The sequence below is a fragment of the Capricornis sumatraensis genome, chromosome 4 (assembly GCF_032405125.1).
Source record: "Capricornis sumatraensis isolate serow.1 chromosome 4, serow.2, whole genome shotgun sequence".
NCBI classification, from domain to species: domain Eukaryota; kingdom Metazoa; phylum Chordata; class Mammalia; order Artiodactyla; family Bovidae; genus Capricornis; species Capricornis sumatraensis.
In genome coordinates this window covers 38735345-39023702 of record NC_091072.1, presented here as the reverse complement: position 1 = coordinate 39023702, position 288358 = coordinate 38735345, and the positions used below count along the sequence as shown (strand labels likewise).

Here is a 288358-nt window from a genome sequence, read left to right as displayed (position 1 = left end):
CAGGTCAGTTGCTCCCTTTCTAAGGTCTATCCCTATGCTCCTGAGACTCCAAATTGTCTATTAGGAAAAGTGGGTGGCTAGAAGCAAGCAAAAAATTACACATTTACAGGATGCTTTCAACATGAGTTCTGAAGCAACAGTATTAAACTGGGTTGCCATGGAGCCCCGAGGTTAAAGTCAGGTGTTTGGGGCACTGAAAAAAATGTATCTTGACCTCTATCTCATGCAATGTGTTAGGGCTCTTCAGAGAAACAGAACCAACAGGATGTGCTTATTATAAGAAATTGGCTCATGTGATTAGTATAAAGTAAAAGTGTTACTCACTCAGTCATGTCTGGTTCTTTGCGTCCCCATGAACTGTAGCCCACCAGACTCCTCTGTCCATGGAATTCTGCATGCAAGAATACTGGAATGGGTAGCCATTTCCTTCTCCAGGGGATCTTCCCAACCCAGGGATTGAGTCTAGGTCTCTGTCTGAGACACCAGAGAATATTAGGGAGGCTAGCAAATCCAAAATCTGCAGCACTGGTGTGGCTGGAGACCCAGGAAAGCCAATGGTGCGGGTGTACCCTGAGGGCATCTGCTGGAGGTTTCACTCTTATTCAGGGAAGTTATTCTTTTGTCCTATTTGGGCCTTCAACTGATTGAATGAGGCCCACCCACATGTTGAAGGGCAATCTGCTTAATCAAAGTTCACTGATTTGAATGTTAATCTCATCCAATAACAAACTAACCATCACACATCCTAATATTGCAAATCTAAAAGTAAAAGATAAGACAATAAAGATGTTTAAAAAGTGCTATGCAAAAAGGAAACAAGTGGAAAAACAGTCTTATATTGCTTATGCTAAAATTAAGAATTTCTGTTCCTCAAGGACACCACTGAAGGGGTGAAAAGCCAAGACCCTGGATAAGAGAATATATTTGCAATTAATATTCAATAATGTATTTGCATCCAGAAGATACTTTTTAAATGTTTACGAATTGGTAAAGAAAAGGCAGACAACCCAATGGGGAGAGGGAAAATGGACAGATTGCTTGGACAGGCATAATACGAAAGCCTGACTTGTTTGCCTAATTGACAAACAAATAGTGCAACATGATCCCACCACTTGCCACCAGCATGGTTAGAATGAAAAAGGCTGATAGGTCCAAGTCTGGGAAGCATTAGAGCAAAGGAAATTCTTACACAATAGTGGGAATATAAATTGATCTGACTTATTTCAGGAAACTATTTGGTATGTACAAGTAAAGTCAGCATTTGCATGCCCTGTGACTTAGTCACTCAACATCTCTATATAAATCCAACAGATAGGCAGGCACATCTGTATGAGAATGTTGATAGCAGCACTTTTCATATTAAACAAAAACACTGAAAATAACCCAAATGCCTAATAGCAGAACTGAGAAATAAATTGTGGTATATTTCAACGAGAATAAAATGATCTACAACCACAAGCTACACATGGGTGAATCTCCCAAACATAAATCTGAGAGAAAAGAAGCTAATACAAAAAAGAGCAACTACTGTATGATTCCACTTAGAAAAAGTTCAAAAGCAGGGAAACCATTATAGACGGTATTAGAAGTCAAAAGCAAGACTGCCCTTGGGGAGGACAGCTGTGACAATAAGGGAGTCAAGGGAGCTTCCAGCATTCTGAAACATTCTTTTTTAGAGCTAGTTGCAGTCCGTGAGTCTATTCATTTTATGAAAACACACTGAACTGTGCATTTCTTCAAATATATGTTATACTTAAATTTTTTGGCAAAATTATCAATACAAACATTATAGAAGAATACAAGATGATAAATAATATGTCCTTTGCGGAAAAAAGACAACAGAAAATCTGCATTTAAGATAGATTGCTACTATTGCTTCCTTTAAAACCACTAGGTCTGTCCTTCTGTCTGGGGGCAGTTACAGCTGGAGGGTAAGATTGAATTAATCTGCCTACAAGTCAACAAAGTTGGGGAAGCATCGTGTTGACTCTGCTGATAGATGCTGACAGGGCAGTGAAAGCACTTCTTAGTAACTCTCTTTTACTTATTTCAATAAGGCAACAAAACAATAATTAATAATATAGGAGGACATTTTCCTGGGGATGAGAAAGTCCTTGATGGATTTCATTTTTAAATGACACTCACAAATCACCTACACATGGTATCCCAATTGGTGCCAAGACTGGAACCGTCAGTGCTTCTGCCTAATTCAGTGGATCCATTTCATCTCATATTGAAAAGGATGCCAGATTAGATACAAAAATCCTCAGGGGAAGGTTAAGGAGATACAGCCCTCAAACAAAAGAGTACTGAGGTCTTTAGCCCTTCAAAAATATCAGATGCTAATGGAGATACAAAAGACTACTCAAATTCAGAAACCTACCATATATTTTTATTTTAACATAATTTACTTAATTTCATTCTTGTAATAAAAATATACAAGCAAAATTTACCATCCTAACCATGTTTAAGTGCACTGTTCAGTGGTATGAATTACGTTCATATCATGGGGCAGCCATCACTGCCAACCATTAGGAGCTTTTTCATCTTCACAAACAGAAATTCTGTCCTCAGAACATAAGCTCTCCCCAGGTCTCTCCCTCCCCACAGCCCCTGGCTACCATCATTCTACTCTCTGTCTCTCTAAGTGTGACTTTTTTGGGGACCTCGTTATCAGAGGAATCATACAGAATTTGTCCTGTGACTGGCTTAGCTGTCTTAGCACAACATGTTCAAGGTTCATCCATGTGGGAGCAGCGTCAGAATTTCCTGCTTTTTATGGCTGATTAGTACTCCATTGTATGGAAAGACCACATTCTGTTTATCCATTCATTTGTGGATGGACATTTGGGTGGTTTCCACCTTCTGGCAATTGTGAGACATTTTTATTTTGAGGGTATTTGTGATCAAATATAATGGCCACAAATTCTTGGACATTTCTCCCACAGAAAGGTGAGGTTGCGTCCCTTCTCCTGGCGTCTAAGTGGATTCTAGGACTGCTTGACCGATAGAACAGAAACAATGGCCAGTATCCATGCTCAGGCTTAAAAAACTGACGACTTCCTTTCCTGCTCCCTTGGGGATGACCATGCTGCAGAGACCACAGGCAGGTGTCCAGTCCACAGCGGCAGCTGAAGTGTGCCCTCCTGTCATCCCAGATAGGCAGCAGACACATCAGGAAAGCTACTCTGGATCCTCCTGACCAGCCCTTCTGCCCCATGTAAAAGGAACCCCCATCAGATCAGAACCACCTGTAGAACAAGAATCCCTGAGCTAGACGAGGCCCAAATTCCTGGCCCATAAAGTCCTTAGGTATCTAAAAAATTGCTCTTTTAAATCAGTAGGTTTAGCGGTAGTTTGTTATACAATAATAGATAACCAGAACAATCTTGATTCCAAAACATCAGAAAACCTGCAACCTTGCAGTAGAATCTCTCACCAAGCAAAGATATCAGCTCTTTCCACACCTGAAGGAACCAACACAGGACAAGGTCACCCTGGGCCAGACAGGGCAACATCCTGACAAGTTAGAAGGGTGACAAGAAACATTCTGGAATCCTTACCCTGTGTTCCCAAATTCACTTACTCATTACATAAAGTGTCAGTGAGACAGGCAGGCTTCCCAGGTGGTGTTGCCGGGTAAAGAACCTGCCTGCCAACGCAGGAGATGCAAGAGACGCAGGTTTGATCCCTGGTCCAGAAAGATCCCCTGGATCCAGTATTCTTGCCTGGGAAACCCCATGAATGGAGAAGCCTGGCAGGCCTCAGTCCATGGGGTCACAAAGTGTCGGACACACCGGAAGCGACTTAGCACGCATGCGCGAGACCCATGCTGAGGCGCTACGCTCAGCACGGGGTGGGGAGGGGGAGACACAGCTGCCCTCACTTTTCTTAATGTCCACTTCTGAACAAAACCACATGCCTTGGCTAGCTTTTCAGCATTTTGCTGTCCTCCAATCCCCGTCACCAGCCCCATGTTCCGAAATTTCGGGCACGGTGTTCCCCTGTAGCCAGGCCCCTCCGAGGGCCCTCCTGGTGTATTGGGGTGAAGTTCTGATATCACACATCTAATATCGTGTAATATCAAGTATCTCTCCCAAGCAAGAGCCACCTCGCAACTATCAGGGAAAAATAATAATAATAAAGAAAAGAGTCAGGTGCTACCTGAAAATAGAATTTTCTAGTATTTCATAATGACTGTCGTTGGGTTTACTTTGATTGTACAGACAGCTGGAAGTTAGCTACCCAGGGTGCGTTTTAGAATTCATGAGAGAGACGAAAACTCCCTGTTACTTCTGAGTCTCAGAGAACATCACAAATCCAAAGGGAAGACCAAGCAGAATACAAATCGGTCTTGGGGGAAAAAAAGAAATCTGACTTTGTGTACCAGAAGACACATCAGTCACCTGCTTCCATAGGGTTTTGACGACTTTCGCAAGTTCAGTGCGCGCAGTTCACCAGGTTGAGGTTTGTCCTAGTCCCGCAGGAAGGCCAAGGCTCGCCAGGTGAGCCGGCTTTCCTGAGCACGCAGGTGGTTGCTCCGGAGCCTACAGCGTGCACCTGCAGGCTTTCCCCTGGGGACTCGGCCTGTCCTGCCCCAAGGCCATCCGCAGAAGCTGATGTTCCCCCCAGGGTGCGAGCCTACCTGCGTCTGGCTGCCCTCCGCCCGCTCTGCACCTGGGAGGAGCCGGTGCACCCACGTGCCTAAAGAACCTCACCGCTGCCTCTTGTTCCGCTGAGCCGCTCAGTCCTGAGACCCGCGCTGCCCTCCTGTTTATCTAATCCACTTGCAGCGAGCTGGGGTCAGGGCTCAGCCTGCACCTGTGAGCAGTGACTGCAGGTATTTGGAATTCCTACCTACCGTGGGCCTGGAGAACCCTCATCCCAAGTACCGCACATTCGAAAGGTGGGGCTAGCACTCCCCGAGGCCTGGCAGACCTCACAGTCCTCGCAGCAAATGCTTCCTCACTCTGCACATTATCAGGGAGCAAAGCCTTCAGGCTTTCGGTGTTGACTCTGCAATTCCTTCAATCAGACCGTCTTAGACGTGGACACAGACCCAGTGATACAGAGCCACCATGGCCTTGGAATGCAGGTTTGGTCTGCTGGCTTTGAAACCATGTTGTTTAGTTGCTTAGCCGTGTCCGACTCTTTTGCAGTATGTAGACTGTAGGCCGACAGGCTCCTCTGTCCATGGTTTTTCCCAAGCAAGACTGCTGGAGTGGGTTGCCATTTCCTTCTCCAGGGAATCTTCCTGACCCAGGGATTTAACCTGAGTCTGCTGCACTGCAGGAAGATTCTTTACTGCTGAGCCACCAGGGAAGCCCTTTGGAACCATGTCTAGAACCAGATTGGTTCTTCCAGCTCCATTATACCTAATTCCACTGGCCCTTCACCATAAGCCATGGCTGAGATCCCAACATAATCTTTCCAAGCTAGTAGATCCACCTTCCCTTCACCATGATCCCCACCCCTCAGATTCCAGCAGAATCTTTCCAAGCTGGTAGTGAAAGAAAAGTGAAAGTTGCTCAGTTGTGTCCGACTCTTTGTGACCCCATGGACTATACAGCCAAATTCTCCAGGCCAGAATACTGGAGAGGGTAGCCTTTCCCTTCTCCAGGGGATCTTCCCAATCCAGGGATTGAACCCAGGTCTCCTGCACTACAGGTGAATTCTTTACCACCTGAACCACAAGGGAAGCCCAAGAATTCTGGAGTGGGTAGCCTATCCCTTCTGCAGCAGATCTTCCCAACCCCGGAATTGAACTGGGGTTTCCTGCATTTCAAGTGGATTCTTTACCAACTGAGCTAATCAGGGAAGCCCTCCAAGCTGGTAGATCTGCCCTCAAATAGGCTTGTGATTTATCTGCATATTAAACCAGAGAAAATGATCCCTGACAGTTCTTGGCTTGGTTATCACACAGTGATGATAATAAAGGGTTTTTGGTTGTTTTTTTTTAACTATCTCGTAAGAGTTTATAGCCAGGTCCCCCAGCTTGAAGAGCTAAGGATAAGAAATGTCTGGTGACAGACAGATGAGTTAAGAGGCAGGTTTGGAGTCAGGCACGCCTGAGTGTAAGTCTTGGCCTCACTGGATCACCAGCTACCCAACCTGGGCAGGGCCGACTCCCTACGCCTCACCCCTTCCCAGGCGAAAAGGAGGAGTGACACGTTTCTCTCAAATAGTTGTCATCAGGATGACATAGAAGAGGTGGCATGAAGACATACACAGAGAGGGAGCCACAAGATCTAGTCTTTTTATCACCATCATCGTCAGGTTTTTCTTAGAGTAGTCCTATTTTATTAACCTCACCAATCTGCAGTTCACAGGAAAGGACCAAAAGGTGACTGGGAGTTTCATTAAAGGATGTTAGGTATTATTTGAATAAACTATATTTTTCCTGTTCCAGGGAAATGTCCCATTAGGGCGACAGCAAAATGAAAGCTGTTGATATAACAAGAGCCAAGGTTCTTTACCCCAGTCCTCCAGGCCTCCCTGCAGTGCGGGACGCCAAGAAGAAAGCAAAGATGATTCGGAGTCTTAGAAACTTAGGTAGTTTTGCCAACTTATGGTTACTAAAAAGGGACATGTAGGAAAAATAGTTAAATTAGGAGCTTGGAATTAACTTTCACACACTGCTATATATAAAGTAAATAATCAACAAGGAGCTACTGTATAGCACAGTGAACTCTACTCAATACTCTGTAATAACCTATATAGGAAAAGAATCTTAAATAGAATGGATATATATATATATATATATATATATATATATATCTGATTCACTTTGCTTTACACCTGAAACTAACACAACATTGTAAGTCAACTTTACTCCAATATAATTAATTTAGAAATAAAATAACTTTTAAAAATAAAAATTTTTTAAAGAAACTTAGGGGACTACCCTGGTGTCCCATGGGTAGGATTCCACACTGCCAATGCAGGGGACCTGGGTTCCATCCCTGGTCAGGGAACTAGATCCCTGACGGCACGACTAAAGAGTTTGCATTAAATAAATAAAAATATTTTGTAAATACTAATTTTAAAAAGAAACAGGTGATTTTGCTGTCACTGGACTTTGTTAGGTGGACAGGGTGAGAAGTATATCAGTTCCTGAAAGACATCACAGAATCCTCTGTAAAGTAAATAAAATACTCTGCAGAGGGGATGAGGGGTTCCACAAAGAAAACCTGTTGTAAATGTTTGCTCTCCGAGCCCCTCCCTGCCTGTCCTGGAACAAGGCTCTGCCCACTGTCCCCTGCGCCCCACCTGGGTGAGCAGGTAATGCTGAGACCACGGGGCAGGCGCAGGACTGAGCCCGCTAAAATGTAAGATGGCTACAGAAACTGCAGACTGGCGGGCGGGAGTGGAGATCCTCTAGTTTGGCAGAGCCAAAATCAAGCCTCCAGTGTAAGTCCCTTCCTTCCACCACCTTCCTCTCCTGCCCACAAATGTTTGGTCATTTAACAACATTCCACCTTCAGACATGATTCCCAGATGTCATCAGTGAATAGAGAAGAAGTTTAGGGGAAAGAAGCAGCTGAATTTCAAGTATTTTCCTGTTGGCCTGCATAACCCTAACCTCTGTTTGAATGGCATGTTTTACAGTTATTCCTAAACCTCTGAGGTCTTAACCTGAGGGGCAACTCCCCTGAGACACCAGTTCTGTGAGATTCTGGAAGAAGGTGGATCTTCTTGCCTTATCTGCGAAATGTCAATTTTCTTTCTTTTTTTTTTTGCATAAAGTCCCCACTCCCATCCCACATTTTGAATATCGCCTTTATGGAAATGTAGAAACATCTAAAAATCTTCTGGTAACTCTGGTTGAAATGGAAGGTGCTAGTTCTCAGACCCCCTCATATGTAAGTGGGGAGCCGGGAGAGACAGGAGGGAGAGGAGGTGGCGGAAGGAAGGGGCTCAAACGCGAGGCTTGACTTCGGCTCTGCAAAGCGAGGGGATCTCCACTCCCACCCGCCAGTCGGCAGTTTCTGTACCCGTCTTATGTCTTAGAGGGGCTCAGTCCTGCGCCTGCCCCGTGGTCTCAGCACCACCTGCTCGCCCAGGCGGGGTGGAGGGGACAGTGGGCAGAGCCTTGTTCCAGGATAGGCAGGGAGGGGCCCCTGGAGACTCCAGCCAGGATCAAGTGTCACCAGCTCAAGTGTCACCCGGAGGGCATGCCCTCCAGTTGACCTCCTCCCCCAGAGGGACACTGGTGGTTGTGCCCTCTGATTCAATTTTAGGCTAAAGAGAGTTCTAGCCTGTAGCCCTCCTTTTCTCACCCCATTTGAGGGAATATTGGTAAAATTCAGGCTCTGTGCGCTGGTGCCAGATTAAGTCTGGGAGACAGAGTTTGGGGTGAAGTAAGCAAAACTAAACAGCTCTATTGCTCTGTCAAGCAAAGGGGGCCATGGCGGGCTAATGCCCTCGAGACTGTGAGTCCATCCAGGTGAGCAGTGAGGCGTCTCCTAGTGCTCAAGAGCCAGGGCATGGTCAGCTCGTGGACATTTTTCTGATTGGCTGGTGGTGAAGTAATTAGGAGTCAGCATCATCAACCTGGTTCCAGCTAGTCCGGGGTCTACTTGCTTGCAGGCAGTAGGCAGTTAACCTCTCCCACCTGGTGGTGGTTTCCTATGTGCAAAACAGCTCAGAGGACACGGCTCAGAATACCATGTACAATCCTTGAGGAAGCATAAAGATCTTTGACTTTGTTTAGCGGCTCAAGTATTATTGTTTTATCTCGCTTGACTGTTTTCCTTTCTTTCAGCATTTTCTCACTTCTCTGATTAAATTTACTCTTTGACTAAAAGTTTTTCCATAGACAAAAAGCAGGTGGAGAACACGTGTGCGGGTCTATCCTGGGATGGCCTGTAGTGTTGTACACGGTTAGAGAAGGGACCGTCGCGGTCCTGCCAAAACTCCTAGTGAGAGAGGCAAGACGAACGCTGGGATGAACAAGAGGTTCAGAGCATGGAAAAGCAGAAAGAGGAAAAAAAAGCGAGGCCAGGATAAAGCCCTTTACATCCACAGAAAATCCCTGCACCTTTTCCTTTTCAAGAGGATTCATTGGGCATGTTTGGTGTTCAAAAGTGCATAAGGCTCTGGAATAAAAACCATGAATGACACACCATGCTCTTGCCTCCCTGGGGGAAGGTGGTCCCCGGTTCTCAGCCATCACAACCCTGTCATCATTCAGTTACACAAAACCATTCCCTATGAAAGAATTGGCTTTTATGAGCCTACCTGAAAAGATCACAAAGAGAAATAGCCTTCTTTAAGAGCCTGACTCAACTGGGAAAACAGGAGGCTTAATTGGAGCTGCAATATCACTATTTCACATTTTTACTACTAAGTGTGTATAAAGATTTTAGATTTCTAGTGACAGATACTCTTTAACAAAAATATCTTCTGATGAATACTTTGGAATGGTTCCTGTCTGTTTTTCCAGATAAATATTTACCTTGACTTATGCTCATATTAACACAAGATTTTTCTCCATCACCGCCCTGAACACCATGCCTTGCCTTCAACAGGAATTGTGGTTTTATCAACTCAAGTTGACGGGGGTAAATGTGCTCTTTTATTTAGCTTCTCAGGTGCTAATCAAAGACTAATTACCTTGAACCCTATCGACCTTCTCCCACCTTTTTCGCAATAGAGATTAACAAGTGACATTACACAGGGCACAGTTTCATGCACTGAAAGGGATGGATTCATGCATTATTCACTCCACGTAAATGCATGCACTTTTATTTGGAGCTTTCAAAGATCTCAGAAAGAAACACCAAGGAGACACACAATCTGACAAAGGCAGGAATTGGGGCAGGAAAACTATATTAGATGGAAATGGAGAAAAATAGACCAATCTGTGCAGAAATGAAGCTGCTGGAAAGGAAGTAAGAACCTGAGGAAAGGCAAGACCAGTAAGTGCCTCCAAGTGTGTGTTAGGCTCATGATGGGGGCCAGGACCTTGGCCCCATAAGCCCTGGGCAGCCCTCCCTACCAGGTCCCAGTGGGGCATCCACAAAGAACCAGCCAGGTAGTCCTCTCATACCATCCTAACACTGGCCCCGTGCTGCCACCCTATGAGCTGAGTCAGTCCATTTCAGGCATCAAAAACTTGCAAACTTTTGTGACCTAAACAGCATAGCCTCAAGACCCATACAAATAACAACAACAAAAAGAAATAAAAAGCCTATGACAAAAAATATTGAGAAAATTATAAGGAAAATGTCAGATCTGAAGTCATGGTGGGGAGTGTAACAAAACCCTCTTAACAACTGATATGGACTTTCCTGGTGTCTCAGTTGGTAAAGAATCCACCTGCAATTCAAGAGACCCAGGTTCAATCCCTGGGTCAGGAACATCCTCTAGAGAAGAAAATGGCAACCCACTCAAGTATTCTTGCCTGGGAAATCCCATGTACAGAGGAGCTTGGCAGGCTACAGTTCATGGGGGTCCCAAAAGTTGGACATAATTTAGCAACTGAGCCACCTGAGCCATCAACAAATGATAGAAATGATAGAATAAGCAGAAAAAATAATTAAAGGATAGAAAATCTATAAACAGTACAATAAACAAGCTTCAACTCATGAGCATATATTGAACCCTGCATCCACCAATTAGAAAATGCATTTTTCTTTTCAAGGACACACTAGACACCGAGAGGCACAGAAATTCTCAACCAAAATCATTGCATCGGTACCATACTGACCCTGTGCTTTGACCATGAGGCAATAAAATTAGAACTAAATATTCCAGAAGTACAACAAAAAGAGAGCCATGTGTTTGGAACTTAAAAGCTTCTGAGCATCAATGCAAACAAAGCTTTGTGAGTCAGCATTTTTCTCCTATCCTCCTGGAAATCATAACAAAGCAATAAGGAGAACAAACCCATTTTGCACACTCCACTTTTTTTTTTTTTTTCAGTGAAACCAGGAGACAGATCTAACCCACACACTGCAAATTATGTATAAAGACTGCCAACGTCACCGATAGGGGCAGAAGCAGCTCAAGAGGAACTGGAGAGAAGAGGGTGCTGAAGCATAGGAGGTTGTTAAAACCACCAGCATAGATGCACCTTCTGAGTGTAAGAGCTTCCATCCATCTCTGCATCCTGGAGGGGGGCTGAGACGGGCAGGCCTGGCAGGAGGCCCCTGGAGCTTGGGTCCACTGAAGCCTCAGGAGGCACTCGGGGGAGGCAGCGGCATCTGTCTGCTCTGCAGCCAGAATCCACCCCTGAATATGAGAGCTACCACAGACAGCGCTGCACCCCTGAGGCTTCCTGAGGACATTCATAAAGGCTGAAAGTCTGCCGAACAAGTTAGGGAAATAACAGGAAAAGCCAAAAACTCTGTGGTGTTTATTTAAACAGAGAACTAAGACCTAAACAAACGTAAGGACTAGGGGTAAAGACTGTTTAATATGTATGCTATAGGGCCTGAAACAACATAGGAAGGGTTCAGTTAGGAGAAAATGTGGCTGAAAAGGGGCAAGAAAGATGGGAAATTGGAACAAGCTCATTGAAGGCTTAATCCTCAGGAGCTAGGCAGGGCTAGAATATAGCTTAAAGCCAATAAGGTAATTAAAGCATAAAGATATGTAACTGTACCAAGACAAAAACTAGGGATAAGCATACTAATAAATATAAAACAAGTGACCAAGGAGTGAGATAGGAGAGAAAAAGCAAACAAGCTAATTGTATCCTTGTTCTTTGAGGGGAACCAATACGCGTTATTTAAGGAAATGGAGTTTCGGAGGTAATTATACCGTGGTATAAAAGTAATCTTTGAATAAAGATACTGATGTTAGTAATGATCAGAATAATTAAAGAAACCAAGCAAACAGGCCACGTAGTTAATAGTTGATAATATATTTTTAATAGACTATCTTTCAGAGCAATTTTGAGTTTGCAGCAAATTGGAGCAGAAAGTACAGAGGGTTCCAGTATACACTCAGCCTCCCCACCTCTCAGTATCTGAGTGAGTGATATCTCAGCTACAGTCAGAGACCCACCCACCATCCCTCAGAGTCTACAGTTTACACTACGGTTCACTGGGTGTGCATTCCATGGGTATGGACAAGTGCATAATGACAAGCGTATAGTCAGGCCACTCAGGATGGCTGTCCTCTCGCCCTCTGTCTATCTCCTGCCCCGCCAGGGCCTGCTTCACCCACACCTATGTCCAGGCCTGACATTCCTGCCTGCTTACCCCAGGCCCCGGCTGGTGATCGTTCTCCTTAGAGAGGCTGGGAGGGGCATGCCCTTCTGCTGGTTTCCCTGGTAACAAGCGAGCACCACTGAAGTCAATTCCCCTACGACTGGTCATCTCCCCATCCACCGCTACCCCGCCCCCAGCAGACGGCCACCGTGTCCTCCCCAGCATCCTCCCGCATGTGGTGGTGGGCATCATTCCACCGCTTCAGACCTGTGAGCCCCCCACCCACTAAAACACTGAGGTCTCTGTTGCCAACTCCGGGCTCTTTCTCGGGTCTCCACGCTGGGCAGGTAAAGGCCTCGTAGGCCTGCAGGGGTCAGTCCAACAACATGCATCCATCAGTGTAGCGTCATCCAAAGTCCACCCACTGCCTAAAGTCCTCTGTGCCCTACTTATTCATCCCATCTTCCCCCAAGCCCTGACAACCCTTGATGGTTTACCGTCTCCATAGTCTTGGGGTCTCCAGAATGTCACCCAGTAGGAATCATAGAGGGGGCTGCACTGGGGGTATTTCTTTCCCCAAGATCCCTTAGACTCTGACATAACCCCAGCAGGTCTGGTTGAATCATTTCTCCTGTGGGCAGACATTGCTAAGGAGAACAAGAGTGCTCTGGCGTATTTCAAGCCATTCCTTTTCCTTCCTCCTGCTGGAAGCATGAGGAATTTTCCCCAACAACTGGGACCCAGAGTTTATCTGTCAGTGTTCACACAGCCTCCTGCTCTTCAGCAGTTACAGTTCAGGTTCTCCTGCCCCAGCCCTGGGTCCCACAGATGCTTCAGCTCCCTGCTTCCTGCCATGGCAAACTGTGACTCTCTGTATCTGCCTGTCGTACAGCATATTCAAAAGCAGAGCCATTACTTTGCTGACAAAGGTCCGTCTAGTCAAAGCTAGACTAGAGTAGTCATGTATGGATGTGAGAGTTGGACCAGAAAGAAAGCTGAGCACCGAAGAACTGATGCTTTTCAACTGTGGTGCTGAAGAAGACTCTTGAGAGTCCCTTGGACTGCAAGGAGATCCAACCAGTCAGTCCTAAAGGAAGTCAACCCTGAATGTTCATTGGAAGAACTGATGCTGAAGCTGAAGCTCCAGTGCTTTGGCCACCTGATGCAAAGAGCTGACTCATTGGAAAAGACCCTGATGCTGGGAAAGACTAAAAGCAGGAGAAGGGGATGACAGAGGATAAGATGGTTGGATGGCATCACTGACTCAATGGACATGAGTTGGAGCAAGCTCCGGGAGTTGGTGATGGACAGGGAAACCTGGCATGCTGCAGTCCATGAGATTGAAGAGTTGGACACAACTGAGCAACTGAACAACAATCCTCCAAATCTGGGTACAGTGGTTCACTCTGTGACCTCACTTCTCTCACATATCCAAGAAGAGTTGTTGGTATTTCATTTTGTTCAGCATTTCACTATTTGTTAGGATGGGGTGGAGGCTTATCATCTCATCAGCTGGCCTGGGGACAGGAAGTCCTCCCCTCACTGTGAAATCCTTTAAATTTACCTTTTTTAGCCCATGGCAAATCACATGCCCCAAAACAATGACAATGTGTATAGAAAATTCATGGCATAAGGAATAAGGTATGTCTTATTTCTATACCTTAGGTTCTCTACCCCAAAAATAGAAAATGTTTCCTTTTTAAGGATCATGATCCATCAACTCAGTAAGTGCCCATCTGTTAGGCCATGTTATGTGTTATCAATAAGTAATACATCAGGGACTTCCCGGGTAGTCCAGTGATTGAGACTACATGTTTCCAATGCAGGGGATGTGAGTTTGATCCCTGGTTAGGGAATTCCCTGATAGCTCAGTTGGTAAAGAATCCACCTGCAATGCAGGAGACCCCAGTTCAATTCCTGGGTCAGGAAGATCCCCTGGAGAAGGGATAGGCTACCCCCTCCAGTATTCTTGGGCTTCCCTTGTGGCTCAGCTGGTAAAGAATCCGCCTGCAATGTGGGAGACCTGGGTTCGATCCCTGGAGTGGGAAGATCCCTTGGAGAAGGGAAAGGCTACACACTCCAGTATTCTGGTCTGGAGAATTCCATGGATGATACAGTCACAGAGATGGACATGACTGAGCAACTTTCACCTTCACTTTTAGGGAATCCAGGTCCCACATGCCATGTGGCAATAAAAGTGGGCGTGTACGCAGTCTTGTCTGACTCTCTGTGACTCCATGGACTGTATAGCCCCCAGGCTCCTCTGTCCATGGAATTTTCCAGGCAAGAATACTGGCGTGGGTAGCCATTCCCTTCTCCAGGGGATCTTTCTGACCCAGGGATCGAACCCCAGTCTCTTGCATCTCCTGCACTGGCAGGCAGATTCTCTACCACTGTGCCCCCTGAGAAGCCCATGTCAATAAATAAATAATCAATACGTTAAAGTACCTTTCCTACAAATGGTGCCATTGCTATGGGCTGTCCACATGGGGATGTGTGAAATTCAGTCACTGTACAAAGCTGTAGATTTGCTCCTAGAGCAGGCAATTTCACAAAGATGGAAGGTAGGGTTTAGGGTAGGGAAGAATGGGGAGCTGGTGTCTAATGGATATAGAATTTCAATTGGGGAAGCTAAGCCCTGGAGATGGATGGTGGTGACAGCTGCCCAACAACGCGAAGGTACTTAACGCCATTGTACTGTACACGAAAAACGGTCAAAGGGTAAGCTTTATGATATGTGTATTTTACCAAAATTTGAAAAACCTGTCAGTACTTCAGTGATGAGTGACTGTGTTTTGGCTCAAGACGGATAGAGGGAAAGACTATTTTGGAGCAAGATTGGGGAACACATGTCTCATTCATTCAATAGCTGTTGTTCAAATGCCTTTTTGGCACCCTATACTCTGATGGGTGCTGACTGTCCATTTGGAGGACAAGCCAGTACAACAGCTACTGTAATGAAGCGTGATAAGTGCTATGGGCGTGGGGGGTGGATAAGGAGAAAGAGCACGCTGAAGATGATTAAGAGAATCTGCCCACCACCCACTGACAACTGTTCCTGCCTTGTGTGAGCAGCATCCTGAACCAGACCTGCAGAAGAAAGCATACAAGGGGTGGGGGTGAGGGGTGAGGGGTGTACCAACCAAGAGACACAGCAACACTTTCAAGCTTCCATGTGTAGATGAGACACTTGCTTGAAATCTGAGTCTTTCATAAGATATATGAGCTTGGTGTTTCCTGCAAAAGAAATATGCAAAATCTTTTCTCCCTTAAGCTACAGGTAAAGAATCTCATTAGCAGTTAGTTAGTTGGCTTTTTTTGCACGATGCATGTTAGTGACCCCGAAAGGGCACTTCCCTCATAGCAGTGGCTGCTCTTTTGAAGATGATGAGGACTTTTCTTTGTCGGTGCCCCTCTGAGGGTGAGGTGGGGATACAGCGTGGAGCCTGTTTTCCTTGAGGTTAGCCTTTTTTTTCACAGAGGACAAAACAAAGTTGAAAATGAGTATAGAGTTCTTGTTCTCATCTTTGATTTAATATTAGCATCACTAATATCATATATGGTCCAGGAGAAGTACTTTCCTAGATTTTCATTCTAATCCGTTCTACCATCTCTTGGTACATCATAAAAAATCACTGTAATCTACTCATCTCGGCTTGAGCACCATAGCAGAGTTCTTGCTATGATGGTCCCATATTTGTCAATTGGAGCTTCCCTGGTGACTCAGTGTAAACAATCTGCCTGCAAATGCAGGAGCCATGATTCTATCCCTGGCTCAGGAAGATCCCCTGGAGAAGGAAATGGCAACCCTCTCCAGTATTCTTGCCAGGAATATCCCGTGGACAGAGGAGCCTGGCGGGCTACAATCCATGGAATAGCAAAGAGTCGGACACGACTGAGCAACTAAACAACATATTTGTGACTTTGGGGATTCAGAAAGACCTCCTGAAGTACCTTCTCAAGGGCTGGGAATTAACTCTATTCTGGGAAACAATCTTTTTTAGCAAGTAAGGTCTGTCTTGTTACTTAAACCATTTCACCTGGACATGTCACATCTTCCCTTTTTGGTACAAATTCCCAGAGAAGATAAGTGTTAGAGAGTCAAGTATTAAAGTCCACTTTATATTTCTATTTTCCCTGAGTGCCAGCCCTAATAAACCACAGCATCAGATGTGCCTTCACTAGTCTGAGGTGCCAAGTAGAGGCCTCGAGAAAAAGGTCCACAGTCATGGGAGGAAATAAGTAAACTGCATAGCGCTTCATACAAATCTCTGGAGGTTTGACCTAAAATAAGGATGCTTCCAAACAGCAAAGAAAACCCAACTGTTGACAATCGAGGGATATTATAGATTATCTGTGAAGAAGATTTTAAATTATATTGAGAGAGCTTTTTCTCCTAAATTGAATAGCATATATGCTTGATGTTAAAAAAAATAATAAATCCCTCCCTCTCAAAATTACATATAATGTCAGCCTTAAAGCAGGAATATCACAGTGGATGTTCTTTCAATATTTTAAATGTTTGTCAATGTGTCATTATATATATACACACACACATTGATTATGTATATATATTTTATATGTATTATAAAATGTATAACATGTTTAGAGATATATAATGATGTTTCTGTAATTGCTTTCTTTACTTAATAATACATCTGTAATATTTTTTCATGTCAAGAAATAGTACCCTTTAAAATAATTTAAATGAATGCGTACTATTCTCTTCCACATATTTAGAAAAATAGTACCAATAATTTACTTAACCAATCCTCTATTGCTAAAAAAATTTAATTATTCATAAGGGTTCCACTTTTATACACAAGGCTATGATAAATATACTCACACACATATCTTCATACAACTTTACAATTATTTTCTTAGGATAAATTCATAGAAGTAGAATTCCTGATATCTTCCTTTTTCAATGTTTTATTTAGAGAAGTGACCAGCCTACAGAAAAGTTGTAAGAGAAGCAGAAGAACCTTGCATGCCCACAGCCCTACACACACACAGCCTCCCCATCAGCAACATCGTTCCCAGATGGCACGTTTTTTTTACCAAAGATGAACCTTCAATGGCACACCAGAATCAAAGCCCATGGGTTTCCTTACATTTCGCTCTTGGTGTTATACATTCTATGAGTTTGAACAAATACCTCATAACATGTGTCCATCATTATAGTATCATACAGAATGGTTTCAGTGCTTTAAAAGTCCTCTGTGCTCCACCAATTCATCCCTTTTCCTCCCAGACACCGCCTCTGGCAACCACTGATCTATTTACTGTCTCCATATTTGTCTACTCCGGAACGTCACAGAGTTGGAATCATACAGTATGGAGCCTATTCAGATGGACTTCTTTCACTTTGTGCGCTTGAGGTTCCTCCACATCTTTTCATGACTTGATGACTCATTTCTTTTTATTGCTGAATAATACTCATCATTAGAATGGCCCACAGTGCATCCATTCACTAACTACAGGAAATCTTGGTTGCTTCCAACTTTGAGCACTTACAAATAAAGCTGCGGTCAACAACTGTGTGCAGGTTTTCTCATTAAGCTTTTGGCTCCTTTGAGTAAATGCTGGGTCCTATGATAAGAATACATTTCGTTTTGTTAGATATATTTCTGAGCCTAGAGATTCCATGCAGAAGTTACCAAGACACTAATGCTAGTTGCTTAGTCGTGTCCGACTCTTTGCAAAGCCGTGGACTGTAGCCCCTCCAGGCTCCTCTGTCCATGAGATTCTCCAGGCATGAATACTGGAGTCTGTTGCCACGCCCTCCTCCAGGGGAAAGCCTGACACAGGAATGGAACCACAGTCTCCTGCATCACAGGCAGATTCTTTACTGTCTGAGCCTCCAGGGAAGTCCACCAAGTCCCTAAGGGGTCCATAAATCTAACAAGATTGGGAACCTCTGGTCTTGGCTGTGGCTTAAGAGCCAGCTCCTTGCAGAAGCAGGTTCTCCTGGGGATGCTCACATACTCCCTCACGGTTCATAACCATGGAGAAGGGGACAGGAGCCCTGTGCCTGGGACTCTTCTTTTCCTGATAACCTGGAATATGGGGGGAAATAACAACCAAGAAAATACATAAGAATAGAAGAGGAGCAAATCAGAAAGTGAGGCATGAAGAGGACCCAGTCACTCTGCGGTCGTGTTTCCTTTTTTCTGTCTCCATAGACCCCCTGACGTGTTCCCCAGTCTCTTCTCAGCTCAGGCTTGTTTGTTGATTTGCTTAGGCTGTTACAGTGGAATTCGGTTTTCATTGAATTCTCAGCATGAAAACAATCCTCGCTGGAAGCAAAGTGGTATGCAAAACTGTCTCTTCCTTTGATACAAAGAATCTGAGGAGCTTCCATGAGCAAGCCTAATCCCCTTGCTGTAGGTGGGCTACTGGAAGTGGACTGTGGACGGGACACACACACTCCCCATGAAGCTGGTCCTGGTGTCTGAACACCTATACGGTGGCAGAGCAGAAAGGAGCAGGTGCAGAGCGGGGCAGAGCCGTGGCAGAACTCACCCCTCTTGTATTTACTCAGGATTCCCAGGGTGGCTCAGATGGTAAAGCCTCTGCCGGCAATGCAGGAGACCTAGGTTTGGTCCCTAAGTCAGGAAGATCCCCTAGAAAAGGGAGTGGTTACCGACTCCAGTAGTCTTACCTGGAGAAACCCATGGACAGAGGAGACAGGTGGGCTACAGTCCAAGGGGTCGCACAGAGTCGGACACAGCTGTGTGACTAACAACACTTCCACTTCACACTTTTTTCCATGGAGACTTGGGTTCCACATGCCATCTTGGGTGTCAAAGTGTCCTGGGCACCCCTGTATCCTGCTCATGTTCACTGCATATCCTACCTCTGCAGTGTCAATTACCACGCAGCCCTGGCATTGTGCCAGGCAGTTCTGTCTGCCTGGGACATCCACGCCTCTGCACCTTTGCTGAGACTCTAGTCTTCTTCCAAGATCAAGTCCAGGGGCTGCTTGACCCTCTTAAGCCAAATAAATGCTCACTTCTTTCCTGCCACAGCTGATGCTCACGCTGGGTACCTTGAGCTGGTGCACGCCGCAGGGAGCTGCAATCATCGGCTTACGCTTCTCTCACCTCTCGTAGGATCTGACCTCCTGATGACAACCCTCTGCCTCTTCTCTTTGTCTCATGATTGCCTAGAACAGTAACTGGCACAGAAGAGACTCTCAATGAACATCTGTGGTTTGAATAAATGAATAACTAAATGCCATCAGCAGCTATCCGGAGCCCCCGGGCTGAGAATCTTAAGAGCCGGTCAGCCCTCCCATTCTAGGCCTTCGTGGAGCTGTTGACAGCAGAGTAGAGCCTACAGTCCTCTTTGCACGTGCAAGCTCAGCCGTACACCGCTCTTTGCAGCCCCGCGGACTGTAGCCCGCCAGGCTCCTCTGTCCATGGGATTTTCCAGGCAAGAGCACTGGGGTGGGTTGCCATTTCCTCCTCCAGGGGATCTTCCTGAGCCAGGGATCCAACCTGCGTCTCCTGCAATGGCAGGTGAATTCTTTACCACTGAGCCGCTGGGTTTGGTACGCATGAGCTCATTCAGTTTTTACAGCATCTCTGGACAAAGCAAGTTCTGTCATGACCATGTTGGCATAATTTCTTAAGTGAAGTTTAGAAATATGTTATGAGACCCCAAGAACACACAGTTATAAGTAGAGACATGCCCACAGTCCCTCCTTCAATGGTAACATTTGCTTTAAGAAACCACCCTCCTATCTGTGTGAATGGCATAAAGCAGGGTTTCCATCAGGATTCTTGGTAATAAGCAACAGCAACTGACTCAGAATAACTTAAACAAAGGGCATTAATGATAAGCATGTTGGAGCTTTACAAAATGCATGAGAGCCTGAAGGAACGGGCACCCCACCAAGGGAAGCTGGGAGTCACGGCCAGCATCTCACAGCAAAAATGCCTGAAAGACACCCGAAGTGGTGAGACCAGAGCAGCTTTCTTTCATCCTGGAACCACCATTTCTAAGAGTCAAAATTCCTGGAGATGGCCAGCCTGTGGCTTCTCTCTAGCTGTTAATGATGGGAGTAGAAAGAACCCTGACACTCCTTCAGCTCTGACAACAAACAAAGAAACCAGTAAAACAGCACTCAAGGTTCATATTATTATTGGGGGTATGTTACACAGAAAGAAAGGACAATATTTCTCCTGAATGGAACTATAACAGTTGTAATTACCAACAAAATCATCTGTATTTAAAAGTCAGATTATGGGATTAACATATAATACATGCATTGCTCTATATAAAATAGACAACAAGAATCTACTATATGGCACAGGGAGCTATACTCAATATTTTGTCAAAACCTATAAGAAAAAAATAATCTGAAAAATAATATATATTTTATATATGTGTGTGTGCATTCAAAATTCAATGGTTTTTAGTGTATTCACGAAAACATCACCACTGTCTAATTCTGGGACATTTTCATCACTCTATAGAGAAACTCCATACCCACAAGCATTCTCTTCCCATCCCCTGCCTCATTCCTTAACAATCACTAAATCTACTTTCTATATCAGTGAATTTACCTGTTCTGGACATTTCACGTAAGTAGAGTCACACACTATGTGATCTTCTGTTTCTGGCTTCTCTCCTTCAGCAAGCGTAACGTTGCCAAGATTTATCCCTCTCGTAGCATGTATCTCTGTATTTCATTCCCTTTTATTATTAAATAATATTCCATTGTGCCGTTTACAAAAATAAAAAGTCAAGTAACGATGCTCTCAACTCACAGGTAAAATGTCAAGATGCGGAAGATTTGGGTCTGCTGTGTCACGGAAGCTTAATAAAACATGTTTCTTTCTTTGTAATATGTCTACTTTCCATTACACATGTGGTCAGTGAGCTTATTTCTCTAGAACTCTTTCCTCATGTGATAGCTTTCTAAACAAGTGCATTTCATGTATTCATTTTTGGCTGTGCGGGGTCCTCGCTGCAGCGTGCGGGCTTTGTCTAGTTGCAGTGAGCCGAGGCTGCTCTCCCATCGCAGAGACAGACTCCGGGCTTGCGGGCTCAGTAGGTGTGGCTCCCAGGCTCCAGAGCCCAGGCTTGGCAGCTGTAGAGCGGCAGCTGAGTTGCTCTGCAGCATATGGGCTCTTCCCTGACCCAGGATCAAACTCCTGTCTCCTGCATTGGCAGGTAGATTTTTTACCACTGAGCCACCAGCAAGTGAGACCAGCAAGCCCAACATCTTTTTTTTTTTTTTTTTTTAACCTTGCCACTGCTACGTGGCATGCAGGACCTTATTTCCCCAATCAGGGATCAAACCTGTGACCTCTTCATGGTCTTAACCGCTAGACCCCAAGGGAAGTCCAGATAAAATCTTTTTTTATAAGTAAAACTTTCTGGGTATTATTTGCTTGACTTAGACAAGTTTGCTTTCTGAATATCCAGACACCTTGGAGATTAAATTTCTTGCTCCCTAGCCGCCCACCCACCCCTGCCAGAAATCATCGGGCAGCCCTAGCTTAGCAATACCCAGAACTGACTGAAGTCACAGACTTCATTAGGTCTCCATGTCTCGTAGCTGTAACCTGGTTGTGACCTTCAATAATTTCTAATTGGAGATTTTTTTGTTTATTTATTTATTTTGCTGGAAGCATTATTGTGGAGCTTGTTTAGTCAAGACTGGCTGCAGCAAATGAATCCACTTGGGTATTGCTCAAGTTTCTGTTGGTCAGTGAAATTTCAGGGGGAAACAGTCAATAATTAACCATTTGTTTTTCTTTCCAACATACTGAAGAGAAGAAAGAAGTGCAATCAGTTATTTACTATTCCAGTTAGTATGCAGCAGTTGAAAGTTTAACGCACAGTCCCTTCATCGTTTGGGGCTTTAATGAGACACCTGCAGCTGACTTCAGCATCAGGTCAGTTGGACTGATGGCCCTGGGACTTACCCAAACCCCTTCCCCTCCGTTGTTTAGTTCCTGGAGCTGAAAATGACTTTGGAGGAGGCCAATCCTCTGAAGTCTGACCCATCCCTACCCTAACCCCTGCCATCCTATAAGAAATGGGAAGTAGGGATGAATCGGGGTTGAGGGTGGGCATTGACTTGAAAAATTTGCTGCAGATACTTCAAAATCCATAAAGCTATTTAAAGCATCTATTGTAAATGGGAATTCGATTGCACGTGTGCATGCTAAGTCACTGCAGTTGTGTTGGACTCTGCAACCCTTTGGACTGTAGCCACCAGGCTCCTCTGTCCATGGGATTCTGCAGGCAAGAATACTGGAGTGGGTTGCCATTTCCTTCTACAGGGTATCTTCCCAACCCAGGAATCAAACTTGCATCTCTTATGTATCCTGCATTGGTAGGTGGGTTCTTTACCACTAGCACCAAGAAAGTGCCATATTTATGGGTTAGGAGTTGGGTAAACTCCAGTAGTTGGTGATGGACAGGGAAGCCTGGTGTGCTGCGGTTCATGGGGTCCCAAAGAGTCAGACACGACTGAGCAACTGAACTGAACTGAACTGTGGGTTAGGACCGGCTACTGGCAACTTAGGCTGCAGCCTAAATCAAGCTGTCCAGAGGATGGAGCACAGAGCCAAGCAGTGGTGGGGGTTGCCGTTGTAACATTTATGCCGGTGGGTGTTGCCTTGGAGAACAGATAGCAGGGAAACTTCTAGTGATGGGCAGAGGCAGGAGCTGATGGGGGGCATTTCAGGAGCCCCTCCAAGAAGGGCTGCTAAAGGCGTGCATGGACTGGGAAAGATGTATGGACACATCAGTGTTACATAAGGTTAGCTGGGAGACAATAGCCCTTGATAAAACTCCCAGCAAAACTCTATAGAATTTTGAATAGTGTATAATGGTGTTTACTCCAGGAGGAAGAAGAATGCAATGGTTGATGGAAAGACCAAATAGGATTAGCTACAATGTGACTACCTTTGCATGGCACTGTCTTACAGAATTCAGTGAAGTCGCTCAGTCGTGTCCAACTCTTTGCGACCCCATGGACACCAGGCTCCTCCGTCCATGGGATTTTCTAGGCAAGAGTACTGGAGTGGGTTGCCGTTTCCTTCTCCAGGAACTTCCCGACCCAGGGATCGAACCCAGGTCTCCCACATTGTAGACAGACGCTTTCTGTCTGAGCCACCACTTGATCTTAGCCAAAAGGCCAAGAAGCTATTGAATTCAGGGCTTACAAAATAGAGGTCTCGGTTCCCTATGATTTTGGAATTTTACCATTTATAGTTTAGACTGTAGTGATTATTCAGGTATAATGAACAGAACAGGGGGAAGCCAAAATCAATCTTTCTAACAGGATTCACTATGCTGCTTCCAAGCTTTTGCTCTTCATCGAATAGATGTTTGGGGTTATTTTTTCCCAGATGAATTAATTCACCTGGATATTTAAAATATTTCCTTCCCTGCTCAGCATTCTGACGTCTGAAATTCTATTTTTCATTCTTTGTCTGGCCCATCTAAAATGAGCCCTCTCACACAAATTCATACATACCTCTTCCAAAATCTGGAAGCTTCTCTTCTTTAGGAAAGCCACAGAGCAAAGAAATTAAAAATAAAAACTATCAACACCAATAAAATAAGTAACTTTGGAATCAGTAACCCTGGTTCCGGTTCCCACTACTGTGTGACATGATTTCGCACCAAACACATGATTCCCTGAGCCACAATGTTTTCATTTATAAAAGGAAGATAATTTTTTAAAGTCTAAATAATAGAGTTTTATGAACAGTAAAGGTGATAGTGCATATATTCACTTCACAGAAAACTTGGCATGTATTAAGCTTACTAAGTAGCAATCATCATTTTCTTAAATATTAGGTGCCACTCATGATTTTTCTGGATAATATAATAATAATTACCTTTATTGAGCATGTACTCTTGGGCTAGACACTGATCTGGAAATATTAATGTTTCATCTCTTTATTTCCAAACCTTCCCAAGGTTGATCTTATTTTTACCAGTTTTTCAAATGAAACAGTATTATGCAGTTTTAAAAGCAGTTTTCAAAAAAATAAATAAATAAATAAAAGCAGTTTTCAGAGCCAGACAGACCTGGGTTCCCTGACAGACTCTAAAATCTACAAGTTATAAGACCTTGGGGTAAGTTGCCTAATCTCTCTGGCTCTTCGGCTCCTCATTTGAAACATGCTTTAACTAATCACAAGTTTATTTGGATCTTGTGGAAAATGAATGTGATATTATTAATATATGTAAATAACAAAGCAGAGCTCCTAGTGTACAATTAAACAGCAAAAAATCCTAGCCATATTTTCAACTTTTCATGAGGAAATTGAGTCTCCTAGAGAATAAGTAATTTGCCCAAAGCAGCAGAGTTTGTAAAGCCAAGGTCCAAGGGCAGAGTCAAGTCCAAAGTCAGTGTTCTCACCAGCCTGTCACCAACTGAGGTCAGTAAACTTGACCTTCTCAACACTGAAAATCGTTTCCATTCGCCTTTACTGTTGGATACAAGTTGGTTAACAGATGGTGGTCACTCAGCTCCCATATTCACTTACCTTATCAGCTGCCTGTTTTTCCCCCAAGAGCAGTTACTTACACCTTACCACGTCATCTATCTTAACTCCAGGCTTCTGCAATAAGAAGCAGATGAGAGGCAGGAATCCCCTAGCCATGGAGATAAGTAGATGAAGGCAAGAATCAGCTGACCTTCACCAGAAGCTCGGTATCTTAATAAAAGGAATATGAACACACCATGAGAAGTAAGCGCTCTCTGCTTATTATCAGACAAATGGGGCTTTCTACCTATTATTATTTTTACACCATGGGATTCTCCAGGCAGGAATGAGGGAGTGGGTTGCCATTTCCTTCTCCAGGGGATCTTCCCTACCCAGGGATCAAACCAGCCTCTCCTGCATCACAGGCAGATTCTTTACCATAAGAGCCACCAGGGAAACCAAAAATAAAGGCAGGTGAATATTGAACATGTTCGTATTATCATTAGTTGTTTATTTCAAATATGCATATTTATAAGACAGGTTACATGAGAGACAGCAAGCTACCCTCAAATGTGAACTTGAGGGTAAAACTACTTTCTCTAATAAAAGCAGAGGGAAGGACTTGTAATGAATAAGCCCAGTCATCTGTGGAGGGAATTACCCATCCTAAAGGCTCATTCATAGCCACTGAAGATCAACTAGAAGATATTGCTTATTACTGAAGAAAGCTTGCATTGTACCCCATTTGAAGAACAGTGCAGTCTCAGGATGATGAGTTAAGGTCATCTAGGTACTAGACACTGGGCTAGAATTTTCCTGTGGGCTAGAATTTAATGAAATTTTCATTAAATTTCCACAATTTGGGAAGAGCTCTTCTGTCCAGGTGAAGTAGTAGAAGTGCAAAGAAGCTAAGTGAGAGCAGAGAGCTGAAATTTAAATCAAGGTCTGACTCCACATTCCATAACCTCTCAATAGACAAGTAAGACTGTGAATGTCTCCAAAACCGTCCAGAGAAAATAACAATCTCCATGGTGGATTCCCGCTCCCTTAGAAGGTAATTAGCAAAACTGGAGTTTTCAAGATACTGTTGCCTGGAAGTCACTCACCAATGGGGCCATCAATCACTCAGGTTCCCCAAGCATCAGTCAAACATCTGCTTTCACGTGAGTCGTCCCTGCGCTTTTCCAGAGGGGATGTTGCCAAGCCCCGAAGAGCTTTTGCTTTCATGGTTAATTAGTAAACAGCCATTCTGATTGGGAGCTCAGATGGTAAAGAATCTGCCTGCAGTGTGGGAGACCCAGGTTTGATCCCTGGGTTGAGAAGATCCCCTGGAGAAGGGAATGGCTGCTCACTCCAGTATGCTTGCCTGGATAATTCCATGGACAGAGGAGCCTGACGGGCTACAGTCCACGAGGTTGCAAAGAGTTGCAAATGACTCACAGAATCATTCTCCAGACTCTGTGAGTCCTGATGAAATAAAATTTATATTTTAAGGCAAGACAAGAAAAAAAAACATAAAATTCTCTCTGTGTGTTTATCTGGGCCTCTTCCCTCTCTAATGCACAGCGTGTGTCTGCATCACACAGGAGCCAAGCTCTTCAAAGATGGGAAGACCTGCTCATCCACGAAGATAAAAGGTTTTTTCCTTTTTTCTGTTGCTAGCAAGGAAACTTCTCAAAAGAATACTCTTCTGAAATAGATAATTAACAAAGACCTACTGTACAGCTCAGGGAATTCTGCTCTGTTTGTAACAGCCTGGATGGGAGGGCAGCTTGGGGGAGAATGGATACATGTTTATGTATGGCTGACCACCTGAAACTATCACAACATTGTTAATTGGCTATATCCAAATACAAAACAAAAAGGTGTTTTGTTTTTTTTTTATTTCTTTCTAAGTGTCAGAGAAAGGGTACCCAGCTCTGTTTCTGAAAGGCGGAGGCAGAAGTCTGGGCTCTGCACGCAGTCTCTGTTGACACCCCAGGGTGGGAGCGGCCGTTGGTGCTGCCGGTGGGAGCGGGGGTTCCGGCTCCCTATGGGAGGGTTTTGACGCCACCCTGGCGCCGTGATGTCCTCAGGTCCCAGACCCTAGCCAGTCTGCCTTCTCTCCACCTGCCAGAGTCTTCTCCTGCACGTTTTATAGACAATAGCCAGTGTTTTCAGACCACTCAGCAGGAAGATGAGACCAAAGTGTGATCGTTCGCCTCCTGTCCACTGTGTGTCAGTCCGGAAGCCAGCCTGCCCCTGAGGACTCTGCTTGGCCAGGGTTGAAAACTGTGGCAAGGTAGCATCTCCCCTGCAAGGAGAGCCACCCAGGGGTATCATTCCCCTACTCCTATCTGGGCTCTCAGTCTCACAGCCAAACCACGAACCATAAGGACCCAGATCCTGGCACGGGGGAAGGACTGGGAATTGGATGAGAAAACAGTCATTCATCTCAGCATTTAATTCTGTTCTCTCTAACTACCAGAATAATAAGCCATATGCTGTACTATATTCCTGGCTAATAACCAGCAAGGAGGAAATGAGCACATTTATGAATTATCCCGTTGATGTTCCTCAATGTGCAAATCCAAGTGTTATTTTAAGTAATTTCCCTGCCAAAGTAATTATTTCCCACCACTGCTGTCTCATTTGGAAAATAACCTTAGAGATTATCTTCTTTCTATTACATGTACATCTTTACATTGTAAATCTCCTTTCAACCTACAAAGTTTAATTTTGTGTTGGCCACTGGCTTACAAGAATCAATGAGGCACTAGCTAGATAAAAAATACTTGCTTGCCTGTATGCAGTAAAAACAGGAACACAATGACTACCAAAGTCTCTTTGGAGAGTCAACATCTTTGTAAACACATCAAATAACCATTGTGACATGAAATTAAAGCACATTCGGGTATGTTGCTAAAAAGACAATCCTGATGATAGAAGTCAATGCTAAATCTTTGCAAACACCATAAGATGAAACAGAACACCCTCATGAACAAAAAAGTGTAAAACTCAGAAGCTACCCAGAAATTTGAACTCATTTTTTATACTTCAGCATCTTCAGATTTTGTATATTTGTCTTCAGATTTTGTGCATCTGTCTTCTGCATGACCGTGGCCCAGTGTGGTCTGTTTTCCACGGGCTCTTGAGTTATGCCGTCTTTGTTACCATATTTTGTGAACGTGTGAAACCTAGGGAAACTGCTTATTGCTGGAGATGCCCAAGCTGTTCCCCAGCCTTCCCGCTGAACTTGAAGACATCAGTTGGAAAAAAACGTAAACTCAAGCCATCGGGGGCAGGCAGACGCCAGCTAAAGAGAAGCAGGCAGGCTGTGTCTGAGGTCTTTTCTATTCTTGTGAAATGGTAACAAGAGGGTTGTATCTAATTTTGAGCCTTACAGATGTGAGAACAGGATCCAAAAATAAAAAGCTTTCCACTCCTACCCTCTCCCTAAATGTAACAAATAAACCAGCTTCTGATTGACTTGCAAATTCAAGCCTCTTCTGATTCTTCACCCTCTTTCCTAATGCTGCCTCAGGACCTGCCCACCTGACCCCCGGGAAGCCTGAGAAGCCAGCACGCCAGCCCCCTGGTCCCTGTGCCCATGGCGCGCCATCCACAGCCACCGTCATTTAACCACATTTGCTTGAAATCCGTTTTTTCTCAAATATAAACAAAACACATTCCCTGTGTCAGGTGGCATTTACGTGGAGAAGGTAAAAATGAATAAAACTCCACCCTGGAATCACATGCCTTTGCTCACACTCATTGATCCTGGCCTGTCCTCCACCGCCTGAATGAGATGAATCACAGACATCTGCTATATCCACTGTCTGTGCTTCCCTATATACAGTATTGTACACCCGAAATGTGTCCAGAGGGCAAATCTCATGGTCAGAGTTATGACATACACACACACCATCACAAAAGGACTCAAGGAAACTTCTGAAGGTGATAATACGTTTCTTTCTCTGATTGTAATAATGGCAGGCAAGGAGATCAAACCAGTCCATCCTAAAGGGAATCAACCCTGAATATTCACTGGAAGGACTGGTGCTGAAGCTGAAGCTCCAATACTCTGGCCCCCTGATACAAAGAGCTGACTCTTTGGAAAAGACCCTGGTGCTGGTAATGATTAAAGCCAGGAGGAAAAAGGGACGACAGAGGATGAGATGGTTGGATGGCATCACTGACTCAATGGACATGGGTTTGGGTGAACTCCGGGAGTTGGTGATGGACAGGGAGGCCCGGCGTGCTGCAGTCCATGGGGCCGCAAAGATTCAGACACAACTTAGTGACTGAACAACACAATGATGATAGCACAAGTGCATCTGTATGTCCACACTCAACAAATTATGCACAGTACTGATGTGCTGGGCTTTTGTGTGCCCATCACACCTCATCAAAGCTGAGGGAAAACAAAGTAAAGAGAATGAACAGAGACGTCTTGCTGCGATTCTGGGCTGGGGAAGAAATGAAGGTCATTGGCACTGAAACCTCTGAAGTTCAAGTGGTTGTTTTGTATCCCCTCAAACAGTTTTTTTAAGAAAAAGGAAGGGTCCAAACGCCTGAGCCCAGAACCCAGAGTGAAGTGGGAGGCTGTGTGAGGGATGAGATGGAAAGAAAAAAGCTTTAGCAACAATGAAAACTGTATAAACATTGTTCTACAGGCAGTCTTCATTTTCCATAGTTTATTCTTCTCTCCAAAACAGGTCCTACTCAGGCTGCTTTGTGCTCAGAGGAGAAAGACCTTGATAAGCATAACCAGAAAAAGGAAAAGCTAAAACACATCGTTTTACAGGGGAAAAAAAGTAAAATAAAAGAGGTGGGATGGAGAGGAGGGAAAATGATATTTGTATTCAAACCAAATGATAACAAAATTACAATATGAGGGGAACAGTCTGTGCACAGAAATATTTAAAAGCAATACCAAGTGGTTGTTTTGTATCCCCTCAAACTGTTTTTTTAAGAAGAGAGTGCTTTCTTAGGGATTCATTCTGGTTAAAATTTTGAAAACAGAATTTATAATACAGAGAAAATTAGTTTTACCTTTTAATTCATGATAAAGAATACAGACTGAATAATAATAATACTTTCTCATTAATATACAAAATTAAAAAATAAATACATTGTCTTCATTTGAACTCTAGATGGGCCACTTACTGATTGACAGCAGAGGAGGAAGAAAAGGGGGGAAAGGTTCTGCGTGCCTGCACGCTTTCATTTTATTAGAGGGGATCAAATCCACACCCCCCGCAGTGGAAGTGCAGAGTTTCAGCCTCAGGCCTGCTGGGGAAGTCCCTGCCTGCCCTCACTCTTCATCTGCCGCTGTCTTTATTTTAGGAAACACTCACCAAGGACCTTTGGATCCACCCTGTATCACCTGTGACCTGGAGGCAGCACTGCAGCTCACCATTTCACCCCCAGTGGTCTACCCACTTTTCCATCCTTATAGTAGAAGTGAGTCACCTACAATACTGTAGTCAAAATACTGAAGAAATGGGAATCTTGGTTAGAAAAAGGGAATAACTCCATATATGATATGGTTGTTGTTGTTTAGTCGCTGAGTCATGTCCAACCCTTGTGTGATCCATGAAATGCAGGCCCCCAGGCTCCTCTGTCCATGGGATACTCCAGGCAAGAACACTCAAGCGGGTTGCCATTCCCTTCTCAGGGGATCTTCCCAACCCAGGGATCGAACTCATATCTCCTGCTTTGGCACACAGCTTCTTTACCACTGAGCCACCTGGAAAACCCATGCGTAAGATAGGTTGACCAAACGATATTCATGAAACTAGCATTTGCTGAGTTTCTCCTATGTTTAGTCACTCAGTTGCGTCCGGCTGTTTGCAACCGCATGAACTGCAGCACGCCAGGCTTCCCTGTCCTCCACTGTCCCCCAGGCTGTCTCCTATGGGCCAAACTGTTTCCATGTGGATCTGGAATTTCCAACAAAGAAAAAAATCCTTCTACATTGCTCATATCACTCCCACTCAGAAAAGGTAGGTGACTTGGCTGAGACTCACACAATCCCACTAACAGTAAGTGAAAGAGAAAAATTCACCCCAGAGAAGCCGCTTGCCCATCTCACTGTCCCCGCCATGAACAAAGGCACCTTGGGGCTGCCTTTTCCCCACGAATCATTAAGCGAGGAGAAACTCCTGAGAAGTAAATTATTCCAGGAATATCATCAAGGCCACTGAGGAGAGATCAGGGCGTTGCACACCTCCTAATGTATGTGTTTATGGAAATGGCGATAAACAAGACTGACTTACATTGTATACTCAATATGAGTTTCGCTTGACTTTGCATAACGAATTTTAACCTTCGACTTCGGGTACAAGAAATTTAGATACAAAAGTGAAAGCAATGGAGTAAAGTGTGCCTTAGGGAAAGGGGAAAAACCAAAAACCTGGCCCTTGCCAGACTCCCAGAAGATCTGAAGAAAAAAGAACAAGAGTTCTTTGGCTCCTAGGGAGGTGATAATGAGAAAGCAAGTGAGAGGTTACTGCAAAGACGGGAACAACTGTAGGTGGAGCCAGATCATTTCCAACGTTTCCTCCCACTCCACAACCTATGATTCTACTACATCAGAAGGGAAAAGAGACAGTAAGGGTCCCTCTGCAGCGAGACTTCAGTGAGCCCCCGACTCTCACAGCTCCTTCCTGAAATCGAGAAGCCAAGCGGAATCTCTGAATCTTTCACTCAGAATAATGAGCTGTGTTGGCTCTCTGCCCAAGAAATCTAATCTCCCAGAATCCAAGGCCACTTCCTGATGCCTCGTGAAAGGGAAAGTCAATTAACATGACTATCTCTCCAAAAGGAGAGAGAATATTAGCCCAATTAGATTCAGAATCAGCCATATTTATTGAGCATTTTTAAGAGCCAGATTTTTACAGATATTCTGGTAATAATTCTAAGTGATAAGTACTTTTGTTTTCCTTTTTAAGTCATCACTATTGAGGTATAATGAAAATCGAATAAAATGCATCGGTTTTAAGTGTCCACTTTGATATGCTTTGATAAACATAGCCACCAACACAGGAAGCCACAGAATATGTCCATCAACCCATAAAGTTGCCCCCATGCCCGTCCCGGGTGACCACGGGTAAGATTTCTGTCACTGTAATTTAGTTTTACCGTTTCTAGACTTTCATATATGAAGCTATGTATAGGCATCCCTGGTAGCTCAGCTGGGAAAGAACCCACCTGCAATGTGGGAGACCCCAATCTGATTCCTGAATTGAGAAGATTCACTGGAGAAGGGACAGGCTACCCACTCCAGTATTCTTAAGAAACTGGTATCTGAAGTATTTAATATCTGTGCCATTTTGCACTCCTACCAGATTTGAATGAGTTCTAACTACTCTACAGTCTCACCAACTTTTCATGTGGCTAGTCTTTCACTTCAAGGCCATGGGAACAGATGAAATCTCTAAGATGAGAGTGTTGTAGACAACCGATCTTCTCATGTGAAGATGTGGGGAAGAAAAATAAGATTTTTATGAGAGACAGCTATGGGTGTGCTATGGAGTAGAGTTCAAAAATTACAGAATAAATTGTGGCTGCCAATAGCCATTCCTGGTGATGTTCACGGGCTATACTGTCTAACTATCCATGAACTGCCAGCACTCATTAGTGAATGCATGGGATAAATGAATTATATATTATCTCCTAAGGAGATAGGTCCACTCCAGTACTCTTGCCTGGAAAATCCCATGGGCGGAGGAGCCTGGTAGGCTGTTGTCCATGGGGTCACACAGAGTTGGACACGACTGCAGTGACTTAGCAGCAGCAGCAGCAAGGATATAGGTACTGTCATTATCCCTTGTATGTGTAAGACAACTGAGCACTGGAGAAGTTAAAAAACTTGCCTGCCACAGTCAGTGTCACTTCTGACTCTAAAGTTAGTGAAGTTTAACCACGACACTGTGGGAACGCAAAGAGTTGGACACAACTGAGGGGCTGAACAACAACACTGTATTCCTGTCAGTATAAGTAGCTTACACTTGCTGTCTGCATTCCATCTAATCCAAAATGTCATTGATTACAGAATGCACCATTGTTTCATATTCCATAGACAGAGAAAAAAATTCTGCCTATTAAACTGTGACACAATTACCTCTTGGAATTTTTATATATAGTTCTTAAAGAACTCATTTAGACTTAACTAGAGCAAGGTTGATTTTATGTGTTTATTTTATAATACAAGGGAAAATAAAAGCAAAATAAATCATTAGGGTTTTTCTAAAACTTTATCATGTTTGAGTCTAGCTCTTCTAAAAACACTCTTTGTCTCGGAGAGGCACATTTTTTTTCACCCTAAATCATCCTCTGTATCATTTGAAGAGCTGGTGATGCAGCACTTCTTAAAAGAACCCACAAGTCAACTAAAAGCTATTATTTCTGAGCTTTTAAGCCTGCTTTGCAATTATGGAGTGCTGGTCTACTTTTGAACCTGACTCAGGAATGCTGATAAATACACCTGCTTCCCTATCTTTTCAATGTTCTCCCACGGCTGTTTTGTCTTTAGAAGTTACTAATGGAGCCCAGCCCTTGGTTTCCAGATTTTTTCAGCCAAGACTTGCCAGGGCTTTCGGCCACTCACTGATAGACACACCAGCACTGCCCTCTGGCGCTCAGAAGTGGTAAAGCAACAGCAATATACATATATATAAAATCTCCCAATTTCCGGAGAAGGCAAAGGCAATAATGGCACCCCACTCCAGTACTCTTGCCTGGAGAATCCCATGGGCGGAGGAGCCTGGTAGGCTGCAGTCCATGGGGTCGCTAAGAGTCGGACACGACTGAGCGACTTCACGTTCACTTTTCACTTTCATGCATTGGAGAAGGAAATGGCAACCCATTCCAGTATTCTTGCCTGGAGAATCCCAGGGACAGAGAAGCCTGTTGGGCTGCCGTCTGTGGGGTCGCACAGAGTCAGACACGACTGACGCGACTTAGCAGCAGCAGTAGCAGCTTCCCAGTTTCAGAGATGTAAAATATAAACCGTGTCTGCATCGCAGAAATGATGAAATCCAGTATTTACAGCGGGAGTTCTCGTTGCTCAGGCTCTAAGTCGTGTCCGACTCTGCGACGCCATGGACTTCAGCACGCCAGGTTTCCCTGTCACTCATCGTCTCCGGGAGCTTGCTCAAACTCGCGTGCATTGAGTCGGGAAAAATTAGGAAGACGAGCCCCGGTGCAAAGGACCAATAGGGTTAAAAGCAGACAGTGTTGACGGCTTTTTGCTCTTCTAGATTTCCAATATTCCAAAGCAGCCACCTTGCTTTTCTAAAAGCTATGTTGAGAGATTGTAAATCATTTTATTGTAATTTTGATTGTCTGAATTTTCTAGTCTTTCTAATCTAGATTATTTCTGTAATATTTTTAAAGCAATATTATGTGACTCGATGTTTTCTTGTTTTATTTGGACTAATTTCACTAGTTCTTGTGTATGTCCTAATTTATATATAACATATATTTAGTTCCATATATATCTTCACACATGTATATATGAATATATACTTCCAAATATGCATATATATAGCATAAAAGCATCTGTGTACAGAACGCTGGAGGTTGAAATACGTGCCTGTGACACACTTTTCCACAATGATCACCTCAGTTGTAACGCACAGTGTTGTCAAGCGAAAGAAAGTCACATGTATGTTTCACCCGGGAAAGAAGCCAGTTATTTGCCCGTTTCTTGAAATGTTTTGCGAGCGGCCCTGTCCTTAAAATTTTCAAAGTCCTGCATCGCTATCTAGTGGTATAAATGAAAGTTGCAGGCAATGCACACCGTGGCTCCCGGGCAAGTCCTTGGTACTGTGTCCCTTTCATTGAGAAAACAAGTATTCAGTCAAATTCGTGATCTTGTTAGTGATCTAAGTCTGATAAACGATCACCAAAATGTCAAAGCCCCAAACTCTTCTCAAGTAGTGGCTGCGCATATCCGATACTTTCTGTAAACATCCAAAATAACTTCAAACCTTTTCACAAATTATTGTATTATGTTGGCAAAAATCAGACAAATTTTGTCTAAAACAACAAACACATAATAATGAAAAGATTCTCTCTTTTATAGAATTACATGGCAGTGATGTTTAGCCTATACTTCACTGGTTCATATTAAGTCATTTTACAAATTACTGTCATGAAAGGGTAATGGCTATATTGAGGGGAGGGAGGAATCCACGATCATTTTCTGTCTGGCTAACCTCTACATCATCTTCTCCAATGCAGCTGCCAATGTAATCTTTTCATCCCCCTCAATATTTCTATCAGAGAAGGCAATGGCACCCCACTCCAGTACTCTTGCCTGGAAAATCCCATGGACGGAGGAGTCTGGTGGGCTGCAGTCCATGGGGTCGCTAAGAGTCGGACACAACTGAGCGACTTCACTTTCACTTTTCACTTTCATGCACTGGAAAAGGAAATGGCAACCCACTCCAGTGTTCTTGCCTGGAGAATCCCAGGGACGCAGGAGCCTGGTGGGCTGCCATCTATGGGGTCACACAGAGTCGGACACGACTGAAGTGACTTAGAAGCAGTAGCAGCAGCAGCAATATTGCTATTGCCTTCTTTTAAAATGCAAGAGTAATACATGAATGTATGCTCCCTGTCAAAAGTGATTTTAAGCACATGGGGAAAAAATTAGCATCTCCCTCGACTCCACTACAAAAACAGTGCTTTCCCCAGAAAGGACACTCAGTGAATTCAGATCCTTTTCTGTGTGTTTCCATGTGAAGGTGCAGAAGGATCCATCACCAGGGGGGTTTGGACCATCTGCTTCCACGTGCTAATGCTGTCGTAACTATAAACCCATCATTACCAAGGACTGTGGTAGCTCTCCTGCTGGGCTCTTACTGGAATTAGCACTATAATTTTTTGATTTAGATTCCAAAGTATTTAAAGAACCTCCTACCTACTGGACTTCAGCTAAAGCTTGGACTTTGTTGACCTTTCCCCAGTTCCATGCTGAGCTCTCCTCTGCTCAAGCCCCTTCATGAATATGCATGCTCCCTTAGCTTAAAACTTCCCCAGTTTTGCTGTTTGGGGCGACACTGCTTTGGGAAAGATCCACAGTGTTCTCCTTACATGCTGCAAGTAATAATAAATCCTTCCTTCTGAAAAAATGAAACTTCTGCTTCTAATATACTGTGGATGTCTTGAAAGGAACAGGTATTGAACAGATAAACTACTGTGTTCACCTGTCCAAGCTTCATAACAAAATAGCACAGACAGGGCAGCTTACTAACAAGAATTTGTGGTCTCACAGCTCTGGAGACTAGAAGTCAAGATCAAGGCAGCAGCTGGTTCGGTTCCTGATGAGGCCATCTTCCTGCTGTGTCCTCTCGTGGCCTTTGTGCAGGTGCAGAGAGAGAGGTCCCTTGGTGTTTTTTTTTATAAGGACACCAGTCCTATTGGACTAGAGCCCCGCCTATATAAACTTGTTTACCTTTAATTATCCCCTTAAAGGCCAAGAAACAGTCACTTTGGGAATTAGGACTTTAATGTATGACTTTCAAGGGAATACAACTCAGTCCATAACACTTGTCCATTTCTATCTAATTTTAGTCCATGACGTTGGAGAACATATTTCTGCTTCTGTATCATAAAACTCTGTGTGTGTGTGTGTGTGTGTGTGTGCACGCGCGCATGCCTGTGCACATATGCACGAGCTTAGTCATGTCAGACTCTCTGCCACTCCATGGACTGTGGCTCTCCAGGCTCCTCTGTCCATGGAATTATCCAGGCAAGAATACTGGAGTGGGTTGCCATCTCCTTCTCCAGGGGAATCTTCTCAACCCAGGAATTGAACCCACATCTCCTGTGTCTCCTGCATTGGCAGGCAGATTCTTTGCTACTGAGCCACTTGGGAAGCCTGTACCCTGTATTGTAAGATAAAGATGTGAAATAGTCAACTGCTGCTGCTGCTGCTGCTAAGTCACTTCAGTTGTGCCCGACTCTGTGTGACCCCATAGATGGCAGCCCACCAGGCTCCCTCGTCCCTGGGATTCTCCAGGCAAGAACACTGGAGTGGGTTGCCATTTCCTTCTCCAGTGGATGAAAGTGAAAAGTGAAAGTGAAGTCGCTCAGTCGTGTCTGACTCTTAGCAACCCCATGGACTGCAGCCCATCAGGCTCCTCCATCCATGGGATTTTCCAGGCAAGAGGACTGGAGTGGGGTGCCACTGCCTTCTCCAAGTCCACTGCTATCAGCCTTCAGTGCATCTTAAAACAAACAAACAAAAAAAAAAAAAAACTGACTTGGGCAGACAGTGTGCTGGAAGCCAGCTGGATATGAAAGACTGGACTCACTCCTTTACTGAGCACAGCCCTTTAAGCCCCACGTCACCAACTGTGCCGAGTCCAGTTGGTCCTGCAATCCATGTGTCTGTCCACACTTGCGCTGTATAGCTCTGCAGACTGAGAGAATGAGTTCATGATAACAAACAGTCCAGGGGTCCCCGTGTCACAATCTGACTTCACATTGCGGGCACCTTGACTTTCCCTTCCGGAGGGTATCCAGCACAATTGATAGAAGAATCAATAATTCTAATAAGATGACTTTGGTCAGCATTCAGTTCAGTCACTCAGTCGTGTCCAAATCTTTGTGACCCCATGAATCGCATGCCAGGCCTCCCTGTCCATCACCAACTCCCGGAATTCACTCAGACTCACGTTCATTGAGTCACTGATGCCATCCAGCCATCTCATCCTCTGTCGTCCCCTTCTCCTCCTGCCCCCAATCCCTCCCAGCATCAAAGTCTTTCCCAATGAGTCAACTCTTCACATGAGGTGGCCAAAGTACTGGAGTTTCAGCTTTAGCATCATTCCTTCCAAAGAACACCCAGGGCTGATCTCCTTCAGAATGGACTGGTTGGATCTCCTTGCAGTCCAAGGGACTCTCAAGAGTCTTCTCCAACACCACAGTTCAAAAGCATCAATTCTTCGGCGCTCAGCCTTCTTCACAGTCCAACTCTCACATCCATACATGACTACTGGAAAAACCATAGCCTTGACTAGACGGACCTTAGTCGGCAAAGTAATGTCTCTGCTTTTGAATATGCTATCTAGGTTGGTCATAACTTTTCTTCCAAGGAGCAAGTGTCTTTTAATTTCATGGCTGCAATCACCATCTGCAGTGATTTTGGAGCCAAAAAAAAATAAACTCTGACACTGTTTCCACTGTTTCTCCATCTATTTCCCATGAAGTGATGGAACCAGATGCCATGATCTTCGTTTTCTGAATGTTGAGCTTTAGGCCAACTTTTTCACTCTCCTCTTTCACTTTCATCAAGAGGCTTTTTAGCTCCTCTTCACTTTCTGCCATAAGGATGGTGTCATCTGCATATCTGAGGTTATTGATATTTTTCCCGGCAATTTTGATTCCAGCTTGTGCTTCTTCCAGCCCAGCGTTTCTCATGATGCACTCTGCATAGAAGTTAAATAAGCAGGGTGACAATACACAGCCTTGATGGACTCCTTTTCCTATTTGGAACCAGTCTGTTGTTCCATGTCCAGTTCTAACTGTTGCTTCCTGACCTGCATACAGATTTCTCAAGAGGCAGGTCAGGTGGTCTGGTATTCCCATCTCTTTCAGAATTTTCCACAGTTTATTGTGAACCACACAGTCAAAGGCTTTGGCATAGTCAATAAAGCAGAAATAGATGTTTTTCTGGAATTCTCTTGCTTTTTCCATGATCCAGCGGATGTTGGCAATTTGATCTCTGGTTCCTCTGCCTTTTCTAAAACCAGCTTGAACATCAGGAAGTTCACGGTTCACATAGTGCTGAAGCCTGGCTTGGAGAATTTTGAGCAATACTTTACTAGCATGTGAGATGAGTGAAATTGTGCGGTAGTTTGAGCATTCTTTGGTGTTGCCTTTCTTTGGGATCAGCATTCAGAACATGCCTTTTTCTGCCTGCAATCTCATCCCCTTCCGTAGGGGGGGCAGCAGAATGCAGACAGCAGGATCCCAGGCCTCGAGCCTCGAGTCTGATCCTCCCAGAAACTGATTCCCTTGCTTGTTCAGTCTGTTCCGATGCATGGCTTATTAATTGTATAATTTCATGAACAGTTTTTGAAATATACTTTCTATTAAAATCACTGAAATTTTTGCTACCCTAATTCTCCAATCAGAATTTTTTAAAGGATTGCTATGGAAGTATAAACCATGTAGGTAATTTCTCTCCTAGAAAATATAAAGGAAAATACCAACATATGGAATCTAAACTGAAAGAATAAAAGTGTACTGTTATAAAATGTAAGTGATCCTATTCAATGTTTCTGCCCCAAAAGAGAAAATAAAAACTGTCATTGTTCCCACAGGCATTTCCAACAGTGCTTCAGGGAAAAAGGTCTACCTAAGACGTTTTGTAAAGCCACTTTTATGTAACTTTTTAACCCAGATTTTATATGAAAAGTCACCTAAAATTTTAAATGGGAACATAGATAACACTTTCCTCTGAAATTTAAAAGTAGTCTTTTCATTTCCTCTCAATTTTTTGGCTTCAAATCTTTCCATTTTCCGCCCACTTTTTATTTGGCTGTTTTCGGTTCTTCAGGGCTGTTGAAGTTAAATATTGCTCTCTAAAGTGTCGTATTTATTTTACTCTTTCTTGGCTGACTTAGTATATCTCTTTACTGTGGAGTGGTTAAGGAGTAAAGATGCGAAGTGGTACTAACTGGAGAAAGAAAGGAAGAATGTCAGAATACAATCTTGGAATGTGTATTTGTATGAAATAATATCCAGTTTTCTTTGTTTTTCCCAGGTGTTGATTTATTCATTGGCAATTAAAGCATGTAGAGAACATACCCTTTTAAAAAAATATTTTTAAAAGGTGAGGTGACTAATCGCATATGATCCAGCAATTCCACTGCTGGATTTACATCCAAAAGAGTTGAAAGCAGAATTTAGAAGAGATATTTGCTCCCAGCAGCCACAAACAAGAGCTTGCAATCCAGGTGTCCATCAAGGAATGAATGAACATGCAAAATGTGGCATCTGCATACAATGGAATACTATTCGGCCTTTAAAAAGAAAGGAAATTCTGACACAACCTATATGAACTCAAAAAACATTATGCTAAGTGAAATAAACCAAAAAGGCACACATTATAGGATACTGCTTCTCCTACAGGCATTATAGGATACTGCTATAGGACCCTACAGCAGTCACAAAAAGACACACATTATAGGGCACTGCCGACCTGACGGTCTTAGAAATCCAGGATGGCGGAGTAGAAGGACATGCGCTCATCTTCTCCTGCGAGAACTCCAAAATTACAACTCGCTGCTGAACAACCATCGACGGGAGAATGTTGGATCCCACCAAAAAAAAAGATACCCCAGGTCCAAGGGCAAAGGATAAGCCCCAGCAAGATGGTAAGAGGGGCAAAATTGCATTTAGAATCAAACCCCACACCTGCCAGAGATGCTCTGAGGGCTCAAACAAACCTTGTGAGCACCAAGACCCAGAGACCCCACAGAGACTGGAGCCAGAGCTGTGTCTGAGTGTCTCCCGCAGAGGTACGGGTCAGCAGCGGGCTGCTGCCGGGGCAGGGGCTCTGGGTGCAGTGGACCTGGGTGTGGCATAAGCCCTCCTTGGAGGAGGTCACCATTAACCCCACCAGAGCTAACAGAACTTACCCAGGACTGGGAAACAGACTCTTGGCAGGCACAAGCAGAACCTTGCGTGCGCCAGGACCCAGGAGAAAGGAGCAGCAACCCCACAAGAGACCGACCCAGACTTGCCCAGAAGGGTCCAGGAGTCTCTAGCAGAGGTGTGGGTCGGTGGTGGTCTTATGCAGGCCTGGGGGCACTGAGCAGTGCGTGCATGGGGCCTTTCGAAGGAGGCCGCCACTGTCTTCAATACCTCCACCATAGTTTGGCCTCAGGTCACACAACAGGGAGCGAACACAGCCCTGCCGATCAACAGAACGTTGGATTAAAGATTTACTGAGCATGGCTCTGCCCATCAGAACAAGACCCAGTTTCCCCCTCAGTTAGTCTCTACCATCAGGAAGCTTCCATGAGCCTCTTATCCTTCTCAATCAGAGGGCAGACAGAATGAAAACCACAATCACAGAAAACTAACCAATTTGATCACATGGACCACAGCCTTGTCTAGCTCAATGAAACTATGAGCCATGCCATGTAGAGCCACCCGAGACGGACGAGTCATTGTGGAGAGTTCTGACAGAATGTGGTCCACTGGAGAAGGGAATGGCAAACCACATCAGCATTCTTGCCTTGAGAACTCCGTAAACAGTATGAAAAGGCAAAATGATAGGACACTGAAAAAGGAACTCCCCAGGTCGGTAGGTGCCCAAAATGCTACTGGAGATCAGTGAAGAAATGATTCCAGAAAGAATGAAGAAGTGGAGCCAAAACAAAAACAATGCTCAGCTATGGATGTGACTGGTGAAAGAAGCAAGGTCTGATGCTGTAAAGAGCAATATTGCATAGGAACCTGGAATGTCAGGTCCATGAACCAAGGCAAATTGAAAGTGGTCAAACAGGAGATGGCAAGAGTGAACCTCAACAATTTTGAAATCAGTGAACTAAAATGGACTGGAATGGGTGAATTTAACTCAGATGACCATTATATCTACTACTGTGGGCAGGAATCCCTCAGAAGAAATGGAGTAGCAATCATAGTCAACAAAAGAGTCTGAAATGCAGTACTTGGATGCAATCTCAAAAATGACAGAATATCTGTTCATTTCCAAGGCAAACCATTCAGTATCACAGTAATCAAGTCTATGCCCCAACCAGTAATGCTGAAGAAGCTGAAGTTGAACGGTTCTATGAAGACCTACAAGACCTTCTAGAACTAACACCCAAAGAAGATGTCCTTTTCATTATAGGGGACTGGAATGCAAAAATAGGAAGTCAAGAGATACCTGGAGTAACAGGCAAATTTGGCCTTGGAGTACAAAATGAGGCAGGGAAAAGGCTAACACTTTGCCAAGACAATGCAGTGGTCATAGCAAACACCCTCTTCCAACAACACAAGAGAAGAATCTACACATGGACATCCCCAGATGGTCAACACCGAAATCAGATTGATTATATTCTTTGCAGCCAAAGATGGAGAAGCTCTATAGAGTCAGCAAAAACAAGACCAGGAACTGACTGTGGCTCAGATCATGAACTCCTTATTGCCAAATCCAGACTTAAATTGAAGAAAGTAGGGAAAATCGCTAGACCATTCAGGTATGACCTAAATCAAATCCCTTACGATTATATAGTGGTAGTGACAAATAGATTCAAGGGATTAGGTCTGATAGACAGAGAGCCTGAAGAACTATGGACCAAGGTTCGTGACATCGTACAGGAGGTAGTGATCAAGACCATCCCCAAGAAAAAGAAATGGAAAAAGGCAAAATGGTTGTCCGAGGAGGCCTTACAAACAGCTGAGAAAAGAAAAGACACAAAAGGCAAAGGAGAAAAGGAAAGATATACACATTTGAATGGAGAGTTCCAAAGAGTAGCAGGAGAGATAAAAAAGCTTTATCATTGATCATCCTCAATCAGAACAAGACCGTTTCCCCCTCAGTTAGTCTCTACCATCAGGAAGCTTCCATGAGCCTCTTATCCTTCTCAATCAGAGGAAAGACTAGAGATCTCTTCAAGAAAATTAGAGATACCAAGGGAACATTTCATGCAAAGATGGGCACAATAAAGGACAGAAATGATATGGACCCAACAGAAACTGAAGATATTAAGAGGTGGCAATAATACACAGAAGAACTGTATAAAAAAGATCATCATGACCCAGATAACCACGATGCTGTGATCGCTCACCTAGAACCAGACATCCTGGAATGCAAAGTCAAGTTGACCTTACGAAACATCACTACAAACAAAGTTACTGGAAGGGATGGAATTCCAGTTGAGCTATTTCGAAGATGGTGCTGTTAAAGTGCTCCATTCAATATGCCAGCAAATTTGGAAAACTCAGCAGTGGCCACAGGACTGGAAAAGGTCAGCTTTCATTCCAAACTCAAAGAAAGGCAATATCAAAGAATGCTCAAACTACCCCACAACTACACTCATCTCACATGCTAGCAAAGTCATGCTCAAAATTGTCCAAGTCAGGCTTCAACAGTATGTAAACCATGAACTTGCAGATGTTCAAACTGGATTTAGGAAAGGCAGAGGAACCAGAGATCAAATTGCCAACATCCGCTGGATCATTGAAAAAACAAGAGCATTACAGAGAAACATCTACTTCTGCTTTATTGACTATGCCAACGCCTTTGACTGTGTGGATCACAGCAAACTGTGGAAAATTCTGAAAGAGATGGGAATACCAGACCACCTGACCTGCCTCTTGAGAAATCTGTGTGCAGGTCAAGAAGCAACAGTTTGAACTGGACATGGAACTGCAGACTGGTTCCAAATCAGGAAGGCAGTACGTCAAGGCTGTATATTGTCATACTGCTTATTTAACTTATATGCAGAGTACATCATGAGAAATGCTGGCCTGGATGAAGCACAAGCTGGAATCAAGATATTCACCATCTTTATGGCAGAAAGTGAAGAAGAACTAAAAAGCTTCTTGATGAAAGTGAAAGAGGAGAGTGAAAAAGTTGGCTTAAAATTCAACATTGAAAAGACCAAGATCATGACATCTGATCCCATCACTTCATGGCAAATAGAGAAACAATAAAAACAGTGACAGACTTTATTTTGGGGGGCTCCAAAATCACTGCAGATGGTGATTGCAACCATGAAATTAAAAGATGCTTGCTCCTTGGAAGAAAAGTTATGACCGACCTACACAGCATATTAAAAAGCAGAAACATTTCTTTACCAACAAAGATCCGTCTAGTCAAAGCTATGGTTTTTCCAGTGGTCATGTAGGGATATGAGAGTTGAACTATAAAGAAAACAGAGTACTGAAGAATTGATGCTTTTGAAATGTGGCTTTGGAGAAGACTCTTGAGATTCCTTTGGAGTGCATGGAGATCAAACCAGTTAATCCTAAAGGAAATCTGTCTTGAATATCCATTGGAAGGACTGATGCTGAAGCTGAAACTCCAATACTTTGGCCACCTGATGTTAAAAACTAACTCATTGGAAAAGACCCTTATGCTGGAAGATTGAAGGCAGGAGTAGAAGGGGACAACAGAGGATGAGATGGTTGAATGGCATCACTGATTCAATGGATATGAGTTTGAGCAAGCTGCAGGAGTTGGAGATGGACAGGGAAGCCTGGCATGCTACAATCCACAGGGTGGCAAAGGGTCAGACACAACTGAGCGACTGAGCTGAACTATCTGAGGTTCCTAGAGGAGTCAAATTTATAGAGACAAAACGCAGAGTAGTTGCCAGGAGATGGGAAAGATGAAGTTAGTGTTAGTTGGAAGTAATGGAGTTAGTGTTGCAAAAGAAAAAAAATGCAAATACATTTATCATTATCCCTTGCACAACAAAGTGATCTGAAGCACAGCTTATACTTAACACCACTGAACTGTTTATCTGAGATAGTGCTATTCAGAATAACTGATTTGATCTTTATCCTCTTTTCTAGTGCAAAGCTCCTAAAACCTTGGAATTATCCTAGGTGAGAGTGACAAAGTTGTCTTTTGTTTTCTTAATGAAGTGACTTTTGGCCATAACGGATGGGAGCTGGTTGCTACTGAGCTAAACAGGTGATTCTGCTCAGTTCATTCGCTCAGTTATGTCTGACTCTTTGTGACCCCGGGGACTGCAGCACGCCAGGCTTCCCTGACCTTCGCCAACTCCTGAAGCTTGGTCAAACTCATGTCCAGAGTCAGTGATGCCATCCAACCATCTCATCCTCTGTCGTCCCCTTCTACTCCTGCCTTCAATCTTTCCCAGCATGAGGTTTTTTTCCAATGAGTCAGTTCTTCGCAACAGGTGGCCAAAGTATTGGAGTTTCAGCTTCAGCATCATTCCTTCCAATAAATATTCAGGACTGATTTCCTTTAGGATTGAATGGTTTGATCTCCATGCAGTCCAAGGGACTCTCCAGAGTCTTCTCCAACACCACAGTCCAAAAGCATCAATTCTTTGGTGCTCAACTTTATAGTTCAATCCTCACATCCATGTATGACTACTGGAAAAACCATAGCTTTGACTAGACAAACTTTTGCTGGCAAAGTAATGTCTGCTTTTTAACATGCTGTCTAGGTTCATCACAGCTTTTCTTCCAAGGAACAAGCATCTTTTAGTTTCATGGCTGCAGTGACCATCTGCAGTGATCTTGGAGCCCCCGAAATAAAGTCTGTCACTGTTTGCATTGTTTCCCCATCTATTTCCCAGGAAGTGATGGGACAGGATGCCATGGTCTTGGTCTTTTGAATGTTCAGTTTTAAGCCAACTTTTTCACTCTCCTCTTTCACTTTCATCAAGAGCCTCTTTAGTTCTTCACTTTCTGCCATAAAGATGTTGTCATCTGCATATCTGAGCTTATTCATATTTCTCCTGAATATCTTTATTCCAGCTTGTGTTTCATCCAGGCCAGTGTTTCTCATGATGTACTCTGCATAGAAGTTAAATAAGCAGGGTGACAATACACAGCCTTGACGTATTCCTTTTCCAATTTGGTGCCAGTCTGTTTTTCCATGTCCAGTTCTATCTATTGCTTCCTGACCTGCATACAGATTTCTCAGGAGGCAGGTCAGGTGGTCTGGTATTCCCATCTCTTTCGGAATTTCTCACAGTTTATTGTGATCCACACAGTCAAAGGCTTTGGCATAGTCAAGAAAGCAGAAATAGATGTTTTTCTGGAACTCTCCTGCTTTTTTGATGATCCAACAAATGTTGGCAATTTGATCTCTAGTTCCTCCACCTTTTCTAAATCCAGCTTGAATATCTGGATGTTCATGGCTCACATAGCCTGACTTGGAGAATTTTGAGCATTGCTTTACTAGCATGTGAGATGAGTGCAGTTGTGGGGTGGTTTGAACATTCTTTGACATTGCCTTTCTTTGGGGTTGGAATGAAAACTGACCTTTTCCAGTCTGTGGCCACTGCTGAGTTTTCTAAATTTATTGACATATTGAACGCAGCACTTTTATAGCATCATGTCTTAGGATTTGAAATAGCTCAACTGGAATTCATTCACCTCCACTAGCTTTGTTCGTAATAATGCTTCCTAAGTCCCACTTGACTTCACATTCCAGGTTGTCTGGCTCTAGGTGAGTGATCACACCATCGTGCTTATCTGGGTCATGAAGATCTTTTTTTTTTATAGTTCTTCTGTGAATCAGTTATATTTATATATATAGTGTGTGCATGTGTGAATCAGTTATATATATATATATATATATAGTGTGTGTGTGTGTGTGTGTGTGGATCCATTATATATATAACTGATTCACTTTGCAAGATACCTGAAGCTAACAAACACAACATTGTAAGTCAACTATACTCCAGAAAAGAAGAAAAATGCCTAGCTATCCTGGGACCACCAGGCCTTGTGGAAGCCCCGAGTCTCTTGGAGTGGCTGAGTGGGAAGGAGACGCAGACGCAGCCCCAGGCCTTCAGCCAGCGCAGCTCAGACACCTGGAGGAGCCTGGAGAGGGTTCTAGGGAGCCCAAGCCCCACTGCCTCCCCGCCGAGTGTGAGTGCCCCGGGAGTGCAAGTGAGAAGCAGTCAGGTGACACGCCCCAGACAGTCCTGTGGTCTGAAGTCATAGAGGTCAGGGGTGCTCCGTTACCAGCAGCGGAGGACAGGAGCTGGGGGCAAGGGAGCAGGGCCCGCAGAGGAGCTGAGTAGGGCGAGCAGGTGACCTTCAGCTTCAGCCTGACTCCACAGGGGGCTCTGGGGTGAAAAATCGTCCCATGATTCTGTGTCCTGCCCTGAAAGAGGGAGCAGGGCTTTTGAACTCAGCCTCCCAACTCAAGGAACAGGCATTGGCGGGTGTGGGAGGGCGTGCGTCTCCCAGCCAGGGCTCCAGTGGAGTGAGGGCACACGGGGATTCGGGAGGGGGCATGATCGGGTCACACCAGCAGCATCTCCGTGGCCCCTCTGACGGCAGCCCCTTCCCGAACAACATCAACTCCTGCCTATCCTGGAAGCAGCATCTAACGTGTCTTCCCAGTTCTACCCTTGTGGTCCTCGCCGTCTGCATCCAGAACCATCTCTTCCCTAGGCTAATCTGGACTTTGGGATGGAAGCCTTTCACTGTTCTCCCCGTAGGCCAGCCTGGGGATCTGACGACCCTGCCTCTTCCTGGAGAACTTGGTCTCCAGCTGTTGTGGCACAAGGAAGTGGGAGTGAGACTGGGGAGTGAGACTGGGAGTCACTTGAGAAAGGGAGAGAGAGGAGGAGGGAATGAAGGGGAGGAGCGACAGAGGGGAGGAGAAAGGAAGGAAAGAGCGAGGAAGCGAGAGGGAGGGAAGAGTGGGTGAGGGAACAAAGGCGTTTTTATTCTAGAGTGAAATTAAAATCTGTCTTAGGAGGCAACAGTAATTGATGGTAGGTTGAGTAGTGGGGGTTAAAAAAACAATTACTTCTGCATATAAACAGTCATAATATATAAAAAATATTTAGCAGCCAGTATGGCCAGTGGTTACCCACTCCAGTATTCTTGCCTGGAGAATTCCAAGGACAGAGGGGCCTGGCGGGCTACAGTCCATGGGGTCGCCAAGAGTCGGACACGACTGAGCAACTGTTACTTTCACATACTGGAGGACTCTTTAAAAAAGAAATGGCCAAGGCAGCTACCAGTAATAAGGGACACTGGGAGGTTTGGAGGGATCCCACGGCCCCCTGACTGGGCCTAGTGATAACCGTCTAGCTGCTGGATCAGGGCAAGCCAGACGGAAAGGGGGAGAGATACTGTTGGGAGGGAGCAGGCAGAAAGCCTAAGGTGGTTCAAGACCCCAGCTGGCTTCCAAATGGTGCCAAATATCCAGTATTTCAGGAACTCATGTCGCTGTACTGATGCATCTTGGCTTGAATAGAGCCCCGGAATAGAGACCTTTTTTTAAAAAACAAATTTGAGGTCATACCATATATATTCTGGTGCTCTACTTTTTTCAACTTAACAATATATTGTAAGCATTTTCCCGTGGGGCTTAATTTTTGGGTTTTGCTTTTGAAAAGGATTTCAGGCAATTTAGTTTTGAGTCAGAATCAGGGTGTTGAGGGGCAAATGCTCCAGGCCACAGAAAAATATTTGAAATAACCTGCTTGCTAATGGTGTGTCTACCCCTTTCCTAAGTCTGCGGTCATTGGATACGCTATAGGTGTGTTATCTCGCTTCAGTCACATCCAGCTCTTTGCCACCCTATGGACTGTAGCCCACCAGGCTCATCTGGCCATGGGATCCTCCGGGCAAGAACACTGGCATGGCAAACATATGTGAATAAATAAAGGAACAGGTTAAAACAAGTGCAGTTAAAACAACAAGTGATGGGGAGAGATGCTGACTTACATTTTAAAATGTCAACTACGGGGGACTTCCCTGGAGGTCAGGGGTTAAGACTACTTCCAGTGTGGGGGCCACAGATTTGATCCCTGGTCAGTGAACTAAGATCCTGCATGCCACTAGGAATGCCACCCCCACCCCCCAAAAATTACAATTACTAAGGTAACTGAAAATAACTACTTAAAAAAAAAAGCCAACACTAGCAAAGAAGCATTTCCCTAGAGATGTGTCTTGCTACATTTCATCTACTCACAGAAGGGCAGTATTGTGCAGGTTTTCTGATTTAATTTTACAGAGATCCTGGGAGAAATAAAGATAATGGGCCATGTATTTCTTGGAACTTAAGCAAAGTGGCTGGTCTAGGTAAAAACTCTTGTAAAGAATCCTTATCTTATTTGGACTCATATTTATGAGTTAATTAGGATAAGAACATTACTTCTTCAGTCTGCTATAAAGTCCCATTTTTATTGCTGTAAAACATGACAAAGATAGAAAGCTAAAATAATCCATTATTGTTCTTGCAAATCATTTTGGCTTTCATTGCCTTTACCAGTGCTTTTCTTCCCTTTTCAGTTATTCATTTATCTCAATTCATGTGTACATGGTTTTTGCAATTTTTTCAATGTTTTTGAGGACAAGCAAGTTAGTTACTCGTATCATCAAATAATATTCTCATTTGAAAACACATGAAACCTTTATTTTAAAAGTGTAAGTTTGAGAAAAGCATAACTTGCCATTATTAGTATAAAAAATGCCGAATTCCCTTCTAATACTAATAATTAAGAGATTTATATTTTCACTAAGAAATTACAAAGTTTTAAAGTTTTCTATCAGACAGTGTATGCTAGTCAAATCTCTCTCCAGTCTTTTTTTTTTTTTTAGGTTTTGTAGAAACATCATAAAGAAAAATGTAACTCAGTGATCTATGCCTCACCTTTGAAATTCATGCATTTCTAGCAAACCAGACCTACTTCTGCCCTAAATGTTGATGCAGTACTGTTGAGAATGGAAGAGTCTATAGGGAACTTCAGACTCCGGGCACCTGCATTTCCTTCTGAAGCCCTGAGCCTTTTATCTGACTGGTTTGCCAGGCCTTCTCAGCGGCGTGCTCATCCTGATGGTAGGAAGGTTGTCAGGGAGGAACCTCTGAAAACTCACCTCCTGCTGAGCTGAAGTGCATGGCTCAGGAAAGTCAATATTTTCAGTCTACCTTTGTCCTCAGTGCATATAAAAGGGCTTTGAGTGTTTATCCCTTTTATTACGGGTGAGTACAGGCAGAGGAAAAAAAACTGGCTTTCATTTTCTATACTTTTGCAGAGAGCAAAAATGAAGAAGCGCAGGGAACTTATTTCAGACTTCACTAGATCCTTTCTCTAGGTTGTTTCATTAGAAACTCGAAATAGACAGGCAACCATGAAAAATAAAACTAGCGAGTATTAGTGTCAAGGCCATGTTTCTTTGAACCCAGTAGTTTAACTTTGTTCTTAAGGATGAGATGTCTGTAGTTTAGATGATAGAGTCGCCTTCTGCTGTGAAGAGGTGGTCAACCAAGTGAGAAGCTAAATGAAACTTTGGATAGGGGCGGGGGGTGGGGAGGGGCTTCCATACATTGTCTTTAAACCTCAGGTGACTATTATTTTTGTTTTAAACAATCCATTTGATGTTATTTTTATTTGTGCAATCAATATGCATTTAGATTTCACCATAGTTTAACACTTTTTCTTATCTGTTAGTCCTTCTTGAGCTGAGTTCACACTCCCAGGTAGACTGTGTCCCCATTTCCTCAGGGTAGAATTTATTTGGTATGATGATGATATAGGTATTGATCAAAGGTTTGAGTACAGGAAGTGGGGTTTGGTGGTTGCACATACTCAACATAATTCTTTAGAAGCACAGTGAGCTCACTGGGCCCTATGAACGGCAGATTTAACACTTAGGGTTGAATGAATGAATGGCGAGCAGTCCATAGTCTTGTGCACTACCCTTCTGCTGACTATAGTAAAAAGAACTAAAGCTATTATTTTTGGTTTCAACAAGTTTTAACTGTTAGCAGTAAACTTTGTTACTTTGCACCAGTCAGGTAACCTCTCTTGAACCTGATTACTTATTGTATAAATTGTATAATATTGCTTAAGAGAAACTGTTGTAAGCATGAAGTGATACAAGGTATAAAAGAGAAAGCATTTTTAATTGTAAAGGAGTTGGGGAGGGTGCAAAGGAGGCTTCAGTGGTTCGTCTCCAGGTTACAATAATAAATACCTATAAAAGAATAGAACTTTAGTGAGAATCCAGGAGGAAAATACATGTAAGTGCTATATAATAACACTCACCTTATGAGTAGGATTAAATTTGACAACACACCGAAACTTTGATAATACACCACTTACATGATAAGTGTTTGCGGTGCTGTGTGCTGTGCTCAGCCATGTCCAACTCTCTGAGACACTATGAATTGTAGTCCGCCAGGCTCCTCTGTCCATGGGATTTTCCAGGCAAGAATACTGGAGTAGGTTGCCATTTCCTCCTCCAGGGGATCTTCCTGACCCAGGGATCCATCCCTGGGTCTCCTGCATTGCAGGAGGATTCTTCACCCACTGAGCCATCCCTGGGTCTCCTGCATTGCAGGAGGATTCTTCACCCACTGAGCCACGTAGGAAACCCAAGTGTTCATTAAATGTTAGCTATTATCTCTACTATTATTAATGCTTTTCTACAAGAAAATGAAACTTGGAGAGTGTGAGTAACTCATTAACATCTCAGAGCTAGTTAGTGGCTGATTGGTGGTGATGTCCAATTGCTCAGTCCTGTCCGATTCTTTGCCTGCCATGGACTGCAGGCCTTCCTGCCCTGTAGTGGCTGATATCAGCCCCCAAACTCCAAGTCCAGTCTGATTTCCAAATGAAGCCTGTACTTTAACCATTTGATTATAAGGGAACTCCCTTAAGATTATGTTTCTTTAAGCCTGGTAATAGACTGTATCCTACATGGTAGGACACAAAAATGGTATTGAAATCATTAAAAATGAAACTTTTCGCACGTTTGGTGGTTCCTTCTTTAATACAGACAACATGGGTCCTTTAACTTATTCAGTGTTTCGGGTAGATTAAACAGAACGCTTATCAACTCGGGGCAACAGTAGTCCCTTCTTACAGTTCACTGCAAGGAGGCTGGGGGTTGGGACAAGGTCCCGCAGGACGCATGCGCGCAGCCCTCGGGGCGGGGCCTGCGCGGCGGGGGCGGGCCCTGCGCGGCGGGGGCGGGGCTCCCGGGCTGGCGGGAGGCTTGAAACCCAGAAGATAAGGAGCCAGGCTATTCCTGAGGGCAGGCTGCCCCGCTCCCTCTGGGGTTCATCCGCTCTGGGATTTGCGGGCTGTAGGGCTCGAGGGAGACAGCCTGGCTAGGGGGACCTCCCGCGGGAACCGGAGACCCCGGGTCTCCGCGCAGCTGACGCGCCGTGTAGGTACAACCGGAAAGAACCGGCGTCCATCGCCCGCGCGGAGGGGGTCTTGGTCTCGCCCGCCGCCCCCTATTGGTTGCTCAGGGGACGCGGACAGGCGGATTTCCGCAGAGCCCGCCCTGCGCATGCGCGCTGCCGCCACTGCGTCACGCTTGCGCGTTCCCGCTGCCCGTGATGGCGACCCCCGGGAGCCTCGGGGGCCCAGTCCTGAAAGGTGAGCAGGCGGGGACCGAGCCGGCGCGACTGCGGCCGGGCCTCAGGACGGGCGCCCGAGTCGCGGCGCCTCCGGGGTCGCCAGCCCGGCTGCCGGGAGGAGGCGGGGGTCTGTCCTCTAGCCCAGCACCGGAACCGCCCGTGGCGGTTGGGGTCCGTCTCGGACCCCAGGGCCCGCGCCGCCCCACCTGGGCCGGGTCAGGCGCGCGGCGCAGACACGCGAAGGGCTGGGAGGCCCGGGGGGTTTGGTTTTCAGCTTTTCCTGGGTTCTGGCGTCTCTGTATGGCCGGGTGGATTTGCGGGGATGGGGCTCTAGTGAAATTAGAAGAACCAGTAACTCCTCTCTCTGTTCTCTGTTAGTGTGACCAGAACCTCTCAGTGAGGAATGATTCCCTCCAGGCACGCCTGAAAGGCACCAGGCTTTGAGCAGGGAGGGTTTCGTAAGCTGTGTGCCCTTCCCCGCAAAGGCTGCCTGTTGGCCGTGTTTTTGTAGGACCTGCAAACTAAAAGTGCCCTTTACTTTTTTAAACGCTTGAGGGGGTGGGAGGAACCGGAGGAGGAGGACAAATGAAGTCTATATCAAATTCAGGCTTCATTTTCCGTAAAGTTTTGTTGGAATGCACTTATGTTTTTGTCTTTGACTGCTTTTGTGCTGCAGCCTTCTAACTGAGTGGTTGTTTGGCCCTCAGAGCCTAAGATAATTGCTCTCTGGTCCTTTACAGAAAACAAGACTCTGGCATTAGAAAGTTAGGCTTGGTTTAAGAATTTGGGAAGAGTTGAGAATGTAAACTGTGACATATGTATGAGTAAAGTTGTTTTTCCCTTGAAATTTTAAAGAATCTAATGGCACTTTTAGCAGAAGAAATCTTAAATTTACTTTTTAATGTGAATAGAACAGGAGAAAAATCTGTTGAAATCTTTGGGTTGAGGGTATATCAGATATATTTCATGCTAGCATCTGGTTTGTTTTCAGATGTTGTGGCCTATGTTGAAGTGTGGTCAACCAATGGGACAGAAAATTACTCAAAGACCTTTAGGAATCAACTTGTGGATATGGGGGCGAAGGTAAGAAATTCATTTTATCATTGCTACACCTGACAGTCGTCTGAAACATATACTTGCGTTTTCTTATTTTGGGAGTTTTTACTTAGAGCACGATGGACAAAGAGGACAGTGGGTAAGTGGCAGCAGAAAAAAAGGAGAGAACCGTGGTATGAGAAATTGAGAACAGCTGGGCTTGGGGGTGATGCAAGAGGAGAGCTCCAGGGTGGAAATACAGGTCCTGCCAGTGGCTGTTCGGATGCCTGATACTCTTCATCAAAGTGTGGAATACAGGAAAAGGAACAGTTTTTTTAAGGGAAAAGTTGTGAATTTGGGGATATTGGAAATACCTGATAGACATTTGGATGTACAAATCTGGAACTTGAGATTGTCAGGTCGAGAGATCCTGTTTTAGGCATCAGGGATGTAAGAGTCAGGTGGTGACTACCCAGGTGATTAGAATGAAAAGTGCTAGGTGGAGCCTGTTTAGTGTTTGCAGGGCTGGTATGGGAGTCATGGACCTCGGGACGGAGACTGGGAAGGACGCCAGGAGAATCCAGAAAACATGCCTGGATGTGGGAGGAGGGACAGACTTCAAAGATGGAAATTCTAAAATGGTGCCTAAGTTTATGAAAAGTTAGGATTGGGAAATATTCTTTGCGCTTGAAAGCTGTAAGGTCCTTGTTGAGTGTCCCCATGTCCAGTGAGCTGGGTTAAGGGAGTCATGAAGACCTGAGGAACGGGGTGGTGATGGCAGCAGCTCGAAGCCGGGGTTCAGATGTGAGCCGACTTCGTGGCTGGGGGCGACTTGGGGGAGGGGGGCTTGTCGGCTGGTGAAAGGAGAGATTAACACAGGTAAGATACCACTGAAGCCAGGGCAAGGATTAGGGACGGTCAGGGCATAACATAAACTGGAGGGCAGTGTTCTCCCTTATTCAGGCAGAGTGTCTGCTCCTGCGTTTCCTTTGACTCACCCTGGTCCCTGACCTAGTGAGCAGGGGAAAGACCCAAGAGCAGACTAGGGTGACAGTCAGAAGGCAGGGCCCGGGGTTTGCTTTTGAACCTGAGAAGACACTTTTTTTCTGCTAAATTGGAAGGTAAACCCATTAGGATTTCGGGAGGGTTTCCACTTGATACCAGCCACATACTTGGGCTCCGCGTGTTATTGTGACAGGAAGAAGCTGTGAAACATAGGAGTAGGCAGAATGGCTTTTGAGAGTAGTATTAAGGTCTTGGATCTCTTGAATTTTTTTCTCCCCACCTTTTATTTAGCAATTTTTCAAATAGAAAAGTTGAAAGAATGGTATGGTGAATATAGACCCAACAAAACATACTTGCTTGGACTCCATGTCTCTAAACAGTATATGTATTTTTTTCCTGAACTATTCAAAAGTAAATTGCAGATACCATAATTTGTCCCTACATATATTTAGCCTGTATCTTTTAGAACAAAGATGCCTTCTGTGTGACAGAAGACCGTTTCACATTTGAGAAAGTTATCAGTGATATCCTAGCAGCTTTCTGCAGTGTTCGAATAAGTTTGTAATTCTGTCAGCATATAAAAGCCCCACTGCTGTGTATGCTTGGTCTTGTCTGTCTTTACCTTCAGCCATCACAGTGTGTTTCTGATGGTGTATCAGCCTGGTGTGAATTTCCATTTTCCTGTACATCTTCCCATACTTATTTTGAAGACCCTGTTCAGGTCTCCACCTCATGTTTGCATTGGGTTTTTCTTTTTCTTCTTGATTTGTAAGCATTCTTTATACTCTTCAGTTGACCCCTTTGTCAGCCCTGTGAATCGCAATATTTTCTGTCTGTGGCTTGCTTTTTCACCTTAATAGCATCTTTTGGTGATAATGGTAGTTTATTCCTTATGGTGAGCTTCTGTGTGTGTATCTTGTTTTAAAAAATCTATTTCTACATGCCGGTCGTGGGAATTTTTCTCTTATTTTCCAGAAGCTTTTATCATTTTGCCTTTCACATTTAGATTTACAGTACATTTGAAATTAGTTTTTGTATGTGGTATGAAATCAGTTCTGTTCAGTCGCTCAGTCATGTCCGACTCTGCGACACCATGGATCGCAGCACGCCAGGCCTACCTGTCCATCACCGACTCCCTGAGTTCACTCAAACTTATGTCCATCGAGTCAGTGATGCCATCCAGCCATCTCATCCTCGGTCGTCCCCTTCTCCTCCTGCCCCCCCACCCCTAATCCCTCCCAGCATCAGAGTCTTGTCCAGTGAGTCAACTCTTTGCATGAGGTGGCCAAAGTATTGGCGTTTCAGCTTTAGCCTCAGTCCTTCCAATGAACACCCAGGACTGATCTCCTTTAGAATGGACTGGTTGGATCTCCTTGCAGTCCAGGGGACTCTCAGGAGTCTTCTCCAACACCATAGTTCAAAAGCATCAATTCTTCGGCACTCAGCTTTCTTCACAGTCCAACTCTCACATCCATACATGACCACTGGAAAAACCGTAGCCTTGATTTTTTCCCAGTGGGTGATCTCAACACCATTTATTGAAAAGACTGTCCTTTAGCACAGGGACACCTTTGTCATTAGGTAACCAGGTTTCAGTGCCCATACAGTCTGTTCTCATGACAAACCCCCCTGTCTTAATTACTCTTTATAATAAATCTTACCCTTTGTTCTTCAAGTCAAGGGGTTCTGGCTTTCTTAGTCTTTTGCTTTTCCAGATACATAATTGGAACTGGTTTGTCAGTTTGCAGCCTGAAGCTTTTTTGGGATCTTAATTGATATTGGATAGAGAACAGCAGATCAGTATGGAAAGAACTGACATGTTTATACACGGGAATCTTCTAAAGTATCAACATGATGTATGCCTTTGCTGATTTGGGTTTATTTAATTTTCTCAGTGATGTTTTATGATTTTTCTCTGGTTATTTTGTCTGTTATGAATGGTATCTTTTGAATTCTTTTTCCTATTGCTGTTATATAGAACTAGTTATTTTTCATATCTGCTTTGTCTCCAGAAAACTTACCAAACTCTTCTGAATTCTGTGACATTTTGGGGATTTTTAACAATGTGCACAGTTGACTCTTTCGTGCTCAGAGCCGATTTATTTTTCTCTAATCCTAACACTTTTTCTTTTCTTGACATATTGCGCTGGCTGGGGCCAGTTGGATAGAATGGAGATACTCCTCAACAGAAGGGTTTTAGCATTTCCCATCATGCAGTCTTATACCAGCTTTCAGATCCTAATTTACTGTGCATTTTCCTCATTAATAAACATTTTAAGTTCATCAAATGCATTTTTGGCATGTAATTGACGTGGCTATGATTTTTCTCTTTTACTTTGTTAATGAAGTGAATAATGATTGACTTTTTGTTCTAAACCAGCTTTGCAGTCCTGGAATAAACAGGGGTGAGAATGTATTGTATATGTTGGTTGATACTATTTGTATATACTATTGTATATATTGGTTGATACTATTTGCTAATTATTTTGTTGCTTTTTTGGCAAGTGTCTACAAGAGTGACACTGGCTTGTACTTAAGAAACTTATGCAGATAGTAGTAAATTTACCTTTGTTTTCTGCCTTTTGTCTGCAGGTTTCAAAAACTTTTAACAAACAAGTAACTCATGTCGTGTTCAAAGACGGGTACCAGAGCACCTGGGAAAAAGCACAGAAGAGAGGCGTGAAGCTCGTCTCAGTGCTCTGGGTTGACAAGTGAGTCCTTTCTCCTGGTTTTTTTTTCCCCCTTAAGTTATCTAGTGTTGGTAGAGTGTGGAGATATTTTGCATGAATCACAGAACTAGATAGTTTTGTTTCCATCTTTTCTCTGCCTCTTACTGGGGGCATCTGATGTCCTCAGTTTCCTAGGACGAAAGACGGGTGTGGTGTAACTCCCAGCCTGCCCAGAGACCCTGAGACAGAGTCTGTGTGGTGTGCTGAGGGAACAGAGAAGCAGATTGTTAGTCTACTAAGGTGGCCAGTCTCTAACAAAACACCACCGACTGGCCGTAAGCAGCAGAAATGTATCTCTCAGACTTCTGGAGGCTAGAAGTCCACAATAGAGGTGTCCACAGCATTGGGTTCTTCTGAGGCCTCTCCCCTTGGCTTGCCGGTGGCCATCTTGTGCCAGGGTCCAGCCCCGGTGGATCCGGGGAATTCGAAGGGGAGACGGAGTCAGTGTCCTAAGTAAGAACTTTTTAATTAGAAAAGAAAGATTAGGAAAGAATAGTAGGAAATTTAGTGGAGAAAGAGGCTGAATAACTTGGTTTACGTGGAAAGCTAAGAAAACCTTGAGACAAGAGGTTTGTACCATCTACATAGGCCACCGGCACCTGCTTGAATAGAGGAGGGTGCCCTGCCTTGGGCTCCCTCTCGCGTGGGTCTTAGAAGCCAGGGCAAGTAAGTAGACATGGCGAGCCTCCACGCCCCAGATGGGAATTCAGCCAGAAAATAGAATAAAGAAGACACAGGGAGACCAAGCTGCTTCGGTGAGCGAGGCCCTATAACTTTATTTTCAAAAGGACTTTTATACCTTTCCCACAAATGATGCTGTGTACATTATCTTCTGGCCTTGGAGGCCTGTGAACATTTTAAGACCCTCTTTTGATAAAGGCCGCTCAACCAGAAAACTTATTTTCCCTTGAAGTGTGTTTTCTTTATATTTCTAATCTATGTCAGCCTCAGAAAGTATCAAAGTTACATTTTCAGGAAGCACAAGTGCAGCAAGTTACAACAAAGAAAGAACCAATTAGCTCCAAGGTCTGATGTGGTCAGTTTCAAGGCTACCTTTGTTTTTTCTTACATTCTAACTATGTTAACAAATGTACTCCCAGGTGCACAGTGGATAACAGATATGAGAACTTAGCAACAAGCATTGGCCCAGTAATGAAATCCTACACCAGCACTACTCTAATAACTTAACTCTTTGAAAGGCTTTATGTTTTAGGCTTCCCGTGCCTGTCACAGTTGGGGGGCTGTAACAATCACAGGTGTAGTTGTAAAAGTCTGGGTAAGGCAAGTTAGAGAGCCATCAGAGGGGTTTGAGCTGAAACACTCCTTTTATATGCAGAAGACTGTTAATTGGAGCTCTAAGTTAACTTTTTCCAGAGAAAGGTGGTCTGGGATAGCCCCCTGTTATGTCAGAAGAGTGGAAAGCACAGTACAATAAAGCAGGCAGACTCTGGTTTTGGTGGTAGATGCTCAGGAAAATCCAGGGGGACCCCTGAGGCTGATCTCAGCCTTTGCTTTTTGCCAGGCCCCCCTTCCTCATGACCTTTGCCGTGGGTGGGATTCCCCATGCTGGCTCCCGGCAATCTTGTTTTTGTCTTCACTTGGTCTGGCTGTTTCTGTGTCCTCATCTCTTTTATAAGGACCCTAATCTTACTGGGTTACCCACCCCCAGGGACCTCATTCAACCTTCACTATCTCCTTCAAGGCCCCGTTTCCAACTGTAGTCGCGTCGTTTGGTCTGGGGCATCAGGACTTCATGTGAATTTAGGGGACACAATTGAGCCCGTGCAAGAATGCAGGAATAGTCTTAGGGGAGGCTTAGGAGGAGGTTGAGGTCAGAGGGAGTGGGGTATCAATGATATAAATCAAGTTTCCTGAAATCCAGATGTAAACGAGTCATACTGCTGATTTTCTAGAAAACTAGAGTCAATTTACACGAAAACAGTAAGGCAGAATATGAGGCATAGACTTCGGCTGTTGATGTGTGAAGCTGCTCTAAAAGAATTAAGCCTTTTAATTAAAAAAAACTTTTAACAGTGAGGCATGATGATTGATTGCATTTCTTTGTCTTCCATTGTCTGGGCAGACTCAGATTCCAGCCTCACTCTCCCCTCTTTTGCTTAAAACAAGGTATTCTTCATTTTGGATGTGTCCTGTTTGCCCGCTGTTTGCCCGTGATTAGACTCCCGCTACCTGCTGTTTGCGTCTGCCTCCTAATGGGATGCGAGTTTCGCTCGCCTTGACGTTGCTGGTTTTTTTCCCCATTGTGTGATGACTGTTGTTTCCTTTGAGGCTAATAAGCTGCCCGTGGGGAGACAGATTCAGATCATGTAGACCTGCTCCCTTGGGCGCAGGTGTATCGTTCATGGTGGTTCTTGCCTGAACCAACCTTAACCCCGAGTCTTAAAGGATGACTGTTTGCCAAGTCCAGCGCTTCTGGCTGTGCCCAGCTGTTTGCTGTGAGAAAGAGCCTTCTTTTCTCCCACACTGATTGATTAGTGTCAGCACCTGGGTTCTTGTATTTTTCAACGGCTTAGAGTTCACAATGTCTGTCTGGTGCTTAGATCATTCAGATTTGGGTAGTGGGAGTCCCTTCAGCCAGTTCCTGTGTCTCTGTGACCTTGTGCCTGCTCACCCCCAAGCCCCGGTGTCAGCCGTTTCCGCACAGACCCTGAGCCCTTTGAGTGGGACAGCATCCTGGACTGAGATGTGGGGCTGGTGGGCTCCCAGCCGTGGCGCGTAACCGCTTCTCGGCCTTCCAGGCAGAGGCAGGAGACACATTTGCTCCTTTCTTCCCTTTTCCGTCCCTATTTGAGATTATTTGATGTGTTAGTTTTTAAACTAAAATTCTCTCTGTTCTTTTTATTTATTTTTAGTGATTGCTTTAGGGGTTACACAATAGATCCTTAACTTCTGAGTCTGCTTAGACTTAGTATTGTACCATGCCACATAAAATACAGATAGAGACTTGGCAACTGTGTGTCCGTAGTTTCTGCCCCCCTCCCCTGTGTTAGGGTGGTCATATGGATTTCAACCATGTCCATTAGAGGCCTGCAAGACAGTGTTGTCACTGTGCTCTAAACACTTGTCTGTATTTTAAATAAATTAAGTGGAAAAGATAGTGTCTTATGTTTATCCGTATAATTATTCTTTCTCTTACTCTTCATTTCTGAGGATCTGAGTTTCTTCTGCTATTTCCTTTCAGTGTGAATAGTTATGTTTGGCGTTTCTTTCTTTTTTTTGTTAATTAAAATCCACATACTATAAACTCACCCTGTTGGTGTACATTTTAGTAGTTTTTAATGTATTCTATTCAGATGTTTGTAGCAGTTATCACTACCTAATCCAGGACCATTTTATCCCCTCAGAATAAGCTCCATAACCATTGGCAGTCATTCCCCTTGGGCTGCTTACTCCCAGCCGCTGGCAGCCATCAGTCTACTTTTTGTCTTTGGATTTACCTAGCCTGGACATTTCTCGTAAATGGAACCCGACATTATGCAGCTTCTTGTGTTGGGTTTCTTTCCCTTGGCATCATGTTTTGGAGTTTCATTCGTGTTGTAGCCCGTGTCAGTTTTTTATTTCTTAGAGTCACTGAATATCATCATGTTTTGTTTATCTTCATCAGTTGGTAGACAGACATTTGGTTTATTTGCACTTTTTGGCCAGTGAGTAATGCTGCTATGAACATTATGTGCAGGTTTTCATGTGAATATATGTATTTCCGATCCTCTTGGGTCTATATGCACCTATTAATGAATTTCTGAGTTACACGGAACCCATTTATTTAGCACTTTGTGGAAGTGCCAGTTTTTCGGATTGGGTGTACCATTTTACATTCCTACCAGTAATGTTTGAGGCTTGTTATCCCTCTTTATGTTGATAGCCATTATGTTGTGGATGTGAAGTGGTATCTCACTGTAGTTTTGACTTGTATTTCCTTAGTGACCAATGATGTTGAAAAGCTTTTCGTGGTTTAATTGGCTGCTTATATATCTTCGGAGAAATGTCTACTCAAACACTGTCCATTTTTTAAAACTCAGTTATTTTTCTTGTTTGAGATAGAGTTCTTTATTCTGGATACATATTATTTGCACACATAATAAGACTCTTATCAGGCATATTATTTGCAAACATTTTCTCCCTTTCTGTGGGTTGTCTTTTCACTTTCTCATTGGTATCCTTTGAAGCACAAGTTAAAAATTTTTAAGCCCAGTGTTTCTATTTTTTCCTTTGTTGTTTCAGTTTTAAATGTCATATTTAAAAAATGATTGCCTGATTGCAGGGCGTGAAAATTTACACCTGTGCTTTCTTCTCAGAGTTTTATAGTTTTGTCTTTAACACTTAGGTCTGTGGTTTGCTTGAGTTAAGTTTTTGCACATGGTGTGAGCTATGGCGTCGCCTTCACTTTTACGTGTGACTGTCCAGTTGTCCCAGTACCACTGTTGAATAGACTATTGTTTCCCCATTAAATTATCTTGGTGTCCTTGTTGAAAATTAATTGGCCGTAGATACTTGGATGTATTTCTGGATTCTCAGTTCTGTTTCATTGATCTGTGTGTTTATCTTAATGCCAGCACCACACTGTCTTGATTACTGTTGTAATTGTTCAGTTACTAAGTCGTGGCCGACTCTTTGTAACCCCATGGACTGCAGCATGCCAGGCTTCCCTGTCCTTTATTGTATTCTGGAGTTTGCTCAAACTTATGTCCATTGAGTCAGTGATGTCATCCAACTGTGTCATCCTCTGTCACCCCCTTCTCCTGCCTTCAGTCTTTGCCAGCATCAGGGTCTTTTCCAGTGAGTCAGATCTTCCCATCAGGTGGCCAAAATATTGTAGCTTCAATATCAGTCTTTTCAATGAATATCCAGGATTGATTTCCTTTAGGATTAACTGGTTTGATGTCCTTGCTATCCAAGGGACTCTCCAACACAGTTCAAAAACTTGAATTCTTCAGTGCTCAACCTTCTTTATGATCCAACTCTCACATCCCTCTGTGGCTACTGGATAAACCATAGCTTTGACTATATGGACTTTTGTCAGCAAAGTGATGTCTCTGCTTTTTAATACACTGTCTAGGTTTGTCATATAGCTTTTCCTCCAAAGAGCACGTACCTTTTAATTTCATGATTACTTAATTGCTGTAGCTTTACAGTAAGTTTTGAAGTTGGAAGTGTGTCTTCTCCAGTCTTGATTTTCTTCCAGTTCCTTTGCATTTCTGTATGAATTTCAGGATTTGCTTGTCAGTTTTGGGGAGGGAGGGAAGGGAGAAACTGATATTTAATAGAGGTTGTGTTACGTCATTAATTATATAGGTGTTGCATCTTGCGATCCATGGCCATGTTTTTATTTTCTTGTCTGTAATTTCTTTCCATTATGTCTTGTAGTTTCCAGTGTGTAAATCTTGCTCCTTCTAGGTTAAATTTATTCCCAATTTATTTTCTTTTTGATGCTATTGTAAATGGAATTGTTTTCTTAATTTCATTTTTAGATTGTTCAATTATTAAAATACAGAAATATAACTGATTTTTGTACGTTGATTTTATATCCTGCAAGTTTTTGAACTTGCTATTAGCTAAGTGTCTTTGTGATTTTCTTAGGATTTTTTGTATACAGTGTTGTGTAATCTGTCTACAGAGATAGTTTTACTTCTTCCCTTCCAATCTGGGTGCCTTTTATTTCCTTTTCTATTCTAATTGCCCTGACTATAATCTCCAGCACAGTATTGAATAGAAGCAGTGAGAGTGGACATCTTGTCTGGCTCCCAGTCTTAGGAGAAAAGCTTTCTGTATTTCTCTATTAAGTGTGATGTTAGCTTTGGATGGATGTTTTTTTTTTTAATGGGTGGACTTTGTCAGGTTGAGGAAATTTCCTTCTATTCTTAGTTTTTGTTTGTTTCGATTTGTTTACTATTAAAAGATGTTGGGTTTTGTCAAAATGCTTTTTCTGCAATTATTGAGATATCCATGTGACATATATATACATACATATATTTGTCATTCATTTCATTAATGTGGTGTATTAGATTGATTTCATGTGGTGAGCTAACTTTGTGTTCCTGGGATAAAGTCTGCTTGGTTATGTTGTATACTTTTTATTTTTCTAACTGTATCAGTTTGCTAGTACTTTATTTTCATTTTTGCAACAGCTGTATTCCTAAGGTATATTGGTCACTACTTAGAATGACTTTTTCTGGTGTTGGAGTCAGGCAGTATTGGCGTTGTAGAATTAGTTGGGCTGTGTTCTTCTGTCTTCTGAAGTTTATAGGGATTGGTGTTAGTTCTTTAAGCATTTGGGAGAACTCACCAGTGCAGCCATCTGGGCCTGGCCTTTTTGTGGGAGGGTTTTTGATTAGTAACTCAGTCTCTTGTTACAGGTTTACTTAAGTTTTCTATTCTTGAGTCAGTTGAGATAGTTTGTGTCTTTCTGGAGTTTGTTCATTTCGTCTAGGTTGTCTGATTTGTTGGCCTGCACTTGTTTGTAGTATTGTGTAATAGTCCTTTGTATTTTGATAAGGTCAGTAGCGGCTCATTCCTAGTATGAATTAATATCGCTTTTCTTTTTGTCTTGATCAATTTAAGCTAAAGGCTTTTCAATTTCTTTGATCTTGTCAAAGAACCAACTTTTGGTTTCTTTGTTGTTTCTCCATTGTGTTTCTTTTCCTTTTTAAATTTACACTATAATTATTTGTTTCCTTCTGCTTGTTTTGGGTTCAGTTTGCTCTTTTATTTCTCTAGTTAGAGCATTAGAAAATTCATTAGAAATCTTGACTCTTTTTTGATGTGTTTACAGTTATAAATTTCTTCTAAGCATAGCTCTAGCTTCATCTCATGAAATTTGGTTTTTTTGTTTTAAGTTATTTCAAGTGTTAACCATTTTCTCTCATGATTTCTTCTTTGACCCATTGGTTATTTAGGAGCTTCTTATTTAATTTCTACATATTTTTGAGCCTTCTATACTTGGTTCTGTTTTTGGTATCTCATTTCATTCTGTTGTGAGAGGAGAACATATTTTAAGATTTTTTTTAAGTGGTTGAGACTTGTTTTTATGCCCTAATGTTTGATCTGGCCAGGTGAATGTTGTGTGTGCACTTGAGCAGAATGTGTATTCATTCCGTTATTGTGGATACAATGTTCTATATATAGATGTTTGTTAGATCTACCTGATTTATACTGTTTTTTCAGTGTTTTTCTGGAAAAGGTTCAGTTTTCATTCCAATCCCAAAGAAAGGCAATGCCAAAGAATGTTCAGACTACCGTACAATTGCACTCATTTCACACGCTAGCAAAGTAATGCTCAAAATTCTCCAAGCCAGGCTTCAAGAGTATGTGAACCATGAACTTTCAAATGTTCAAGCTGGATTTAGAAAAGGCAGAGGAACCAGAGATCAAATCGCCAACATCTGTTGGATTATTAAGAAAGCAAGAGAGTTCTAGAAAAACATCTACTTCTGCTTTATTGACTATGCAAAAACCTTTGACTGTGTGGATCACAATGAACTGGAAAATTCTTAAAGAGATGGGAATACCAGACCACCTGACCTGCCTCCTGAGAAGCCTTATGCAGGTCAAGAAGCAGCAATTAGAATCGGATATGGAACAACAGACTGGTTCAAAATTGGAAAAGGAATACATCAAGGCTAGATATTATCAGTGTGCTTATTTAACTTACATAGTACATCATGTGAAATGCTGGGCTGGATAAAAAGTCTGGAATCAAGGTTGCTGGGAGAAATATCAATAACCTCAGATATGCAGAAGACACCACCCTAAAGGCAGAGAGGGAAGAGGAACTCTTGATGAGAATGAAAAAGCTGGCTTTTTCTCAACATGAAGAAGACTAAGATCATGGCATCCGGTCCCATCACTTCATGACAATAGATGGGGAAACAATGGGAACAGTGACAAACTTTATTTTCTTTGGCTCCAAAATCACTGCAGATGGTGACTGCAGCCATGAAATTAAAAGACTCTTGCTCCTTCGAAGAAAAGCTATGACAAACCAAGACAGCATATTAAAAAGCAGAGACATTACTTTGCTGACAAAGATCTGTCTAGTCAAAAGCTATGGTTTTTCCAGTAGTCATGTATGCATGTGAGACTTGGACCATAAGGAAGGCTGAGCACTGAAGAATTGATGCTTTTGAACTGTGGTGTTGGAGAAGACTTTTGAGAGTCCCTAGGACCGCAAGGAGATCAAGCCAGTTAATTCTAAAGCAAATCAGTCCTGAATATTCACTGAAAGGACTGATACTGAAGCTCCAATACTTTGGCCACCTGATGTGAAGAACTGACTCATTTGAAAAGACCCTGATGCTGGGAAAGATTGAAGGCAGGAGAAGGGGATGACAGAAGATGGGATGGTTGGATGACATCACCGACTTGATGGACATGAGTTTGAGTAAGCTCTGGGAGTTGGTGACAGGCAGGGAAGCCTGGCATGCTACAGTCCGTAGAGTCGCAAAGAGTCAGACGTGACTGAGAGACTGAACTGAACTGAAATGGTTTTCTTTCTTTCTTGATCTGTTTAATTGTTCTATACATTGTTGATTGGGGTGTTGCATTCGCCAAGTGTTTCTGTTAAATTATTTCTTTCTCCCTTTAATCTTGGCAGTCTGGCATTTCTTTTTATCAGGTAACAACAGATTTCTGTGGTTTTCTGTATCTGAAGATGTCCCTATTTATTTGTGAATAATGTTCTTAATGGTTATACAATTCTAGGCTGACAGTATTTTTGTTTTTTGCTTCTGTTTTCCACTGCTTAAAAGGTGTTTCCCCTGAGTCTCTGTCCTCATAAGAAGCCTGTAGTCATGGAAATAATTTCTCCACTGTGAGTACTGTATCTTTTTGTGTGGCTTCTTTCAAGGTTTTCTCATCTTTGGTTTTCAGAAGTTTAAGGGTCTGGATGTGGTGCCTTTAAATTTATTCTCTGAAGATTTTGCTGAGTTTTTTTTTTTAATGATACAAGGTTATATATTTCATCTAAAAGCATGATAAATTTGGGCTGTTGTTTCTTCAGATTATCTCTTGTGCCTCTTTTTCTGGTACTACTTTAATTAGCTGGATATCAGGAATTGGTTAAGCTTTCTTGTAAAGAGCCAGATAGTAAATATTTTAGGCTTTGTGGTCTATATTCAAGTGCTCCCTGCCCTGGTGTGGGAAGATCCCTGGAGAAGAGCAAACAAATGAGTGTAAACAATGAAACTTTATAACAAAACCTGGTCGTGGGCCAGGTGGCCTGTAGGCTGTCATTTGCCAGTCCCTCCCGTGTAATACAGCTTTTGAAATTTTCCCACAAGTTTCATTGACTCTTTTCCTCTTATCAGTTCCATCCTGTCATTAAGTCTATTTACTAAATGCGTTTCAGATATTTTTCATTTCTAACATTTCCACTTGGTTTTTTCTTATGTTTGCATGTTTTGTTTCTTAGCTGAGATTTCCTCTCTCTCCTTTTCTCATCTTTCATTACACATGTATTTTCCATTCTGTGGCAGAAGATGCTTATAGAAATTCCTTGTCTGATCATTTCAGCATCTTGAGGTTGGTGGCTGTTGGTTTGTTTTCTTTGTTCCTTAAGAATGTGTCACATTTTCTTGACTCTTCTGTAACAGGACTTTGAGTTGTATTTTGGACATTGTAAATGTTATGTAGACTCTGGGTTCTTTACTGTTACTCCAAAGGGTATTGATTTTTTTTTAGGGAGCAGGTGATTTATTTAGCTTTAAACTTTGGACTGTCATTTTAAGACCTGTGCTGGGTATTTGCTTGGATTCAGTCAATTCTTCAAGCCTTAGCTGCAGGCTAACTTGTTTGCCTCATGGACATGTAGGTCAGGGATCAGCCAGAGACTTGGACTTGTGTCTTCAGAACCTGAGGTTCCCCCTCACTGGTTCTTTGCTTCCTGTATCCTAGCATCATTTGCTGGTGGCCTTATCTGCCCCGGCTCTTTATTCTGGTTCCTTTGGGCAGAAGGATAGCAGGTGCCCATTACTGACCATTCATATGCATTTTTAGTTACAAATGTTTTTCCACATTTTTATGTAATATATCATTTTTTAAAACGTACATATGGTCTTTTATAGTAGATTACCCAGTGACTTGGCCTTCCCAGGTAGCACAGTGATAAAGAATCTGCCTGCCAGAGCAGGAGACATGAGATGTGGGTTTGATTCCTGGGTCAGGAAGATACCCTTGGAGAAGGAAATGGCAACCCACTCCAGTATTCTTGCAGGGAAATTGCATGGACAAAGCAGCCTTGTGGGCTTACAGTCCCCGGGGCCACAAAGAGTCGGACGTGACTGAGCACAACACACAACCAGCAACTTGCACAGCCTGTCTCCTATTAGTGAGTGTGAAGGGTTCCACTTTCCTTTTCTTTACAGTCAGAAACAGTACAGCACTGAAGCTCTGTGTACATACTTGCTTGCAGAGGTGTAATCTGCTTGTGGTTGTTGTTCAGTCAATAAACTGTGCCCGACTCTTCGCAACCCCGTGGACTGCAGCCTGCCAGGCTTCTCTGTCATCCACTATCTCCCGGAGTTGGCTCAGACTCATGTCTGTTGAGTTTGTGATGCCATCCAACCATCTTATCCTCTGTTGCCTTCTCATCCTCCTGCCCTCAGTCTTTCCCAGCATCAGGGTCTGTTCCAGTGAGTTGGTTCTTCCCATCAGGTGGCCAGAGTACTGGAGCTTCAGCATCAGTCTTCCCAATGAATATTGAGGGTTGATTTCCTTTAGGATTGACTTGTTTGATCTTCCTTCTGTCCAAGGGACTCTCAGAAGTCTTCTCTAGCACCACAGTTCTAGAGCATCAATTCTTTGGTGCTCAGCTGTTTTTGTGGTCCAACTCTCCTGTCTGTATATGACTACTGGAAAAACTATAGCTTTGACTAAACAACCTTTGTCAGCAAATTGACGTCTCTGCTTCTTAATATGCTCTCTAGGTTTGTCATAGCTTTCCTTCCAAGGAAAAAGTGTCTCTTAATTTCATGACTTCAGTCACCATCCACAGTGATTTTGGAGCTCAAGAAAATAAAATCTGTCACTGTTTCCATTTTCTTTCCTTCTGTCTGCCATGAAGTGATAGAACCCAATGCCATGATCTTGGTTTTCTGAATGTTGCGTTTTAAGCCAGTTTTTCCACTCTCCTTTTTCACCCTCATCAAGAGGTTCTTTAGTTCCTCTTTACTTTCTGTCATTAGAGTGGTGTCTATCATCTGCATATCTGAGGTTATTGATATTTCTCCTGGCAATCTTGATTCCAGCTTGTGCTTCATCCAGCCCAGCGTTTCTCATGATGTACTCTGCATATAAGCTAAATAAACAGGGTGACAGTATACAGCCTTGACGTATTCCTTTCCCAATTTGAAACCAGTCCATTGTTCCATGTCTAGTTCTAACTGTTGCTTCTTGACCTGCATACAGGTTTCTCAGGAGACGTGTAAGATGGCCTGGTATTCCCATTTCTTTAAGGATTTTCCACAGTTTGTTGTGATCCACACAATCAAAGGCTTTAGCCTGGTCACGGAAGCAGAAGTAGATATTTTTCTGGAATTCTTTTGCTTTCTCTGTGATCCAGCAAATGTTGGCGATTTGATCTCTGGTTACTCTGCTTTTTCTACATCCAGCTTGTATATCTGGAAGTGTTTGGTTCACCTACTGCTGAAGCCTAGCTTGAAGGATTTTGAGCATTACTTTGCTAGCATGTGAAATGAGTGCAATTGTGTGGTAGTTTGAACATTCTTTGGCATTGCTTTTCTTTGGAATTGGAATGAAAACTGACCTTTTCCAGTCTTTTGGCCACTGCTGAGTTTTCCAAATTTGGTGGCATATTGAGTGCAGTACTTTCACAGCATCATCCTTTAGGATTTGAAATAGCTCAGCTGGAATTCCATCACCTCTCTTAGCTGTGTTCATAGTAATGCTTCCTAAGGCCCACTGGACTTCACACTCCAGAATGTCTGGCTCTAGGTGAGTGACCACACCATCCTGGTTATCTGGGTCATTAAGACCTTTTTGGTATAGTTTTTCTGTGTATTCTTACCGCCTCTTCTTAATCTCTTCTGCTTCTATTAGGTCCTTGCTGTTGCTGTCCTGTAGTACCTATGCTTGCATGAGATGTTCCCTTGGCATCTCTGATTTTTTTGAAGACATCTCTAGCATTTCCTATTCTGTTGTTGTCCTCTGTCTTTGCATTGTTCACTTAAGAAGGCTTTCTCACCCCTCGTGCTGTTCTCTGAAACTCTGCATTTATTGGGTATATATGGTTTATCTTCCCCTTTCTCCTTCCCTTTCCCTTCTCTTCTTTTTCTCAGCTATCTGTAAGGCCTCCTCAGACAACCGTTTGCCTTCTTGCATTTCTTTTTCTTGGGGATGGTTTGGGATGGTTGGGTACACCTGGTGTACAGTGTTACAAACCTTCATCCATAGTTCTTCAGGTTCTTTGTCTCCCACATCTAATCCCTTGAATCTTTTCATCATCTCCACTGTATAATCATAATGAATGAGATTTAGGTCATACCTGAGTGGCAAAGAGTCAGACACAGCTTAGCAACTAACACAGTACCTGAGTGGTCTAGTGGTTTTCCCTACTTTCTTCAACTTAAGCCTGAATTTTGCAATAAGGAACTCATGATCTGAGCCACAGTCAGCTCCAGGTCTTGTTTTTGCTGACTGTATAGAGCTTCTCCATCTTCAACTGCAAAGAATATAGTCAGTCAGATTTTGGTATTGACCAGCTGGTGATGACCATCTGTAGAGTTGTCTCTTGTGTTGTTGGAATTTCCATAGGTTTAAATTCCGGAAATGGACTTTTGGATTTAGAGGGCTTATTACATATTTAAACTTTTGATAGATGCTATCAAGTTGCATTCCCTGAAATCTTTCCTACTTTGTAGGTGAAGTGATACAGTTGATTTCATTTGCATTTCCTTGATTTTTAGTAAGGCTGATCTTCTTTGACAAAACTTGGAGGTAACAGCCAAACGACCTTCATTTTATGTGTCGTGTGTTTGTTTCATTAACTGCCTCTCCAGGCCATTGCTCGTGTTTTCCACTGAGAACATGATCTTTCATGAAATATATAAGGTCACTAGATGTCACTAGAACCCCGTTTTGTTGGGTTATTTTGGGTGTGTTCTTTCTAAGAGCAGACAGCTGTGTAACTGCAGTTGATAGAATTCTGACATTTCCTATGGACACAAACATTTCCATGTTTAAGGAAGAAGAAATACAGATGAAAGAAGGAAGGTCATGCTTAACGGTCACCTCAGTTCAGTTGGAGAAGGTTGACTCTCCAGGTGGTGCTGGTGGTAAAGAGCCCACCTGGCAGTGCAGGAGACGTAAGAGAGGGGAGTTCTACCCTGGGTCAGAAAGATCCCCTGGAGAAGGGAATGGCTGCCCACTCCAGTATTCTTGCCTGGAGAATCCCATGGACAGAGGAGCCTGGTGGGCTACAGTCCATAGTGCCACAGAGACAGAACTGAAGTGACTTAACTTGCACAGAAGCATGATCAGAAAGTTAGATTTTTTTTAACAGTCACAAACAAATAGGTGGGGGCACGGTTCCCAGGCGGTGCTGTTGCACATTGGAGAGCCTGCCCCCCGCCCCTCCGTTTGTTTCCTACAATGTGCACCCGTCCTTGCACAGCCACACCGTGGCCATCCATGCTGATCTCACCAGCCACACACCTGAAAGCCATTGACTTCGCCCCAGAAGCCCCCGTGGTGTCTGGAAGGGCTCAAGAGGAGAAAGACGAGGAGACGCAACAGCAGCCTCCCGGGGCTGAGTCAGGCTCGTTGGGTGTCTCCGCTGAGGTGGTCCGGGTCTGTGTCGTGGAGGGTCAGCTTGAGGGTGCTGACAGGCCCTCTCTGGCGGCGGCACCACCCAGGCCACTCCCCTGGGGCAAGTTCACCCGCTCGGCTTTTGAGGGAGGCACTTTCCAACTGTGCAGATAGCTGTCCCTCCTCACGCTCTGTCTGTGTGTGTACTGTATCCAGAGGATCATATCTCATTCCTTTCAATGTTCCTTTTAAGGTTTGAATTGTCCCCCAGTGGCCAGCGGTAGCCCGTTTATGGTGGCTTGTCATGGCTTATCATTTTTCTATCATTCTCTGGAAACTTCTGTTTTCTTCTGGCATAGTTTAGTTCAGGCTCAGCTTGTACTTTCTCTTTCCCAGCCCTGGATTCAGCCTTTTCTCCAAGGAGCCCTGGTTCCTTTTAGTGGAAAATAGTATTTGGACCTAAAATCTGAGGGGAGTTGGGCATGCTCATTGCCACGGGCTTCTGCTCCTACACCTTCTCGGGGCAGAGTTAGTGATACGGATGAGTATCCATGCCATGTGTTTATTTCCGTAGCATCCGTGTATAGTCCGTCAGTGAGTTCCCGTGGGGACCTGCCCTTCCAGCCCATGCCTTTCCTGCCAGCTCATGACACCTCCTGCGTGGGCATTGAGATTGCTCAGCAGTTTTGTCGTTTCACGTGTAGGGGGCAAGGGCACTCCATCAGACACTTGCTTTGCTGTCCTGGGCCCCCCTTAGTCCTCGCTGTTGCATTTGGGGGACTGAAAAGGCAGGGTGGTCCCCTCCCATCTCTGCAGTGTGTCTCAGCTTCGGCCTTGGCCAGAGCACCTCATTTAAAGATTCACTCTTGACATAAATATGTGTGATGGGCTCAGGCAGGTGTCCTAGGATTCACTAAATTAAGGAGGAGAGTCATCGGATTTGTGGGGTCCCTCCTTCTGTTGTGCCAGAAGCTTTTACTCTTCAGCATATGCCCTGACGCAGTTCAGGTGGAGTTGGTCAGCCTTTTAAGGGCAATTCCAAAGGCCCTGGGGTGAGAAGGGTGGGGTGTAGGGGCTTCTGGTGGGGAGTCCAGGGGGTCAGCATGGCCTGGCAGGGTGAGGGGTCGCAGTGGAGAGAGGCAGAGCCTCGGGGGTTCTAGGCCTGAGCGCAGGCTGCAGCAGGAGCTGATGGAAGGCAGGGATTGCTGTTTACTGCCTCAAACTCTCCCTGTCTGCTTACTGTTTAAAGAGTTTTCATGTCTCCCAGGTGCACACATCCTCTTTGAAGATCAGTGAGCAGGAGTGACCATAATAAAGTGCTGCCTCCTGAGAGGAGGCCGGAGCTGGCCAGCGGGCTGGCCTGGGTGCATCTGGAGCTCAGAGCTCACGGGAGAGGGCCTTTGCTGCTAGGTGGGCACGCGCAGGTGCAGTGCAGGACGCCGGACCACCGAGCCGGCCTCTGGGCGCTCCTCTGTCACTGGTGGTGTTTCCCTCGAGCACCCCTCCCTCAGACACAGTTAGGAACCTTCTCTTTCCTTTTGGCCGTGCTCAAACCCTGGCTCTCTGACCACTCCCGGAAAGTAGCCTGGACCGTGGACCCAGCCGCGGGCACGGTGCTGCCCCAGCCTGGCCACACCCCCACTGAGGCTGGTGGTCGAGGCTCCACGTGCTGCCCTGTGCCCCTTCCCTGAGTCGCTGGTGGGGGCGGGAGCCAAGCCCCCCTGTCAGGACTGCGCTTGCGGTCTGGAGACGCTCCGCCCCGTCCTCGCCTTAGGATCTGCTCGTGGTTCCCCCTCAGTGCCCAGCCCTTCGGTGCAGGGATTCAGGCCCTTGTGCAGAATGACTTGCCGATTGGTTGTGAGGGTGCGGGGCGTGGGGTTCCGCAGCAGCTGTGGGGGCCGCGCTGAGGTCTGGCTGGCCTCGCTGGGTCCAGAGCAGGACTTGTTGGGGAATCTGGGCCGATCCCAGGGCTCCGAGGGCGGCAGCAGCCAGCACTTCTCTCAAACACTAGGTGGGGAGTTGGTATCATTGTGTCCTTTGCTGAAGAAAAGCAGAAATCCAGCTGGTGAGTGTTTTCTGTTTACACAGTAGACTGTGATTGAGTGCCTGATGAGCGTGGTTTTGATGTAGAGGCACCAGTGTGTTCCGCAGCATGTGCGCCTATGGGGTGCTTGCGTCGCTGACGGATCCAGGCTCACCCCCAGCGCCTTGAGGCAGTGTGTCCACAGCGTGCTCCGTCCTGCCTCGGGGCGAGCCTGGGGTCAGACGCGCCTCTGGCCACTGGGGCGAGCCTCCTGGGCTGCTGACGGGAGCAGACTTCTGGTCTTGTGAACTCCGCCGATGGTTTCCTGTGAGCCTCAGTTTCCTTGGTTGTTGAGTAGGAGGAAAGGCGCTGCTCCCCACTGGCTGGAGGAGGCTCTCAGGGCCTGGCTGAGCCACACGCCACTGCTGGTGGTGACCTTACCGCCTGTTCATGTCAATAGGATGATCGCAGGTCTCATCACCTCTTCTCTTCGGGTGCTTCCCTGCCACCTGTTTTTGTCTGTTTTGTTGCCTGTAGCAGTGGGAAATGGGTGACATTCCTCCTGAGCAGGCGGAGCTGGTAAGCTGTGCTGGAGGTAAAATGGTAACTTCCTAGGTCCTTTGCATTCTGCCTCTGACATGGGGAGGATGTAAAGCTGGTTAGCTTTATGTGTTGTGTTCTTGTGAGGGTGAGGAGCAGAAACGGCCAGGCAGAAGGCATCTTACGGAAAGAGTTTTGGCCTCAAGTCACACTTCGAGATTTGTAACTGGTGAGGGCTCTCCCTGATGGCTCAGTGGTAAAGAATCTGCCTGCCAGTGCGGGAGACGCAGGTTCAATCTCTGAGTTGGGAAGATCCTCTGGAGAAGGGAATTGCCTCCCACTCTAGTATTCTTGCCTGGAGAACCCCATGGACAGAGGAGCTGGGAGGCTACAGTCCATGAGGTGACAGAAGAGTTGGACACAACTTAGTGACTAAACAACAACAAATTGTCAGTTTGGTGTGTCACCTCCCAAAATTTTTTCAAGTGAGAAATGCTTAACTGTTTAATACCATACACAAACACACACTCATAAAATTGCCTTTTCATCCTTATCTTAGAGACCTTTCTGTATCGCCACAGATACATTTGCCTCATTCTTTATTTTTATTCCACTGTATTCCATTTTCAGCTGTTATTTGCATATTAATGTTGAACGGAGTAATAGTCTTATTAACTACAGTCAGCTGTGATTGGGGCCTTATTTTAAAAAGACTTAGCAGATTGCTGACAATTATGTAAACACAAGAGTGATAGAAGGTGTTTGATCTGGGATATGGAAAGATGAATAAAACGTTTTAAGATTAAAATTTCAGTATTATATGAAACCAGGAGAGAAGAAACCATAGGGAAGGAAATTGTTTAGAAAATCATTGTAGTTGTTTAGATTTGAGCAGGTGAATGCTCAGAAGTAGGTAGTGGTGTGGGGATCCCCACGGCAGGCAGGAGGTGAGGGGTGACGCAGGACGAGCGGCAGATGGGACGCTGGACAAGCTGCGGGAGCAGGCTGCTGGGACCGGGGTGGCTGGGACCGGAGTTGCCGCTTGGCCTGGGGTGGGCGCTCGGCATGGGGTGGCCGGGACCGGGGTGGCTGCTGGGACCGGGGGTGGCCGCTCCACCAGAGTGGCCAGGGCCCAGACCTGGGGCACCAGGTGGCAGCAACGCCTTGACAAGACGTGCAGGAGGGGGATGTGGTTTTGGAGGAAGGACAGGCTTTCTGGCCTGTTTCTGTAGGACCTTCCAGCTCTAGGTTACTCGTTTTATGGCCTGTCTGCTCTTGGATTGCGCATCTAATGGCATGGGCTTCTGCCTTCAGGAGTGCCAGGCACTGATCGTTTTGAAGTGTTGACTTTGTATTGCCTTTTGTGTTCCGTAATAAATGCACTTATTTTAAAGGACTCCGTCAGAGTGGCGCGTGCAGGGGTTCTCCCACTGCTTACTGACCCATGTGCAGATTTAATGCTGTGTGACTCTCACAGGAACATGCTCCTTACCCCCATCTTGATTCCGCAGGTGCAGGGCAGCTGGAGTGCACATTGATGAGTCGCTGTTCCCTGCCGCCAACGCTAACCAACACCTACCAAGCCTGCTTAAAAAAAAAGTAAGTGCATGACTTTAGTGTGGACCATGGCAGTTACAGGCTTATTCATTCTTTATTCCTAGAAAATAAAACCTTTCTGGAATATATTCGCATTGTCTTTAAGAATTGCTGTGGGTGATAATGTTCTTCTCACACAGCATTGTTTAATGGGTTATAGATGATTTCATCCCAGGAGTGCTTTGATGGAGTTTGTAAGAAATAGAAGAGACTGCTTGGCCATAGGATAGCTGACAGTTGCCCAGAGACCAGCACCCACACAGGTGCTCTGGTAACGACTTCAGGACTCAGTTGTGTCTGTAGTGAAATACACTTGATCTGTTGCTCTTTATTATTTAAAAGTTTTAATTGATTTCTGCATCTGAGTGAACTGTTGACTGTGAAATATCAGTTTGTTGTCACGTGAGAATCCCTGTTGGAGAGATTAGCAGACTCCAAACTGAGTCAGGCAGAGGAGAGCTATGCATTTCCTGTAGACTGGGGGAGACATTCCCATGGATGTCCCCACGGTTTCTGAAAATGGTAAATCCTGTATCTCTTTCACATTGCTTCTCAGACAACCTGGAACATGCTCACGCAGGGCTGAAAACTTCAGTGTCTGTCCAGATCGCGTCGGACGGTAGTGACTCTGTGGTAGACCCGCACTAGCTGTGTCTACTGTTTTAAAAACAAGTGTTTATATTAAACATTGACAATAAAAGCACATTTTCATTACATGCATTGAGTAAACTCAGATCAGGCAGATTTCTCCTAATTTCCCTTTCCTCAAAAATTGGTTTTCAGTTTGATTTGGGTTCTTGCAGGTTGTATGATCTTTGATACATGTGTTTCACACATGTGTGTGGGTGCATAGGTTTTATGTGAGCCAGGCTCTACTATGTTACATGTACTGCTCGGTGGGTTACGTTTTCTTCCTTGCCTAGACCGTGTGTTCTCATGTCAATGTGTGTATGTGGCTCCACTGTCTTCTGCTTTGTGTTAAATAGCATGAACATCTCTTGGGTTCAGGCACCCTTAGATCATTGACGGTTTTTACTAATTACATGGTTCATGTAACCTGTTTGAGTTTATTTCTCCAAGTGGAATATCTAGAAGTGGAGTTACACAGTTCCGCCAATAGTTTACACGGGTGCTTATTTTGTGGCACTGACCTGTGCTGAATATTACTCATCTGTTAAATCTTTCCTAATCTGAAGCATTAATAATGTCTGGTCACACTCTTCGCCACTTAAGGATTTATTTGTTGCTAGAGGCATTCCCTTCGCTCCCCCTCCCAAGTGCAGGTGCAGCTTAAGCCTGACTCCAGGCCTGTCATCCCGCCTCTGGGGAGGCTCTGCTGCGCTCCCTCCCTGCTGCCGGCATGAGCCCCTTGCTTGCTGTGCTTCACACTCACTGGGTGCACTTGTTAGAGCCATCGCACCATCTGTTTCTCTGTCTGAACACACTTCCCTCATCCGCCCGCACTTCCCTCATCCGCCCGCACTTCCCTCATCCGCCCGCACTTCCCTCATCCGCCCGCAGCTGGTTCTCTGAGTCCCGTGGAGGCGCCTCAGGGAGTGGCCGTCTGACTCCCATTCACAGAGGCGGGTCCTGACCCTCCCCTGCCTTTTTCCTTCTTGCAGCGCTCACCCCTTCTAACGTAGCTACAGTTGGGCTCACGGAAGCACGGGCCCCTCGTGGGTGGCAGTGCTTCCGGACCTGCGGCACCTGGGGTCTCTACGTTCTGCTCATCGCCTGCCCACGTTGTCGCTGTGCCCCTGGAAAGCGCGGGGCTGGCTGCCTCCAGGTGCGCACACCCCCACCGCCAGGGGCCCAGAGTCGGAAAGCTGAGTGCTGCTCAGGACCTGGATTCTATGCGGCTAGCGGCTACTTTGGCAGAAACAGCACAGGCCAGCCTCAGGCCCGCTGGAATTAATCCTTCTGACACGCAAGCTGTTTGATTCATTTGTTATGTATATTTTCTGTCATTCCTTCAGAGAATAAGCTCCTTGATGGCAAGAATCTTTCTATGTTTTAAGACCAATGTCTGACATAGTAACCTTTTTGTTAAATGATGAATGAGTGAGTTATTAAGGAATTGAACAGGGTGCCAGTTGGGAGCACAGTGTGGCACCAGCCTTGAATGCTGAGAAGTTCTTCCTGTAGATTGGGACAAGAGGGATCAGACTGGGATCCATGTGAGCACACTGGGCTGAGAAGTGACTTCCTTGGATATGAGCCCCGGGCTTCCTCGTTTGTTGCACTTCGGGTGTGTAGTTACTGGCCGAATGGAGTTACTGTGACTTAACGACAGTAAGACAAGATTAAATAATGGTTCTCTTCTTTGGTAGTTATAAAATAATTCCTTTTGTGTCGTTTTACCATGTCATGATTTTTTTGGCGGGGGCAGGAGTGGATAACATAAAAGTAGCAAAAGTTAGGAAAAAGAGACTAATTTTAAGAATCCTCATGGAAACGATGCAAAGACCCTAAAAATGCCTCAGAAAATGTAGCTATTTAGCATATAGCTCTTTGCCTAGGTGCTCAGTTGCTCACTCATGTCCGACTCTTTTCGACCCCAGGGACTGTAGCCAGCGATGCGTTTTTGTCCATGGGATTTCCCTGGCAAGAATACTGGAGTGGATTGCCATTTCCTCCTCCAGGGGATCTTCCCAACTCAGGGATGGAGCCCACATCTCCTGCTTTGACAGGCAGATTCTGTACTACTGAGCCACCTGAAAAGGCCCGTATAGCGCTTTATTCTGGAGAAGGAAATGGCAACCCACTCCAACGTTCTTGCCTGGAGAATCCCAGGGACGGAGGAGCCTGGTGGGCTGCCGTCTTTGGGGTCGCACAGAGTCAGACACGACTGAAGCGACTTAACAGCAGCAGCAGCAGCAGCAGTGCTTTATTCAGTTTTAATTCTGACCATGTTCTCACAGTTGTAGGAAGAATAAATACTATAAATTAACATATAGTGCAAGAAATACCTCTCTAAGAAGGTTTTATTATTGATATTACAAAAGATAACAGCAATGTATGTGGAAGGTTTCTTTTCCTGTCTTGCACAATTGCAGTGTGGTGTTAATTTTTATGTTCTTCTTGTGCAGCGCAAGTGTATGCAGCCCAAAGATTTTATTCCCAGAACACCAGAAAACGATAAAAGACTGCAAAGGAAATTTGAGAAAATGGCTAAAGAGCTGCAACAGCAGAAAACCACTCTGGGTAAGCTGAGAGGCCGGCGCGCCCTTGGTGCTCGTGTCTGTGCTGTGGCCTCGCTTGCCGGCTGGCTCCTGCATCCTGGGGACGTGGCTGAGGGGGACAGTGTTAGCCTCACAGGTCAGAGACACAAGTCACTGCAGGAAGCTTGAGCACAGCCATCATTGGGCCACACTGTTGAACTAACCATTCACCAGATTAATGGAACTATTTCCACCCCCCCCCCCCGGGATGATTATTAAAGATGTGGTCTTTGATTAACCCTATTGGAATGAATCCATTTTTATTTCTTCTTTATATATGTGTGTCCGTCTGTCTGTATTTTCACCCAGAACTTGGTGTTTTTATTTTGTTATCCAGAGTAGTCAGATGTTAGATGATACGTTCTTGTAATGATTTAGAAAAATACTTTCAAAGATCATCAGACTTTGAAGTACTTCACGTGTTCTTAGTATTTCTCTTTTTTACCTTTTTCACTGGTCGCTCAGTTTCTTGTTTCAGACCAATCTTGACACGTCACTGATACAGATAAGCAGTGTTGTTAAACTAGACTGCTTAGCACAGAAATAGAGAGCGTTTATCCCTGTGGGTGTTGAGCCTGTGCATGATGCCCGATAACTTCCGGAAAACTGGCTGAATCCCTTGTCTCCAGCTCAGCTCTTCCTTTGCCCGACGGGTCAAGTCTCTCTCCCTGGCGCCTGCGGCTGCCTCCTGTGCTCCAGGCCGCCCCCCGGCGTGGCTCACATCGAGCCCGCCCCTGCAGGGCTCAGGGGCCCCTGGAGCTCCCTTCTTGCTGCCAAGTTCACCCGTGGGTCTCTGTCTGCCAGCAGGGAAAAACCTGCGGAAGGGGGACAAGGGTGTCCTGAAAGGAATAACGTTGCTGAAGAAGGAAGGCATGTTTAACTTAAAACTGGGTATTTGTTCATTTTCAGGTACCAGTGTTCCTGTTCTCTTATTTGAATCTAATGGCTCGCTGGTGTACAGTCCGACAGGTAAAGTCCACGGGGCCCACCGCAGTGCGATGAAGAAGAGGCTGCAGGAGATGAAGGAGAAGCGGGAAACCCTTTCCCCCACCTGTAAGTGCTGGCACTGGACACAGGGAGAATTGTGAAATAGGTGGATCGGTCGTGGAAAGGGCTTTTTCTTTTACATAGTTATTTTAGCTGATGTTTCTTGATTCTCTTTCAGAGTAGACTTTGTTGATACTTTCTTCCAGAAAATCTCCTGCTTTATTCTGATTTTTTAAGAATATATTGGGTTTTTAGTATTCTCCAGGTTTAAAACCCTATTTGTTGTATACCTTTGCTTTTTAATATATTTGGGATGTTTCTTTCTTAAAAAATTAATCGTTCCCCTCTTCTGAAGTTTGCTTTAGATTAAGTGTCTAATGCTTCAGTTTACCTTTTATTTCTTTTATCTTAAATTTTTAAGTAATACACCAGCACATTTTCATAAAGTGTTGACCAGTGTAGTGTCTGTAATAAAGCTCCGTCTTGATTCCCACCTTATTCTCCTCTGTCCCTGGGTAACCTGAGTTTTGTGTGATGTGTTTCTCCAGGTCTTTTTCAGTGGGTCATCCATGTAGTCATGAAAAAGATTAGGCTTCTGTATCTTTCTTTGCACTGGTGTAATTTTTCTTTACCTAAATTATATTGTGGCATACCTCTTACTTTAAACCTTTCTTCATTTAGAAGTATCTTGGTGTAGAATATCTCTCTCTCTTTTTTTTAAGATGTTGCATTATCTATTTTTCTAGTTGTTCCTTTTAGAGATAGTGCTGCAGTTTTATTATTTTTTTTTTTTTTAGCTGCATGGTATGTGGTCATTTTCCTTTTTGGCCATCCAGCTTGCTCCCTCCCATTTGCTCTCATAACCCACATGCTAGTGGACATGCTTCTGCATGAATATGTTTCTGTGTATTTCTGTATTTGCAATAATATTAAGTCACGAAGGCAGACTTTAAAGGTTTTGGTAGATATTGTCAGATTGCCCTTCAGAAAGTTTGTGCCATTTCATCCTTTGCCAGTCGTTTATGAGAACTGCAGTGTCTCACCCTTGCGAAACTGGATGGCTTTAGTCTTCACGTCTCTCTCAATCTGAGATGGAAACATTGCAATTCTCTGTTTAATTTGCTTCTGAGGTCACCAGTGAGTTTGCTGGTGAGGTTGGAAGTCTTCATATCACTGACTGCATTTAAATGTTATGCTCTGTACATTATCTCTGAATCTTTGTACAACTGCCTATTAACGTATTATTTTCTTTCTGATTTGTAAGAGCTAATTACGTGTTACAAGGATTCTCTCCCAGCTTCTTGTGTGACCACTTGTACTTATGTAGCAGGCACTCAGCAAATAGACTGTTGAATAACATGCACAGACTCTGCTGTTTATTTAACATAACGGTGACTTGTAAGAAACAGATACCTTATATTTAAGGTAGACAAACCTGTTTGTCTTTTCCTTCTGGCCTTCAGGATTCCTGTGATGTGTAGAACTCCTCCTGCACAAGGTTTTAAAGTTGTTGTAGCTGTTACATTTTCTTCTGTTACTCTTACAGTTTAAGGTTAGTTATTTCATCTGTCCTGAATCTGTGTTTGTATATCATGTGCAGTGGGCAGTTAAGGTTATAAGGTTAGTTGTGGCCGCCAATAACAGATAAACATGTTGCGTTTCTTTGTCCTGACAAAGGAGGAGGCAGGTCTGTGCTCTGTGGTGTTCTGAAGAGCCTGGGCCCCACCTTCCTGCCCTGCCTTCCTCGGGGCCAGTTCCCTGTGAGCAGCCCCACCAGCTTCTGTCCGCTGCCACTGCCGGGTTCCGCTGGCCAGATGCAGTCCTGTGGCCATTCCTGGTCGCAAGTTAAGTGCAACCATTTATGGCTCAAGAGCTGCAGAGGCGAAAAGGCACTCTAGATTAGCAGGAAATAAAATATAGTTCTGTGTGTTTGTTTTCATACGTCTAATTTAATCTTACAGTTAAGTTTAGAATGGCCAGTGGTATTCAGGATGACATAGCTAAGGGAACGCAGTAGTTTCAGCCTAGGAAGTAGGCAACAAAACCAAATCGTCTGCAGGGCCTGGCAAGCAAGACTGACGTGTAGTCTAAACTGGGATGTGTATTTACACTAATTAAATTTGATTCTGTTGTAAGAGGAAGATGGGAATGGTTGTGGAGGTAGGACACTACCAGTGTCCCGGGGGAATATCCAGATTGGCTCAGCAAGTAATTTCGTATTTGCCATTATGTGTATGTGGAGTGATTTGCCTTAGACTTCACTCCATTACTTTGCAGTGTTAATTGTGCCACATAACTGCCTTCAGCACAGTTTAAAACAACTGAGAATTTTGTCTCTGTGCTTACCTTCCTTATCTTGGTTTATTCTCATTTTATAATTGTTTTCTCAGAAAAGTATCCTTCATAGTCTCCTCAAAAAAAGTCTTGTCTGTGTGACCAAGGTATTGATTTTGTTTCTGATCTGCACGGCCTTTGAAAATAACACCCATGGTCTTGCTTGTTAAATCACTGGTCACCTGAAAGTCCCCTATGAAACCTCCAGGCTATGTCAGCCTCTGCACACTGCACATTTGGGGCTGGGTCTTTCTTTGCTGCTGGAGAGTCCTGTGCCTGACAGAACGTTCAGCAGTATCTCTGGCTTCTGCCTGCTAGTTGCCCGCAACACGCTCACTGTCCACCCCACCCCACCCGCTGGGCGCCCAGGTGACCCCTGGTTGAGAACCACTGCTTTCCTCAAACCAGCAGCCGTCTGTAATAATTGTGAAAAAAGGCCTTGACCATGGAGCAGTGAGCCTGACTGAGATGCTCTGCCTCTGCTGAGCTTCTGCTTAGGTTCAAGGTGGCCGATTCCGCAGATCCCTTCCAAATTTTATTATCCTAGGGGTTCATGCCTTTTTTATGAAATGACTTGTGTAAACTATGTTTTAATGACTCTTATCAGCAGTAAATTTGAGTAAGACTTCATTTTTGTGCTCATTGTGCTGCTGAAGTCTAGAATAGGAAGTGCAAGGAGTAAGTTGTGTGTGTGTGTCGTACAAGAGCGGAACGAGTGGGCCTGCTATCGGCCTCATCTGCTCCTAGAGCTCAGAGCCGTGTTAATGAGGGGTTATGATTGTGTTTTCAGCCTCCCAGATGATTGAACAGTCTGATGTTAACACTGTGAACCTTCTGCATGAAGCATCTTTGAACCTTTCACATGATACTTTGTGTTCAGGTAAAATTATTCTCTTTTCTGTAATATACTTAAGGTTGATAATATGATTTTCCTGTTTGAAGATTTTTCTAATGAGAAAAACAATTAAAAACTAGAATTTGTGAATTTCACCCTGAAATTGGGTGTTGTAATTTACAAAAATAGATGCTATACTAAAATTAAGGCATGAGAAATTATATGACTTAAGCATACTTTTGGTTCCCTTGCTTTTTCTCCTAGATATTTGCTTTCTTGGCACAGAATCGATTGCTCATTAAAAAAAAAAAAAATTGTACGTGAACCAATCTGCATACAATTTAAACTATACAGTGAGCTTAAAGTACTATATTTAAACCATACAGTGGTTTAAACTATGCAGTGAGCTTAAAGTACTGTATTTAAACTATACAGTGAGCTTAAAGTACTGTACTTAAACCATACAGTGGTTTAAACTATGCAGTGAGCTTAAAGTACTGTATTTAAACTATACAGTGAGCCTAAAGTACTGTATTTAAACCATACAGTGGTTTAAACTATGCAGTGAGCTTAAAGTAGTGTGTTTAAACCATGCAGTGGTTTAAACTGTGCAGTGAGCTTACGGTACTGAGAACCAGCAGAGCCAGGAGAGAGCTGGCTCACACAGTGTGTAATGAATGAATGAACAGGTCAGGAAGTAGGTCTAGATCACAAAAACTACAGGAGATCCAAAACAAAGAGGATTTCTGATTAGAATCAGTGTTGGAAAGAATTGGTAAAATTAGAGTTTTGTATTATGGACATGGTTTTGTAAATGTGGAAGTCCTTATTTCACTCTAAATGATCATTTTTCCTGGGTGTTGTCTTTCTGGTCATATTCCATTTCTTAAAACCATGTCACCAGCCCCCATTAGGGCCGTGTAAATAGCAGTGCTCCATGGCAGGAATATATTCAAAGTTGTAAACCATTACGGACTGTTTTCTGAAAGCCGCCACAGTGACAATAACAAAGCACAACCAAGATACTAGGGTGAAACAGAGGCTTCGTTTTGTGCATGATTTAGTCTTTAATCTCTTTGTGTTGGAATTATTTGCCCACGTGTCTTCAATTATCCCCATCTTTTTTACTTCTGCCTGATGCACGTTATTTCATGTCAGTTGGAAACGAGTGACAGCTATAATGGAATTTCCTTGTTTCCTTGTGGGATTGCGCATGTTTGTGTCTCATCCTATTCTCCTGTTAGCCCTGTGGCATGGACACTGATGTCCCCATTCTGCCGGTGAGAACACCAGGGCATGGCGAAGGCAGACAGCTCGTGTGAGGGCCTGCCGTTGGGCTGACCCAGGCTTCGACCAAGGCCATCTGGCTTCAGAATCTGTACTCCTAGGCATGTCACGCTGCTTGTCAGCCTTTTGAAAAGTGAGCTGAGCTTATTCAGCTGCTATTAATATAATTAAATGTGTGCAGCGTTTCCAGCTGTGGACTTGGGGACATAGCACCGTCCACCTGTTGGGATTCCCCCTGTTCCCTGGGGGCTGCCTCCATTCTTTCCTTCTAAGTAGAGCATTAATGCTGTGGCTGAGTTAAGACCCCACTGTCGCCTCAGGTGTGGAGTCCATCGCACTGGAGCCTGGATGCGGTGGCCTCCCATCTAGAGTCCTGGCTTCCTCGAGGGTCCATGACTGGCTGTGGGTGCTCTTCCTGGAGCCAGGCACCCGGCGGGTGGATGTCTGGAGCGCGTTCCCGCCTCCTGACCCCGTCCTATCTGAGCCGCGGGGAGCCCAGTGTTCCTGCTTGGGAATGCCGGCTGGAAGGCGTCCTGACAGAGTGGAAGGAGGACCCTTTTGCACCAAGAGCTGCGCTCAGGGAGCACCATTGTATTGTTATACTGACAAGTACTTCTATATTAATTTAAACCCTTAAAAAGTGAATTCTTCATTAATGTTTTTCAGACGACTCTTTTGCTGGTGGTCTTCCCGTGTCTGCTGAAGATTTCTGTGGAGGCTCCGCAAGTGGGACTCAGGAGAGGAATCTGGGCGAGTTCATCACTGAAAGGGGAAGTGACGTGTGTGCTGCGTCGCCGGTGCTGCAGACAGGCAGCGTCAGCCCCTCAGCAGCTCCCCATCCCCTGGGTCTCTTGACTCCTCGCAGATCCACCAGCAGTCCTCCCAAGGCAGAGACCCCCCAGCAGAGTGGGGCTGCGGGTGGGATTGTCACCCCCGTCTCAAAACCATCACGGCCAGCGGCCCAGGGGCCGTCTGACGGGAAGAGGCCTTTGTCTCCTGTGTCCTCCGCTACAAAAGGCCGCCCAGGGGGTCGTGCACAACGCATGGGCTCCTCAACCAAGAGAAAAAAGACACTGGAGAACTCTTGTCCAGCCTCGGAGAAGAGACGGAAGAGGAGGCGGTCCCTCGGGCAGCGCCCTGCACCCCGACTGCGGCTGTGGAAGGCGGAGAGCAGCCTGCGGTCTGTGCAGAGGCCCGCTGTCAAGAATCTGGCCCTGGAGGAGTTCTCGTATGATGATTACTTTTCTCCTGATAATCTCAAGGAGAGGGTCTCGGAGGGGCTTCTTGGGGAGCAGCTGCCCTCCAGACCCCCTCCGCTCCACTGCCAGAGGAGCCTTTCCAAGACCGAGAGGAGCAGCCTCCTGGACAGGGCTGACCTCTCCCTCATCGGCAGAAGCCCTAGGCCCGCCATCGGCACCTGTTCCACAGCAAAGCCCGGCCCCCCCCTGGAGAGGCCTGCGCTCTCCGGGGCAGACGCGGGGCTGGGTGGCGGGACCCCCGGGCCCTGTCCCTGGGCCGAGGCCCAGGGTGGGGGCGATGCCCGCCCCGCTGGGGGTGACACTCTGCACAACCCCAGCAGACTCGCTCCCCAGACGGGACCACAGGGAGACCCCAGCCTTCTGACAGGAAGCAGGGAGGAGACGGAAGAATGGACTGACACCCAGAGCACGCAGAAAGACGGTGCTCCTCCTGGAACAGCGGAGTCCGCTGCAGCACACAGCGAGGGTGAACTGAGCGCTGCGGATGACCGTGCTGAGGAAAGATCCACGGGGGCGAGGGAGGCGCCAGCCCAAGGAAGTAGCGAAAGTACGTGAGCCCCTCTCACAGGTCTCTCCACTCAGAATGTGCAGCAGGGCGTCCAGCTGCCACATATAACAGCTTTTTCATAAGCAAAATATTTCCTTTTTCCCTTTTTTAAAAAACTTTGAAGAATGTATGTTTGATATTTACAATGGTAAATTCTTTATTCTTGAGGAATAGACAGCTTACTGCCCTATGGAGTTTCTAGGTTCCTTGCTTAAACCTGTTATTATGAGTACATTTCTCTAAGTCCTATAGGTGCTACCTTTTATGAAGAATGGCCTCGAGAGGGTGTTTGTCCTGGTTTCACTGTAGCCTGTCACTGAGCAAAGACGCACACTAGTGGAGAGCTTTTAAAATGGTCTGTTTAAAACAGGGAGGCTGTTTACTTTAAAAGGGAAATTAAGGCAGTGTAAATCATGCATCTGTTTATAACAGTGAGGCTGTTTATTTTAGAAGGGAAATTATGACAGTGTAAATCATGCATTTTGTCAAGAGAAGACATAAAAACATAAATGTGAAAGTAAGTTATCAATATTTATTTTTGAAAAAACTACCTGGTATTAGCTGTGGAGAAATTAATACTTTAAGCAAGTAGTTCATTGTAAGAGACCTTTTTAGGTTTCCTTTTATTTGCTTTAAGCATATAATTTAAATAGATTTATTCCTATCTAAACCATGGTAATTAAAACCATGGTAGCAGACTATGTCATTATAGCAAAAGTAACAACAATAGAACGGGAGAAATATCAATAACCTCAGACATGCAGATGACACTATCCTTATGGCAGAAAGTGAAGAGGAACTAAAAAGCCTCTTGATGGAAGAGGAGAGGGAGAAGTTGGCTTAAAGCTTAACATTCAGAAAACTAAGATTATGGCATCTGGTACCATCACTTCATGGGAAATAGATGGGGAAACAGTGTCAGGCTTTATTTTTGGGGGCTCCAAAATCACTGCAGATGGTAATTGCAGCCATGAAATTAAAAGACGCTTACTCCTTGGAAGAAAAGTTATGACCAACCTAAATAGCATATTAAAAAGCAGAGACATTACTTTGCCAACAAGGGTCTGTCTAGTCAAGGCTATGGTTTTTCCAGTGGTCATGTATGGATGTGAGAGTTGGACTGTGAAGAAAGCTGAGCGCTGAAGAATTGATGCTTTTGAACTGTGGTGTTGGAGAAGACTCTTGTGAGTCCCTTGGACTGCAAGGAGATCCAACCAGTCCATTCTGAAGGAGATCAGTCCTGGGTGTTCATTGCAAGGACTGATGCTGAAGCTGAAACTCCAGTACTTTGGCCACCTCATGCGAAGAGTTGACTCATTGGAAAAGACTCTGATGCTGGGAGGGATTGGGGGCAGGAGGAGAAGGGGACAACCAAGGATGAGATGGCTGGATGGCATCACCGACTTGATGCACATGAGTTCAGGTGAACTCTGGAAATTGGTGATGGACATGGAGGCCTGGCGTGCTGCAGTTCAGATGTGCTGTAGAGCTTGTGAGAACAAGTTACTGAGAGACTCAAATGTTAGTAGAAAACACGACTGAGCGACTGAACTGAAGTGAACAACAATAGAAAACCTTTTTGACTTTCTGATTATATGCACAAATAGCTTTCAGCAGTCAAAAGTGAAAACTCATGAACTTAAATCTCCATCTAAAGATTGTGTTAAAATTTCAGTGAAGCCAAGTTTATGCTTCATTATTTTGTTAAATCCTGAAATCATCTTAACCTTCATCTTTTTTCCCCCTATCTTAACGTTTTTAAAATGGAGAGGTCATAGGGATTGAAATGGACATAGTTGTTTTGTGTATTTTTCCCTTGGATTGAGACTCCTCAGGATCATCTCAGAGAATTTAGTCTGTGTATTATTAACATTTTTATATCTGAGCTTTCTCATCTATATAAAACTTTATTATATATTTATAAAATACATAAAATTTGACAACCTTTATTTTATGTTCCTTTATGGTTAGTATGTGCTTTTGAAATATTTACTTTAAAATGATGTCAAATCTAAAGTTAATAGAAAACAGTGGGTATACAGAGGTGTAGTAATTAAGAGGATCCTGTTTTTGAACCTTACGTTCTCTTTCTTGGTTTCCATCTCAGCTTTTGAATAATACTTAATGATGTGCAAACATAATCAAGTAAAAGTAAAAATCTGCTTTCAGGTGGTGTGAAGCACCCTGCGGTCCCAACACTGAGCAGTGATCGCCCTCCTCTGGGACTCGCCCCACATCCAGGGCCCTGTGGGGTCGTGGGGTGTGGGGAGGACCCCAGAATAGCTCAGTCTGACTCAGAAATGGGTCAGATATTCTCAGTGCACTAATGTCAGGACATCTGGATGCCCCCTGTTTTATGTCACTTCAGTAGACAGAAGGTCACTGAATTTAGGGCAGGAAAAGAGCTAACTATATGGTAACCTAACCCTATCTCTTTGTTTTGTTATATAAAATCAGGACCCACCGATGTTTTAGGAGGTCCATAGTCAGCCCACCTGGCGTTTCCCCTCTGGGAACCCAGCACAGGTAACTGCTCTTTGCCTGTAGCCATCTGAGACGGTCGAGAGATGCTGAAACCGTGGAGCAGCAAAGCCCAAGCTATACATCAAGCTGTGCCTCTCCAAATCCTGATGTTGAAATAAAAGTATTTTTTCAATTTATGCTTTCTGTTTACTTTTACTCATTGCCCTTGGTAGTATCTAAGATGTGCTGTAGAGCTTGTGAGAACAAGTTACTGAGAGACTCAAATGTTAGTAGAAAAGTGCGTGGAGGGAGAAACCTGATTCATGCGATCAGTCCTGTCTGACTCTCCATGACCCCATGGACTGCAGCACACCAGGTTTCCCTGTCATTTCTATTTCCCAGGGTTTGCTCAACCTCAGGTCCTTCGAGTCGGTGATGCCATCCAACCGTCTCATCCTCTGTTGCCCACTCCTCCTGCTCTCTGTCTTTCCCAGCATCAGGGTCTTTTCCAGTGAGCCAGCTCTTTGCATCAGGTGGGCAAAGTATTGGAGCTTCAGCATCAGTCCTTCCAATGATTATTCAGGACTGATTTCCTTTAGGATTGACTGGTTTGATCTCCTTGCTCTCCAAGGGATTCTCAAGAGTTTTCTCCAGCAACACAATTTGAAAGCATCAATTCTTCAGCTCTTAGCCTTCTTTAGGGTCCAACTCTCACATCTATACATGACTACTGGAAGAAACATAGCTTTGACTAGATGGACTTTTGTTGGCAAAGTGATGTCTCTGCTTTTTAATACACTGTTTAGATTGGTCATAGCTTTTCTTCCAAGGAGCAAGCATCTTTTAATTTCAGTCGCCATCTGCAGTGATTTTTGAGCCCAAGGAAATAAAAGTCGTTCACTGTTACCGTTGTTTCCCCATCTATTTGTCTTTAAATGATGGTACCAGATGCCATGATCTTAGTTTTTTGAATGTTGAGTTTTAAGCCAGCTTTTTCACTGTCCTCTTTCACCTTCATCAAGAGGCTCTTTAGTTCCTCTTTGCTTTCTGCTGTTAGGGTGGTGTCATCTGCGTATCTCAGGTTGTTGATATTTCTCCTGGCAGTCCTGATCCAGTTTGTGATTTATCCAGCCCAGCATTTCACATGAGGTACTCTGCATATAAGTTAAATAAGCAAGGTGACAATATATGGCCTTGACATACTCCTTTCCCAATTTGGAACCAGTCTGTCTTTCCGTGTCTGGTTCGAACTGTTGCTTCTAGACCTGCATACAGGTTTCTCAGGAGGCAGGTAAGGTGGTCTGATAGTTCCATCTCTTAAGAAATTTCCAGTTTGTTGTGATCCACACAGTCAAAGGCTTTGGCGTAGTCAGTAAAGCAGATGTTTTTCTAGAGTTCTCTTTTTTTTTTCCTGTGATTCAACAGATGTTGGCAGTTTCATCTGTGGTTCCTCTGCCTTCTCTAAATCCAGCTTGCACATATGGAAGTTCTCAGTTCATGTACTGTTGAAGCCTAGCTTGAAGGATTTAGAGCATTACCTTGCTAGCTTGTGAAATGAGCACAATTGTGTGGTAGTTTCAACATTCTTTGGCATTACCCTTTGGGATTAGAATGAAAACTGACCTTTTGCAGTCATGTGGCCACTGCTGAGTTTTCCAAATTTGCTGGCATGTTGAGTGCAGCTCTCTAATAGCATCTGTTAGGATTTGAAGTAGCTCAGCTGGGATTCCATCACCTCCACTGGCTCATTCATAGTAACGCTTCCTATGGCCCACTTGACTTTGCGGTCCATGATGTCTGACTCTAGGTGAATGATCACAGCTTCGTGGTTATCTGGGCCCATAGGACCTTTTTTGTACAGTTCTGTGTATTCTTGCCACTTCTTAGTATCTCCTGCTTCTGTTAGGTCCATACCGTTTCTGTCCTTTATTGTGCCCATCTTTGCATGAAACGTTCCCTATTAACCAGTAGTTTCTTCTTTCTAAACTTTTTTAGTTTCATAAACTAAACAAGCACATGCTCAGTGTAAGACAAATCGCTAAAAAAGAGTAAAACCGTCCTGACCTCACCTCCTTCTGTTGGTTCATTTAACAGCTATTTCCATGCAGCTGTTGTGTCCCATGATCCCCTCTGATTCCCAGGAAGATGGGAGAGAAGCGGGCAGTGACTCCTATCTTCCCCCACCCCACACATGCAGAGGCCGTGTCCTGATGAGGATGGGCAGCACAGGAATGTCAGCGTCACATCAGGTGGCAAGAAGCATGAGTAGAAGTGTTCTGGTTAGGGAAGGCAGCCAGGGAGGGCTTCTTGGAGGTGGTGACCTCAGCCCTCAGGCCTGGGCACAGGAGAAGAGGTGCCTTGTGGCTGGGGGCTGTGTTTCAGCCTGTGGAAATGGCGAGTGTGAATGTCCTGAGGTCGAAAATGCTCGCAGGAGCTGCAGTGGGCTCACCGCAGCAGCAGCTACTCTGGGCTGAGAGCGACTGGGAGGAAGTGCTGTCAGGCAGGGGCCAGCCTGGGTTGCTTTGCTTTTGTTTCCAGGTGTGACGAGAAGCCAGTTGTGACTGATGTTTTGGATGTAACCCTGGCTGCTCGTGCACAGGCTGCAGTCAGTGTCTGGTAGAGACAGGCTGCCAGCAGTGGTGCGTTTCCTTCAGACGGTCCGTGGGTGTGTTTGCACAAGGGCCTTAAATTCAAGACGTTTAGAGAGTTTTTACTGCATGCATAGGACTATGGTGTCCTGGTGTCTTAATGTCGTTTTTTGTTTTTGAAACGTCAGTCATTTCCGTTGGTGTCAATGGAGCGGCAAAGCTGCCTCATCTCTACATGTATTTCAGGAGTCAATGAAGTTTTCCAGTAACAAGTCAGAATATTTTAGTCTAAAATATTTTAAACTTTGTGGGTCAGGGTGCAAAATCAAGGTATGTAGGTATAGTGAGAAAACCATTTTCACAAATTTTTTATTCACAAAACTCACAAGTTCAGTAAAGTCTTTTGTAATACAATTCTAATGAGGATAGAATTCTCCTTTTGGGGAGAGATAACTTAATAGGGGTTCAGATTGAAAGCTCTTGTCACCAAAATTGATGTGCAGTTCAGTTCAGTTGCTCAGTCATGTCCGAGTCTTTGCAACCCCATGAATCGCAGCACGCCAGGCCTCCCTGTCCATCACCATCACCCGGAGTTCACCCAGACTCCCATCCGTCGAGTCCGTGATGCCATCCAGCCATCTCATCCTGGGTCGTCCCCTTCTCCTCCTGCCCCCAATCCCTCCCAGCATCAAAGTCTTTTCCAATGAGTCAACTCTTCGCATGAGGTGTCCGAAGTACTGGAGTTTCAGCTTTAGCAGCGTTCCTTCCAAAGAAATCCCAGGGCTGATCTCCTTCAGAATGGACTGGTTGGATCTCCTTGCAGTCCAAGGGACTCTCAAGAGTCTTCTCCAATACCACAGTTCAAAAGCATCAATTCTTCGGCACTCAGCCTTCTTCACAGTCCAACTCACATCCATACATGACCACAGGAAAAACCATAGCCTTGACTAGACGGACCTTATTCAGCAAAGTAATGTCTCTGCTTTTGAATATGCTATCTAGGTTGGTCATAACTTTCCTTCCAAGGAGGAAGCATCTTTTAATTTCACAGCTGCAGTCACCATCTGCAGTGATTTCGGAACCCAAAAAAATAAAGTCTGACACTGTTTCCACTGTTTCCCCATCTATTTCCCATGAAGTGATGGGACCAGATGCCATGATCTTCGTTTTCTGAATGTTCAGCTTTAAGCCAACTTTTTCACTCTCCTCTTTCACTTTCATCGAGGCTTTTTAACTCCTCTTCACTTTCTGCTATAAGGGTGGTGTCATCTGCATATCTGAGGTTATTGATATTTCTCCCGGCAATCTTAATTCCAGCTTGTGTTTCTTCCAGTCCAGCGTTTCTCATGATGTACTCTGCATAGAAGTTAAATAAGCAGGGTGACAATATACAGCCTTGACGTACTCCTTTTCCTATTTGGAACCAGTTTGTTGTTCCATGTCCAGTTCTAACTGTTGCTTCCTGACCTGCATACAGATTTCTCAAGAGGCAGGTCAGGTGGTCTGGTATTCCCATCTCTTTCAGAATTTTCCACAGTTTATTGTGATCCACACAGTCAAAGGCTTTGGCATAGTCAATAAAGCAGAAATTGATGTTTTTCTGGAACTCTTTTGCTTTTTCCATGATCCAGCAGATGTTGACAATTTGATCTCTGGTTCCTCTGCCTTTGCTAAAACCAGCTTGAACATCAGGGAGTTCACGGTTCACGTATTGCTGAAGCCTGGCTTGGAGAATTTTGACCATTACTTTACTAGCATGTGAGATGAGTGCAATTGTGCGGTAGTTTGAGCATTCTTTGGCATTGCCTTTCTTTGGGATTGGAATGAAAACTGACCTTTTCCAGTCCTGTGGCCGCTGCTGAGTTTTCCAAATTTGCTGGCATATTGAGTGCAGCACTTTCACAGCATCATCTTTAAGGATTTGAAACAGTTCAATTGGAATTCCATCACCTCCACTAGCTTTGTTCATAGTGATGCTTTCTAAGGCCCACTTGACTTCACATTCCAAGATGTCTGGCTCTAGATTAGTGATCACATCATGATTATCTGGGTCGTAAAGATCTTTTTTGTACAGTTCTGTGTATTCTTGCCACCTCTTCTAATGCCACGTAGTAAGATTTTGGGGACTTCACCTAATGCCGTTTCACACGGATGGGGACTACCAGATCCTGCTACCAGTCCCTGAGCAGATGTCTTCCTGAAGCGCGTGCTTGCCTAGGAAAGCTCTCTGGGATCCCCTGAGAGTGTCCCCCATGTGTTCTTTGTAGCGGGCTCTCCCAGTGCAGATGAAGCACCTCAGTTTTGCAGTCACGTGGGTTTTGAGCAAATGTGTGCTTTGCCCTTTCCTCAAGGTCTGTAAGTCGTTGCTGAAACTGTAGCTGGCTTGTGGGAAATAGATTATGTTAAATTTTCATGAGAATTGAGGTCCCACGGTTTTAACTTCCGGCACCGCAGGACAGGAAGTGTATAAAGCTGCTTGTTGTTACTTAATGTGTGGAAATGGCTTTCGCTCCCCTTCCCCGCTTGGGACTTCTGACCACAGCTCTTCAGGCAGCCACCTGAGTAGGTCTTCATGGTCAAGCAGATAAATCTGACTCCTCCTGAACTACTGCACAGCCGGGCCATTGCAGGTTCCTCACTAACAAAGGTCGCTGAAGGGCTTCCTTCCACTGGTGCCGCATGGCCATGGGCAAGAGCAGAAGGAGATCCTTCCCGTGCCCGCACCCTCCCCCGGTCCCTTGGTCTGATCGAGGCTTGTCTGTGGTTGATGGAGTTGCGTTTCAGCACAGACATGGCTTATCTAAACTGTTCGGTTCTGTCCAGTTATTAGGTTCTTCTTTTTCATAAATAATAGTCGCCTGTAGAAGTTGATGAAGGCTTCTTAGCACATTTCTATGACCCGAGCTCCATCTACCAGCTCTTGTTGAAGGCAAGTCTCCAGACACACAGATATATATTAAACATTTTGGCACACAAATGGGGGACTGTCCACAGATCAGATCAGTGTGCTGAAGTCTCAGGCATTGTCCTTTAAGTTAACTGTAGTGGTGGTGATGGTGGTTTAGTCGCTAAGTTGTGTCCCCATGGACTTGCGACCCCATGGACTGTAGCACTGCAGGCTCCTCTGCACCTGATCTGAAAGCTTTACAAGAGGCAGACAGGATTCTCAGGGCTCCTTTCTGGATACTGGTCAGCATCAGGCTGCTAGAAAGCCCTCAGCCCTGTAGTTTCTCATACAGCCATTGGGGACCAAGTCTTGGATATGACCTCCAAGTACCAGCTTTGGCAGCTGCCCTATTCATACAGGGGTAGGAGGGTCCTGTGATATTTTAGCCCATCCCTGAATTTAACTGAGAGACATCTGACATCCTTTACTCTGACTGATAAGCTGGTGATATCACCAGTTACAGCTCATTTCTTTAATCCATTTTGCCAGTTGCCAAAACATTTAGTGTTTGGGAGGAAGGTTTACAGGAGTTGTCTCTAAGGTGTCATGTTTAGCCTGAGTGCTTCCCCATATCCTCTCCTTTGGAACCTGCCAGAGGAGTTAAGCGGTCCTGGCAGCTTGATGTAGGTTACTCAGCCTTAGCAGGAAGGCTGACTACAAGGAAGGTGTTAGAACCTGTTGATTATTTGACCTCATTTGTTTCCTAATTAATCATATGTGTACTCTGCACCTGCTATATTCAACACGTGAGCACTAGCAGGGTAACAATGATGTGAAGCTCTGTCCCTTTCCTTCAAGCTTAGACGTGCAGGGAACATGTGGTCACGTTAATCTACATATGAGGATCAGAGATTTCAAAAGATGGAGAGGTGACTCCCGATGGGAGAGGTTATGTGGTATTAAAGCTGATCTGCATGTTTAAAATCCATGTGTTAATTATCTGTACAATGATTATGAAGGAAATGATGCCACATCATCTTTTGAAGATTATGATTATATTTTAGTTTGGCTTTCTTCTTGGTTAACAAAATGAACTTGATGTTTTGGCAGCTGTTTGTGTGTGTGTGTGAATTGTCAGCTGAGTCTTGCTTGCGTAGAACCTGCGAACTTGCACATACCCCAATTCCCAGAAGTATATATAGAAAGGACTTTCTTCCCACAGTCTCAAAATTCTGCATTCTACATCGCTCTTAAGTAATCCATTATTCAGATTTTAGGAGCTCAGAAGAAATTTCCCATTGGGACAGTGTTAAAATGTCATAGTATATGCCTTTGTCATTGAAATTATAGACCCTTAAATCAACCCTCTCAAACCTTTTTGGTCTTTGACCTTGCAGAGTGTCTTGTTCTGGTAAATAGTAGTTGCTTAAATATATTATTAGCAGTAGTGTTATTAGTCTTAATTCTGTGTCTTGGCAGTAGGAAGGTGGGGTGTGCAGGAGAATGGATGTGGAGAGTAAGAGTTTGTTCTGTGTTGCTCTGCCCTGGGCAGGACCTTGCTGTGGACCATCTCTGAAGAAATTTAATGTTTCTTCTCAACCGTGTGTTAAGCTGCCTGCCCGTGGTTCTGACCCAGAGAGATCGCCCCTCAGTATTGAAATAGTTCTTAATCCTGCTTATCTCCACTAGGTGAGGGGAGGCAGTGGTTTAACTGATGCCCTCTGAGAGGCAGCTGGGGTCACTTTCTCATCTTGATGTATCAGTACTTGATGATATTAATAACCCAGACAGATTTTTAATTGGCGAAAGTTCAGGCATAACTTAATGATAAACATTCTGGGGCTATGAATTTTTTCCCTTTGTATTTGGTCTTTTTTCCCTTTGAAATGGAGACCGTGAATCACTTGTATAATGAAGAATGAACATGAAGAGAGAAGAGAGTCTAGGATTTATGACTTTGGTCCTGGATGGTTGATAACACTCATCATACAGGGGCGTGCTGGAGGAAGAGCAGATAGAGGGTGGACGTGGCAGGCCAGCTGAAGGTTCCCGGAGGCATTCACAGTAGACGTCCACTAGGTGCTGAGTTTATCCAGCTGCATCTCAGCTGGGAGTCTCCGTAAGAGGCATCAAATTAGGAACTGCAGTGATGGATGACTTTCTGAGCTGTGGTGAGATCACCTTTGAGGTGATGACAGCCCACTCGAGGAGCAGACAGCAAGGGTCTCCAGGAGGTGGGGGAGCCAGGACGCTAGGGGTCGGCGTCTGCTCACTGAACTGCGGCAAGGAATGGGATCGACCTGTTCTCTCCTTTCTTGGCCCTTTCAGCTACTTGCAGTTCACTGATGACATCCTTAAAGAAGACATGAGTCAATGACTGTAGCTCTTTGTGAGCTGATATTTTAACATAGCTACATAAATCATTTGCTGATATCAGTCTATGACTGCATGATTGTGAAAACACGTCATTAGCAGTGTTTGTCTTAGGTGTTAAGCGACAGTGCGTAGCCTGGACCTTTATGTCTACGAAACGCTTTGTTGTTATTTAGTCACTAAGTCATATCTGACTCTGTGACCCCAGGGACTGTAGCCCGCCAGGCTCCCCTGCCAATAGGATTCTCCAGGCAAGAACTAGAGTGGGTTGCCATTTCTTTCTCCCGGGGACCTTCCCGACCCAGGGGTTGAACCCGTTTCCTGCACTGGCAGGCAGAAGTCTTTACCACTGAGCCACCTGGGAAGCCGACAGAATGCTTTACAACCTCTTTTCCTGTTCTCAGCTAGAATTGAGGCAAAATGAATGAAAGTAAGAAGCTTGGCATAGCCAGATCTTAGCACACGCTACTCTGTACAGAATACCCTCTCACACGGTCGCTAACCCATTCGCTCCAAGTAAGGTGTCTAGACGCTGAAACCTTCACCAGGGTTGGGCAGTCACCCGGGGCTGTAAAAGGACTAGCAGGACAGGGCAAAAATCCAAGACTGCCGGGGGCGTGATGGGGTCCACATGTGACTGGTTTGAGCCTCCAAAGGAGTCCAGTATTAGGGTCCGTAGGTGGTTTAGCTATCCCACAGTCTGGTTTGTTAGCCCAAGTTAGTTCGCTCAGATTGCCCTTGGGGCATTCAGGCCAGATCCTTATTCTAACCACTGCAGCCCGCGCCACCGCTGGGCTCGTAATCTGTGGGGTTTAATTATTTATTTATTTTTCCTCCCTGTTATGTTGCCCTCTGTGCTTCCAAGGCTCGCCACAGACTTGGCAGTGAGAGTGTTTCCTGGTGTTTGAAAACTTCTCTCTTTTTAAGACTCCCTTCCTGGGACGGAGCTCCGTCCCTCCCTCTTTTGTCTCTTTTTTTGTCCTTTATATTTTTTCCTATCTCCTTTCGAAGACAGTGGGCTGCTTTTCTGGGTGCTTGATGTCCTCTGCCGGCATTCAGAAGCTGTTTTGTGGAGTTTGCTCAGCGTTGAAATGTTCTTTTGATGAATTTGTGGGGGAGAAAGTGGTCTCCCCGTCCTATTCCTCCACCATCTTAGGACCGCCAGTAGGTGGTTTAGAACCTGGCCTTAGAGCATCTAGGGGCCCAAGTTGCAAATGACTAGTTTGAATTCAACAAAATGCTTAACCATTGTTCTGCATTTTGTTGCCACTGAGCTAAACCCTCAGTTTTGAAGGAAGAGTTGAACGTTGCCAGTCAGACCCACCAAACTTTATTATATCCGTTTTATCAGAGTGTCCTATTTTATTGGAAGTACTTGCACAGCAGTCACTCTCACGTTACATGACTTTTAATTCCCGATGGCTCTTAAATCCTTTAATCCTTATGTTGTGTTCATTTCTCTATGTCTACATTGTTGCAAGCTCCCTAAGAAAGAAGAAAGTGTTAGTCACTCAGTGGTGTCTGAGCCTTTGTGACCCCGTGGACTGTAGCCTACCAGGTTCCTCCGTCCATGGGATTTTCCAGGCAAGAATACTGGAGTTGCCATTTCCTTCTAAGGATGGGGCAATATCTGTGTGTCTAAAAGTTATGACCAATCTAGATAGTATATTCAAAAGCAGAGACATTACTTTGCCGACCAAGTTCCGTCTAGTCAAGGCTATGGTTTTTCCTGTGGTCATGTATGGATGTGAGAGTTGGACTGTGAAGAAGGCTGAGCACCAAAGAATTTGATGCTTTTGAACTGTGGTGTTGGAGAAGACTCTTGAGAGTCCCTTGGACTGCCAGGAGATCCAACCAGTCCATTCTGAAGGAGATCAGCCCTAGGATTTCTTTGGAAGGAATGATGCTAAAGCTGAAGCTCCAGTACTTCAGACACCTCATGCGGAGAGTTGACTCATTGCAAAAGACTCTGATGCTGGGAGGGATTGAGGGCAGGAGGAGAAGGGGACGACTGAGGATGAGATGGCTGGATGGCATCACGGACTCGATGGACGTGAGTCTGAGTGAACTCCGGGTGATGGTGATGGACAGGGAGGCCTGGCGTGCTGCGATTCATGGGGTCGCAAAGAGTTGGACACAACTGAGCGACTGAACTGAACTGAAACATCTTCAATGGGCAGCTCCTGAGTGTAGACACCTTGTTGACAAGCATGTTGGCATCCAAGGGCGATGGCGTTTTAGGGACACTGTGGCTGGGCCCCGAGTGTCACCCGAGGCTGCCATGTGCCCTCTGTGAAGCTGTGTGCATTGCAGCTTGTCTGAGGAGTGCTTCAGAATGCCGGGAACGTCACACAGCAGGCAGGCTCTTTGGGGCAGAAAGAGTGAAATCAAGGAGCATGATCCGAAGCTGCAGCTGTAGGTGAATCATTTCAGTTAAATAACTCACACTCCACTTTTGGTTACTTAGCGTTTCTACACCATTTAGCATCTGACGAAGCCTCATTTGACATGTTCTATTTGGCTTGTGTGTCTTCAGGACAAGAGTTTGGTCTGAGATGTAAGTTTGTGGGACATAAAATCACCATCTCTCATTTATATAGATTGTAACCTGAAACTTTGTACCAAAGGCTGTTTTCTAGAGTAACTCAGACTTGCCCCAGAGCTAAGATTTATTTCCTCTAATACAGAACTGCCCTCTCGGAGAAGCTGATTTTTGATCATTAGATCAAAACTGAAGAATCGGAGTTTGAATAATACATAAAGTTTAGGCATCTTTTTTTTTTTAAAAATTGTTTATTTGACTGTGCGGGGTCTCAGCTGTGGCATGAGAACGCTTAGTTGCAGCACGTGGGATCCAGTTGCCTGCGAGGGGTGGTGCGCGGGCCCCCCCACGCTGGGAGCTGGGCATCTTAGCCACCAGGCCAGCAGGAGAGCCTCTGTGGGCGTCAGGGTGTTCATCAGGCCTTCAGTTGGACCGGCGGGGTTCTGTGGGACTAGTGCATTGTCACGTGACAGGCACGGTTGTTTCTGACCCTTGAGTTGTGAATTCCTTGGGATATTGGAGGATAATCAATGGAATGTTATAACTAGACCTCAAAGAGCAAGCAGTACGTAATGTTTATTGTCAAAGACTGTACTTTCTTGTTGCCAGAATAAGTGAATTAATTAAAAAAAATTTATTCGGCTTAAGTTGCATTAGTATTTCAGGCCATGTAAACTTGTAGCTAATCTTCAGTCCGCTTGGGTTTTAGGTGTGAAAAGTGGACCAACAGGGCACGGTGTTGTGGCCGGCTCACGGAAAGGCTGCCAGGACCTCCTCAGACTGCGGGAGGAATCCAGGAAGAAGGGGAGAGGCCAGAAGGTCAGTGTGTGCAAACATTGTCTTAAGCTTTCCACTGCTGCCATGCCGTGATGTTCTGCCCTGGGTTAATGCCACATAAACTCCTCTGTCCAGCTTGCATTTGATTTTTCAAAAAATTAATTATGGGTGGATGCTGGGAAACTCTGACAATAAAACCAAGAGCATTGCTTACATTCAGGACAGAGTTACTACTGGTGGAGCCAACCTCCTTGCGCCCTTTGCCAGGGCATTTCTCGCTTGTAAAAACGCCACCAGCTTCCCTCGAGCAGAGAGCGTTGGCCGAGCCAGCGATTGTTGTTATATCATCTGAGTAGTAAACAGCCACTAGGTAGGAGGTGAAGAGCCTGGCCATCTGGGATTTGTGAGCTGCTCACAGCCTGACCCGAAGCCGTCAGAGGGAATGGTTTTGTGCTGAGACTTGGGTCTTCTGAGGCTGTAGCCTGGGAACCTGCTCGCGCGCATGCACTCTCTCCTCTCTCTCTCTCCTCTCTCTCTCTCCTCTCTCCTCTCTCTCTCCCCCTCGCCCCCTCCCCACTGTCTCAGAGGGTATCAAGCTCTGAGGCCCACCTGCTGAGGCTCACGTGGGCCACTCCAGGAGGACTTTACACTTGTTGATCCTTCAACATCTGCTCTCACGGCCGAGCTCTTGAATTAGCCCCTTGTTATCCTGTGCCATGTTTTCATGAGGCCAAGAAACTATAATAGAGTGAAACCCGAAATCCAAGTGACAAGACAGCTGCAGCGGTAAACATGCAGCAACCAGGAAGGAGCCAGTTTTTAGGGGGAGCCACAGATTCACAGGGAAAGGAACTGTCAAGCCCCCCGACATGTGTGAAGCCCCCTGGGCCGCCGGTTCCGTGTCATGACTGGTGACCGCCCTGAGCCTGGCGCAGCTTGCAGACCTGCCCGGCCCGCCCGCCCTGTCCCGATGTCCCTGTAGCGAGCCGGGGGCCCGTGACCGCGTCCAGGATGGGTTTCCATGTCCCGATCTTCTTCCTCAGTGCAGGGTGGCCGCTTAGCCTTTCCTTTGGAAAAACTAGGGCCAGAGCTGGGCCAGCACTCACTCCTCTGATGCTTGTTACGTGCGCACTCTGTCCTGCCCTGCTCCTTCCCGTGGGTCCTGTCCACCCTGAAGGGGACTGGCCCCTGCTGCTTCCATGGGAAAGACTGTCCTGGAGGGCCTCCCCGCCCCGTATTCCTAGTCTATCTCTCACCCCTCTTAGCCTTTGGGAACCATGTTTTGTGTTCATGAGTCTGTGTGTTGTAGATAAATTCATTTGCATCGTGTTTTAGATTCCACAGATAAGTGATATACTGTGGTGTTTGTCTTTTTCTATTTACTTACTTCACTCAGTATGATTATCTCCAGGTCCATCCGTGCTCTTGCAAAACGGCTTTATTTCATTCTCTTTTATTGCTGAGTATTACATTTACATGCACACACTCACACCACACAACCTCTTTACTCATTCAGTCTCTGGGTTGGGAAGACCCCCTGGAGGAGAAAATGGCATCCGGCTCCAGTATTCTTGCCGGAAGAATTCCTGGACAGAGGAGCCTGGCAGGCTACAGTCCACGGGGTTGCCAAGAGTCGGACAGGACGGAGCGACTAAGCACAGCACATCATATGCACATACACGCACACACACCATACAACCGCTTTACCCGTTCATCGGCCAGTAGGCATGCAGGTTGCTTCCACGTCCTGGCTGCTGTAGACAGTGCTGCAGTGAACCCTGGGGTGCATGTATCTTTGCAAATTAGAATTTTATCTGAGTATTTGCCCAGAAGCAGTTACTTTATGTTTCATTTTTGAGGAACCTCCATGCTGTTCTCCGTAGTGTCTGTGCCAGTTTACCTTCCCGCCAGCAGGGTGGGAGGGTTCCCTTTGCTCCACACCCTCTCCACCGTTTGTTGTTTCTAGACTTTGTGGTGATGGAATTTCTGGCAGGTGTGAGGTGATAACTCCTTGTGGTTTTGGTTTGCATTTCTCTAGTAATGAGTGACGTTGAGTCTCTCTTCGTGTGCCTCTTGGCCACCTGGATGTCTTCTCTGGAGACGTGTCTGTTTGGGTCTGATTCCCCTGCAGGACTCTTAAGTGGCAGGACTCGGGTTCTGCCTGGGACCTTCTGAGTCGGTGTTCCCTGTGAAAGCCCCCATGCAGTATAGTCTCCCACCTCAGGAAGGAACCTGGCTCCCAGCACAGACGGGTCACCTTGTCTTCCTCAGGGCAGAGGACACAACCCGGTTCCCTGTCTTCGGCAGACCTTTGTCCTCATCCATCACTCTTGTCCTCATTCACTGCACAGCCTTTTCTCCAGGGAATCGAGCGCTCATCATGCCTGAGGGCAGTGGCCCCCTGCTTTATCCCATCTCGGGGATCTGAAGTTGTTGGGGTACCTGACTCACATCCTTAGACATCCTGATGTCTTTAATATGAGGTGCATCTTGGGCTACTAGAATTCTTAAAGATTCCTCCTAAGCTAATTCTAATATGAAACAGAGTTTGGAACCACTCTTATGCCTTAGGGACTATGTCTGGTATAGTTCAAACAAGCAATTTATCTTGGAAGAAGTTCTGTTTGTTTCTGAACTCTTCTCATATAAACTGATTTTATTCTTTAGACTTTTAAGAAAACAAGAACAAAAACAAAATCCTGATTTTATTTGCTTAATGGCTAAGTATTTTAGAAGTGTAAATTTAGTTAGCAAAGGCAATGGCACCCTACTCCAGTATTCTTGCCTGGAGAATCCTGTGGATGGAGGGGCCTGGTAGGCTGCAGTCCATGGGGTCGCTAGGAGTCGGACACGACTGAGCAACTTCACTTTCACTTTTCACTTTCATGCATTGGAGAAGGAAATGGCAACCCACTCCAGTATTCTTGCCTGGAGAATCCCAGGGACGGGGGAGCCTGGTGGGCTGCCATCTCTGGGGTCGCACAGAGTCAGACGTGACTGAAGCGACTTAGCAGCAGCAGCATAGAGATGAATGGTCATGGTTTATCACTGTACAGGTTAAAACGAAGAGCAATAACAACATTTTTAAAATTCAATTTAAAATTTTAAAGATACAGTTTCCTGGCAGTGTTTGAGATCTTCGAATATGAGTGTAGGGAGCAGTGTTTACATTGGTATCTTATGTGATGGCAAGTCAGCGAAAGCACTGAGTTTAGTTGCCTGGAGTTAAAAGCTGACTGTGGAGTGACACAGGAGTCGTATTGGTGAGTTAAATACAGGCCTCGGATCTGTGACTTACCAGTGGAATGCTAGTCCTGAGGGTTATGCTGCTGTCCAGTCATGTCTGTTTTCCCCCACCAAAACTGAGGTCTTACCTGCTTGTTTTCATTCCTTATCAGATTTCAAAACAGCCTGTGTTAAACTGAAATTTCAGACTTTTTAACATAGTCATATTTTTATGTATAAATATATATTTAAGGGATTAGATTCCATCAAACGGAACAATTATTGACAGTTTTTAAAAAAAAAATATCTTGCAACTGGATTTAACGTTGAATAAAGCAGTTTCCCTTGTGGCTCAGTTGGTAAAGAGTCTATCTGCAATGCGAGAGACCCGGGTTCCATTCCTGGATCAGGAAGATCCCCCGGAGAAGGAGATGGCAACCCACTCCAGTGTTCTTGCCTGGAGAATCCCACGGACAGAGGAGCCTGGCGGGCTACAGCCCATAGGGTCGCAAAAGCTGGACACGACTTAGTGACTAAACCACAGAGCAGCTTTACAGGGAATATCTTTCATCTGCTAATGCCTCTACTGGAACAGAGAATTCTCGTGTGTAGAATATAAGATCGTACTTTTCTGTTTCCACATGAGAGCTAGCATCCATACTGTTTCTGTAGTTATGAAAATGGTTTAAAACACATGTGTCTCAGGACCCTGATGATCTTTTTTAATCTTAAACTTGAGGTAACACCTGCAGGTAAGGTAATGTCCTTTCTGGGCAGCCCTGCAGAGCAAGCCTGTGAGGCTGTGAATCCTGAGTTCTGTGTGGTATAACAGGCTGGAAATGGGGGAGCCTGTGGGTAGGGGTCCCAGCTTGGGTAGGGGAGTAGCCTGGAAAGGATGCGGTGCATCCAGCAGTTCGGGTGGATCCCTCTCATCCTCGGTTGCTTCTGTTGTCAGCCTGCTCCGGGGTCGCAGACTTGCAGTCTTGCCTCTGCTTCAGAGAATTCTCATTTCTCTTTCTTTTACTTCTGGGGATTCACTCCATGTGTTACCTGAGCCTTCTGTATCCCATGCCTCATGATTTTTCTGTATTTGTATATACCTTTCCTTTTTCATCTTCTTTTGTTCTGGGTATCTTCCCTTTCACCCTTCCCCCGTAGAGGTCTATTTTTATTGCTGTTGTTCAGTCACTAAGTTGTGTCCGACTCTTTGCGACCCCATGGACTGCAGCATGCCAGGTTTCCCTGTTCTTTGTGTATCTCCCGGAGTTTGCTCAAACTCATGTCCATTGAGTCATGATGCCATCCAACAATCTCATCCTCTGTCACCCCCTTCTCCTCCTGCCTTCAGTCTTTCCCAGCATCAGGGTCTTTTCCAGTTGGCTCTTTGCATCAGGTGGCCAGAGTATTGGCCCTTCAGTATCAGTCCTTCCAATGAATATTCAGGATTGATTTCCTTTAGGATTGACTGGTTTGATCTCCTTGCAGTCCAAGGGACTCTCAAGAGTCTTCTCCAATATCACAGTTTGAAATCACTAATCCTTTGATGCTGTCTTCTTTAGGGTCCAACTTTCACATTTGCCAGCAAAGGTCTGTCTAGTCAAAACTGTGGTTTTTCCACAAGTCATGTATGGATGTGAAAGTGAAAGTCTCTCACTCATTTCCAACTCTTTGAGGCCTCATGGACTGGGAATTCTCCAGGCCAGAATACTGGAATGCGTAGCCTTTCCCTTCTCCAGGGGATCTTCCCCACCAATGGGTCAAACCCAGGTGTCTGCACTGCAGGCGGATTCTGTACCTGCTGAGCCACATAGAAAGTGAGGATGTGAGAGCGGGACTATAAAGAAAGCCGAGCGCTGGAGAATTGATGCTTTTGAGCTGTGGTGTTGGAGAAGATTCTTGAGAGTCCCTTGAACTACAAGGAAATCCAACCAGTCCATCCTAAGGAAATCAGTCCTGAATATTCATTGGAAGGACTGATGCTGAAGTTGAAACTCCAGTACTTTGGCCTCCTGATGCAAAGAACTGATTCATTGGAAAAGACCCTGATGCTGGGAAAGATTGAAGGAGGGAGGAGAAGGAGACGACAGAGAATGAGATTGTTGGATGTCATCATTGACTCAATGGACATGAGTTTGAGTAGCTCTGGGAGTTGGTGCTGAACAGGGAAGCCTGGCGTGCTGCAGTCCATGGGGTTGCAAAGAGTTGGACATGACTGAGCGACTGAACTGAATTAAAGTCACATTTGTACATGACTAGTGGAAGAACCATAGCTTTGACTAGATGGACCTTTGTTGGCAAAGTGATGTCTCTGCTTTTTAATACGCTGTCTACATTTGTCATTATTTTCCTTCCAAGGAGCTTGCGTCTTTTAATTTCACGGCTGCAGTCACCATCCACAGTGATTTTGGAGCCCAAGAAAATATACTCTGTCACTGCTTCCATTGTTTCCCATCTCTTTGCCATGAAGTGATGAGACCAGATACCATGATCTTAGTTTTTTGAATGCTGAGATTTAAGCCAGCTGTTTTACTCTCCTCCTTCACCTCACAAGAGGCTTGATCAAGCCTCTCCAAGATCACTATTAGCTATTCTTGGAGAAGGAAATGGCAACCCACTCCAGTCTTCTTGCCTAGAGAATCTCGTGGACAGAGGAGCCTGGTGGGCTGCTGTCCATGGGGTCTCACAGAGGCAGACATGACTGAAGGACTTTGCGTGCATGTGTGCATTGGAGAAGGAAATGGCGACCCACTCCAGTGTTCTTGCCTAGAGAGTCCCAGGGACGGAGGAGCCTGCTGGACTGCCGTCTATGGGGTCACACAGAGTCGATATGATAGAAGCGACTTAGCAGCAACAGCAACAGCAGTGCTATTGTTATGATAAACCTGTATATTAAGTTTTAAAGCTTCTTTGATTGTATTTTTCAGTTCTCATCATTCTATTTGGATTTTTTTTAATTTCCAGTGTTCTGCCAAAATTGTTTATTTTGCTTTTTATTTCTCTGTGTATAATCATACTGTTTCCGACTCTAAGCCCGGTAGCTGCGTCCTCTGGCTTCCTCAGTCTCTGTCTCCCTTGTCCGCTGTTCCTCCTCGTTTTCTGTCATGTGTCCTCCACCGTGCCTGTGTGTTTCAGCCTACTTTCTTGCTGAGTTGAGGCCATCTGCGGTCACGCTCCTCTCTCGGAGCGGCCAGCTGTCCCCCGGCTCACCTGCAGGTTTCTCGTCCTCCGGGACTCGCTGTCTTCTCAGCTTGGCAGTGTCTCCGTCAGGGCGTCTGTGTCTAGTCCAGCTTCACTGATTGTTCACGGTGGGGGTTGTCCTGATCTACTTAGTCTGTCATTCCTGGACATACTGGGTGGATTTTAATGGCCATTTAAGAAAATATTTTTTCTCTAATTAGAGACAGGATAAATCCTCTGAGAAAAGAACAACGAGAGACCAAGTCAGCAGAATTTTTAAGATGAACATTCAAGTCATTGGTTGCAGAAGACATGCTAACCATCTCTTAAAGAGCTGAAAACAGATATAACTCAATAAAGAATTACAAAATCTGAGAGCTATTATTTCCATTAGAGATTTTTTGGTTTAGTGCTCACTTTTAATGGGAAAAGCCATCTTGTTCATTGGTGGGAAACTGTCTTTTTTCGACTTATTACTTTAAATATATGCTTGTAAATTCGTTGAACCTTTTATTATTTTGAGACTCCAGTTGAGCAGTGCCATTACCTCCATAATCTTAGCTTATAATATGTGGCTCATTGGCAAGGAAATATATTTCTGCCATCTTTTCAGAAGGACAAGCATAAATCGTAACCTGTTTTCTCTTTTGCTTGTTTAATATTGTCAGACATAGAACCCGATGAAGATAAATATAATGGTAATGCTAGTTATACAGTAAATGTGTATGAATATGTGGGATTTTTTTCGCTTCCAAGGTATTTCTTCTACTACTTCTGTTACTTTTGTTATTGTTGTTCAAATATTATCAGCCTTAACACAGTTTTTCTTGTAAGTCATCAACTGGACATGAAAGTGCAGCTTCCCTAAGAGGGTCTGTTTTTAAGTCTTGTTTTGGAGCCCCCTGTACCCACCAGGTCTGTCACGAGAGGGCGAACGCTGGGTCAGAGTGTAGGGAGTATCTAACTGGCTTCATAAGCTTGGAGACTTAGAGCGAAGTGAGGAGCCCAACAGTTAAAATTATACAAGTGCATTTATTATATTTTTGAGTCGCTAAGTTGTGTCCGACTCTTTGCAACCCCAGGGACTGTAGCCCAGCAGGCCCCTCTGTCCGTGAGATTTCCCGGGCTACACCACTGGAGGAGTTTGCCATGCCATCCTCCAGGGGGTCTTCCCAAACCAGGGATTGAACCTGCATATGTTGTGTCTCCTGCGTTGCCAGATGGGTTCTTTAACCACTGTGCCACATGGGAAGCCCACCCTTCTGACAACAGGGGTTAAAAACAAAGAGAAGGAAGAAAAGACACTACATACCCGATCAAGTGCTTAAATTTCTACATCTCTTATACTGAGTAGAAAACAAATGATGAATAATGACTTGCATATGTTCCGGTAATTGCTTGTTCTCACATATTTTATTAGCCTGTGCGCCTTCCAGGACACAAGCTTTAATCTTTTGATACTCTTCGTAATACAGCATGACACACAAAATTGATGTTTTATAAATATTTACTGAGTGAATAAAGGCTGCATGCATTTCCCTTCTGTTTTTTTGAGTTCTCATCTTACACTATTCCTAGCGCTTTTAACCATCACCCAGTGATGTCGTATTCATCATAATCTATCTAGGAAAGAGGGCATCTGCGCCGTCTCGATGTAAACCAGAGCCGATGCTTCCTGGAGCCTCCTCTCCTCCCACAGGCCCCTGAACAAGCTCTCCACTGCGCTGCGGGAGCCACTGCTGTTTTATGAATGTGCTCTTGCCCTTCGCAGTAATTCCAGGACCCTGGCTGCCTGCCACTAGATAGTGCGCTTGGCTAGAAGCATGTAATCTTGTGGGTTGTTTTGTTTTTAAAGTTTAACTTTCAAGTTGAAAGAGCCGTTGACTCACCCAAATGACAGGTGATATTTATTTTGTTTCATGACAATTCTGCACGAGCATGCTGTTATTACCCACTTAGGAGAACTGCCACACTTCCTGAAGGATGACCCCCTCTGTAAACATCCCTGTAAACAACTGCCCATTGTTCAGACACCACCCCGCCCCCCAAGAGCAGTAAGATGGGGCCCGCCTCCCGTGGGGGCCTTTGGAGATGGTTTGAGAGAGGAGCTGGCAGAGCCTGCAGGGACCGAGATTTCTGGCACCAGGATCTGTAACTGCTTTGATGAGCCATTCCTGGCAAAGCGCACCCAGAGCTGGCAGTGGAAGGGGGCGGCGGGGGGGGGGGGGGGTTGCTCGTTATGACAGGTGTCCAGTCTGCCAGCGGATGCGACTCTGTGAGTCCACCCGACAACCTGTTGCCACTGGGAGGTGTAACAAGTGCTTGTGGCTCCGTGAGCCTGCTGTTATTTCTTTTTCTTTTCATGTATGAGAAAAAAATATTTATATAGGAAACATTAAAAAAAGAATCTTCAAAGAGCACCACCTTTCCTTTCCTGTGTTTTCTGCGCCTGGTGGCTGCTGTGTGCCGCATTCTAACGTGTGCTTCAGAAAGCCTCAGCTGTGCCCCATTCGGGCGGTGGTGGCCGTGAGGGCCACTGGGCCAATGCTGAAGCCAGTCTCGTGGGCTCCCAGCAGTCCTCTTGGGCCAGTAAAGGTAGAGGCCAAAGTAGAGCCCTCCCCATCCCGCCCCCGCCCCCTCCAGAGGTCTGGAGGCAGAGGACACTGCGAGACATCCCGTTAGCATCTGCCGTGGGCGTCTGGGGCCCTGGGCAGATTCCAGGTGCACGTTCTGGATGTAGTCACAACTGCTGGTTCCAAAGGGCTAGCTCACTAGATATGACGTCTGGGGCATGTTAGCCAGGGGATCGTAACCTTGGTAACCTGGCTTAGAGATATCAAATTAATCTGAGCTGTGCAAAACCTCAAAATAGGAACCTGCTGAAGTAGCCATCTTTAACCCAACAAAATGGATTCTCTGGGAGTAAAGGAGCCAAAGAGAAGGAAAAGACATGCAACTCCGTGTCCCGCCGCTCCTTTTAAATACTTGTTTTTTTATTTTTCTGGTGGCATTTAAAAATTTTTTGCATATATATATATATTTGGCCACGCTGTGTGGCATTTGGGACCCTAGCCCCCGGCCAGGGACTGAGCCTGCGCCCATTGCACTGAAGTGAAGAGGCCTAACCTCCAGGCCGCCGACGTGCACGCCTGCTCAGGGGTGTCTGACTCTGCGACCCCGTGGACTGCAGCCTGCCAGGCTCCTCTGTCCATGGGATTCTTCAGCGAGAATGCTGCAGTAGGGTGCTGTTCCCTTCCAGGAAACCTTCCCCGCTGTTGGGTGGAACCCATGTCTCTTAGACCTCCTGTGTTGGCAGTGGGGGGGACTCCTTACCACTCCTGCCGCCAAGGGAACTCTCTAAATGCTCTCCTCACTGAGCAGCCACCGTGCCAGGGGACTGTTCCTGCCTAATGTGATGGCTCCCCCCTGCCCCCACCCTCTTCTCAGACAGTTAGAGATCCAAGCGCATCTCCATCATTCCGTCTCTCTGCCCAGTTTGGAAACATGACTCACTTCTGCCCAGTGAGATGGGAAGGGAAGTCTTGCTGGGAGGTTTCTGGAAAGAGCCTCCTGTCACTGGAGACAGCCCTGGGAAGACACCCCCTCCTGCTCCTCTGAGCTCTGTTACGCCTGGACCTGCCTCCCGGAAGGGACCGCGTGGGCCAAGGTCCCTCCAGAGAGCGGCCCTGGAGAGGGTGGGGAAGGGCCTGCAGACCTCATGGCTTCTCCCCCAACCTCAGTGCTGGTGGGAGCAGTCATCTGCACGTTGCTAAGGGGCCAGGACGTGCACACGTGGAGACACACGTGTGTGTCCACGAAGCGCGTGTCCACTTTACACGTGGCTGGTTTTCCCAGCCGGTTTTTTCCCAATCTTCTCTGGAGGAGCAGCACTGTCCTCTCTTGTCACAAGAAATGTATTGCTTCTCCTCTTAAATCTGCTCAACTCTCTCTGCTCTGTTTCAAAGTGACCGCTCTCCAAATAAATACTTCCAAATATGAATTAGTGGATATTAGTAGTTTAAGAAAAGAGAGAAGTTAAAACGGCATCATTCAGATGGAAAGGGATTGAAGAGAAGAGTGACAGATGGAGCTGCAACTCAGGATCGGTGAGGCGTTACTGCAGCCTCGTAGAAAGTAGAGCTGGAGGCGTTTCACATAGATTTTGGCACATGCCTTTGTGACTTTTGGATATGCGTTGGGATTTAGTGAACATATCAGTGGTGAATCAGGATAATGTACAATAGCTGTGAATCGGGCAGGCTGGTGTGCAGGGATTCTCAATCTGGCCTTCCTTATCAGTGAATTTTCAGTTTTTCAAAAACCTTTTTTAAAGATATGCTGTTCTATTTTTCTGCAGGAATGTCTTCTGCTTTCTACTTCTGAATAAATCCACTAGTTGTAATCTAATTCTGTTCATTTTTTTAAAAAAGCACCGAAGGGAATTCCCTGGTGGTCCAGTGGTTAGGACTTGGTGCTTTTGCTGCCAAGGGCCTGGGTTCCATTCCTGGCCGGGGCACTGAGATCCCACAAGCCTCTTGATGTAGCCAAAATAAGCAAATAAAATAAAAATGTGAAAAGGCACCAAATCTCTCTCAGCATCGATTAGATTGGGGCTTTTTGCTTTGTTTCTGGGTTGTTGTTGTTGTTGTTGTTGTTTCTTTTTAACTGTGTCTCTCTAGCTCACTGGGTGATGTTTTAGTGCACAGGTGGGACAACAAATAGTAAACTAGGACTCTGAACCCAGGCTTCGGGTATGGTGTGAGCCCTGAGGTTCAGGGCCAGAGGGGACAAGGGTATGTCTTTGTCTCAGAGTAAAAGCCCTAGCCCAGACATCCCATGAAGTTGCATTTCCCCCCACCCACCAAATTTACCCCACTTGTTTCCCAAAGGCCAGGTTTTTTGAGTTTAGGGCATGTTGAGAATATATGGTGAAAGAACTCTGCCCTTCACAGGAACTGAGCCATCTGAGCAAGTCTCTTTCTCAGGCTGCCCGCAGCGGTAGGATCTGAAGCGGTCAGATCAGAGAGAAGCGGTCCCACCTCCTTCTCTATGGGACACTGGGGCTACCCGGGTCTTGCCTCCTTCCTTGCCTGGCCCCTCTTCTCCCTGGAGCCCGTTCCTGAGTGCAGAAGGGGTTGTGGCACTCCATTCTAGTTTGTGCAGGCTGCCAAGATGGAATTTGGCAGACTGGATGGCTCATAAAGAGCATTCTTCATGAGGCTGAGGTCAAGGCTGGGCGGGTTCAGGGTCAGGTGTGGCCGCCTCCTGGTTCATGTACGGCCATCTTCTCACGGGGAGCTGGTATGGCAGACAGGAGAGGCACAGGGATCTCTTTCATAAGGTTGCACCCTCGTGACCTCATGACCCCCAAAGCCCCACCTCCCGACACTGTCATATTGGGGTTAGGATTCCAACAGAGGAACTTTCGGGGCCAGAGCCATTCCATTCTGAGGAGTGTGCTCCTTGCCATTAGGGCTGCATTGCCTCTGGTCCCCAGCACACTCACGGCCAGGAATCGGGTGGAGGCGCTGACCCCTGGCACTTTGAGCGTTTGATACTAAGTTTGTTAGATAAAGCATCTTACAATATCATGATTTTTGTGTGTATGTGGTTTTTTTTAACAAAACAGGTATTGATGAATAACTCAGATGTTTCATTTTCTCTATGCTTGTTTTTTTTCTTTTACTATAAACAGTTCATCTTTATCCAACATATGAGTATCAAAATCGATACTGATGCTTTACTGACCAATAAAACTGATCATTTTATTATTGAATTGTTGTTTGAGAACATTTAGAAAGGAATTATGTTTTTTAGGGGAAAAAAAAAAACCTGAATATTAAGAGTCTCTGTAATTCTGTTTATTAAAAAACAAATTTCACATAAGGAAAAAATATATTAAAAAGGACAATTAAGTTACAAAAAGATTCACTTAAGCAAGTTAAAGATTTCTGCCCCAGCTTTCTGCAGTGAGCCCAGCTTCAGAGCATAGATTTTATCATCAAATTAAAAGCAAAGGGATAATACTATATAGGACACATCTAGGGAGCTACTTATTTATAAAAAGCTGGGATCTCTTATCCATAGATTGAGCTTTTCCTGAAGACACTTAAATGATGTAGCTACCAGGGTCTAGATAGTAGAAAATTCTCAGGTCTGATTTGAAGACATTGTTCAGAATTAATGTTTTGTCCTACATGATTTGCTCACTTTTATGTTCTCTAGGGGGCTTCCTTGGTGGCTCAGATGGTAAAGAATCTGCCTGCAATGTGGGAGACCCGGGTTTGATCCCTGGATTGGGAAGATCCCCTGGAGAAGGGAATGGCTACCCACTCCAGTATTCTTGCCTGGACAATTCCATGGACAGAGGAGCCTGGTGGGCTACGGTTCATGGGGTTGCAAAGAGTTAGACACAACGGAGAGAATGTTCTCTACAGTCCAAATTCATGCAAATATATGATTCTGGCAGTGCCCACATGCCTAGGGGGTCTTATTTTAGTCGTGATTGAAATTAATAATCTTGGCAAAGACATGGATTATCTCTTTACTTTTAAAAAGATTTATTTTTTAATTGAAGGATAATTGCTTTATAGTATTTTGTTGGTTTCTGCCATACATCAGCATGAATCAGCTCTTTACTTTTTTTTTAGGAAAAGTGTTTCCACTGTTTACTTATGAAATGGTACCTAAACCCAAAACATTTAAAGAATGTTTCATTTTTAAAGTGCTTCTTTTTTATCGCTACTAAAACAAGTATGTTTGTTTCATTTGACCTCCCTTTGATCTTATTAAAACAAAATGGACTAGACTATTTCCCAGATACTCACTTTCACCTGCCCTCCCCCAACTCACCACTTTAGAACTTCCAGAAAGTGCTTTTGCTAGAGTTAAGTACCGTGTTTCATATCTGCGAGCTCTCCCTCACTGGTTACTGGATTATTTCCTAGAGTCTCTCTCGGTGTCAGCTTTGATCCCCTTTTGGAGCTGTGTAGCTGTATTTGGACAGGTGTTTTCCTTTTAAGGAACAGAATGCTGCTGTGCTTTCTATTTTTCATGAACAACAATGTTAAAAACGTAGAAGTTTGTTTTTCTTCTTTCTGTCATGGGCGTTCTATAACAGAAACCCTGGAATGCTCACCTGCATAGGTGTGTGCAGAGTAAGAGTGGGCGATGACATTCTGCACTAACATACTGAAAGTGATGGGTGAAGGTTTCCACTTTTCTTGAGGTTGTCCCTATACTGCAGTTTTGCTGTATTTTCATTTCTGAGATCGTCATGCTTACAGCTACAGTGTTAAGATACATGCCTATGTTTATGTTTCTTCTCACGTCTGATGAATCTAGTTAAGCCCCCAGATGATCTGTGAATACAGGTAAACTTTCTGGATCTCCAAGCCGTGTCCCACCAGCGTCAGTGCAGGAAGACAACAGAGGTTGTCCCATGAACCGCTGGCTGCCTTGTTAACTTAGCATCACGAGCTGCTGCAGATGGTGAAAGAGTTCTTGTGTCCTCTCAAAAATGAGAAAATCAGTGGAGCCTCCCACAAGACATACTAGTCCCGACCCAGGGATCAAACCCAGGTCTCCCGCATTCCAGGCAGACGCTGTAACCTCTGAGCCACCAGGGAAGCCCACTAGTGCAAACAAAGGGGCGTCATTTCTACCAACCTGTTAAGAGTCAGGGAACGTCTTCCCTTTGTGAACTCAGACCGTTTCCAAGTGACTTGTCTTAAAAGTCTTCTAAAACTCTCTTTATGAAGGAGATTGCTACAGTATCACAGCTCTTTTTAAACTGCACCGCCCACTTCTGGACCTCTTGTCTTGTGTTGAAGAGAAGCAGAGGTTGTTCACTGCTGATGCGTGACCCTTCCCGCTCTGCTGAAGTAAGTGCTTCTTGGAGCTGCCCCCTGTTCCGAGCCGCGCCCTCTCCCCTTCTCCCAGATGACCTCGCCCTTCCGCTCAGCTCGCTCACATGCTGCACTCTCGTGTGCTCCATTGTCCATCAAGGTGCAAGGCCGCCTCACCCCCACACCGAGGTTCCTTTATTCCACCTCCTCCTGATTTTCTTGAATCCCATGCCTCTATTGCGTCTTCGTAGTTGAAGGCTTGGTGCCCATTCCAGCTTCTCTCATCCGGGCTTTTTTTATTTCCAGCTGATTATTATATCGTTTCACCTTCTTCCCAGTCTTGCCACAATTCTCCCCAAGATGAATGTTGATCTCTGGAGTGACATCTTGGTAAATGCATACAGACCCCTCTCAGATCCCCAAAGGAGCCCCTTTCTGTCCCTCCCTTTGCGTGTTTGTCCCCTAGACCACCCTGTCCCGCCTCGCCTGCCAAACTCCTCATCTAAGTCTTACCTGGGCCACATTTTCCTTCAAGACTTCCTGACCACCTTCCCCCTTCAGGCTGCCAGTTTTGTCTCCTTTGTATTCTCGACTACACATAAATCTGATGATACCTGTAGTTTGACTGGATTATAACTTTATATCAAAATGCTTCTCACCCTCTTTACAGCAGGAATCATTGTTCTTATATCCCTAGTGTCTGGTTTTGTGCTTGATAAATTAGTCTGACTGACTTAGTGTCTGATGACCAAATGAATATCAGTATCTGCATTCTTTTTAGCATAGGATGATTCTGTTTCTATTAATTATTCAAGGATTTCTTCCTCTCTTCATCGCTTTATATTCAAAATTGACCTTAGAGGACAAACTTGACCTTGGAAATTAAAACACTGAAGTAGAAGATCTAAGGAGACAGTTGCTTCTTGGGTATCCACAGCCTTTCTTAAAACTGTTCCTAGACATTTAAAACAAACGTGTAGTAGTGTGACAGACAAAATGTACTGAAATTCAGAAGATGGTTTTATTCAGGCCATTATAATGTGATGCTCACTCTTTGATGGGAAGCACTCAGGGGAAGAAGCCCTGGGGTTTCACAGAGCTGGGGACGCAAGGGTGGCATTGAGAGTCTGTGGAGCAAGAAAGGTGGCTGGGTGATGGAGAGCAGTGGTGCTTTGGAGTTATCCTTTTCTTCAAACACAGGGGTGGCGGCTTTCCAACCAACACAGTTTCGCAGGCGCACAGGGCTCAGATTCCATTTTCTCAGTCCCAGAGAACAGGACGTGGTTCCTCAGCAAACAACTCGGACATGATGGTGAACCTTCTGAGTGAGGCAAAGCTGAGTCTCATAGTCTCGGGAATTCTTGCTGATGCTGGTTCATCTGCCATTGGCAAAGATTGGTTGTTTTCGGGCCCTGAAGTTTGGGCATTGTAAAAGAGGTATTCCTAAAGTGAAAAGGAGCAAACAATTGACTTAGACGGTTGAACTGTATGAAGACTCGGGAGCTGAGCCTTCAGGACCCCATGAAGGAGCAGCCCTTAGTTTTGCAGGACAGCTTCTCAAGTGTCCTGAGGAACTCCATCAAGGTTGCCCACAGATATGGCCACCTCTCACACAGAGGCATGTGCCAGACGCTCCCGGGGCCTGTGCAGAGAGGACCCTGCCCACCGGGCTCATGTTGGGCAGCAGTGCCCATGGCTCCACCAGAGCCAGGGAGAAAGGCGCCTGCAAGGTCACCAAAGGCCAGACCGGGGACCTGGCCACCTGGCGCTGGCTCCTGTTGGTGCCGAGACTTTAGTTTGGGAGACTGTAGGCAGATGCTGAAGGAAACCAGAAGCACTGGCGATTCAGTAAGGACCGGCAGTTTGGGCGAGGCAGTAGGACCTGGGCCAGGGTGCAGATAGGGATGGAAACTGGTTTTTACCTAGAGGAAGAGAAAGTCTAGTAAGTCTCTACCAGACAAAGCAGAGTTTTCACATCTACAAGTTCCCTGCAGTGGCCACAGAGGTGCAGAGTCATTCAGTGAACGTGGCTAAAATCCAAAGTCCTGGAATGGTGTTCAGTAAACACTGCAGAGTTTCCCATAGAAACGGAATTTTTTTCTATCGTCCCTCCCCCAGTAATCAGAGAAAGATTATTTATGATCACAAAATAAGGCTGGTCTCATTAGCTGTGTTTAGATAGGTGCAGCAAGAATGCTAATTTACCACCTAGGCCTTAGGTTTGATTTTCGGGAAGTTTTCATAAGGAATCGTAGATTGTAACATTTAAAAGCCTCTTGGCGTAAGGAAGCCAAGCCAAGAGCCTGCTGTCAGATTTCACCTGCAGTGCCTATAAATTTGGGTGAATTCCTTTCTTCTGAGGTCCCCACTGTCTGCTGTAGTTCTTGGGCCTGCTCAGAGTCAACTCCCTCACTCCGGGACACTGTAAGCCAGGGACCAGGCTTGTCATAAATAAGCTAAGAGGATATATTGCACAGCACAGGGAATATAACTAGTATTTTACAGTAACTTTAAGTGGAGTATAAGCTATAAAATTTTTGAATCATTATTTTATAACTTGAAACTAACATAATATCGTAGATCAACTATACCCCAATTTAAAAAAGGAAACAGTAAGGAAATCCCTCCCCCCAATTTTTTTTTTAAGTATTTTTTCTTTTTTGGCACTGTTTAAAATACTGGGAGTTCAATTTCCATAATATTTGGGAATTTTAGGAATATTCGGTTTGTAGGCACTTTATTTCTAAGCCAGCAGCTTCTTCAGGAGATTTTAAAATCTCAGTTGGTAACACCATCTCAAGATGCTTTTCTCAGGATGAGAGGGGCCTTTCTGGATTACAGGCATGGATACACATACACACAGAACACACACAGAGCTTTTAATTTCAATTTTAAAATTTCACTCTTAGCTAAAAATTTCTCTCATGGCATAAACACGGAAATCCAAAATTTAGTCCAGATATCTACTCCCTGGTGGCATGAAATTGTTAATAGTTTTGAGCTGGAAGTAGAAAAACAAGCAGAAAAAACTCTGTCCTCTGTCAGGGAACAAAGATCTTTGTGAACCATCAACCCATTTGCAGAGATCACCAAGTGGTCAGACCGTGAAACCAAAAGAAACAGGCACCAGAGTGAACACTCAGAAAGTCAGTAAACATCAAACCCTTACCATGGTATTGCTGGAATAGAGTCCGGACTCCAGGACTTGACCTGGTCCCGATGCTGGGACCCTGAGTCCCCACTCAGAAAGGGTCCCGAAGATGCCTTCAGCCAGGGTTACCTGGGCGGGGAAGCAGGGCCAATCCCATGCGAGGCCCAGCCCCAGATCTGTGGAAACAAACGCACGAGACAGTCGAGCCCATTCTTTTCAGACTAATGTGACAGGAGCGTGGGGAGCCCTGCAGAGGAAAGGCAGTGGCCTGGGGCTCCCGAGGCAGGTGAGCAAGGGGGTTGTCAGTGAGTCTGGTGGGAACCCCGGGGAGGCAGGAGATGGGCTTTTCCAAGCCTCTGAGGAAGGGCGCCGGCTGGCCGTGCGGTTTCAGAGCAGCGCAGGGGAGCGTGGGCCCTTCTGCTGCGCTTTCCCAAGAACCTGAAAGGGTGGGAAGAGTTCTTACCCAGCCTTCTAGGTTCCAGGGCACAGGGACCAGGTCAAGTTCAAGTTTGTTTTGGAGAATCAACTTTTCATAGAATGGGAATGCCTCTTACAGGACAGGGAGATCCAGGTCTCAGTCTTGAAGGACCGTTTCATTTTTCAACACTGACTGGTTGGTTCGAACAGAGGTTAACCCATCTTTTTTTTTTTTTTTTGTCTTTTCAAATAACGTTAACTAAGATGTACCGATCCTCATTAGCTTTGTGCCCTGTGGCTGTCACCCTACGTGTAGCTTCACAGCCAGGGTGGAGCAGGGCCAGGCTACCATCATTAGGAGAGAAGAAAACGGCTGAAGTTTCTCCCCATCTTTATTACTTTTTTTGAAAGGTGACATGTAGCAAAGGTTACATAGATAAACGACCAAGTTAGGAAATGTATTCTCATGAAATGACATACTGTGAAGGTTATAGTTTACAAAGCTGCTCGGATTCATATCTGCTTTCAGCAGAGTAATTAATCACTTAGCCCTGTAGGAGTACTTCATTGTCTGGTTTCTTAGATGAGACACATGAGGTAGGGAAAGGCCAAGTGGCCGTCATATACGAAGTCACTAACAAGTGAACTGCAAAAAGATGTACTGAATTGCAGTCTTCTTCTGGGTCTCCTAGCATCTGATTGTATCTTTTATGCTTCATATATTCTTTCTGGATAATTGCCTGGTAGAATGTATTTTCCGGCAGTGATGGCATTCTAAGAGGAGGAAAAATACCTTGACTTCTGTGCCCAGAGCTTTTATTCTGCTCAGCAGAGCATGCTGAATGCTTGCTGCGCTTCAAGTACTGTAAGGGGTAAATTGATAATTGACCCTCTGAGTGGTTTTTACAGTGGTGGTTATATGCCTTGCCAGTTCACAGAATGTTCACCTGATAACAGTTAAAATTTGCTCTTATGAAGATTTTCAAATAGAGGAAAAGTGAAAGAGTTGTCCACGCGTTCCCAAACCAAATTTGTGTTTGCTCCCCCACAGTTTAGTAGAGCCATTTTACTGATAAGAGGTTGTGGTGAAGGAAAGTTCAGGGCCCAAAAAGAACATGCTTGGAAGACCCTAGCTCCCCAAAAACCCTTAGGGTTTTTAATAACCCCCAGTTCCCACCTCACCCTGTCCCCTAGTAAGTACTTCTTTTTTTTTTTAAACACCAAAAACGTTTTGTAGTGGAGTATAGCCGATTAACAACGTTGTGATAGTTTCAGGTGAACAGCAAAGGGTCAGCCACACACACACATGTATCCTTTCTCCCCCAAACCCCTCTCCCATCCAGGCTGCCAGGTAACATCGAGCAGAGTTCCCTGTGCTGTACAGGGTCCTTGTTGGTTATCCATTTCAAATATAGCAGAGTGTGCCTGGCCTTCCCCAAGTCCCGAACTGTTCCTCCCTGCCCCGGAAACCATAAGCTCATTTTCTACGTCTGTGAGTCTCTTTCTGTTTTATAAGTTCACTTCTATAGTTTCTTTTTAGATTCCACCTATAAGTGATGTCATACGGACATTTCTCCTTCTTTGTCTAACTTACTTCACTCAATATGACACACTCTGGGTCCATCCAGGTTGCTGCAGATGGCATGATTTCATCCTTTCTTAATGAATGACTAATATTCCACTGTATGTATGGACCACATCTTTATCCATTCCTCTGTGGACATTTAGGTTGCTTCCGTGCCCTGGTGATTGTAAACAGTGCTCCAGTGAACGTTGGGTTGCGTGTTATCTTTTCGCTGCAGCCCCTAGTAACTTCTGGTCTACTTCTATCTCTACAAGCTTACCTTTTCTAGAAATTTTGTAAATAGAATTGTACAGTATGCATCATTTTATATCAAGCTTTTTTCTCTTAGCATGTTTTCAAGAGTCATCCATGTTGTATATATGAGAACTTCTTTGTTTTTATGGATGAATAATATTGCATTGTATGTATATTCCAAATTTTGTCTATCCTTTTATCTACTGATGGACATGGGTTGTTTTCACCTTTTGGCTCTTGTGAAAATTCACATACAAGTGTATGAGTCCTTGTTTTTCAATTCATTTTGATACATGCCAGGAGTAAGTTTGCTGGCCCTGTGGTAATTCTCTGTTTCACTTTTTGAGGAGCCACCAGATGTTTCCCACTGCGGCTGCATCATTTTATATTCCAGCCAAAAGGCGTGTGGCTTCCAGCACAAGCCCTCATCAACACTTGCTGTTTTGGGGGTTTTTTATTGCTGTTGTTGTTATTGTAACCATCTTAGTAGCTATAAAGTGGTATCTCATTAGGTCTGGTATCTCATTTGAATTTCCCAAATGACTAGTGGTTTAGAGTGTATTTTCACGTGCTATGGGCCATTTGCTTATTTTCTTTAGAGAAATGTCTGTTCAAGTTATTTGCCCATATTTAAAATGAGTTGTCCTCTTTTTGTTGAGTTGTAGAAGTTCTTGTAAACCCTTGTCAAATGCATAATTAGCACATATTTTCTCCCATCTTTTGGGCTATCTTTTCATTCTCTTGATAGTGTTTTCTGATGCCAAAAAAAAAGTTGTTAATTTTGATGAAGTCCAATTTATTTAATTATCTTTTTTGCCTCTGCTTTTGGTGCCATAATTTAAGGAACCAGTGTCATGAATATTTTTCCCTGTGTTGTCTTCCAAGAGTTTTATAGCTTCTGCTCTCAAAGTAGATCCATTTTGAGTTTTTTTTTTTTTTTCTGTAGTGTAAGGTAAAGATCCAGGTTTATTATTTCATGTGTGGTTATCCAGTTCTCTCCGCATCATTTGTTGAACAGACTATCCATGAACAATCTTGGCAACCTTGTCAAAAATAGTTGACCATAGATGTGAAGGTTTATTTCCAGACTTTCAATTCTGTATTCACATCTATCCCTATGCAGTACTATACAATCTATAGTGCTATAACTGTGTAGTAAATTTTGAAATCAGAAAGTGTGAGATCTCCATCTTGTGGTTCTTTTTCAAGATTGTTTTGGCTATTTATGTTTCCTTGGAATTCCATATGGATTTTAGGATGGATTTTTCCATTTCTACAAATATTGCCATTGGAATTTTGGTAGAGATTGCATTGAATCTGCTGTGGCAAGTATTGTCATCAATAATATTAAGTCTTCCAATTCATGAACACAGACTGTCTTTCCATTTATTTAGGTCATGTTTGATTTCTTTTAGCAATTAAAAAAATTTTCAGTGTACAAGGCTTGCGTTATCTTTGTTAAATTTATTCCGAAGTATTTTATTATTTTTGGTGCTGATAAATGGAATTGGTTTCTTAGTTTCCTTTTCTGATTGTTCATTACTAAGGTATAGAAATACAAATAAGTTTTGTGCTTTTTTTGTTTCCTGCAACTTTGCTGAATTCATTTGTCCTAACATTTTTTTATGGCTTCTTCATAGAGTTTTCTGCCTGTAAGATCTTCTCATCTGTGAAGAGAGACAGTTTGATTTCTTCCTTTGCAATTTGAATTTCTTTTTCTTGCATAGTTTCCTGAAAAGAACAGTAGCTTGGTTTTGGACATGTCACATCTGAGACCCTTACTAGACCTCCAGATGGAGATGTCAGATAGGAGGAGAGTCTGAGTCTTGGCCTCACGGAGTGGGTCTTAGCTAGAAATGGGAAGTTGGGGCTGTAGGCCCTTTGCTCCTGCAGAAAGCCCTGAGGCCATGTGAGGGCTCCTGGGGAGTGAGTGCAGGTAAGAAAGAGAAGCAGCCTGAGGTGCAGTCAGTCATGGAGAAGGAGCCTGTTGATCAGAAGTTAGGAGCGCTTCCTCTGCCTGCCCCACTTCACGCCTTCATTCTAGGAATGAGCACTTCCCACCGATGACGTCCTACAGGCTGCTTCTGGATGGGTCCCTAGAAGAAAATAAATGCCTTGGAATGACCTCTGCAGGGTTTTACTTGGGGTTGGCCATGTCGCTGGCTCTGTGTAGTCCTCATTCTAGGATGACACTGAAGCCAGAATCTTACACCTGCATAAAGGCCTTGTCTCCAGACTCAACCCAGGGAGCCGTGCTCACGTTCCACTTGTATCCAGGACAGAGGAGAGATGACAAAGGATGTTCTGGAGGGAAACCAAAAACACAGGATGATGGTTGTCCATTGTTCGCTAGCTCTGTGCCGTTTCTGAGGTCTTCCTCCGAGTATCTTTTTCATTCTCCTTGTCCCTTCCTTCACTGTCTCTCAATACCCCCATGTGGCACAGAGACCCTGAGTCCCCATGTGTCCCCCTGGGTCCTTTGGGCACCTTTGGTTCCTTCTCATTCACAGGACCATTCAAGGCACTGCTTTGTGTGCCGTGATGGTTTCGAGGTCATACTGACCAGCTGGTTCCATTTCAGGCACATCACATGACCTGAAAGAGTGTAAGAATAGTGTGCATTCACATTTGTTTTTTAAATAAAGAGAACATTTAGGGGACTTCCCTGGTGGTCCAGTGGTTAAGAACCTGCCTTCCAATTCAGGGAATGCAGGTTTGATCCCTGGTTGGTGAACTAAGATCCCACATGATGTAGGGCAACTAAGCCTGCGTACCACAATGAAGACCCGGCACAGACAAAAGTAAATAAATAAAGGTATTTTTTTTTTTTTGATAAAAGAACATTTGCCCTAATGTATATCAAACTATAAAACAGTAGTCATTTCTAGTTGGTGGAACTACAGGGAAATTTATATGTCTAATTATGTATTTCTGAAACATTTAATTCTTTGCTAGCAGCATGCATAAGTAAAAAGTTTTTAAATTTTTATTTTCAAAAATTTGCAGTTGCAATTAATAGGAGATGCCAATACACAAATAAGCAGTTCCATTATCTGTGCTTGTGTGGAAGAGATGAAAGAACCTGCTTGAGTCAGGTAGCAGAAGCTTGAACATTATTGTGTACTTACATCTGAGACTAAGAATATGGTTGCCTAGAAGCCTCAGGAAAAATGGTTTCTAAGCATGCAAGAAAAACATCTCTCTTACGCTCTGCTTCCTTGGAAGCGTATTAACAGTTTGGCACCTGTGGAGGCCCACTAGGCAACTGGTAGAATGAATTTCTGGAGGGAAACTGTTTTTTTCTCTACCACCTCATGTCCTGGATTATTTTGGATTGGTTTGGGGATAGTGTCTGGATTTCTCTCTTTTGGGCTATTTTTTTTTTCCAAGAATATAAAGTTTTTTTCCTTTGATATATGCTTAAATGTTTACTTTTAAGTGATGTAACTTTTCAGAAAACAAAGTTTATTTCTGTGGGAAAAATACTTTTTATATTTTTGACTGTTTTTTGTTCCTTCTCTTTTGACATCCGTAGCCAACAAGAACATTAGTCATGACAAGCATGCCATCTGAGTAAGTACTCGTTGTTTTGATAACTTTCTCCTCGATACAAAGTTTGGACTTTTCGTTCATAAACTGTGCTGGCACTTGGGCAGCCCTCACGTCTGTGCTGTATCCATGTTGCTCTCTGTAATTAATACTGGAGTCAGAAGAGCACTGGAAATAAGAGGTGGTGAAAAGGCTGTGAACAGTTCACCACGAAGACCTTTGAGCGGCTTGGACGGCATTTAGAGGCGTTTTAGTGTCTGCCGCTCCTCTTGCTCATCTTGATCTGCACGGCTCTGCGAGTCCACAACCCCCACCCCGTGAAGGCCCCGTAAGTGGAGTCTCGCTGGTGGAAGCACTTCCCTTAAAGATCTTAAAGAAATGCTTTAGTGGGACGCTTTCTACCACTGTGGTAAAGCAGCTGTCTGCACATCTGCTGGAAGCATTCACAGCTCCCTAGCGCACTCTTATCATCTCCCTTAAACATTAGCACAATGTTGCACATCCAAAAAAAATACCATGCCTTATTCTTTGCAACAGATTTTTGAATTTTTATTTAAAGAGGAAAAAAAAAATTTTTTTTAATAGCAGAAATTTTAGGGCTTTACGATATCCATCAAAACACTGGGACATCTCAGTGAAAAACAGGCTGCAGAAAGTGCATGCTTCCAAGACTCTGGGTAGCGGGATCCCGTCCCACCTGTGGCATGAAGTGAAAAGGACTGGTCCTTCAAAACCCACATGTTATCTAGTGAAAAAGAAGCACGCTCACAAGTTCTTTTTACCTCTTGTGAAATACATCGGTCATCCTAAATAGTTTAATACAGAAATGAATAATTGAATATTGGTCTAACATTTTTAAAAGTCTATATTTTTGCCCCAAATTTGAAAAACAAAAAAACACTGATAGCTAACTGTTTTCTCAATTGAAGGTTTGAAAGTCTAACTCTTCATTTAGGCCATTTTGAATCTCTTTTTGATTCATTCCTGCCCCACAAATACTTGTCAGAAGGTAAGAACAAGACTTAGATGTTCTAAGGTCATATTGATTAGCCGTGTTTTGCAAGGATCCTTGTTATTGATTAGCACATCCAGCGAAGAGCTAGAAGCTCCCGAGACTTGGAATGACAAAATCATAGATATGGAGGAACAGGTTTCTAGAGAGCATCTGGCTTAGAGGTTTTCCCTTCTTTTTGCTATTGTTTTATTTGCATTTTGTACCCCTCCCCCGATTTAAATATTTTCTGCAACTCCAATAAGCATATATCCTCTGGTTAAAGTGATGTGTCCGGTCCTGACTCATCTATCTGCTACACCCTGGGGATCCCTGGAAAATTCTCACCAGGGTAGAGGTCAGGCCTTGTATTTCACAAGTGAAGAAATAGGTCTTGTGATCGGCAAAGCCCAGATCATCATAACTGAGAAATGCCATAATATAAGCAGGAGATAGTTGGAGACAAGGTGCATAATCATGGACAAAACTGCCTCTTTCCTTTTGGAATGTAATTTTTGGAGACGAAAAGTTTCTTAACTCACTGTGCACGTCACAGTGTGGCTCAGAAAGCCTACGTGGTGTTCATGTTTTGGCAGGGATTTCCCAAAGCTGCTGGCAGAGAGGGGGAAAAGCAACATGTCAAAGTTAAAGGCATGATAGAAAGGTGATCGTAAAAGGAAGAAAGGGAATATGAAGAGTGATTTGGGAAGAAAGTTAGGGAAGAGAAATATTTAAAGAGAAAAAAGGGTACTTAAGGCATTAATGGAATGACAAATCAGAAGATAAACAGTGATGAGCTTTGTGAAATTTGCCCTGAAGTTTAATCCGAAGTTTTAATAAACGACATATAAAATTATATGTTTGACTCTTGATAAATGTTTCATTTTTAAAATAAAATAAGTGAGGATCTTGGTTCTGACAGTGCAAAAACTAAGTCCGACAGGACTCAAAAGTACACACTACCGGGTCTGGGTGTCGAGGAGGCCTGGTGCAGGGGGCTGGCCGGCCCCGCCGGGCACCTGGGGAAACCGCTTTTAGCTTTGGAGCCGCTATTTCTTAGCCACTAGAACAGACAGTTGGAGTTGAGATCTGAAATTTATTTCCCCTAGATTTCAAGTTATGAATTGCAGGGAAACGAGCACCACAGAAGAAATCAGTGTACATTTTTTCCTAGTTTTTTTACATTTTAGTTCTTTGTAATCCCCTTGATGTTTATGCATAGGAAACACATCTAACCGTGTGTTGATTTTTCTCCCCGCTTCACAGAAAGTACGGCGTGGTGATCCAGGTCATGAACAAACTGAAGGGCTTCTCACTGGCGCGGGAGGTGTGTGGTAGCACCACGCACGTACTGGCCGGGAAGCCACGCCGCACCCTGAGCGTGCTGCTGGGCATAGCGCGCGGCTGCTGGATCCTGTCCTTCGAGTGGGTAAGCCTCCGCTTCCGCACAGTACGCATGCGCGTCCCAGGTGCTCACCCCAGGCTGAGTGGCCGGCAGGTCCGTGTTAGTCCCGCCCTCTCTCCCCTGATGGTCCTCGCCTCCAGCCCTGATGGTCCCCAGGAGGATGAGCAGGTAGGTTTCCAGGTAAAGAGCTCACGGCCACGAGAAGATGTAAGATTAGAGCAGACTTGGAATGAGAACGCCCAGTGCATGTTCTCACAGTCAAATGCTCTTTCTTCTGTGCTTGATCGAGAATTAATGTGACCTATGTTAGCGATGGTTTAAAAAGCCAAAGGAATTCCGTGATTGTTTTCACAGATGGGTCTACTTACTGAGAGACATGTTCGTTTAATCCCGTTTGGATATGTTATTATCTATGCATGTCTATCTTTAACATTGCTTGCCCTTATTTCTGTGTATTAAATGCAGAGTTTGAGGGGGTTTTTTAAGTCATTTTTTCCCCATTATTATTGAAATTGAAATTGTTTCTTACTCTTGCTATTTTTACTTTGACCCACAACCCGTGGTCACTCCAAAGCATTACTGTCTGATGAGGGTAGCATCGTTGGTTACTTGCGTCACTATTTTACATCTGCTAAGTACCCAGCCTCCCTTCTCCTCCCGCTACTGCTGTTGTTTAGTCACTAAGTCATGCCAATTCTTTTGTGACCTTGTGGACTGTAGCCCGTTAGGCTCCTCTGTCCATGGAACTTCCCAGGCAGGAATACCAGAGTGGGTTGCTGTTTCCTTCTCCAGGAGATCTTCCCAACCCAAGAATCAAATCTGCATCTCCTACATTGCAGGCAGATTCTTTGCCACTGAGCCACCTGGGAATGCTCTGTTAGTTTAAGCCAATAGAATTATAATATGCAAATAAACAGCAGATATATTTGCAAGTTCAGCTGTGGTCTTTTTCCCTTGTTATGATTTAACCTGCATCTCTCTCTGGTGTGTGAGGTTTAAGATATTAGTGGTTGGAGTCATGAAGTGGAAAAGGCTGGAATTCCCCCCACAAAGTCCTGTTTGTCTAGGCAACAATCAGGAATTACCTTACTTAATTATATACAAAGTACTGGTCCACATTTCTTTGTATGCAATGTCATTAATAGCTCCAGCCTCTGTGAATGAATATCCTGTTTGCTTTCTCTCCAATTCACAGTGTCTCTGTTTATCAGTCACCTCTTCCTTCCCTCATGTCTCAGAGGAAGACATTATCTTTTATGAGGCCAGGCAGCTGTGCTCTGTTCTGTACCAGCTTGTCCTCCTGGAACGCAGAGCCAGTGAAGGGCACGGACATGAGGGCTCGCCCTCCCTGCTACCGGGCGCGGGAAGCCCTGCCTGGGTGCCCCTGTTTCTGCCCCAAGTCCTGCCAGGGTTCCACCACTAATCATATGTAGAAACAGCCAGGTGTGCACTCAACATCAGGCCACTGTGTGAAATTAGCCTCTCTCTGTGGGATTAACTGCTATCCATGAGCAAGGCGGGAAGTGAAACATGTTATCTGATAAACTTCCTGTGCTCAGGCGGGACTGCCTGCCTGGGCCTTCCTGCCCGAGGGAGGAGCCTTGCCCACGGTGACATAGTGAGCGGACTAAGTGTAAGTGCAGTAATAAGCCAAGAAAAGGAAATAAAAGACATTTAGGTTATAGCGGGGAAGAGAGGGAGCTACCTCTGTTCTCAGACCACATGAGAGTCTGTATGGACAATTGCAACAAATCCACCAGAAAGCTCTCAGGATTAATAAGTGAGGTCAGCAAATTGTTGGCAAACAAGGATTCAGTCGTACAAGGTCAACACTAAGATGGTGGTGGTGTTTAGTTGCTCACTTGTGCCTGATTCTTTGTGACTCCCTGGACTGTGGCCAGGCTCCTCTGTCCATGGGATTCTCCAGGCGAAGATGCTGGAATAGGTTGTCATTTTCTCCTCCAGGGCATCTTTCCAACCCTGGGATCGAACCCAGGTCTCCTGCATTGACAGGAAGATTCTTTACCTCTGAGCCACGGGGGAAGCCCCAACATTGACATACTTAAGTTTAAATCCAACAGAAAAGGGTGTGCAGACTCTGTGGCCTAGAGGGTTGGAGCCGGCAGAGACAGATGGTGCAGTGCAGACTCTGTGGCCCGGAGGGTTGGAGCCGGCAGAGACAGATCATGCACAAGGACCGGAAGACTCAGTACGGTTCAAAGACCCTCTCCCCTAAAGTGCTTTGCAGATTTAATGTGTTCCTGCTCACACTCACAGGCTTCACTGACGACGCACAGGCTGACTCTCAGATGTGTATGTGGAAAACGGGACAGCCCAGCTGGGACAGTTTAGAAAGCAAAGCACAGAACTGGAGGCACATGCCCGCAGGGTCCGTGGTACTGTGTTAGTGGCCCTTGGCCACGTTAAATTACTACAAATTTAGAGGCTAACCGCCTCCCACCACCACCCGACCTGAATTCTCACAGCCTCTGAGGTCAGCAGCCTGCATAGGCTTCCCGGACTCACGGCCAGGTGCTATGGGGCTCTGTCCCTGCCAGAGGCTCCGGGAGAGCTCCTGCTTCCTGCTCCCTTCAGCTTCTGCGGGCCGCCCATGGCCTGTGGCTCGCAGCCCCTTCAGCCATGATGTCACCAGCCTCTGCTTCACTGGTCACATCTCTGACTTCCTGCCTCCATCATTCGTTTATTGGGACCCTCGTGGTCTCACAGAGCCCCCCGGATAAACCAGAGCACCTCCCATCTTGAGGTCATTAGTGTCACTGCACCTGTAAAGCTCCTGTCTCCGCGGCAGGTCGCAGACCCCTGGGACTCCTCCAAGGATAGCTGCAGGGCCCTTCTTCTGCCTGCTCTCACGGTAATGCCGATGCGTTATTTCCATCAGGGCCGCGTAACACTACTGTATCCCTGGCTGATGACTTTTAATTGATTTGAATTCTGTATGTTTAGAAAGACCCAGAAGGAGGAAGGCCATGTGAGATGCAGAGCCTGGTGTGGTGCATCTGCACGTTGAGGCACCCAAGACTTCAGGGAGCTCCAGGGGGAGGGTGCCTGGGCCAGGTTCGCCCTCAGAGGTCTCCCTCCCGCCCCTCCGGAAGGGATCCTGTCTACACCTTCATGTGGGACTTTTAATCTTCAGAACGGGGTTTGGTCATTGTAAGCAAGGAGACAGACTGGTCAAAAATAGAGCTCACTGAGAAAAAACTAAAGAGGAGTTGCTCACAGAAAGACTAGAGTAGGTCACCCTGGGCCTCCAGCCATCCCCAAACTCTGCATGTTCTTCCTGACGCGGAGCTCACCCACGGTGCTGGCCCAGAGCGAGGCTGAGCCACAGGGGAGGGTTGGCTGTGGACCCCCAAGACTTGAGCAAAGGCAAGACTGGGGCAGGGCTGTATTAGTGCCAAAGCAAGGAGCCTGCCTCAGTCAGGGTTTTAACACTAGCAAGACAGTGCAGGACAGCATTCGGTTAACATTTTAAGTAGCACATTTTACCTGCCAGTATAATGATTTCAGGGCTTCCCTGGTGGCTCAGATGGGAAAGAATCTGCTTGCAATGTGGGAGGCCTGGGTTCAATCCCTGGGTTGAGAAGAACCTCTGGAGGAGAGTATAGCAACCCACTCCAGTGTTCTTGCCTGGAGAATCCCATGGACGGGGAGCCTGGCAGGCTACAGTCCATCGGGTCACAAAGAGTTGGACACAACTAAGTGACAAATCACAGCACACATAATGATTTCAAACAGTGGTAAAGTAGTTTCTTCAAAATTTAATGGAATTTTGCCCTTTTTAAGCCACTAATTAAGCCACCAGTTCTTCTGGAAGATAGGACTTCTGACAGGTTTATATATTTCACTTGTCTAATATCTCATACATCCAATGCCTTCTACTAAGAAGACTGGAATACACAGGTAGCTGTTCAGAGGGAGAGGATGGAGTGAAAAGGACTGCACTGAAAATGCAGTTTCATTGTACGTCTGTATGCACATGTAAATCCAAATGTGTTTGCTCTGTGTGGAGGTTCCCATCAGTTTCCCCTAAAGAATAATAAGTTCAGGACAGCGAAATGGTGAGCTACCCTGCTGCCCCCTGATTGGGGAGTTTAATCATCCCCAGAGAAAATGGTACATCATGTGAATTGCCAGGCTGGACGAACCACAAGCTGCCGTCGTGATTGCCAGGAGAAATATCAACAACCTCAGATACGCAGATGACACCACCCTTATGGCAGAAGGAGAAGAAGAACTAAACAGCCTCTTGATGAAAGTGAAAGAGGAGAGTGAAAAAGGAGGCTTGAATCTCAACATTTAAAAAACTAAGATGGCATCCAGTCCCATCGCTTCATGGCAAAGATGGGGAAACAATGGAAACAGAGACAGACTTTTATTTTCTTAGGCTCCAAAATCACTGAGGATGGTGATTGCAGCCATGAAATTAAAAGATGCTTGCTCCTTGGAAGAAAAGCTATGACAAACCTAGGCCGCATATTAAAAAACAAAGACATCATTTTGCTGACAAAGATCTGTCTAGTTAAAGCTGTGGTTTTCCATGTACAGATGTGAGAGTTGAACCCTAAATAAGGCTGAGCACCGAAGAATTATCCTTTTGGACTGTGGTGTTCAAGAAGACTCTTGAGAGTCCCTTGGACTGCAAGGAGATCCAACCAGTCTATCCTAAAGGAGATCCTGTGTGTTCATTGGTAGGACTGATGTTGAAGCTGAAGCTCCAATACTTTGGCCACTTCATGCGAAGAGTTGACTCATTGGAAAAGACCCTGATGCTGGGAAAGATTGAGGGCAGGAGGAGAAGGGGGCATCAGCAGACAAAATCTGAGGCATCATTGACTCAATAGACATTAGTTTGAGCAAGCTCCAGGAGATAGTGAAGGACAGGTAAGTCTGGTATGCTGCCGTCCATGTGGTCACAAAGAGTCGGACATGACTCAGTGATGAACAACAGCAAGGAAAATGAGACGGAGGGTGCTGAGCCGCCCGGGTGCCAGGAACCTTTCCGGCTGGGCAGCCTTAGGGAAGACATCCTATCTCCCTGAGCTGCGACTCCTCCTCTGTAAGACACACCCAGGGACAGGATGTCCTTCATAGGATCGCATGAAAGCTAAGAGTTACAGATGTGTGGTGCTCCTTGAGGCACCTGACAAAAAGTAGGGATTTAACACGTTAGCCTTACAACAGAAATAACTTAGTAACCTCCTGCAAGAACTGTAAAAATCAACTGCTATATCCTGTCCCCATAGCCTTATATAGGGAAAGAGTACTGCTGAGTTGCTTCAGTCATGTCCAACTCTGTGCTACCCCAGAGACGGCAGCCCACCAGACTCCCCCGTCCCTGGGATTCTCCAGGCAAGAACACTGGAGTGGGTTGCCATTTCCTTCTCCAGTGCATGAAAGTGAAAAGTGAGAGTGAAGTTGCTCTGTTGGGTCGACTCTTAGCGACCCCATGGGCTGCAGCCCACCAGGCTCCTCCGTCCATGGGATTTTCCAGGCAGGAGTACTGGAGTGGGTTGCCATTGCCTTCTCCGGGAAAGAGTACATTAACCCTAAAATTGACCAAAGGCACTTGCTCTGGACAAGTGAGCACTTGGTCGAGGACTAAGTGAGGGAGGCTGGAAATGGAGATGGTCTGGGTGGGCATTGCGGGGGCAGCATCTGCATCCATCCTTGTGTCTTTCCTGATCCAGAGGCCGACCAGAGGATTTCAGTGTGCTTGAGAGCCCACTTCCCCGGAAGGCACTGTGGTGCTGATCTTCTCCAGAACCTTCAGAGTACTATTTCTCCAAGCAGTTGCTCTCAGGTTCCAAAGATAGTTTTGGAATTCGTGTCTATGCAAACAGCTTCCCAGCGATGCGCAAACCCTCCCAATTCGTGGAAAACACCAACCCCTGGGAAACCGAAAAGCGCAGGATACGCTGCGGCTTAAAGAAAAATGCCTGGTCATGTAATTGTGATGACTCAGAGGCTTCCTCTAGTGGTGGGGGGCGGCGGGGGGGGCAGGTTGTGACGTGTTCACTGATGCTTATAGATGAAGGCCTTGGCAAACACCGTAGACAGGAACTGAACCCCTTTCCCTGTCCAACTCCATCTTAAATAAGACAGACATGCTCCCTGATTCTTGAATGGCCTCCTTTGATTTTCTAAAATAATTCAAGCAAACAAACGTGATAAGCTGTTCTGAGAGACAGAAGTTGCGCCTGCTGTTTACAGAGCCACACAGGGTAGTTTCTAAAGCTTAACACACAGCACAACGGTCAGCGACTCGTTCGTGACTCTGGACAGGAGCTTCGAAGGTGACGGCTTCTGTTCGGGTCAGTGCTAGAGGAATCCACACACTTCCTGAAGGATCTCATATCTATGTGTAAAAGGAATGACTCTCTCCCTGTGGTCTGCCTCCTTTCTGCTTGTCCCCAATGCAATTTGGGGGATTCTTAAAATATTCCTTTTGGCGAGCGCTATCAACTCGCCTCCAAGAAAAACATCACTGGGAATGTTTTTATTTCAGGGTTTGTGTGGTATTCTCTGGAAATTTTTTGTAAAGGAGAATTCTAACAGCTCTTTAAAATTGGATGGTTGTATGTGGCCCGGTTTATCATATCCAAAAAATTATGGTGATTTTATAACACAATTCAGTTTGGATTTTTATCTTTTGTGTGTGTGTTTGAGAAAACCATGTTGGCATCTTCAGCTTGTTTCCAGCAGCTCCTACTTCCACTGTTCACTCTGCTGTTTTCAGCAAAGCAAGTAACTTTTCTCCTGCTTCATGATCGAGTTGTCTGTCAGAAACATAGAAATGTAGGCCTGTGTCCTGTTCAAGAGGGACAGCAAGTAACACAAAAGAAAAAGAGAGAAACTGGTTTTACCAGAGTGTGCCTTTAGACTAGTTTGTTACATTTTGTTCAAGTGTGGGGCCCCTTGAATTCTCCAGAAGCAGCGTCTTTCACTTACTTAGTGTCTGCCTCACTCTTCCTGGCATTACCTGAATTCCGCCCCACCTGCATGCCCTCTGTCCCAGGAGAGGGGGCCCTGCGACTTCTTCTCCCCTCTGCTTCCAGTACACGCCGCTCTGTCCCCCTTTCAGACACACACAGGAGTGACTCAGCCTGTGTTCAGGTTAGGAAGTGTTGATTCTGACTGCTTCTGAGTTAGGCTTGATGGGTACACTTAAAGCTAAGTCTCTTATAAATGCAAATTCAGGGCTTAGAAGCTTAATCAGTCTTGCAGCCAAATTTCAAGGCAGTGTAACTTGTAACAGAAAAGTAGAGAAGCGCTTCACAGTCCAGGATGTCATAAATCAAAACGTGATGTCCTGGCGGGTCAGTTGTCTTGAAATACGGTGATTCCGTTTGGACTTTTCCACACTGACCTCAGTAGGCGATGCATCTGAGAGATGTACGTTATTAGGGTGAGCGCAGGGTCAACTGTCTGAGGTAGAATGAAATGGGCTGTAATCCCTGTAGTCCCTGCAGCCCGTGCCTGTGTGTCGCTCGGAAGAATGCTTAGTCACCCTTCTGAGCTCACAGCCAGTGCTGAAACCAGACTGGAATCCGGCCTTTTCCCTGGTACATCCCTGCCCTCCTGAGACTGCTCAGGAGGAATACATCCTGAAACTGTCTTCTCTCTTTTCTTTATAAACCTGAAGTGAGTGGACTAACCCTGAATCATTTTTAGACAGAATGTACTTATGCAGTGTGCCTGTGGCCAGGGTTCCTGAGCTGTTTTCCTGCATTCTCTAGCTAACACTTACTAGCTGCAAGGCGCTGATGATGTGAGAGCTCCACCTCGGGTCTTCAGATCTTACTTGGTTTGATTCCAAAGTCATTTTGACTGTGCCAGAGATTATATTTTGATGAAGTACTTACATTTTAAAAAGCATTTTCACATCCTCTGTCTCCTGGACCCCATGAGATGATAAACATTGTTGTGTTTAGTGGTGGAGACACTAGGAAAAGTAGCCCTTCTGACTTGGATATCAGGATTGACTCTTTGAAACAGGCTTGATAAAGATACTACCATAAGGCACTGGGTAGAAGCAGTCATCTCAGAGCACACCTACTCTGACACTTTTTCCTGTTAAAATAATGGATTCTGTTTGAGGACTGACACAGAGCCTGCCTCCCTGCTCCTTTCCCTTGTGGTTCCTGTAGAGTGCCCAACCCCTCCTCTGGGGCCTCGGAAAGTGGCGGCCTGCAGGACTCCGGCACCCTATCCACCATCCTCTCAGCCCACCAGGTGTGCCCATCCCACCCTGGAGGAGCGGGCTTGCCCGCAGCCTCACTGCTGCAGACAGATGTGAAAGGGGACCTGTCGGCTTGTTGTTGTTCAGTCGCTAAGCTGTGTCCACCTCTGCAACCCCATGGACTGCAGCACGCCAGGCTTCCCTATCCTTCACCAACTCCCAAGTTTTCCTCAGACTCACGTCCATTGATTCAGTGATGCCATCCAACCATCTCATCCTCTGTTGCCCCCCTTCTCCTCCTGCCTTCAGTCTTTATCAGCATCAGGATCTTTTGCAATGAGTCAATTCTTCATATCTAGTGGCCAGAGTATTAAGGAGGGAGGGAGATACCAGATTAAGGTTCTGTATGTTAAAGCAGAGGTCTCTGTGTTCGGCAAGCAGTGTAAATGCATAAGGCTACATGCGAGAGACCCCGAGACCCCATCCTGTTTTGTGCCCATCCGTTTCAAAACACGGCCTTAAGGGCTCTCGCTGTTTCTATTTTATTTTGCTTAACTTGGGGCAGCCAAGCAGAAGTGCCAGTTCTTAACTTTCCCAGACCTCACATTATCTCTTTCTCACTTTATGCTTGAGAATTCTAGGATCTCCACTTAGTCTCCGTGGAACTGAATCACAAATTCAAAGCTCAGTTTCAGAAAAAGCTTCAGTTACACCTAAAGTTACATCTTCGTTATTTAACCTTTGCAACTTTCCGCTGAATCCCTAGACTTCTCTGTGTCTCTGGCGTCCCAAGGAAGCAGTGGTCTCCTTCAGCAACAGCACGAAAGTTTCACCTTCAGGTTTTCACCAGAAAATGCAGCCGTGATTTCATTCTCTGGGACTTTTCGAAAGTGAGATTCAGCCCTGCATCGTCACAATGGCTGTCAGTGACCTTGGGAACTCTGTGAACTGCCATTCTGTAAGGTTTCTGAGCTCTAACCAGAGTCACCATAGATTGCCACAGAGCATCCTTATTGTTCAGTCACTGTGCTGGACTCTTTGAGACACTGTGGACTGCAGCACGCCGGGCTTCCATGTCCCTCACCATCTCTCGGATGTAGAACCAGGCAGAGCATCAGACTTAACCTCTCTCCATCTCTGCTTGAGTCCCCTCTGTGAACTGGGCTTCAGTGGGAATAGTGGCATTTTGAAGAGAGCTGATGGGAGAAGTGCTGGAGTTTTAAAAACCATTGTAATGTCTTTCAAAACAAAATTGACAACATTTTGCTACCTGATGCTTACTATGTGTGATCCACACAATGAGTTTCTCCTAAAATTCATTGCCCTGGAAGGTTCCCTACAGAAAACCTTCTCAGCTCTTCTTTACCAGATAATAAGACATACATAAAAGTGATTTTGCAGCTGAACTAGCAGCTTGCCTTAGATGGCGTGATAGATCTACATCTTAGTTCTTTTGAATTGATCTGTATGCTTTTGCAAGAACAGATAATGCTGTGCTTGAATATTAAAGTTTGCATAACCTGATAATCTATCAAGCACTGGTCGTTCTCAGAGAGTTCACAGACCTGAGACACACAAACGCAGTCATGGGCTCTTGTGAAGTGGGGCAGGAGGAGATGCTTCTGTCCTTCACAAGGTCCTTCCTGCCTTCCTCACGGGCTGCCTGCTACGTGCCGTATCACACAGCCTGGGAGAGGGCCTTCAGTGACTAGAGAAGCGCATCTCCACCGGCTTTGTTTCCTATAGCTAGTTCATCTTCGTTTCATTGTTGTTCAGTTGCTCAGTCGTGTCCAACTCTTTGCGACCCCCTGGACTGCAGCACACCAGGCTTCCCTGTCCATCACCATCTCCCAGAGTTTGCTCAGACTCATATCCATTGAGTCAGTGATGCCATCCAACCATCTCATTCTCTGTTGCCTCCTTCTCCTCCTGCCCTCAGTCCTTCCCAGCATCAGGGTCTTTTCCAGTTCAAAAGCACCAATTCTTTAGTGCTCAGCCTTCTTTATGGTCTAGCTGTCACATCCGTACATGACTACTGGAAAAACTACAGCTTTGATTATAGGGACCTTTGCTGGCAGAGGGATGACTCTGCTTTTAACATGCCGTCTAGGTTTGCATAGTGTTTCTTCCAGGGAGCAGCCATGTGTTGCTCATTTGGTCTCACTGGGTGATAACAACAAGAGAGACTAATACATAAGTGTTAATTTATGTGCAGGACTTTTTTCCTTTTGTTGTTGTTCAGTCACTAAGTTGTGTCTGGCTTTTTGCAACCCCATGGACTGCAGCGTGCCAGGCCTCCCTGTCCCTCACTTTCTCCCAGAGTTCACCCAAGTTCATGTCCATTGAGTCAGTGATGCCATCCAACCGTCTCATCCTCTGCCGCCCTCCTCTCCTTTTGCCTTCAATCCATGGATGCCTTCTTGAAGTAAAACATTTCATTGTTAAACTGTGAGCAGTATTTTTGGTAGTAAAACTCATGAGAGAGTTTTGGCCATACCCTCCTTGGCACAAGGGTCTAGGACCAGACCAGGGCTGTTTCGGGTGTGACGGCAGCACCTGTGTGGCAGACACCGGTTGTTTAGTGATCACAAGCTCTTCAGGACAGAGGCTGTGCCTGTCTTGCCTTCCGTGGCCCAAGACTTGGGCTGGGGCGTGAGGCGCAGCACTTTGTAGCAGAATGAATGAGTGAGCAGATGGGTGACTAAACATACTGTTATTTCTTTTAAACGTCTTGGAATTTCTTCTAGCCTCTGAGCTAAAAATGTCATTTAAAAAGATTGTACATCATTGTAAATTACAGAAGTGCCCATGTAGTTCGTGTGTTTCTTGTTAACATTCATGAGAATAAGATGACTTGATGCTCATTTAAGGAAAACCATCTTATAACTCAAATTCATGGAAAGAACAAAAAACAGTGATTGCTCTTAGTAGCCATAATATTTGGTTTATTGTCAGTGATGGTAATAATAATTTCTACTTTGTTTTCATACAGCGATGTTTCTGCTATTTATTTTAGTTACATTGGAATGTGTTATATTTATTTCTTTGTTTTCATTTTGATAAGAAAAATAGAGCTTGTGTTATTTATAAAGATGTTTGGACTTCACATTTAAGTACCCTGGTGAAATTCCGGGTCACCATGCTCTCTACTGAGCAATATGTAAAAAGTGGCTCATTGTGAGCAGTTAAGCTCTGAAATCCAAGAATAACCCATCTTCATTTTCGCAGCCTGGAAAAGATTGGGTAGAATATAAGCAGAATAAATCTAACTTCAGTGCCTGCATGTGATACAGCCAGACATTTTTGTAAGAACATTCAAGTACATACCAACATGTAGCTTCTTTTTGCCTCTTCCCATCTGGTATTTCGTCTCTGTCAAGTTAATATCTCTTACAAAAGGGAGAAGAATTCTTAGCTACTTATTTTTAGCACTTTATTGCTTTTTTTTTTTGTTTTGGTTAAATAGGTTGTATTAAGTTTTTGGTTTCCTGCCATGCCCCCACCCCCTTTTTTGAGACAGCTGAAGCAGTGCTTTTCAAACCTTAAAAACCTGTGAATCACTTGAGGATCCTATTAAAATGCAGATTCTGGGGGTCTGGGTCTTGGGTTCTTCATTTGCCCCCAGGTGATGTTTTGGCTGCTGGTCTCAGGACCACATAGGGAAGAGCTGGTGCCCAGTGAGCATGTCTGAGAATGGGTACGATGTTAGTCACATAGAAAAGTAAAGAGTGTGGGGCTGCCTTGCTGGGAGACTTACGTACGCTCAGCTTGTCAGTGTTGTGGTTCAAAGTCGTGTCCGACTCTTTGTGACCCCATGGACTGCAGCACGCCAGGCTTCCCAGTCCTTCACCATCTCCTGGAGTCTGCTCAGACTCATGTCCATTGAGTTGGTGATGCCATCCAGCCATCTCACCCTCTGTCATCCCCTTCTCCTCCCACCTTCAATCTTTCCCATCATGGTTATTAAAAGTTATACTATTGATGGCCTCAGTGTTTCAAAGTGGAAACTGAAACTTGAGCAGTTCTAATAGATTGCTCACAGTTGCAGTGCTTGCGAATGGTGAATTTGAGATTTGAATTCAGCTTTTCCTCCATCCATAGGCCTTGGACTTTCTGACATCTAATTCCAGAGGTAGCCTAGAGGATATTTTGATTTTTTGCTTCCTTAAACTTTGATATATTCATTCTGTGACTGCACACCACCTCTTTGTGTTTTCAAAAGATTAATGGGTAAGAGTGAATTTTGTTCCCAGCCTTGCCATTCTCCAGCTGTGTGACGAGTAAGGCAGGACGTGTCCAGAGAACACTCAGTACTGATTTACTGTTATTAAACAAGCTTGTTTTTTTGACACCTGTTGCTAGTCTCCCTTCAAATCTTGAAACCTTGAAGCCAAATGAAAGAAGCCAGAAGGTCACATATTGTAAGATTCCTTTCATATGATGGACCTGAAAGGGGAAGGTCCTTGGACAGAAGGCTGAATAACAGTTAACCAGGCTGGAAGAGAGAAGCGGATGAGGAGTAACCGCTTAATGGGTACAGGGTGTATCCCTGGCCTGACCCAGAAGTTTCAAAACTAGACAGAGGTGGTGATTGCTCAACAGTAAACTAAATGCCACCGGGCGGAACACTCTAAAATGGTTACTTGTGTATTCTGTGAATTTCGCCTCAAGTTTAAAATCCCATGGAAAATTGCCTCACCGAGGCAGACTACTGGACAGGCTTGTTTTTTTTTTAAGTGACTTGATGGCATTATAGAAAACATTTCTTGGTGTTCTGAGATGTGTTGGAAATACTTACTTTGGAGCAAACATCGTTGCCTTGAAACTTAGCCAGTTCAAGTTGGTCTTTCTGGGAGACCAGACCTCCTCTGTTTTCTGGCTCTAAAGTGTTCAGGACTTAAGCATCCTATTATATGGTTATTACAAGTTACACTGTTGATAGCCGCAGTTTTTTTATCCTGAAGCTTAATCTAGAAACAACTTTATTGCCACAGCACTTGCATTAACTACATGGATATTTTTGTAATCTATAATAATATATAATATTTTCATATGATAAAAAGGTTAACTGACTTGCCTCTTGTCACAAACCTGTAAAGAGATGGGCATTGGTTTAACCCAGTTGCCTGGGTTCTGTGTTAAACAGTACATGATACTGTCTCTTTGTGGAAAAAAAGCATAAATATCATTATTCTTTCTAGAAAAAGTTAAAGCAATGGACCTAGTAGCACATTCTCTTAAGATTTTATTGTTTCAGGAAAATCAATTACTCTTATAACCGAGGCAAAGAATCTGTGAGATCTGATGAGAAAAATATAATTTTATTTTTATAGTTCTGTTATTAGCTTAAAATTTTAAAAATTAGCAGTGACCAGTTTTGTTACTCTTGGATAGGAAACAAATTTGCAAACGCTGAATATATGTTTCTGTGTCTCCACAGACTCTTACAACAAAGGGTTGTGTGTGTGTTTTTTTAACCCCAGTTGATGTGGGGAAGGATTGTTGTTGTTTTCCAGTTGCTCAGTCATGTCCAACTCTTTGTGACCCCGTGGACTGCAGCATGCCAGTCTTCCCTCTCCTTCACTATCTCCCAGAGTTTGCTCAAACTCATGTCCATTGAATCGATGATGCCATCCAACCATCTCACCCTCTGTTGTCCCTTTCTTCTGCCTTCGGTGTCTCCCAGCATCAAGGTCTTTTCCAATGAGTCGGCTCTTGGCATTAGGTGGCCAAAGTGTTGGAGCTTCAGCTTCAGCATCAGTCCTTCCAATGAATATTCAGGGCTGATTTCCTTTAGGAGGGACTGGTTGGATCTCCTTGCGTCCAAAGGACTCTCAAGAGTCTTCTCCAGCACCACAGTTTGAAAGCATCAATTCTTCCACATTCAACCCTCTTTAGGGTGCAACTCTCACATCGGTACATGACTACTGGAGATGGAAGGGCAGAAAGTTTAATTTAATTTTATTTAATTATTTAATTATTTCTTTTCAATAATTAGAGAAAATACATATACTTTCAACCTGTTTGTAATCAAGTAGATTCCCTTGGATTAAATCTGTGGCACAAGTTTCTAAACCATCAGATTTGAATTTTAATTACTTAATTGGCATTTTATACAATATGAAGTTCTTTGTATTCAAAGAGTATTGTTGACTTTTGCCATAGAGCAGACACCCCCGTTTTTTTCCCTTGCCTGCTATGTTCACACTATGTTCTTAGTCCCAAAATGCAGTTGAATTTTAGCAGTTGTGTATGGTAGGTGGCATGGTCTGGAGACAAGTCCAAAAACAATGATTGATTAGCCTGGCTGTTTAGAAACTGGGAATAAACAATATTACAGTTACACTAAGACATTGTGAATGTTAATAAATGGTTTCAAGCCAATTAGTAATGCTCTCAAGTAAGCTACATCAGCTTCCTTTGTAGTTGCGGTTATTAACACCACAGATCCCTTTCATAATTTGCTTCTCTCTCACCGACCTTCTAAAGTCTCTTATACATGGAAATAAGTATTGTTTTCCCTTTTTTTTTTTGAAATGCAAAAAATTAAGGGTAACTTGTTTAGTGTCTTTGCTTGTTAAATATTCTGAATAAATTAATTTTTAAGACTACTGAAGAAAATTTTTTAGACAGTAAACTATTAAGAAATTAAAGTGAATATTACCCTGATGTCTCAGTGGTAAAGAATCTCCTGCCAACGCAGGAGTTGTTGTTCAGTCACCAAATCATGTCCAACTCTTCGAGACCCCATGGACTACATCACAGCAGGCTTCCCTGTCCCTCACCATCTCCCAGAGTTGGCCCAAGTTCATGTTCATTGAATTGGTGATGCCATCCAACCATCTCATCCTCTACTGCCCTTTTCTTCTGCCTTCAGTCTTTCCCAGCATCAGGGTCTTTTCCAGTGAGTCACCTGTTCGCATCGGGCACTCAAAGTGTTGGAGCTTCAGCGTCAGGCCTTCCCATCAGCATTCACAGTTGATTTCCTTTAAGGTTGACTGGTTTGATCTCCTTGTTGTCCAGGGAACTTTGAAGAAACTTCTCCAGCACCACAGTTGGAAAGCATCAATTCTTCGGTACTGTGCCTTCTTTATGGTCCAGTTCTCACATCCATACTTGACTACTAGAAAGACCTTAGCCTTGACTCTACGGACCTTTGTCAGCGAAGTGATGTCTTGTTTTTAACACGCTGTCTGGGTTTGCCATAGCTTTCCTGCCAAGAAGCAATCGCCTTCTAACTTCATGGCTGCAGTCACCATCTGCGTTGATTTTAGAGCCCAAGAAGAGGAGATCTGTCACTGCTCCCACACTTTCCCCATCTGTTTGCCGTGAAGTGATGAGACCGGATGCCATGATCTTCCTTTTTTTAATACTGAGTTTTAAGCCATTTTTTTCACTCTCCTCTTTCACCTGCATCAAGAGGTTCTTGAGTTCTTCCTCCCTTTCTACCATTGGAGTAACATCATCCGCATGTCTGAGGTTGTTGATGTTTCTCTCAGCAGTCCTGATTCTGGCTTGCAATTCATCCAGCCCGGCATTTCACATGATGTGCTCTGTGTGTAAGTTAAATAAACAGGTGGCAGTAGACAGCCTAGTTGTACTCCTTTCTCAGTCCTAAACCAGTTAGTTGTTCCATAGAAGGTTCTAACCGCTAATTCCTTACCCGCATAAAAGTTTCTCAGGAGACAGGTAAGACGGTCTGGTATTCTCATCTCTCAAAGAGTTTTCCACAGGTTGTCATGATCCACAGAATCAAGACTTCAGCATAATCAGTGAAACAGAGGTAGATGTTTGCTTTCTCTATGATTCAGCGAGTGCTGGCAATTTGATCTCTGGTTCCTCTGCCTTTTCTAAACCCAGCTTGAACATCTTTAAGTTCTCAGTTCACTTGTGCTGAAGCCTAGCGTGCAGGATTTTGAGTATAACCTTTCTAGGTGAGAGATGCGTGTGACTGTCTGATGGTTAGCACGTTCTTCAGTACTGCCCTTCTTGGGAGTTAGGGTGAGACTCGACCTCCAGTCCTTGGCCACTGCTGGGTTTACAGACTTGCTGACATACTGAGTGCAGCACTGGGATGTACGTGCGTGTGCTCAGTCCTGTCTGACTCTTTTCGGTCCCAGGGACCACCAGGCTCCTCTCTCCGTGGAATTTCCCAGGCAAGAATACTGGAATGGGTTGCCATTTCCTACTCCAAGGGATCTTCCAGACCTAGAAATCAAACCTGTCTTCTGCATTGGTGGGTGTATTCCTTACCACTGCGCCTCCTGAGGAGCGCTTCGATAGCATTGTCTTTTAGGATTTTAAATAACTCTGCCGGAATTCCGTCACCTCCGTTAGCTTTATTGTCTGCTGTGCTTCCTATTCCTAAGGCCCACTTGTCTTCACACTCCAGAATGTCTGGCTCTGGGTGAGTGACCACACCATCACAGTTATCTGGGTCTTTATGATCTTTTTTGTACAGTTCTTCTGGGTATTCTTTCCATCTCTTCTTGATCTCTTCTGTTTTGTTAGATCTTTACCATTTCTGCCCTTTATTGTGCCGATTTTGGATGAAATGTTTCTAATTTTCTTGAGGTGATCTCAAGTCTTTCTCCTTCTTTCCTCTAGTTTTTCCCTTGTCCATTAAGGAAGCCCTTATCTCTCCTTGCTGTTCTGTGGAACTCTGCATTTAACTGGGTGTACCTTTCCCTTTCTCCCTTGCTTTCTGCTTCTCTTCTTTCTTCAGCTTTCTGTAAAGCCTTCTCAGACAGCCACTTTGCCTTCTTGCTTTTCTTTTTCTTGGGGATGGTTTTGTTCGCTGCCTCCTGTACAGTATTATGGATCTCTGTCCATAGTTTTTCAGGCTCTCTGTTTACTGGACCACATATCTTGAATCCATTGGTCACCTCTGCTGTATATTCATAGGGGATTTTATTTAAGTAATACCTGCCTGATGTAGTGGTTTTCCCCACTTTCTTTAGTTTAAGCCTGAATTTCGCTATGAGAAGCTGATGATCTGAGCCACAATCAGCCCCAGGTCGTGTTTTTGCTGACTGTATATAGCTTCTCCATCTTTGGCTACAGAGAATGTAATCAATCTGATCTTGGTATTGACCATCTGGTGATGTCCCCGTGTAAAGTTGTCTCTCGTGTTGTTGAAAAAAGAAAAGTGAAAGTGAAGTCGCTCAGTCGTGTCCGACTCTTTGCGACTTGTGGACTATAGCCCACCAAGTTCCTCCGTCCATGGGATTCTCCAGGCAAGAATACTGGAGTGGGTTGCCATTTCCTTCTCCAGGGGATCTTCCCAACCCAGGGATCGAACCCAGGTCTCCCACATTGCAGGCAGACGCTTTAACCTCTGAGCCACCAGGGAAGCCCCCTGTTGTTGAAAAAGGGTGTTTGCTATGACCAGTGTGTTCTCTTGACACAGTTCTGTTAGCTTTTGCCCTGCTTCATTTTGTACTCCAAAGCAAAACTTGGGTTACTTTGGGTATCTCTTGCCTTCCTACTTCAGCACTCCAATCTCCTGTGATGAGTAAGACATCTTTTTTTGGTGTTAATTCTAGAAGGTCTTCTAGGTCTTCATAGAACTGATCAACTTCAGCTTCTTTGGCATTGGTGATTGGGGCATAGACTTGAATTACTGTGATGTTTAATGTTTTGCCTTGAAAAAGAACCAAGGTCATTCTGTCATTTTTGAGGTTGCACCCAAGTACTGCATTCTGGACTTTTGTTGATTATGAGGGATACTCCATTTCTTGTAAGGGATTTTTGCCTACAGTAGTAGATATAATGGTCATCTGAATTAAATTCAACCATTTCCATCCCTTTTAGTTCACTGATTCCTGAGATGTTGATATTACTCTTGCCAGCTCCTGTTTGACCATGTCCAGTTTACCTTGATTCATGGACCTAACATTCCAGGATCAGATTTTACTTTGATCACCAGACACATCCACAGCTGAATGTAATTTCTGCTTTGGCCCGGCCGCTTCATCCTTTCTGGAGTTGTGAGTAGTCGCTCTCTGCTCTTCCCCAGTAGCACACTGGACACCTCCCGACTGGAGGACTCATCTTTCGGTGTCGTATCTTTTTGCCTATTTATACAGCTCATGGGGCTCTCGTGGCAAGTGTACTGGGTTGGTTTGCCAGCCCCTCTTCCAGTGCATCGCATTTTATCAGAACTCTCCACTGTCTCGGGTGGAGACGTGTCCCTATGGGACATATGACCCATTTGTCTCGGGTGGCCCTGCAGAGCTTGGCTCATAGCTTCACTGAGTTATGCAAGCCCTTTTAATCACAACAAGGCAGTGATCCATGAAGGGGCAATGCAGGAGATGCGAATTCAATCCCTATATCAGGAAAATCCCCTGGAGAAGGAAATGACAACCCACCCCAGTTTTCTTGCCTGGGAAATCCCATGGACAGAGGAGCCTGGCAGGATATAGTCTATGGTTTGCAAAGAATCGGGACATGACTTAGTGATTTAATAACAAAGTGACTGTTTAAGAAAAAAAATTAGTTTTAATGGGTTCTGATTCAGAAAGTGGCATTTAGTTCTTTTGATCCTTCAGAATGTTCTAACTATTTTATGGGGAATAGAGAGTTGAAGAACCTAATAAAAGCTGTGATAATTAGCCAGCACCAGTACCAAATAAGAATAGGTGATTTTTTTTTACTTAAAAAAAAAAATCTTGTGCTTTCCATAGACACATTAATTTATATTCAAGAACAATTTGGGTTTATGCTATCATAATAAACCAAATTAATCTGCCTCACAAAATTGTCCAGGCAACTTTAATGCTTTCACTGCTCCTCTCTGCGTTGTATTGGAAGTCCTAACCAGCAAGAAAAAGTATGCACATAGATTGAGAAGGAAATAGAACTGTCTATTTACGTAAGACATGATTGTTTACATAGACGATGTGAACACGTCTACTGAAAAACTCCTACAGCTAGTAAGTTGAGTTAAGCAAGATTACAGGTTACAAAGTCAATATACAAAGTTTGGTTGTATTTCTGTTTACTAGCTATGAACACCTGGAATCCCTTTTTTTTTTTAATGCCATTTATATTAGCAACCCCAGAAGCTGAAATATTTAACTAAATCTGACAGAGTATTTGCAGGATCTGTATACTGGAAACTACAAAACACTTAAGAAAAAAATTTTAAAAGACCTAAATAAAAGGAAATAGATACAAGTCCACCAAGATGTTTCTGTAGACATTGACGAGCTGGTTCTAGGTGCAGCGCACTTCTCTAAGAGAAGGGCTAAGTTGGAGACTTCCGCGTTAGCGGCATCTAGTGAAGTGAAAGTAGCTCAGTCGAGTCCGACTCTTTGCGACCCCATGGACTATACAGGAATCCAGGTGGCTGGCGAAGAACTCTTTGTACTGTTTTGGCAGTTCTTTCATAAGGGTGAAATTACCCCCAAATAAAATGTTTTCAGAATCAAGTGTAATTTATGAGGCCTCTAATAGAAATGGCACTCCCTGACATGTTGTTTCCCAGCCCAAACTCTCTCCTAAAATATCTTTCTGATATTTTATTTGCATATTTCTAAATAAAATGCTTTTCCTGGGATTTTGTTTTGTTTCGTTTTTTTTCTCATAGACACCATCTATAGCCGTCCTCTATAGGAGATTAAAATATGACCGTATAGCTTTCACTGTGACGTACACATCCCCTCCCATCTACCCAGTGTGGTCTGGCTTTTGTTTGCCATGCTATATATGCGTGTAAATACGCACTCATTCACATCTGCGTACACACAGGTGACTATGTGCATGCTGTTTAAGCTGAGTCATATTATATACGATGATGCTATTTTGTTTCTGGTAATTTTTGTTTGTTTTTCTTAAGCTAATCATTGACAGTCATTAAGCTAGTCATTGACAGTCATTTTCATTACTTCAGTTTTTTTTTTTCCTATGTGCCTACTACTAACTCACTGCAAAAATTTCTAAAAGCATTTTAGCTTTCTCTCCGTAACTGTCTGCACACCGGATAGTTCTCCAGTCCCATCTGGTTTTCTTGGGGTTCCCACCCCCTGAATCCCTTTGTTCTTCTGCTCCCCTCGAGACTGGTTTTCCCTTGGTCTCCCAAGCAGCTAGTATCCTGGGGCTTCCCATCACTGTCATCCCAGGAATTCCCTTTGGTTTGTTTTGTTCTCTGTTTTCATACTAGAGGCTCTTATCCAATGAGGAGAAAGTCATGTTTAATAATGAGGACTGATTGAAATCCTGTTTGCCTGAGTGTATAAATCTTCTGATAAGGTGGAGGTGTTTGACAGAGGGAAGTCCACGGGTCATTATCTGTGTATCTTTTTTTCCCTGAGCTGACTTGTTTCCCTGACAAATCATGGTTCTGTGCTCGTGTCTTGGGGTGAGGGCTCTGCTGTAGACGTTGTCCCTACTTCTCACCACTGCTCCCAGAAAGTCTGTCTGATTTTAGTCTTATTCCAGAAGAGGGTGGGCAGGACGTAGGAGATTTCTCTTTCTCATTCTGTTCTATACTGCATTTTCACAGGTTAGTAGTAACCACTTTCCCTGCCTTCCTGGTAATCTGTGGAAGGAATTTAAAGCTGACTCCCTTTCTAGACATTGAAGCTTGAGCTTTCTTTGCTCTTCCAGGTCAGTTACCACTTAACCCACCTGCTTCGCAACTTCAAAGCATCATCATGTTGTATCTGCCTTCTTCCCCATTCCTCTTAGTTCCATCATTTTTGTTGAGGCTTACGGGATGGTGAAAATAAGCTATACTCACTTTGCTCTGTTTAATTGTAGCAGGCTTCATTTTCTTCCTTGTGTCCGATGCTCTTTTTAACCTGCATTTAAGCTCAGAGCCATTGTCTGGCTCGGGTTCACTGTAGTTACACTCCTCACCCTGTTCAAATGATGAGGCAGATATAAAACGAGAGAAAACTGTTTGGGTTTTGCCTGGTATGGAATTAATTGCATAGTCAGTCCTACATTATGGGAAGCTCTCTGATCGTTAACTATTAATCTAATAATAGAGCAAGAAGTTGGGTCCTATTTAAATTCATCAACAGGGTTCAAGTTTTATGAGTAATCATTTTTAAAATGTTAGAAATGTATTCATTTGCAGTGGATGCTGAAATAACTCAGCCCTCATTTTAAGGGCTGTGTTCATGGGATTTGGTCCTCTGTATTCATGCAGCCCCATTCTTGCTTTAGATAGCTTCTCGATTATTTTCATTCTTTCATGTTTATTATGAGAAATATATACCCAGTTAACCTTTTATTTGTTTATTTAGTACTGACTTTTGTTTACTTATTTACTTTTTGTACTTATTTATTTGCTCTGGGCTTCAGTTGCTGCACATATGGTCTTCAGTTTTCCTTGCGGCAAGCAGAATCCTTAGTTGCAGCATGCTAACTCTTAGTTGTGAAATGTGGGATCTAGTTCCCTTACCAAGGATCAAACCCAGGGAGCTTGGAGTCTAAGTAGCCACTGGACAACCAGGGAAGTCCCTAACCTTTTATTTTTAACTAAACTTGCAGCCTTACCTGCCATCTTACAGAGTAGATTTTCCTGCTTTTGAATACACTACTAAGGTAAAGATAAATCTAGCTAATGAAAACACTAAAGCAAAAAATTTACACTCTAAAAAAAATGTAGTCTGATTTGATGATTTCATTACAATCGATGTTTTCTGCTATCTGTACAGTACTCATTCCTTGGACACCTACATAAATTAAATTTATTAATTCACTCACCAAAATGCTACTGTAGATGCCTGATGGTTTTATTTTCAAAATATTTAGAAAGGGACACATTCAGAGAACGTAAATTTTCTCCCAGAGGTTGTTTAAGTCGGTTGACGTTTTAATGTGGATTGCGTTTGAGCTCACATTCCAAAGCCATTTTTAAGGCTGCGTCCCTGGATTCTCTCGTTGCAGGGCTGCGTTTCTCACTGTGCTGCTCCTCCACATGCTTCCTGTCGGGAATGAACCTGAGCTTGAAACTTCCCACAGTTTATTTCCAGGCCTAATCATACGAGTTTGTAGGGAGCTAATGTGTCTCTGAAAACGATAACATACGTTGACTGATAAAAAGTAAGGCAAACAGTATGTTACTGCAGTGGGTTATTTTAACCACCCATAAAGAACTGTGTACAAACATGATTTCAGCGTAGAGTTATAAATTTTCTAATACTTTCTTTCATTGAATTAAGATATTCTTTTTTTTTTTTTTTTATGTTAGTTATGTGGTAAAAATCAGGGGGAAAGAAAAAAGAGAATTCAATGACAAAATGCCCAGGTACACACAGATCTGTTTGAAGATTAGGGTCCCTGAGAACCCAGCTCATCGCTTTGTCTCTAACGGAGGCAGATTTTCTCCATTTTTTCACCCCTTTCCCATTGTGTCAGTGTGAGCCCCACGCCGCAGGCTGTTTGTTGCGTCTTCCATGACGTGTCTTCTGACTCTCCTGCCCAACCGTTGTGCTTGCACCAATGTCCTTGGCACACAGGGCTGGAAACAGGGTGTGCTAGCAAAGCTTCCCTGCCGTGTGGAGCCGCCAACCCTACTTTCTGACCGCCTCTTCCAAAGCTCCCTTTACTGCAGCCAGAAGAAAGCGCCTGCTTCAGTGCCGTCCCGACACGTGGCCTTCTCCCGTGCTGAGATGCCTTCTCCTCTCTCCCCAATCTCTGCCTTTGCCTCATGAACGTTTACTCGGGGTCAGCCCCTCTGTGGACCCTGCCGTGGCTCTCCCAGCCTGAGCTAGTTTGCCTCCTCTTGTAAGTGTGCCCAGCACTGCTTTGGAGAAACCAGCCTTTATAGTTTCCCTTCATGCCTCCTGCAAGAGGGTAAATCCTTCTAGGTCTGGGTTTGGATTTCCAGGACCCAGCTTGGTAGGCTGTCAGTAAGTTGTTCACAGATGAATGGATCGTGAGCAGAAAGAAATGGTTGTTGAATAAGAAAACACATCTGTTGAAAGTAAGATCTGGGCCAGTGCTGAGAATGGCCATTCAGACCCTATATTCCATTCTTATCTTTATTCCACTGTCATACTCACTTTGTTTCAGAAACAAAATGCTGTCCCATGTTGGGTAAGTACTAGGTTTAATATTAAAAAGGAGATATTTCAGACTGATATTCCACGGATGGTTCTGAAGTTTAGAAACTACCAAAAAGGAAGGTTTAGACTTCATTCCTAGTAAGTCCGCGAAGGACCCTTAAACTTTTACATCACAGCTCTGGAGAAACAGAATGAATTCACTGACTGCAGGAAAGAAGGAAATTGCAGATTAAAAGATAAGTGTGAGTTACATGATTCAGTTTGTTTATTTTAGTTGTAGTTCAATTCACACAGATATTCAGGGAGTTTGGTCATAGAGATGAGTGCAGAATCTCAAATGTTGTCGAAATGAAAACAAAGGCATTGTTTTGATTATTCTGAAATGTTCTGATGATGATGAAGCTTGTTTATGATATGAGACATTTTACTCTGCTGAAGGGTGAGAAGGATTTCCCAATGTGTTATGGAAAACTCCTAAAGATATTAGCAAATGATAGAAATAAAGTTACACCCCAGAAGTTTTGCTCTTTGAAATTAGGTTTATGATCTATCTTCTCCAAATATATGGAGTGTTTTAATTAATAAGAGTCTGTGTTATTTGCTTAAGATGGTCTTAACAACTGTCTAAACTAAAAACTGGAATTTAGGAAGATGGAGTGTTTCACATGTTTAGAAGTAGAGTGGTGATCAGTATTTGGCCTCACTAAGATATAATAATAACCCAGGCTTCTAGCCATCCAGAGATGTTTTTCCTTAACCAAGCATTCATTAATATTTGTAACATTTACACAACCTGAAGATTCTGATAGCCCTTCCGTGTTGAAGATGCTTGCTTCAGATCCGTGTAGTGTGTAGTTACTGCTGGGGTTTTTTGTTTTGTTTTGTTTTCGTTTTGCTGTATCTTTAAGGTAGGTTATTGTCCGCCAAAAGCCTGATAGATTTATTAAACGTGCTCTGCTTCTTCTGTCACTTACAGGTACTGTGGTCTTTGGAAATGGGTCACTGGATTTCCGAGGAACCATTTGAACTGTCTAACTACTTCCCTGCAGCTCCTGTAAGTCACACATTATTTTATGATGATAAGTGCAATTTGGTATTTTCAGGAAATTATTGTTGGCATGGATACGTACTCAAGTTTTTAAAATTAAATCAATAGCAATTACGCTTATAACTAAAATGGCACATCTGCGGAAGTTAACACATTTTGTCTATTTGTGAGAATAAATGTGAGACCATTCCTCAAAAAGTCGTGAGAAATATAACCCCCCAAAATTTAATTATGAAAGTCCTTAGGATCGAGAAACACAGAAATGAAAGAAGACAAGATTCTTGAGAAAGTGCTATTATGTCTTGCTTACTACTTCAAGTAATAATGCTGTTACTATTAACAGATAGAACTGATAGGTATAAAAATTGCTGCGTGCTAGCATTATGATGTAGTCTTTCTGTTTTGGTGGTTTTTCTAAAACTTAACTTCAGCTTTACTGACTTTCTGGTATTTCAGATTCTTAGTGGGAAAGTTCCAGGTTCCAGTGTTTTTAAAGATTAATAAGTAGGTAATTTCAGGTTTGTTTGGAAGGCAGATTGTGCAGAAGTTGGCTTTTGTTTTCAAATGTTAACTGGTTTGTAACAGATTATTCTTTCAAAAGATTATGCCTGAAAGATAATTGATGATCTGTAATCTGTGACCCATCTCCAGGTTTTTCAGCTTTGAGAATGCCATATGACTGTCACATAGTAAGAAATTGAACTCTGCCTTCCTGGGGCTTATTTAGTTGTCGTTTCTGTTTCCATTTTTGAGATTGCTGTTTTGATTTGGTCTTGGCTTTATAAATGTTTTCTTAAGAAGAGGAAAAATTCCTCTCAGCAAGATGTGTTGTTTGAAATACCAGGTAAGGTGTTGAAGTGTGAAGTGAAGATGCAAATTCCCCCCATTCTCTGCCATGAGAGAGTATATGTCACACTGAGAACCACAGTGATGTTTACCTTTGAAACTCACCTTATCTGCCTCCATGGACAAGTGCTGTAAATTAAGTGTATTGTTGCCAGTTCTTCCTGTATTTCCGTTTCCCTACCTCAGCATCTGTCATATGGTCATTGAGATATTATGAAAACATATGGTTTCTTCTGGAGCAGGGATATTTTCTTATTATCAGATGTTTTTTAGCTCGGTGCAAAGCCGTGTGTACAGTCAACCTCTGTTAAATTTACAGTGCTTTCTTACACGTACTGAGTAGCTGTTCTGAGACGGGAGGTTACTTGCTTGTTAATGTATTTGTTGGGAAGATACAAATGTGTTCAGAGTCTGCTCAGCAACACCTGGGTGTTATGAAACTAAGTTCAGAAAGGGGAGATGTGGGGATGAAATAAATTAGATAAGAAAAAATGTAGTGGTAGAACAGTGTGAGGTGAGACAGATACAGGTAAATGCTGGCTGCAGACTTGGCTCTAAGTTTCCTAACATCTGACTCAAATGTGAATATATGAGAAATGGCTTCCAAATTATGGTGCATTACACAAATGTCATTAGTATTAATTGTATCCTGGAACTTTAACAGAGTTAAAACTCTAGGAGTTTTCACAGTCCTGAGCTTAAATCTGTGCTCTCGAAATGTTCTGTAAATATTTGCATATACTATTATATAAATATCAGATTTTGGTTTTGCACTCCAGAACACTTTTTTTAAAGTTGACTGCTGGTTTAGTAGGATTTAAGTTATTGTTACTGATGCAAATTATGGTTTTACCCTCACTAACTTGTGGGGTGAATCTAGCTTGAGAAGTAAAGCTTTGTAAGTATTTCAAATGGAAAGGTTTCTCAACCACAAACTACATTGTAGCCTACTTCCCTAAAATACATCTTGGTAGAAGAGAAACAAGACTTCTGTTCTAGAATAGTAAGTAAAAGATAGGAAAGCCTATTTGTCATGAAATTAAATGTATAATTTTCTTCATTAAAAATCAGGATTTTCCTTATCATGAAGCATAATCATTTGTTTCAGAATCAAATTACAATGCTGTAAATATTGTCATAGAAGTTAAATGTGGTCATCTCACCTAATAAGTTATATTTAATTACTAAAAATACCTTCATATTTAACAGCAAGGCAGGAAAAAATAGTACAATCTTCATATATACTAAAAGAACACGTTTCTATTAATAATTTCAGAGATCCTGAAAGTTTTCGCCATGGAAACTTTGAAATATATATATTTGAGCATTAACTTAAAACTAAGCTGTCAATACACACGTAAATATGCTGTTCTCAAAATGAAAATTTAAAGCTCCTAAGAGGAGGCATGAAAATGCATTAGCTATGTTTTTCCTTCTCCAAATATTAAAACTACTAATAACCCCTTCTCACAAATATCCCTGAATATATAATGTATTTTTATGGCTTGCAGAATTTTTTCTTCCTTTTAATTATGATAGCGATGCTGAATTCAGGACATATAGATATTTACACAGTCTATAAACAGTGCTTGGAAAAATGCAGTTCCAAGGTTATCTCTACTACACAGCATAAGTGTTCTGTTTTCCAGTTATTTACTGATCAACTCGCGCATAACATTCTTGGTTGTGACAACAGAGTCTGTAAATTGTCAGTCTCGTTCGCGAGCTTAAATTTATCTCCCCGAAGGCTTTCTGCCGGGTCACCACACCAGGCTGTGGCTTGTCTGGGGTTGTGCGTCGGTTCACTGAGTGATGCAGGTTCAAGGGATAAGCCTCACGGGGCTTGCACTGGGAGCTCACGGCCCCTTCCGCACCAAGAGCGGGCAGTTCGTCCAAGGCAGATGCAGAGACAGCGCGCAGTCTTTTAGTGCTCTGGGAGCAGGTCTCTGGAAACAGGGCAAGACATTGTCCCTCAGGTGTGTGCCAGAGTTTAGAAATCTGCTGGACGGATCATCATGGTCGTGGCCTTGAGTGAGTAGCCCGAGCCCTTCCAGTAGTACCACTTAATACCGTTGAACTTATTTGTGTTCTGCCTCTGTGGGTAGTACATTCCATTCAGGTTGGAAGGACCACAGGCATCAAACCACCAGCCTGTGAAAGGGAAGCACAGAAGGAATTAGGAGCCAGGCAGCCCTGACTGTCTCACCGTTGAGTGGGAAATGCCAGCTGTTCGGAGAGTCACATCCCAGGCCTGTGAAGCGTGCGCCTGGGGCCGCTCTTGAGTGTGGGCAGAGCCGCCTGGCGGGGGGGAGCGTGGCTCTCCACCTCTGCGCTGGTTGGACCATGGCTCCCTAAGGCACACGTTCTTAGGAACTCCCTTACTCCTCTGTGCTGTGGGGAAGGGCCAGTCACCCGCCAACATGGCTGGGAGAGCCAGGGCACAGCTGAAAGTGGGGAGGGTCAGAGCCTGCAGAACAGGTGGCTGGGTCTCATGGGGCCAGGCTCACCGTCCATCCTGTCCCAGCCACACAGTGGACCGGACCGATTCAGGCTGCCCTCCCACTAACAAAGAAAGCCTTTTTGTTGAAAGCGTAGCCCTAGATTTTAAGTACTCAGTGGAGCTAGATAAAAAGCAAATCTTCAAGTCCCAGAAACAAAAAGGAAATTTAAGGCTGTAGTGGTGTGTGCCCTAAAGTAAAGTGGGGGTCTCGGGGGGCGTCCACACCTACACGTGAAGGACTAGTCTGGGGTAACGCCATTCCCCAAGGCCTTGGGTTTGTGAGGAGAGGAGTGACCTCAATCTACATGCCTTAAACCAGATAAATCTTCATATTGTGTTGGGAGGACATACACAGTTGATGCCATTTGTATAAAATTTTAAAATACAGAAAAAAATAACAACTATTCTTGATATCTCCAAACCTAGTAAAAGAAATAATGTGACCATTACCTCAGGGCAAGTATTGATAGGGCCTGTTTTATTTCTTTAAAAGTATTCTGGTGCGTATATTCTATTCTGATACTCACATGCTGCTCTGTGGTCACCAATTATTCCATCCAGATGTCTAAACTCTTTCCTGGGGGTAACAGCTCCATTACTTGATTCAGATTAATGTTGATTTAATAAGACGTCTGCGTGTGAGGCTCATAATCCTTCATAATATTCAGGAATATTACACACTTATGAGTCTGTCCATTCCACAGCCTGCTGCCTGACTCAGCTATTGAATTTACTATACATGCAAAAATCTAGCTGGCTTCTCCGTGGTCCAGACCACAGCTTGGAATCTGACCTCTACACTCTCTCTCTCGGGCTGCATTTCTTCTCTCCCGTCTGCTTTCCACTTTCACTCTCAGCCCTAAATCTTAATCTGAGTAAATAAATCTGTTGTTTCCTTGGTTATTAATGCACTGATGCTCTCCTGAGTAGCTCCTGATGTTCGGGTGGTCTGAAAACCGCTGTCACCCGATGGACAGCTGGGCTCAGTGTGGGAATGGCAAACAGGAAGGATTCCAAGGGCTCACTCCCCCACCTCCTTCCCCTGGTTGGCTTTAAAAGGGATTATTATGGTCGATGGGGGAGACAGGCAGCTTTTACACAATCCGCATAATAGCATTCTCTGGATGAAATAATTACTGAAGGGGGCCTGGCTAATAAGGAAGGCTTACGTTACCACCATGTACTTACACATAAAATACATTCTCTAAGGAACCGAAAGACTGAGTTTCTTAATGGAGCCTCGGTCTCTCAGTATCATTGAAAGACTTGAAAATTACTTTATTTCAAATTATTTTCTTAAATAAATCCTTTTGCCTGTAAACAGTGCTTAACTGCAGTGCTAACATATGGTAAGTTTAGATCCTTTTCTTGTTGACGCAGTCCCTCATATTTGTAAGATTTATTGACCCCAGCTCTTTCCTCTGGTTTTCCTGGGTGGGTAATGAATGAATTTTTGGGGATACAATTCATGGCCTCTACAAATTCAACACTGCCAGTTTCCTGTTTGCCTCTACATTTAGTCTGCACTGTTGGCAGAATTTTCGTTGCTGATTTCAATCTTTCAGTGTTTTTAAGAACTAACTTTGACAGCATTTGCCAGACTTTTGTCTGGTCTCAGTCACAATTAACTGGCTCTGGTTATTCCACTTTAAAAGTTTTAGGAATCAGAAGAATAGGTTTCCTAACAGTTGGTCCCTATCACTAAACTCTGACATGCTTCTGAGAACTCATCTAGCCATTTAAGTGACTGTTATATTGGATTTGTTTTTGAATGTGGTTTCTTTTTTATTTTGAGAGATCTACCATGGAAGGTATCAATAGAAGGCAAGAACAGCCTGAAAATAAAGGCCTTAATTTAAACTGGACTATCATTCATTTTAATTTGATGCACAGAAAAGGAGTTTGTTTAGTTATTTTCTTTGCATTATAAGTGTTTGCTATATATTAATGACATCTTTTTAACAAACTGAAAAATTCTTGTTTAAACTATAAGTTATTCATTGGAAACATTCCTATACTAATGAATCCACGTCACTGCTTTGTTGCCATTTCGAATTCTTAACCTTTCTAATACAGCAAGGTGGAATTAAACCATCTTTCTAACATCTGATACTCAGCACAAGCTCAGGAGAGCTTGCTCAGGGTCACATGGCCCCTCTCCCTGCCAGGGCCAGGTCCTGAGGAGACACAGTTGGCCTAGTGACAATTCTAGCTCCATATCACATTCGTGTGTAAAACTCAACAGTCCGAAAAAGTGAAAAACAAACCTCCCCGCATTGAGCAAGTCTGTCTAGTTATGAAATTTGGACACTCTCACCGATCACAGGTTGCAGTCTGAATAGCCAACCTTTCACTCTCTGAAACCCTTCCTTGCCAACACAAATAGGAAGAGAGAAGAGTCCTCCCACCTCCTGTGAGCATCTGTGAGCATTTGCAAATGCATTTGTCGTTGTCTGCATCCTTCGTGCTAAAGTCATTTCCTGGCTGGCTTATGCTGCTTATTTTGCCGGCTGTCCCTGTGAGGCCTTTGAGGTGAATCCTGTGAGCACGCAGAGAAAAACAGAAAAAAAAAAAAAGGCAAAACATAATTGGCTTGGGTGGTTGATTTATCATAGTGGAAAGTTTTTTACAATGAAGAATTTCATTCTACAGAAGCGTGTGCTATGCTGGTTAGCGCACTAATGCATACCCAGGACAAAATGTTTTTGTGCTGGTATAAACAGGAACCAACTTATCATCAAACCCTTAGGCAAAGAGGAATGTTTTCATGAAACCTTCACCACGTATCACTTGCACAAGCATCAGCAGGGACTTCGGGGCCCTATAATTTATTTTCCTGCTGCTTTCAGATAAACAAAAGAGGGGAAAATACGTTGTGAAGGGATCCTCTTTCCATATATCATGGAAATAGTAAAGGCCCGAGATGACCAGTGGGGGTGGGGAGGGCAGCAGACCAGGAAGGAGCGTTGCACTTGGTGTAGAAGTCTAGTGAACCATGTAGAAAACAACGCCTGTAGCTACTTGGCCTCATTTGTGAACAGTATTGTAATAAACCTGCCAGACTGAGAAACAATAAGCGTACTATTCATTAAACTCTAGATGATGGCCCAGGCTTTTTGTTCAGTCGCCAAATTGTGTCCAACTCTGCAACCCCGTGGACTGCAGCACGCCAGGCTTCCCTGTTCCTCACCATCTCCAGAGTTTGCCCAACTTCATGTCCATCGAGTCGGTGATGTCATCCAACCATCTCATCCTCTATCATCCCCTCCTACCTTCAGTCTTTCCCAGCATCAGAGTCTTTCTCAGTGAGTCAGCTTATCACATCAGGTGGCCAAAGTATTGGAGCTTCAGTTTCAGCATCAGTCCTTCCAGTGAATATTCAGAGTTGATTTCCTTTAGGATGGACTGGTTGAATCTCCTTGCAGCCCAAGGGAGTGTCAAGTCTTTTTCAGCACCACAGTTCAAAAGCATCAATTCTTTTGTGCTCTGGCTTTTAGGAGATTGCAAAAATCTGGCTCCCCTCCAGCAGCATGCCTGCCCAGAAGGAGGGGAGCAGGGCCAGGGGTGGGTGTGCCCCATTCCAGGGGAGCCCGGGCCAGGGAGGCAGGGTCCAGGGGGCGCGAGAGCCTGCGCCAAGCCCGTGTTGCCGTGTGGGCCTTGGGGCCAGGGTCGCTGAGTCTCCCGTCCTGGGGACGCTCCTGTTCTCTAAGGCCTGCAGACGCCACTCGTCTTACGAACACCAGGTCACGTGTGCTGGCAACTATCTTGGAAGGAGTACAGTTTCTTGAAATTCACTTTGGAACAGAAGGTGGAGCGGAAGGAAAGGTTGGCCTGGGACCTGTCTCTCAGCGCCCACACCACGCACTCCCACGCGTGAGTATCAGTGCCCAGAACAGCCCCAAGGTGGGTGTGCGGCACACGCAGTGTCAGGTAGGACGACTGAGGTTCAGAGACAGGAACTCGCCCAGAGTGACACGCCATATGTGGCAGAGAGGGGACTGGTCACAGCTTCCCTTCTGTGAGGGCTCCACACTGGGGCACCCAGAGTGTGGTTATGAAGGAAGTCGTTGAGGGCGCCTGGGACCTCACCCAGTAGGTTCCATAAAACATTACCCCTGAGTAACTTCTGTGTCAGTAACTCAGATTTTTTAATTGTTTGTAATATTGTAACTCTGGAAACCTCATCACAAAGCAGGGACTGAATTTCTTGATTTCAGGCCCCTCTTGTGTTTCAGTCATGACCCCGGGCTCTAGCACAACCTCTCTATGCTGGTGTAACGTGTTCACGTCAGTTCTGCTCCTCTCTGGGCTTTTGAAGCACTTTCCTTTTTCTTTTAAACTTTTGTATTTGGGGTATAGCCAATTAACGATGTTGTGATAGTCTCGCGGACAGCAAAGGCGCTCGGCCATCCATGTGCATGTATCCATGCTCCCCTCCCGTCCAGGCTGCCGTATAACAGAAGGACTTAAGTTTCTGTCCCGGCCCGTCTCATTAATTGCAGGCAGGACTAAGATGAATGGCTCTCTTTAGAGCCTTCTGTTGTGTGGCCCACTGGATAAAGCTGGCTTTTTTCAAAACTTTTTCAAGAATAGCCACATTCTCGAAATTGCTGTAAATTGGTACCCATCACTTTTATACCAGTGGAATGGTGAGAGACGTAATGCCGATGTTTAGTAATTAAATCTTAGGGTTTGTATGGAACTGCCAGAATGTTGGTGTGTGTGTGCTCACTCACTTCAATCATGTCCAACTTTTTGTGACCCTAGGGACTGTAGCCTACCAGGATCCTCTGGATTCCCCAGGCAAGAGTACTGGAGCGGGTTGCCATTTCCTTCTCCGGGGGATTTTCCCGACCCAGGGATCGAACCCACCTCTCTTACATCTCCTGCATTGGCAGGCAGTTCTTTACCACAAAAGTGACCAATTCTTAAGGTTTAATATACAAATAGTTCTTAGTTTTAGTAAAAAGAATCATATTCTATTGATGCACTGATACATCCCTATAACATGTATTTTTTTCAGTTTTCTAACATTTGGGGAAAGTTTCTTTAGCAAAAAACAACTGCTACATGCAGTTGGTGTTCTGAAGTATCTATAGTTATTTCAAGTATTAGTCACATCCCAGTTTTCTTACCACATTGACATGTTTTATCAGGATAATAATTTTTTCAATGTAGTATCTGCCCTATAATGTCAAGTAAATTAAACTGAGCTTTAAACAGATATGGGCTTTTTTATATCATGTATCTAAAAATTGATTGCGTTTCTAAAGGAAATATCTGTTAAGAACCATCACAGTTTAAAATATTTTTATAATGTCAGCATACAAGGGTAATGACCCATTTTGTAAAATCTTCTTGTGTAAATAGTCTAATCCTTAATTTTTGTGTTCTTTCTGTCTTTTTAATTTCTCTGTTGTAGAGTTCTAACTGTTGCCAGTTGGAAAAATATTTAGCTTGGAGGTAAAACAGTGACCAGCCACTCATGTCTAAAACTTCATTGAGTTTTTGGTCTCTTTAGAGTCCCCTGGGACTGCACTGCAGCCCAGACACCTATCTTTTCACTCGCCTGAGCCCCAGTCCACCCTGGGCAGCCCGGCTCTGCGTGTGATGAGAGCCAGTGGCTTACTTCTTAGAAGTCGTGTCAATGCTTGTCAGAAATTACGTCTTCAGAAATGCTTCTGAATTTTGGCCCACTGTTCAGCAGGACACTGGACGTTGTGCACATCTCAGGTAGCTGTCAGCAGGCCGGCTTTCAGCCCGTTTTTTCTTGAGCTAACCATTGCGGCCTCCCCGAGAAGCCAGCTCAAGGACTTTAAAAATCACAGTTTCCCCCCCGCCACCCCCAAACTACTAAGGCCTTGGAATTTTCATTGAGCAGAGGCTCTGTATTGGGCATCGGTGGAATTCAGCCAGGACTGCAGGCCAGCTGACACCTGTCTCCTGTGACGCTGCTGTGGACCTTCTCTTTTGCCTGACAGCAGAGTAGATGTCTCACGTGTGCCCTGCGGCCACTGGAGCCGCGCCTCCCCCTCCGTTCTTCCCCAGCCGGTGCCTTCTAGACCCCGTCAGGATGTGCTGGCACCTGACCCCTTGTGTTGTATCTTCCCAGACCAGTTCCTGGGTCACCTGCAGGCACCCCGTCCCCCTGAGCCCCACCAGCGACAGGCGTCCTGAGCCCCTGCGTGACAGCGAGACGCCCCGACCCCTGCACTGCCCTGGCCTCGCACAGCAGGGTGCAGGGCCCCTTTGCTCTGCCTCCACTCTCAGGCCACTCTAGCGCCAGAGAGCCAGTTCCCACTCAGAACTGTACATGCTTTTCTTGGAACATTTGAGATTAGCTCCGCCAAGCAGGTGGGAGGACGAAAATACTGAAGCCAAGCTGCAAACCAGCCCGTCTTCCTGCAGCCCAGGGCAGAGGACCCAGCTGCCCAACCACCTAGCTAGTCATGCCTCTCTTGAGTGTGGAGCGGAACGCAGCAACTGAATGTGGTTGAACTTCACAAAGATAGATTTAACTTTTCAAACCTTCTGGAGGGAAACAGCATACTCATGCATCTGCTAGGCTTCCCTGTGGCTCAGACGGTAAAGACTCTGCCTGCGAAATGCAGGAGACCCGAGTTTAGTTCCTGGATTGGGAAGATCTCCTGGAGAAGGAAATGGCTACTCATTCTGGTATCCTGGCCTGGAGAATTCCATGGATAGAGGAGCGTGGTGGGCTACAGTCCGTGGGGTCGCAAAGAGTTGGACACAACTGAGCAGCTCACACACACATACATCTGCTGTGTTATTGGCATGATATCTTATAATAAGGACACAACATGCATTTATTCTGCAAATAATTACCTGCCAGGCAGGGTTCATCTGTGCTCTGAGGGTACAGAGCAGACACAACAGGCACGATTCTGTCTCATAAAGCTCCCCTTGTATCGTTAGACTGCTAAAACTAGAGACACTTGGCTGAGGGCAGCAAAGAACTGAGAGACAAGCTGCTTTTCCCCATTAAGGTAGCCTGTGAGTCATTCAGATTCTGGTTAATACAGTGGGCTTCTGACTTGCAGCAAGTCTTTTAAGTCGCTTCAGTGGCATGTAATTTCCTCACCTGTAGTTGAGCTCTTCACTCGAGAGATGGAAGTGGTCATACAGCGAGTACGCCTCGTTCCCTTCCCAGTCTCTTAGGTGTATTTTCAGCACATAGCGTTTCTGACCAGTCACTTGTGAAACAAACTCATTTCCCAGCCAGTGTTCACCCGAAGGGTTCCCGAATCCCTGAAATTCAAGTTGAAAAGGTTGCTTACTTCACTTATTTTTCTTTTCCCCCTTCACATATTTGAAATCAGTAGTCCATCAACTTAACATAGAACAAGCATCAGACATTCAGCAGAAATTCCTTCCTGTGCTGTGAAACTTTGGGACCTTCCATATAAGGTTTTTAAAAAATCATTTTTAAGAAGCTAAGCTGTTACCAGAAGGAGATTGGTATTGGAATAATTAGAACAACTTGGAGAACCCCCAGTAGAAACATTGTCATAGGGACCTCCCTGCTGGTCCAGTGCTTGAGGCTTCACTTTCCAATGCAAGAGGTCTGGGTTCAGTCCCTGGTTGGGGAGCTCAGATCCTGCATGCCTGGTGGCCAAAAGCCAAAACATAAAACAGAATCAGTATTGTAACAAATTCAATAAAGACTTTAAAAAATGGTCCACATCAAAAAAAATCTTAAAAAAGAAGCATCACTATAAACCCCTTAGTTTGTAGAGGTGTGAAATGCTGTGAAGTAGTCTACCCCTAGAAATGCTGAGCCCACTAGCTTTCGCATGCCTTTGTTTTGATGTTTCATTTACATTACATCGACTGGACCATTCTTTAATGTGGTGACAGAAGCACCAGTTAGAAAGATCTGTTTGGTTTCAAAAAAAAAAAAAAGGTCAAAAATCATTGGTTAGTTTTAGATTTGTGGTGGTAGTCCTGCACATTCTCAAAGTTAGTTTTCACAAGGAAAATTATTTTCAGATGGTTTAAAGAATATCCATACCACTTTATATTCTTTCCAAGTCCTCTGAAAATCAACACTGCCATCTTCACGTCGCTGAATAACTGTCCACCCACCTCCAGCCGTTTCCATGTCACAGTAAGCCTGCAACGGGAACGCACAGTTACTGCCTGGGAAACGTCCGGACTTACATAACAGAAACGAGATGAACAGAGATACTTAGAATACGGCCAGAGCTGATGGGGTTCTCTGGGGTAAATCTCTGTGGTCTTCCAAGAGGCGAAGGATTTTAAGGAAATTGAAAACCATGAATTTAAAATGATGATGAAAAGTAAACAGTAACATAACACGACGTGTGGATGAAAATAGGACCTTGTCATCATCTGTTCTAGGCTAGAGCCCCACCCCGACAGCTGACCCAGAGATCTCTGTTCCTTAGAGGTTTGCTGGAATGGGACATGTTGGCTGATTGGCTCCAAATCTCTCATCTCCAGCCTACAGAGATCTATTGCTTTGTGTCCACATCCCTGAAAACCTTTATGGTGGCTGCCAGTCCCAATCACCTCTCCAGAGAGTTGTGTAAAAGGGAGACTCTTGGATTGCAGAGCTTCTAAGACTGCTGTGATGCCGTGGAGCTGTTAGGCTTCCTCTGAGTGTGGGATCAAAGTCAGGTTCCATGGTTCACCCCTCAGAAGGAGGGACTGGAGGCTTTGTGTGTGAACTGAGCAGGGCCTGGCAGTTCCGCCTACAGACCCCAACCTCATGCTTCTCTCTACCTTGCTCACGGCCCCTGTTGTTTCACTTCCCTACTCTTTTGATTTCTGCTTTTAAATGGGCTTGGTGGGTTTAAACTTTGCTCAGGACATGGGATTCCTTCTTGATCTAAGAGCATCCATGCTTAATTTCACCTCAGCTGGAATTTTATTATGAAATTAAAAACCCCTGAAAATAAGATTACACAAATAGTTTTAAATAATGAGATTACAGTAGAACGAAGACGTTTTCCAAAAAGTTAAGATTAATTTCCCTACAGCCTCCAAGGTAGTAAATATGAAAGTTAAGGTTCAAAACCAATGAGAAGTATTCTTTCTTTGTTGTCCTCCACGGTCTTTGGGGATAATTTTGGAGGTGGTTTTGGCAGAGTAAGTTTAAATGTGAACCGTACTGCTTCTTGAGCTGAAATCCTAGGGACTGGGGGCTAACGGTACACCCAGACTGCACCCAGGCCTGTCCCTTCACTGAGTGCACTTGTCTGCCAGCCTGTTCTGAGCCAGCCGAGCGCAGCGGCTGGAGCCCAGCGCCAGATCGCCTGTCCCCCTCTCTCTACCACCTTTCCAGGCTCTCCCCAGCACCGTCACTCAGCCCGGGTCGCCTTCCTGGTGATCCTTATGTTTGGAAACATGTGTTCCATGAAAGAAAATTTTATTTATCAGGAATGAAATGATTTCCCCACTTAAATTAATCAGCCATATGAAATCGATCTGCTTAAGATAACCCCTTATCGCTCTGAACTGATGTTATTATTAATCATTATCATTGCTCTGCATCACTCCATTCCAAGCACCAGGCTGGGTTCCTTGTATGTATTATCTATGATCTCATGGCAACTTTGCTGTGATACTCTTAATTCTACATTTTCGAAAGGAGAAAATATTTGGTAAAGTCAGGTTAAGCTGATCAGAGTCATTCAGCTAGTAAGTGTTGGCATATAGGATTTGAATAAAGCCTGTTTAATTCCTGATCCTGCAATGTGTTTTCTACTCCCTCATGCTTCCCAGATGGGCTTCCCTCGTAGCTCAGACAGTAAAGAGTCTGCCTGCGATGCAGGAGACCCAGCTTTGATCCCTGGGTCAGGAAGATCTGGAGAAGGAAATGGCTATGGTGACAAAGAGTGGGACCTTTCAGAGTCACGACTGAGTAACTCACACACATGCTTCCAAACACAGAGAAGCTTGGCTCTTTTGTTAATAGGCCAGAAGTCCCTCCACCCAGCTCCACACTGAAGTCAGTTCAGGAATAATCCTGCCTCTCACTTGCCTCTGGTCCATGAGATGGTCAGTACCACCGACTTCCGTCAACATGTCTTTTAGAAGATCCTTCTAGTAAATTAGCTGAATAAGCTCCATTGGTCTGAGCAGTCACGTGCACACACGTGGACTCTCCTACCCTAAAAGGTGTGCCAGGGGTGAAGGGCCTGCATGCTGTTGTCAGTGAGCCTGTCCTCATTCCTTGACACTCACTTCTTCAGTGTCAAAATCACCCTGATGAGTTACTGACATTTAAATCAGAGAATGATTCCATCTTGTTACAGAAATCACTCAAGACAAAGGTCTGGGGTCTGAGCCATACTGTCCTCTAACCCCATTAGGGACAATGATAGGATCATGAGAACATTTTAAAATATTTGTCCAGCTTGAAGGGAAGAAAAAAAAAAAACACAGCACTTATAAAAACTGAAGCATTATGGCTAGTTGGCTCATCCTGCTTCCAGAGGAAGATCGTGCTCCAGTGGAGCTCTCCATGTAGCCAGGAGGTACTGATGAAAATGATGGAGCAGATTGCATCAGGGTCAGAAAAGCAGAAGTCCCCAGATAATGCCCCAGACCCGAGGGCGGTCAGTGCTTCTGATTAGCACACCACAGCACGGTCCACGGGCCTGGTATCTTGCTCTCAAGTTTGATGTCTTTGAGCAAATAACACTCGATTAAAATGTCACGCTTCAGCTCTTGAGGCCATGGTGAAAGAGTGATTAAACAGCAAACGGAAAAACGTTAGGAGTCAGGTATCCTGTGAAATTTAGGGAAGGAAACCACTGTGTCTCTTAAAAGCAAAAACAACAATGCTTCTGATAAATGCCACCATGCAATGTCTATCTTGTAGAAAAATCTAATGAATTCTAGTTGAAATATTTAAGCTTCTTTGGGAAAGATCTGCCCAGAGAGCTGTTGAGCATCCTTTTCTTGAATTAGAAGATTCAGAGTGAGTTTGAGTGCCCTGCCCTGCAGAGAAGTTGTCCATGGCCCTTTGTTATTGCTATTTAGTCGCAAAGGGATGTCCAACTCTTTTGCGACCCCACAGACTCTAGCCCTCCAGGCTTCTCTGTCCTTGGGACTTCCCAGGCAAGAATACTGGAGTGGGTGGCCATTTCCTTCTCCAGGGGATCTTCCTGACCCAGGGATCGAATCCGAGTCCCCTGCATTGCAGGCAGATTCTTTACCACTGAGCCACCAGGGAAGGCCCTCGTGGCTCTTGGGGGCAGCCAGAACAGTCATGCTTCTCGTACATCGACTGGATGGCGGGCACCGAGCCCTGTCCTCCGTGCTCACCTCCAGCATCACCCCGAAACTGCTCTGTGAGACAGGGGAGCCCGCGGCACATCACAGATGAGGGAGCAGAGGCTGCAGGCAGGGCAGTGACTTGCCGAGAGGCACACGCCGGCAGAGTCAGAGTTTAAGCCCAAGTCTATCAGACTTTCTCAGGCTGTGAATCATGGAGCCTGAAGTCTGGAGGGGAATCCAGAGGTAACTTAATCTGGACCATATATCTTAGAGATGAAAAAATGGGGGTTTCAAAGCTTGTTGTTCCCTGCTGTTCAGTGAGTTGTTTTTACCGCATGTGTGTAAAAGGGCATGTAAATGCTAACGCTTCCAGCCATCACCTGAGACTCCATCAGCCCAGAGCCATATATCATCCTCTTCCAACACTGAGGCTGTTGGGCTGGTACAGCCACTGGGGCAGGGACACGCAGTGAGGCAGGAAGTGTGACACTAGAGTAGGGCGGCTGGTCCCTCTGGGTCTGTTTGGGGTCATTCCACTTCATTCTCCATCCCCTTCCTCCTCCTGTCACTCCTGTCCTGCCGTCCCCCTGCCTCCAGACCAAGGGCAGGCCAACATCTGGTGACAGACAATAGCCTATAAGAAGTGGGCCTGAAAACCAGAGAGCAAAGGGGACTGAAAGGCTTAGTACAGAGTCTGCTCATTACTTTTTCATTGGCAACAGACTGTTTGAGTTTGGGTTTTTTTTTCCCTCCCCCTAATGCACTGCTTCTAGGGTGCTAGGACATTAACTGGCTTTCAAGGTTGACTCAGAACACCATGAATGAATTAGATTTCTTTGGAAAGTATTATTCAAGATAAATTGACTGTTTATCTTTTCAGTTCGTAATCAAGCGTATGTTACTGTTTCAAATTCCATGTCTTTATATATAACCTTGATGTTTGTATTCTTTATAAAGTGTTTTTCTCTATCACCATGTTAAATACTGAGGATAATCCTGAGTTCAAAAGGCTAATACTTTCAGGAACCTCTAACATTTTCATTTTGATGCAGCGTTGAGTGCCGTTTCCGTAAGTGTTTCCGTTCATTCAATTTGTAGCTGCTTTTACAGTTAGTTGTAAACATATTTATAGGCATTTAACAAATACAGTCGTCTCACAGTTATATAGTGCTTCATGCTGATTCTTGTGTAAGGCTGTTTTACCTTATAGAAGCCACATTGAAATATTCCCTGGGGAAGTGACTCCGCCTTCCCACCCCCACCCACCCCCATTTAAAGCTTAACGTCTCCCGCAGCAAATTCAGGAGCCACACTCCTGAAAAATCCAGCATAACCAAGAACACCAAGTTAAACTGTACACCGCCTTCTCCTTATGGTAAGTTCTGGTTCTTGGTTCACTTATGCACATACTTGGGAAGAAAAGCCCATCAGAGGGGGTAAGAACAGCCTACGCCAGGGTCCCTAAGCCCCTCTGCAGCAAGTCCACAGCCTTCAGGGCTGTGATGGTGTTTGCACAGATGGTACAAAAGGACTAGCAGGTGAAACTGCCAGCACCCTGGAATGAAATGACAATGGACACCGTCACTGTGTTCCTCAGTCACACACGTGCAACTGGAGGAGAAAAGCCAGTGTCACCTCAGGATGTCCCTGACGAAGCAGTAAAAATGATGAATTTTATTAAACCTCTACTGCTGCATGTCTGTTTTTCCTATTCCGTTTGATGAAATGGAAGTGGGTATTGATCATTTCTGCACATCAAAGTGCCTGTGGCTGTCTCAAAGAGAGAAACTGTGACTTTTAGTTGCAAACTGAATGAGCTTTTTTTTTTTTGAATGAAATACCAACCATTGTTACATGAAATAAGGACTGATGCATAAACTATGGTTATTGAAACTCTCAGATTTTGGAAAACATTTTCTTTACAACTAACAAAGAGAGTCTGACACTTCAAGACAAACAACTGACAGGATGCGTGGCCAAGCCAAATGCAAGGGGGGCACAAGCAGATCATCTTACTCGGGAGGTGGACGCACAGAACGGGATGGCTGTTTCTGCATCGTTCATGAGCACCGTCAGTGCTGGGGACCCAGCGGCGGGGCTCCGAGTCGCTCGTGGTCAGTGTCTCTTGCTTTGCTCTGCATGCCGCTGGCATGGTGTGAGAACTGTGTATGCAGCTGCTCTGCTTCTGAAACCACCTGCTTCAAGCCAGGGGGCTGAAAATGGGAGGCATCGCCTTACCTTGATCTCCTCCGTGGAGTTAGGGAACGTCAGTGTGTAGACGCCGCTGGTGGTCAGTCCCGATTTGAATGCCTCCCCGCAGTCTCTGAAGATGATTTGCTCGTCCTTGGCAAGCGAGTATGAGGCTGTTTTTCAAAAAATAGGAAAGCTTTTAAGAGGAGTTTGTGAAAAGATAAAAGCTGATTATTTTGAGATGCACTTATTTGTGATTGTATCACATTTGAATTGTTAGCGTGAGATGCTAGTTTCTTAAGCCTTTCTGATAAAGTTCCTCTTTCAGCCTGTTTGGTATTAATTCTCAAAGGTCACTACCAATAATCCACACTTCGTTTTCCTTCCCATCAGCTGTATGTAATGCAAGTACTTTGCAGTCCCCCTTTGCAAACTGTTACTTGTGAAAAAGTCTTTCATCTTGAGTAGACTCAGATAAAGCGATTGCGAAAGAATAAAGAGCATGCCTGAAAAGGGTGCTGGCTCTGCAGTGGCTGGACCCACTGCCACTCGCCAGTTAGGCTCTGGGGGGGATTGTTTTCTTCTTGTGCATCTGAGACCAACTGTTTAGATAGTAATATTTCTTTAGACCATTGGGTGAAGACTCCTCAGTATTCTTTGGATTTTTAGCAACCATCTCACAGTAGCCTGTTCTAAAGTATAATGAAAGTGTTAATCGCTCAATCGTGTCTGACTCTGCGATCCCATGGACTGTAGTCCGCCATGTGTTAAAGAGGAACCTAAAATTTATTTATCTGTGTCTTTGAAATTCTTCCTTGAAAGTGTAAAACGTCTAGGACTATGAAATTCTTTCAAATTTTTTGTTTCAGTCTCAACAGACTTCCCAATCCTTTTTTTTTTTTTTTTGCCACATTAAAAAAAAAAAAAAAATGTTTGTGTGCATCTGTTCTTGCAGGTATGTGTTTATCTTCCTTCTAGAGACTGACCAGCGCCCCAGGCTCTGGACCAGGTGGGGCTGGCAGGCTGCTCGGGCCGGGGCTCCGTCCACCCGCCTGTCCTGCCGCCTGTCTCCTTGCTGCTTGTTTCTGCCAGGATCTGAGCTGTGTGGTTTTCCTCTGCTTTGGCTCATCAAAGCTGGCACCTCACACTGTCTTGGTCCTACCAGGCATCAGGTGACTGTCTTTTCCTTTTCTACACGTGTGAAAAAATGCAAATTTTTCAAAATTACAAAGGAGTGTGACTCTCTTTGGAAGGCATGCACTGCAGACCCGCCACGTGGCACAGGCCATGCTTGTTCATCTGCTTCCTGGTTTAAGTAGAAACCTTGTTGAAGCGTCTCTGTTACTGAAGTGGGCATAACTGTATGACTCAAGGGAAACGTGAGAACAAACTTCTTACCGAAATGAAGAAATATCTCTACATGAGTCACATGTAAAGTGCCTCTGTGTCGAACGAAAATGTTTGGAAGGGCTCTGTGCAACAGGCCATAGTAAGAGCTAGACCCAGTGTTTGAGAAAAAGCAATCTTAAAATACCGCCCAGGTTGGGTATCATCTCTCTAGTTAATGATGGAGGATGTATCCCTGCTTCCCTCTAATATGGAAGTTGAAGGATATAAAACAGGAATAAGGAAGGAGAGATGCCGTTACGGGTGTGTGAGAGCAGGACCTTGGCATTTCTTGGATACCGGTCTTATGCAAGCATTGTCTCATTTAACCTTCACAACAACCCTATGGGCCTAGTATTGTTCTTCTCTCCTAAAAAATAAAAAAACATTCACTCTGCTTTAGTAATGGAGAAGGAAATGGCAACCCACTGCAATATTTTTTGCCTGGAGAATCTCCATGGACAGAGGTGTCTGGCGGCTTGCAGTCCATGGGGTCTCAAGGAGTTGCACACAACTGAGCAACTAAGCACTTGATTTAGTAACTCAGCCAGCCCTGTACACCTGTGTTAGCAATGGAACTAACTGAAGGAAGGCTCTCCGAGCCCAGGAACAAAAGGTTGTTTGAGGTGGTTTGCCTCATAATATTTAATTAGTGTAAATATATATTCCCCTTCCCCGCTCTCTCCTTCTTTTTAATTGGTTCCATATTGAGGCCCTATAAAGTATTCATATGAAATATGTAAGAGAAATAGTGCCTTTCTTGGAAAATGAAAGGTTTTTTTGTGTTTTTTTGATGAATTTTTGAAGTTTCACCGACTAATGACAAAACAGAGGAAAAACTTATATGTAAACTTGACTTACGGTTTGATGTTGACATCAGAGTCAGTAAATTATTAACTGTCTCCATCAGATCATGTTGCTGCTTTTGGAGAACTGAATTATTCACCGTGGCCGTCACCAGTTGCTTCTCCAGTTCCTCAATGATGGAATTTTGCCTGGATACTAACACCTGGAGCTGGTCTTTCTCTTCTTTGATTGACCGAAGTTGAACTATGTGCTTGTCTTCCATGTCTAGGACTTTCTTTTCCAGGAAGCTTGTCAAGGGACATAATTGTTAGTTAGTGAAGGGTTTTCTGATCACCATCAAAGCCATGAGCTTGGTAAACATCTAATCAGTTTCATAATCCTTATACAGTCATTTATATTTATGGAATTTCTGCTTCTGCAGGGCCCTCTGGTAAGATGTCACAGAAGTTATAAAGTAATCAGATGTTGCCAGAGCCGTGAGGAGGCTCTCAAGCATGCTGAGATCAGACAGAGAACACAGATATGACATAGGCATGAAGAGAAAGTGCCCTGGTGAAAATGTAAGGTTCATGACTAGAAGTTTCCACATGCACTGCCTGTGAGACCATGGTTTTTCTCAAGAGGAACGTGGGCGTTAAGAAGGTGCCCTCGGTGTTGGGAACTCCTGGGGGTCAGAGCTCCGGGCTTAGAATGTCATCTCTGCACATGACCCCCCCTGGTGTTACTCTATCTGTGGGAAAGTCCACTTACAGTCATGAATCTCTACCTAAAATGAAGGCTTTAGATTAGATGATGATCTCTGAGACCCCTTCTAGTTCAAATAATCTGTGAGTCTATTATTCCTTTTTGGGGGACAGTAACATTTTCTGAACCTTTAACCTTGGGAACATTACTAAGCTAACTAAGGGCCTAACTACCCATTCCAGGTCTTACCTATAAGCATTAATAATCAGTATTAATACTAATTATTATTAAATTCAGTTGCAGCTCTTAAATTTATCACGGTCCAATTGTCAATTTTTTTCTTTTTCCCAAATCTCTGCCAGTATAATCCAGAGACCAGTCACATCCTGGCCTAAAGATTGAGTCTCAAAATTACATACAAGCAGGTGCTGAAGAGTGAAGCCCAGCCTCAGGCCATCCCAGACCAGACTAGCTGTGAGCAGGACCACGTATCTCTGTGTGTAAAGCTTAAAAGAGTCTCAGCGATCAGATCTCAGAGCCGTGTCCTGCAAAATGCACATCTGGCCCCTTCACTGGCTTCTGCAGTCAATTTAGTGAGTTGTATTATGCTTTTTTTTTTAATAAAAGGAAATTAAATAAGTGGGATAAGACACGAGGATAAATTCATAGCAAGAATTTTGCACAGATCAGCAAATGCCCTGGCCAGTGTGGGCGGATGGTGGGCGGGGGAGGGGCGGTGCCATGGGGACGCCTGTGTCACTGACACTCTGCTCGTTAGCATCTCAGTTGGATTCCTGACACAGGATGAGCTGCTCGATCATCACCATAGAAGTTGGACGTTGGTACTGTGTAGCTTTATGTTAACGTAATTCATGGTCTGTTGAGAAATGTGGGGAAATATCAAGGCTGAATCATGTTTCTTTTACATGTTTTTATTGCCTGTCTTCAGAAGGGAACATCATAAATGACAATGCTTTTCAGTAACAACTGAATCATATATCGGTTATTGTAATTTAATTGAACTGGTGTAAGTAGCCCCTAAATCATTTATTTTTAGAAGGCAAGAAATGATAAGATGAGAAAAGTATAGTAATTTTCAACTTCATCTCATGGTTATTTTCAGGAAGATGTTGATGCTATTAAGTACTTTGACTTCACTAGAAAAGAATTAAGTACTTCATGTTCCACGAAGAAAGCGATCACACTTTGTGAGAACTATTGAAGATATTTTAAAATATGGTCTGTCAAATGTGCAACACATTCACGAATTTTTGTAATGATGAAATCTGCAGCTGAAACCTTAGGCTAGTCCACGTCTTAGGCTAGCCTCAAATGTTAAGGTACCTGAAGACAGCATGCCAGACTCACTGAACGCTATAAAATCATCAACACAACCTTATTATTTATTTAAAGTTGTTGAGAAAAGAAACACATTATTGCCATTTCATTTCATATTGTGTCAAAAGAGAATATGATTCCTGCAGCTGCTAAAAAGGTTATTCTTCTGCAGGTGTAGATTCGTTATGTATGGTTTTTGTAAGTCCACTGATAAAGGCTACGTCTCACTATGGCAGGTCGTCAGAAACAGTTCTGTGGCTCCGGTCTGAGTCAGGTGTGTGCGCTCGGTTGCTTTGTCATGTCTGACTCTTAGCAACCCCATGGACAGTACTTGCCAGGCTCCTCTGTCCATGGAGTTTTCCAGACAAGAATACTGGAGTGGGTTGCCATTTCTTTCTCCAGGGGGTCTTCTCAACTCAGGAATTGAACCTGAGTCTCTTGCATCTCCTGCATTGCAGGCGGATTCTTTACCCCTTTGCCACCAGGTTTGAGTTAGATATTTGCAATTCAAGTGTGGAGCTCTGCTGTTGCAAGTGACGTAGGATTTTAGTTTGTTAGAGATGTTTGTTCAGCAGAATGGTTTTATGGAGAAAATGTTGTGATGTTTGAAAATAACTCATAAATAGGGGCTTCCCTGGTGAATCAGATGGTAAAAATAACTCATACGAAAAATGGATTGAAATTATTGGAAAAGCACACTACTGGTCAAATGTCAGTTAACCAGGGGAAAACTGTAGGATTAAGGGGGGTAGGGAGGAATGTGAAGGATCATTTAAGCAAGAATTATCAGAAAACACAGCAGCTTCCTGTGTGGTTGGAGTCACTATTTTATACATTGTAAAGCTTTAACATACGAAAGAATTTTATCAAATTATCAAATCATGAATGATTAAAAAATGTAGTGAAAGTTGTTGATTGCGTTTCACAGCAGTTCAGGCTGAAAAAAAATTGCATATTGTGATAAGTGAAAATATTAAGCATTGTATCTGAATTGAGAATTAGATGCATACTTATCTAGACAAAAGGGAATACCATTTGAAAACTATTTATAAAGTTGTTATCTGGGTAACATAACTGACACATGTAAGTGATCGTTTTAGCGCCATAGCATACTAACACAGGAATTAAGGCGGGAACCACGTCCCGCACCAGAGTGTCCCACTCAGGGGAACACTAAATAAGGCTGTATTACTTTTCATAAGAGAGAAATGTGGAACATTAAAATATTTAGAATAAAAATCTACTTGGTACAGATGAATGGATAGTGGTACATATATACAATGAAATACTATTCAGCGACAAAAAAGAACGGAATTTGAGTCAGTTTTAGTGAGGTGAGTGACCCCAAGCCTGTTAGAGAGTGAAGTAAGTCAGAAAGAGAAAAGTATCATGTATTAATGCTTATTTATGGAATACCGAGGAAAGATGGTGTCGATGAAGCTATTTGCAGTGAAGGAGTGGAGACTCCGATAGAGAAGGGGCATGTGGGCACAGTGGGGAGAGGGGAGAGTGGGGCGGACGGAGAGAGCGGCACTGACGTGTGCGTGCACTGTCGCACGTGAGCTCGGTGGCTGGCAAGAAGCTGCTGTGCGCCATAACACAGGAGCCCAGCCGCTGCCCTGGGATGACGAGAGGGCTGGGCTGGCAGGAGGGGAGGGAGGTGATCCATGTGTAACTGTGGCTGATTTGTGGCGCTGTATGGCAGAAACCAGTACAACACTGTAAAACAGTTTTCACCCAATTAAAAGTTTACCAAAAAAAAATCGACTTGCTTTTCAAAACTTTCAGTGGATTTGGTCTGTTACCCACGGGACAGAATTGTTTCAGTTTAGTTCTCAATGAAAGGAAAGAATGATCATAAGACAGTAAGTGCCATCATTTTTGGCTGTGAATGAAGAATTACGTAGTTGTGTAACAGTGTGTTGTTACGTGTCGTAGATGCATGTCCTGATTAGAAACAAGGAGGTACACACACCCGGAATGTGAACAGAATTACCCTTCTACGTCCCCACCTGAGTAAGCCTATGAAAACAGTCCCCGCTGGTCACCCATAATCTTGGTTTTTGTATCAGTTTTTTTTTGAGAGCTTTTAACATTTTATTTAGATATTAACATAACTGTATTTAATATTAACTTTTGTTTTTACTTTAGCATATGCTTTAAAAATAAACATTGCATCATGAAATGTGCGTTGGTTTACAATAAGGTGTAGTTTTCCTGCTGTAGACCATTTTCCGTTGAAATAAACTAAGTTCTCAGAGGCAAAGAACTTGTTAATTTCAAAATGCCTCAGTAGTAGTTTTCTGTGGATTGATGTAAAATCCTGAGGCAAAATTTGGAGGATTCATGTAAGAGGATCTTTAAGAGGCCCAGAATGTTAAAAAAAAAAAATCAAGGACTATTTTAGAAGGTGATACCATTTTGGTGTTTTTCTCCAAACCCTCTTCCTACGTTCCCGTCAACTCCTGATCCTTGCACTGTACAGTAGGAAATTCGGCATTTTGAAAGCCGTGCTTATTTATAGTTAGTAATCACTTGAAATAGGCTTTCATATCTAGAAACTGTATGATTCTGGATTACACGTCTCTTTATATTTTTATTACCTGTTCTTATCTTGCAGTTTGCTTATTTCACTGGTCTGATCCAAAATCTGTTTTTCCAATTTGTTTGTAGAAAGGGAGTGTTCTAGAAGCTGAAGTTCAAGTCTTGTTGTCTGATTTAATACCTATATGTAACAAAATAAAATTCCTACTTAGTATTTTTTAAAATTAGATACAAAGTCATCTAAATTATAGGAAAAAATAAATAAAATATTACTTATTTACCCAAGTATCTTATTTTGACATATTTTTCATTTTCAGAAAAGGTTTGTTGTGGTGGAATGCTTAAGTGTGCTAAACATTTTTTTTTTGCCATGTTATTTTGGAAGGGATTCAATAGTTCTGGAGAGTGGTGTCAAATAATATAATGTTCATTTTCTTCTTCTGCCCTGTTTTGTCATTATAAAATGGTCATATTTAATATATCAGAAATGGTTGATAAAGGAAAAGAGGCATCCCCTTCGCTCGAGACAGTTGTCGCCCCCATCCCTGCGTCGGTGCAGTGTTGAGAGCTGCCTGCTTCCATTCTGTAAGAGCGCAGCTCGCTTTTAGCCTGGCATTTCCTTATTTGTAGTCTCTTGTTTAGTCTCCCTCCCTTTCCTTTTCCATGTCTCTTTTTCCTATTTTAAAAGTCATGTCAGCCCTTCAGGAAACGAGAGCATCAGCATGGAGCAGGAGCTGGGTCTCGCTCTGCGGGCCTTTCTGACACACACCACGTGCAGTATCACTGTTCCATTGTGTGCCGACAACTTCAAGAATGAATTCTTTCGCCTTTGGCTGCATTTTAGCAGGAAGAGTGCGGTGACTCATGTCCTCTGTGTCATGGTTACTCAGGATGTGACGTCATGTGCTAAGTGTCAGGCAGAATTGTTGGCCGGAATGAGGGTCCTTGAAAGCAGCATTGTTTGCTTGGGGTCTGTGTCATTCATGAACGCCTTGGCATGGCCCCATCACACAGGTTTAGGGACAGCCTGGTCTTCAAAGCTGGATGCCTTCCTGCCATGATGACTCTTCTGTGCATGAGTAAAGACCCCAGCCAGCCCCAAGGTGTGATTGGATACTAACACCTCGAATATAGATAGGGCCTACATCTTCTGTGGGCCCCAACAATGTGCACTGGTTATTGAGAGAAGGAACTGGAAACTCGTCTTTGATTTTGCTCCTAAGGGAGCTCAGTGAGTTCAGCAGGGGAGGGGCAACCGCTGGGTCCTGACCGATCCAGGACCAATGCCATGTTTTCCCATCACTTTTCCAAAGGCCTCCAGCTGCAGGTGACTCTAAATTACCCAGGTCTCATGGTTTTCTATTGTGTCTAAGATCTCAGGCCTCACAGTCTGGTTTAATAGTCTCTCACGCTGATAGGCTCGAAGAATCTTCTAATCAATCAGAACCTTTCATGTTTGAATTTAACCAGCTTCACACAGTCACTGCCCACCAGATACCTGAGTAAATGGATGCATAATTTGGTCCCTCGATGTCTTTGATTAGGCTCAGCCTCTTATTGTGTTTAGTCAGATAGTAGAGGCCGTTTTCTTCCCAGCCATCTTCCTATTTTCCTGTTTTCCACCTAGTTTTGTAATAGATTTTTTTAAAAAATCATGTGACTCAACAAAATCTCATTAAATGCTAGTGAGTCTAACTTACAGAGGACGGCCAAGGTTTCCATTATTGCCTTGTATCTGATGCTTTTTTCTTACTCTCACCTGAAACATAAGCAGCGTTGTATTCGGGTCTTCTTGGCTGTGCGTGGCTTTCTCTGGTTGAGACGAGGGGCTCCTCGTCGCCCTGTGTGGACTTCTTCCTGCTGTGGCTTTTCTTGTTGCAGGTGGAGCACAGGCTGTGGGCGTTCTGTCTCCGGTGGCTGCAGTGTGTGGGCATGCAGAGCCTTACCTTCCCCGACCAGGGATTGAACTCGGCCCCCGAATTGGCAGGCAGATTCTTACCCACTGCGCCACCCGGGAGGCCCCAGGACTGTTTTCTGGAGGGCTTGATGGTTCATCAGTTGTATTCTCAGAAGGTGGGCGTGTGACTCAAATATTACTAATCTGTTTGAATAGTTGACCATGGGTATATTTATACATTTACTTCTAGATGTTTGTGTCTTAACTTGTTAGATTTTAATTTACCTTTAAGAATTTTGAGTACCTTGTGATCCATTGTATAAAATGTCTGTATTTACTATTCTGATATTGTGGAGATATTTGATAAGCAAAGAACGTCTTATTCTGTACTCAGCTAAGAATCTTTTCTTCTCCTGCCCCTCCCTTGCTGTCTCTCTGCTTGTCCAGCGGTTCTCGGGGCAGCGATGGGAGAACACCAGCGCCCTTCTCTACATGGGCTGCCTCGATTGGAAGGCTCATGATTTCTCTTCTCCCTTATCGCCTCCTGGCTGATGCTGGGCATGTCTTGGTTCTTTAGCTTAAGGAGCACATGAATCATAAAATTATACAGGAATAATATGTCATGGAAAACATTTTCAGTTAAATCTACTTTTTTTTTTTTTAGCATTACTTATAACTCATGGTAGGAAGGTACTCCTCATAAGCCTATAAAGAAGTCAGGATTAGAACCCAGCAGGCCATCTTACCAGTGGGGAATCTTGAACTTGGAGCTTCTCCATAGATTCCCCCCACAGCACTGTTTGCCCACCGGGAGTCTTTCTATTGTCACCTGTGGCGGGCCATCCAGCATGGCTCCAGATGAACTTCAGTCTACTGTTTTGCTGTTATTCTTCTAATATTTTCAGAGTTCATATTCTGCTTTCCTACCATTAATTGATGGCTCATAGAACCTTAAAGCTCACGGGGAACTGGCCAGCTCTCCAGTTCAGAGTCACCACCTCGGAGGCCTGCGGAAAGCTGGTGCCTCGCTCCGACTCATTCATCGGGTTAGTCGTGGAACTCAGGTCTTCGGGCTGAAAGCTAAGCCCTCTCTGAGCCTCAGCTGCTGCTGCTTACTCTTCCCTTTGCCTCCTTCTGTTGTATAAACTCACACCACAGATTGTTTTGGCAGTTCTATGAGACTTAGGTTTCACCGTAACTTAAGAGATGGGGTTAAGAACAAAATTTCCAGCACTCTGCCTCTGCTCTTCATGCCTCAAGTACACAAAAACGTTAAGGGCTCAGAACTGAAAAGTTCGTCTAGAGTCCAGAAAGCACCAGTAAGACAATGGAGCACTTATCTTGTAGCAAGTGTGAATAATGTGAAACTGGTCTGAATGTCCTCAGTAGAATAAACGTAATTTAATGTCAGTATTAAAAATATATATTTCCTGGTTTTAATTTCTATCTAGACACAAATTCTTAACTGCTTATCAAGTCATCCTTTCTTCTGCTTTTCTGGAGCTTTCCCTGCTTCTCCCTCGTGTCATTAGGCAACGATTTTGTGCTAGTTTTTGTCAGTCTGGGCCACTCTGGGTTCCCTGTTTCCCTACTTACTTGGGCTTCAACATCTGTTAACTTCCGGGTCTGCTCTGCAGTTTGATTGAGCAGGTTGGTCCCTATTTCTATCATCACAGCGGTCTGGTTCTGCACTGCATTCTGTTGTATCTCCACCATCTCTTTCTTCATGTTGTCCTGGATGTAATTCTCAAGCTAGAAAAGAGCAAGCATCAGAAAGACAGTCATTGGTCAAACGATCAGACATTGTATTCCTAATTCATTTCCCTGCCTTTTAAATGCTCTGATATGGGGAAATCTTGCTTTTTTTTTTTAATCACTAGCAATAAAAAACAGCATGATTTTATATTCACTCAAAATCCAGCAGCTCAGTAACAGCATGTGTGGGAGACAGACTGTTTAGGCAGCCCGAGAAGTCCACCCAGTGGTGAAACCACAGCTCAGAGGCAGCAGGTGACCAGCCATCGGGCAGGTAGGGCCACGGGATTTCAGTGTGTTGCGTTCCTGTGATGCAGAAAATGAAAATTTGGTATAAAGAAGCATCACTTTCTAGCATGTTCTGGACTGTGGTTTCTTGAAATACAGGCTTTAGAAGACACTTAAGCTAGAGCACGAGGAAGGACACACCTTTGGGTTTTCTGGGTAACTCAGGGCCACACCCCATAAAGACCACTCTCCCCACCAACTTCCCTCTTACTGCGTTCATCACACATTAGACCTGTTAAGTTTCTCTGTGGTTTTCCCTGTGGTTTTCCACGGTTTCGTCATTTTCCCGATCAGGCAGACTTAATCATATGCTCGTCTGTTCATCTCGCGGGACTGTCAGGATGGTTCTCCTGCTTTGAGTTGCTGTGGACCGTGGGTGGGCCAGCTCATTTTAACATTCGCTTGTGTGCAAGAGCGTCGGGAAGGTCATTCACTGCCATGGTCTAGATGCCTATGTCTTTGGCAGTTAAAATGCACAGTTAAATACAAATGCAGACTAGCCAGGTACATGTGAGGAGTCTGTGCACAACTGTGTGCAAACTGTTCCTCCATTTTCTGTGAACTCTAGGTAAGCTGCTCAGCTTTCGGAGAACCACAGAGTCCTCATATATATAATAGGGTTTCGGTTTGGTCAAGAGGAACGTTTCAAGGATTAATTAAGCTATATTTTTAAAGGCATTGTGCCAAAAGGTCTATAGTCTTTCTTAATTTATTCTTGCCTTTTTTCTCTCCCCCGCCTTTTAAAAATTGTAACTTTTACAATTTAAATACATGATCTAAAATAACTCGTGGATAGAAGTTTGTAATTTCTCCTCCCCCGCCCCTTTCTGCCTGCCTCTCATTCCCCCCCTTCCTCCACTACCCTGGGAATAATGGAATTTTTGAGGTTAAAGTTAAAGCTATGTAAATCATCCAGAAAAGTTGTCTTAGTTACTCTTAACACCCAACAAAGATAATATTTAGAAAGACATATTCTGGGAAGTTTGGAACTATTAAAGATACACTCAAGCTGGAGTTTGGTTTAAGTCCATATGCTGAAGTAGTAATTTACAAACTAGTAGAAAGAAGTCTTAATCTTCTCATTGGTTTCTGTAGTTAAGAGCTAAATAGAAGCAGTTCTATCTCCCGTCATTCTAAATCACATAACTAGAAGGGGAAAATGGATCCTTGATCGTCCCCCACCCTGACTCTAGAACCAACGAGTCAAACGTGGTTACAGTCAACAAGAGACACGAGAGGCTTGTTTACAACTCGGTATTTGAAAGTCAAGTTGCAATTTAAAATTAGATTCAAGAACTTCAAAAGACATAAAAGACCTAAATTTTTAAAAATAAAATTTCTTAACTTTATGGCCATATCTTTCTGTAAGCTTGAAAACAATAGGATATAAATGCTTTTTAAGTCACTATTTTTCAGCTTTTCTACGATGACAAAGTCTGTGTATGAGGTGTGCACATCTCGTGTAAAAGTATACATATCAGTGTATGTTGGAGGGGAAATTGCAGATCTGTATACATGTTTGTATAGAGATAGTATATACAGTGTATACCTACATCATTCATTATTATGTATATAATATATGCAACTGTATAAAGTAAAAGTCTATATGATACTGACCCAACTGCTAACCACCTGATATCTGTGAGAGAAGAGAAAAGCAGGAATACTCAGTCTTAGATTCTTTTTTGATTCTCAACAAGTTTTGTGCTTTCACACTTGACACAGTGAAATTAAGGTTATAAGAGAAAAGGGCAACATGACAGCTGTACATATATATAACGGAATATTTCCAGCCGCTACAGAGAAAGAATGTCAGTCAGTTCTAGTGAGGTGAATGAACCCAGAGCCTATTGTACATAGTAAAGTAAGTCAGAGAAATAAATACAGTATATTAATGCATGTACATATGGAATCTAGGAAAGTGTTATTGGTGAACCTATTTGTAGGGAAGGAATAGAGATGCAGATGTAGAAAATGGACTTGTGGGCACAGGGGGAGAGAGAGTGGGACGAATGGAGAAAGTTGCGTCGGCATACATGCACTGTCACGTGTGAAATGTAGCTGCTGAGAAGTTGCCGCACAGGGCAGGGAGCCCAGTCTGGCTCTGTGATGACTGCAGGGGTCGAACGGCGGGGTGGAGGGAGGAGATGCAGGTATAATCGTGACTGATTTGCACTGTTGTATGGCAGAAACCAACACAACATTGTAAAAAAAATTTTTTTAATTTAAATTTTAAAAGCATATAGTTACTCCCCAGAACAAAAGTAACAGTAACAGCCACAGTAACTCCAATAACTAAAGCCTAGCTGACGCTTATTGGTTGCTCCCACGTCTCAGCTGCTGTGCTCACCTCTTTCCACGGAACCAGGTACCATTCTCACTCACATGGGCACTTCTGGACTCTGGGGCAAACTGGTAGTTCAACCCAGAGGCCACACCCCACTTTCTGCCTTTTAACAGCCAAAGTGGTATGTTCCAAAACTAATGTGAGCCTGCCTTTCAATGTCCAAGATTCTCAGGGCCTTAGAAAAGAGAGGGAGACCACCTACCGTGCAGTTAAGGAAGCCGAAGGGGTCATTTTTACTCACAGAAAAGCCTAGATGTGAAGATTACCACTGATGATTTCTATCTCCTGGGAGCATCATGACAAAAGAATCTTTTTCACTCCGAAGACTAGCAGTAATTTTTAGTGAGAAAGACTCTGAATGTTCATTATACAGTGTGAAAATTTCCCATTTAATGAAGCCTTTCCCTAAATCAGCATAAGACCAGATCTAGGAATGAAGCAGTTTGGTTGATCCACGCCAACAGCTGTGTTTTAAAAATTCCCATCTCTTGATGTTGATGGATTAGTTATTTTCTAGTTTATTGCCCCAATACATCTTTCTGTTTAGTATCCCCTCTGTTTAATTGCCTTCAACTTTAGCCCAGAAATAACTGAAATCGGCACAGTGAAATTGCACTCTTAATATAAGGAAGTCTTCGTACGAGAAAGAACATGGGGCAAGTGAGATCTCTCCTCCCATTGGCAGCCCGCAGCGTTTCCCGCTCTCGCCGTGTGCGCTCAGCTGCTCTTACCAAAACAGTTTCAAGACACTCGAGCCTCCCGAGGGAGGGACAGGGTTCTTCCTCGCTTCACATGGGTGGCTTCATGCACTCATATTTTGCAGGGATGTTTGACGTTGCCCTCATGTCTGAACATTATTAGGCAGCAGTTCTGATCTGTGGGTCCAAGCGCCTCGGAAAGGTTCCCATTACAAGCTAGAAAGGACTGCGTGGACATTCATCATGTCCTCGTTTTAATCGGTGGTCCAAACACGCTTCCAAGTATGGGTCCTTGAGCTGTTTCTCTTTCCTTTGGATTCATATGGATTACCCACACTTGAATTAGCATTGTAAGGCTATTGCTGTGATTATAAGCTGTGTAGATTTTTTGCTTGATATTATTTTTTATTTGTAAAAGAGTTGCACTCCAAACAACATCTTTTAATAGTTGGCAACACATCGAAATTCAAGCAGCCAGTGGAAACTATTTTAGCAAAACATAGACATATATGTATTGTTTTAATGTGAAATATGTCCAGAGGTTTTTCATTGCTCCCCCAACATTTGGAAAGATCAGATTTGACAGGAAAAATAAGCCCATTTCCGAAGCAACTCTGGCAGATTGATTACACACCAAAATGTTTTCCTGGCTGTCTTCCTTCTCACCAAGATTATCACTTTTTTTTGCACCACAAGGAAAGTAATCTTGAAATTGGCTGGGGAAAAGAATGCATGGATAGTGTACAAAGCCCATCCCTAACTTTGAGATTTTGATGTTGCTCATCACTACTGTTTTTTTAATTTATCTACTTTTGGCTGCACTGGGTCTCCTTTGCTTTGTGCAGGCTTTCTCTAGTTGTGGCAAGCAGGAACGACTCTCGAGTGGTGGTGCGAGGGCTTCTCATTGCGGTGGCTTCTCTGTTGTGGAGTGCAGGCTCTAGGGGCACAGGCTTCAGTGGCTGTGGCGCGCGGGATCCGTGGCTGTGGTGCGTGGGATCAGTAACTGGCGCATGGGATCAGTAACTGGCGCGTGGGATCAGTGGCTGTGGCGCAGGGCCTTAGTTGCTCCGTGGTGCGTCGGATCAGTAACTGGCGCATGGGATCCGTGGCTGTGGTGCGTGGGATCAGTAACTGGCACATGGGATCAGTGGCTGTGGTGCGTGGGATCCGTGGCTGTGGCGCAGGCCTTAGTTGCTCCGTGCTTCATGGGATCAGTAACTGGTACGTGGGAGCTGTGGCTGTGGCGTGTGGGATCCGTGGCTGTGGTGCATGGGATCAGTAGCTGTGATGCGTGGGATCTGTGGCTGTGGCGCAGGCTTTAGTTGCTCCGTGGTGCATGGGATCAGTAACTGGCGCGTGGGAGCCGTGGCTGTGGCGCAGGCCTTAGTTGCTCTGTGCTGCGTGGGATCAGTAACTGGCGTGTGGGATCCGTGGCTGTGGCGCAGGCCTTAGTTGCTCCGTGGTGCGTGGGATCAGTAGCTGGCGTATGGGATCCGTGGCTGTGGCGTGGGGCCTTAGTTGCTCCGTGGCGCATGCGATCTTCCTGGACCTGGGATTGAACCCACGTCACCTGCATTGGCAGGTTTCCCACTGAGCCACAAGAGACGTCTGATCACTTCTATTTAAACAGAGCTCCATGTCCCGATGATGCCCTTTAGTTCATTAGGTTTTGCCCATCTGGACGACCTACTCTCCCTAGGCAGTTAACAAACTACTTGAGGTTTTCTTGGAAACATTTTATTCTGTAGCACCTCAATTTAGAAACAAGATACTTTAGCTGTTCTCTCTTTCCCATCCAAAAGGATGCTCTTCCTCCCTTGGTAATCCCTCTGACTTGATCCCTTCTTCCCACCCAAGGTGTGCCCTCCTCTGTCTTCTAGATTGCCGTGCAGCCCCTGATTCTGGCCCCACAACCTGAGAGTCAGCGCTTGCTACAGGCTCCTTCCCCCCGCAGCTCCTGCACTCCGCGGCACCTGGGCCTCTGAGCTGATGTGCAGCACACACCCTTCCTGACCTGTGCTCCTTAATCTCCACGCCTCACTCCCTGCACACACCTGCCTCGTAGAGGCACCAGACACGGAGGCTACTTTATCCCTCTCACCTCCTTCATCCTTCCGACCTGTGTCATCTTTGCAGAAGGCCTTTCCCTTCCTGCAGTCAGCCCCTACACCACTGCACGCTCTCTTCAAAGAGCCCCACATGCTTGCATGTTGTGATTTGATGTTGAAAACATTTCATTTCTGTCTCGTTGCTGTTTAAATCTCCTCACACTACAGGTCTGCATTCTTGTTTGCTTGGGATACAGAAATCCTGTAATCACTCTCCAGCCATATGCCCTAGTGACAACGAGCAGAACATTTACTCCTATAATTAGTTTGAAAACTTGAATGCAAGAGTGTTAAATCCAGGGGTATTCTGTTTGGAAGGCTTCTGACCTAATGTTCTTGGTTCCCTGTCATGAGGAAACCAAAACATCTTTCAAGGTCTTCAGACAGAGAAGTGGCAAAGCTGGGCTTTCCTCTCCCCCCTTATAAGGCTTGTTTTATTTTGCTTCGTAAGATCTGGCGATCTTACTGGCCAAGCAGTTGTGTCCTCAGCAGAGGTTAAAGGGGAGAGGCTGGGGGATATGGGTCTTAGGCAAACCTTTGTCACCTCAAACCTTGCAGGGAACAGGGGGTGAAGGAGCAGCCCCACCCTTCGGAGACAATGTTCAAATGCCCCGTGAGTCTTTTCGAGTCCTCTTCGTATCAATGCCACACTTGAATCCATGTCTCCCAGAAGAGCCCACATCAAAGCCACTTGCCTTCCGTCAGCTCCAGAAGTCTCCCTCTCTGCCTTCCTCCAGTTCCAGCAGACTGGATGTCAGGGCGGTGGGGCCCTGCAGCACAGGCCTTCTGGGCAGTGGATAAACAAACCTGCTTGCAGCCACCAAAATAACCATGTGGACCCACGCCACGGAGGATCATTCGAGCACTTCCTACCTATAACTCATTTGTTCTGGCCTTTTCCACTTTTTTCTGTTTGTCATTTATGAGTGACATTCTGCTGATCCTATGTTTTTAGATAACCCTGTTCCTATTTTTACTAGTATAAAGAGACTAAACGTGTGCTTGGTGCTGCCTGTAAACTGCAAGACACGGTAAGGAGCAGAGCCACGGGCACCAGTTGCGGCTGAACTGAGGTTCACAGCTTGTCCCCCTCCTCCTGGGACAGATAAAGTTGTAATCATCTGAGTGCCCCAGTGTATCTGGGTTCCTATGTCTTTGCTTTTATTGCAGGTGTCACTTTGTGTTCCTTTTCATTGTTTAGCTTAGATATACTGTCTCTTTGCCTCTTCTGTGTTACCCTTACCATCAGTCCAAATTCTAAAGAGAAAATGTATTTTTCCCTTCCGAATATTCCAGTCATTTCCTACCAATAGAAAGGCAGTTTTTCATCAGTAACATCCCTTTTTTAAATATATGCAAGCATAACGAGGTTGGTATAACAACATAAATTCGTTGGGACATTTCATATGGGAAAAGGGGTCACGTTTTACAGAAGATGCAGCTTTAAGAGGACTTTGAAGGTACATACATATTTACCCAAATATCTGCCAGAGCCCTGGCTCACAGCACCTTGCAGATACTTGTCGGTCATGGAGCAAATAATATGTAGCAGATCCTGTAAGGTCATATGTACACTCATAAACAGCAAGAATAGTCACAGCAGTAACAGCTACAGAATGCTTTCTTACATACACACATACACCTATGCATATATTTCTTTAATGAGCTTTGATTCTCAAGCTACCTTGGCTTGAGTTTCCCCAAAGCAGAGCCCGAGACAAGCACGCCAGCAGGTAGTTCTCTTAGGAAGAGGCCTCAGGGACCCATCTGGGGGTACAGGCCAGGGAAGCCAGACAGAGTAAGCTGGTTCACACTCATGGACTCCCTCGAACACCACAGCGGCCCCTGGTGAGAAGCCCCCGGGCTCTTCTGAGGGGCCCCAGGAAATGCATTTCAGACCTTTCCGCCTGGATTAAGCACTCCCATCCTGCTGCAGGTTGCACTGCAGGGGCCCCGAGGATGCGCTGGAGGTCCAGCAGGAAGCTGGGTCTGTGGGACTAATGCCCACTGACTGCTCCCTGGGGGACTGCCTGGACAAGGGGGGGCCAGAGAACCAGCCGAGGCCTCCAGAGTGGTCCCTGGTAGTGGGGGCACCTCCAGGCCTCACTCACAGAGCAGAAACCCCGGGAGGAGCACTCACGTGTCTCCCCAAGGCCTGTGGACCCTGTGACGCAGGTGAGGGGCTCGAGGCCCAGGTCATGTGGGATTGTGGGGTTGCAGCCCTGACTTCTGTGGCTTGGTGGTGCTGCGGAGGAAACAGCTGTCGTGGAAGCAGCCCTTCGAAAAGGGCAGTGTTGCTAACAGGTTAGAGAAAGGCTGGGGCCAGAGACCAAACCGAGGCCACGATCACCATGTGCGGAAGATCGAGCAGGAGCTCGACAGGCCCAAGCAGTCAGGGAACTTTGCTCTGACCTCAGCAAGTGCTCGACCACACACAAGATGGCCTGCTGACTCCTGCCAGCTTTGGTCTGGTTTCTGGTTCCTGGGCTCTTTTGTTCTCAGCCTGGAAGATGCAAGTGATGCTTCCTACAGAGATGCAAAGAGAACATACAACTATTCTCTCCTTTGTAAAAAGAATTGTTGATTATTACAGTGGGAAATTCATTGAAATTCAGCTCTGGGAAAGAGATTTGAAGATACCACTCTAAAGGCAGAAACTGAAGAGGAACTTGATGAGGATGAGAGAGGAGAGTCTCGTTGGCTTAAAATTCAACATTCACAAAACTAAGATCATAGTGTCTGGTCCCATCACTTCATGGCAAATAGAAGGGGAGAACGTGGAAACAGTGACAGCTGTCATTTCCTTGGGCTCCAGAATCACTGCGGGCAGCGGCAGCCATGAAGTTGACTCTTACTCCTTGAAAGAAGAGCTATGAAAAACACCTGGACAGTGTATTAAAAAGCAGAGCCATCACTTTGCTGACAGAGGTCTGTCTAGTGAAAGCTATGGTTTTTCCAGTAGTCACGAACAGACGTGAGAGTTGGACCATAAAGAAAGCTGAGCGCTGAAGAATTAATGTTTTGAAACTGTGGTGTTGGAGAAGACTCTTGAGAATCCCTTGGTCTGCAAGGAGATCAAATCAGTTAATCCTAAAGAAAATCAACCCTGAACACTCATTGGAAGGACTGATGCTGAAGCTCCAATAACTTTGGTCACCAGTGGGAAGAGCCGACTCATTAGAAAAGACCCTGATGCTAGGAGATGCTAGGAAAGATTGAGAGCAGGGGAAGAAGGGGATGACAGAGGATGAGACGGTTGGATGACCTCATTAACTCAATGGACATGAGTTTGCGCAAACTCCGGGAGATATTGAAAGATGGGGAATCCTGGAGTGCTTCAGTACATGGGGTCCCAAAGAGTTACACACGACTGACTGACCGAGCACACACATACTAGCGATTTGTTTTTCAATGATTCTAAAACACTCTTGCCTTTGAAAATTATGATGCACCAAGAAAAAAGTGAAGTGAGTCAGTATTTCAGTGTCTTTCTATGGCAGGCAGAACCTTTGAAACATTATATATATATATTCATGAACATGTATTTTTTTAATATAAACACATCCTCACATGTGGAGATGAATGTAGATGCAGATATATCCATCCATTGTCACCTGTCTGTGGGTGACAGACCTTTAGACGCTGTATGGGGAGGAAGACTTTGGAAATCAGGGACATTGTTGAACTCGCCAGAATATGAGTGAGGATTCTAGAACCTGCATCCCAGTGCTAGCTGGTATTGGAGTGAAAAATCCCTGGAGACCCAGTGCCCATTCTGTGACTCCTATCACTGCACTGGTGTACCTGTCCACCCCTGAAAACTTTGGTACTAAGCCGTTAGCAGTATTACTTTTCACTTCTGGGAGGAAGTATTCAGATTGCAAATGTTATTTGTGTCTTAATCTGTTTACTTTCTGCTCTTTCTGTATCATGTGGGTTTGCAAAACTCCTGGGTAGCTTTCTAGAGAGATCATCTTTGCAGCAGGCTTTTGTTTTTTAACATGAAATAAATGTGCACCGCCATAATTACTATGCTAGACGGCTATGAAAGGGGAAAGTCTAAAGGAATTTAAATGATTTTTGTCTAGAAGATACCTTCAAGACAAACTAGCTCTTTATAAGGAAGGCAGGAAGCTTGTGTTGTTTCTTTAAAAGAAGGAGGTGGGGGGAATGCAGATGGGAATGCTTGAGAATCTTAGAACCCGGCCCTGCATGCCCCGCTGAGAGCCGCGCACCAGAACAGACCCCACAGACCCCGGCCAAGCCTTTCTGCTGTTTTATCTCCTCTGCTAGCAAACCAAAAGGTGGAGGGAATTCCAACAGAGAGAGTTCCAGGACAGTTTTGGAAGGTGCCCAAAATACACTGGATTAATTTGCATGAAAGCTTAGCGATCAAGTATTCCCTCCCTTGTATATGAGATGTACTACTGACCCACCATCAGCAGGAACGTGTTCTTAACTGTTTTCTTGGTACACATGATAGCTCTCTTCTGAACCGTTCGTATTCTCTTGCCCAAACACCATTCCACCTACTTTACAATGGATTTGAATAAATAGATTAAACATACATTTATTTGCATACCATCTCCACTGATTGACGCCTCTCTGAGCGGAGTGTGTGTGACAGTGCCTTGTCTGTGGCAGGGAGGAGCTGATGGCTGTCTTTCAGCGTCATGCTCTGCTCACAGTTGCTGCAGTAACGAAGCTGGGAAATATTTAAACAACTATGTTCCCTTCATTTTGCTCTTAATGTTCATAAAGTTATAGCTGCAGCTTCCTGAATTTTATGATTTTATAGCAGCCAAAGCTCTTGCTTTTCTGGACCATTAAGGAGGAAAAGTTGACCTCTTCTAATAGATTAGATTATCTCTAATTTGACCTCTGGTTAAGTCCTCTCAAGGGTTAAAAGCTATAAAAGCTTTCATATTTTTATATTTATTTACATAATTCAGTGGCCTGTGTGCACATACTTTAGGAAATCACATACTTACTTGCCTGTGCTTTGCAGAAGCGAAGCAACCTACAGGTAAGCAATTCTTTTTTTAAACTCACACTAGAAATACAAATTATTTGTTTTTCAGATTAATCTCTAAAGCAGTAATGAATTTTTAAAGCATTTTAACAACTTATTTTAAACCTGATCAACATTAAAAAAAATTTTTTTTTCTTAATCAAAAGTAGTGCAACAAAAGCAGAACAATATTCAGTGCCCAGGCTAGGGGGCAAATAGAATAGTATGTTGTTGTTTTTTATTTACTAATTATAATTCATTTCTTGCTCTGAAATTTGATAAGAAATGTATCAAGTATTTGCCAAAGTATGTACTGTTAACCACTGAAATGTCTGCTAACGCTGCTGGCACTGCGGTTCACTTCGAGAGGCCGCAGGGAGACTTGACACACGTCCCCCTTCTGACTGCGGCTCCCAGACCCTCAGGACTGTGGACAGCTGCAGTCTTCCCCAAGGAAAGAAACTCCACCAAAAACTGCAGATAGTGATTATGACCTTGGACAAATCAGTGAGCTTCTAATTATGTCTTCCACGGCCTCCAGACCCAAAATAAGAGTGTGTCTTGCTACAAAATACATGTTGTATCAAACATCTCTCTAAAAAATACCAGTTCTAGGAATGCTGTTGTTTCTGACTCATTTTTAGAGGGGAGTTTATTTCAATCCTTTGTTTCAGGAGCATGTCATTCTTTCACTACTTTCCCTCCAATGCTTAAGTAATAATAGAGATGCAAAATTTGGCCATAAAATGAGAATGTTATTGCTTCAAATGAAGTTTTAAATGCACAATATTTCTACATGATTAAGTACTTATATTCTAAAGAAATTGTGGAATGAAATTTCACTTTAAGAAGGAATCCATTTAAATAAAGACACCCTTAGGGTGTCATAAACTGACTGGCTATATAACTTCTCAAATCATGAGAATTTGAAATGTTTTGTGACCAAGTATAAGATACCAAATTGAAACTGCTAAATGACATTCCTTGATGAGCACTTTTTGCTGCTTCCTGTCCACAACAGAATTATTATTTTGACTTGTAAATATGGTTCCTTGGGACTTGTTTGATGTATTAGTCCACTACAACTCAGTTTTTTTTTTTAAATAACTTACCAGATTGCTGGTAAAATTAAATGCAGTCACAAGCAGTCTGTGAAGCAAAAGAAACCCACGCAGAAGAGTACTTACTATATGATCTGATTTATATCAAGTTTTAAAACAGACCAAACTACTGATGGTGACAAAACTCAAAATAATGACTTCTGGGGGGCAAGTGTTTAGGAGAGAGTAGGAGGCTTTATCAATGAGGAAGGAGCATGAGGGACCCTTCTGGGTGCGGGGAATGTTTTATATCTTGATCCCTGTGCTAGTTACACAAGTAAATTCATATTTTAAGGATTCATGAAGCTGTGAATTTAAGCTTAGTACATTTTATACACTTCCTGTGTTTTAGACCCGAATGAAAACATTTTTAAAGGAAAGATATTAAAAACAAAATGTTTGATGAATTTTACCATGACATTATGGCCCTCGATACTATGAGTGATTTTATTTACCTCTCCCTGCAGCTTTCATCTGGTTAGACCACTTAACGAAATGAACTTGGGAAAAGTGGTTTTAAAGTGACTGTCTGCAGAGAGCTGTAGATAGAGGGTTAAAAGCATTCAGTTAGGTAAATTAGTAATTTAACATTCTGAAACTTGATTCTTTCCGGATCAAGCATAAAAGGCATTTGCTCTTGGAAGACCAAGAAAGAATTCATGCAGTTCCCATTAGTCTAAAAATATATAATAAATAAATAAATGTCTGAGTCATGAGTTGCATTTTGATGGAGTTCAGTGCATCAAGTGTAGCAAGAAAATGATTTATCCTTTGACTAGCTGTGCTATCCATTGACGAGAATACAAAATTGCTTTGAGAAAAGTAAAATAAATGAACTGATCTATTGAATTTAATCATATTTTGAGGTATTCCAATTCCAGTGGCTCTGGCTTTTGAGCAGCATTATAAAACCGGGAATAAAGTATTTTAGTTATTGTTGGATTCAGGTTGGAAACAAGTTATATGTGTGATTGTTGAAGCTATTTGTGGGTCATCCTTATAGATCAGGTTTGGGGACTCAGACATACCTGGGTGTGAATCCTAGCTCAGCTGCACACTAGCCATCAGGTCAATTTGTTTAACCTCAGATTTATCACTGGTAATAAGTGCCCTTTGTGCTATGTTAGTCTGAAAATTAAATGGGACAAATGAATCAGGGTTACCAAACTGTGTACCAAGCCACCCTGGGTACCTGCAACAAACTCCTAAAACTCTGGAGATAGTTTACATATTCAAGGGCAGTCCCACAATATTTAACATCTGTCGGTTACTGGAAGAAATAGTAGCTCAAAGGAGCTCAGTTTCAACACTATTAGATTGTACCATTCAGTAAAGCTGGAATTTTGGTGGTTGCTATTGTTAAAAAGCAAGTACTGTACAAAAATCAGCATGGAACTTGAAATGGGGGTGAGAAGATGGGCAGTGCTAACCAGACATATTCCATAAATAATTGGGGTCACTTGAGTTTTAGAACATCTTATATAGGACCTTGCATTTGGTAGGGGGTAAGTTCAATCCACCCTCTTCCTTCCCTTCCCCCAATCCAGATATTACCTTTAATCGCTACCTCTATGATTTGATTATGTTTACTGGAAAACCAGTAAAAGAACCAGTGTATCATGTAAGATCTTCATTAAGAAGTATAGTTGAATATCTTCCCAACTTTAAAAACCATTAGGAAAAACAGCCACGCTTCTTGCAAAGTCGTGTTGGGCACGGTGTCCCTTCAGGCGAACGACTTTTACAAGCGGAGAGCGCTTGAGGAGAAACGTTCTTAGCACAGCACGAGTGTGTTCTGTGGTGCAGCTCAGCTGCCTCGGGCCGATCTGTTTTTGCTGGTGCAGTGGAAGTACAGACTCTGTGCCAGTTTCACAAAAGTACTGTGGTTCATTTCTGCATGTAATTTATAGTTTGCATGCTTGCCATCCTCACTTGTTCAAAGTTGAACGAGTTTTATAGCATACAGAGACGCCAAATTTACTTGAACACCAGAGCAATTTGGGAAATAAATTTTCAGTATGATTCTTCAAATGCTTGTGGTAAAAGTACAAGGGACTTGAATCATTTTCCCATAATTAGTTTCAGTTCTGTAGGTCTGCCCCCTCTCCCTAACCCTATGACTTTGCATGTGTGTCTATTCCAATGGAAGCTAGTGGAAAATTCCTATCCCCTTTCGCTCCACTGCCACGAGTTATAAAAAGCATGTCATTCAGAATCGACTTTTTCTTCTGCATGCTTGAATTTTTACTCACAACTTGGAAGAAAAAAATAATAATTTCAAGAGATATTTCTCTATCAATGAGATAAAGGTCCACAGCATCACTTTGGGCCACCATAGAATGGCTGACTCACTCTGCTTCATGGTTGGATATTTGTATGAGCCAGTGCTTTGGGAGGAATAGTATATGACAACATGCCTTGTCTTTTCCAGAGCCTCATGACACTCATTCACACAAGTCCGTTAAGATCCACTTCTCGTTGACTAATCAGTGGGAACAAGAAGCAAGTGGGGACAGGGGGTAAAGAGGCAAACAAGTGTGAATGAGGGGTGAGGGCTTACACAAGTGGTGGGGGTGAGACAGGAGGACGCAGGCAGGAAGTGGGAATGAGGGCTGAGGGCTCAGACAGGAAGTGGGGATGAGGGCTGAGGGCTCAGACAGGAAGTGGGGATGAGGGCTGAGGGCTCAGACAGGAAGTGGGGATGAGGGCTGAGGGCTCAAACAGGAAGTAGGGACGAGGAGTAAGGGGCAAGTGGGAATGAGAGGGTGAGAATTCACACAGGAAATGAGGCTCAAGGGTGAGGGCCCACACAGGAAGTGGAATGAGGGGTGAGGGGCAAATGGGAAGTGAGAATAAGGGGCGGAGGGGAACTAGGAAGTAGGAATGAGGTGGAGAGTGTAGGAAGTGGGGATGAGGGACAAGGGCTCACACAGAAAGTGGGGATGAGTGCAGAGGGTTCACCCAGGAAGAAGGGAACAGCAGCAGAAATTTTCCTATTGTTAGAGTTCATTTGTTTGTTTCAATCAAATTATGAGTCATCTTATCCCCATTTTTTAACCAAAAATCCTTGTGGTCACTGCTGTGATTTGGTCTTGACTCCCACCAGCTGGTTTAATTTTATCAGTGGTGGTGAATTCTTGAAGGCTTCCCTCAGTTGTACAAATCTGGTTTCAAATTAACATGGTCCACATGCCAGCTTAAACTTTGTGGCTTAGCATCTTTGTTGAGTCCCCTCAGCAAAAGGACCTACATTGGAGTTTTGGCTGTTCTTTGGGAATCAAATTATGAGTTGCTTCTGCTGGAATCTTGGCCTTCTCCTGGAGAGACTGTAGGAGCACTTTGGCTTATGGGCGCCAAAGTTAGAACTTAAGTGAAGATTTTTTTAAAATTGCCTATCCTGCATCCCAGCACTCAGGTGGTATGTGCAGACCTCTTTTAATTGTTCCTGAACCTCTAAACCATTGGTCTTCTGGAGTGTGATTGGCTTTGTGGGGAAAGTCCATGCTAGCCTTGGAGACATCCTGGAAATGACAGTGGTCAACTCAGCACGAGGGCGTGAACCCTCATCTCAATCCTTCTCCCCACGGCCACTCGCTCTTCTCTGGCCAACTCAGGGAAGCAGCTCTGGGCATTTGATGGCACCATTGCTGTGGTCTCCATGGTCCCCATAACTCCTCAAAAAGCAAAATCAGCCCACCCTTACCCAGAGAGGAGCTGATAGGCGCCAGGGTGCAGAAAGTATAACTAATGGGTTTCCACAATGATGACTGTATCATATATGCGAAGAGCTGACTCATTGGAAAAGACTCTGATGCTGGGAGGGATTGGGGGCAGGAGGAGAAGGGGACGACCCAGGATGAGATGGCTGGATGGCATCACTGACTTGATGGACGTGAGTCTGAGTGAACTCCGGGAGTTGGTGATGGACAGGGAGGCCTGGCGTGCTGCGATTCATGGGGTCGCAAAGAGTCGTACACGACTGAGCGACTGAACTGAACTGAACCATCTAGAAAGGGCTTCCCAGGTGGTGCTAGTGGTAAAGAACCCCCCTGCCAGTGCAGGTAGACGTAAAAGATGTGGGTTCAGTCTCTGGATCAGGAAGATCCCCTGGAGGAGAGCACGGCAACCCACTCCAGTACTCTTGCCTGGAGAATCCCATGGACAGAGGAACCTGATGGGCTGCAACTCATAGGGTCGCACAGAGTCAGACGCAACTGAGGCGACTTAGCACGCATGTACCACCTAGGGAGATCTGGAAAGGAAAAATCCTGGTTCTCCCAGAAGCACCAACCTGGAAAGTGTTTTGTTTAGAACTGTCCCTCTCTGGTGCTGAAAAAGGTGTTGTCAGGGGAGAGGTGAAGGTACAGGCAGAAGAGGTGGTGAGTCACGCCAGGCAGACCTGTGTTTTATACCCAGGTTTTCTCTTCCATTGAATGTTTACAGAGCTCCTTCTTTCCTAGTTGTCTGTTGTAGTTATTTCATTATCTCCATGTTAGCCTCCCGTTGAAACCTCAGTGTAATATATATTATGTTTGACCAGCCCTCAAAGTATTCCTCAGAAGTCCTTCCTGGGCACCTCAGGAACACCACCAAGACCACTCTGCAATGTATTTTCTTAGAGCAGGTTCTATTAGACAGTAGATTAGTCCTGAAAATCATTCAAGGAAGCTTTGGGTCAGTCCAACTGTGTAGATTCCAAAGATACAAGAAAGGCAATACAGTACACAATTCGTGGGTTTGTCCAGTTAGGTGTTGCCATCCATGAGGAAGACAGGTGCCCACCTACAGTAGTGCAGCAGGCACATAACTTGCGTCATGCTCATACAGTGGAACACTGCCCAGTGATGGAAGAGGGCAAATTTTAATACACTCAGAAACATGAACGAATCACAGAAATTAACAAAAGGACCAACAAAGAATATTACTGTATTCCAACTATGTGAGGTCCAAAACTTAGCAAAAGTAAAATTAACCTATAGTGGCAAAAGGCAGAATGGAGACCAGCCTGGAGATGGGGGCTGGGGGGACGCCAAGTGGGAGGGGCAGAAGGGCACCACCTGGCGGTCATTACACAGCTTTTCTTGTTGTTCAGGCACTAAGTCATGCCTGACTCTTTGTAACCCCGTGACTGCAGCCAGGCTTCCTTGTCCTTCATCATCTCCTGCAGTTTGCTCAAACTCATGTCCATTGAGTTGATGATGCCATCCAACCATCTCATCCTTTCCCGCTCCCATCTCCTTTTATTGTTATTGCTCCGTTACTCAGTCGTGTCTGACTCTTTGCAACCCCATGGACTGCAGCATTCATTACCAGGCTTCCTTGTCCTTCACTGTCTCTTGAAGTTTGCTCAAACCCATGTCCATTGAGTGGATGATGCCATCCAGCCATCTCATCCTCTGTCGTCCCCTTTTCTTCCTGCCCTCAGTCTTTCCTACCACCAGGGTCTTTATCAGCAAGTCAGTTCTTCACATCAGGTGGCCAAAGTATTGGAGCTTTAGCTTCAACCTCAGTCCTTCCAATGAATATTCAGGATTGATTTCTTTTCTTCGGTGCTCAACTTTCTTTACGGTCCAACTCTCACATCCACACATGACCACTGGAAAAACTACTGCCTACTGTGTTCTCACACAGCTATGTATATATGTTACCATCAAGTTACACCCTCGCTTCAGACTTGTTCATCCTATTCTAAGTTACACCTAAAAAAAAAAGTGCTGGACTCCATAAAACCAAGACAGCTCAGAGTCAGAGGCATGTCTAAGCAAGCATCTGAATAAATGAAAAGCAAAGGCTTCCCTGATCTCGTCTTGCATTTGGGGGAGCAGTGGGCATGAATGGACTGAGTTCCTGCTCTTTACAGCTTCTTACTCTGCCCGCCCCTTACTCCTACAGGGCTGTCTTGGGGAGGGTCACATTTCAGTTTTACCACCTTCACTTGCTTATTCATGAGTCCCTCCCTGTGTCTGCAAACAGAGCCAAGTGTGTGCTGCTGTCTGCAGATGAAGCAGCTGCCATCTTACTGTTAGACGCGTGTGTGTCTTGTGATGCCAACGGATGGCAGCTGCTGTTTATACACTCATGCAGCGTCACCGGCATATGGAAGCTTAAATCATCCAGGCTTGACTGTTCTGTTGCTCTGCCTAGGTTCCAGTCCTCAGAGTGAGAAAGGGAGGCTATGAGGAGGCAGGACCAGAAACAGGGGAGACCTTGGTGTGAATCCCTGCTCGGCATCCTCATCTCTCTGCACGCTCACACTTCTCAGCCTTCCCCGGGGTCAACGTCTTCTCACTGGATCCCACACTTGTTCTTACTGCTGGTGCTGAACGTGCTTGGGGCATGACCACTGTCTGTGGCATCAGAGTAGCAGGAGTCAGGGGACCACCATGAAGTCAGGTAGCTCTCCTGGTTCACTCAAAAAAATGTGTTATTATAAGAAGCTTGGAAATAAAGAAACTGTCCTAGCAGTGCCATCTGGTACCACTCTGAGCTAGAGTTTCTTGAGAAAAGGGAAGAACAGAACATCTCCCTGCATTAGGCTATCCCGAGAGTAAATGCGCAGATGTCAGGAGCCGTTTGCACCTGGTGAACGCCAGGGGCTGTCTTGCCGGGCAGGAGCAGCCTGCATCTGTCCCGTTACTTACAACCACACAGCAACGAAGCGGGGAGAGCCTGTCTCTGGGTCTGCCTCTCGTGACTGCTGTCAAATGAACAATATCCTTTCTGCAAGAACTCTGTAGACTTTTAAAGCAAACCAGCTAAGTATGCTGGCCTCAAAATGAGGTTGAAAGCCCCCTTGTTGGGGAAGAGGTGAGGAAGTGGTGGGTCTGTGTTCTCCCTTTAGGATTTTGAATCACTTTAAACTGAAATGGATAGAGAAAGGGTCCATATTAAGTAGAGAGTTGTTTATTCACCAGATATTTTTATCCTTTTTCCCTCCTCATCCAAGGACCATTTTTTTTAATGGTAGTGGTATTTCAGGTGAAGAAGGGAAACCTAGGTGGCATAGGGCAGCCTAGTCAGGCAGCAGTGAATAAATAATACATGTTAAATAAACATTGTCCCATTAGAGGGAAAGGACATAGAGGTTTATCATGCTTGTCATAAGCCAAGATGGAGCCGTGCTTGAAAATATGGAGAATTAATTACATCACAAAATAAACACTTGTTTTTTGAGGGGATGTTGTTCTGATTAACTTTGATTCTTTAATTTGTTACATAATTATCCCAACCATCACTACTTTTAAGAGCATTTCACTGTTGCAGTTAAGTTACAGCCAGTTCAGGTTAGGAATTCCTGTTGCTAATACTTTATTGAATTAAGACTGGGTAAGTTTATTTTAGGAAATTTAAGAACCTATTCCTTAGTAGCTAAAAATAATAAGGAATTTCATACACAAAAAACCAAATGTTAAACATAGATAATTGGCTTGTGGTTGGAATTTGATTATTTTATGTTACTCAGCAAAATATCTTCTCTCCAGCAGCATTTTTGTACCAGCATTTCCCATTAAGAAGATCACTTAGCTTCGAGAAATTTTAAGCTACATTTGTATATAATAATTTTTCAAGATTCCAAAGACTAGATAGTAGTTAATAAACCTCGAAGGAATTCTTGAATTATCTTCAGGCTAATATTTATAATTATCTAGTGAATAATCAAGAGTTGATAAATACTTGTTGATTCCACATTCCAATGGCAGAGAAAATGCTTGCCGGAGCTCGAAGGAAACAATACATCTTTGGAATTTTGAGTCTTTTCTACCAAGATGTGTGGGTTGACTAGTTAACCCAGAACGCCTGCTTCTTAACACTCATTTAGCTCCTGCCACCCTCTTCTATAAAAATACAACATGCAGAAGAGTAACACTGTTCTTAGCTTACCGAAAGCTGAAGTGATAAACAGTTAAGTTTAACAATGAGACCTGCCTTTGAATGGGCTCATGGCTCACCTGTGAGCACGATGGGACAGGAGGAGGTGTTCTAGGAGAAGATGCCCTGCATGGTCTCGGAGCCCAGCGTTTCTGCAGAGAGGCTGTCATCCCCCTGGTAGAGTCAGGACCTTTTACAAGCACACTCAGAACTGTCGCTTGTCCATGTTGAAAGAAAGTTCATTGTCTTACAGAGTAGAGATGTGCCTTGAGGTATAAAGTCAGATCGTTTAACTTGATGAGACTGCATGGACTGTAATCTTTAATATGAGAGGTAGTACAGATCTTGATAAGTGTCTTTCTGGTATCATTATTAAAATTAATTATAATGATAGTCCTGGAGGTCCTGTGACATCTACACTTTCCAGCATACTTTTGCGTTCATCATCTTATTTGAAACACATAGTAATCCCCTGAGGTGCCTGCTGTAGGTAAGGAACGCTTATGTTTCTGAAGGTACACTGTGGGTGTTCAGCTAGTTAAGTTAGTTGAATAGTCAAGAGGGTCACTGAACAAGTGTACAGTTAATCATGCTAAAAAAAAACAGCTCACTAAATGAAAGAAGGCAGTTTGAAAAGGCTACATACTGTGTGATTCCAACTATGTCACATTCTGGAAAAGACAAAAGTATGGAGTCGGTAAAAAGATTCATGGCTGCCAGGGGCTGGAGGGAGTGGAGGTGAGTAGGCAGAGCGTGGAGGATTTTTAGTGCAGAGGAAGTACTCTGTAATAGTGGGTACAGTGTCATTATTCATATGGCCAAACCCACAGAATGCACAGCACCAAGAGTGAGCCCTGGGTGCTGAGGAGGTGTCCGCGGTTCACCGACTGTAACAAATGTGCTCTTGAGTGGCGGCCACTGAGAGTGGGGAGACTGTGCATGTGGGCGGTGGCAGTAGGGAGCTTATGGGGAATCTTTGTACCTTCTGCTCAGTTTTGCTGCAAACCAAAAACTGCTCTAAAAAAAATTAGGCCTTTTTTTTTTTTCCTTAAGATCACTTACTACGAAGAAGGAACAAATGAAATGAAAAACTTGTACTCTGTAGCTTCAGGTTACACCCGTTAACCTAACCAGCTGTCCTGGGTTATATATTGGGTTGGCCAGCCCAATAGTTACCTGCATGTTTAATGCAGACACTAAAATGCAGGAAAATAACAAGCACACCCAAAGGCACGCTTGTTAACAGTGATAGCATGGATCTCATGTGTAAACACGGTTTATTTTAGATTTGTTTTTCTTTGACTCTGACCAGATGTTTCTAGGAAATCTCTTCTTTTGGTGTGGAGCGCCTTTATCCCAAATTCTAGAGAATGGGAACACGTCATTCCCTTTGCTCTTCATGCACGCTCACTTGCTTTAGTCGTGTCGACTCTTTGCGACCCCATGGTCTGTAGCCCACCAGGCCCCTCTGTCCATGGTATTCTCCAGGCAAGAATACTGAAGTGGGCTGCCATGCCCTCCTCCAGGGGATCTTCCCGACCCAGGACTCAAACCAGTGTCTCCGTCATTGCTGCTGAGCCACCAGAGAAGCCCCCTCCCTTTGCCCTAGTTTGGCTCAGTTCCTGGGGCTGTCTTGGGCCTAAACGAAACCCCTGAAATGGTCTCAAGTTCTTTTCACCTCTACCTTTTTCCATCAGGGTGGTGGTCTTGAGGGCCTCAGAGGCTCCTCTGGGGCGGGCTGGCAGACTGTCTTTATCAAGTCACAGCAACTCAGCAGGTTCTACTGATGGTGTAGCCTCCTGCCCGTAAGTTCCTAACGTTAGACAACTCTGCTTTTGAACGAACCACCGAAGAGTGCTTTTGGCGGCCAAAGTGGAAGCCTCCCGTGGGAAGCATGCTCAGCCCATAACTAAACGTTAACTCGTGACACGCAGAGGCTGGCCCGCAATGAAGGTGCGAATGTGTATGTCCTGGAATGGTGAAGACTCATATAGGTGGCAGGCTTGTCACCAGATTAATCAGCAGATTAAGTTACCCCAGTGGAATCATCCCTCTCCCTGCGAGAAGACTTGATATGTGATTGTTTATATGGTCTAGACAGAATGTAACAAAATCAAGAAATGGAGAGGTTGAACACTGGCTTCCTTTTAAGACTTGCTTAATATTCTCTACCTAAAAGACCACTAACCATTGTGAATATGCTGCACACAAAAACAATGGGGAACTCTAGGAAACTGTGTCAGCGGGTTAAAGTGTTATATTTCCCAAGACCACTGCATCTGAATACCTCTTCCCTTAAAAATCACTCTGTCCATGAAAAGATACAAAATCACACACGTGGTTCAAAATGACAGCTTATATTCTTAATGTATACACTCAGTTTTCTTGATTGTTAGTTTATTATGTATTAAACATTGGAAGTGAAAGCTTGGTAGTGTTAAGTTGTCAGGTTAATAGAAAGATTTTGAAAGGAGTTCTCGAGGGTTAAAAGATGACTCAAAGGAAGGAATGAGGCTGATGTTGGAGGAAAGCAATTACCAGTCCAGGCACCCCAGGCAGGTTCCTGTGGAGGTTTTAATTAGATTCTAGCTGAGCTGCAAAGATAATGGTTTTAGCTGGCTGAAGGGGGTGATGATGGTAAAGGGATTAGGCCCACTTCTCAGAGATTTCCAGTGGATTTCATAGCTTTAGTCAGCAACGCTTGCCAAGTTTAGGATACGAAAGAAAGGTGGTTTCATGGGCAGATATCTAATTGAAATACTGATTTAAAGACAGACAGCTAGCACACCTGACTGTCAGTTCAGGTGGCTGAGGAACATTCATCCCTTTATTCTCAAACCGTACAAGAAAATCATTTTAATCCCGATCAGTGTCGAAACTCTTAACATTACCCATAAATTTTTTTTACTGCTTTTGATTTCATCAGATCACTGAGCTTAACATTAATTTTTCATTTTAAATGTGAATAGTATGACATCAAGTTATTTGGGGTCGTATTTGTCTGTAGAATGCCAGATGGAAAATACACCCCAGTCATTTCGTAAAGTCAGTGGAGGACAGGGCGGGTCACATGTTACTCTTCTGGGGCTGAATTTTATTTGCCTGGACTTTCGAGTGGTACTGTGAAATTCAAGCTGTCACGCTCACTCAGCATCCAGAAGAGGGTTATTTTATGCATGCTCTGTAAGAATGTCCATACTTTCTCTTGGTTATCATATAATTTGTTTTCACTCTTCTGAACCCGAGGGTGGAATTTCATGAGAGTCCTGTAGATACACAACATTCCCAATTGCTTTTTTTCTTCTTCTTAGCAGCTTTGCTACCATCCCCACACAGGACAAACCGCAAACGCTGCCTGGTAACCAGGTTGCCCACACCTGTAGCCTTCATGTTGCAAGACTGCTGGCGTACCCTGGTATTGGGGTGCCAGGGTGTGCCCCGGAATGCCTGTGCTTGTCCTAAGACAGGACTCACAGGTGGTGGGACTTGCCTCTCTTACTGACCTGGGATGTCAAGCAACTTACTTACCCTCTCAGACTCACTTCCTTTTTTATTTTTAATAAAAAAGAATTACAAGTTATCTGATAGGTATAGATATATAATACTGTAGTGTGTACAGCAAGTTTTTAAGTCATCATCACCATATAGGCATGTATATGCTCAGTAGGAAGGGCGCTTGTTTTGAGTGCTACATAGCATGTGTCTAGCGCATGCTCTATGTGCGTGTGATTTCCCACAGCCACCTGTCACTTTGGTAATCAGGAAAAGCGACCATTCGGAAGCAGTTTCAATTGGTTTTCGTTTTATAAAAGAGGCTCCAGTGGGGTGACCACCCTGTCTGCACTGTTCCCCTGCCCCCTCCCACCCCCCAGCATACCTCGACTCCCCTCCCTCCCCTCATGCACCTGGACTATCTCCCTTCACTTGGAGGCGTGGCACTTAACCACCTTCTGACCGCAAGTTCCAGCAAGAGCGTGGGGGCGTCAGGCCCCGCGTCCCCAGCAGGGCAGACCCCAGTCCTTGTCTTCACCCCACTGGTTCACCCCCAAGCACCTCGAGCACTGCCTGGGCACACATGGGCCTTCAGTGCTTATTTGCTGATCGAATAAATGGACTTTAGTGACGCCTGCCCTAAACACCAGAACCTGAAATACCCCAAAAGGAGGCTCATCTGTGTTAATGAGCTGAGAAATGGCCTTGCACTCATACTCACCCACACTCGCCCTCCCGGTGATTTTCTGCTCTTTGCAGCCCCACAGAAAAGTCTGCTTTTTGTCAGAGGAGGGATGTGCGTGCTTTTCCGTGTTTGTTTTTCCTCTCCGGGTGATCCAGGAGAGACTTCTGCACTGCAGCCCACACTGATATTCCCTGACCGTGTTTATGAGTGGTTAAAAATAGGTGGGGTTGTGTCTACTCCATCTGTGTTCGAGAGGTATCTCTGGGACACAGTGAGGCAAGGTGTGCAAACTGCTTTGAATTTATTCAGTGCCACCGCTGTTACTATATTACAACCACTGCTTCAGTGATAAAAGTGGTAACAGTGGGAAGTTGAGTGCCTCTCTTTATACCAGAAGAGTTCTAGAATAATTGAGAAGAAAAATCTTTTCAGATTCCTTCAAGTCAAGGAAAGATGTAATGAAGATAGAGGGGAAACAATATGTACACAGTGGACCCTTGAACAGCGTGAATCTGAACTCCCTGTTATGTGCAAGCTTAGTCACTCAGTTGTGTCCAGCTCTTTGTGAGCCCGTGAACTGTAGCCCGCCAGGCTCCTCTGTCCATGGAATTTTCCAGCAAGGATCCTGGAGTGGGTTGCCATTTCCTCCTCCTGGAGATCGTCCCTCAGGAACGGCACCCATCCCTCTTGCGTCTCCTGCATTGATGGGCAGATTCTCTACCACTAGTATCAGCCAGGGAGCTGGTCCACTTATACTCAAGATTTTATTCTCCAATAAATACATAGTGCAGTACCATACAATTCACAGTGGTTAGTACATATATGTGGCTTGTTTTATTTTTTAATTAAAAATGTAAATTATTTTATAGGTTTAGTTATGTGTGTTCTATAACATATACTTTTTATACACAGTTATATGGATGGCTCAGACAGTAAAGAATCTGCCTGCAATGTGGGAGAGCCGGGTTTGATCCCTGGGTCAGGAAGATCCTCTGGAGAAGGGAATGGCAACCCACAGCAGTGTTCTTGCCTGGAGAATCCCGTGGACAGAGGAACCTGGCAGGCTGCAGTCCATGGGGTAGCAAAGAGTCTGACATGACTGAGCAACTAATACACACATACATATTTACACCAAGTGCATATGTTTGTATAACTATAATTATATATTTATAGGAGACAAAGGCTAGTTTGGTGAGTCGTCATTATCAGTAAGTAATAGAGATGCTCTGCAAATTATAAGCATCTGATCTGGAAGCAGTCTGTGTGTGTTCATGACTCATCGCAGCGCCCTCTTCATCTCAGCCCAGGACCTCCAAAGCTGCCTGGGCCTGGGGTCCTTTGGGGTCCAGGATGTGGAACCGTGCGAGCCGCCGGCTCTGTCACAGCAGCCGTCACACTGATGGCCCCTCGCAGTGCTGACAGGCTCCATCACCCTGTTCTCCTCTCCTCCTCCCTCTCCAGCCCCCAACTCTCCTTCCTCCCTTATATATTGCACACACCCCTTTAGTCCAGATTCTCCTTTACCTTCGTCTTCCAGATTTTCCCCTAAATAAAATCTTTCAGCCTCTTTTTCTGTCACTGTGAGCCCCCCAAAAAGAAGAAAAGATTCTGATCACTGTATAATACCACCATTCATGTTTTAAGAAGAAGGAAATGTATTCGTTTTGGCATTAAATTGTCACAATAAAGGGCTAGCTTCCCTTGTGGCTTAGACTGGGGGGAAGGTTCGATCCCTGGGTTGAGAAGACCCCCTGGAAGAGGACATAGAAACCCACTCCAGTGTCCTTGCCTGGAGAAGTCCATGGACAGAGGAGCCTGGCAGGCTGCAATCCATGGGGTCACAAAGAGTCGGACACAGCTGAGCGGGCATGTAAACGACAAAAATACATCGCTCAGTGTTCATCTTACGGAAGGGCCCTGTACTTCAAGAGGAAGCAGAATTTGCATCCTACTTTCTACTGTTTAAATTTGTAGTTTTACATGGCCCATATATTACTCTCACATTGTTGTTTTATTCTTCAGAGGTACGTATGGCGAGAGCATTGATTGGCACTGTTGTTCTTCAATTACACACATACAAAGTTTCAGTTACTTTATGGAACAGAGTAAGTCCTGTGGACCAGCTTGAGCATCTGATCACCGTTTATAAGGTGACCAACATCCTCTTCAAGTTGCATACAGTGCAGTAACTGGCTTACAGGGTAGACTCCTGGGTTACAACCTGTTTGTAAACTGTAAAGGATCACATTGGTTAAAATCAGCCAATTTTCAAAACACAGTATGGAGACTAGCTGGTTGTCTACGTCCAACAGAGAAGTCAGCTATGATGGAAGGTGTGTGCACAGGTCCACTTCCTGCTTGGAGACTCTGTGGGCAACTCTGCATCTTCACCCCGGAGGACACCAGCATCGTTAATCCAGGATGTCAGACAGCCCCCTTCAATACGTGGAGGCCACCTGCCCATGGAAAGTGGATGTTATGTCTATACTGTATGTAATGCAAACTATCCGCACCGTAAGCGCATATTTTTTTGTAATATATGTGGGTAGGCACACATTGTACTCTGCGCCATACAGTAAACACTATACTAAGCTTGCCTTTTCCTGCCTTAAATCTGCTGTGCTTCTCCTGCCGCAGAGAAACTTTCATCGTCTCTCCTTCCTTATTATGATGATATTAGTGTCTGACTAAATAGTAATGGTAGTCATCTGCTCGCAGTCTTGCCTAGACGGTTTAGTCAGCTTGATGAAGGCACGGCAGTTGCTTCCAGCAGTGAACAGTCACGTGTCGTGGCCCAGGGACAAGGGCAGTGCGGGAGGTGGGAACGGCGGGTCTGTCCCCACAGCACCAGAGCCTTGGCTGAGGCTGCATGGAGTTTGCTTGCTTTCCTTTAATGAACCAAGCTCTCATTTGTTTGCTTGTTTGTTTGTTTAGGTATACAGCTGAGGAGTGTTTTGTAGGCACACAAGATCACTCACACTCACGCACTCACACACACATACACACAGTCAGTCCCTGGCAGGTTTTGTAGCCACACAAGAACACACATACATGAGCCTCTCACCATCAGGTTTTCCCTTCCACCATAGTTTTGTTCTTGGTAGCACAACTACTGCTCCCTGTATTTCAGCTAACGAATAGTTCTCAGACTCCGTTGAAAGCATATAGCATCCTTGGTTGTAAAGAAAGAAAAGAATCTCCATTCAGGTTTACAGTTCCCAGCCTGTGCTTCTATCATTTAAAAAAATAAGATTACAAGGAAATGTCTGCATCAACTTAAGAGGCATTAGCTTTATTTTTCAAAACATTGTTTGCAAGCACAATAGGCTTTGCAGTTGTTTATAGCTTTTAAAGTATTCGTCAGTATGAAATAACTGTTTATTTCCTTTCCCTGTTTCTTCTGATTGAGAACAAAAAAAAAAATTTTTGATATAAGATACAATGCACTCTGCTAAGTTGTTTGTCAGATTTTATAAAGTGCGTTTACTGTCCCTGGGGCAGAGGGTTAGAATAGCTGCAGGATTAGCAAGGGGATGTGACCCCATGTGGTGCTCTCTAGATCTCTGGGTGTGCTGGGTCCCTGACCATCACGATTGATCTTGTCCTTGCTTCCCAGCTGGCCAGCAAGGGCGCCTTCCCTGCGCTGTTCATTCATGCTCCCCTGCGCTCATTCAGAAGTCCGCCGCTTCCTCTCCCTGGCCGGCTTGAGGGGCAGAGTGGCATCTCTCGATGAGGTGCAAAGCTGCTTTCTTAGTCCGAGCTCCCAAGGGCCTACTAGCTACAGAGAAGGAAAAATGGTGTTCATCTACCCTGAGATTCACCAGGCACTTGGTCTTATTTTCCTTCTCAGCAAGTTTTCTTAAAACCTTAAAAGGTTGTTTCCCCCCACCTTCCTCTCCTTAGTGTTAATCAGGGAAAGAAAGGAAGCATGGAATCATACAAAAAAAAAAAAAAGCTGCCCTGAAGTAAAGGAAATCTGCAGAACACAGCATGGTACCTTTCTTTCTGTCATAATCTATCAATAGGGGTTCGATTGTTGATCATTGTGGCTTATCTGTCTTCCCATTACATGTTATTTTCTCCCTTATGAGAAACGCAGTGTTTATTATCACAGGTGGCAAAACACCGAAGTAAAAAACAAGCAGAGAGGTTACATTCAATCACTGTAAGCGGGTTTCGTGTTGGCATTCCTGCTATCATTCTGAAACCAGGAGCCAGTAAAGCAGGCGAGTGCACACCCTGACTTTCTCACATGCGCGTAACCCAGAGAGGCTGAGAGAGCAGGTGTGAGCCCTGAAAAGACCAACACGAAGTCACTCGCTGGCTAAAGAAAGAATTTAGAAACACCATTGTGCTACTGTTCAAATATTTGCTCATTGAACCTGGAAAGAAAAAATGTTGGTCACCTCGTGTCAGATTCCTGGTCCTTCTTCTCTAAACATCGTCTCAGAGATGGAGGAGCAGGGGGTTGTTTATCTAAGAGAGAAATACGAGCTCTGTGTATGGAGTTCCAGGTATACCTAACGTGGACTTCGTTAAGCAAACATAATTCAGCTGTCCTGAATTTGGCAAGACACTCTTTTATGTTTCTTGACTGTGTATCCTAAGAGACAACTTGCCAGTCGGGTAGACTGTTCACTGTGAACAGTGCGTCTCCCATCCCGCTCCGCGTCCAGCAGCCCTGGCGTTAAGCGAGCGGCGGGCTGCAGGGCGACCTGGGAAGAAACGGAAAGCCCGCGAGCAGATGTTGAGGATGGAAGTTTGCCTTCCAAACATGCGAACCTGTATGGCTGCATACTTTCTAAGTTTAACATCACTATTTGCACATCTGTGAATTTTAGGAGATTTTTTTTTTTTTTTTTGAAGCACCACAGGGAACTTCTTAGGAAAGAGAATTTGCCCAGAAGGGATCATGCTCACAGACAGGACTAATGAGTCTCATATTACAGGGCAAGTCTCTCTGATACATTTCTGTTGTTTTCTGTTCTTTGATTTGAAGCGACCCCTCTTGTTACACTGAATGCAGTGCCGAGAGGGCTTTCATTCATCTCGGCTCAGGACCAAAGCAATAACGTGGTCATTTCCTCTCTGAAGGTAGGAGAGCTAATGAGAAACACAGATTAGGAGCCAAGGTCTATTCTGAGATTAAGATAACGTGTCCTAACAGAAGGTTTACAGCGAAATGAAAGACTCGGGCAGAGAGTTGAATGGGGGAAAGCGGGTTGTTGTTAGAGTTCCCATCTGGCTTGAAACCATTGTCCTCTGCCGTGCAAGCGCCGTGGTGCGATGTCACTGTGACAGTCAGTGAGGGATCTCTGTGTGCAGTCTGTCTGAGCCCTCTTTAGAATAAACACAGCCCACAACAAGAACAACTTCAGGGTGGCTTGGGGTTTGCATAGACAGCTTCACGTATGGAAATGATAGCTTGTGAAAGCAAAACTGAGCTTTCAATATCCTGAGTCCAATTCTCTGTGAAAAGCCTGAGGCAGTGGGCTCGTGGGAGCCCCAAGAACAAGACCACCTTGTGACAGCGTCACTGTGGCCAGGTGCCCTGCACGCCCGCCCCACGTGGGGTCACCTTCAGAGCCGCTGGAGGAACTGAAGGGGCTGCGCCACTAACTCTGCTGGCACACTGGCAAAACTCACCCCCACCGACAGATGACAAGTGCTCGGCATAAAACCCCCGAGGTTCTGAGAAATGGATGGTCTGCTTTACTTAATTTCCTCCCGTTTACCCAGAGCCCCGATCTATTTTAGTAAATAAATTCAGGAAATTGGTAAAGCACTTTACTCCATCCGTTATGTATCTGTAATTAAGGCGATTGTCACGTTTTTCCTGGCTCCGGCACTATGTTGCTCACAGCTTCCCTCCCGTGCCTGCGACCGGTTTATAAGGTCCCTGTAAAGGGGTGTCACGGAGTTTAAACCACTGGCACAAACAACACAGCCCATACGTTGTGCAGAGAAGGGCACTTCCTCTGTTCATAAAGATTCCTGACCTTAGAGACGTCTCTCCACTGATCCCAGCACTGTCTCCCAGTAAAGCGTGTCCCTGTTCAGCCCCGGCTCCTTTGCAGGGCAGCACAGGAGACAGCAAGTGGCCGTTTGCTCAGAGGTGTCAGCCACCGACCCCCTGCTCTGGCCACCCCCTCCTGTCCACCCGCGGGCTGGCAGTGAAACCTGAGCCGGCGACGCCGTGCCCGGGAGCGGCGCCTCCTCACCTTCATGAGCCACTGCGTGTTGTTCTCCATGATGTTCTCCAGCACCTGCAGCCTCTGCACCGAGTCGTCGTAGTCAAGGGGCGCGTCCCTCTGCACAGCGTTGGGCACGTAGGCGCTGGAGGGTGAGCGGCAGTGGTCTGTCTCTGGCAGGAGGAACGTGTAGCTACAGGCTCCGTGCTGAACCTGATACTGTTTCTTCCCAGCGGCAATGTCCATGCCCTTCCGAGAGCCGCTGTGGGCTGTGGCTACGGCCAGATCACAGCTCAGAGTCAAGAAAACAAGCTGCCACATTCTTTCTGTCTGTTGGTAATAAACCACCCGCTCAGCAAACTTCCAGGCGCATGAGAGTCTCGGCGCTAAGCTGCCGTCTCAGACGCGGGGCTCGGGGGCAGAGGCTCAAGGTCCATCAAGGGAAGCCTCCTGTTCCCTCCTTTCCCAGCCTTGGTCTCTGCTGCCGTCTCCTCTCTGGCCTCGCAGCAGACTGTCAGATCACAGTGGGGAGAAGAGCCCTGCTCCCCGTGAGGGCTGCATTCGCCTTCCAGACCCGCGTCAGCGCTGCTTTGTCTCTCTTCCCCAGATTCTCCAGTGTCAGGGTCCGAATCAATCACTTTCCTTTCCTTATATGATAAGTTGATAAGAGCAGGCAGACATGTGCAGCCGGCGGCTCCGCCCTCCCGGCTTGCCCGTTATCTTCCTGTAGGGGGGTCACCAGCCAGGCCACAGGAAAAATCCGGGCTTGATGTGTACTGTCCAACCAGGACTATATGCTGCAGAAGCCCTCTGGGAAAAACCGATCAGTTACAGGACCCCTGGGTATTTCAGAGGCACCACCCTAATTGACTGTTTCCTAGAGAGAGCCTGTAGGTCTCCTGTGTCTGAAACTGATTTCACAGCGCGAAGCTGGTAAATATCTGGGGCAATAGCTTTAAAGTACAATGAAAGTTCCTGTTTTTTCCTTTAGGAATAAAAATACTGCAAATATGTCAGGACTTCGGTTTATTTTTGTTATTACAAACAAAGAGGAAGAAGTCTCGCTCTTGTAAACTCTGTGCCTTTTCATAGGGAAAATAGTTTTGTTGGTATTACTTGATTTTTGAACCATTTAGCCAAGTATGCAAAACTTTCATCTTAAAACAGCTGGATAGGAACATCACGCTTTATTCAATTTGTGTTAGGAAAGTCAGTTTCTGAGCACTGACATTTCATCTTTTAAGCAAAATACCCACTCCAGTACTTAACGTAAACTTAATATATAACTAGCCTGATTAATTGTCTGCTAAATTAGAATCCATAGAAAAATCAGAATTTAAGAGGGAGTTGAGAGTGGCATATATGAACTTCTCCTTTATTAGGTCAGAATTTGCTCAAATCCAATCATTTTGTAACATATTATCCAGGATCAGTTGAATCAGTCCCACTCAGTGCTGGACTCCGGCAAATCACTTCTTTTTCATTAACCCCAAAGTCCTTGTCTGCCAGATTCAAGGGGGCTGCGTTAACTCCCAAGGTTTTTCTGTTTCAATTCTGTGGATCCATAAATCCTCCAGGGTACTTCCTTCAATAGCTAAAACTTGACGTTTTGGGGCTGACAGTATGCTCGCTCACCAGCCAGTGTGCATGGTGGGGGTCGGGGCCGGGGGGGGGGGGCGCCACTACGTGGAGCCTCTGAGAGGGTCTGTCCATGCCCAAGGGCACGAGATTCCTCCCAGGCAGCAGTGGCCAGTTCAGCACTGACCCAGTGGACCTCGTCCCCCTGTAAAGCCAGTGTCCATGTAATCATGCAAGTGAATTGTTTCAAGAGACCTGATTAGACCTTCAAAGACATCCCTCCTGTGCATGGGCTGGCCCCTAGCTTACCTCCAGAGCAGAGGTTCTTAACCCAGAGTCCACGGACAGAACTCGTGGGGTCCGCAGACTTCGACAGGAAAAGATGTCTTTCTTTTTTGCCAAAGTCTAACTGAAATACAGCCTTTCTTTTAGCTTTGAGTAGGTCACAAACAACAGTTGTCAGTGTCTCTGGCTTCTCACAAATAGCAATGACAGATATTTTTATTATGATATCTCAAGCTGTTACTTGCCCTCAGCATGGCATTGTCACTTAATCCACCCACAGGGTCCTGTTATTGAATGTTTGGATAAAATAGGTCATGTCATTTTTCTAAGAAGGGGTTTGTAGATGCCCCCAGATTCTCAAAGGGCTTGACGGCTCAGGAAGCTAGAACTTAATTTTGGTGCAAGGTCTCCACTAAGGGAACAAGTTAAAGATACACCTATTCAGGCTACTAACTGCAGAGGGACACGTGTAGGATTTGAAGACGGGACTTGTGTTAGAACCCTGATTCTCAGAGATCTGCAGCAAATGCTTAACTCCTCTAAGCCTCAGTTTCCCTACCTGCAAAATAGGATGGTTCTTTCTCAGCAGCACTTTTAGAGTTAAAATGATACGAAATAATGCATGTAACTCAAGAAATATTACTTTCCTTCTCCAGCACTTCCCATTAAATTTTCCACTGTCAGATATTGTCGCTGTGTTATTCTCTGGCTGACCATGAAGCAGAAACACAGAGGGAGCTTTTTTCATCCAAATTGCTTCCCCATTTGCAAGCGTATATTATAAGGTAATAATGTCGCACATGTGGTTTCCAAGATCATCTGTCTGCTTCTCAGGCAAACAGGGTGGTTTAAAAAAAAGCCACAGGAAGAGCGGGCACCACAAGTAGTCCTTGTCTGCTGGGTGCTGGGGAGCATGATGGCGTGTCGGACATAGAGAAGCAGAGAGAGCGAGGCTGGGAGATCCCGGCCCTGGGAGAGAACACCCAGGAGGAGCGCGTGTTGCCTCCAGGGCACCGGTTCTGCCGCTGGTGGGAGGGGGTGCTCCTTTGTCCAGGCCCTCCGGCCCGGGCGTGCAGTGAGCAGCCTGTAGGTACGTGGAAATTCTTCCCTGAGGCTTGGAGGGGAGTGGGGGTTGGCAGGCGTGCCCTGTAAAGTGTCCAGGAGTAAGTATTTCAGGTTCCTGGGCCACACGGGCTCTGTCACAGCTGCTCAACTCTGCCGTCGTAGTGTAGAAGCCATCAAGAGAAAAACCCTCGAGGATGGGAGGTGGCTGTGTGCCAACGAAGCATTATTCGTTGACGCTGAAATTTGAACTTATCATAATTTCCACGTCATGAAATATTCTCTGGATTTTTTTCAGCCTTTTAAAAATGTAGGAACCATTCTTAGCTCACTGGCCGTTCCGCGGGGACCGCAGGCCCTGGCCTGCGGGCTGGAGGGGGTTGCGGGGGGGTGCTGTGACACTGTCTCCAGGCCTCTCCGGGCGCAGGCAGTGTAAGAGGGAACCTCCAGGAGCCTTCCATGCCTCAGAGCAGCGCCCGTTCTCCCAAGGACGAGAACTGTGAGACAGGCCGGGGGAAAGGGCTTATTGAAGGGACGGGAACATTCGACCAAAAGAAAAGTGCCGCTTGGAAGCTGGATCTAAACTCCAAGAGGGAAGAGGCCCTGGGAGAACTGCGTCAGTGTGAAAGCAGAGCAGCGCCTTCAGGGCTGGATGGTGGGCTGAATGTTGTACCACGAGAAAGCGGGGGAAGACGGGCGCGTCCACCACAGCCAGCTGGAGACCCCAGAGGGACCAGCAGGGCCGAGCGGGGGCTCCCTGGGGCCGTCAGGCGGAAAGACTCTGCCCTGGGTGCAGACTCACCCCCAGCACGCACTTGTTTCCTGAGCGCCGGGCAGCAGGCAGCAGTCGCTACTTGCACCCCAACCTGGGGATGGAGGCTGGATGCAGCCTTGACTGCTTCTCAGAGCTGTTCAGTTTCAAAGAGAATCTTGAGTTTCCGTCAATGACTTGCTGACAGGCTCACTAAAGGCAGATGGGGCTATAAAACGAGAAATATTATTACAGCCTTCCCAAAAGCTGCCTTCCTGCCCAGCCAATTTTTTTTTTTTTTTTTTTGTCCTAACAGTTCTGCTGAACAGCTGTGTGTGGTGCTATTTATTTTCTTAATAATGTTTGTTTTCTCCCCTGTACTCTATGTCATCAGCTGAAATTCCGGAGGCTCCCATTTATTCGCTGTAGCGCTGTATCAAGTTCCCCTTTTCCACTTTGCCATCAGGGAGTGAACCCTCATTTGATGGCACCAGCAGGACCACGTGGGTGTCTTCCCTGGTAGAGAGGAGCGCTGCGGAGCTCTGACGAGGGCGCCTCTGCTCCAGGCCGCCCTGCAGAGCAGACGTGCCGGACCAGTGGGAAAAGCCTGGTCGTGGCTCCAGAAACGTAGGTCCAGAGTCGATGTGGGACTTGCTTCTCTCGGATCTGGGATCTGATTGACCCCAACCTTCCCAGGACCACCCGTGAGGTGCTGGATTGCTGGTTCTGGAGGCCAGAAGCCAAGAAACAGTGCCAGCTTGAACTCAGTGCAGTGCGGGACAGCCCCCAAGGCATGGATCACCAGACAGGGTTTCAGGGAAACCTGCGTGACTTCTGCTCTTTCCAGGGAGCCTGCTTAATACTCATATCTAACGGGTTAGTTATACTGTTGGACTAAGGAGGGACAGAAGTGGGTCAGCTGTTGTGGAGGGGTTGGGGGGTGGTCATTGCTGTCTGAGCAGCAAGCCTATGTGGCAAGTGTCCACTCCGAAAGCCCGTGGCTAATGGGGAGTAATGAGAAACCACGCAGACGTACTTGGGGACACATTGATCTCCCACGTCAACTGACGTTTTGTGCCAGTCTCTTTCCATCGCATCTGGGCGGATCCCCAGAGTCAGTCTTGCACCCGCTGGTCACCGTCATGCAGCGAAGTGGCCGTCACCGTGGCACTGATGTCCGCAGGCCTCGGTGGCTGGGCCAGCATGGGCTTAGTTTTTCAAAAGTGCTGTGCTGGTGTGAGAGGACCTCCGGGTGCTGAAATACCCCTGCTAGGTGACGCTGAGGACACTCTTGGCTCTCAGCCGTTCACAGACAGCGGGCTCCTCAGGACCCCAGGGCATGGGGCCTTTCACCCACCTCCCTCTCCCACCTCCTTCTGTCCTGACCTTTTTAAAATCAGTTAAATCAGCCAACATGTTTACAGTTTAGTGTGCAGTGTACAGGGGAAGCCATTAAGAAGCTCACTGGACATCAGATTGTTACAAGAGAAAAAGTTACTCTTACTACTTTTTTTTTCCCCAAATTGTATGCAACAATGAATGAGAGCTGAAGAAGCCACAAGGAAAAAGGAAAGAAAGGGCAAGAAGAGGGGAAGGGAACAGAAAGTGAGTATTTCGGCTTCTGGAAGCAGGCCCCCTCGTGGTGAGTCACAGAAGAGCTGTCTCTCTGTTCTGCGTCTCGTCCGTGGAACGGACCTGAAGGGGCTCGCGTGGGGTCCAGAGCCGTCTTGCAGAAGCCGTGGGCGGCCCCTCCCTGGAGGAGCTGGCCAAGTTGAGCCAGTGTTAGATGCCGAGATGGCAGGCTGCGGGGGTCAGTCCCCAGCTGCAGGGTCTGAGGACGTTAGCAAGGAAAAAGCCTCTTCAAGTTAGAGAGACAGAGGAAAGAGAAGGCCTGTAGATGCCAGTACACACACATGGCGCTGTGGGAGGCTGACCTTGCCCCTGTGACGGACCTGGAAACCGAGGCTTGGCGGGGTGAGGCCACAGGCCTCCGCCAGCCCCCCGCATCTCAGGGCCTTTCTTTCACACTCGTGGATTAAAGTGGAAGTTAAAGCAGTGCTTTTGTCTCTTGCTTCTTTAGTATCTGTTCCATTTTGGCTGCTATGGCGTGTGGAGTCTTAGCATAGCAAGCAGGACCTTTGCTCCCTCCCAGGGAAAGCACCCACGCCCCCCGAGTTGGAAGTGCAGAGTCTTAACCACTGGACCGCCAGGAAGTCCTAAGCCATGACTTCTTTTTAATCCCGATTTTAACATGGAAAGCTCAGCCACCCTTGGAGAACTGTGGGGAATCTCCATCATGTCACATGGCTGTCACCTCTGCGCTGCACAGACAGCACACCCCAGAGACGTAACCCATTCCACTGATGGGTCCACCTTCTGTGGCCTTTGGTCACCCAAGTGGGGGCAGCCTGTCATGGACGGGGCCACCGTGTGCCCACCTGGACGCGGGGTCTGTCTGCCCATAGGCGCATAGAGCGGTGCAGACTCAGCCTGGTCGTTCTCACCGAGGAGGGACTCTGTGGAGGTCCAGCCTCTGGTCTGCCTGCATCAGTTACGCTGTCTATGTCCGTCCTTGCCATCTTTCCAGTTTTCTGGTGTCAACATTTGTTTTTTCCTTCTTTCTTTGCCCTGTCGCTGGCTGAAAGAGGGTGATGTTCCTTTGAGAATACGTACCGTTTCTGAAACGAAGTATGCTGCCCAGTTTAGCATGATTTCCTGTCCTAGCTGTAATTAAACATACATAGCATTTGCCATAAAAGAGCTGGCCCGTTCCATATAGGGGAAAGCTAAGTGGCATTTACTTAGAATCAGGTACTGGCTCCATTAAATTCACCTTTGCAGAAGATGAGGAAATGTATAATTTGTTAAAATAAGTGTCTGCCTGCCGGAGGAGGAGAGAAAGCCTTTGCCAGATGTGTTTTCAGGCAGTTTCCTTTCCTGGAAAATAGCCATTTTCCCTGCATGCCCCTCATGTTGTCATTCTCAGAGCAGATAGACTTAAGTGCTGGGCGTTAAAGGGCAGAGGCCTCGATAGCATCGCCTTATCTGAGACGATGATCTTCCTGCTTGCAGCTGTGTGACTTCTGTTTGACAGGGAGCTGTAGGCATCTGTGTGTCAGAAGGTTAGCACTGATGGAAGGGTCAGAGTTAATACTGAGAAAAATATTTTTCATTCTTATTTAGGTTATTGGTTGTCATTCTTACTTGAGTCAGTTCAGTCAAAGAGGTACCGAATCCTCACTCATTCTAACTTATCTGAGTGTTTACTGTGCCATTATGTCTGAAAGACTTTTAGAGAAGACAGTTTTTTTGTTTGTTTGTTTGTTTCTTTTTAAGGAAACTTAGAAGATTCCTGAATCTTTGACAGTTTTGTACTGCCATGAACCAGCAGAGCATCAGCTCAAGACAGTTTGCTTTGTAAAGCCACATTGTGTATGATATGGAACCTGAAGAACTGAAAAGAAAAAGCTTTTTATTTACGAGAAACTTGGGAAATATCCAAGTAACTATTTTTCTAAGATTTCATGATGAATTCCCTGAATTTTTAGGAATATGTTAGTTTATGTAAGTCTTCTGTTACATGCAGTTATCTCAAATGCTGTTTGATTTTTAAATATTTTCATCCTCCAATATTTTTGTTTTATCTTTCCATCAAAAAAAGTGCCTAAAAGGTCAAGATACAAGTCATAACTTTAAAAAGGCAGTGGATGAAATTCTAAAACAATAGATGAGTGCATTAGCCTGATAATATTTCTGCCAGTAATTCTGTGTCCTGTTTTCTGCCTGTATGTAGAAAAAAAAGGCTAAACATTCTCTTTCAGTGGATTGATGTCAATGATTACTGTTTTGCTTATGACCAATGAAAAGTCAATAAAATCTTTCCTTTGACTAACACTGTTGTTAGAGTGTTTTGAAGTGGGCTTCAAAACAGAAAAGATTTTGAAGTGGGCTTATGAGTTGTAATCTTATACTAAATGTTCCTAATTTCAGCAAAGCTATTGAGAAGTCAGATCCTATTGCCTGTGAAAAATGTGTCTAGTCTCTCTGCCATAACCATCCTACTGAAGAACTGTCCAAATTCCTCTCAGAATGAGTTTTCTCTTGAGAGTGGCCTAATGCCATCGAGATAAATCTCTGTTTAATCTAAATTTATAAATTTTTTATCTTAATTATTGAGAAACCTTTTAAAATAAGAGAGATAAAAATGTCATGTGTGTTATTTCCATGAAGATATATTATCTTTCTTGGTTATAGGTTAGCATAAATAAAATTGCTTATGTCAAAGAAGTAAAAAAAACAATAATAAAAGCACGTGACCCCCTTTTGGTATTCCTGTCTGTCTAACTGACTTGATATTAAAAAATCTTCCTGTGGGAAATTAGGCTTGATTGTGGAGTTACATGTACTAAAAGTCATTTTTGAAGAATTATATATAGTTTTTGAAGAATTATAAGTATAATAAATAGTTATGCATAAAAGGAAATGATGTTTGCATCCAAGTGTATAAAAATACTCCATGCCATTCCTGTTCCTTCAGGAATCTAAGTACGGGGTCTGCCAGTGATTTACGTCCTTCCTGATAATCTCATGTGTATATGCCCTACTTTTCCTCTTAATCCCATCTCAAGCAATGTCTTTTGTACTCCATTAATAATGAACTGTACTTCCCAAAGTGTTCCATTTTAAGGAAAGGGCCTAAATTCAAAGAAAGACTAATACAAAAGAAAAAATTAAAGGAAGTAAGTTGTACAAAGCCTGTGAAGAGAGGACATTTATAGCAGTATTAAGATACCTAGTTCCTGGCATCTGTTTCCCTCAAGAGAAAAAAAAAAAAATCTCAACAATAGTTTTTGAAAGCCTTAAAATGATCCTAGTAGAATATTTACAGGAAAAAGTATATTATTGACTGACCTATCCCCAAAATCTTGATGTGTGTTTCAGGGACATTGTTAGTGTATAGGTCGAAAAGTCTTGCTTGTCTACACTAGAAATTAAAGCAAAACAAGAATCTGCTGTGGATGATACCTAGAGGAAAATGCTGCTGGTAATACTCACCTGCTCCCTCTGCTGGCCTGCTAACAGAGAGCAGGCGAAACTCTCCGTGTTCTCGTTAAAGTCACTAAGATAAGTGACACGCAATTTAGAACTTAAAGCAGTAGCCACTAATACACTGCCCAGAACACTTTCATTATAATTTCAGTGCAAAAGGACACCACGGCAGATGTTAGACACCTTCAGTGTAGACACACACACGCAGTGAAAAATGCTTTCAAGCGTTTGTTTGGCACATAGAGAGCCAGAATCTGTTTCTCTCGTTATCGGATGATCAGGTTGCTTCCCAAGTGAGTGAAGCCACGCGATTCTCACAGTAGGAAGGGGAGAGCTCTCTGCTGCCCGGCTCCTTAGAGGACAAGCTTAGAGACCTGATCTTGCTATTAGCAAGTTTGTTAGAGTCTTATGAGGTAGATCACTACTTTGTACATGGCATAAATCTTAAGCCTAGGTTTTTCTAGATGAAAGTAAACAGCTAAGTAGCCTCCATTCTTCTTGACCCTTGATGGTCCAGTAGTGCCTGTTCTGTGGATTTCTGCTCTGGATGAGACTGATAATGATAGTGAATAAAGAAATCCCAGTCTGGTCAGTAAACAGGTAGTCCAGAGTGTCACTGAGATGTTACAAGTGATTGAAGTAAAGATCTGCAAGATATGGTTTAGTCAGCATGGTGAAGGTAAAAAGTGAAAGTCGCTCAGCCGTGTCCGGCTCTTTATGACTCCGTGGACCATGGAATTCTCCAGGCCAGAATACTGGAGTGGGTAGCCTTTCCCTTTTCCAGGGGATCTTCCCAACCTGGGGATCCGACCCAGGTCTCCCACGCTGCATGTGGATTCTTTACCAGGTGAGCCACCAGGGAGGCCCAAGAATGCTGGAGTGGGCAGCCGATCCCTGCTCCAGCGGATCTTCCTGACCCAGGCATTGAATACCAGTCGGCATGGTAACTTTTTATAAATTTGTCATTGCTTTGAGGGTCTGTTATGATTGAATTGTATCCCCTAAGCATTCATCCATTGACGTTCCAACTCCCAGTCCGTCTGGGTCTGGCGCTATTTAAAAATCGAATCATCAGAAATGTAATTAGATAAAATGGGTCACACCAGAGCAGGGTGAGGACTGATCTAAATGACTGGTGACCTTATGATAAGGGGAAGTGTGGAAGCAGACTCATCCACAGGAGAACACCCTGTGAAGATGAAGGCAGAGGTCTGGGTGAGGCTTCTGCCACCAAGGACCCCCAAAGGTTGCTGACAACCCCCAGAGGCTGGAGAGAGGCTTGCTCGCATTCTCCCTCTCAGCCGTCAGAAGGAACTGGTCCTGCAGACACTCTGAGCTTGGACTTCCAGCCTCCAGACCTGTGAGAGAATAGATTCTGGTTGTTTAAGCCACTCAGTTTGTGGTTATTAGTTACAGCTGCCCTGGTGCTGTTTAGTCATTAAGCCATGTCTGACTCTTTTGCGACCCCATGAATTTTAACCCACCACACTCCTCTGTCCGTGGAATTTCCCAGGCAAGAATACTGGAGTGGGTTGCCATTCCCTTCTCCAAAGGATCTTCCCAGCCCAGAGATCAAACCCTGGTCTCCTGCACTGCAGACAAATTCTTTATCATCTGAGCCACCAGGGAAGCCTCCCAAATAATTAAATAATAGCTTTTAAAATGTTGCTGTCTTGCAGCCCCCACCAAACACTGTGACTGTTTGGCGGTTGTGCTTACTATTTAAGACTGGAGAAGTCCAGATAGCTCAGATATTTTTAGGTGGTATGTGTTAGTCACTCAGTCGTGTCTGACTCTTTGGAACCCTGTGGACTGTAGCTCGCCAGGCTCCTCTGTCCATGGGATTTCCCAGTCAAGAATTCTGGAGTGGGTAAGCCATCCCCTTCTCCAGGGGATCTTCTGACCCAGGGATCGAACCTGGGTGTCCTGCATTGCAGGCAGATTACTGTCTGAGCCACCAGGGAAGCCCACTAAGGTGATGATAACCATGCAAAGCTTCATTTTGCTGCAGTAAAACTATCTCTTAGAAATCCCAGGCCTCTTTAATTGCCCTGTGTAAGGCTCTTCCTTCCTGGAGGCCCAATTCCAGTGCCACTTCCTTTACGCTTTCTCCCTCGTGTTTGCAGGGAGAATGCCGGACGCCACCCTCACGGAGACCCCTCATCTGTCCCCACCAGTGGAGGTGCAGTGAGGCTCCTTGATGAAGGGATGATGGTTCATTATTCCCACTAACCATGAGGAATAAGGTCATCAAGGCCCGAGGCCACGCCTCCTTAGGTCACCTCTAGTGTGTTTCCAGATGACATCTGGGCATCCACCCCAACCTGCTCAAAGACAACGGCGATAAAGATGTAGGCTGGGTGATGTCACGCGGGGCTCCCCTCCTGCAGATTCTCTGTCTCAGTCGCATGCTGTGACAGGCCTCCTTCCCTGACGAGCCGAGGGTCTTGGCAGCGGATCCCACCCTGGACCAGTTGCGAGATTCTCCCATTCATCTGCCCTCCTACCTTCTGAAGGTGGCCCAGGGGCTGGCAGGTTGTTGTAAGTCCTTGGTCTTTTCTCAGTAGTCGGATGCCTTTTCCTCAGACTGTCTGCAGTGTTTGTGCCGTAGCTGCCATATTTGCAAGCTTCTGTTCTTCAGCTTTTTGGGGTTTTTGGGGGGAGGGGGTTGGCTCTGTCTGGTCTTCATTGCTGCGTAGGCTTTTGCAGTTAAAATTGCAATGAGCAGATTTCTTGTTGTGCAGGCTTCTCTTGTTGTGCAGCACAGGCTCTAGAGCTTGGGCTCGGTAGTTGTGGCTCATGGGCTTAGTTGCCTCACAGCAGGTGGAATCTTCCCAGACCAGGGATCGAACCAGCGTCCCCTGCATTGCAAGGCAGATTCCTAATCCTTGGATCAGCAGGGAAGCCCAGGCTTCTGTTCTTCAGCCTGAAGGTCCTGCTGGGGTTTTTTCATCGGGCCTCTCTCCTATCACCTCATTTTCTCTGGAGCCTGTTGTATTTGAATGAAGCTGGGTAGCTCAGAGCAGAAGAGCCGCCCCCTGATGCAGAAGACCCTGGAGACGCAGGTTCGATCCCTGGATCAGGAGGATCCCCTGGAGGAGAAAATGGCAATCTACTCCAGTATTCTTGCTGGGAAATCCATGGAGAGAGGAGCCTGACGGGCTACAGTCCGTGGGTCACAAAGAATCGGACATGACTGAGCATGCGCACACCAAAATCTGAAATGTAGGTAAGTCCCAAATGGAGTTAAATTATCAAATGCATGGCCACTGATAGTTAAGCGACGCCAGTAAGCACGCCTGCAGATTCTGAATACACAGAGTATGACTGAGTGTCTCATGAACATGCTTGAACTTTCAACTAAAGCAAAGTGTTGTCCTTCAGGGTAATTTTTGAAACAATATATGCTTACCTGGCTGCCCTGGTTCAAAACATGTCTAGAGCTTCTTTTCAACAGCTGCTATAGAATAGCTGCTTAGCGCCGTGTTAGTCACTCAGTCGTGTCCAACTCTTTGCTGCCCCATGGACTGTAGCCCACCAGGCTCCTCTGTCCATGGGGATTCTCCAGGCAAAAATACTGGAGTGGGTTGCCATTCCCTTCTCCAAGAATAGCTGTTTAGTAGGTGACTAAAAACATAATAATATTATCAATCCTATCGGTTTTCAGTGTTTTCTCTTTTATTCAATTCAACATGTATGAAAGACTATGTACTTTGTTGTTGTTCAGTTGCTCAGTCATGTCCAGCTCCTTGCGACCCCATGGACTCAGCACGCCAGGCCTCCCTGTCCGTCACCAACTCCCGGAGTTTACCCAAACTCATGTCCATTGAGTCAGTGATGCCATCCAACCGTCTCATCCTGTCATCCCCTTCTCCTCTTGCCCTCAATCTTTCCCAGCATCAGGGTCTTTTCCAGTGAGTCAGCTCTTCGCATCAGGTGGCCAAAGTATTGGAGCTTGTTAAAAAAAAAAAATGCAAATTAAGGAATTCTCATATAGTCTAGAAAGAGCTTGAGATGAGTCTCATCCATTTCCTTCATGGGGAGCTAAGTGATCTGGACCTAATGAATCCAGAATCTGTGACTTCCACCTGCTGCCAAAGTAGCTCTAAAAAAGTCAAACCAGCTCAAAGTTGGGTGTCATGGAGACCAAGGTCTCCTTTGCATGAGAGCCCCTTTCAGGCATCAGAATATCTCCTGTTTCTGAACTGGACATGAGGGTTTTCCTGCCACGTTTAGGAGAGCTTCATTTGCCTTCTGGGTACGTCAGAAGTGGCTCCCATGGGACTTCCTTGGTGGCTCAGTGGATAAGAATCCGCCTACCGGTGCCGGGGACACAGATTCAATCCCTGGTTCAGGAAGATCCCACATGCTGCAGCGCAGCTAAGCCCGTGCACCCTGCCTGCTGAACCCCACATGCCCCAGAGCCTGTGCTCTGCAGCGAGAGAAGCCACCACAATGAGAAGCCTGCCCCCTGCAACGAAGAATGGCCCCTGCTCTTGGCAAGTAGAGAAAGCCCTTGCGCAGCAGCCAAGACCCAGTCAGTGCAACCAAAAAAAACAGAAGTGGCCCCTGCTCTCACCAGCCACCCTGGCTTTGCTTCTCAGGTGCTGCACTGTCCTCATCAGCTCTGGGGCCCTGATTTTGGAGTAGAATAAGCTGGAGCCCCTGTGAAGTCTCCTGGGAGAGGGAAACGGGGGGAGGGGGGGGGGAATTCTTTCCCCAAGTGGTGTTTCTAGGAAAATATGCAGCCAGAACCTGCAGCTGTTCGCTCTCCAGTATCAGCTCTAAACAGCATTTGAGTTGGCAAAAAGAAAAGTGAGGGAACAATGCGGCCTGAAGCCTGAAACTTTGGGAAACCCCTCTCCATAATGTGCGTGTTTAGGGCTTACAATTTTCCTGTTTTCAGGACATAAGAGCTGTTTTCCAACTTTTCTGGGCCTGTTTTTTGGGTTTTGGTGTTTTTTTTTTTTTTTTTTAAAGTAAGTGTTTTAATGATTGAACATGAAAAATACTTCTTGATCATTTTATAAACATAATCTAAATCTCACTATTTAATTGGAGCTTTTCCCTTTTTTTCCAGAATAGACTATTTCATTACTGCCAAAATGCCAATATAGCTGGGAGAGAATGAAATTAGGATTAAATGTAATTCAGTCAGCGGCCAAAGCTCTGCACGCAAGATGCATACTTTGGACATCTGCAACTTGGGGATGCCAACAATTTCAAAAGCTCCATCATCCACAAAAAGGAGAGTTTAGGGTAAACAGACCCATCTTGGTGACCAACTCGGGCTCGTTTCAGGGCCTGAGCAGATGTGTGGGTTCTCGGGAAGCCGGGCAGGTTAACAGAAAAGGCACATGATACCTTGTACGGTTCAAACTCTAATCCTAGTTCGTGCGAGTTAGGTTAGCTGTTGGGAGTGGGGTTTGGCTTCTCTGGCCCATAGACTTGATTATCCCTGGAGCCACTTCACAGGAGATTTTAAGCAGAAATCTGAGCAGAGGGCCAGCCCTCACAGAGCTGGCATGGGAGGTGGATGACAGGCCGGGCTGCAGGGTCTCAGGGGACAGGGAGGCCTCGACTCTGGGACCTGCCCTAGGTGGAGCTTGCCTCCAAGGCTGGGAGGACCTCTCTCCCTCCCTCCAACCCCCTCCATCTCAGCCTTACCCACCTGCAGCCCCCACCCTCCTCCTCTCTTGCACGGGAGTAAGCAGCAGGCGATCTGGAGAATTCAGGGAGGTGAGCAAACACTGGGCCGTAGGTTAGAGCCCTCCCTGGGTCTGGTCCCCACCTAGTTACCGGAGAGAGCTCACCGGAATGGATGCGACTAACATCCCGACTCATGCCTAAGACGGGTGGCACTCAGCCTGCCCAGGGGCAGACGCAAGGCGTCGGAAACACCCTGTCCTCACAGGAGGGGAGCTGAACCGTCAGCCTTTCACCAAGTCACGCCCATCAGTCAGTAAAATGTTCCTCTTGTGAAAACTGCTGTGTGTATAATTAATAGGCAGATTCTGGATACTTTTTCATACTTTCATTGTTATTGTGAGCATAAAATTCACCCCTAAACGGAAGGCTTAATGCCAAGTGGTTTGTGTATTATCTTGACTGAGTGTAATGAGATGGTTTCAGCAAAATAAGACAAATAAGCAAAGGGCACCCAACATCTCTTTATGTCCTCAAAGCAGATGTCACCAGCAGTCACGGAAAGGGTTCTTGGTTACAGGTGAGGGAAACCAGTGCCTTCTGATTTATATAAAAATGGAGTGTCTTTGGGAAAGATATTGAGTAGTTCTGAAAGTATATCAGTAATAATGAGGCTGGTGGGGGTGGGCTGAAGCCAGAGTCAGCGCCCTCCAAGACCGGCCTGGGGATGCGTCCCTTCCCTGTTGCCGCGGCAGGAACCCTGGGTCTGCAGCCAGCACCCAGGTACCGCCAGCTCTCCCCCACTGAGGGCATCACCCCATCCCTGCTTCTCTGGGTCACTGGCGTTGGTTCCAGTCCCTGGGTGTGTGGGTCTCCAGGTGGGTTACTTGAGCCCTAGCAGCTGAGTGAGCTGGGAGAGTGAGACTCTGGCATTTCTAGACTCCGTGGTGGGCAGGCAGCCCAGCGTCCCACAAAGACTCACGAGGCAGGGTCTGTCCCAGCAAACACGGGCGCTCAGACGCCAACCGACCACAGAGAGGGCCCCTGTCCTGAAATGATACGATGCCCGCCAACACTGCAGTTCATGAGGAGCACTCTAATGCAAACGTTAACTGGTGTCCAGTGTGTACTCTCTTATTTCAGCCGGTGCCCTTTACCATGTTAAACCCAAAGGATCTCCTCATTCGGGAGAGACTCAGAGAGAACCCCCATTTACAGACGGAAAACAGATGCCGGAAGGCAAGTGGCTTCCCCAGAGGCCACAATTCTGCCTAGCGTCGTGTGAACGTGGTCTTCTCATCCCTGCTCTTGTAGATGACTGTGCGTGTGACGCGCCTGTGCTGTGTCTCAGTAAATACAGGCATTCACTCACGGTCAGCTACTTCCCAAATGGAGGGGGCAGCCGCTGCTCGCACCTCCTTGCCATCCTGAAGTCTCATGCCCTGTGCTGTTCGTAGCTGTGGGCAGGAAGGGCAGCGGTACAAGGCACGCGAGTAGAGCCCAGAAGCGCGCAGTTCAGGGAGAGACACGGCCACTCAACCTTCCTGTGATTTTCGTTTTGGTCATCAGCTTGTAACAAATGTGAAAGCAAAGCAGTGCCTTCTGACAGTTCTCGAGAGACGTTCTTCTAAGAGAGGTCTGTGAAGAAACTCACTGTGTGTGGTTTGAATGTTTAGTACCTGATTTTCCACAGTTCTGGAGAAATAAATTACGTTGGAACCTAAGCTGGTCAGCACTGGCTCTGATGTCACTCCACTTGCCTCGGGGTAGCCTCCAGCCCTGGGCTCAGTGGTTGCCTCGGAGGGTGTTGGGGGAGGGCATGCAGACACCCCAGCATCACGTCCCGTGTCAGCGGGCTGGCAGACACAGGTGGCAGTGGTGGCTTTCCTGAGTGTGCGAAGCCCTTGCAACTATGTGTCTCATGGAACAAAGTGTCGCCTAGATGCTGTTCCTGTGCTTGTTCACCGGCCGCGGACTTCCACTGTCTCTGTCAGTCCTCCAACAACTCCCCAAGGTCGGCAGCCCCGGGTTATAGCTGAGGAAGCCGCAGCTTAGTGAAGTGCAGTGACCTTACAGAACTCAGTTCAAATCCGAGTCTGACTCCAAAGTAAAGAACCAGTCTGTGTGGTATTCACTCACTTAACCTTTGAACACTGAGCTGGGTTCGTCACAGTCCTTGACTTGGTTGCTCATGAAGGGTCTCTTTCTTTTTTTTTTTTTTAATTTATTTTATATTGGAGTATAATTGATTAACAATGTTGTATCAGTTTCAGGTACAATTGCCTCTGCTGTGTGTGTTAGTCGCTCAGTTGTGTCCAACCTTTGGGACGCCCATGGACTGTGCCAGCCTGGCTCCTCTGTCTGAGATTCTCCAGGCAAGACTACTGGAGTGGGTTGTCATTTCCTCCTCCAGGGCATCTTCCCGACCCAGAGATCAAACCCAGGTCTGCTGCCTTGTAGGCTGATTCCTTGTTCTCTGACCAGGTAACACATCACCTGGTTCTCTCTGGACCTAGTGCAGTCACTTCTGTACCTGACAGGGTGATGAACAGGGTGATCGGAGGAGACAGCGCAGGCGTGCAGACTCCCTCCCTCCGCAGGGGCAGTGTCCAGGGCCGAGGGGCCCAGGCTCACCAACACAGGGAAGAGTCATTCCCGCTCCTTCAGCAGAGAAGCGTCTTCTCTCGAAGACTGTTCTCCATCCTGTTAGCTTTTACCATAAACACTTCCAGAGAATACTTTATTCTCAAAATGTTGTGAAATTAAAATTAAAAACATGTTAAAGCACCAACTTAAATGTCATTTTTGTGATAAATTATCACAGACTTATAAACATATCAACTAAATTTGTTCCAACTAGAATATCAGATGATGTGTGAGCTAGAATCCCTGAGACTTAATTATTTTATTCAAACTGCTTTTAAAATTTTGAAAGCAGCTTTTCAGGTTTGTAATTTACCTTCCAGAACAAGCATTCTCTAAGATTTTGTTAGTACCTTTGTATTTATTCCTGTATTCTATGGGGACGTCTTTGTTTTTGCATAGCTAATAGAGTAAAATTTGCTGACATATTGAGTGCAGCACTTTCACGGCATCATCTTTCAGGATTTGAAATAGCTCAACTGGAATTCCATCACCTCCACTAGCTTTGTTCGTAGTGATGCTTTCTAAGTCCCACTTCACTTCACATTCCAGGCTGTCTGGCTCTAGGGGAGTGATCACAGCATCACGATTATCTGGGTCGTGAAGCTCTTTTTTGTACAGTTCTTCTGTGTATTCTTGCCACCTCTTCTTAATATCTTCTGCTTCTGTTAGGTCCATACCATTTCTGTCCTTTATCGAGCCCATCATTGCATGAAATGTTCCCTTGGTATCTCTAATTTTCTTGAAGAGATCTCTAGTCTTTCCCATTCTGTTGTTTTCCTCTATTTCTTTGCATTGATCGCTGAGGAGGGCTTTCTTATCTCTCCTCACTTTTCTTTGGAACTCTGCGTTCAAAGAGGAATATCTTTCCTTTTCTCCTTTGCTTTTCGCTTCTCTTCTTTTCACAGCTATTTGTAACACCTCCTCAGACAGCCATTTTGGTTTTTTGCATTTCTTTTCCATGGGGAAGGTCTTGATCCCTGTCTCCTGTACAATGTCACAAACTTCTGTCCATAGTTCATCAGGCACTCTATCAGATCTAGTCCCTTAAATCTATTTCTCACTTCCACTGTATAATTATAAGGGATTTCATTTAGGTGATACCTGAATGGTCTACTTTCTTCAATTTAAGTCTGAATTTGGCAATAAGGAGTTTATGATCTGAGCCACAGTCAGCTCCTGGTCTTGTTTTTGCTGACTGTATAGAGCTTCTCCATCTTTGGCTGCAAAGGATATAACCAGTCTGATTTCGGTGTTGACCATCTGGTGATGTCCATGTGTAGAGTCTTCTCTTGTGTTGTTGGAAGAGGGTGTTTGCTGTGACCAGTGCATTCTCTTGGCAAAACTGTATTAGCCTTTGCCCTGCTTCATTCCATACTCCAAGGCCAAATTTGCCTGTCACTCCAGGTGTTTCTTGACTTCCTACTTTTGCATTCCAGTCCCCTATAATGAAAAGGACATGTTTTGGGGGTGTTAGTTCTAAAAGGTCTTGTAGGTCTTCATAGAACCATTCAACTTCAGCTTCCTCAGTGTTACTGGTTGGGACATAGGCTTGGATTACTGTGATATTGAATGGTTTGCCTTGGAAACAAACAGTGATCATTCTGTTGTTTTTGAGATTGCATCCAAGTACTGCATTTCAGACTCTTGTTGACCATGATGGCTACTCCGTTTCTTCTAAGGGATTCCTGCCCACAGTAGTAGGTATAACAGTCATCTGAGTTAATTCACCCATTCCAGTCCATTTTAGTTCGCTAATTCCTAGAATGTTGATGTTCACTCTTGCCGTCTCCTGTTTGACCACTTCCATTTTGCCTTGCTTCATGGACCTGACATTCCAGGTTCCTATGCAATATTGCTCTTTACAGCATTGGACCTTGCTTCAATCACCAGTCACATCCACAGCTGGGTATTATTTTTGATTTGGCTCCATCCCTTCATTCTTTCTGGAGTTATTTCTCCACTGATCTCCAGTAGCATATTGGGCACCTACCAACCTGGGGAGTTCCTCTTTCACTATCCTATCATTTTGCCTTTTCATACTGTTCATGAAGAAGCAAGAGAGTTCCAGAAAAACATCTACTTCTGCTTTATTGACTATGCCAAAGCCTTTGACTGTGTGGATCACAACAAACTGTGGAAAATTCTGAAAGAGATGGGAATACCAGACCACCTGACCTGCTTCTTGAGAAATCTATATGCAGGTCAGGAAGCAACAGTTAGAATTGGACATGGAACAACACACTGGTTCCAAATAGGAAAAGGAGTACGTCAAGTCTGTCTATTGTCACCCTGCTATTTAACTTCTATGCAGAGTACATCATGAGAAACGCTGGACTGGAAGAAACACAAGCTGGAATCAAGATTGCCGGGAGAAATATCAATAACCTCACATATGCAGATGACACCACCTTTATGGCAGAAAGTGAAGAGGAGCTAAAAAGCCTCTTGATGAACGTGAAAGAGGAGAGTGAAAAAGTTGGCTTAAAGCTCAACATTCAGAAAATGAAGATCATTGCATCTAGTCCCATCACTTCATGGCAAATAGATGGGGAAACAGTGGAAACAGTGTCAGACTTTGTTTTGGGGGGGCTCCAAAATCACTGCAGATGGTGACTGCAGCCGTGAAATTAAAAGACGCTTACTCCTTGGAAGGAAAGTTATGACCAACCTAGACAGCATATTCAAAAGCAGAGACATTACTTTGCCAACAAAGGTCTCTCTAGTCAAGTCTATGGTTTTTCCAATGGTCATGGATGGATGTGAGAGTTGGACTGTGAAGAAAGCTGAATGCTGAAGAATTGATGCTTTTGAACTGTGGTGTTGGAGAAGACTCTTGAGAGTCCTTGGACTGCAAGGATATCCAACCAGTCCATTCTAGAGGAGATCAGTCCTGGGTGTTTATTGGAAGGAATGATGCTAAAGCTGAAACTCCAGTACTTTGGCCACCTCATGCGAAGAGTTGACTCATTGGAAAAGACCCTGATGCTGGAAGGGATTGGGGGCAGGAGGAGAAGGGGATGACAGAGGATGAGATGGCTGGATGGCATCACTGACTCAATGGATGTGAGTCTGAGTAAACTCCGGGAGTTGGTGATAGATAGGGAGGCCTGGCGTGCTGCGATTCATGGGGTCGCAAATAGTCGGACACGACTGAGAGACTGAACTTAACTGAATAGTCAAGGGCTTTCCTGGTGGCTCAGTGATAAAGAATCCACCTTCGAATGAAGGAGACACAGGTTTAATCCCTGGAGATCCGCTGGAGAAGGAAATGACAGCCTACTGCAATAATCTTGCCTGGGAAATCCCATGGACAGAGGAGCCTGGTGGGCTACGGTAGTTGACGCATGGGCTTAGTTTCCACACTCCCACCCCCGAAATGTAGACTCTTTCCACACTGGGGATTGAACCCGTGTCCCCTGCCTAGGCAGGCAGATTCTTAACCACTGAACCACCAGGGAAGTCCCTGTATGTACCTTCTGTCGCTCTGGATTTTGCATTTCTAACCGCTGTGAGGATGCACTTTATTTCAGTGGCTCTCTCTCTGAAGGTTTGCCATATGAGCTTATTTAGCCTTGGAAATTCTCACCAGTCCTGGAGATGCGCTGGTCTTCCTGGAAGGCGTGCAGTCTGTACATTGTCCTTGATCACCTTCAAACCTTCCTAGACTTCCTGCCTCGGTCACTTCTCCAAAACTGTTGCCAGTTCCCAGGCTTGCTTGTAATTGAAACCCTCAGATCTGTATGTTGAATTTGTCGGTAAAATTACAAATGGAATTCAGAATCAATACTCCCTTTAAAAACAATACTACAGGTCTGAAACCTCCAGGAGGAAGGGACTCTCAAGTTCATCTGAGATGTGAATTCCTCGTCTTCCTAAATGTTTGTATTCCTATCACAATCCAGGGTTTAGTGAACCATAAAAAGTTAGAAGTTAGTGCAAACAAAGTCGCCCACAAAAATATCTCAACTGATTTAAAAGGAGACATAGCAGATGGAGATTGTTGTTAAAAGAACTCTTACCCAACTAATGCTTTTTTATTTTAATCTCTGCTTATCCCAGACCTTTGTGCCTGCATGTACTGATACATCCAAATCTATCACAAACTTACTGCTAGGATGCAGTTCCTTCCAGCCCATTATGACTGGGGGAGGAAATTTTTTTAAAGGTTATCTTACAAAGCATTTCTCAGTGTTGGCTACGGCTTCGCTTAATCTCTTCCGAAGTTTGACAACGCTCGAAGAAGTTTACAGTGACTTTACAGTACAGATGGCCCTGTCCTGCTTGCGTTTTTCTGAACACAGGCATATTCTGATGAGATGGCGCTTTCGGGGCAACCCCTTGCCAGCAAACACGGGCCTTGCGCTAAACAAGTTGGGTCAAACTGCGTCCCCTAGTTAAGCTGTTGTCCCACTCTGGATGAACAAGTAGCAAAACGGAGACAATCTCAGAGTCTAAAAGCCCAAATAAAACATCGAAAGCTTCCTGTTGAGTCTAATTGGCAAATTTGATGAATAGGCCGCATGAATCAGTAGATAACCCCTCCTCACCCCACCCCATTTCCAGCACTCTTGGCAGCACCAGAGAGTCATATTTTATAAATATAAGCTGCCCTCCAGCAATTCAGTTTTCAGGAGTTGCGGGGGTGAGACTATTTTTTCTAGTCTTTTCGGACCAGTACACAACATCTCTTGTGTTGTGCATTTTTCCTGTAGCAAATAAATGACTTTTGGGCAACACAAAGGAGGGTCTTCTGCCTGCCTGGGACTCCATGGGGAAGGAAGTGTGGGTTTAATCACTCAGACTCGGGTGGGCACAACTTGTGTGACGGGGCTGTGCCCGCCCCCTGCAGGGTGGCTGGCGGTGGCCCGTGAGTCTCCTGTTTAAATGAGGCCGTTTGGGTGAGCCTGCGGGGCAGTTGGATCTGGCTGTGGTCCCCACCACTGGAGCTGCGCCTGCCAGGGACCCCAGCCCCTCTGAGGGGGCGTCGCGGGCCTCTGTCAACCCACGCTTCCACCTCCTGTTGCTTCCGGCAGGGCCTTACCCTGCAGTCTGTGGACGCTGTCCCTTCCCCTCTGCCTCAGGGTTCCCTTCTCAGCGTCACAGAACAAGAGAGCACTGCGTTTTTCTCTTCTTTTATTGAAATGTGTTTGTGAGCTGAGGTGTCACCCTCACCCCCGTCTCTCAGCATGAGTTCCTCCGCACACTTACAGGTCCCTCTTGTGTATAAAAAGAGGGAAGCTACAGGTCACTGCTGTTTTCTCCTCTTTATAAAATGAAGCCCAGTGACCGAAAACCTTGGTCTCCGTTTTATTCTTTATGACCAGTTATGCCAGGGGGTTGCAGGGCAAATGAAAATATGTATATAATCTTCAGTTTCTGAGCGAAGTTACTGAGTGTCGGCCCTACTCCAGTCATTGGGATTGGAAATAAGCGTGTAATGTATTCTGTGTTCTGGGAGGCAACACAGAATAAAGGAAACAGAGGAGAAGTTCAGCGTAGACACAGACACCGTGAGCTCGCCAGGACAGACCTGGGGACAGAGATGCTTCTGGAAAGGGAGGAGGAGGGCTGGGTGGCCGTGGAGAGCCCGTGAGCAGGTGTGGGAGGCTCATCCGGCCACGCTGTCAGATGGGCTGGGGGTGAGGGGTTGGGAAACAGGCCTCCAGGCCCCATAGCTGGCTCCGCCCCCCGTGGCGCACCTTCTCGGTCCGCCAGCCTCCCGTAGCCCAGGCATCCTGGCCTGAAGCCCCTCGTGACGACCCCCATCTGCAGGAAACACCCCCAGAGTGCGGGCTCTGGGAGGGGGCGCCAGGGACCAGCGATGCCCCCGACCCGCACCCAGCACTTTCCGTCAGCCGGGAGCCCGCACGCCCATGCAGGTTCCCCCTGGTTTAGGTTGTGGTGACGCATGGGGGTGTGGTGTGAGCAGGCTGGAGCGTCTCTGGGGGTCTGAGTTACAGAGCCCAGAAGACTGCACGATGCCCCTTTCTTTTATAAAGCAATTTGAAGTGGCACGGGACTCCTTGGGTCCACGGACGCTGGGCCCTCCTAGCTGACCGCCTTGGCCTGGTGGGGCTCTAGCTGTCTGGGCTCCAGTGCTGCTATTGCCGGATTTCCTCTGGTTTAGATTTTGTAGGCTGTTTCCGCTCACGATGGCTCATCTGCCCACTCTATCGAGCTTTGACTTCCCTACGATCCCATCCGCCGTTTCCAGGGCCTCGCCCGATGACCCCTGGCAGCCTCACTCTCGTGTGACAGCCACTCCACCCAGGATCCAGAAAGTTGTTTGTTTCCCATTTGCTGATTGGCAGGCTTTTGAGCCACTTCCAGTTTTTGATTGTTGGGAATCTGATTACAGCTTTTGGCGTGCATCTGTGTAAGGTCGCATATCTCTTGGTGATTTTTCAGGGGGATAGCAGTCTTGGGTGGTTTACTGTGGTCTTAAAAAGCTCACAGAGATAAGGCTGAGCCCAGAGCTTCTCTGTAAGAATGCATTTCTACTTGAATATAAGAATGTAAGGGAGCTTTGGTCGTGAGAAAGAAGCGAATGCTTGTGGAAACCTGTCGGAAGACCCCAGACACACTCAAGTCAGAGGGCCGCGAACTCACCGTCCCCAGAAGCATACGGTGGGGTGTGTCTCTTGGTCACCTAAGCTGACCATGTCATCTATGCCGAGCCTGAGCAGGTGAGCGTCCTCTGACTGATGAGTGTCCAGCCCACTTGACAAAGGCCTCCCAGGGACAGAGGCACCCAGAGCCTAGGCTTCCTGCCATCTGCGGCATCTCTGGACCGTTCCGTCTCACGCTCCTCAAAGTCTGGCCATTCTGGGGAAATAGGTGAAGGAAGAATTTCTACTTTGCCAGCGGAGGCTGGGAAGGGACGGAGGGATAGGTGTGTCCGTGGCAGTGGCGGGTGGGGGTGCCGACCCGGCCCAGGGCTGCCGCTGAGCAGACCCGGCCTCCAGCCAGGAAGGCACACGGGTCCCTCGCCTTCACCTCCACGGGGAGGCGGCCGTGGCTGCACAGCAAGCATCGTGTACCTGGGAGCCAGGAGGAGGTGTGGGCCGAGCACGGAGCTGTCAGTGCGTGAGGGGCACCAGCGTTTACTGGAGCAAGAACTGAATTCAGTTAGACTTTAAAAAAGAAAGGAAGGAAGGAAAACCAGTTTAAAAAAAGGAAAGCTCTGAAAAGAAAGTTGCTTTCCTGGGGCCATCCCTGGGAAGACAGGCCTTGTGGTTGGAAGGAGCAGTCTGGTCAGCTCCCTGAGAGCAGGGTACCCCCAGAGCAGGAGGACACCCCCAGGGCAGGGCACGCTGGAATTACAGGAGAGAGTCCGTCGTTTGCCGGGGGGACGCATCGGTTTGGGCCAGCACTGGTTTGCTTGGGACAATTAAAACGCCCTGCGTCAGCTGGCCTCTCACTGTCCCCCAGATGGACACAGAGCAGAGTCAACTGTTGGTCCACATGCTTGAGACACTTCTGGTCACTGGCCCTGCCAGGACACTGGTGAGTCTCGGCCAGGACCTGGGCTCACAGCTGCTCTTTCTGCCCATCTCCCCAGCTGTTTTCGGTCCAGAGCCAAGCACCGCCCACCTGCACCATCCTGCTCGGTGGGCTGCAAACCCAGTACTCTTGGAAGAGACTCTAGGGGGAGATGGCACCTGGCTTGTAATTGGCTTATAGGGCATCAGAGACAATGATCAAAAGGCCGAAGGGGCAGAAGTTACAGCAGTGAAAGAATGGAGGGGCAACCCCTAGAAACGAACTTCTGCTTCTCAAGTGGATTCTTCTGAAACAGTCAATGTGTGAACACTGGAGTATCAAAGTCATCCAACTGCCTAGGTAGATTTTCAAGAATCTTCCCCAGTGTCTCTCCTCCTGCCAAAGTCTCGGGAAGGCAGGTTTGTTCTATAGTGACCGACATTAGAGCAGTGTTAGTGACACAGAAATGGATTGAATGATGCTTTTTCACTTATTAAGGATTTCTTTTTTTTTTTTTCTCTGAAACCACTGACATTTCACTTTATGCGACCCTTTTTTGGTGTAAATCGAGGCTGGGATGGCGAGTGGGGAACACTTATTTATGTGCTATGCTTCCTCTCTTTTCCTCATATTCTATCACTAAGGATATTGACTTGAAAACAGGATCTTAGTACCCAGTGAGCTCACCTACTGCTGGTTTCCCCCCAGACATTCCAGGCTTTGTGACATCAGTGTGTCCTGCTCGGGGTGTCATTTGAAGAGCAGGCATCTGGAAATGATGAAATCCTGAACAACAAAGTCTTGTTTTCAGGAAGAGGCGTTCGTGGGGGAGGGAAAGGAAAGGAAGCTTCCTGTGAGTACCTACTGTGTGCCGAGCACCCCGCCTGTCTCCTGGTGGTGATGCTCTGCTAAGGTGAACGCGATCAGAACAGGTGAAAACCCGGTCAGCCGAAACTGACCCAGCTTTCCTCTGATTTTTCAAATGCTGTTTGTGGTAACTAAATAAACTGCGTGTCAAGTATCAAGGATTTATTGACTCTTCAGTCAGAATGCAGCGTTTGAATGCATTTATGACTTATTTGTCGAAAAATCAGGATGCAATGATACAGCAGTATATGGTGGACAAGTCTCCATGTCCGTGCTTACTGAAATGGAAATAACACAAGAGAAGCTTCCATTCATAAATACCTTTTCTTTAAAATACCTGAAAGCCACGCATAAAAAGACACACGTGGTGCCCGTGAATTATCTTGTTCCACTATCTTTCCAAATGGTACCCTCATTTTAAAACTTTTTGCATCAGAAAGTTCTTTAGAACAGCAAAAAGTCAGGCAGTGAGGAACAGCCATTCAGTACCAGAAGAATGACTGTAAATTTTGGAGAGTTCGAAAAGTTTTTTCTGCAAGGGTTTTCGATAGTGTGGAGTCTGTTATGACAGCAAGTGAAAGACTTAAGGTTCCAACTGCGTCATCGTTAAACAACGAAAAGAGATTAATGCGTAAAGCAAGCAGGACGGTGGTGGAGGCAGGGAGGGGCTGACGTTCCCGTCCGTGTGTGTCAGCCTGCGTTCCTCTCGGGCGGGGAGAGAGAGAAACACTCGGTCTGCGTTTTCTGGAGTGTTTCATAGGCCAGTGCAGCCGAGGACAAAGCGGTGAGCCCCACATCCTGGGTGGGGAGCGGACTAGTCGGCCCCCTTGAGTCCACTTGGCCCTGGGCCACTGGAGACTGGCTTGGTTTCTGGGTTCAGATTGACAAGGGGCTTAATCTGGAACACGGCTCTGAAACCAGTTTTCCTCGTGTGGGCACGTCCAGTGCCAATCCGTGTGGAGACGTTGTCACAAGCAATAACTTCTCACGGAGACATGCCGGAGTGAGCCGAGGAGGCTGAGGAGGGTCTGGTGTCAGCCGTGACGTTCCAGCGAGCAGGCCTCGGGCTCGTAAAGGCAGGGAAAGTGTGTCTCACCACTGTCTTCTGTGAAAGGCCGGATAAGTAGATAGCTGTTGAGGGGGAAAGGTTTAAAAATTATACACTTTAGAAACATAAGCTTTGAAGGGCAGTTTTTTCTTTTGTTTTGTTTGGCAACATCACTCAGCTTCCGGGATCTTAGTTCCCCGACCAGGGACTGAACTCAGGCCCTGTGCGGAGAAAGCACCAAGACCTACCCACTGGACAAGCAGGGGTCCCCAAGGAGCAGTGCGGCGTTTCCGGTTCATTCCCATCCATTCCCCAAGACAAGCCCTGCAGTAGTTCTGTGAGGTGGTATCGGTTTGAGCTGTGCTTCGTGAAGGAGGAAGCCGAGGCTGCCGTGGGCCCTCTGACCCTCCCCAGGCAGTGGAGACGGCCTCAGACCGGCCTTCCGACCCCACGGCCACCGCCCTCGGGGCCGTGATGATCTGAAAGTGACTGTCTGACCACCTGCCTGCCCCACCCCCCCAGCATCCCCGGGAGCGGACCCCTGCCGGGAATCCCCTGCCCGCTAGGCTTCTGGACGCTGGGCTCCAGACTGTGGGTGTAAAGGTTTGCTGTGCTCTCATTTGCTTTTCATTCAAACACAGAACAGTTTCCCTGCAATAGCTTCTTTCCACTTTTTAAATCAAAGTTGCTCTAACAATTCAAGTTGTACTTACTTATTTTTAAAGGGATCTGGGCCCTTGTTTTTCTTTTGTCCTGTGTGTGTATGTGTGTGTGTGTATGAGCTTTATTTTTCTCAAGCTGCTGCCTCGAGGCTGCGGTTCAGACACTCTTTCACTGAGGATTTCTGTCTTTGCTCAGACAGAGAGGAGAGCTCGGGCAGCTTTATGAACCCAGGCTTGGGGCAGGCTCTCAGTGTTTGTTTACAGAGCTGTGAGGTGCTGCAGGATTGCTGGTGAGGGAATCCTCGGCAGAGACAATCTCCTTTCCCCTGCAGAGGTTTTTCTCTAAGACTTAACTCCAGATCTTGCCTGCTCCCCCGCACATGCAGCTCCTGGGCGGGAGCACCCGGTGCCCTGCAGTCAGCCCACAGGCAGACAAGCTCTGCAGAGGAGGAGGTGAGGGCCCCGCCAGCCGCAGTGCCCGCTCCCCCGGCCCAGGTTCCCTGCGGGGGTGCTGGTGGGCCGCACTGCACTCAGTGGTCTGCAAGGGGAGCCGGTGAGGCTGGGGGGCCCCGGGCCATGCCTGCCCCATGACCTCCCTGCTGCGCACTCTGGCAGGCCTGGTTGGGTGTTCCTGGGCAGGATCCTGGGGAGGGTTTATTGCAAAGGACAGCCTGTCTTAAGAAAATTCGCTGAAGCAAATCAGCAGAGCGCCGAGAGCCAGGTGACAGCACAGGAGAGCGTCTACCCAGAACACGAGCCTGTGATGGGAGCTATAGGCTCAGAGCCCTGCCATTCTCACTGCAGTCCAGCCTGAGACAGAGCCCCACGGCCAGGGACCCTGCAGACCCTGCCTCAGGACTCATTCGGGGCCCCTCCGCGGAACTCCTACCGAGAAACTAGAGCTCCTGCTCATAGCTAATCAATTTTGAAAGCGGTCAAATAGGAAAGTTTCTTTTTTCCTACCCCCCCCCCTTTTTTTTAATCAACAAAAAACCTTTTTAGTGTCCTTCCAGACAGTTTTTCACATACTGTTAGCATACGTTCCTGTGTGCCACTTTTGCTGTTTGACACTGAAGGGAGGAAGCCATGAGTGCCACACTTTTCATCTGAGTACAGAGGAGGCCGTGTGGCCCTTTGAGTTTTGCTCAGGTCTCAGCCTGGTCTCTATCTGACCCGTCCCTCACCTCGGGGTTGAGCTTAAAAGACCCCCGTGCCACATTTCAGTAATTCTCACCGTATTTCAAATTTTTACTCTATTTTTTATGGTGATCTTTGGTGTTAGGTATCACGAGGTATGGGCTTCCCTTGCCGCTCAGTTGGTAAAAAATCTGCCTGCCATGTAGGAGGCCTGGGTTGGTATGCCTATATGTGCCCCGAAGACCCCACAGGGAGAGTGTCCTCTGGGCACAGAGCTTGCAGAGAGAAAGGGAAGAGGGGCTTCTCGAAGGCTCTGGCAGGAGAGACGGCGGGTTCCAGCAAGCCGAGCATCGGAGTTGGCAAGCCTGTAACATCCACCATCCCTGGGACAGCTCAGGAAGGGAGCGGAGGCTGGGGCAGAGCTCACGAGCAGGAGCTCTGACCTGGAAGACAGCCCAGGCCCCGCCCCAACCTCTGGAGCATCTCAAGATCAGGAGTGAACGCCCTCGCCCAGGCCCCCCGAAGCCCCTCGTCCCTCACACGTCCAAATAAGCGGAGGCCTGGAGGGCAGTGCCCCCAAGACCGCCTGCAGGGGTGGTGTTCTCACCGCCTCAAGGTAGAGCAGGCTTCCTTGAGGCTCAAGAAGCTTTGTGGACGGGTGAGCTGTGCTGGCCACCCCAGGCTGCCCCATCTCCAGGGTTCTCCAGGCGGACCACTCCCGTCTGCCCTGCATTTAGCGGTGGCTCTGTGGGTGCAGGCGGAGGGACCCCTGTCTCGTGTGTCACTGCACAAAACAGTAAGGACTGCAGAGTGGGTGCGGGGTGAACAGGTGGTCGCTCTCCCGCCCGTTGTAACTGAAGGACAGCGAGCTGGAATCTGAAAGTGTTAGCAACATGGGACTGGGATTGCCTCGAACTTTGCAGAGGTTCTCCTGCAGTCACACTGTAGCTTACCCCTGTGTAGTTCCGATCTTGACTCGCCAAAATACAGTGCTTTTAAAGTAAAAGAAGTGCCTCCCCAGTGGCTCAGGTGATAAAGAATCCACCTGCAATTCAGGAGACCCAGGTTCGATCCCTGGGTCAGGAAGATCCCCTGAAGGATGAAATGGCACCCCACTCCAGTATCCTTGCCTGGAGCATCCCATGGACAGAGGAGCGTGGTGGGCTGCAGTCCAAGGGGTCGCAAAGAGTCGGACTCCACTGAGCGGCTGTGCACACAAAGCACAGAAAACGAGCTTTGGCCTCGGTTGTGTATGGTACGTGCCTGCAGGCACACGTGTGTGCACAGGCTTTCACACACACCCTGCCTGACTGGGGAGGAGCAGGGAGAAGGTCCTGATCCCTGTGTCTCAACCATGCATTTTCAGAAGCCTTACAGCTATTTAGATGGGACTTCTCAACCAAATACATGGCTTTTAAAAGTTCTGATAAACGTGAGCATTTAAACAGTCCTGGGAAGTGAGAATATTCCTTTCAACTCAGGCTTGCGTGGTTATAAATAGAAAGGCCTCCTCTAATCTCAGAATCTTAAAAAGAAACCTTGATGTTGTTACGTGATTACCTAAAGGAATGCCTTCCTCTTTGGGCCGGAAGGATATTTTTAAGAGAATGCGAAGCTTGTGACAGGAATTATCGATACCTTTGGAATTCTCCGCTCCGGTGACTGGGTCATTACCTGGGAATGGTTCAGGGACTGCATGACGCCAGTCCCCACGCTGTTTAAAGTGGAGCATAGCTTCGTGAAAGAGTGAGAAAGCGAGGATGTGCCTTTGTGCGTTATTCTTGCCGTGATGAATGATGCTTGTTTTCCTCTCCACTTTAATTAGAATGTTTCTACATTTGCCAAAGAAAATGTTGGAATGGAGACAAAAACCCGAAATTATAGGAACAGAGCTTGATGTAATAGCTTATTTGTAAAGGAAACACAACTTGTTTGGTATTTTATTGAAACAGGAAGTTCAGAACCTCGGCACACACAAGTACAACAAATTCTCAGGTGCTCGTTGAGTCATCTGTTGTTGGAAATAGTCTCCTGGTAGTTTTCCCCTGGATTTACTTTTTTAACTTCATTTTGGTTTTTTTTTGTTTCTCTTTTTAAGCAATGGGAGTGGATGGATATAGGAAATTGCAGAGAGATTCAGTGAGAAGTTGGTTACATTTTTTTTTAATATCTGCTATCAAGTTTAAATAAAGTAGGGAATTATCTCCTTTTCCGTATGTGTAATGCAGTTTGGGTAGCTACCAATCAATGTACAAAATAAGGAAAAACAAAGGGAAATGAGCATTTACCTCAATTCTGTTGCTATTTCAAAAGCAGTCATTGGTGAGAGGAATGGATTTGAGGTTAATACAAATTTCAATTTGGTATGCTAAAAAAAGCACTGAATTAATATGTCTTTTTTTTAAAAAATCAATATTGTAAGTTCAGAGTTTAGCTGAAAAGATAAAACCCAAATGATTTCTATATAGTAAGTTGAACTGTAAAGGTTAAAAAAGGAAAACTTTGTGAATCCTGTTCTATTTACTGTTGTTTAATAAAGTGAGCATCTCACACAGAAACTAGAAACACTTTCCTTCCCAGTGTTAAAACTTACAGACGTGATTGAGCTGAGTTCATGTTGAATCAGAAATCTTCAGATTTAATTTCCCATCCTTTTTTTTTTTCCTGCTGATTCTTTTTTTTTTTTTTAATTGGAGGATGGTTGCTTTACAGTGTTGCGCTGCTTTCTGCCATGCATCAGCATGAATCAGCCACAGGTATACGTGTGTCCCCTCCCCTCTTCAGCCCCCTTCCTGCCTCCCTCCCACCCCACCCCTCTCCTCTGAGCTCTCAGAGGGCAAGTCAGGCTCCCCGAGGCTTCAGGCCAGTTCCCGCTGGCTCTCTGCTTTGCACATGGTGGCCTATATGTTTCAGTGCCGCTCTCTCCATTCATCCCGCCCTCTCCTTACCCACCATGTCCCATCCTTTTCTGAAAGACCAGGCTGGGCTGGTGCTTTAAAACATGCAAAACCCTGGCAAGAGTTCAGCGTTGTGAAAGCTCACTGGTGCACTAACAAGCCAGGCGCTGCCTCTGGGGCGGGGTCCCCAGAGAGCGCCTGGGAGTCGGGGTCCCAGCCAGCGGGTTCCAGTGCTCCTTTAACTCGGGTGGCCTGGGCTTCCACCCTCTGCTACGGCACAGTTACAGACTGCCTTCCGTTCAAAGACGCCCGGAAAGCTGCAGGCACACACTGTTCAGGAACCTTGGAAAGGGGCAGATGCTAACCAAGGCCTGCTCTTTCCAGAAGCAGCAGTGCCTGTCTCTTTGCAAACTAAGACTTTAAAAAAAAAAAAAAAAAGAGCGACCTGAGGTTCAAAGCAAAATTGAGGGGAAGGTACAGAGGTTTCCCGTAAACCCCCTGACCTACGCTCACACAGCCTCCCCAGTTATCAACCGCACCCACCACCCTCACCCCCCACCACCACCTGCTCCCACCCCCACCCCAGATAGTATCTTTGTTACAACTGATGAAACTGCATAGACATCTCATCACCCACAGGCATAGTTCACATTCCGGTTCACTCTTGGCATTGTCCATCCTGTGCGTTTGGACAAGTGTGTAATGACATGTGTCTGTCCTTACAGTGTCGTGTGGAAGAGTTTCACTGCCCTAAAAGTCTTGTTTTTCCCCCATTCGTTCCTCTGCCGACCCCTGGAAACTCTGGTCTTTTCAAACTGCCTTCCTTCACACAGAAATACGCATTGAAGGTTCTTCCTTGTCTTCCATGGCTTGATGGTTCATTTATTTTTAGTGCTGAATAATATACCACTGTCTGGACGTACCCCCATTTTATTTAGCCATTCACTACTGAAGGGTATTAGTTGTTTGCAAGTGTTAACAATTATGAATACAAGTGTCATAAGCGCTTGTGTGCAGGTTTTTGTGTGGACATGGATCAACCCTGGGGGTGTAATTGCTGGACTGTATAGTAAGAATGTGTTTAGTTTTCTAAGAAACCAGCAAACTGTCTCTCAAAGTGACCTGTGCCATTTCACATTCCCATCAGCACTGAACAAGAGTTCCTGTGGCCCCACACCTCGTCAGCATTCGGTGTTGTCAGTGTCTGGGTTTTGGTCATTATAATGGGCGTGCACCGGGCTTCCTTGGTGGCTCAGTGGCAAAGAATCCTCCTGCTAATGCAGGAGACTGGGGTTCAATCCCCTGGAGAAGGAAATGGCAGCCCACCCCAGGATTCATGCCTGGAGAATTCCATGGACAGAGGGGCCAGGGTGGGCTCCGGTCCATGGGGTGATAAAGAGCTGGACACGGCTTCGCTACTAAATAACAACAGCGGCGAGCATGCAGTGTTTGTTTTTTTCTGATGACATATCGTGTGGAACACGTGCAAATAAGCCCCTCTGCCGTCTGTGGACCATCTTTGGTGAGGTGTCCGTTAAGGTCCGTGGCTCACTTTCTAGCCCGGGAGGTGCCTCCTTTTGAAGTCTGCAAGCCTGCCACTTTCAGCACGTTTATGGTGCCCCCACATCATTGGTGTAAACTTGGGCTGTGGTTCTGCTCCGGGGCTGCCCCTCGGGGCTCCTCGCGGGCTTGTTCTGCGCTCACACTGTGCAGGTCCTGCAACACACGCCCATCTCAAAGCAAGGTCTAGGCTCGCGATGCCCCTCTCCTGCTTTGAGGCTCACCCGAGACTACAAATGTGACAAGGCGGGAAGTTATGGCTCTGTGGTGAAAGATTTCTTCTAGTTAGATTTCCTTTTCATTACCTAAGTAACACTGAGCAAAACAGTATTACCACGAAATGAAAGGGAGGAACCTGCACGCATCTGTGGAAATGCGAGGCTTTGGGTGTTTACTTTGTGTCAGCTTTGAATCGTCAGTGATGAAGGTCACTAACCCTAGAAATGCCGTGAGGCAGTGGGGGAAGGTCTAGAAGCCCACTCTGCCCCCAGACATGCTGGGTGGCTTTTCGAGCTGCAGACACCCTCACTTAGAGGCTGCGCTGCCCAAGTGACGCAGCGCCTGGAGGAAGTGCAGCCTGCTGCCTGTTGAACACGGTTTGATGCGCAAACCTTGAGGCAAGTAAAAAGCGGGCGCACCCATCCAGGAACGCTGCCTGCGCCCACGCAGAGAGAGAACGGCCCTGCAGAGGTGGCTTGAGGCCCCTGGATCAGCATCGCCAGGCCTGCAGCCCTACACAGCAAACCCTGGAGTCGTCTTCGCCCCTGCCTCCAGGGCCTCGGAGCTCCCAGCTGTGTCTCCCAGGGGTCCCTTCCCTCCACTTCCACTGCCTTCAGCTCGCCTCAGAGATGTGTCTTTGGAAAACACAGACCTCATCCTGTTATCATCTGCTTTTACATCCCTTTTGACTTCCCTTTGCCTGCAAGATCAAGCTCATACTCGGTAAGGAGACATTCAAGACCTCGCCCAAAACTTGTTCTCAGCCCATCTTCCCACTGTCCCAAAATGCCAGACACAGGGCTACCCACGGTGCCCGAAACCCAGCTGTGTGTGGCCGTCTGTCCCCTGGCAGGGCTCCCCATCACTCCCCCCACGCCCTCACCCCACACACATCCTTTTCCTAATTATCCTAGGGACAAGCTTTTCTGGGAAGCATTCCCCAGACTTTCCAGGAAAAATTAATTTCACCTTTTGTTATGGCTTTACAGTATTGTTTTCGTATCACCAGTATAAATTGTTGTTGTTGATCAGTCATGTCCAACTCTTTGTGAACCCATGAACTGTAGCCTGCCAGGCTCCTCCCATCCATGGGATTTCCCAGGCAGGAATGCTGGAACAGGTTGCCATTTCCTTCTCCAGGGGATCTTCCTGATCCAGGGATCAAACCTGGGTCTCCTGCATTGGCAGGTGGATTCTTTTACTGCTGGGCCACCAGGAAAGCCCACCAGTGTAAATACTACAGTATAAAAAGGATCCAAAAAAAGTTTAAAAAAAAAAAAAGGATCATTCATGTAACTTAGTTTAGTAAATTGTGTATGTAGATCTTTTCTGCTAGATTATGAACTTCTTGGGGGCAAGGTCCACATTTTTGCTTTTATTTATTTATTTTTCTTTTTTAATCGCCTGCATCATACACTGAAGATACACGTCTCTTGGGTTGAAACAGACTCTAATTGGAGGGGGTGAGACGGCAGCGGGCACCGTCGGGCTCTGACTGGAGGGGGTGAGATGGCAGTGGGCGCTGGAGGGGGTGAGACAGCAGCGGGCACCGTCGGGCTCTGACTAGAGGGGGTGAGACGGCAGCGGGCGCCGTCGGGCTCTGACTGGAGGGGGTGAGACGGCAGCGGGCACTGTCGGGCTCTGACTGGAGGGGGTGAGACGGCAGCGGGCACCGTCGGGCTCTGACTGGAGGGGGTGAGACGGCAGCGGGCGCCATCGGGCTCTGACTGGAGGGGGTGAGACGGCAGCGGGCGCAGTCGGGCTCTGACTGGAGCGGGTGAGATGGCAGTGGGTGCCGTCAGGCGAGTGTATGCTCCTCGGTTCTGTCTCGCCACAACAAAGGCTTGGAGTGACGGACATTAAAGCCCTCGTGTGCCACAGCTCTCGGGTCTTGGACAGACCATGTCATAGCTCTCAGGTCTCGAACAGACCATGTTATAGCTCTTAGACAGATCAGTGTTACAGCTCCATGTTACAGCTCTGTTTTATTTAGAAAATAGCAGGAAAATCCATCCTCAAGGCGTAAGGGCATGCCAACCCAAAGATGCGACGAGAAGAGTGCCCCAGCGCGCGGACTCGGGGGCAGAGAGAGAGAGAGAGACCTGGCCCTTTGGCTCCTCTTGTTACCCGGTTTTTCCTCTGCCTGGGCCTGCCCTGTGTAAACTGGGCCAGCCAGGAGTGTCTGTTCCACCTGAGGCCTTCACTCCGGTCCTTGGACCTTCCTTTTTCTATTTTCACAGGCTTTCCCCTCCTTATCTTTTAGCCACCGCCATCCTGGACTCCTGTTTCCTATTCTAACTACCTAACAGGACCATACAAGTCGAGGTCTGAAAGGCCTGTGTCCTTGAGCAGAAAGATTCAGGACAGTGCTTGCTGGGAGGATGGAAGGTCTTTAGGGGCCACATGGTAGAGGGCTGAAGTCCAAACCAAGGCCATGACCCAGGTCATTTGGAGCCTGAGAGAGATGCATTCTCTGACTGTTGTGAGGATTTCTGGGCAGCAGGGTGAAGGCAGAGGAAGCTGGATCTGAGAGCCCTGGCAGGAGGCGTCCCGACCTCCACGTGCCACAGAACTTGGTGGTGGCCCTGTAGCCGCTGCACTGGGGGGCGGGGGGGTGGAAGTGGGAGGCCTGGAGCATGCCCGTGGGCAGGCCTCTCGCCTCATCCGCTTCCTCTCCTGCTGGACTCCTGGGCAGCCTTTGTTGTGGGCTGGTCGGTGTGTCACCCCGCTGTTTACAGCCTCAGGTATGTGTAGACAGATCTTATCTCCTTCCCGCTTAGTCACCTCTTGGCCCGGCTCTCCTAGTTCATTCTTTTCACCTCTGCCCCTGCGTCTGACCTCTTGCCACTCTCGCAGGGGTGTTTGTTTGTGCTGTTGGATTTTATTCCATCTTGATTAGTTTAAGAGATGCAGTAAATTAAATACGGCCAGCAAGTATGGTCTTGAAGGAAATAGAAGTTACGCACGTATGTATTAGTGTTTGTGTGCAGCGCAGGTGTCTAAGCCCCGGCATCTGTGGCGTCCCACAGGCCTTAGTGTGCAGCCTGTGTTCTCCCAGTTTCCCCAGGAAGGAGTCCACTCAAATTTTTCTTATTTTTAAGAAGAAAAATCAGAAAGTGACAGCTGCGTAGTGTCTGGTTCTCCTTGAGAACACATCTGTGCGAATCTCGGGGTCTGTAGGACTGTGCTTGTTTTCATGATCCTGCGAATATATATGCTTCTCAAGAGGGCCTGCTCTCTTTTGTCATCAAATCTCTCATCTCTTTTCTTCTTAGTTTTTCCCTCCTCTTCCCCATTCCATGTCTGGTCTCTAGTGAGCTTTCCGTGCCTTACCCCTTGTCAGAAAATCCTGGTTGAAAACACTTCTAGAAAAAAGTGTAGGAGAAAATCTTCATGACCCTTGGGGCAGGGAGCAAAGATTTCTTAGGACACAAGCACAAGCGCTAACCATTGGTAAACTGAGCCTCACTGCGATGAAAGTTATATTCAAAAGACACCATTAAGAAAATGAAAAGGCAAGCCCCAGACAGGAAGGAAATAATCTTATTATACATTTGACAAGGAACCTATATTCAAAATATATAAAGAATTCTTAAACCTTACCCAGGGCATGATGTAAGAGCAGAACCTCACAAAAGAAGTTATGTCAAACATTATTAATCATCTGTGAAAGTGTTAGTTGCTCAGTCGTGTCCGACTCTTTGTGACCTGATGGACTGTAGCCCACCAGGCTCTTCTCTCCATGGAATTCTCCAGGCAAGAATTCTGCAGTGAGCAGCCATTCCCTTCTCCAGGGGTCTTCCCGACCCGGAGATTGAACCCAGGTCTCCCACACTGCAGGCAGATTCTTTACTTTATTAGTCATCTAGGAAATGCAAAATAAAGTCACAGCGAGCTTGTGGCCACTCACCCACTATGGTCAAATTAATGCCAAAACTAAAATGCTAACTTCTGGCAAAGACGTAGAGCAACTGGAACTCGCTGTTTGCTGACAGGAGTATAAAACGGCGCAAACGCTGTAGAGAACTGTTTGGCAGTTTCCTACTGAAGTTTAATGTATACCTCACAAGTGATCCAGGAATTCCACTTCTAGGTATTTACCGGAGAGAAAGGAAAGCCTCCATCAACGAAAAGATCTGTGACTGTCCATAGCAGCGTTATTCGTAATATCTAATAGCTGGAAAAACCCAAATGTCCGTCAACAGGTGAATGAATGAGAACTGTGGCGTGTTCATCCAGTAGCACAACAATAAATACGCCCGTTGTTGTTCAGTCGCTCAGTCATGTCCGGCTTCCTTTGACCCCACGGACTGCAGTGCGCCAGGCTTCCCTGTCCTTCACTGTCTCCTCGAGTTTCCTCAAACTCATGTCCGTTGAGTTGATGATGCCATCCAACCGCCTCATCTTCTCACTGTCTTCTGCCTCCGGTCTTTGCCAGCATCAGGGTCTTTTCCAGTGAGTCAACTGTTCGCATCGGGTGGCTGAAGCAAAGCAATGGAGCTGAACTTCAGGCACGGCACGTGAGCCACGGAAGGTGTTCACAGCACGCGCGTGTGTGTGTGTGCATGGACAGTGCATGCCCTTCCCTTCATGTGAGCCCCAGGGGCAGACCACGGCAGTCCAGGGCTGGGGGCTGCATTGAGTGCAGGGGACATGGGGAGCCCTGGGGGTGATGGGCGTGTGGTTACGGGGTGTATGCATTTGTCAAAATCATCAGATGATGATGTTTAAAATGGGAACATTTTCGCAGCCTCCCTGGCAGTCCAGTGGTTAAGGCTTTGTACTTCCACTCCAAGGGGTGGGGTTCCATCCCTGGTTGGGGAACTAAGATTCCATATGCCATGAAGCACGGCAGATAGACAGACAGGCAGGCAGATGATAGATGGCAGAAGAATAAGTTAAGCTCATACGCATTGCCAGAAAATGAGACTCTTGTTGGTTTCCTCTTGCCTGTGAACCTAAGGTAGTGTGTGGCCCATGCCAAGGACATTTGCATTGTAAGATTTAACTGATGCTGCAGACACTGGCAGGGGGTGCATGGGAGGGTAGTTGGGAACATCTCCCCACTTTAAGTAAGTTACATAGGTACGAGTTATTTATAAGGCTGAGCTGGGTTTCCCACCAGTGAACGGTAAGTAGCCATGCGAGGTTACAGAAGGAGGTCACAGCCCTGAAACTGTTACCGTCACGCTCATCCTGAGTTTGCACAGTCACTATCATGCATGCGGTGAGTCTCTGCAGCGGTAAAAAAGCAGGTCTAGTAAGGTGTTTGTGTTTGATCTCCACCAGTTGGTGGTCTTGTTACTAATGTAACGGTGGAAGTGGAGACCAGAGGGGCCAGGTCCCTGGAGCCCCTTCCTCAGCCACCCTCACCCCCAGCTGCTGCAGGCTGGCTCCCCAGCACCGTGGGCTCTGTGCAGCTCCCACATCGCCCCCTTCCCAGGACCATTCTTCCGCAGCCGGCGGGCATGTGCGCCCACCATCCCATGATGTTTCAGCCAAAAGCAAAGCCTTTGAAAGAAGAACAGAAGCAGGACCATTCAGATCTGGTCTGTGTTGAGACTCCAATACCCAAATGATGAATTTAAGCAGAGAGAGAAAAAAAAAAAAACTCCCTAATAAACCTCCAAGACTATTTAAGTGGGTTTTATAATATGATGGAATGTTCCAGCGAGTGTCTAAATTCCCCAGGATATTTTTGTAGTACAGGCAAAACTTTTGAGAATTATAAACTTAAGTGCAATAGAAGCTTTGAAATTAGCTGGGGGGAAATTGGGTTGCTAAGTACAAAAGTATAACAGCAAAGAAGTTAATCAGAAGGAACAGTCGAATCAAAACCATCCAGGTAGAAAGAGCAGTCGGACGTTATCCAGCACCACCGCTCCTCTTCAAGGTGACGACTCGGCCTGGAGACGTGAAGTCAGCCCCCCTGCACCCCTTCTGCTGTTTCCTGAGAACCGACCGCTCCTTCTCACACCTACGCCTGCTCCATAAGGGGGGTGGTCATCAGGGATCTGGAGCCCACTGCCGGCTGTGAGCAGAGAACCAGCAGGAACCCCAGAGCCCAGCACCCTGTTCTTCTTGGGCTCCTAAAATCTACAACAGTCATCACATTCGGGACATTTTTTATCCCCTTTTCCTGCTGCTGACATCCTAAAGGGATCTTTCCTAGCTGTGAGCTTGTCAGATGCCCTTCTCTGCCCCCACCCTGGGCTGCTCCTCCCTTGGGGCGTCACGTCCATTGAAGGAGAACTGGTTTTGCTCAGGCATAATGGTTTTGAAACTTAGGGGCACGGGGGGTCCCTGGCCCCTCTCTGTGACTCTTGTTCCCAGAAACTACGCGGGGCGGATCACCAGGAAGACATCACGGCCAGGGCTGCATTTCTGACCAAAGACTCAGCAGCAAATAAATCATGGCTGTGAGCAATGCTGAAACCCCGACATGATGCTGCAAACCACCAGTGTCTTCTGAGACACGCTTCGTGTGCTTTGAGCAGCGGGGCCACACATGCAGGCCTCTGAAGGGACGCTCTGCCCTCTGGGTCGAGTCTGGGAAGGGATGGGGTCCATGGCCACTGGCTAGTGCCTTCATTCAAAAGATGCAGAGGAGTTGCGCTTCACTTCTCAGCTTTGGAAAGTTTTTCTTCATGCAATAAAAAAATGTTAATTTGTTTTGTAAAAACAAAACATCAGTTTGGTAAATTTTATTTTCATAGAAAAAAATGTATAAACATGGTTTTAAACATCTGGTAAGTTCAGTGGCGCCTGTAGGGAGCCCACAAATCGCTAAATCCAGTAGCGCCAGAAGATCTCGGAGATGGCTGTTTTCCCTCATCCTTTGCAGAATGTGTCTGATTGAAGGCACACTGTTGCTTGTTGTTGTTAGCTCCTCAGTCACGTCTGACTCTGTGATCCCATGGACTGTCGCCCACCAGGCTCCTCTGTCCATGGGATTCTCCAGGCAAGAATACTGGAGTGGGTTGCCATGCCCTTCTCCAGGGAATCTTCCCAACCCAGGGATTGAACCCGAGTCTCCTGCATTGGCGGACGGATTCTTTACCACAGAGCCACCTAGGAAGCATAAGGAAAGATAAAATTTTGAACCCTGCAGGCAACAAAGTTGTTTCACTTAAACCTCTGTATAGAATAAAATAAAACATCTCGCAGCCCTCGAAGAGGCGGAGAGGACCTTTTGAGGAAACAAATGTAATACATCTCAACTCAAACCTGAAAATTCACAGTAGTGGATTTTCAAGTGAACTCAGAACAAATAGTGGGGTAGAAACTGACCTAAAAATAAAATTCACAGTAGGTCATTTTTGTAAGTCTCAGTCCAAATTTGGCTTTGAATAAAAGCTTCATGAAAACAGCGGACCTACGTTAGGAGTCATGCCATCCTCTGTTAAATGCAATTATGCCCTAGTCAGGGGGCCGCCCCCAGTCAAATGGCCAGTGACGGTCAACCCCAGGGAGGAGGCAGAGGGAGACGCCTCTTCTCCCCCAACGCTGAGCTCCCTGATCTCGCAGGTAGAAAACGTGGAGACCAAAACAAAACCCAAAAAAGGGTCGGCAGCCATGGGAAACCAGGAGGCCCGCGTCCCCAGGCTGGGTCATGTCCAGGGTGCGCTTGGCCGGGGAGCAGCTGTCCGCCCAGGAGAGGCTGGTGGAGACCAGGGCGGGGCGGGCTGAGGGTGAGGATGGCCAGCCAGGCGGACGCTGGTGAGGTCACCCCAGGAGGTGCGGGCTGGCCCGCCTGCCAGGTTGGGACACACCCGGACCCTCACCATCGCCGCTGCCCACAGAGAGCGAGCCCAACTCCGGGGCTGCGGTGGGTGCGTGGGAGAGGAAGGTTGGGGACACCCTGAGGACCACCCAGAGAGCAGAGGACAGAGGCCTGCACCAGGAGACTCATCCTCGAGTGGGCACAGATCTGCTTCAGAATTGTAGTTGCCTCGGCTGAACTGATGTAATGGTAGGGTTTTCTCCCCCCGTCAAGCTTTTTGAGTCATGGACCACATTTTATTCTTTCTGGGTGCTGGATCGGGGCAGGGCAACCAGTGCCCACTTGCCCAGCACTTCCTGCAGATCTTTTCAGCCCGAGGTCGCTGCAGCTGCACACGGGCCTGTCCAGCTCTCCCTTCAGAGCCTCTTGGGTTATTAATCCCGTAGTTCTCACTCTTTAGGATCACCTGGGGGGACGTTCTGACTTTTAACTTCTGCTCCCCAGGCCACCCAGGTGATGCTGTTGGTAAAGAATGTGCCTGCCAGTGCAGGAGGCATTAAAATACGTGGGTTTGATCCCTGGTCGGGAAGGTTCCCTGGAGTAGGCCATGGCAGCCCATTCCAGTGTTCTTGCCTGGAGAATCCCATGGACAGAGGAGCCTGGCGGGCTACAAGTCCTTGAGGTCGCACAGAGTCAGACATGACTGAAGTGACAGCATGCACACACCTGGGTCACAGCCCTTTAATTAAATCAGATTGTCTGGATGGGGATCCTGGCGCTGGTATTTTTAAAACTGTAAAACTCGCCCAGGTGGCCTCAGGATGCTGGCCAGTTCAAGAACCAGGGTTGCAATCCTTTCTCAGCCAAGCAGCCCACCAGAGTCACCCAGGGGCCTCTAAAACTCCTAACACGAAGGCCTCCAACCCCCAGAGGCTCTGACCTGCCCGCCATGAGGTGGGTCCTGGCAGCATTATTTTAAAGCTTCCCAGGTGAAGCCAACCCACAGCCTGAGGAATACTGGCTCTGGAGAATCAAGAGCACAGAGCCCTGCCTGGGGCTTGATTTTTCAGCCCTTTCCAAAATTTTGCCAAGAACCCCCAACTTTAAATTACACTATGGATTTGCTCTAGTGTTTTTATACGTTTGCAAATTTCTTGCCAACTACCTGACAGTTTTTAAAGGATCAAATAAAACAGTTCTATAAAGCCAAGAAGTTATTTCCATGTGTATTTGATCACGATTTTGGGGGAGGGGGCGGGGAAAGTGAGTGCTAGAAGCAATGAAAAGTGATTCAGGACCAAGTGCGGCTGGAACGCCGACGTAGTTCCCACTGGAGCCTGCAGAGCCAGCCCTCAGACACGGGAGGAAAAGAACCCACCGTGTCCCAGGCTTTGACCTATTTCTTGCAGTTGTTGAAAACTATGAGGCATGAAATCCAGATTTATGACTTTTTAAAAAGTTATTTGTGGATTCCCTAGACAATTTTGTTCCCATCACTTATGTAGCTTTTAAAACTCAAACGACGCTTTCAAAAAATCCAAGTTTGGCGCACGCCAAGCTCCAACGTCTGTCGTCTTAATTCAGCGAAAGGAAAGGGAAAACGCCTTCTGCCTTTGCTCACACTGTGGTTTGTCGTGAGGAGAAGACAGGAAGGCACGTTCATGGGTGACTTTGGGGAAAGCTCAGCCAGGTGATTCTCCTCAGGCACTGTCTGCACAAAAGGATTTGAAGGAACTGTCTTAGGAAAGTGGACCCTTCGCCCTGGACTCGGCCTTCCTTTCGTCCTCGCAGATCTTCTGCCTCCTGGAAGGTTCGTTATGGAGAGCTGTCGCCTGCGGTGCAGGGCCAGGCGTGCCCACGCCGAGGCTCGCTTCACATGCGCCTCCTCCTCCATCAGTCTCCCTCTCTTTTTCTGTTTTTTTTGAATGCATTCTTTGGAATCTCTTTCAATGTGAATTTCTGAAGCATTTTAAGTCATTATAGTGATAAAACCAATGCTGATTGCCTATCAATTATCTCCCAATAAAGCTGGAAAAGCATAGAAAATAATTTTTAAAAAAATTTTAAACCAGTGTAGGTTTATGGAAACCGTACCCCTTGCCTGACAACACGTGTTTCTGCCTGCGGCTTTTTCTGCCAAGAACCATAAGGATCTCTGAAATCATTCACACCCTTTTCACTGGTCTGCAGTCTCCTTGCCTGGTTAGGCTCTGATCTCCCCATTGTCAGACCATTAAAAGCCGCCTGCTTCCACTCCTCCTAAATCTGTGCAGGGGTGGGGGTGACGTGCCCCCAGGCCGTTTCTTCCCACAGGGAGAGCTACTCCTGCCCCCAGAGCCAGAGCCGGGAAGCTGCACGCCCCTGGGGTGGCAGCTCCCGCTGGTCCCATGTGGAATCCACCCCCCCTTTGCCCCCTGCCGCCCCGTCCTCCGGAGAGGACTCCCGCCCCTGTGACAGCTCCCGCCCATCCCGTGTGGACTGCGTTCTCCACTAGGCACTGATCCTGTTGGGCTGTGAGAGGCTCCTGAAGGACTCGGGCCCGGTGTTAACCCCAGGGGCGCCACCATCCTCCTGGGGAGCAGGCTCTGTCCCCTCCTGGTGCCCCTGCCCTGAGCACTCGGACTGTCCACACTTACAGCACTGACTACATATAAAACCTCAGCCTACTCCAGCGCTAAAAATTACTATTCTAACAGTCATGCTAACACCCCTAACCTGATTATCAAAAAACGGCCCAATCTGGATCAACGCTGCTGCTCACAGCTTACTAAACAACTTCACAAACCTGCTCCTCCTTGATCAGTTTAAGGACAGCAGCCTCAACTTCTTGTTAGATTTCTCCTCCAACTCCCTGTCAACGCCACTGCTAATTTTAACTAGATGACTACTGCCCCTTATGTTAATAGCTACCCAACATCACCTATTGAAAGAATCCTTAGTCCGAAAGAAATTGTATTTTACTCTATTAGTTACATTATGTCATGCGGGTCTCTCAGGCCCGTGTATGATGGCAGGAAGTGCAGGAGAGGGGCACCCCGAGGCCACCAGAGGGGTGCTGGGTTCCAGCAGTCCTCAGGAAGCCCAGTCCCACCTTAGCGAGGAAATCAAGCTCCCGGCTGGACTGGGGGGATGTCAGGAGTTCAGACCATGACAGAGAGAAGGACGGTTCTTGAAGGCCCTAAGTATCCGCAGATACTTCCTGTCGACAGGTGCATGCTGTGCAGCTGCGGTTCCTCCCGGGGCTCCAGAGGTGCCGGCCCTCCCTGGGTGGCGTCAGCGGGTCGCTGAAGGCAGGGCGCAAGCTGTCTGTGTTGGGACTCGCCTGCCTTGAGGGTCCGTCTGTCCATGTGCCCGCTCAGCAAGGTGGCCGCAGTCCGCGGAACCACGCAGTTTCCCAGCTGCAGAACGGAGCGAGGGATTGGCTCTCCCTCACGGGACTTTTGCAGTGATTAAAGGGGGTGCTTCCTGGAACACAGCTGGAATACCTGAGCAAGTGTGTTGCATGCAAACGCTCAGCAAATGGCGATTCTTGTTTAATATCTCACCTGTTAATTTTAACAGCTGCCGCCTCCCCAGTCTCCACAGCCAGGACCCCCAGTCAGCTGCTTAGGTCCACCAGAGCCCTAGGTGTCCTGCCGCCGGTGCTGGTGTGGGGAGAGGAGGCAGGTCCCCACCGAGCGCTGATGCATCAGCAGCTCCCTCCTGGGGAGCCCGGCGGTGCTGCGCCGACCTTCGCTCTGCCTTCCAGCCTCTCTGCCAAGCAGGCGCGATGATTATTTAAGCTTGTAGACGCAGAGACCTGGGGGCTCCTGCAAGGCCGCTCACACTCAGTGACGGCTGACCCAAAACCCAGGTTCTCCCCAGAACCCAGACTATGCTGGCCCTGGGGACACGAACCGTGCAGGGAGGTGACGAGGCAGTCGTTGCAGGTAGAGAAGCCAAAGGTCTTCCTGAAGTTTGGAAACTGAGTGACTGAGGTGGTAACAGGGGCTGCTGGAAGGCGGTTTATATCACAGATGGTGCTACACTAGACGGCCTCAGATGCATGGAACAGAGGCTGGGGAGGAGCACGTAAAACTGAGTCAGGAACAGAGCTGCTGTGTCTCACAGGAAACAGCTCTTTCCACTGCAACATCATCAGTCCAGTCACTCAGTCATGTCCGACTCTCTGAAGCCCCATGGATTGCAGCACACTAGGCCTCCCTGTCCATCACCAGCTCCCAGAGCTTACTCAGACTCTTGCCCATTGAGTCAGTGATGCCATCCAACCATCTCATCCTCTGTCATCCCCCTCTCCTCCTGCCTTCAATCTTTCCCAGAATTGGGGTCTTTTTAAATGAGTTAGTTCTTCACATCAGGTGGTCAAAGTATTGGAGCTTCACCTTCAACATCAGTCCTTCCAATGAATATTCAGGATTGATTTCCTTTAGGATGGACTGGTTAGATCTCCTTGCAGTCCAAGAGACTCTCAAGAGTCTTCTCTAACACCATAGTTCAAAAGCACCATTTCTTTGAACTCAGCGTCTTTATAGTCCAGCTGTCATATCCATACATGACTACTGGAAAAAACCATAGCTTTGACTAGACAGACCTTTGTTGGCAAAGTAATGTCTCTGCTTTTTAATATGCCATCTAGGTTGGTCATAACTTTCCTTCCAAGGAGGAAGCGTCTTTTAATTTCATGGCTGCAGTCACCATCTACAGTGATTTTGGAGCCCAAAAAAATAAAGTCTGACACTGTTTCCACTGTATCTCCATTTATTTGCCATGAAGTGTTGGGACCAGATGCCATGATCTTAATTTTTTGAATGTTGAGCTTTAAGCCAACTTTTTCACTTTCCTCTTTCACTTTCATCAAGAGGCTTTTTAGTTCCTCTTCACTTTCTGCCATAAAGGTGGTATCATCTGCATATCTGAGGTTATTGATATTTCTCCCGGCAATCTTGATTCCAGCTTGTGCTTCTTCCAGCCTAGCATTTCTCATAATGTACTCTGCATATAAGTTAAATAAGCAGGGTGACAATATACAGCCATGATGTCCTCCTTTTCCTATTTGGAACCAGTCTGTTGTTCCACGTCCAGTTCTAACTGTTGCTTCCTGACCTGCATACAGATTTCTTAAGAGGCAGGTCAGGCGGTCTCGTATTGCCATCTCTTTAAGCATTTTCCAGAGTTGGTTGTAGTCAAGACAACATTATAAATACATGTACATAAGGACTTCCTTGGTGGTTCAGTGTCTAAGACCTTGCACTCCTAATGCACGGGGCCAGGATTTGATCCCTGGTCAGGGAATGGATCCTCAGAAGAGAAGAAAACAAACAAACAAACAAACAAAATATATATATATATACTTCCCTGGTGGCTCAGAGGTAATGAATCTGCCGATAACATGGGGAACCTGGGAACCTGGGTTGGATCCCTGGGTCAGGAAGATCCCCTGCAGAAGGGAATGGCAACCCACTCCAGTACTCTTGCCTGGAGAATCCCATGGACAGAGGAGCCTGGTGGGCGACAGTCTGTGGGGTCACGAAGAGTCGGGCCCGGCTGAGTAGCGGGCGCTGTGCTGTGCTGTGCTGTGCTGTGCTCTTCCGTCGCCCAGCCGTGTCCAGCTCCCTGGGACCCCATGCACTGCAGCACGCCCGGCGGCCCTGTTCCCCACCGTCTCCCGGACTCTGCCCAAGTTTCTGTTTGTCGCCTTGGTGGTGCCATCCAGCCATCTCATCCTCTGACACGCACACGGGTACACATGTACGTGTACATACACGTGCATGGCCTCCAGAAAGCTCTAAGGTGTATGTCCTCCGAAAGGAAGAGCTGACGCTTGGCTCACCCCTGCAGCTGTGCTGAGCGCCCTCTGGCCAGGCTCCTTGCCTGGGGTGGGGGACGGGTGCGCGCCCCCGCGGGAGCTTGGAAAGCAGTGCAGCCCCAAGGTCGGCAAAGCTCCCACCAACCCCGCACCTGTTAGCTTCCTGAGCTCCAGCAGCCTACTTCCTTTCCACGCCATCAGTCTCTCATATCAAACAGGAGAATAATATAGCATCTGCCTCGTTCAGTTTTCATGAGGATTGAGAGTATCGCTTTTCACTGCAGTTGGCTTACAGTGTTGTGTTGGTTCCAGGTGTGTAGCAGAGTGACTCAGTTTTGCATGGACACCTGTGCATTCTTCCTTTCAGACGCTTCTCTTATCGTAGGTTATTATATCAAGTATAGTTTCCTGTGCCGCACAGTAGGTCCTTGTTGTTTGCTTTGCAGATAGCAGTGTGTATATGGTAACTCCAAACTCCTGATTTAAAGCCCTCCCACCCCTTCTGTCCCCTTTGCGAACCATAAGTTTGTTCTCTATGTTTGTGGGTCTTTTTCTGTTTTGTAAATAAGTGGGTTTGTGTCATTTGGGGGTGGAGAGGGGTTGCTTCCCAGGTTCAATCTCTGGGTTGAGAAGATGCCCTGGAGGAGGGCGTGGCAGCCCACTCCAGTGTTCTTGCTGGAGAGCCCCGTGATTCTGCGTGTGAGTGCTGCCCTGTGGTGTTTGTCTTCCTCTGTCTGACTTCACTGGTGTGATCTCTGAGCCCACCCATGTCGGTGCACACGGCATTACTGCGTTCTTTTTACGGCTGAGTAATAGTGCGTTGTGTGTGTGTACCGCATCTCTGTCCATTCATTTGTTGATGGACGTTTAGGTTGCTTCCATGTCTTGGCTACTGTAAATAGTGCTGCAAGGAACATTGAGACATGTGTGTCTTTTCAAAGTATGGTCTTCTCCAGATATATGGCCAGGAGTGGGATTGCAGGATCATATGGTAATTCTGTTTTTAGTTTTTTAAGGAACTGTCTCCATACTGTTCTCCATAGTGGTTGCACCAATTTACCTTTCCACCAACACTGTAGGAGGGTTTCCTTTGCTCCACACCCTCTCCAGCATTTATGATTCATTAGACTTTTCAATGATGGCTGTTCTGACCAGTGTGAGGTGATACCTCATTGTATTTTTAATTTGCATTTTTCTAATTATCAGTGTTGAGCATCTTGTCATGTGACTGACTGTTGGTCATCTGTATGTCTACTAAAATTTAGCTTTTATAAAACACTTAGACCACAGCAGCATGTTAAAGGCCCTGCGGGCAGAGGGAGGCTGCCAGGAGACTGGTGTGGCGAACCAGAGATGGGGAGTGGGGGGAGGGGGAGATTTGGCTGCACTTAGGAGTAGCGGCTGGTCCATGGAAAGAATTTGCGGAGTTCTGGTTTTGTTCCAAGTAATGGGAAGCCACTGAAGGGGTGTGGGTGTGGGTGAGTGTGTGTGTGGGTGTGTATGGGTATGTGGGTGTGTATGTGTGTGGGTGTGTACAGGTGTGTGGGTGTGTGTAGGTGTGTGTAGGGGTGTGTGTGTGTGTGTGTGTGTGTGTGTGTGTGTGTGTAGGCAGCATGGTGAGCAAAAGGAGCCAGAAGCCAGAGTATGTGCCTCTGTCGTACTTGAGGTGCAGACAGGGGGCGAGGGGGATGACAAAGCTCAGGACAGTGGTCGTGTCAGTGCTGAGGGTGGTGGTGAATCTCTGGGGTGGGGGCGACAGACAGGTGAGCCGTCCCGGCGCCTGGAGACCGTCACCACCTCGGTGGCCGTGTTTACACAGGTGAATGAGTGTGTCAAAGCCTGGGCTGGGACTTAAGGTTAGTGCACTTTGTCCACTTAACATTTAATACCTCCACTTTAAAAAAGAAAACTGTGAGTGATGAGGACACTTGAGTCCCTGGAACAGAGCCTCCCGAAGCCCTGCTGGGGCGGCAATGCGGCTGGGAGTGAGATCCAGCCCCCAGGCGACGTGAAGGGGAGGGGAGGAGAGAGACTCTGAAAGCAGCGGGGTGTGAGTACCCAGAATGTCGCTTGCCTGGGTCAGACTCCAGGGTCCCTTCACGTCCTCATTCTGTGACCTTGTTCCCTCTCTCTGCTAATTATTTTCTGCCGTGAGCTGGAAACAGTGACAGTCTCTCTTCCATAAGCTCATTTCAAGGATGCAACAAGGTAATTCACCTCCCGGGTTCAGGAGAGCCACGCACAGTAAGGTCTGAGTAAGCTGTTACTTAGTGGGATGCGGCTGGGGTGAAGAGCGGAGTTTAGGCGTGCTGAGCGCCCCACGCACCCCAACAGAGCCAGCGGGGTGGCACTGGTCCCAGAGCCCAGGGCAGGTGCACAGGGAGGGCAGTGGGGAGGAGCTGGGCATCTGGGCTGCGAGCTGTGCTCAGGACCTCGGGCCCAGAGGGAAGGGGCCAGGCCGAGGGAGAGCCCCGTGGGTAACAGGGCCCGGGCCACAGCGCAGTGTTCAGAGCAGGGAGGGGACGCCGCCACACGTGGAGAGGCGCTGAGAACCCAGAAGGAGGAGGTGTCCTCCGTCAGATGCTGTTCTGAGCCGTTCAGCCCATGGCTATGGGCTCCCATGCACCCCGACCCCTGGGAATCACCCGCTCGGCACAAGCCACAGCTCAGGGGCGCACTTCCTGGGTTTAACCACCGTGGCCTTCGTCCAGCCCAGCCCGGCCTGGCATCACCCAATGCGGACCTGGGAGCCGGGGTCCTGGGCTCTGTTCTTCGTCCATCCGCTCTCCTCGCATGTGGCCTTGTGCGCCTGCCTTGCCCTGCTTACCAGTAAGATGGAGAAGCTGGGCTCCAGTCATCGTCTGCGCGTAAGAGTGTCTCCCCGTAAACGCGAGCAGCTTTGAGAAACGCGCTTCTTTTAGATCCCTGTGCACCTGTGCTTCTTACACAGAGCTCTGAGCCCTGTCTGTCCCGTGTGTGTTATGTTTACTCAGTGAGAAGTAATTTAAAACATGTTAACAGCAAACCAAGCAGATGCATTGCAGGGTAGAATAACTATATAGGAGACCCTGCAGGAGGCTCCCTCTGACAGGGGCAGCTCTGCGCTCTGCCATCAGCGTTTGGGGAGCACTAATCCCAGGGACGGTGGAGCCTAGTGGGCTGCTGTCTGTGGGGTTGCACAGAGTCGGACACGACTGAAGCGACTTAGCAGCAGCAGCCAGGCGAACCGAGACAAAGAAACCGCTCAATTACACTTAGGCGTCTTTGTCCATGACTTTTCACTTTTCCTTCACCCTTTCAAACTGTGTTCTCGGTGTCGGGTGGAGCCCTCTCTGATCACGTACAGTAAGTCATCTGTGCTCCAGTGTTCCCCGGCATCTGGGATCAGGGTGCACAGCATGTGGCTGGCTGCTGTTTACAGGCCTGCTAGCTCAGGGTCCGTCACAACTGCAGGACTCCACAGGGCAGGATCCTCTTGGCCCTGACGAGGCTGCTCAGAGAGGAGGAGCAGCAGGGAGCGGGCACTCGGGACCTCGTGAGGACGGAGGCACCAGTGTGGACACGGCCGGGCTTGTGCGGGGGATGCCGAAAAACGCGGCGAGACGGAGGCCAGGGAGGGCAGGTGGGGCGAGCAGACCCCGGGAGCAGGTGCCGGGGACTGGGGGCGCACGGGGTCCTTCATGGCAGTGCGTCTGGGCCGCAGGACCGAGCGTGACAGCAGAGAGGGGAGAGACGGAGGGGCACGTCGGCAGGCCGCTGCCCCCAGGGGCCAGTTCTGGGGGGGCTGGCCAGGTAGAGACAGGGCCGGGTTATCTCAGGATAAGCACAGCCACTGCCCGTGAACGGCAAGGCCGTCCTGGAGGGCAGAGGGCGCCGCAGGGTGACTGTGAGTGAGAAGCCGAAGGCGCCAGGACGGGCGGGTGGGCAGTGTGAGCATGAACGGAGCGGGGTCCGTGGCCGGGAGTGGACAGGTGCACTGAGGAAAGGGGTCCCAGGAACCGAGGGCACAAGAGAGGTCACGGACAGGGGGTCTGAAAATTCAGTGCTCAGAACTGACAGGAAATCTAACCTGGGAACAGGGTCCAGAAGCTGCAGAGAGAAGCAAGGACAGGTTCTCCATTAAAAACTGTGGGGATTTACGCAGAGCTTGAGGGGTCATTATGTTTTCCTACTGTTTTCAGGCAGATATCAGAATTGTTTAAGGTGTGTGTGTCCTGTTTGTTTCTTTAGCACTTTAAGAAACCCCCAGGACCGCAGACACGGTTTGTTCCCTCTCTCCAGCCAGCACACTTCCCCTGGGATCGGGTTGGCACGTCTCCTGTGGTCAGGTATAGGCTCTGACAGTTGTAGAAGGTGACCCTTCTAACTCTGCCTCATTTCCACAGTCACCTTGAGGTCCCCTGTCTCTCCTCTGAGGCAGCACGGGGGTCTGTTTCCTGAACTGGCTCCTCCAGAGCGGGGTGTCACCCAGGCCATCAGCCTGCAGGATATGAGGAGCCACCGAGGCCCCTGCTGGAGACACGTGCCCGCCCCTCCCCGAGAGAGCCGGGCACGCTGGGGGTGTCCAGCGGGGTGCGGGGCGCCCTCCCGGGCTCCGGGCCAGCTGTGGCCTCTCGGGTGCCTCCTCCCCTGTCACGGCGCAGGACTGGAAACTCACAGGCCCTCAGGTCTGCGTCCAGGTGGCTGGATGCACAGTGGAAGTGGTTTTGCTCTCCTCCATCAGACAGCTGTTACTAAAGCCGAGGGCGGGGGGGGGGGGGAGGCACTGTTTACCGGAACCTGTGACACCTCAGCAGCCCGCCTTTCCTACAGTCGCGCGTGGTCTCTTACCCCCGCCCTGGACCAGGCAGCTTATGATGGGACAGGACTCCTGTTGGGTTGCGCCCTCGTTGTCGCCTCTGGAGTCCAGGCCCTCCCCGCCCCCGCCCTCCTTTGTTTCTTGCTGGAATTCTTGCACTCCTTTCCTCGCAGTCTCCTGTCCTGGTCTCAGCCCCTGCACACCGTCTGCACCGTGGTCTTCTGACATCTGGAGTCCACGACCTCTCTGCTCGCGGCTCTCATAGCTCCCCCTAGCTTGATGTCGTGCTGTAGAATCCTGACCCGTCTGTGCCTGCTTACCCAGCCTCATTGCCTTCGTACAGACTTTTAAAAGCCAGCTTCTATTGCTGCGGACTCCTGCTCCCACAGACATCACCCCCGTGATCCCAAGCGGTTTGCACCAGCGCGTGCCGTCCCACCACCTCCGAGTCACCCGCCGCCGCCGTGAAGCCTGCCCGGCTCTTGTCCCATCCCACGAGGTGGCGTGCCGTGTCCTGCTGGAGTTTCTAGGACATCCTGTGGAAGCAAACACCGTGCCCTTCCATGTGTGTGTCTTTGTTCACTAGCCTGACAGACGCGCAAATTGTCAGATGGACTCGTGAAGAGGCCAGCGGAGGAGGAGGGGGTGGACACCGGGGCCCCAGCTGTCGGGCAGGCGAGCTCACCGTGGCTCGGGGTGGGCGGTCAGCGGGCTCTGCACCTTGGCGCACGGGAAAGCTCTGCTCCGATTTCAGATGAGGACCCGGGTCCCCAGGGCCTCGGTTTCCTCGCCCGCAGGAGACGAGGCGAGCCGTGGCTGAGAGGGTCTCCAGGATCCTTTCTGGTGCCCAGTTCTGCCGTACCCTGAGACGGTGCCACCAGCCAGAGGGCACAGTGCAGAGCAGAAGCACCCACTGTCGGGCTCTGCCATCCCCTCCCCTGAGCAGCTCTGGGCTCAGCACCCAGGCACCTGTCCTCAGCCGGCCGCCCCACCTAGGGACCCCCGCCAGCTCAGCCCCTTCCTGGACCCTGACACAGGGCCTGGCCCCGTGTGTTCCCCCCTGGAGCTGCCCCTTCTGCGGTGGGCATCCTCAGCTATTTCAACTGTGATTTCACCTTCTTCTTATTGTTGACAAATATAGAGGCAGGGCCCACGGCCCTCCCTCCCACCTGACCGGTCTCTCTGGCGGGCGTCCTCTCTCTGCCCGGCCCACCCCGCTCCTCCGCCACCACTCAGCCGTGTGCATAGGTCCTATAGAGGCAGAACCGGCAGGACAGACAGACGCACATGTCATACGCAGAGCAGACAGATGGAGGGTCAGGAGGTTCAACCCAGTCCCAGGCTGGACCCAGGAGTGCGGGCGGCCCTGCACAGCGCAGGGAACAGCCGCACTGTGCAGGGAACAGCCGCGCCGTCCCTTTGCCTGTTTGTTCTGCTTAGGCCCCCAAAGGATCAGGTCTAGGGACACCCTCCCAGACACACCCAGAAGTCACGTCCCTCAGCCCTCTGGGCGTCCCCCGCCCCGCCAGGATGCACAGAATGAGCCATCACACTGAGGCGCTCTCCCCAGAAGCCTCTGCAGCGCCCCCCCTCCCCCAGCTGCCGTGTGAGCCCACTGGCGCAGGCGAGTCCCAGGGGTGCGGGCCTGTGGCTGGCAGCACGCTACAGGGCACCTTCAGAAAAGGCCCGAGGGAGAAGGCGCACTTTTGTCCTTGGAGGAAAAACAACACAGAGACAGATGTAATGCTGAAAAGGTGTGTTTTTTCACTGTTATTCAATCTTTCATATTAACCCTGAAAATGACTCTCTTTGTTGTCTAGGTCTGTACGTTTTAACATACGTAGATTTGCATAACCACTGGAAGCACAGGGAATTGGGCAGGGGGAAGGCAGAAATTAGGGATTCTGTGGTCTATTAACACCTGGCCAATCAGAACTACACTCCACAGTGCGTTGTCAGCCCTGTGGTTACGTTACTGTTACTAAAATGGGCAAGTGCGTCCTCTGTCTGGGCAGGTGTGACTCACCGCACAGATGGGGGTCCTGGGCCCTCTGTGGCCGTGAGGAGCAGAGACCGCATGAATGATGGGGAGGGCGCAGCGAGGACTTTGGGGCCTGACTCCCACTGCTGTGGTGTGCAATCTCAGGCAAAGCAGGAAAAGCCCACCGCCCTGAGCTTCCCGTGAGAGCGCCAGGTTAAAGGGTCTGTGCCTCCTTTTCCGTGCGTGGCTCAGAAGTGCCTGTGGACACTGACTTCCAGAGTGAGCCCTACCTGCAGGGAAAAGCAGGATTGCTAATGAGCTCCATCACCCACGTCTGGAGTAAATGAACCATCAGCCCCCTCCCACATGTGCTCAGGGTACGGGATGCATCGCAGGAGTCACTGAAGCCAGAAGCCGAGGATGGGGGTGCTCCGCTCAGCCTTGCTCTCTAAACTGTATGCCCGCCTTGACTCACTTCTGCATGAACAGACTGGAAGGTTCTGAGCTATTAAGTCAGTATTGCTTTTTTCATGAAGACCCAGATGCAAAGGCAACATTTTTTAAAGCAGAGCTAGGGTGTCTTCCCCTAGTAACTCAGCTGGTAAAGAATCTGCCTGCAGTGCAGGAGACCTGGGTTCGATCCCTGGGTCGGGAATATCCCCTGGAGAAAGGGTAGGCTACCCACTCCAGTATTCTTGGGCTTCCCTTGTGGCTCAGCTGGTAAAGAATCCGCCTGCAATGCAGGAGACCTGGGTTCGATCCCTGGGTCGGGAAGATCCCCTGGAGAAGGGAAAGGCTACCCACTCCAGTATTCTGGCCTGGAGAATTCCATGGACTGTGTAGGCCATGGGGTCACAAAGAGTCGGACGCGACTGAGTGGCTTTCACTTTCACCTAAAGTGAAAACCTTACATAGGGTGTCTTTCAGTAATGGCCCTGCTCCTTTACAATCCAGGGGTCAAACAAAGAGTTCATGACAGAGAAAGGCTCCCCCTCGTGACGCTGTCCTCTCGTCACCTGTGTACACACGCAGCCTTGCACGTATCCACGTGTGTAGTGATCCTTTTAGGTCGCCGTTCACGGAGGAAAACAGGGACGCTGCCGAACTCCAGCCCAAGTGCACCCTGACCACCAGCCTGTCTTGTTGTTCTAGAGGCTCCTTTCGTCCAGAGCTGTCGGGAACTCCACTTAATCCCCTTTTCTTCCATGATTTCTTCTAAACCAACCTCCTGGGTCCTGTAAGGGAAAGACTGTCCTTCGCTGGAGAACTGCCCTTCTTAACTGTGCACCCGAGTAATCTGATCCCAGCTGTCATTCCTTCCGAGCTGTTCCACAGCTCTAAGCTGTAAACGCGACCTGTTCGCATCGCACACAGTTCCTGTCTGTGGGCTTGGAGTGAATTCTGTCCCTCTCTGCCATGGGACAGCCAATTTTTTTGGCCCATTTGCAACTTCACTTCAGTATTTCTCATCTGTATATGTGTTATCTGGTTCTCCTTTGAACCAGTATAGCCTTCTCTTAAGAGTTAAATAAAATGGAGACATGTTAAATGTTCATTTTACACTGATGTAAGAGTTGAAAGAAAAGTGACAGTGTGAGTCGCTCAGTCGTGTCCAGCTCTTTGAGACCCCATGAGCTGTAGTCCACCAGGCTCCTCCATCCATGGAACTTTAAAGTTACCTTTTAGTCTTGTTTAGTCAGCGTGGATAAAGCTGGTCATCTCTGCATCCATCTCTGCGCGAAAAGGTGACATGCCACTGAGCGCGCCTACAGCAATGCCCCCAGGCCCCACCCAAACTCTCTTTCCGGCAGTTGGCTGCATTTGGTGTGTGCTGAAAAGTCTGAATCTGAGTTAGGATTTACATCCGATTCCCCGGAATTGCCATCCATAAGGGACTGAGAAGGCAGTGAAATTAACCAACAGCACATTGGCGTAAAATCTGCGCCTTTGACGCTTTCCTGCTTCATCTTGAGGTGTAGGCAGGCATCGGGGTGAGGCCGCAGGGAACATGGTCAGAGAGGACACGGAGCCTTTTCCGCTGCTCTCTTAGCCTGCACTGCCCGCTGCCTCACAGTCCTCAGCTCAGTTTTTACAATGTGCCAGCAGGGACAGGGGCTTCCCTGGGTGGCCCAGATGGTAAAGAATCTGTCTGCAATGCAGGAGACGTGGGTTCGATCCCTGGGTCGGGAAGATCCCCTGGAGAAGGGAATGACTACCCACTCCAGTATTCTTGCCTGAGAAATCCCATGGACAGAGGAGCCTGGTGGGTTACAGTCCATGGGTCGCAAACAGTCAGACATGACTCAACAACTAATACTTTCAGTGGGGACAAAACGTTGCTTTGCTGGAGAGGAAAATTTTGCTAGACTGCCTCGATCAGACCCTTTGGGCAGCATCTCAGTAGCAAACGCATGACCTGTACCTTCCACGCTGAGCGTGGGCTCCAGGGCACTCTGGCCGCACTGAGGCTTCTGAGGCCCATCAATCATAAGGACTCACGGAGCAAAACCCCTGGGGGGCTGGGGAATAACAAAGGGGGTGCTGGGGGAGTATCCCATTCTTAAAACCTCCCACCTCCTGAAATGGCCTTAGCTAAAGCTCAGCAGTAGGCAGAATCGTGTGTCCTGTTATATTTATAATATAAATAAACCTTGCCAGTCACCACCATTTCCACGGCAGTGACCTCCTATATATGCATGTCCTTGTGTACATCAGAGAGTATGTCTGGCGGGTAAGTTTCCAAATTAACTTTTAATTTTAAATAACCTAAATCTTGATTAAACTTCCCCAGAAAATTGTTTTACTTAGGACTGGAAAGTCAACAAGCATGTAGCCTCAGTTATTTTGAGTGAAGAATCAGATCCTTCTAATTCTTTGCTTCCTCTGATTTCAAGCTGAATAAATAAATGGAAATATTTCCATTTACTGACTTTTGCAGTACATGCTTTAAACTGAGCTCAGGGACTGCAACTTAATCAGCTGTGCTTCCTGGCACCTTGCACATGCCTGGTAGACAGTAAGCGTTCAATAAATGTGGGCGGGAGAAGAAGAATCAAATTAGCTCTGAAGTCACACTCTAAACATGAGAAAGGCCCACACAGGTCCTTTCCGCTGGGTTAAAAAAACAGGTTTGAATTACTGCTTTTCTGTATACCAAGATGGATCCTTGATGAAGGCGAAACTCTGTCCCTAGTACATGTGTGTGTTGTGTAGAATTTAGAAAAATACGCACAGACTGTTACCTCTGATAAGTGGCAGGGTTGTGAGAACCGTAGCATCTGGATGCTTGAGATTCTGGAAACAAAAATCCCAACAAAAAGTAACTGAAAAGTTGAGACATCTCTGAGAGCAGACACAGCATCGGGACGGAGGTAAGAGGGGCCCCTCTGGCTGGTCCCTGGGCCTCTGGCTCACGCAGTTCACTTGGGTAGAACTCCCAGGCTCTCCCTGCCACATCCTGCCTTCCTGGGTGAGTGAGATCTTCTCTGCCAGGCCATGTTGCTCCTCGCTCAGTGTTCGAGAGCCCCCCGACGTGTGCGGCTGCCAGCTTCTCGGTTCTGAAGCAGCCCGCTCCTTGGGGATTGTCTTGACAGAGCGGCCGGCCTGAATGCCTGCTGCTCCCCATCCCATGCAGCTGAGCTGGTTCTAGAGTTGGAGGGTCATCAGAGGAGCACCAAGGAGTCCTGCTGGGTTCTTTTCCCATTGCCTCTCCCTCCTATCAGTCAGAGAGAGGATCGTTACTGGAGATCTACCGTTGGCTAATGTATCAGGTGGAGCTGGGACCCACCCTCATGGCCGAGGAAACACTTCCATCCCTGAGTTGCTGACACTGGCCTGAACAAGCACGTCACCCGGTGGCAAGCGGGGTACAGGCTGCTGGCTGTGTCCTGGCGCCCCGGCCAGCACCTTCTGTTTCAGCTGCCTGCACACAGGAGCCCTCGTGTTGCTGGTGGGTGTCCCCAGTAGCTAGGGCCTGGCCGGGCTTAGTGTCCAGCAGAGGAGCTCTGGCCCGTGTGGGCTCACAGGGGACACTTCACAGAGCTGCCTGCGGAGAGTGTATGGTCGCACCCAGCGTCCCTTGCTGTCAGGAGACACAGCTTGCTCTCCCGCAGAGGTTGGCGCCCCGTCAAGGTCGGGCTCCTCCACTAGATGATCTGAGGTGAGGGACACAGTGAGCGTGCGTGGTGTGGACACTCCCCTCCTCGAAATGTGCGGCTGCTTCTGAGACACCCTGGAGCCTCCTGCTGGCCCCACGGCCGCTCCGCTGTGGGGACTTTGCTGGGGACTCGGGTCTGTCCTCAGAGCAACGAGAGCTCTTTGAAGCACTTGGGTTTCTGTTTCCCAAAGCACAGTGAGAAGGCTGGAGCTGGGAGAGGAGCCCCGCCTTGGACGCCTGTCTGACGGGGGTGGGGGCCCTGCTAGGGCTGTTCTCACCCCATCACGGAGGGAGCCAGCCCCTGCATGTCAGGCCGTCTGCATACTGCCCCAGACAGGGAGCTGGCCCGGGGTGGTGTCAGCCTGGGGCTCACGCAGGAGGGGAAGGAGGAGCGGGGATGGTATGTTTGTGCTTGGGGCGGGGGGAGAACCTTTACTGGTGTTGGACAGGGCTCTGCTTTTGGACCCTTTCAAGCTATTTCCCTCCACTTCTCTGTCTCTGTCTCAGAGGCCTGCAGCTGGGCCAAGGCTCCTCCACACCTGACGTTCCTAGCCTCTCTGGAGTAGGTGAGGGCTCGGTCCAAGGGACCCCTCTGCCTGGGACAGCCGTGGTGGCAGACTCCAGGCCTGAGCTGCTAGCGAGGATCGGCTAGGGATCTCGGCACCACTGGACGTGGAGGACACGCTGGGGACTGACCCTGGGTGGCAGAGACCTTTGACCTCACAGAGAGAGTGTGTGCTCAGTCCCTTCAGTCGTGTCTGACTCTCTGTGACCCTGCGGACTGCGGCCTGCCAGGCCCCTCTGGCATGGGGCTCCCCGGGTGGGAATTCTTCCCAGCCCAGAGATGGAGGCCGAGTCTCCTGCGCTGAGTCACCTGGGAAACCCCCCCACAGACACACACACACAGATACACACACACAGACAGGTTGTCTCTCATCATCATTTGAGCGAGTTTCTGCCTAAAGCTGGGCTTCCCTGGTGGCTCAGGCAGTGGAGAGTCTGCCTGCAACGCAGAAGACGCGGTTCCGATTCCTGCGTCGGGGAGGATCCCCTGGAGAGGGAATGGGAGCCCGCTCCAGTGTCCTTGCCTAGAGAGTCCCTTGGATGGAGGAGCCTGGAGGGCTGCAGTCCGTGGGGTCGCAGGAGTTGGACACGACTGAGCGACTGCACCACCACCGCCACTGCCTAAAGATGGTTTAGCTTAGTTATGTCAGCTCTTATGCTATCGTTAATAATCTGATGACCCATATAATAACTGTTACAGTCTGTGATCGTTGTGTGAGTCTCATGCTCTCTTTTGATGTCCTTGAGTGTCTGAATCAGAATGATTGGTTCTCAAGTCTTACTGTCAAGGATCCCAGAAAAGAGAAGCAATTCAGATTGCTCTTTGAGATGTTTTTCCTTTACAGTGTTTACTCACGCCTTCTGGTGTTAGGTCCTGAAACCTAGCTACAGAAATATAAGGAGGTACTCCAGTGTGGCTATAAATGCAAAAATCACTTGTTAGATGTTGGTGCAGAAGAGAGACTGGAAGTCCAAGCTGACACTCGGCATTCACTCGGTATGTTAATGTTATCTGATCAGCCATAAATCCAGGGAAGGGGAGGACTATGCATCAGTTACATTTGGAAATCTTAATAAAGCTGCGCCCAGCGTTCTCAGCAGGTGGTGGGAGCTTCCCATGTCAGCCTGCCCCTCGCAGCATAATTTACGGAGCTGACATACGGAAGAATGGTGGTTGGGATGGGGACTCGATTAGAAGGCGGAACAGCCTCTGGCTCTTGTCTTTGCCCAGCTCTGCCTCAGATTTATGCTATTTTGTAAAGTGGATGTACCAACTTGCTTGGTAGATATTTTTTCATACCTCTGCCACTGAAGTTCTGACACATTTATGGAAGTGGTTTGTGCTTTAAAAATGTAAAGAATAGTAAAGTTTATGAATGAAAGGCCTGCCTTCCACCACCAGTCCTATCCCAAAGTCATTACCATTGGGCCTAACCCTGCCAGACTGCTTGCTTTGCATAGGAACCTCGTTCCAGTTAACCAATTAATACTATGGGTGGATACTCAAAAGGTATTTAAAGTTACATACTGTTACTGTGCTACCATCATTTTTTTTAAATTGGAATATAATTACTTTACAACGTTGTGTTAGTTTCTGCTGTACAATGGGCCGAATCAGCTACAGGTATGCGTATTTCCCCTGGCTCTTGAACCTCCCTCCCACCCTGCCCCTTCCCACCCTCTAGGTCATCACAGAGCAGCAGTCAGAAGACATCGTTTTCCAAAGAGGATGTATAATACCCTCATCATATGGAAGCAACATACGTGTCCACAGACAGGCGGCTAAAGATGTGGGATATGTGTACGCACAATGGAATATCACTCAGTCACGAGAAATAAAATCTTGCCATTTGCAATATCATAGATAGACCTAAGGGGTATTATGCTAAGTGAAATAAGTCACACAGAGAAAGAGAAATATGTGGTGTCACTCGTGTAGAAACTAAGACGGCAAATGAACAAACAAATCAAAACAGTGACAGAGGCACAGACACAGAAACAAACTTGTGGATGGGAGGGGAACGGATGGGGTGAGCTGGGGGGTGGGGGGATGGGCGGGGAACGGATGGGGGGAGCTGGGGGGTGGGGGGATGGGCAGGGAACGGATGGGGGAGCTGGGGGTGGGGGGATGGGGGGAGCTGGGGGTGGGGGGATGGGGGGAGCTGGGGGTGGGGGGATGGGGGGAGCTGGGGGGTGGGGGGGAATGAAGAGGTAACAAGCTTCCAGCTACAAAATAAGTGAATCATGAGTATGAAATGTACAATGTGGGGAAAATGGTCAAAAACTATGTACTCTGTCTTTATATGATAACAGATGATGATAATGAGGCCTATCATGGTAATCATTTTGTAATATAAGAAAATATCAAACCACTATGCATACCTGGTTCTAATATAACTTCAATTATACTTCAGTTAAAATTCAGAATACCTCTTAAAAAATTTTTTTTGGAGGGGGGACATTAAACTGAGGATATGGAGAGAAACAAAAGTTAGGAGGTTCCCCCCCGCCCCCGACATTAAAAGGACAGAGGAGGACAGGGCCTGGTTTGGTCAGGCTACTGACTTAGAGGCCCTCGTTGCCCAGGTCCACGCCGTTCTGTCTTCCCACTTGGCTGTTCTCAGCCTCGGGAATCCGGGGTGTCCTGTGTCAACAGGCCAAAGTTGCTCTTATAGTGAGTGAGGAAAAGCCGCCCCCAGCAGACCTGCCCTCAGGCCCCACTGGCCAGACTCGAGCCTAGCTTCACTCAGGCCTGTGTAAGGAGAGTCCCCGCAGTGGGCTCGGCCCAAGCCTGAGTCTTCCCCGCGCCCACAGCGGGGAAGGGGCGCCCACCTTGAACAGCTGGCCCTGCAGAGGTCAGCACTCAGAAAATGACCGTGCCTCCCTGCTCAGGAGGAAAGGACAGAGTGGATTCGAGCAACAGAAAGCCAGGAAGGGTGCCCTGACTTTGTTCCTTTGCTGTCGGTCCTCACCTCCTACAGCCAGCTTTGACGACATGTGACTGCATCTGACTTGAGGGAGGTTCTCGATCCCCAGCTGCAGGGCTGCGTGGCCCCGTGACTCACTGCGTTTATGGGTCTTCGGCTTTCTCCTGCAGCTCAGCTCACAGTTAACCAAAGCAAATCTCTTCCACGTCAGTATCTTCATGTGCAAAATTAAAGGAGCACCCCACTTGCCTCCCAGGGATGTTGGGAGTAACTGACGGCATGAACGAAGGTACCACACTGGTAGAATTGTCATTTGCCCTGTTAATTCCTGAGTCAAAGGGAAGATATATATCAGAGCTTATGGCAAAATTCAAGGTTGGTGTAAGAAAAGAGAGTGTACGGCCGGATTTAAATCTATCACATTCGTTTCACTGACGGTGGAACCTTTTCCCTTTTTTTTGGAGTAGGCTCTTCTTTTCCTGAAAACGAAAGCAGCGTGCAAGCCTAGTGCAGGAACAGCTCTTCCTGGGGTTTAGCCAGAGCGGCAGCCTGAGGAGGGCATCCTCTGCTGCCTTGCCGCCTGGGGTCACGCTGGCCGCCCCCCGCCCCCCGTCCTCTGGGCCCTGGGTGCCCCCTCCCCTGAGGCGCGCCTCCCTCTCCGCCCACAGACCTCCCGTCAAAACCTGCAGTTGCCCTGAGCCACAGACCTGTCCTCAGGGAAGTTCACAGGTTGAAGTCTCCAACCCTGACCACCTCCCTGGGGCTATCTGCGTATAGAGGAGTCCTTCTTTAATCAGAACACAGGGGCCTCCCCGCCGCCCCCAGGCCAGCCGCCAACCCTGACCCATCAGGGCAGGCCGCACTGTCCATTCTGAACCCTGCAGGATCTCCAGGACGGTCCCCACCCACCAGCATGCAGCCCTCAGGCCCCGCCTGGCCTGCGGACACTCGGCCAGGACTCCCTTTGCGTTCTCCTGCTGATGGGCGGGGGTGAATGGAGCAGCTCAGCGCTGATGCCGCCCACTGTGGGCGCTCTAAGCTGGGCGGAGGGTGCGGTCCCGTGCAGCGGGCACTCCAGGCGAGCCTCCTGCCTCCACGGCCCTCCCGTCACTCAGGACCCAGAGGCCGTCCACCTGGCTGAACCGAACAGTTGATTGCTTTCCAATAATTTGGTTTAGAATCTGTAATAAATCAAAGGCCTAAACTTTTTCTTTTTTTGCTTGTAAATTTGCTTGGTAAATTTGCTCCTGCAGAAAATGTCATCTACTTGTAAATGTTGTCATCACCCCTGGATCCTCAGAACCCATGGAGGACAGACAACCCAACCTCAGCCTTTCCTATTTCAGTCAGCCTGTTCTCGACAGTGAAGAGGTCTAGAGTAACCCCCGCCCCCGTCTTTCCCCACAGCTCTGCCGCCAGGAACGCCTGTCTTGCGCCGGGCAGTACCGCGGAACCCTGTTTGCCGACCAGCCGATCATGTTCATCTCCCCGGCCAGCAACCCCCCCAGAGCCAAGCTGGGGGAGCTGGTCGTGCTGTGTGGGGGTCGGGTCACACAGGTCCCTCGCCAGGCCAGCATCTTCATCGGACCCTCCCCGGGAAGGAAGAAGGAGACGGTCAAGTACCTGTCGGAAACATGGATTCTAGGTAAGCATCCGCACGCGGGTTCCTGGAGGGAGGGGGCGGCACCTTATGAAGTCAGAGCCTCGGGGAGACCCTTCAGAGCCTCTGTCCTGCGGTCCTGGGGTGACGGCTGGGGAGAGCATCAGGCCTGGTGCACTTCTCACATCATCTGCATTAAGAGGCCTGTAGTTAAAGAAATCGTGTGATTACCAGCTGTCACAAGATCACCTGTCTGTCCTGGTGAGCTCACGGGGACAAAGGAAGTCCTCTTAGACTTTTGCCGCCTGCCCTCCCGACTTGCGTGCAAGGCCCGGCCGGCCCGCCCCAGCCCCTGCAGCTCCGCCGGAGGCCCACTGCCCCTGCCCCTGCAGGCCACCCGCTGCCCCTACCAGCCACCCCACTTCGCGTACTCGCCTGTCATGCTCACAGTGCTGTGTTTTACAGCAGAGCAACCTTCGGCTTTTATTTCCAAAAGCTGGTGTGTGGCGTGAATGTGATGCATGTATCGGCGTCAGTGTTGCCGTGCTGTGCAAAGGCCCCCCAGGGATTCTGCGGGGGAGGGGGGATCCCAGGTGAGGCTGGAGGCTGACCCTGGTGGGGGGAGCGCCGTCTGTCCCCAGCTTTGGGGGCCCCGGGACACCGGGAGGAAGGGGCGCAGGGCAGCGGAGCCGGCAGCGTGTGATGCAGTGGAGCCAAGCGGGGGGGAACAGGGGGTGGGGTCAGGTCCACTGGGGTTCAGCTCCACGTCTTGCTCCACTGCATTTCGACGGCCACGTGTCGGCCGGACTGCCGTAACTGGACCGCAGGCCCAGGGCTGAGACAGCAGGAAGATGTCCTCTCCCCTGCTTGCAGGGGGCCATCTTTCCCTGTTGCCTGGAGGCTGGACGTCTGATCAGCGTCCACGAGGCTGGTTTCTCTCCCCTGCTTGTGGGGGGCCATCTTTCCCTGTGTCCTGGAGGCTAGACGTCTGATCAGCGTCCGCGAGGCTGGTTTCTCTCCCCTGCTTGGGGGGGCCGTCTTTCCCTGTGTCCTGGAGGCTGGACGTCTGATCAGCGTCCGCAAGGCTGGTTTCTCTCCCCTGCTTGGGGGGGCCGTCTTTCCCTGTGTCCTGGAGGCTGGACGTCTGATCAGCGTCCGCAAAGCTGGTTTCTCTCCCCTGCTTGGGGGGGCTGTCTTTGCCCTGTGTCTTCACGTGGCTCTCCCTCGTGTCCCCATCTCTTCTTCTTCTGAGGACGCCAGTAACTGGATCAGGGCCCATTCTCATGACCTCATTTTAATTTAGTGACCTCTTCAAAGGCCCTTTTTCAAAACACAGTCCCATTCCAAGGTCCTGGAGGTTCAGTCTTCGACCTGTGGGCTTTGTGGAGGTTCAGCCCCTGACACTGGATTACCCATTTCAGCACTTTTGGCCAAGCTGCTCATGTGGCTTCTTAGATGTCTCCCTCTCCCTCTCCGCCTGCGTTTCTTTCTCAGCCTTCCTCCTGTTCACTTTTCTTGTCTCTAAACCCCAAACTCCTGGCTTCTCTCACCCCATCCTAGATGTTACGCTTCAACACCAGGATTGCCTTGGGTCACAGACCAGTACCCCCGTCGGTCAGCTCAGCGGCGGCATTAGATTAGAAATAAAGTGCACAATAAATGTAATGTGCTTGAACCATCCCAAAACCAGCACCCCCCCTCCACCAGTCTGTGGAAAAATGGTCTTCTGTGAAACTGGTCCCCGGTGCCAGGTCAGGGACTGCTGGTTTAAGATTGGCAGAGGCCGTGTTTGTTCCGGTGGCACTCATTTATAATAACCACGCTCGTGAAGATCTTGTAAATGGCCAGTGGTCCTCCTTTGATATAGGATCTTTCACTTTCTGGTGCACAGTCATTTGTCATCTGCCTGGAAACTAACTTCAAAACACCTATGGTTGTAGCTACAGTCCAGAAGCCAACAGAGGCTGTTTACTCTTTTCCACATGCCAAAAATACAACCTTCAAAACATCCTATGTTCTCAAACAGAGGTTTTTGTTTTGTTTTGTTTTGTTTTAAGAAAACTGCGTGTATCAAAATGATACCAACTGGAGACCAGAACTGTGCTTTGGAAAGAGTCTCCTTCAGCTGACGGGACTGCGCACATGGCTGATATCAACAGTCCCACGGACAGCTAATCTTTCCAAAGCCTGCCGTCGTGCAGGGGGCCAGAGGCTGGTCTGCACTCTTACTGTTTCCAGGTTCGGGAACTCAGCCGGCCCCTTCCTAGCGCTGGTGTGTTTCTGTGCACACATTGTGTGCATGTCGGCTGCCGGCCTGGCTCCCCCAGGGGTCTGGCCACGTGGCCCCCCTGCTGGTGGGTCCTCAGGAGGCAGACGCCTACCTGCTCGAGGCCCGGACTGTCATGTCCACCGGCCCTTTGGCATTCTTTGAGTCTCAGAGCTGAAGCTGCGGGCCCGCCTTTCTGTTTCTTTCCTCTCCCGTAACTCATGTCCTGTTTCTGACTTGTCACTGCTCACACCATCTGCAAGTGCCCTTGGCAACATCCGGGTATTGTGTGTCCTGGAATCCTTGGCTCTCCGCATGTTGAAATCCTCACCCATAACATCAGTCCCCTGCCAGTGCGCGCTGGGTCCTCTGGCTGTCTCCCCAGCCTCGTCGTATGAGTGTTACACACTTGAAAAATGTGTGTTCTGTTAGTGTGTATGCATCTCCCTCTGAATGGAGCTCCAGCTTTGTGCCGGTGAAGGAGATTTCATTTTTACGTCTCTCCACGTGTGCACAGACCTATAGAACACACAGTCTAGGTCATCACCTTTTCTGTGTGTGTTAGTCGCTCAGTCGTGTCCGACCCTTTGTGAACCCATGGACTGTACCCACCGGACTCCTCTGTCCATGGGATTCCCCAGGCGAGAATACGTGAGTGGGTTGTCATTTCTCCTCCAGGGCATCTTCCAGACCCAGAGATCGAACCCAGGTCTGCTGCCTTGTAGACTGATTCCTTGTTCTCTGACCAGGTAACACGTCACCTGGTTCTCTCTGGACTTAGTGCAGTCACTTCTGTACCTGACAGGGTGATGAACAGGGTGATTGGAGGAGACAGCGCAGGCGTGCAGACTCCCTCCCTCCGCAGGGGCAGTGTCCAGGGCCGAGGGGCCCAGGCTCACCAACACAGGGAAGAGTCATTCCCGCTCCTTCAGCAGAAAAGCGTCTTCTCTCTTGAAGACTGTTCTCCTTCCCATTAGCTTTCATCATAAACACTTCCAGAGAATACTTTATTCTCAAAATGTTGTGAAATTAAAATTAAAACCACGTTAAAGCACCAACTTAAATGTCATTTTGTGATAAATTATGAAAGCAGGACTCAAATTTTATCAACTAAATTTGTTCCAACTAGAATATCAGATGATGTGTGAGCTAGAACCCCTGAGACTTATTTTATTCAAACTGCTTTTAAAATCTTTAAAGCAGCTTTTTAGATTTGTAATTTGCCTTCCAAACCAAAGATTCTAAGGTTTTTTTTAAAGTACCTTGCATTTATTCCTATATTCTATGGGGTCTTTGTTTTTGCAGGCCTAATAGAGTCAAAGGCTTTCCTAGTGACTCAGACGGTAAAGAATCCGCCTGCCAATGCAGGAGAGACGGGTTTGATCCCCAGGTCAGCAAGATCCTCTGGAGAAGGAAATGGCAACCCACTCCAGTATTCTTACCTGGGAAATCCCACAGACAGAGGAGCCTGGCAGGCTACAGTCCATGGGGTCGCAAGGTACTGGACAAGACAGGACAACTAAACAGCACCGAGCAATAGAGTCACACTGGCTGGACGAGTAGGAGGAAGGGGGGCCATTGGCATCACCCTCTCGGTGGAGGGAAAGTGGACACTTTCACCGTGACCTCACGTCCGAGCACTGTGAGCCGTCAGATAGGCCTTTTATCCCTTCATTGTATCTTAGAAACAATGACCCAATGCATTTTAGTGTTTTCTTAAAAAAAAAAAAACTGTCACACCATCCTCCCACCACCTGGTGTTGCTGGCCTAGAACAGCGTGAACTTAAGCCATCTCTACTTCGGGCTCCACACGTGAAACCTAAGCCATGATCAGTCACCTGCTCTGAGCAGAAGCTCACATCGGCCGAGCTGCCTTCTGCCGAGGCCACCGGACCGGTCCCGACTGTGTTCCCGAGCCATTCCCCAGGGTCCGCTTTCCCTGAAACAGCAGCACACTTGGGCCAAGATTCTTGATGAATCATTCAACCAGAGGGGGAGTGGGGATTTCTGAGAGAGAGCATACTTGTGGAGCTTGAATATGTATGGAAATAAACAGGAAAACAAAACTCAGATTCCCGGCACCAGGAGGCAGAAAGTTACCTCCACCTGATCTTGGTGCGACCGATTACCTTCTGAAGCACTTCCCAGGAGTTAGGCTCCCCGCACCCCACAGAGCACCGTTCCCATCTTACGGGTCAAGGAACAACAGGTCTGGGGTTCCCTGCTGGCGTGGGGGCTGGCAGGGGGCACGGGGCATCCATCGAGGGTCAGTGGCCTGAGCTGTGACCATTTTTCCCTCCTTTTATCCCCTCTGGTCTTATCAGGTTGAGTTTGGCCTTTCTCATAAGACATTTCCAATCTCAGGCGCCCTTTCCAGCCTGGGCTATGTTCAAGTGATAAAACATACATTTTATGCTGTTGTGGGAACATGATGTAATAATCTCAACAGCCTTGCCAAAAAAAAAAGTCTCGCCTCGGCATGATTTCCTCATAACTTATAAAACAGCATTTGATTTGAGTGTCTCCCCATGTCAGTGTTTTCAGGAAAAAGGTCCCTGATAGTGTACGGGCCTTGTGCGTGCTGGCAGGCTCCCTGCCGCCTGGAGGAGCGAGCAGAGAGCAGCCCAGAGCTGCACGGTTACAGCCTGGACTGATGGTTTGCTGATCACGTCGAGTCTGTCAGGGGTCCTCGGAGCGTCTCAGGCCACGTCTCCACTATACAGGTTAAGAACCAGACGTGGAGAGGTGATGTAGACAAACAGCAGAATATTCTTCTGCTCCAAAGAGGAAGGCTATTCTGAAACCTGCACCAGCACGAGTGGGCTGGAAGACACTGCGTTCAGGTGGAATAGGCCAGTCCCGAAAGACAGGCGCCACGTGATTCCAGCCTTATGAGTCACCTGAGCATAAGCAAGCTCATAGGGACAGAAATACAGAGGTTAACTCAGCCTGGAAGGGGAGGGGAAAGGAATGGAGAGTTGCTGTTTAATGAACGCAAAGATGACGTTTGGGATTGTAAGAAACTCCTGGACAGGGGCGCTGGTCGTGGTGGCACAGTGATGTGAGTGTGCTTATTGCCGCTGAGCCGTGTACTCAGAACAGTTTAAATGGCAACTTTCAGCTCATGTCTGTCTCACCACAAAAAAACCACCACCTCCCCCTAGATAATTTTAACAAAAGTTTTACCAAACATCTCAAATCACTGCAGGACAAAAAGAAAAGAGAAGCTATTTCATCTCATTTTACATGGCTAGCCCAAACTCATTTGTGAAGATGGATGTAAAAATCCAAAATAAAATATTGGCGAATTAAATTTAGCAGTATGTTAAGAAACATATAATCAGGTAAGGTTTAACTGAATAATGTAGAAACAAATATCATTAAATCTTTTCTTTTAGTCCATTGATTGTTCTCAGCAGATGTTGAAAATATTAAAGAAAATCCAGTACCCACTCATGATTAAAAACAATAACAACAACAGTTAGGAATAAGAGAACTTTCCTAAATGATAAGGAGTATAAAAAAACTTAACAACATATTTGCCTATGATACAGTATATACATAGAAAAATTGAAGAGGGTCAAGAAATGGTTATAATCAATTCAGCAAGATTCTTAAGATACACTTACTAAAATCATCAGCATTTCCATGCCCAGGAATAAATATAAAATGTATAGAAAAAATAGTGAACTCAAGGCTAGCCCTGTGATATCTTTTCACTCACATATCTTGGGTGGAAAGGAAAAGTTGTCATGCTAGGAATAAACTAGCCAGTCTTATCTAAGACAGCACAAATTCTTACTGTACCCTTGGTTAAGTATCAGATAAGTGAACACCTCTACCCCAATATCAGAGCAGAAAAAAAGATTGAGACCTGCTAGGTTAGACTGTCTCCTCCAGACACTCTGCACGGCATCAGGTCATTCATTCACCCAGTTTGTGTTTGTTGAGCATCTTCTGTGTGCCAAGCATGTTCTTGGCACTCCTGGAATAGCAGGTGGCAAGGCAGATAGAGCCCTTGCTCTTTGGGGGCTTACCCTCTAAAGACGACAAGAGAACATTTTCTAAAATCCTGGTGGTGATAAATGCTATGAAGAAAACAGGTTGGAATGTGGAGAGAGACTGTGAGCTGGGCTCCTCGCCGAGGCCGGATGGGCTTTTGTGGCGCTAAGGGAACAGTTAGGGTCAAGGTGAGAGGTGGGCAGAGGCCGTGGATCCAGGGGATGACGGGGAGGAGGCGGCGGAGCCTGAGCCCACAGGCCACGTGGACAGCGGTCAGCTGAGTGGTGTTTGTTCTAAGAATGAGCAGAAGTCACCAGAGGATTTTAAGAAAGGGAAATGGGCTCTGAGATGTATTTTTAAAGAGAAGCCAGAAAGGCTTAGGCTCTTACAGAGATTCAGGTGATCAGTGGTGGTGGTTAGGACCAGGGTAATAGTGATGGAGGTGATGGGAAGCTGTCAGATGTTAAATGAAAGTGCTGAGTCCAACTGCACCCTCTGGCAGGTTGGACGCTGTGCCATGTGAGGACAGAGAGGAGGGGAAGGGCAATCCTAGACTTGGACTCTGAGTGCCCGGGAGGACGGTGAGGGCCTGGGACTCGGGATCCATGGAGGAGCAGAGAAGGCCCTGGCTTGTTCAGAAGAGGAGACAGCGTGTGGGCGGGCAGAGACGCTTGGTGTGGGTCCAGAGGGAGACGCGGGCCGGGCTCAGCATCAGAAAGGACTTGGCGACCTTCAGCACCTGTCAGGGACCCTCACTCCGCACAGCAGAGAGAAGAAAGTGCCGCGTGAATGTGTTAGTCGGTCAGTTGTGTTGAGCTCTGCGACCCCATGGACTGTAGCCCGCCAGGCTCCTCTGTCCGTGGAATTCTCCAGGCAAGAATACTGCAATGGGTTGCCATTCCCTTCTCCAGGGGATTTTTCCCAACCCAGGGATCAAACCCACGTCTCCTGTGTTGCAGGCAGACTCTTCACCATCTGAACCACCAGGGAAGCCCTGCAGTCAGGAGCTGACCCCTTATGTACAGATACCTGGCTGCACAGACCCTGCCATTTCCCAGCCCTAAAATTTGTGGCTCATCTTGTCAAGATAAAGCTCCCGAGAGGGCCCTGAGGGTCCCCGAACTCTACACACAGGACCACACCTGGCTGTTGGCAACTGGAGTCTTAGTTCAAATAAAGTGACTTATCCGCCCCACCCTTAAAAAAAAGAAAAAGCACTGGCAGCATGTTGACTCGACATCCCAAGCACACGACCACACAGAAGCACGGCCAGTGAACTTGAGCGTGTGCACATAACGTGTTCCAAGACCGATCTGCTGAAAACAAGCAAAACCTGGATTTCTGTCTTTCCAGTTGCAATTTCATGGGAGCCGCTCGTGCGTGATCTGTTCCCTCTCAGCTGGCGGGGCCTGGCACTGCGCTAACATCTGTCTTGTGGTCACGTTTTATGGGGTGTTTGACGATCGTACATCTGACATGACATTTGAATTTGGGGACGTGGCAGTCTGCAGACGCCAAACGAACTCGGACAGAAATCCCTCTCCCCGGGTTTGTTTACAGTTGGGAACGTGGAGCTGGGAGGCGCCCCCTGGACACTCGGCTGCCCCTCAAGTGCTCCCCTGCCCCAACCGTGATCGCTACCATGCACCCCTCATCCCTGCTCAGCGGTCCAGGGGCGAACCCCTTGGGCAGCACCGTCCCAGAGGGCGGAGGGGTTAGCCACAGACTTTCTTGTGGCTTCTGTTTTATCTTAATTTAAAGCTGGATCCTTCTCCAGCCAATATTTTTTTGCCCGCCACAATAGATGGACGGATATGTAGAGTGACACTTGATTTCATGGTCAAGGAAGTCAGACAGCAGAGAAATACATAAAATCCCCAAATCCAACTACCCTTCCCTAAAGCAGCTACACTACAGACAAAGCTGTCTCTTTCAGGTTTAACATATATTTACATAGAAATAAATGTATATAAACACATGCATTGAGGGTGTGTTCTCCATAAACGGAGAATCACACAGTCATCAGCTTTTATCCAACTCTGGGTCCAGAAGGTCCTTCCATTTTCATGCAATTGCTTCATTCTTTTAACCATCAGAGGTGCTGTGATTAATTTATACACTCCTTACAATTTGATGCTGCTGCTGCGTCGCTTCAGTTGTGTCCAACTCTGTGCGACCCCATAGACAGCAGCCCGCCAGGCTCCCCCATCCCTGGGATTCTCCAGGCAAGAACACTGGAGTGGGTTGCCATTTCCTTCCCCAGTGCATGAAAGTGAAAAGTGAAAGTGAAGTCACTCAGTTGTGCCCGACTCTGAGTGACCCCATGGACTGCAGCCTACCAGGCTCCTCCATCTACGATTTGATATTTGGGGTTATTTCCACTATTTCTGCTATTGTAAACTGTATGTGTGTGTGTTCTAGTTGGAGTGATTCAAATTCAATTTTAAGAGACCATCTTAAGCTCTGATTAGTCTCGCCCAATCCCAGACAGGAGTATTTTTGTAAAATAGATTCAGAGACGGGGAATTACTGAAACCTGGGGTGTGTGTCCTTTAAATTTTGATGCACACAGCTTCACTGGGTTGCACTCTAACAGTACTTTGATATTCCTGTTTCCCACACCCTCACCAGTTCCAGACTTTAACCATGTTTTCACTATCTGGTGACCTCGTTACTTAAGGCGTATGCTGATTACTGAGTTCCTCGTCAGCACGGAGCAGGGACTCACAGCTCCTGAACTGCTGTTCTTGTCCCCTGCCTGCTTTTACATCAGGCTGTTTCTCTTTTCCACATTGCTTTACACTGATTGTTTAATATAAACTCTAACCTTTTGTGATAAACATAAAATCCTCTCAACTTGTCTATCTCTATTTATATGGTGTTTTCTGTGGGTTTTACTTTTTAATTATTATTCTGGATGGAACAAAATACCTCTTCCTCCACAGCACGTAAACTGAGGTTTCACTTAGAAAGCTTTCCCTGCCTTGAGTTTTCACCTAGTCTCCTGTCTCTATTAATGCTCTTACAGTCTTTAATGTTTAGAGCATTAATCCATCTGTATTCATTGTGGGATACAAGGAATCATCTCATCTCTTTAATAGCTTATCGTTCTTCACTGATGGTTTTTTTTTTTTTTTTTTGCATGCGGGATCTTAGTTTCCCGAGCAGGGAAGCATGGAGTCCTAACCACTGGGCTGTCAGGGAATTCCCTCCACTGGTTTCTAATGCCACCTGGAATCATCTCTTAAACTCCCACATATGCATGGGTCAGTTTCTAGATTTTGTCTGTTTATCTGTTCTGTGTTCATTATATACTGGATTTTTAGATTAGGTAGGAAAGAGCGTCATCCTATTTGCAGTCTTCTCTGGCTTTCAAAAATGACATCCTGTCAGAAATCAATGTAAAAAATGGAATCAGTGGGATTTTTACAACCTGGAAGAATATATGGATTATTGTATAACCAAGTCTAGGGAACCTTTTCTGTCTGTGATTCAAAGTCCAGATGCAATAAAAGACTGGTATAATTTGAATATATAAGTAGAAATTTCTATAAGAAAAGTTAAAATACAAGTAACAAACTGAGAGAAAGTGTATGCAATACGTATCATGAATAAAGGGCTAACATTAAAGTATAAGTCATAACAATCCCTAACTGTATTGTGGAGAGAATTAAGTGGTGTATGTGGTATCAGTGATAATTGTTACAGTCCCACTGTACATATTACATTTATATAATGTGTATGAGCTATATAACAAATATTAATGATCCTCCCTTCTGTGATTCAGTTCCCAGCTCAGACCACCTGTGAGGAGGTGCATTCATCTTGGAGGGCTCTGATTAAATTCTGGGGCACTGCCTTGAGCTACAACTAAGATGAGCTGGTTTTTTTCTTCCATTTTGTTTTGTTTTTGTTTTACTCATAAAATAAGCCCATTTTTTCTGCTTTGTATCTCAAAACCGTCACAGCTTTCCATGTTCTGTTGTTCATCATCCTGACCTCTTAAAGTCCTTCAGACACAGTTGTTCACCCACTGGATAATGTTGCCGTCAGTAAGTTAACTTTGTCAGTCAGCCAGCGCTGACCACCCACTGCATGCCTCTCTCATCCCAACAGCAGCAGAAGGGTCGGGGCAGTCAGCTCTCCAGTGCTGAGAGCACAGGGCTGCTGGAGCTGGCTGCAGGCCCACCTGTGCCAGCCCCCTCTCCTGCACCTGGGGCTGGTCCCAGGCCAGGGCGCTTCCTGTGGTTCTCAGAAAACAGTTAGTTATGCTCTGCCCTGTACCTGGGAGTACTTGCCATAGCAAAATGAGAATTTGAGTCTCCTGTGTCATGGACTGTCCACTGGAACGTTCCACCATGAAGGGCATGTCCAAGTGTGCTGCGTCTAAGAAGACGTGGATTCCAAGCATTTGAAATGTTGCTGGTGCAGCTTAGGAGCTAAACTCTTCATTTCACTTTATGTTATTCTGCTTCACTTTATCACGTGTGCCATTGTGGACACACATGTGTGGACCATGAAGCCCAGGACCACTGAAGATTTTAAATACATTTAGTGTATCTATGATAAGGTTGGAAGAGGAAATGGCCACCCACTCCACGACTCTTGCCTGGAGAAGACCATGGACAGAGGAGCCTGGCGGGCTACAGTCCGTGGGGTCGCAGAGAGTTGGCCACAGCTGAGTGACTAACACCAGTGTAAGGTTTTTGTCTTACCGTATGCGGGCCATTACCAGCGCTAACTGCTTCTCTCCCTCTAGATTCGATCAGTCAGCACAAGATCTGTGCCTCTGAGAACCACCTGCTGCCGTGATGCAGATGCCTTTCAGCCCACAGCAGCTGCAAACAGCCCACCACTTGTCCTCGGCCACAGAAAGGATGCCTTCGTACGTCATCACATTTGTGCATGTGTGCAGTGTATGAAGAAGCGCCTTCATGTGGCTTTCTGACGTCTGACTGTGTGTCTCAGAGAAGTACTGACCGCCCCTCTTGGGCCTTTTCTATATAAACCCAGTCTGTGTGTCCCAGAGATGTTGATAATGAAGTCCCAGAATTTGTCATTGAAGCACTGTACTGTTAAATAAAGGTGGAAATTAAATTGTGTTTATTAATGAGAACAAAGAACCCCTGAGTTTCTTGGTTATCATCTGCTAGGTATGAAGGATGCTGGTCTGTTATCACAGTTACACCTTAGGTCCCTGAGATTCCTTTCAAAACAATTAATGAGGACAGGTGTCAGGAGCTGTAACTAATGATTATTAGCGCCCTGGAAGTAGCCGTGGCTTCTGCGAGCTTAGTTTCTGGCGAGGAGAGCACCACCCGCCACAGACCAGGGTCCCCACTGGCCTCCAGGATGCCCGCCGTCCCCTGGAGGAAATGGGGATTCGGGATGAATCCTACACACGCGGCTGCTCAGCTTCTCTCAGAGAGAAACGCTCAACAGAGCAAGGCTGCAGGTGCTGCTACAGTGCCCTCATGATTCTGTTCCCTCGTGTTGCTCATCTCAGCTGCGATTTCTACCTCAAATAAATATCGTGTGCATGCATGCTAAGTCGCTCTGAGTGACCCTATGGACTGTAGCCCCCTCAGGCTCCTCTGTCCATGGGGATTCTCCAGGCAAGAGTGCTGGAGTGGGCTGCCATTCCCTTCTCCAGGAGAATCTTCCCGACTCGGGGATTGAACCCACATCTCTTATGTCTCCTGCGTTGGCAAGCAGGTTCTTTACCACTAGCGCAACCTAGGAAGCCCCAAATAAATATCAGGTCTCAGCAAATACAAGGGATCTACGTCTAGAATAAACCTTAGAGAAAGGCAACAACAATGCCCATGGAAATAAGGAAGCGTTTTCTCTTGGTGTAAACATAGCATATGCCCCAGGCCCCTCTTAACACTGCTGCCCAGCAACCTTGAGCCTCAGCACTGCTTGGCAAGCCTGGGTCCTTCCTCCCTCCGCATACGCCCTGTTTCACGATGTCGTCCACTACATCCTGGGCTTGGCTACTTTGGGGCTCAGGTATCGATACTTTGGCAGAGCTCCCCTGACACCAGTAGTTCCTGGCAACTAACCAAAAATGTGCCGACTCCCGGTGGGGACAAGCCATGGAGAACTTCATCCCCCGGCTGTGGGGCCACAGAGGGCCACCCAGACAATGTGTCTGCCCAGGCCTGCATCCTAACAGCAGAGTCCTGGTCCCTGATGCTGCCCGCCAGCAGCCTCTTAGGATTCTCTTTCTAAAAGCTGTCCCTTAGGAGGTCACTTGCTTAGAATTTCCACTAAGCATTTTGTATGTGGTATCTTGTTTAATCCTCCCAGCAATCCTAAAAGTTAGGTACTACAAGTTTGCACCCCTTACCCAAACACAGAGGACTAAAAGTGTCTCAGAAGTCTGAATTTTTTTTAATTTTGAAAGGTATGTGGCTCTCACCACTTCTATTCAGCATTATATCAGAGATTCTACTGAAAGAAGGAGGCCAGAAAAGGGATTAAAGTCATACAGACTGGAAATGAAGTAAAACTATCTCAGATCACATATAGTATATGTAGGAAACAATAAGGAATAAAAAAAAAAGATAATTCAAAAATGGAATTAAGAATACAACTCTGTTTGCAATATCATCTAAAAATAAACCAGGAATAAATTTATACTGAAACCTACAAAAACATTTCTGGGAGAAATTAAAGATCCAAGTAATTGGAGAAATATACCAAGATGGATTAGAAGACTATTCATAAGAGGGCTAATTTTCCTCAAAATTGATTTATATAATGTAATCATCAAAATGCCAGTTGTTTTTTTTTTACAGAATTTGAAAAGCTAATACTAAAATGAATATGAAAATGCAAAGAAGGAAGTAATTTCTTAGAAAAAGAACAAAGTTAGGAGATTTACATTACCTGGTTTCAAAATTTACTGGAATAAAGGTAGAATGCAAATCAAGGGAAGAGACTAGAGAATCTAGATATAAACCCCATGTTTACGGTCACCTGATTTCAACAAAGTTGCCAAGGCAATTCAGTGCAGTAAGATAGAAAAAAAAAAAAACCATATCCTTACCTCACATGCAAAAAGGAAGTGCACAGAGATCCCCACCTCACACCACACACAGTGAACTCAGAGAGGCCAGAGCTGACTCGGGGTTTGTCAGCCACAGCACTACGGGCATTTCCGACAGGAAGATTCTGTGCTCTGAAGGCTGTTCTGAGCACTGCAGTACGTGGAGCCCCATCACTAGCCTCTGTTAGATGCGACTGGCACATTCCACCAGCTATGCCCCCCCAGACTGTCTTCAGGTATCCCCAGATGTGCTCTGGAGACCAAAACTTCCCAGCTGAGAACCACTGACCTAAAATTGTTAAATGTCTAGAAGAAAACACAGCAGGCAATCGTGAAAGGTTAACAGGGACGTCCCACGTGTGACACTGAGGGCGCAATTCATACAAAAATGAACTGGACCTCGTCAAAAGTACAGGGTTTGCTGTTTGAAAGAAACCATTTAGGAAAGTAAAAGACAAGTCACAGACTAGGCAAAATATTTTCAAAACATATCTGATGAAGGAACCGTGTCCAGACCATGTAAAGAGCTTCTATTCAGTGGCGGAAATCAAACCAATACTGTAAAGCAATCATCCTTCAATTAAAAACAGATAAATGAAAAGCAAACAAGAAGACTTCCCAAAAGACATTTCACACAGAGCATGTAGACATGACTAAGTACATGACGCTCAACATCAGTGGTCATTAGATGCAAAGTGAAAGCACACGGGGATGCCGCCATGCGCCGTCAGGAACGGCTGCAGCCAAAAACTCTGACAACGCAAGAGCTGACCAGCACGTGCAGAGCCTAAGACTCACGCGCTGCTGGTATGGCTGTGTCATTCAGCAGTTTCCTTTGAAAACGAAACATACACTTAGGTGTAATCCAGCAGCTTGACTCCTAGGTGTGCAGCCGAGAGAACTGAAACTGGCTGCAGGAGGACTTGCACACAAGCGTTCACAGCAACGTCATTCACACCAGCCCAAAGCTAGGAGCAGTCCATCAGCTGATGAATGGGTAAACAAAACCTGCTATATCCACACCGCAGGTCACTACTCGGCGCTGCTGCTAAGTCGCTTCAGTCGTGTCCGACTCTGTGCGACCCCCTAGACGGCAGCCCACTAGGCTCCGCCATCCCTGGGATTCTCCAGGCAGGAGCACTGGAGTGGGTTGCCATTTCCTTCTCCAATGCATGAAAGTGAAAAGTAAAAGTGAAGTCGCTCAGTTGTCCCCGACTCTTAGCGACCCCATGGACTGCAGCCTACCAGGCTCCTCTGTCCATGGATTTTCCAGGCAAGAGTACTGGAGTGGGGTGCCGCTGCCTTCTCTGACTCAGCGATAAAAAACAGCAAACAATTGATAGAGGCAGCAACGTGAACCATCCCCGAGAACAGGGAAGGAGAAAGAAGCCAGACTCCAAAGACTATGTGCTGTGTGATTCCACTTAGATAATGTTTCTCGAGAAGGCAGAACTATAGACAGAAAACAGATCTGTGATTTCCTGCCACTGGGGTTAGAAATGGGAATAGACAGCAGACATTTTGGGGTGATAGGAATATTCTAAAACTCGATTGATTTTGGTCATACAACTGTATCCATTTACTAACATCATTGAACAGTACATTTTCTGTGGTAAGTTTTACAGAGTGTGAATTATACCTCAATAAAGTTATTGGCTCAGTTGGTAAAGAATCTGCCTACAATGCAGGAGACCCAAGTTTGATCCCTGGGTGGGGAATATCCCCTGGAGAAGGAACTGGCAACCCACTCCAGTCTTCTTGCCTGGGAGATCCCATGGACAGAGGAGCCTGGTGGGCTACAGTCCATGGGGTCATGAAGAGTCGGACACAACTTAGTGACTAAACCACCACCAAAGTTATTAAAATAAAAAAATTTTAAAAGCTACATGGCAGCCTTGGAGCTGTGCCTCTCAGGTATCACCTTTAAGAAAGAATCTTCTGTTCAGCTGGAATGAAGAGCTAACTGCTGGTCGCACCTTAAAGACCCACCTCAGCTTTCAGACCAAGGCCACGCCCTTCCTGGGTGGTCGGCGCCCAGCGGGTGTCGGGGGGCCTGGCTGCTTCTCCCGATAAAGCCTCTCGGCCTCCAGGAGCCCCCGTCTCCAGCTGCAGCGTGGCCGAGGCTCTCCCTGCCCGCCCCTCGTCCTCTCAGCTGCGTCACAAGCTCTCTTCTTGGGATCCTGCTTCCTGTCCTCTTTACAGTCCGCACGAGTTGTTTCCAACAAACTCTCTGCGCCCACCAGTCAGCCCCCTACCCCGAGGACTGCCCTGACAGTGAGCACGGTGCTGCCTGTGGCCCCACCCCCGAGCCCTTGGAGGCCGCAGTCTCCCGTTTCTGCCACGATACAAACCACGTGGAGTGGGACACACGGCTGGTCGTCTCACAGACACTCGGGTCAGACTTTGGCCTGTCTTGCAGAAAACCTCTATTTCAGTGCTTTAGGATTCGGCAGTTGTAGACCAGGGACCGTGGGGCTTCCGTCATTATCTGTAGATACTCTGCTTTCCAGAGATCACATCACTTCTAGAGAAGAGAGCCACCGAAAGCAGTGGAAGGACTCCAGACGGGACACGGGAGTCCCTGCACGGAACTGCCAGCTCGTCAGGCTTACCGGTGCAGCTCTGAGAACGTCCGATGGATGGGTAATGACCTGGGTTTAAAGTGTTTACTTGTGGATGGACCTAGAAATTGTCATACTCGGTGAAGTCAGACAAAAGAGAAATAGTGTATGACATCCCTTACATGTGGAATCTAAAAAGAAGTTACACAGATGAATTTATTCAAAATCAGAGAGACAAGACACAGAGAGACTCACAGAGAACAAACCTACAGCTCCCCGGGGGAAGAAGATGGGGAGGGGATAGTTAGGGAGTTTGGGACTGACATGTACACTCTGCTTTATTTAAAATGGATAATGAACAAGGACCTGCTGGACAGGACAGGGAACTCTGCTCAATGTTACATGGCAGCCTGGATGGGAAGGGAGTTTGGGGGAGAATAGATACACGTATATACATGGCTGAGTACCTTCACTGTCCACCTTAAACTATCACAACACTGTTAAGTCACTGTTTTTTTGTTGTTGTTCAGTCGCTAAGTAGCGTCCAACTCTTTGCAACCTATGGACTGTAGCACGCAAGGCCTCATTGTCCCCTACTGTCTCTCGGAGGTTGCCCAAGTTCATGTCCATTGAGTCAGTGATGCTGTCCAACCGTTCAGTATCACAGTAACCCAAGTCTGTGCCTCAGTGCCAAAGAAGCTGAGGTTGGATGATTCTATGAAGACCTACAAGACCTTCTGGAACTAACGCCAAAAAAAGTTGTCCTTTTCACCATAGGGGCCTGGAATGCCAAAGTAGGAAGTCAAGAGACAGGTGGGTTAACAAGCAAGTTTAGCCCTGGAGTGCAAAATGAAGCAGGACAAAGGCTAACAGAGTTTTGCCAAGAGAACATGGTCGTAACAAACACCCTCCTCCAACAATGATTCTACACATGGACATCACCAGAGGAAAAGTGAAAGTGAAGTCGCTCAGTTGTGTCCGACTCTTTGCGACCCTGTGGACTGTAGCCCACCAGGCTCCTCCATCCATGGGATTCTCCAGGCCAGAATACCGGAGTAGGTTGCCACTTCCTTCTCCAGGGGATCTTCCCAACCCAGGGATCGAACCCAGGTCTCCTGCATTGCAGGCAGACTCTTTGCAGCCAAAGATCAAGAAGCTCTATACAGTCAGCAAAAACAAGACCAGAAGCTGACTGTGGCTCAGATCATGAACTCCTTATCCCAAATTCAGATTTAAATTGAACAAAGTAGGGAAAATCATTAGGCCATTCAGGTATGGCCTAGATCAAATCCTTTATTTTTCAGCTTTACACTGGAGGCAACAAATAGATTCAAGGGCCTAGATCTGGTAGACAGAGTGCCTGAAGAGCTACGGACGGAGGTTCATGACCCTGTACAGGAGACGGTGATCAAAACCATCCCCAAGAAAAAAAAGCGCAAAGAGGTAAAACGGTTGTCTGAGGAGGCCTTACAAACAGCTGAGAAAAGAAGAGAAGTGAAAGGCAAAGGAGAAAAGGAAAGATATACACATTTGAATGCAGAGTTCCAAAGAACACCAAGGAGAGATAAGAAATAAACAATGCAAAGAAATAGAGGAAAACAATTGAATGGGAAAGACTAGAGATCTCTTCAAGAAAATTAGAAATGCCAAGGGAACGTCATGCAAAGATGGGCTCCATAAAGGACAGAAATGGTATGGACCTAACAGAAGCAGAAGATATGAAGAAGAGGTGGCAAGAATACACAGAACAACTACGCAAAGAGGTCTCGATGACCCAGATAACCACAATGGGGAGAGCACTTACATAGAACACGACATCCTGGAGTGTCATGTCAAGTGGGCCTTAGGAAGCATCACTGCAAACAAAACTAACAGAGGCGACGGAATTCCAGTTAAGCTATTTCAAATCCTAAAAGATGATGCTGTGAAAGTGCTGCACTCAGTATGCCAGCGAATTTGGCAAACTCAGCAGTGGGCACGGGACTGGAAAAGGTCAGTTTTCATTCCACTCCATAGAAGGGCAATGCCAAAGCATGTTCAAACTATGGCACAATTACACTCATCTCACACACTAGCAAGGTAATGCTCAAAATCCTTTAAGCTAGGCTTCAACAGTACATGAACCAAGAACGTCCAGATGTACAAGCTGGATTTAAAAGGCAAAGGAACCAGAGATCAAATTGCCAACATCCATGGGATCATAGAAAAAGCAAAAAAAGTCCAGAAAACATATACTTCTGCTTCATTGACTATGCTAAAGCCTTTGACTGTGTGGATCACAACAAATTGTAGAAAATCCTTAAAGAGATGGGAATACCAACCCACCTCTGCCTCCTGAGAGATCTGTATGCAGGTCAAGAAGCAACAGTTAGAAGCAGACATGGAACAACAAACTGGTTCAAAACTGGGAAAGGAGGATGTCAAGGTTGTCTGCTGCCACCCTGCTTGTTTGACTTCTATACAGAGTGCATCATGGGAAACGCTGGGCTGCGTGAAGCTCAAGCTGGAATCAAGATTGCAGAGAGAAATATCAATAACCTAAGATATGCAGATGACACCACCCTAATGGCAGAAAGCAAAGAGGAACTAAAGAGTATGTTGATGAAGGTGAAAGGGGAGAGTGAAAAACCTGGCTTAAAATTCAATGTTCAGAAAATGAAGAGCATGGCATCCTGTCCCATTACTTCATGGCAAATAGATGGGGGGAAAAATGGAAGCAGTGACAGAGTATATTTTCTTGGCTCCAAAATCACTGCAGATGGTGATCAGAGCCATGAAATTCAAAGACACTTGCTCCTTTTAAGAAAAGCTATGACCAACCTAGACAGCATATTAAAAAGCAGAGACATTACTTTGCAGACAAAGGTCCGTCTAGTCAAGGCTATGGTTTTTCTAGTAGTCGTACGGATGTGAGAGTTGGACCATAAAGAAGGCTGAGCGCAGAAGAATTGATGCTTTTGAACTGTGGTACTAGAAAAGACTCTTGAGAGTCCCTTGGACTGCAAGGAGATCAAACCAATCAATCCTAAAGGAAATCATCTCTGAATATTGGAAGGACTGATGCTGAAACTGAAGCTCAATACTTTGGCCACCTGATGTGAAGAACTGACTCACTGGAAAAGACCCTGATGCTGGGAAAGACTGAAGGTGGGAGGAGAAGGGATGACAGAGGATGAGATTGTGGGATGGCATCACTGACTCAATGGACATGATTTCATGCAAACTCCAGGAGATAGTGAAGGACAGGGAAGCCTGGCGTGCTGCGGTCCATGGGGTCGCAAAGAGTCAGACATGACTGAGCAACTGCACAACAGTGAATACAACCATCTCATCCTCTCCAGTGCAAAATAATGTTTGTTTTTAATGTTTGCTAGTACCTATCACATGCATGTGATTGCCTTCATATTACCACAATGGTCCTTAGAATCAGTGTGTTTCCAAGAAACCTTAATTAACAGTTGTTTTCAGCCTTTGTTAAATGGCAGAACCCTTGAAGTGAGGTCACGTGAAACCTGCAATAGACAGGACAGCTGTCAGGAGAACTGCTCTGGTTAAAGACTGAGGAGGGAGAGAGGTCCAGACCTTGGCCCAAAGGTCCTGACCTTGTCCATGGGGTCACCCCCCACAGTGCCTCTGTGGATACTTCTGATGCGTCTCAAAACCGCTCATCTGGTCCAGCCCTCCACTTCACTATCAGAGAAGCTGCCCCCTCCAAGATCATTCAATTAACGAGCAAGCAATCTAAACTCAGAACCCCTTACCCACACTGTGGCCACTCTTTACATCAGAGATGGCACAAATGGAACCTGTCTATGCATAAGGGATAGGCTTGATCAAACTCAGTAAACTGCCTGAAAGGCAAACACTGGAAAGGATGAAATTCAGATGAGGCGTCGTTTGATGTTGTCAATGAAAGTGTCTTTGTGTTTGGCAAGCCACTCTCATTGTGTGCACCCCGTGCCACTGTTTTTAATAGAATGTTTTTCACCATGTGACACATTAAATATTATCCTCTCATATTTTTATAAATCCCATTTAGGGGCTTAAAAGATTTAATTTCTACATAGTTACTTAAAACCATGTCCCTTTGTAACTGTGTTTGAAAAGCATTTGAGAAAACTCTGAGCTTGAGAACTTAAGGAAGGGTTTAAAGAGGGCTTCTCACACTCAAACATGAATTTGCACTGTGAAAATGCAGACTGTGGTTCTGTAGATCTGGGTGGGGCCTGAAATGTTGTTTTTATAAAAAGCTCCCAGATGATGTCATGGAAGCTGCTTGAATAGCGAGGATCTGGAATACTCAGAGGGGTATGATAAATGCACACAATATTTAGTTGTAGACAGGAATTAATCATTTGGAGATTTTAATGTCTTTTTCAACCAAATTCTGCTTCTAGCAGAGCGTTGCAAATATGCTGTAAAATTCCTGTCGAGGTATTTCTGTGAAAATGCCTAGGGCAGGGACTCAACCCTGACAGAACGTTAGAATTATCTGAGGAGTTTAGAAATACACAACTGAACTTCACCAGGGGTTCAGGAGTTAGGAATCTGCCTGACGATGCAGGGGACATGGGTCCAATCCCTGCTCCCGGAGGATCTCACATGCTATGGGGTGGCAAAGCCCAAGCGCTGTAACTGCCGAGCCCTCATTCTAGAGCCCGTGCTTGCCAACAAGAGAAGCCCGGGCGCG

The 288358-nt window shown here is 46.1% G+C and overlaps 2 protein-coding genes across 6 annotated transcripts; one reads left to right on the top strand and one right to left on the bottom strand.

The window, feature by feature from the left end:
- Positions 1-51656: 51656 nt before the first annotated feature.
- On the top strand, positions 51657-278998 carry MCPH1 (microcephalin 1). 2 transcript variants are annotated; one of them, XM_068972020.1, is made up of 14 exons: positions 51657-51696; positions 52669-52760; positions 56310-56428; positions 74300-74387; positions 77474-77588; positions 78515-78658; positions 81717-81806; positions 83715-84854; positions 98417-98526; positions 121656-121693; positions 123927-124089; positions 148265-148342; positions 267592-267829; positions 278813-278998. In XM_068972020.1, exons 1-14 carry the CDS (start codon positions 51657-51659, stop codon positions 278863-278865), a joined length of 2508 nt encoding a protein of 835 aa, XP_068828121.1. In that variant the 3' UTR covers positions 278866-278998. The 2 variants fall into 2 exon arrangements, with proteins under 2 accessions (XP_068828121.1, XP_068828122.1); XM_068972021.1 differs by lacking the exons at positions 51657-51696; positions 52669-52760; positions 74300-74387 and having other exon boundaries at positions 56323-56428.
- On the bottom strand, positions 150588-205661 carry ANGPT2 (angiopoietin 2). 4 transcript variants are annotated; one of them, XM_068972024.1, is made up of 11 exons: positions 205371-205661; positions 175393-175548; positions 171959-172080; positions 167402-167620; positions 166710-166732; positions 166402-166415; positions 165189-165293; positions 159715-159816; positions 158785-158951; positions 154091-154221; positions 150588-151333 (listed from the first exon to the last, which is right to left on the bottom strand). In XM_068972024.1, the coding sequence occupies exons 1-11, from the start codon at positions 205659-205661 to the stop codon at positions 151173-151175; spliced, it is 1491 nt and encodes a 496-aa protein (XP_068828125.1). In that variant the 3' UTR covers positions 150588-151172. The 4 variants fall into 4 exon arrangements, with proteins under 4 accessions (XP_068828125.1, XP_068828124.1, XP_068828123.1 ...); XM_068972023.1 differs by lacking the exons at positions 166402-166415; positions 166710-166732 and having other exon boundaries at positions 165189-165313; positions 167379-167620; XM_068972022.1 differs by lacking the exons at positions 166402-166415; positions 166710-166732 and having other exon boundaries at positions 165189-165313; positions 167388-167620.
- Positions 278999-288358: the final 9360 nt, after the last annotated feature.

Excerpts from the sequence above, each read along its gene's own strand:
- MCPH1 (XM_068972020.1), top strand. The coding sequence starts at position 51,657 with ATGGCGACCCCCGGGAGCCTCGGGGGCCCAGTCCTGAAAG. Across the intron at positions 52,761-56,309 it reads TTGTGGATATGGGGGCGAAG|GTTTCAAAAACTTTTAACAA; the intron begins GTAAGAAATTCA and ends TTTTGTCTGCAG. Across the intron at positions 148,343-267,591 it reads ACTACTTCCCTGCAGCTCCT|CTCTGCCGCCAGGAACGCCT; the intron begins GTAAGTCACACA and ends CTTTCCCCACAG.
- ANGPT2 (XM_068972023.1), bottom strand. The coding sequence starts at position 205,661 with ATGTGGCAGCTTGTTTTCTTGACTCTGAGCTGTGATCTGGCCGTAGCC. Across the intron at positions 167,621-171,958 it reads AAACTGCAAGATAAGAACAG|CTTCCTGGAAAAGAAAGTCC; the intron begins GTAATAAAAATA and ends TCCCTTGACAAG. Across the intron at positions 159,817-165,188 it reads ACTCCACGGAGGAGATCAAG|GCTTACTGTGACATGGAAAC; the intron begins GTAAGGCGATGC and ends TTCCCGTTGCAG.